This window comes from Juglans regia, chromosome 13 (genome assembly GCF_001411555.2).
Source record: "Juglans regia cultivar Chandler chromosome 13, Walnut 2.0, whole genome shotgun sequence".
Classification (NCBI taxonomy): Eukaryota; Viridiplantae; Streptophyta; class Magnoliopsida; order Fagales; family Juglandaceae; genus Juglans; species Juglans regia.
Genome location: NC_049913.1, coordinates 4097504 through 4339207, shown reverse-complemented (window position 1 = coordinate 4339207; position 241704 = coordinate 4097504). Strand labels below are relative to the sequence as shown.

General features: G+C 35.6%; 28 protein-coding genes and 2 non-coding genes across 54 annotated transcripts; 17 read left to right on the top strand and 13 right to left on the bottom strand.

Annotated features, from left to right (window-relative positions):
- The first annotated feature begins 1091 nt into the window (after positions 1–1091).
- LOC109002330 (B3 domain-containing protein Os01g0234100-like) lies at positions 1092–4383 on the top strand. 2 transcript variants are annotated; one of them, XM_018980024.2, is made up of 8 exons: positions 1092–1185; positions 1281–1370; positions 1449–1535; positions 2164–2192; positions 2295–2457; positions 2545–2751; positions 3326–3416; positions 3554–4383. In XM_018980024.2, the coding sequence occupies exons 1-8, from the start codon at positions 1132–1134 to the stop codon at positions 4270–4272; spliced, it is 1440 nt and encodes a 479-aa protein (XP_018835569.1). In that variant the 5' UTR covers positions 1092–1131; the 3' UTR covers positions 4273–4383. The 2 variants fall into 2 exon arrangements, with proteins under 2 accessions (XP_018835569.1, XP_018835570.1); XM_018980025.2 differs by lacking the exon at positions 1281–1370.
- A 1149-nt stretch (positions 4384–5532) lies between these two features.
- LOC109002270 (B3 domain-containing protein At3g19184-like) lies at positions 5533–7691 on the top strand. The gene is made up of 7 exons (XM_018979938.2): positions 5533–5788; positions 5898–5999; positions 6160–6191; positions 6274–6433; positions 6781–6987; positions 7148–7247; positions 7386–7691. The coding sequence occupies exons 1-7, from the start codon at positions 5654–5656 to the stop codon at positions 7394–7396; spliced, it is 747 nt and encodes a 248-aa protein (XP_018835483.1). The 5' UTR covers positions 5533–5653; the 3' UTR covers positions 7397–7691.
- Positions 7692–7815: 124 nt separating this feature from the next.
- On the bottom strand, positions 7816–7887 carry TRNAT-UGU. Its single transcript has one exon. It is a non-coding gene; the product is annotated as a tRNA-Thr (tRNA).
- Positions 7888–9424: 1537 nt separating this feature from the next.
- LOC109002329 (autophagy-related protein 2-like) lies at positions 9425–25279 on the top strand. Of its 5 annotated transcripts, none has more exons than XR_004797912.1 (15): positions 9426–9908; positions 11065–12167; positions 12527–12675; positions 13309–13472; positions 13591–16821; positions 16926–17038; positions 17549–17735; positions 18032–18145; positions 18259–18366; positions 18473–18605; positions 23305–23507; positions 24243–24439; positions 24548–24622; positions 24730–24829; positions 25044–25279. XR_004797912.1 is itself a non-coding variant. In XM_035683935.1 (14 exons), exons 1-13 carry the CDS (start codon positions 9705–9707, stop codon positions 24618–24620), a joined length of 5979 nt encoding a protein of 1992 aa, XP_035539828.1. In that variant the 5' UTR covers positions 9426–9704; the 3' UTR covers positions 24621–24622; positions 24730–25279. The 5 variants fall into 5 exon arrangements, 2 of the variants coding, with proteins under 2 accessions (XP_035539829.1, XP_035539828.1); XR_004797913.1 differs by having other exon boundaries at positions 24960–25279; XR_004797914.1 differs by having other exon boundaries at positions 24548–24643.
- Positions 25280–27414: 2135 nt separating this feature from the next.
- LOC109002328 lies at positions 27415–28602 on the bottom strand. 2 transcript variants are annotated; one of them, XM_018980017.2, is made up of 2 exons: positions 28038–28602; positions 27415–27820 (listed from the first exon to the last, which is right to left on the bottom strand). In XM_018980017.2, the coding sequence occupies exons 1-2, from the start codon at positions 28527–28529 to the stop codon at positions 27806–27808; spliced, it is 507 nt and encodes a 168-aa protein (XP_018835562.1). In that variant the 5' UTR covers positions 28530–28602; the 3' UTR covers positions 27415–27805. The 2 variants fall into 2 exon arrangements, with proteins under 2 accessions (XP_018835562.1, XP_018835561.1); XM_018980016.2 differs by having other exon boundaries at positions 27415–27860; positions 28038–28601.
- Positions 28603–32484: 3882 nt separating this feature from the next.
- Positions 32485–38555, bottom strand: LOC109002327 (ATP phosphoribosyltransferase 2, chloroplastic). 2 transcript variants are annotated; one of them, XM_018980014.2, is made up of 11 exons: positions 38176–38555; positions 38027–38086; positions 37576–37689; positions 36541–36606; positions 36342–36449; positions 36132–36215; positions 34372–34473; positions 34116–34229; positions 33959–34039; positions 33653–33772; positions 32485–32971 (listed from the first exon to the last, which is right to left on the bottom strand). In XM_018980014.2, exons 1-11 carry the CDS (start codon positions 38404–38406, stop codon positions 32876–32878), a joined length of 1176 nt encoding a protein of 391 aa, XP_018835559.1. In that variant the 5' UTR covers positions 38407–38555; the 3' UTR covers positions 32485–32875. The 2 variants fall into 2 exon arrangements, with proteins under 2 accessions (XP_018835559.1, XP_018835560.1); XM_018980015.2 differs by lacking the exon at positions 33653–33772 and having other exon boundaries at positions 38176–38554.
- Positions 38556–49348: 10793 nt separating this feature from the next.
- Positions 49349–58374, top strand: LOC109002320 (probable magnesium transporter NIPA4). Of its 2 annotated transcripts, XM_018980008.2 has the most exons (9): positions 49349–49934; positions 51084–51140; positions 53104–53194; positions 53269–53429; positions 53564–53691; positions 53784–53921; positions 56734–56826; positions 57658–57763; positions 57939–58374. In XM_018980008.2, the coding sequence occupies exons 1-9, from the start codon at positions 49766–49768 to the stop codon at positions 58040–58042; spliced, it is 1047 nt and encodes a 348-aa protein (XP_018835553.1). In that variant the 5' UTR covers positions 49349–49765; the 3' UTR covers positions 58043–58374. The 2 variants fall into 2 exon arrangements, 1 of the variants encoding a protein (XP_018835553.1); XR_001997991.2 differs by lacking the exons at positions 57658–57763; positions 57939–58374 and adding an exon at positions 55391–55590 and having other exon boundaries at positions 49381–49934.
- Positions 58375–58542: 168 nt separating this feature from the next.
- On the bottom strand, positions 58543–62875 carry LOC109002325 (cx9C motif-containing protein 4). Its single transcript, XM_035684234.1, has 2 exons — positions 62659–62875; positions 58543–59274 (listed from the first exon to the last, which is right to left on the bottom strand). The coding sequence occupies exons 1-2, from the start codon at positions 62742–62744 to the stop codon at positions 59169–59171; spliced, it is 192 nt and encodes a 63-aa protein (XP_035540127.1). The 5' UTR covers positions 62745–62875; the 3' UTR covers positions 58543–59168.
- A 2683-nt stretch (positions 62876–65558) lies between these two features.
- Positions 65559–70140, top strand: LOC109002321 (protein EI24 homolog). Of its 2 annotated transcripts, XM_018980009.2 has the most exons (12): positions 65559–65763; positions 65964–66029; positions 66559–66709; positions 67074–67126; positions 67408–67542; positions 67666–67729; positions 67932–68017; positions 68102–68184; positions 68777–68853; positions 68972–69087; positions 69619–69720; positions 69852–70140. In XM_018980009.2, the coding sequence occupies exons 1-11, from the start codon at positions 65642–65644 to the stop codon at positions 69683–69685; spliced, it is 1020 nt and encodes a 339-aa protein (XP_018835554.1). In that variant the 5' UTR covers positions 65559–65641; the 3' UTR covers positions 69686–69720; positions 69852–70140. The 2 variants fall into 2 exon arrangements, with proteins under 2 accessions (XP_018835554.1, XP_035540818.1); XM_035684925.1 differs by lacking the exon at positions 68777–68853 and having other exon boundaries at positions 65567–65763; positions 67945–68017.
- Positions 70141–76283: 6143 nt separating this feature from the next.
- LOC109002314 (transcription factor TCP8-like) lies at positions 76284–78546 on the bottom strand. Its single transcript, XM_018979999.2, has 2 exons — positions 76643–78546; positions 76284–76533 (listed from the first exon to the last, which is right to left on the bottom strand). The coding sequence occupies exon 1, from the start codon at positions 78234–78236 to the stop codon at positions 76668–76670; it is 1569 nt and encodes a 522-aa protein (XP_018835544.1). The 5' UTR covers positions 78237–78546; the 3' UTR covers positions 76284–76533; positions 76643–76667.
- Positions 78547–87181: 8635 nt separating this feature from the next.
- Positions 87182–88907, top strand: LOC109002318 (serine/threonine-protein kinase-like protein At5g23170). Its single transcript, XM_018980005.2, has one exon. The coding sequence runs from the start codon at positions 87383–87385 to the stop codon at positions 88454–88456; it is 1074 nt and encodes a 357-aa protein (XP_018835550.2). The 5' UTR covers positions 87182–87382; the 3' UTR covers positions 88457–88907.
- A 1094-nt stretch (positions 88908–90001) lies between these two features.
- Positions 90002–96208, top strand: LOC109002317 (zinc finger transcription factor YY1-like). The gene is made up of 6 exons (XM_018980004.2): positions 90002–90329; positions 91105–91163; positions 91582–91781; positions 93542–93631; positions 94339–94482; positions 95459–96208. Exons 1-6 carry the CDS (start codon positions 90244–90246, stop codon positions 95999–96001), a joined length of 1122 nt encoding a protein of 373 aa, XP_018835549.1. The 5' UTR covers positions 90002–90243; the 3' UTR covers positions 96002–96208.
- A 1317-nt stretch (positions 96209–97525) lies between these two features.
- LOC109007003 (ubiquitin-like domain-containing CTD phosphatase) lies at positions 97526–102345 on the top strand. Its single transcript, XM_018986468.2, has 6 exons — positions 97526–97886; positions 98734–98884; positions 100538–100652; positions 100733–100796; positions 100998–101163; positions 101798–102345. The coding sequence occupies exons 1-6, from the start codon at positions 97621–97623 to the stop codon at positions 102041–102043; spliced, it is 1008 nt and encodes a 335-aa protein (XP_018842013.1). The 5' UTR covers positions 97526–97620; the 3' UTR covers positions 102044–102345.
- Positions 102346–103870: 1525 nt separating this feature from the next.
- Positions 103871–106894, top strand: LOC109007001 (COBRA-like protein 6). Its single transcript, XM_018986465.2, has 6 exons — positions 103871–104134; positions 104250–104329; positions 104943–105399; positions 105597–105750; positions 105845–106122; positions 106334–106894. The coding sequence occupies exons 1-6, from the start codon at positions 103999–104001 to the stop codon at positions 106612–106614; spliced, it is 1386 nt and encodes a 461-aa protein (XP_018842010.1). The 5' UTR covers positions 103871–103998; the 3' UTR covers positions 106615–106894.
- Positions 106895–107501: 607 nt separating this feature from the next.
- On the bottom strand, positions 107502–111680 carry LOC109007002 (uncharacterized protein At4g06598-like). The gene is made up of 5 exons (XM_018986466.2): positions 111474–111680; positions 110055–110793; positions 109428–109503; positions 109194–109320; positions 107502–108042 (listed from the first exon to the last, which is right to left on the bottom strand). Exons 2-5 carry the CDS (start codon positions 110771–110773, stop codon positions 107834–107836), a joined length of 1131 nt encoding a protein of 376 aa, XP_018842011.2. The 5' UTR covers positions 110774–110793; positions 111474–111680; the 3' UTR covers positions 107502–107833.
- A 3253-nt stretch (positions 111681–114933) lies between these two features.
- On the top strand, positions 114934–118069 carry LOC109007004 (dnaJ homolog subfamily C member 2-like). The gene is made up of 2 exons (XM_018986469.2): positions 114934–115116; positions 115883–118069. Exon 2 carries the CDS (start codon positions 115975–115977, stop codon positions 117922–117924), a length of 1950 nt encoding a protein of 649 aa, XP_018842014.2. The 5' UTR covers positions 114934–115116; positions 115883–115974; the 3' UTR covers positions 117925–118069.
- A 1032-nt stretch (positions 118070–119101) lies between these two features.
- LOC109007005 (methionine aminopeptidase 2B-like) lies at positions 119102–123771 on the bottom strand. 3 transcript variants are annotated; one of them, XM_035684248.1, is made up of 12 exons: positions 123659–123771; positions 123182–123339; positions 122736–122773; positions 122524–122631; positions 122162–122261; positions 121501–121646; positions 121321–121412; positions 121080–121174; positions 120449–120545; positions 119773–119916; positions 119467–119684; positions 119102–119322 (listed from the first exon to the last, which is right to left on the bottom strand). In XM_035684248.1, the coding sequence occupies exons 2-12, from the start codon at positions 123263–123265 to the stop codon at positions 119212–119214; spliced, it is 1233 nt and encodes a 410-aa protein (XP_035540141.1). In that variant the 5' UTR covers positions 123266–123339; positions 123659–123771; the 3' UTR covers positions 119102–119211. The 3 variants fall into 3 exon arrangements, with proteins under 3 accessions (XP_035540141.1, XP_035540142.1, XP_035540143.1); XM_035684249.1 differs by lacking the exon at positions 119773–119916; XM_035684250.1 differs by lacking the exon at positions 123659–123771 and having other exon boundaries at positions 122736–122769; positions 123200–123329.
- Positions 123772–124711: 940 nt separating this feature from the next.
- Positions 124712–124785, bottom strand: TRNAR-UCG. The gene has a single exon. It is a non-coding gene; the product is annotated as a tRNA-Arg (tRNA).
- Positions 124786–125188: 403 nt separating this feature from the next.
- Positions 125189–126579, bottom strand: LOC109007006 (endochitinase-like). Its single transcript, XM_018986470.2, has 3 exons — positions 126127–126579; positions 125884–126031; positions 125189–125777 (listed from the first exon to the last, which is right to left on the bottom strand). The coding sequence occupies exons 1-3, from the start codon at positions 126551–126553 to the stop codon at positions 125408–125410; spliced, it is 945 nt and encodes a 314-aa protein (XP_018842015.1). The 5' UTR covers positions 126554–126579; the 3' UTR covers positions 125189–125407.
- Positions 126580–130673: 4094 nt separating this feature from the next.
- On the top strand, positions 130674–134582 carry LOC109007007 (probable acyl-activating enzyme 1, peroxisomal). The gene is made up of 2 exons (XM_018986471.2): positions 130674–130944; positions 132868–134582. The coding sequence occupies exons 1-2, from the start codon at positions 130744–130746 to the stop codon at positions 134389–134391; spliced, it is 1725 nt and encodes a 574-aa protein (XP_018842016.2). The 5' UTR covers positions 130674–130743; the 3' UTR covers positions 134392–134582.
- Positions 134583–141937: 7355 nt separating this feature from the next.
- Positions 141938–147735, top strand: LOC109007008 (protein DETOXIFICATION 45, chloroplastic-like). 2 transcript variants are annotated; one of them, XM_018986474.2, is made up of 13 exons: positions 141938–142693; positions 143255–143398; positions 143689–143828; positions 144059–144194; positions 144270–144366; positions 144454–144554; positions 145225–145388; positions 145756–145827; positions 145956–146072; positions 146162–146257; positions 146372–146493; positions 146940–146997; positions 147443–147735. In XM_018986474.2, the coding sequence occupies exons 1-13, from the start codon at positions 142330–142332 to the stop codon at positions 147452–147454; spliced, it is 1623 nt and encodes a 540-aa protein (XP_018842019.1). In that variant the 5' UTR covers positions 141938–142329; the 3' UTR covers positions 147455–147735. The 2 variants fall into 2 exon arrangements, with proteins under 2 accessions (XP_018842019.1, XP_018842017.1); XM_018986472.2 differs by having other exon boundaries at positions 146940–147735.
- Positions 147736–148790: 1055 nt separating this feature from the next.
- LOC109007010 (MLO-like protein 4) lies at positions 148791–163062 on the top strand. Of its 9 annotated transcripts, none has more exons than XM_018986480.2 (18): positions 148791–148862; positions 149179–149315; positions 149407–149469; positions 149572–149652; positions 150961–151018; positions 151229–151446; positions 151523–151639; positions 152341–152401; positions 153542–153633; positions 153988–154062; positions 154319–154404; positions 154527–154576; positions 154661–154701; positions 154797–154967; positions 155064–155099; positions 155801–155868; positions 156198–156258; positions 162533–163062. In XM_018986480.2, the coding sequence occupies exons 6-18, from the start codon at positions 151234–151236 to the stop codon at positions 162968–162970; spliced, it is 1509 nt and encodes a 502-aa protein (XP_018842025.2). In that variant the 5' UTR covers positions 148791–148862; positions 149179–149315; positions 149407–149469; positions 149572–149652; positions 150961–151018; positions 151229–151233; the 3' UTR covers positions 162971–163062. The 9 variants fall into 9 exon arrangements, with proteins under 9 accessions (XP_018842025.2, XP_018842026.2, XP_035540551.1 ...); XM_018986481.2 differs by having other exon boundaries at positions 148812–148862; positions 149172–149315; XM_018986479.2 differs by lacking the exon at positions 148791–148862 and having other exon boundaries at positions 148954–149315.
- Positions 163063–163664: 602 nt separating this feature from the next.
- LOC109007011 (ferredoxin-A-like) lies at positions 163665–164243 on the bottom strand. Its single transcript, XM_018986486.2, has one exon. The coding sequence runs from the start codon at positions 164184–164186 to the stop codon at positions 163749–163751; it is 438 nt and encodes a 145-aa protein (XP_018842031.1). The 5' UTR covers positions 164187–164243; the 3' UTR covers positions 163665–163748.
- A 465-nt stretch (positions 164244–164708) lies between these two features.
- On the bottom strand, positions 164709–171967 carry LOC109007009 (transmembrane 9 superfamily member 1-like). The gene is made up of 12 exons (XM_018986477.2): positions 171777–171967; positions 170100–170292; positions 169864–169968; positions 169144–169161; positions 168964–169061; positions 168541–168693; positions 168230–168364; positions 167800–167966; positions 167448–167542; positions 166942–167315; positions 165864–166137; positions 164709–165252 (listed from the first exon to the last, which is right to left on the bottom strand). Exons 1-12 carry the CDS (start codon positions 171864–171866, stop codon positions 165185–165187), a joined length of 1770 nt encoding a protein of 589 aa, XP_018842022.2. The 5' UTR covers positions 171867–171967; the 3' UTR covers positions 164709–165184.
- Positions 171968–174310: 2343 nt separating this feature from the next.
- Positions 174311–179537, top strand: LOC109007013 (serine/threonine-protein kinase SRK2A). The gene is made up of 9 exons (XM_018986489.2): positions 174311–174765; positions 175026–175100; positions 175342–175443; positions 175816–175869; positions 175978–176070; positions 176155–176247; positions 177423–177527; positions 177645–177743; positions 178975–179537. Exons 1-9 carry the CDS (start codon positions 174646–174648, stop codon positions 179296–179298), a joined length of 1065 nt encoding a protein of 354 aa, XP_018842034.1. The 5' UTR covers positions 174311–174645; the 3' UTR covers positions 179299–179537.
- Positions 179538–180729: 1192 nt separating this feature from the next.
- Positions 180730–186431, bottom strand: LOC109007012 (thiamine biosynthetic bifunctional enzyme TH1, chloroplastic). 3 transcript variants are annotated; one of them, XM_035684717.1, is made up of 12 exons: positions 186284–186345; positions 185922–185966; positions 185736–185794; positions 185445–185630; positions 184876–184950; positions 184475–184550; positions 184311–184386; positions 183741–183875; positions 183426–183490; positions 183179–183306; positions 182019–182275; positions 180730–181553 (listed from the first exon to the last, which is right to left on the bottom strand). In XM_035684717.1, the coding sequence occupies exons 4-12, from the start codon at positions 185592–185594 to the stop codon at positions 181010–181012; spliced, it is 1506 nt and encodes a 501-aa protein (XP_035540610.1). In that variant the 5' UTR covers positions 185595–185630; positions 185736–185794; positions 185922–185966; positions 186284–186345; the 3' UTR covers positions 180730–181009. The 3 variants fall into 3 exon arrangements, with proteins under 3 accessions (XP_035540610.1, XP_018842033.1, XP_018842032.1); XM_018986488.2 differs by lacking the exon at positions 185922–185966 and having other exon boundaries at positions 186284–186326; XM_018986487.2 differs by lacking the exons at positions 185736–185794; positions 185922–185966 and having other exon boundaries at positions 186284–186431.
- A 19865-nt stretch (positions 186432–206296) lies between these two features.
- LOC109007014 (ATP-dependent DNA helicase Q-like 4A) lies at positions 206297–215796 on the top strand. 2 transcript variants are annotated; one of them, XM_018986491.2, is made up of 27 exons: positions 206297–206411; positions 206708–206795; positions 206999–207089; positions 207178–207351; positions 207736–207793; positions 208040–208471; positions 208937–209107; positions 209186–209316; positions 209523–209898; positions 209978–210109; positions 210411–210497; positions 210603–210730; positions 211482–211602; positions 211685–211836; positions 211903–212038; positions 212313–212436; positions 212510–212580; positions 212719–212787; positions 212913–213041; positions 213138–213296; positions 213411–213491; positions 213596–213757; positions 213976–214031; positions 214533–214662; positions 214833–214927; positions 215137–215214; positions 215290–215796. In XM_018986491.2, exons 3-27 carry the CDS (start codon positions 207067–207069, stop codon positions 215696–215698), a joined length of 3684 nt encoding a protein of 1227 aa, XP_018842036.1. In that variant the 5' UTR covers positions 206297–206411; positions 206708–206795; positions 206999–207066; the 3' UTR covers positions 215699–215796. The 2 variants fall into 2 exon arrangements, with proteins under 2 accessions (XP_018842036.1, XP_018842035.1); XM_018986490.2 differs by lacking the exon at positions 206708–206795.
- Positions 215797–217887: 2091 nt separating this feature from the next.
- On the top strand, positions 217888–221924 carry LOC109007015 (RNA demethylase ALKBH9B-like). Of its 2 annotated transcripts, none has more exons than XM_018986492.2 (6): positions 217888–218379; positions 219385–219858; positions 220451–220536; positions 220616–220926; positions 221196–221267; positions 221596–221924. In XM_018986492.2, the coding sequence occupies exons 1-6, from the start codon at positions 218127–218129 to the stop codon at positions 221741–221743; spliced, it is 1344 nt and encodes a 447-aa protein (XP_018842037.2). In that variant the 5' UTR covers positions 217888–218126; the 3' UTR covers positions 221744–221924. The 2 variants fall into 2 exon arrangements, with proteins under 2 accessions (XP_018842037.2, XP_035539865.1); XM_035683972.1 differs by lacking the exon at positions 217888–218379 and adding an exon at positions 219069–219159 and having other exon boundaries at positions 221596–221918.
- A 390-nt stretch (positions 221925–222314) lies between these two features.
- LOC109007016 lies at positions 222315–231194 on the bottom strand. The gene is made up of 11 exons (XM_018986495.2): positions 230941–231194; positions 229304–229428; positions 228304–228748; positions 227810–227925; positions 226480–227266; positions 225671–226138; positions 225254–225442; positions 224943–225170; positions 223646–223982; positions 223329–223512; positions 222315–223160 (listed from the first exon to the last, which is right to left on the bottom strand). The coding sequence occupies exons 1-11, from the start codon at positions 231148–231150 to the stop codon at positions 222677–222679; spliced, it is 3573 nt and encodes a 1190-aa protein (XP_018842040.1). The 5' UTR covers positions 231151–231194; the 3' UTR covers positions 222315–222676.
- Positions 231195–240504: 9310 nt separating this feature from the next.
- LOC109007017 (histone H4) lies at positions 240505–241090 on the top strand. Its single transcript, XM_018986497.2, has one exon. It carries the CDS (start codon positions 240549–240551, stop codon positions 240858–240860), a length of 312 nt encoding a protein of 103 aa, XP_018842042.1. The 5' UTR covers positions 240505–240548; the 3' UTR covers positions 240861–241090.
- Positions 241091–241704: the final 614 nt, after the last annotated feature.

Below are 241704 nucleotides of genomic sequence, written 5' to 3'. Positions count from 1 at the left end.
AAAAAACATAGCACGATGGTGGTCGCCCAAGCCCTCTCTCATTGATGAGAGACCGTCTGGGAACTGAGAGAGATGAGTAATGAGAGGGAAAGAGAGAGAGAGAGAGAGGACATAGCGTGAGGGAGAGAAATGGAGAAGATGACAATGGCTTACCGTGAGGAGGACGATGGACCTGAGGTGGCAACGGTCGGCGATTTCTATGGGGTTTCCAACGTGGTTAGACTCTTGGTGATGGTGGTTTGCAGTGGCTCACGATGGCTCAAAATTGGAGAGCTCAGTGCTTTGTTTTTTGGTGCAAAAATAGGGGCCTCTTGGACGTCCAATGTTGGCTTGGGCGACTGCGGTGTAGGGCAGAGGTTGTGGAGGATCTTGATGTTGCACGGTGGAGGAGGCTGTGACGTGGTGATTGAAACCGTTGGACATGCGTGGACGAGTGACTGGTTCACGAGAACTGTGGGAGGACTGCTCTGTGAGTTGGGAAAGACAAAAGGGTCTGTGATTTGGGGGGATACGAAGGACTTTGTCTTATTTTTGGTTTTGGTTAGGAAGGAAATGAAAACGATGCAGTTTTTGCATTTTTATTTTTTTTCCACATAGGATGCAATTACGCCGCAGTTCCCTCGCTCAATTGTATCCAGCTTTTTTGTTTGGCTAATAAGATTTTTATTGAAGAGAAATGATAGAGCCACATTTTTTTGTCGATATTTTTTAAAAAAAATTTCTACTTAATGGTTGAAGAAGTATTTTTTTTAATAAGTTTGTAAATTTTTAAAAAAATGTTGGATTTAAAAAATGTTTGAGGAAAAAAAAATATTACACTGTTTAGTGCCCATTCTATATCGGGCGGGAGTTTATTGAAATGATATATTATTTATTATATAGTTTATTATTCCCAATAATAATACCGATTTGATATGATTTATTTTAAATATTTTCTTATTAAGTAATTGAAATATGAAATAATTTATTAAATCTAATTGTATTATTTTATTTTATAGTATTTGCGATGGTGAGTTTCGGTCTGACAAAATTTGAATAAAACGTCCCAATTCCTTCTCCATGTATTTTGTACTCTTTGTTTCTTTCTTTATCAGAGAACCAGAAACAGAGAGAGCTCCGAGCTACTCAACCATGGCTATGGTGCAAAAGCAAAGAGATAACTTTTCTCTTTCTTCTCTTCACGAGGTCCCCCTCAACGTCTCCATCTTTCTCTATTTCTCTTGTTATGGATTTTGGTTGTTCACTGCTGTGATTTTGTATTTTTTAATTTATTCTCTTAGATTAAAAAGCTGGCCTCCGCTCCGAGCTGCTCAACCATGGTTGCGGTACAAAAGCAGAGAGATAATTCCTCTCTTTCTTCTCTTCACGAGGTCTCCCAACGTCTCCATCTTTCTCTTGTTTTGGGTTTTGCTTCTTCACTGTTGTGAATTTGTTTATTTTCCTCTCAGATTGAAAAGCTGGAGAGGCCACCGAAGACCGAAGAAAATATGTTCCGGAAGAAATCTTCTGGGTTTAACCAAATGACTACTACACAAGTGAGAAAAAAAAAAAAAAAACTTCAGGACACTGTCTTATGTTTTTCATTCTGTGTTCTGTTTATTTTGATCATTTCCTGTACCACTCTTTATATACTTCAATTTTTTGGGGTACTCTGATATCGTGATATTGAAGATTTCCTTCATAATGTTTTGTACAAGCCTGTTTGTAAGATGCAATTGATCTTTATATAATCTTTATATACGTAGTTGTTGAAGATGCAATTTTTATCCAACGTAGATATGTTCTCCTTTTTGTAAGAAAAATAATTGAAAAGTGGAAAACGGGAGAAACAAGTTCGGGAAGGGGTGTTTGTTACCTGTTATTTGACTTGGTGGCAGTGTCAATAAAACTGTGAAAGATTCAATATTTTTCTGTCCGATACGATCTTTCATCTTCCGTCGGTTTAAGCTTTTAAATTGGATGCTTTAATAGAGAACTGTCCGAACCCAATCTCCACTCAACCTCCCAATTAACTATATTAATTTCCATTTTTGAATCTCAGATGAAAATGCGTTTGAGAACTATACGGAATAGCATTTTAAAAAGCTTTGAAGTTATTCTGAACATAAAGTTCCGTAATGATAGTACTGAATTAATGGAAACCTTTTGTGGATTATTGAACAGGGAGTCAATGATGCAGATAAGTTAAGAAGGTCAGTAAGCATCATCGGTCTGCTATTTAATCTGTTATGACATATCAGGGATTTGGTAAAACTTTAACAGTGCTGTGCTGCTGCCTCCACCTTTTGGTACAGTTTCAAGCGAAAGAGAGCAACAACTGACTGCTTAAATGTATCGTCCGAAGCTCAGTCTTCCGTCTTACAACAAGCAAAAGAGGTTCAAGCAAATCTGGAACCAGATTTCCCTAGCCTGATCAAGACTATGAGTCGATCGCATGTTACTGTTGGATTTTGGCTGGTAAACATAACTTTGCCTATGCTTTTGTAAATTGAATAAGGTTTAGGTTACTTATCTTGTTGTATGTGCTAATGATTTGGATGACAGGGTCTCCCGAAGCACTTTTGTTCTGCACATTTGCCTAAGCATGATGCAACAATTGTTTTGGAAGATGAAAGTGGGGAAGAATTTGAAACAAAATATCTAGTTGAAAAGGTGGGTCTAAGTGCAGGATGGAGAGGGTTTTCTATTTCTCACAAATTACTGGAGGGAGATATAGTAGTTTTCCATTTAGTCGAGCCTTCAAAATTTAAGGTAGTTATTTGAACCTTCTTTCAATTGCTTTTACATTTGCACCCGTTGTTCCTTGGTGCTTGTTCTATTGCTTGTACTCAATGCATGTAATGTAAGTTGGTGTAACTGTAATGATGATTTTTACTTACTTTTCCAAAGAACAGTTAAAAGGAAGTACTCCATTGGTATTGATAAATCTGTTGACTGAATAGAAGTGTAAAAGGGGAAGATAAAAATAAAGAAAATGCTGTTTATACTAATTTGTTGTTGATCAAGATTTGAAAATAAATTGTGTTTATATTAATTGGTGTTGATTGGGTTTTCGTTATTACCTCAAAGTAGAAGTTTTTCGTAAGTGAAAGACAGCTATTCTGCCAAATCTGAAATAATATAAGTGCCAAAATATGGATTTTTTTCTTAGATATTTTTCCTTCATTTTTCTTTGCAAACAGAAAAACTCCTGAAGTCCGTTTGTTTAATTGGGCCTTTCTGTTTGCATTGCATGTCAACTTATATGATATAATCTATCACATGATACTTGAAGCCGCTATGTGTCCATGCATATTATATATGTAGTGTACCTGATCCATTCTAGGTATACATTGTGAGATATAATGGTTCAGATGAAGTGAATGGTGCGCTTGCCCTTTTAAAATTGGATGCCTGCCCAAAACAACTGATTTGTGGTAAGTATTTTCTTGCAGTTCACGTTAATATTTTTTCCTTTTTTCAAATTGATAATTTTTTAAATGGCTTCAAATTGCCACCCTTCTTCAATTCCCTTGTTACTTTTTTACCCTTTTTTATTGTGTAAATTATGCAGATGTGGATACCAAGGCTTGTGAAAAGATAGAAATCGAGAATTTGGAGTCTCTTTCTCACAAAAATAGTCAAAAGAATAACTTGATGGTCTGTGGTACTGATCTCAGGCCAATATCAGATCCTTTAGAAGATGACAGTGATTTCAGCTCAGAAATTTTGGATGGAATTAGATTAGCAGAATCTGTTGTTGATTTTAAACAAGTCAGAAGCATTGAGGATTTCGTTGTTCTCGTTAATGGTTTAGTTATAAACTCTGAGCTCCCGAAGTTCCTTCTGACCAAGTACCACAAGCTGTGCTGCAGTCAGAAAGCATTTCTTCATGACCATCTCCTCGAGGGTCTTAACTGTAAATTAGCTGCTGGAATAATTTCTGAGACTATTAACATTTCCGATGCCATTAGAGCCTCCAAGATTTGCACTTCACAAGATAATTTTTCCACTTGGGAAAAAACTTTGAAGGCCTTTGAGGTGTTGGGCATGAACGTGGGTTTCCTGCTTGCACGGCTAGAGCAGCTTATGAATATTTCACTTAAATCAAAGAGGTATAAAGAAGCTATAGTTGAACGAGCTCATGCAGAGGAGGAGATAAAAGCTCTGGAGACAAAGCTTCTGGAAGCAAAAGAGAAAATGAATAGCCTTGATATCGAGATCGAGAATCTAGATGTAACTGCCAATAAGCTTGAACTTTTGTTTGTAGAAGTGGCTAATGCCCCTTGGTAATAGGAACGTTTGTGTTGTTGATTAACAGTCTTTTGTAGACTATAGTATATTCCGGGACCAGAAATTTGTAAGAGATGTTTTGTTTTATAGGTATATACCTATTTTTGTGAAGTTCCTAGTGCATCTACTGATAGCTTAGGGAAAAAAAGTGCATCAAGTGAAACTGAAGAAATTGAGAGGCTGTGAAGTTCCTTTTTAGGACGGTGTATTTTCTGTACTTATGGATTATTTAAGATAGTGATAATCACTGAAGAAATTGATACAACTGCTAGCAAAGGCTAGAGGATGGTGTATTTTCTGTACTTGTATATCTGTTGGTTCTCTCTTTTGTATATCTATGATAAAGCTGTTCTATTATTTGACAACTTGACGAGCATTGCTCTGGTCTTTGTCTCGGTCGTCGGTATTTCCTTCTCTCTCTCCCTCACACAAAAAACCACAACCACATCCGCACGCAACTTCGTCGTCTTGCCTCAAATCCAGGACCACTGACCAGATGTTCTAAGAACTTCCATCTCAAACCAAGCTACCAACTTGTTTGTACAAATTACTTCAGAGGTTAATATAACATGAAACGTTAAGAAATCAGCACTGCATGTCTTGGGAATTTTATCTTGATTTTTCGACCAACAGTTACAAGCTTCTTCCCCATCCTTCTTTGTGCCGAAATGCCATTTCAGCCATTTTTACTTAGTCTAGGCATAAAATATATGCATGCTGCTCCGTGGCTTCAGAAAAGAAAGGGAAAACTAAAAAACAAAAAAAAAAAAAGGGAAAGAAGGAAAGAAAATAAGTTATCAACAAATTTTATATATAGTCGTCAAATTCGTAAATGTCGTATAATTTTTTTAAAAAATTAACAAGATTTATTATTAAAAATTAATTTTTTTATTTAAATTCTATATTTGTTTTTTTATTTAAAAAGAAATTATGTGAACTTTATTGAAAATATCATTTTTCTCGATAAAATAGATGTTATTTGCATGGAACATTATGGTATGGAAAATGTCACTGAAATGGCAGCAGTTCACTGGTACTGACGAGTTCCGTATGCCAACTCACCGCACATTGCGGGAGGAGCTCAATGTTGGAAAGTCCATTCCCTATAATTATCCACACTGCTATATCTTTGTCTCCTACTGATGACGTTGACACATTTTGAATTCAAAGTTTCAAACTCGGTCCTGGCTTTTGGCGCACAAAACACGGTCGTATTGTCCAGGATTGAACAATTAAGGAGATTCCAACGGTCGTATTTCTCCTCCATTTTCTTGGTTTCGCTCACATTATCTTTGCAAGAGTGAACCAAAAAAAAAAAAAAAAATCTTCCTTTAGACACAGAAAGAAGATAGAGAGCATCATCATCGGGTAGAAAAGGCAAATGGTGGTCGAATCGAAGCGAAGCTACGAGGAATGCCGTCGACAGAGGTTGGAAGAGAACAAGAAGCGAATGGAGGAGCTCAATCTGGGCAAGCTCGCACAAGCTCTCAAGGCCTCGAGCCCAAGGACCTTTCCGGTGGGTTTTATAGCTCCTTACCTCTCTCGGCGACTCCCTCTGTATTTGGATTCTATAGTTTTGATCGTTTTCGTGGGGTTTTTTTTTTTTTTTTTTTGGGTTAGCGTAGGTGAAGCAGGTGAAGCGGCCTAGGCAGCCAGTGGACCTCTCTTCGGTGCGGGTGAGAAGGTCGAGCCGTGTCTCTGGCAAGCCCCCTCCGACTTACAAGGAAGTCAGTCTCTCAGTCTCTCTCCCTCTCTGTGTTACAAAGTGCCCACACTCAAATCAACCTCCTGATTCCGATTAAGTTATTTGGAGATTTGTTTTTTATAGTCTGAGATGCTTAGACATATCTTTATTCTGTTAAAATGCTTTGTCTTGTTTCTGCGCAGGTCCCAATTGAACCTTTGGCGAAGCCCAGAAGGTTGGTATGTCTGATTCGGTGGTCATAAAAGAATCGAGTACTTCGTAGCTTACTTATCTTATGACTGTTTTGGGTTGACTAGCTATCAGCGGAGAGATCTGTTAAACCGATTTTATGCTTCGGATCAAGCAAGGCAAGATGCGATTGAGAGAGCAGAACAAGTTGAGTCCGGTTTGGGATCTGACTTCCCCACGTTTCTGAAGCCCATGCTTCAGTCACATGTCACCGGTGGATTTTGGTTGGTAAGCCGAATGATTTGTACAAATAAAATAAAAGATGCCATGAACGAAGACTATTCTTTCAGTAATATACTGTATCAGGTGTTGACTCGATTCTTTTAGTCTTGTAGACGGGCATTGTTTATGGATTTCTGTCGATAATTTTGCTTGAGGACACAGCTGAAAATAGAAATTTGGGCATCGTTGACAGTTAACAGACTGTCAACGGTCGCTTATCCTTTTAGTTGTCGGACATGATGTCTTATTCTTTCCCTATAATGAAGTATTTTGTTGGTTAAAATTTGGTTGTTCTTTTAGAAGATATAATTGTAGTTTCTAACTCTTATCATATTCTTGTGCAAAAAAAATAGGGTCTTTCAGTCCAGTTCTGCAAGATGCACCTTTCCGACAAGGACGAAATTATCACTTTAATAGATGAGAGTGGAAATGAGTTCCCAACAAGATATCTTGCTCGGAAAACTGGTCTGAGTGGTGGCTGGAAAGGGTTCGCCGTTGATAATCAACTAGTTGATGGGGATGCACTGGTGTTCCAGCTAATTATGCCCACCAAATTTAAGGTGAGTAGTTGGACTCAGGTGGATGCCTGTTTGGTACGCATAGTGCTTTGAAGCATCTATGCATGTGGCTGACATACTTTCAATAAAACCCCAATTTTAAGTAGAATTTCAATCATATAAGTGCTTTACTTATGGTAATTGCCTGATTTATTCTTCCTAGGTGTTCATCATTAGGGCATCTGAGTTAACAGATAATGAAGACGATGACAAGGATTCAGATGTCTTGCACATGGACAGGAGTGCCAAAAGAATCAAAGCCAGTAATTGCTTTCAACTCTGAAACTCTCCGAGTTGGCTTTTGTATAGCAACTGATAGATAGTATGTTTAAAAACATCCAAAAAACAATCAACTCTGAAACTCTTCAGAGTTCTCACTTCCACCCATTTGTTTTTGGCAGGCAGAAAGTAGACTTCATACTTGATGATCTTACTGGAATTTCGCCCTTATTTTGCTCCTAGAAAACTCTGCGCGTTACAGGAATAGATTTTTGCTACTTCCTCTGCTGCAATGTACTAACTAACATTAGGTTCGTCAATCCTGAGGTTTTTCTCCAAGTTAGCTTAGGATGTCATTGTTGTGTACTTGGGATTTAGGAATAGCTTTGCAGCAGCAGTCCTTCAAAATGTATGGCTCTGTCAGTTAGCCCGCTTTATTACTGGAATCTAATGTATTATCATATAATAGCAATGACTTTTCTATATGATTCTGCTACCAAGTCACATGCAAGTTGTTTGTCTCCTGTTGCTTGATCTGCTCAATGCAAATATCTATAGAAAACCTGAAGCCAATGAGTGGTGAGAGAAAGAAGATAAAAAGGAAAAAAAAAGTGCCCCCATGCAGGATCGAACTACAGACCTTCAGTTTACAAGACTGACGCTCTACCACTGAGCTATAGGGGCATCTCGATTTCAAGAAGGTACACATAAAAGTAATAGAGGAATACCTAACCCGGAGTGGACATAAAGCCAATCAGCAATCTGCACAATATGACAATATTCACCTCGCTCAAAAGTTAAAAAAACTCTCTCTCTCTCACTCAAATGGTTTCCTTTCCAACTTATCTTTTCTCAACAGAGTTTAAACTTTTGATTTTGTATTGCCAGTCATTGTCATGACAGAGCATCATCTACTCATCACTACCCTCTTGCTGTTGATTCCTTGTAGTGGGGTCCTGGAGGATCTTCCTTTTTGACATCCTTTGCATCGATACACAGTTTAAAAGCAAGCTTCATGATATTCCCACTTTACCTCTTTTTGGTACTTTATCTCAAGTCAGAATTGCAGTATTTCCACCATGCCAAGAAAATGGCTGGATTCAACCATTCAAGTGAGTGTTCCTTTGTCTTAAAAATATATAGCAGTCTTTCAAAGTTTCATCACACCGTTCCATTGCTGGCCATGCTTCTCTCTTTTTTTCTTTTGTTGGGAAGGGGGAATTTCAAACTCTAGAACTCTATTTTGTAGACGGGAGGTTATGTCAAATAGGCCACATGCCTTTGTCATGCTTCTCTTTATTCTTCTTTAACCATCCATATATACTAGCATCCAAACTCCCTTTTACATGTTCTTTTACCCAAAGAGTGACTTTGCACGCAAGGAAAACAAAGCAAAAACACAAAACAATAAACAAAAACAGTGATTTTCCCTCTCATTCTGGGTCGAGAAAAATGTTATTCATGTCAACAAGAAATAGCTTGGGTATGATTGAAATTTGAATACCCAATATACGGATATACGCTTTTATCCAAAAGAATGTTTAAAATATCGACTTTGTTTATAATCAAAGTAGCTATTACTGGTTGAATTGCCGATAATGTATATATATATATATAAATGATTTATACAAATCTCGTTTTTTTTCAAAAAGTTTGTACGAGAGTTGTCTAATTAAAATTTATACCTAGCATTACTCGTATATATAAGTTGTATTTGGTTGTTGAACTCCTATCAACTCAATCATTAATAAGACCTACTACTACATTTTCAACTTCTCGTAAAAAAGATAAATTCATCACAACCTACAAATCTTGCTTATTTGCAACAACGGTTGATTCCAGAGATTTTGCATTCAAATACAGATCTTTTAAAATATTATTATTTATAGATCAATTTAAACTTTTTGAAATCATTTCAACATCTAAATGCAACCTTAATGCATGTAAAATTATGTTAACCTCAAATCTTGTTATGCATTTATATCTCACGCAAAAGTTATATAAAATTAACAAAAATCTCACACAGTACATGTGGATAAAGGTAAGTACAAAATAGTGGTAACACGTAAATATTCCGCAAGTGGATTAACTGTACATGACGCGTCACTTCAAAATATTCCGTTAGTTTACGTTATTTTCCGGTACTCATATTTTTGTTTTGAAATTATATTTTATCAATTCTCATTCCTTTATCTTTTTTATAACTGAATTAAAAGGAAATTAAAAACTCGGAGGTGCAGACTCACACGGAAACCTCCAAAAGATACATCAAAACCCCAAGATTCGTGAGAACTGAACCCAAATTCAAATCAATTCTACTTCACGCAAACTACAAACAATCCCTTCTTCTTCTTCTTCTTCTTCGTGGTCGATGGAAGGGAAACCTTCATCTCCAGCAACCACAACAGCAGCGAAAGACCACGGTCCTAATTCTCTAACCTCCCCAAAACCCTACTTTCCACGCAGACTTCGGGAATAATTCGTCGACAAGAAAGATAAAAATGTTCCCTTGGAATATTGGGAAGTCGGCCGAGGCGATGTTCTCGCGGTGGGCCGTTAAGAGGGTCTGCAAATTCGTGTTGAAGAAGAAATTGGGGCAGTTCATATTGGGGGATATCGACCTTGATCAGCTTGACGTGCAGCTCCGCGAGGGCACGATTCAGCTTAGCGATCTCGCGCTTAATGTCGATTGTCTCAATAAGAAGGTGCGCTTGGTTCTTTTATTTTTCAGAAATAAACAAAGCTCATTAATAATTAGCATGGGAATGAATACACGAATTTTTTTTTATTTGTTTTGTTTAAGTTTGTTTATGTTTGTTAATGAAAAGAATGGGGGATTTCTTTTGGTTAAGGTAATTAGAGTCATTAGACTCAACTGGGCGGAGATGTTTGTTTTCTTTGTCAATAGTAGGCTAGTAGCACTTTTTTCAATTCGTCTGTTATTCCGGATTTAAAGAATATGTAGCATTCTAGCATTTGATCTTGTTATATGCTTGGCGCCCGTTTTATGTGGAGAACTATTGAATGTGACGTCATATGCTGAAGACCTAGCCTAAAGAAAGAAGACTATATTGATTAATATCGCTAGTCTATATGTTCACAATTATATACATATATCCAAGGATAATGTTACGATCCCACATCGACTAAGTATGGGATTGGTTGATGGTTTATAAGTCCCTAGGCACATTTCCCTTGTAAGCTAGGTTTCAAGGGTGAGTTATACCTAGTGGGTTCATAACAAATGGTATCAGAGCCACCCTACATCTAAGGCCATGTTGCGACGGTTGCAATCGTGCGGCACGTGGGGTGATGCCGGTATGGCAGTGTTCTCCCGAAGCTAGGAAAAAGACCTAGCGCACAGTCAGCCCGTGTGAGTGTTGGGACCGCCGTGGACATCGGTTGCGGAGCGTAGTGGTTGTTACGATCCCACATAGACTAAGTATGGGATTGGTTGATGGTTTATAAGCCCCTAGGCACTCTTCCCTTGTAAGCTAGTTTTCAAGGGTGAGTTCTACCTTGTGGGTTCATAACAGATAAGACTCCTAGGTTTTTTTTTTGTTTTATTTTAAAAACACTAACTGATTTGGGGGGCCATATCTATCTTTTGTAGACACATGGTAGATCAAAATGTTAGAATTGTAACTACAATTTTTTTTTTTTTTTTGTAAATAATGGAACTTATTATAAAACGAACTGTAACTATTATTATATTAATTGATATTTCATATAATTTAGGGTGCAGAGGGTTGCCAACATCATTTTTCATTGATTTTTAACTTGAATGGATTTACTTGTCATTATACTGTTTTCTTATGGCATAATTCTTCCTGTCCCCCCCCTCCTTCTCCTCCCAAACAGTTTGGTGCAGCAGCATCAGTAATTATAAAAGAAGGGTCCATTGGCTCTTTACTGGTTAAAATGCCTTGGAAGGGTGAAGGTTGTCTGGTTGAGATAGATGAACTTGAGCTTGTGCTTGCTCCTTGTTCGAAGAATAATTCACCAGCTGGGAGTGAAACTTCTTGTTCAGTTCAGCAGGGTGATGATGGTCTCCATTCTGACTTTCAAAAGGATGAGCATGACATGGTGGATGACGCTGCCAAATCTATGTTTGGGGATGTTCATGAAGGTGTTAAGACGATTGCAAAGATGGTCAAACGGTTGCTTACAAGTTTCCATGTGAAGATAAAAAAGTTGATAGTCGCATTTGATCCATATTTGGAGAAGGAAGAAAAGAATGCGGGCAGTCGCACAACCCTAGTGCTTCGAATATCAGAAACCGAATGTGGAACTTGTGTTTCTGAAGATGCCAATTTAAATGGTGGTGCAAGAGTTGAGAGCTTTCTTGGAATAAATCAGTTGACAAATTCTGTGAAGTTTCGAGAAGCGGTACTTGAACTTCTTCAAATTGATGATGACGACAATAAAGAAAGCTCTCCATGCATATCAAGAACAAGTTTTGGTGAATACGTTTCGGTCCACTGCCCCTCAAATATTACCACTCCTGTTGTGACTGGGAAAAGAGGCGGGTTTTCTGGGAATATAAAATTAAGTATACCTTGGAAGAATGGATCCTTAGACACTCACAAAGTGGATGCAGATATTCACATTGATCCTGTGGAATTGAGACTTCAGCCCTGCACAATTAAATGGCTCTTGCTTTTATGGGGAACTCTAAAGAACCTGGACACTGATATTGAGGATCATATGCAGTACGATTTAACAGATTCTTTTAACATTAATGCAGCATCCTACAGCCATTCATCAACACCAGTTACTGCACATGTTACTGACAAGGTGATGCGTTGTGGTGGTTTTCCAATGGACACATCTTCTTTGGCACTGCAAGATCCAGTCACTGAAACTCTGCTACCTGGGTCACATGTCATCTCAGATTGGTTGCCATTTGCAGTCCATGAAAACCATAAAAATTGCTTTGAAGAAGAACTTGAATTTGGGGCAAGGTTAGTAATCATCTTGTGGTATCAATATTTTTATTACAGCTGCCATAGAGGGAAATTTCTCTTGACACTCCCACCAGAGACACTCGGTGTCGATTATTTTTCTATTTCTTGCAACAGATATTGGGTCTAACCACACTGCTCCCACCACCAACCAGAAAAAGTAATGAATTTAGAATTGCATTAGAACCTTAAGAGCCAGTCTTTCGTAGTGGATGCATGTAAACAACAACTGAATGTTTCAAACTTTCTAATTTGTTTCATGTGTGTATAGTCTTGTTCTTGCCTCGGTTGGTAGTCAAGTATCACAATTTCAAATATTGTCACTGCCCCTAATATGTCATTCTGTTGCCTCTGTGCAGTGTAGATCAATTTTTTGAATGTTTTGATGGAATACGAAGTTCCCAATCAGCTTTAACAAGCAGTGGGATGTGGAACTGGACATCTTCTGTTTTTAGTGCAATTACTGCAGCATCCAGCCTTGCTTCTGGATCTTTGCATATGCCCTCTGGTATGTGCCCGTCTTCCTATTTTAGAACTCTAATATTGAATGCATTAGATCATTCTATGCATTGTATGTTAGTGCATTGATTGTGTTTTCAACTTGCGTTGTATTTTGGCCTAATATGTACTCGCATATGATATTTGGTGCCTGGGTGATGCTTGGATGACACCTAGGTGTGTCCAGGGTACATTCAAATTGTCCAAAATCGAACTTATACAGATGAGGTTTGGTTATATATGTTTCTCCTCAACTGTCACTTTTCTTACATTATATTTTCAGTTTACTCGGCTTCACTTGAAATAAAGCACCAGAGAGAATGGTCTTTGTTAGTTGTCTAAAAGGTTTAGTCTTGAAATTTTCAGAACCTCCGTTTTTTACAAGTAAACGAGAATCTTAGCTATGATTTTGGTTTTCATTAATAAAATTCTCGTTTCTAAAAGAGAGGGGGGGGGGGTCTAGTGTGCCTTTGAAGTACATTTTTGGTACGCTTATTAGTTTAAGCTTTTGGGACTGAACGTTTCTAATACATTCTCATTTAAGAGTTAAATAATTCCAATTGCATTTTCAGATCTCATATACTGCTCGTAGATATTTGTGAGTGAAACTTTGATTTTCTCCTCTTTCAATGTTTGATTACAGAACAGCAGCATGTTGAAACCATTGTGAAAGCTGCATTTGCTGAAATTTCCATCATTCTTTCTTTCCATGATGAAGACCAAAAGCATTTGTGTGATCCTGAGGGTGATCAGGTTAATGTTCATTATCTGGGTGCAGAATGCAGAGACATTGTTCTTCATTTGCAGGTAATAAATGTGGTTGAAGACTTTTAAGTCCATTTATTGTTTTGCCTTTTGTGCTCTGCAGTATTTGTGTGGCTTGATATTCTTCTACACTTACTCAAACATCTGATAAGGTTAACAGGTATGTCCTCAAGAAATGAAGTTTGATGGAATGGTGGAGTGTATTATGGTTTCTGATTACCACAGCAGTGAAAACAATGCCATGGACTTTGGGTTGAACAAGAGTCAAAAGCATTCTATTCATCAACTGCAAGCTGAAGTTCAAGGTGCCCTCCCTCCATTTGCCTCTCCTGCTGAAGATCCTCATTCAGAGGAAATAAATAGTTTAGTTGCTGAAGATTTTCCTTTCGTTAATAAGGGTGGTGTAGTCAAAGTTACATTGCTTAAAACTTCAGGCATCACTCATTGCCAATATTCTGTGAGTTCAAGTTCATCAGATGGCAGTTTTACGGGGCCAACATCAATTTCATTGCAATTATCACCTTTTGTTTTCTGGGTGAACTTCCCTTTGATTAATACATTAATGAATTTATCCATGGAAGTGGTAAAATCTGTTGAGATAAACAGCAAAAGGAATGAATTCCCACCCCGGGCCTTCAATGAGAAGCAAGGATTGTCACATGCAGATGCTAGAAGAGGTTCTACTCTACCTATGACAAGCTTGTCTTCAACAGAAAGTTTGCGTGGCAATATAATGATGCCCATTGCTCGGGTAATCCTATGCTTCCCTTTTGAAAATGGTGAAGATAGTAGAGGTTACTCTTCCTGGGACCAGTTTGTTGTTTTTGACTTTTCATCACGGTCGGCGTTGAATGTGGGAGTGAATAAAGACACGAGTCCAACTTCAGATGCAAGTTTACAGAAAAAACATTTTTTGACGACCACAAGGTCTTTGCGTTTGCATGTTGGCGATCTTCAAATTTATTCGGTCTCTTCTGCAAGCGAAGATAAGGTTGGAATTAACTCCTGTAACATGCAGAATAAAAAAATTTCTTCTCAGAACATTCTGTCCATGACAAACAAAACAGGTTGTGTTTCTGTCATCAGTATGCTTTGGCCGGAGGGTCATGTGACTGGTCCTTGGATACTAAGGAGGGCAAAGCTCTTAGCCACTTTAGGGGAATCAAGGAGTAGTTATAAATTTGTGGGGAAGGGTTATGAGTTTGCTTCTGTGTCTACTGTGAAAGATCTGGAAGGGTTAAATTCTCAAACTCGACAAGAGATAATTCTGAGCTCTGTACTCTTCTTTCATGTTCATTTATCTCCTGTTACATTTACTCTTTGCAGTTCTCAGTATAAAGTATTACATGATCTTTTAAATCAGGTGATGAATGGATTGTCATGCATGGGTTCTGATGCTGCCAATTCTAGGGAACCATCTTCTGTGTCTCAAACATCACTTCTTGTGGAGTGTGATACGGTAGATATTTCGATTATCCCAGATGCAAAAGAGGATATTGGAGGCTCAATGCAGAGTGAACTTCCAGGATCATGGTATCTTCTGAAACTGAAAATTCAGAAGTTTGAATTGCTGTCTGTCTCAAATATTGGAGGTATTAAGGATGCCAAATTTTTTTGGCTAGCCCATGGAGAAGGCAAATTGTGGGGTTCCATCACTGGGGTTCCCGAGCAAGAGTTTATTCTAATCTCGTGTAGTGATTCTACCTTAAAGCGTGGTGATGGAAGAGGTTCCAATGCATTGTCGTCTAGATTGGCGGGTTCTGATATTGTATACCTGTGGGAGCCAGAGAGTTTTCATGGTTTTACATCCATAAATGTCAGATGTGGTACCATTGTTGCAATAGGTGGTCGCTTGGATTGGTTAGACACTATATCCTCCTTTTTCAGTTTGCCCTCACCTGAGACGGAACTAGCTGGTGACAATAGTATGCAGAAGGATCTGAATACATCATGTGGGTCCTCTTTTGTTCTTAACTTTGTTGATGTTGGATTGAGTTATGAGCCTTACTTGAGGAATTTGGTGGATGGGATTGAAGTTCTTGATCCCAAGTTTTATTCTTCAAGTGCCAAAGAAAAAGAATGTGTGGCTGAAGAATATGTTGCCTGTCTGTTAGCTGCATCTTCCTTCAATCTATCAAATTCATCTGTCGAAAACTCAATTGACAGCGAGTACAAAATCAGAGTGCAGGATCTTGGGCTGCTTCTTCGTAAAGTTTCAGAGCCCAATATTCTTGGTGGCACTTACAATGTTGAGCATCTTCACAAGGTTGGTTATGTTAGAGTTGCTCGGGAGGCACTCATTGAAGTAATCTTGAGAACTAACTGTAAGAATGGCCTTCTATGGGAGGTGGAATGTTCTAAATCTCACATTTACGTGGAAACTTGCCATGACACCACTTCTGGTCTGATTCGTTTGGCCTCTCAACTTCAGCAGCTATTTGCTCCTGATGTGGAGGAATCGGTTGTGCATTTGCAGGCTAGGTGGAACAATATTCAGAAGGCACAAGAGAGTAACGATTTCAATGATGCAACTAGGACTTTTGGTGGTGATTCTGTGCCATCAACTTCACGAGTGTGTACCGCAAGTGTAGATACAAAGAGTGAACCCGGATTGGTTGGTTTGATGGATGAGATATGTGAGGATGCATTTCAATTTAATAGCAATGGTATCTACCAATTTGATTCTTCTGAGTCCCACATCTGTGTTTCACTCAATGAAAGCCTTCTTGGTGATTCGTGTGGCTTAAATGTTGAAACTACTGAAATATCATCCCATGATCTGTCCATCAATGAGTCCATGCCTGTAGTGGGACTGGAAAGTAGTCAGACCTCATTTTTAGAAGAAGATTACTTTCCAGAGTTTATAGAAGCTGATTATTTATCTGAAATTTTCCCTGTGTCAGAATTATCTACGGGCAAACAATCTATGCCTGAGATACCTAAATGCAGATCCACGAATGCGGGGTGTGGAGATCTTGAAACAGGAAATAGTGGATGGTATGGGGACACTTTTGTAAGAATTGTAGAAAACCACATTTTAGAGGCTAGTGAGCAAGGTGGTGTGGAACATTTTGTGGAAGGCAAGCTTCCTTTTATTGATAATACGAGATATGCTGATACTGGAAAGGTTACTGGGCGTATACATTTAAAGAAGATTGATGTCAGATGGAAAATGTATGCTGGTTCTGACTGGCATGATTCTAGAGATGATGGTGAGCATTCTATGCAGTATCATGGAAGGAATAAAACTATATGTCTGGAGCTTTCTTTATCGGGGATGGAATTTCAGTATGACCTTTTCCCAATTGGTGGAGTATGTGCATCTAAACTTTCTCTTTCAGTTCAAGATTTTCATCTTTACGATAGGAGCAGGGATGCACCATGGAAACTGGTATTGTTGAAATTCTTGTACTTTCAAATGTCCTTACCTTTTGTTTTTTTTTTCTTTTCTGTTCTTCTCTTTAACAGTCTGAAACTTTCTTTACCTTTTGGAAGTTACTTGGATATAAGCATTCAAAAGAACATCCCAGAGAATCCTCCTCGAAAGCATTGAAACTGGAATTAGAAGCTGTCAGACCAGATCCTTTTATTCCTCTTGAGGAGTATCGGTAAGTCTAATGCTTTATTTATTTATTTATTTTTCGATAGGTAAGTCTAATGCTTTATTTGAATTCTTCTGATAGTAAAGGTGATACTAACCTGTTAGCCTTTTCTCATAGAGTGCTACCATATTTTGTTATTCTATCTTAGAACTTCGATTTTTCAGTTGAAGTTATCTACTAGGTTTAAATGAGTTGTTTGATAACTATTGTGACTGTAATATATGTGTGTGGGTGTGCATGCCCATGTAAGGTTTGCATAAAAAAATTGAATATAATTTATGCATCTAATGGCAGCAGTATCTTTGCTTCTCGCTTCCTGTGTATATTAATGTCTTCTACCTCATGTTAGGCTGATAAGTGGTATTGAAGCATGGCCAATAATTATTCACCAACTTTTCCCCCTCTAATGTTTAATTGTAAATGTAAAGGGAAATAGTGAGTGTGGTTCCCAGTGGTTACTAACTTCCTAGTATCCTTATAAGTACTTGTGCCGGTTCTTGTATTTTTTCCTTTCAGGTTGCGCATTGCTTTGCTTCCCATTCTACTGCATCTTCATCAGTCCCAACTTGATTTTCTCATCAACTTTTTTGGGGCTAAGAACTCACTAGTCAACCAGTCTCCTGCTTGTTACCAAGAGTCAGATGGTTCAAAATTGTTGCATGGCCATACAATTCCAAATGAGGCATTGCTTCCCTTCTTTCAGGCATGTTGTTTTGATTATATCATGATTATGATGTGGTATAATTTCTGGTTTGTCCTCTCTCTCTCTGGTGCCAGAGTGCCTTTGACTTTGTCAATTTTGAGTTTTGCTGCATTGTCTATATTGTCCAGATGATGTTGCTTTTCGATATTCATTTAGTCAACTTTGGAATTTGGGCAGAACTATAACCTATTAACCCGCTATGTTTCTGGATAATTCATGTTTCAGTTCATCAAATGTATTTGTATTTTATTATGCTTAAAATCTATGTACTGATTGTATTAAGTTTTCTTTTTCAGAAATTTGATATATGGCCTGTTGTTGTTCGGGTTGACTACAGTCCTCACCATTTTGATCTCACAGCACTAAGCAGTGGGAATTATGTAGAACTCATGAATCTTGTCCCCTGGAAGGTAAATTTTGCATTCTTTGTATAATTATGAATGCAGTGATCGAGATTTCAAGTCCTCTTGGATTAAGAGATGGGTGAATGGAATGTTTGATCACATTTAACTTATTGAGGCAGGGTGTTGAGCTACAACTGAAGCATGTCCATGCTGTTGGCATCTATGGCTGGGGCAGTGTTTGCGAAACAATTATAGGGGAGTGGCTGGAAGATGTTTCACGAAACCAGGTTTTTTAGTAGCATTCATTGTGCTTATTGAAAACAGAATGATTCTGTGTTCCAATTTCTTGACTATTATATATCAGAAGTAAATAGTTATTTTTTTATAATGTAGGTTCATAAAATATTGCGAGGCCTTCCTCCTATCCGATCATTTGTTGCTGTTGGTTCCAGCGCTGTGAAGTTGGTTTCTTTGCCAGTTGAGAACTACAAGAGGGATCGTAGAGTTCTCAAGGGAATGCAAAGAGGTAAATCAGTTGAACTATTTTCATTGTTCAATGCCTACCAGAAAAATCGGGGGCTCCATCACGGTAGTCCAAGCACGTAGCACTTTTTGGTGTTTAAGAAGATTATTTTTATAAGACAACTTATTAGTTGAACCATGTGAAACTTTTTTTTTTTTATATGTAAACAATTTGTATTACTCCAAGAATAGGCCTAGCCCAGTATATACAGAGACAACCCTAACTAGGGGTTCTCAAGAGATATAAGGAAATCATGAAGGGCCATGCCATTGAAATCAACAGCCTTGGACCATGTACATAACGTGCTATAAAAGAAAGCTATAAATTCCTCTATCGATCTCTCATTGTCCTCAAACGTCCGCGCCTTACGTTCGTGCCAAAGACACCACATAATGCACCCCTCCAAACCGCTGAGATTTGGTGTACCCCTCCAATGGATGGCCAGCTGGCCAGAGCTGCTACCACGTTCTTGGGCATAACCCAACCCAACTCTACTCTGCCTAGCACTCCATCCCATAAAACCCTTGCTATCTCACAGTGTAACAAGAGGTGGTCTACAGACTCGCCTCCTCCCTTACACATGCAACACCAATCTGCTATGATAATTCTCATCTTCCTCAAGTTATCTGTTGTGAGAATCTTGCCCAAAGATGTTGTCCACACAAAAAAAGCTACTTTGGGGGGCACCTTGTGTCTCCATACCCTTCTCCATGGGAACCTCATATTGGGGTCTTGGGTGAGAACCTTATAGAATGAGCGAACTGCAAAGACGCCTTTCCCGGCAGGTACCCACCATAAACCATCTTCTTGAAACTGACTTGGCTTCACTGAGTAAAGGAAGCTATAAAAGTCAACAAAATTATCCACCTCCTAATCTTGTGCAGCCCTACTGAAACTTTTTTTTTTGATCGGTAAACAAATTTTTATTGATCAAAAGGGAGACATAGAGTGTCCAAGTACACGGGACATATACATGAACACGATCACAATGTCTAGCTTAGAGATACAAGAAACTCATGAAAAGACCTGCCATGAAAATCAATTACAATCGACCTGCCATGAACATCAGCCCTACTGAAACTGATGTTCCAATGAAGTTGCTCACTTGATATTCTCATAACCTCCGCTATTGAGGCTTCTTTAACACTGGCAATTTGGAATAATGAGGGAAATACATTATGCAACAGTATCTCCGCACCAAATATCTTTCCAGAATTTAATACTGGATCCATTGCCCAACTAAAAACGAATGTGACGAAAAAAGACTGCCCATCCTCTTCTAATATGTTTCCACATCCCCACTCCATCAGCTCCTCTAACTTCTTTCGTGCACCAACCCCCCCACATATCACCATATTTGCACCCAATCACCCCTCTCCACAAGGCTTCTGGTTCCTTATTGTATCTCCATAACCATTTACCGAGTAACGCCCAATTGAAGGTCCTCACATTTCTGATACCCAGACCACCGTTGGATATTGGGCGACAAACCGCTTCCCACTTAACCAGGTGGAATTTAAACTCCTCACCCAAACCACCCCACAAGAAATCACGTTGTAGTTTCTCAATCTGGCCTGCCACACTTGCAGGTATAGGAAATAATGATAGAAAGTACGTAGGTAGGTTAGAAAGTGTATTCTTTATCAATGTAAGTCTACCACCTTTCGACAATTACATTTTCTTCCAACTCGCTAATTTCTTCTCTATTTTCTCAATCACTGGCTCCCATAAAGCAGGCGTCCTTGCACTAGCCCCCAACGGAAGACCCAGATACTTCATAGGTAGACAGGCAACCTTATAACCCAAAACATGTGCTAATTGCCGTACATTAAGCACCACACCAATTGGTACTATCTCAGACTTTTCGAAATTCACTCTTAGACTAGACACTGCTTCAAAGCATAGGAGTAACGCCTTCAAAGCCCGCACCTGATTCTGATCTAGAGCACAAAAAACAAGGGTATCATCTGCAAACAATAAATGAGAAATGTTAATGATACCCCTTTCCGGGATTCCCACCGAAAATCCTTCCACGAATCCATGATGAGTCAAAGTCGTGATCATCTTGCCCAATCCCTCCATTACAATAACAAACAGTAAAGGCGACAATGGATCGCCTATTCTTAGGCCTCGCGAACTATGAAAGAAGCCCGCCGGACTACCATTTATCAACACAGAGAACTTAGCCATTGATATACACCAACGAATCCACGAATGCCACCTCTCTCCAAAGCCACATCTCCCAAGAAGATAAAGTAGAAAATCCCAATTAATATGATCGTACGCCTTTTCCATGTCAAGCTTGCATATGATCCCTGATGATCCTGCTTTCATTCTACTGTCCACACATTCATTAGCAATAAGAACCGCATTAAGTATTTGTCTACCTTTAACAAAGGCGTTTTGAGGCTTGGTGATAATCTTCCCCACCACCTCACTAAGAGCAGGTTTGGGGGGTGGGATGAGACACAAAATTCTCATCTCATCTCATCATTACACCTTTTTCAAATTCCCATATAAAATATAATAAACAATTCAACTTTTTCAAATCTTAATTTAACTTTTTCAAATCCCAAAACAATAATAATACTAAAACATAATATTTTAAACACTAAAATAAAATATAAAATTCTCATCTCACCCCCCAAACCTGCCCTAAGTCGGTTCGGGAAATGATCTTATAAACCCCTCCCACTAAGCTGATGGGACAATACTCCTTTATCTCAGTAGCCCATACCTTCTTTGGAATCAATGCAAGAAAAGTATTATTTAAGCTTTTTTCAAATTTACCGGCCACGGAGAGCTCTTGAAAGACCTTCATAATATCTTCTTTTACAACATCCCAGCAATCTTGAAAAAAACCCATAGAGAAACCATCTGGACCTAGCGCCTTGTCCTTAGCCATTTTCCGCACTACCTCCGCTACCTCCTCTTCCTCAAAAGCCCTCTCCATCCGAGAGGCATCACTCATACCAATGGCGTCAAAACCCAGCCCATCAAGGGACGGCCGCCAACCCGTTGGTTCTGTTAGGAGTTGCTCATAAAAACCAACTACATGATCCTTAATAACATGTTCTTCTTTACACTCAACACCGTCAATCTTCAATATCTCAATGTTATTGTTTCTCCTGTGAGAATTTGCAACTCGATGAAAAAACTTGGTACTTCGATCTCCTTCCTTGAGCCACAAGGCTCTTGATTTTTGCCGCCAAGAGATCTCTTCTAACAAAATAATTCTCTCAAGCTCCTCACCCAACAAGGTCTTCCGTTCTACTTCATCTTGGTTAAGGGGTCTCGACTCTTGAATCCTCTCGATATCCAATATCTCCTTCAACTAACCCTTCTTGTTTTCTCCTAAGTCCCCAAAAGATTGCATATTCCATAATTTCAGATCTCTTTTTAGCGCTTTCAATTTTCCTACAAGAACAAAACTAGGGGTTCCTTGAAGTTGGTACAATGACCACCACTGTCTTACTCTTTCTACAAAGCCTTCAGATTTTAACCACATATTTTCTAATTTAAAGTACCTTCTACCACCTTGGATGCCTCTGCAATCAAGCAAGATGGGCCAATAGTCCGAGCTAATACGAGGCAAACGCTTTTGCCAGGCGTCTGGGAAATGACTCTCCCACTCGGGAGAAATGAGGAAACGATCCAACCGAGACCAAGAATGATTATTAGCCCACGTGGCGGAGCCGCCAGCTAATGGTAAATCAACCAGATTCAACTCAGCAATACATTCAGAGAACTCTACCATAGCTGACTTCCATCTTCTACTACCGGAAGACTCACTTGGAAATCTAATAACATTAAAATCTCTCCCTATGCACCATGGGAGGTTCTACCAACTATAAATACCGGCCAGTTCTTCCCACAAACACAATCTGTTGCTGTCTAGATTTGGACCGTATACTCCTGCAAAAGCCCATAAAAAGTTATATGACACACTCTTAAATGAGCATGCTACTGTGTACCTCCCTATGTACTCCTCCATTTTCTCCACCACCCGTCAATCCCACATCACTAAAACTCCTCCCGACGCCCCATTAGATGCCATATAAACCTAGTCCACATGAACTCCACTCCACAAACTTCTCACAATTCCCCTATTGATCAGCTTCAACTTTGTCTCCTGTAAACACACAATGTCCACCTTCCACTCACGTAGCAAATTTCTTATCCGCAGCCGTTTATTCGCCTCGTTAAGCCCGCGGACATTCCACGACACAATATTGGGTTTCATGGAGAAATGGCTAGCCCCTTCCCTTTCGGCCTCCCCCTACTGGAGCCACCCTCAGTGTTCAGCGACCATGTGAAACTTATTACCACTGGCAGTAAAATTAAAAACAGATGGTGTACTTGGGCTATGCCTATTCCTCGTTAATAAAACATAGGTAATAGTTATTTATTGATAAAAAAGAAAAAATAAAAACAGATGTTTCTTAATTGTTTATGGGAGCAAGGTTGAGCATTGCTTATTTACATTAGAAATTTATTATTTCTCTATGGGCTAATCCAGATTTTCTTTTTCTTTTTGGTGGCCTGCTCTGGTAACTAAAAACTTTCGTCCATCTTTGCAATTATTTAAGTAAAATCAATTATAATCACCATATGTGATGTTATCTTACCTTTTATGTGCTCACATGATATCTGAAGGGTAATAATAAATAATGAAAACTGGGTAATTTTTTTTTTATTTCAGGCACAGCTGCATTTCTTAGAAGCATTTCACTTGAAGCTGTTGGACTTGGGGTACATTTGGCTGCTGGGGCTCATGATATTCTGGAGCTAGCAGAATATATTTTTACTAGCATTCCTCCTTCTGTACCATGGGCTGGACAAAGTACATTGAAGACACATGTAAGATCTGATCAGCCTAATGATGCGCAGCAAGGACTCCAACGGGTAAGAATTTGTCCATATGTTCGTTGTCATAGCAGTAATTGTTAATTGTAGATGATCCTGTATGTTTGTAAATTTTAATAAATAATAATCGTGTGCATGCGCACAAACATGTGGAAACCCGCTTGAACTCATCCTTTTAAACTGGGATCGCCCCCCTCTGCTCAAGGGCTGTTTTGTCCATGATATTGTTTAATGGATTTTTCATAAATGTTATGAATCTAGTTTTTTTATTAAAATCCTAGTTAAAGCTATCAAGCGTTACTTAGCAAGTGCTCTGTATCCAAGACCTTAGTGGTCAATGCCGTACATAAACAAATTTGTCTTTGTCAAGAGCTGACTAGATGTGTTACATTAGCTGTCAACTTTGGTTTTGGACTTTCTGAATAAAGCTTATATCCTAGCGTTCATATGTGGAGTTTTAGATGAAGATATATCATTTTAAAGTTTGATTATTTTGTACAGTCATCTTTATCTTTACCTTTTTGGTTTTGTTTTGGATATGTGACCTTATTTCTTGTTAATTGCAAGCATTGTGTATCCTTCATTTTCCTTCTGCCATGTCTTGTCACAAAAATTCATTTATGATGACTGTACAAAATATTCATTTATGATAAGTATTTTCAGTCTGTTGGGCATTGAAATCATGACACTGATGGAGTTAATAAATGGTTATCAGTTCAGAAAAAGACGTGTGCTGTGTTCTGCAGGAAGGTTTTAATGTTCTTAACTTGACAGGCTTATGAAAGCCTTAGTGATGGCTTGGGAAAATCTGCTTCTGCCTTAGTCCGGACTCCCTTGAAGAAGTACCAGCGTGGAGCTGGTGCCGCATCTGCTTTGGCATCTGCAATTCGTGCAGTTCCTGCAGCTGCTATAGCTCCTGCTTCTGCTTGTGCAAGTGCTATACATTATACTCTTCTTGGCTTTAGAAATAGGTCAGTCATAATTTTGAGGTTTTATAATTTTTATGAGATTATAAAATTGTTTGTCGGCACATTTAAATGTTTAGAACCTGAACCTAACTGCACTGTTCATGCTTGCAGCCTGGATCCTGAGCGTAAGAAAGAATCCATGGAGAAATATTTGGGTCCCACACAGTTATCAGAACAAGATTAATGGTGCTGCCTGTCCTACCTATCGTAGGATTCCAATATACATTTACTTGACTTCTGTAATTTAATTCTTGCTTATAAGATCCGTTGTATTTCTTCTGTACTATTTGCAGAGGGTATATCTTGACCGGTCAAGTAAAGAACTGCTTTCCCATCCATGAAAGGGAGCTGATAAAGAGTTTCGTTGTTGCTGTGGAGGGGTGCATGTATCATGTAAGTTACTTTTTTCAGAATTTACTCCCTCTCTATATGGGAAATTATAGTGTATGAATTGTTGGTTAAAGATTTACGGGGACACGACAATTTAGTTTCTACAGTATACAAAACATTTCTTGTTTGTCAGCTGAAGTGCTTGCTCAACCACTGGCAAAATACCTCATTTTCTACCTGATTCTCAAAGTTGTCATGCTTGGTTTATTGGATGCAGATGTACAGTTAACAAAGCTACCGATTGATTTATTTCCCGTCGGGAAATGATAAGACGGCAATTTTTGTACAAACTGTAAATATCCAATGGTTCTTATAATTTTTTGCCGCACTCACAAGCCTTGTAATTGTAGTTATCCATCATGTTATTCTTTTAAAGCCTCAATTATGATGAAAGTTGCTTCTGTTGTAAATAATTCAGCAAACATTGTTTTCCCAATCAGAAATGTTTGATCATATACATGTTTTCTTTACCAATTACCTACTGAAAATACCATTGATAGTACCGTGGTAGTTAGTGGTCAACCCCTGCGGCACCCCCTTTCTTTAATCTCGTTTTAGAATTTAGTTTTGAGTGTTTCTGGACATTGTAATTAGGAAATCACTGCTTTCTTTATACAATTAGAATTTGTTGAATCTGCTGTTTTTGAATGTTTATTGTCTCCGAGGGGACTTGCGTGTTGGAGGGAGAATTTGGGACTAACCCTGTTGAGGTGCTTGCTATCTCTGATTCTTAAAAGACAAAAAACAAATTATGTATATGTACCGCCATCTTTTAGTAAATTATCAATTATAATGGTGTGCGACAGAATTAATTGGTTTTATTTTTCTGGGTTTTTACCCTTCTGTTTCTGCAAGTGGGCATTTGGTTTGGTTAAGTTAGGAAGGATGTTTTTTTCTCAAAAAAAAAAAAAATGTTAGGAAGGTTACTTTAGGCCCCTTTTGGATAATGAGATGAGATGAGATAGTTTTAGATGAAAGTTAAATAAAATATTGTTAGAATATTATTTTGTAATATTATTATTATTTTGAAATTTGAAAAAGTTGAATTGTTTATTATATATTATGTAAAAATTTAAAAAAAATTGTAATGATGAAATAAGATGAAATAAAATTATTTTTATATCCAAATTGAGCTTTTAGATTGTCGAAGTACACTTATACTTTTGAGTCTTTGACTTTTAATCCAGTTTTGTAATATTTATGGGCTTTTAATTTAGGCACTGTTGTTTATTTTATTTTGTCCGAAAAAAGGCTGGTGGGGTTACAGATTTTACCTGTAAAATACTACAAATTATTGGGTATTATGGTATCCGATGGTAATTACATTCTTGCTTTTTTCTTTTTTGATAAAATGGATCATAACCCTTCATTAAGAGAGAACTTATAAAATTGATTTGAAAACAAGTCAATTACAAATGTTAATAGCTTTCTTCCGTTCGGCTGAGTGCACACGGCGTTGGCTTTTCTGATGCAGCAACACCACAGAAAATAATGCCAAAATGCGTCTTGGCTGTCTCGTTTGCGGCAGTGGAGTGGTGGTTGAAGAGGGTAGCAGGGGCTGGAACTTGGTGGAGGGATGGGCGTCAGACTAGGAGAGGTTGATTCGTAACAGAGCAGTTTCTCTAAGCATGGCTAATGTGTGTGTATAAATATGATGTGAAAACCCTCGAGATATGAGGGACGTGTGTGCGGATGAAAGCTGAGTCGTATGTGTGCATGGAGTGGACGAGAGGAAGAGAAACGGGTGAATAAGAAATATAGACGGAAAGAAAAAAAAATAAACATGCGGGAAGAAAAACAAATTAAATAAACTAAAACAAAATAAATAAATAAATAAATAAAAGAATTGAGTTTGATTGGGTTTGGGTGTTATAATTGTTTTCCAACTCATTCTGTCTTTTTCTTGAGGTCTCAGCCTCAGCCTCTTTTTTTTTCTCTGTCATTTTTCTCTCTTTCTCCTTTTCGGCCTCACTATTTTTTTTCTCAATCTCACATTCACTCTTACTTTTCAGCTCAATCTCTTTTTCACTTATCTTTTTTGATCACTCTTACTTTTACTCTTTCCTTTTTGATCACCCTCACTTTTACTCTTTCATTTTTTATCACTCTCATTTTCACTCTTTTTTTTTTAGTAACTTTACTTTTCAGTTTTAATTGGTCCTCATAGACCTGTGTTGAAGTTAAAGGAGCAAGTTTGATTGTTTTTCCATCATTTTCAAAACTATACATATTCCTTAACCCATCATGGATCACCTTCCTCTTATACTGCCACGGCTTTCAATACACTTCGTGATTGACATGCAAATGATATGCTTTAGTATTAGGGATGTCATTGTATAATTGAACCGCTTTGTGAGTGATGTAGATCTCTCTCTCTCTCTCTCCACAAGTATATATACATGCTAGATCCAGGCGATGTAAATATCTATATAATAAATGGTCAAAATGTCACAGTGGTTCTACTTTCCTCACCACTTGCAATCAACATTTTAAAGCGAGCAACATAGCTTTGGTGTTTCTCTTTGATTACTATATATATATATATAGAGAGAGAGAGAGAGAGAGAGAGAGATGAACATCACTGAACATCACTGAAACAATAGATAAGAATTGAATAGATTGATTGCAACAAACTGTAATCCTTAATACGTAGGAGAGTTCAACATTCAACATTTCACATTTGTACAGAACAGAAAAAGCTGACCTCTTCCTCTCTCTCTCTCTCTCTTCCAATGGGAATTAAGGGCGGAAGGGGCTGTTTCAGTCAAATCTAAAGATAGAAGCAGGAGTTAGAAAAGAAAGCAGTTAATCAAACCTGAACATACATTATGGAACCCACTATTCGTACAATATCTTCACCATTAGCAAACAAAACTTCAAACGTTTTAGCAAGATATCAGACAACAAATCCCCCTTCCCTTTATGCGATGCTACTTCTTTAGAACCTCCTTTACTTCCATCTGCCTTATTGATCCAATCCTACTCCATTTGTATCTGCAACTTAACCATTCTTCAAGGCCTCAAAATAATAGTTCTATAACAAATGAAACCAATTATAACAAACATATCAGTAGTGCAGTGTGTATGTTTATATGCATATATATATGTATGTATATGTTGTATTTATATAAGTCATTGTTTGAATTGTAAACTTGATCTAGATCTGCAAGTCCCAGGTTCAACCATCTACCAAAACAGAAGATTATCTTACCTGTGTTTTCTTGCTAACAAAGGCCTCTTCATGAACAAACACAGGCTCAGGCATTTTCTCTTCAACTACAGTTTCCAGCACCCCATCACTCTTGTCACATTTTTTATTTGTAGAGGAGAGAGAGAGACCCTTTTTTAGGCCTAGGCGCTCTATCCACCGGCTTCCATTCTTCGGTATCCTCGGAAACACATCATCATCATCCACAGAGAGTTCATCTCTTAAAGTCATCTTTCGCTGCTGGTTGGTGCAACTATTCTTTACAGGCAACATCATGCCCTTAAAGAATAACTCATCTGCAGACATCATGGAGTAGTTTTTCACAGAAAACTCGAATTCTGAGGAAACGGGGGCTTCTCTGTATGTATTTTCATGCTTGGTAGGTTGTTGAATGTCTGCAAAGTCGTTGGAGAAGGAGATTCTTGGGTTCACAGTCGGAGTGCAGAGGCTTTGCTGCTCAGTGTTGAACATGTTTGGGCAGGGGGGCATGGACATTGTCAGCCCCTATTCCTTTTTAACTTAAGTTCCTTAACTTGCAGTGTTAGAATCCACATGCAGATGTCTGCATTTATCTTGCAATGAGCCTTGTTTTATGTGAGTTCAGTAGACATCTCATGTTACTTGGATTTGTCTCTTTCCGATTAATAATGAGGGTAATTTATACCTTATTTCTCTTCAATAATATAAACATTTTTTTAATGGCAGAAATTTAAAAATTAAAGTGACATAGTGAATGCACTATCTTATTTAACAGCCATGTCATGCAGTAAGACAGTTTTAGCCGAACATTTTGACTAACAGGTTCCTTGTCACCTTTTAAATAAAATAAAAAAAACTTTTGTTTAAAGGTTCCATGTTCATGCCAACTGGATGTGTGAGTCAGGCATGCACTTAAATACAAAGAAGTGGATTGCTTGCCTACAGAAGGTCTTCCCCAGGCACTCCCTCTCAATTTGAGCATGTGAAATTGAAATAATCTCTCCCCAACTTTCTAGCAAATTAATACCCTGAAAAGTCATGCACTACTGTGATTCCGTGAGCATTAGGACCACCTCAAAAACATATATTTAATGCTAAAGACGAACTTATCAAAGCAAAGTTTCTACGTTTCTGAATCCTAGCTATTTCCTAAGTTCATGGCCATTCTTATCTAGATCATGTTTTTATAACTTAAATTATTCTACAAATGCCATTAAAAAAAATATATAAGGGAGAGAGAGATGAAATAAGTGGATCCGGAGACTCAGTACATGACTTGGCATCCCATTAAAATGGATTGTAGGTGATGCTTTATTCTAAGTTTGGGTTCTCTTTTTCCATCTCACTAGCAACTTTTTTGAGATTTCCAAGAGGCCCATGTGTAATCAAGCTAGGTAAATTGTTAATTTAAGCAGCAAAGCCAAGCACTAGCTTACCACTTTGGATTGTCAATTTTCATGTGAATAATCAAGAATCTTTTGTTGGACTATTGACCTTCACATGGTTTATCCTCATCTAGATTGGAGTTTCCTATCACTTTTCAAATGGGGTTTCGACAAGTGGCAGATTCTCATTTTTGACGACTTTGTGGGAATTTCAGAAAATACCCACAGAGACATTGTACCAATCCCATATTCCCATGGGAACAGAACTTAATCCAAGGGCACTGTCCCCCCTTTTGGTCTCCCATCTTGTTAGCAAAACTTGTCTTTAATACTCTAATAAAGAGCTTCTTTAACAATAAAGAAGAGTTCAAAGGTTCATTTTACAATGTCAGATCGGGAAGAAACCCCAACTTTATTTGCTTGGCTGCTCCCTTTGTCTTTCTAATCAGGTTTCATTGTTTCTAACATGCTATAATACCAACTATATACTGACTCCGCGATTCTTTTTTCCGACGAGTCCTTAAAATTCATTTCTAGTATTGGAGTCTTATCGATGAGTCACCTCATCACTAACATAGGAACAAAGGAGAGTAAAGGGAGAGAAGATCGAGGCCCTCAACCATTAATGGAAAGTGTGAGAGTACATATATAATGTATCAATTAATTAATTAAACAGACAGAGCCTTACTAGGAACAAGTGGTTTGGTGTGCCAAACCGCGTACTAATGCTGACATGACTTTTTTTATTGAAATGAAAAACAAAAATAATAAAAATTTTGAAAGAATAAAAGGTCCTCTGTTTTATTAAAATTATTTATGTCTTCAATTCACACAATTTTATTAAATTGGTGCTTTACATATCAGCATCATTATGCAGTTTGGTGCGAAATCGCAAGACTTTTCCAAACAGAAAACAGATAGAACATGAACCTCTTATTATAGGCCAGTCAATAGTCTGGCTTATTAAATCAGCAAGAAGAGTGCAACATAAAGAAAGAATATCATGTTAGTGTACAGTGAGAATGTATTTCTCAACAGTGCTCCAGCATCAGTTGAAAAGATCAAGTGGTTTGGTCCATTTTAATTTCTTTCTTAAATTCAGGACCTAGATGAGCAGAAGGATACAATATAGATCAAAACTGAAATCAATAGATCAGAATCATCAACTCGGTAGAAAATCATCTCCACAACATAACAAAATGAAACACCAATCAAACATTAAGAATCCAGTGGTGACTCACGGATGCTTTTCATAGAATTCATCTTCTCAATATCCCCCATATGTGGGAAATCTGAAAGAGCAAAAGATAATACGTACAAGAAGATAATTAGCAAGGAACAATTTATATAGATTAGCAGCAAGCTTCAGTTTGTTGTTTGCAACAATGCCTTAGAGAATGACAACAAAAATATACATAGATCAGCTAGCTAGCTAGCTAGCTGCAATCATCTCTTTGAGTAATGCTAGAGAGAAGTCACTATAATAGTGCACACTTTGCACTCACTGCGTGGCTACTTCTAGTCGATTGTTCCCAACACTCACTTGGAGAGATGTGTGGTCTACATAATAACACATCAAGTGTGCAAAATAGATGCTCTCAATAATGACTTCTATCTATATTTATTCATCTTGGAATCACTCCGCCAATATTCCATGGTGCTTGTAGAGGAGGTATTAGCACGGCTGCACTGTGCTAGGGTGTATCGATCTGCGTCTGTTCGAGAGAAGGGGCATTGATCGGATGTTTAGGGGAGGCTGCGTTTATGTTTTCTTTCTTGCATGGAAAAATTGTTATACGAAGACTTGGACAGTCGAAATATCATTTCAATTTCACTTGAAAATAGAGAGTATTCATTTAATACAAAATATGTATTGTTTTGATCATTTTACTTACCGAACTAATCACTCACTCGAAAACATGATGACCAAAACACTCAGTATTTAATGCTTTTCATTTCTTTTTTCTAAGCTTTTAATACTCTTCATTAATTATTCCGAAAGTTTGATCTAGACCTCCACATAACAATTTATGTACAATTTATTTGGGCCGCTGAAATCAAACTTCCACATTGGAGAGCCGTGAAAATAAAATCGGTATATTAAAATTGAGATATATATTTGGCTATAGAAACATGGGATCACGAGTAAACAATTCCGAGTGTTGTATATCAAGACAAACAATAGCAACAACCCATGTGTATAAGGCATACAATAACGCCCGGTTTGAATACAAAAGTCTATCAAGTTTTCAATTCATCTCATCTAATCATTATAACTTTTTCAAATTCTCATATAAAATATAATAAATAATTTAACTTTTTCAAATCCTAAAATAGTAATAATATTAAAAAAATCATATTTTATTCAATTTTCATCTCATCTCAGCTCACTATCCAAACATCTCCTTAAGAAACTCCACAAGATGGTTGGCACACTATAAACTTACGGTTGTCAGCTGTCTGTCAATATAATAAACGTACACTTGCGCACTCCAAACATACAGTCGTGAAATGTACAAACGTTATGCAGTCACTTTAAAAAAGAGTGAGATCCACTATTAAAAAATTAATTTTCTTTTCATGTGGATCCTGTATTTATTTTTATTTTTTTCAAAATAGTTGTGCTGTCAATATAATAAACGTACGCTTGCGCACTCCAAACATACAGTCATGAAATGCATAAACATTGTGCAGTCACTTTAAAAAAAAATGAAATCCACTATTAAAAAATTAATTTTCTTTTCATGTGGATCCCGTATTTATTCACTTTTTTCAAAATAATTACACAATACTTACACACTCGCAATTGCAACTATCATTTCTCTTGCTGTCAAGGAAAATGCATCGCACAAAAGCTCTAGAAAAAAAATCATTTAGTGCACGTTGCGCTATTGTGATTTACCCAAAACAAATATCTAAATAAAAAAACCATTGCGATATTATGCTCTATGGTTCTTGAGAAGATCATGCGAGCCAAAGCTGCAGGCCGTGGGACATCTGCTCGAGATGATCAATGGTCGCATCAGATCCAAACGCAACGTTGGCCAGATGCTTTTATTTAACTTTACATTATTCCCTTAAGTTCATTGATCAATGACTAGACTTCTATCCGACTTTCCTTACGATACATTACTATGGAGAAAACAGTGTTTTTTTAGTGGAAAGAAACAGAAAACAGCCTGTCACCTATTATAGATTTTGCGTTGGCTTGTTCTACTATATGTATCTTTGCAAATGATACACTGTAGCTAAAAAACCCAACCAAGTACCGACTCAAAATGAAACAAGCATCGTCAACCAGACACCACATCTGAATTCAGAACCGCAATAAACCGCCCAAATGGCATGGACTGGTGAGAAGCTCACCAATACCAATACCTAGACAATTAAGTTCACCAGGTGGATTTAATACCTAGACAATTAAGTTCACCAGGTGGATTTAATGGAAGCTCGCACAAGGGCATAGACAGCAATAGACTAAAGCCCGAGCTTGGTGAGAAGCTCACGCCATCTTGGAGTCTCTTCGTCAAAAATGTATGTCAACGGAGAGATGAGAACTCCACTTCCTCCAATCTGCATCAACAATACCCAAACAATTAAGTTCCTCGGTGGATTTCTGGTTGGGGACTCTCAACCAATCAAGTTATCACGGAACCAGATAAAAATATCGCCAACAGAATGGGCACACCAATATGGGAAGCCCAGTAGAAAGTAAAATACGAGTGTTCCAACACTGAAAACTCTGTCATGCATGATATGCACCAGTGCACAGAGCAAACATTCTCCATGTGGCATTTGGAGAGATGGAAAAACCAGTTTAAGTTCACATTGCAAATAGTTATCAAATAGACTTTTGTGGAATGAAATTTTTGCTCATTTGGGATTAACTTGGGTGATGCCGAGAAGTGTAAGCAACCTCCTAGCTTGAGAGGCATTCAGGACAACTCTCAAATTGCATCCATATGGAAGATGGTACCAATATGCCTATGGTGGTGCATTTGGAGGGAGAGGAATGATAGAAACTTTGAAGACCAAGAGCAGTCAATGGATGAGCTTAGAACTTTGTTTTTCAATACTTTACTCCATTGGTCGATTGTAATTGATTTTCATGACATGACCTTCCATGATTTCCTTGTATTACTAAACTAACACGCTTAGGCGTTCTTGGGTTTTTGCCTACTCTTTTGATCACTAAAAATTTTGTTTACTGATCTCCAAAAAAAAAAAAAAAATCATCAAATAGTATTGACTCACCGCTCTCAGTTGTTGGACAGACTTGTAGAGTGCCTTTTTTGGTACGCATATAACAATTGCATAGTAATCTACTTCTACCCCCCCATCATGTTTACAAAATACTGGACTTACAGTGGGTCCCTGCACATATAACCAAGCATTTAGAAGAGTTCTTGATGCTCACAAAAAAGTCAGCATGCAGCCAAAGAAAAAAACTCTTCACCACCACATTTATAAATCATGATTTATTGTTGATGGACCTGAAAAATGAGAATCGAAAGTGGAAATCATTTGGGGAAGAAAAGTGATTTCATTCCAAGAGCATACCTGCAGTCCAGATAATGATGGCTGGCTCAGTACTCTCTCGGCCACTTCTTCTGCACTTCTTCCCCTCATGTTTGCAGTAACCTGCCAACGAAGTATGTAAAAAACCGAAAAATGAAGAAAATTTGAAATCAACCATAGCATAAGAAACATGGCATACTGTGAATTGACCAATTGCCCGCAAATGTGCTTCTAATCTTTCAAGAATCTCGTGTGTCGTGTTCAATGCACCTTCCCGTTGGATCAGTGATTTCCGGCTTGCAACAAGAACAGCCTCAAGAATAATCAAACATTTTGGTAAGATTAGATTTAATAAGACAAAATATAAAATCAGGTGCCTTGAGACTCTTTTAATAGCATTGTAGAAACTACAACATGACAGCTTGTCATGGTCACCCAGGCCCAAGATAGCTTACCTGGCTTTCCAACACTACTCCACCTTCAATTTCTTTCAAGTTGTTCTCTCTCAAAGTTGTTCCGCTACTCACTAGGTCCAAAATAGCATCAGCTATCCCCATCTAAATTAACAAGAAAGAAAAATAGCCAGCATAAATATCATAATGAGATAGCATGAATTTATTATCCAGATAGCTACCCTTGATAGAACCATAATCAAAACATATAATTCTTTATGCAAGTGACATCATTATCTATATTATGCAGGTCTTAAACCATAACGCAAACAATTATGATAGGAAGAGGATATAACTAAATATGATTTATTATTCTTATCCTTCATTGCTCCACTACAAGAACTGAAAACCCAGCCCTGCAACTTCCTTCAAAAGCTGCCTACATCTCTATGCTACAACCACTTTGACCAATAGGGTATCAGAAGTGCTGAATCTTATCAAGGAAGATACTGTACAAAAAGCTAGAGTATGACGGTGGATTGACAGTCTAAACTGAAAACTACTTTTTTTTTTTATGATGGGGAACCGTCCCACAGCAAAGCCCTTAGGAGGACTCACCCATGGAACCTAAACCCCCGGGGAGACTAGCACAGCAACCCACCGCCATGGCCTCCCACTTAAATCGCAATTTGATCCCAAGGGGAATCAAACCTGTGACATGGGGCTCATGCACACAAGTTCGCCCTTACCACTTGGGCTACCCACAGGTGGGTGTCTAAACTGAAAACTAAGATATTCCTAGTACTTTTATGTCCATAACATGTTAAAAGCATTCACGATTATTACCACTGTGGTAGGTCGTCACCTAAAAACAACAGAAGGAAAAGGAAAGGAGAGTACAGAAGAAAAGGGCAATAATTTCACTTGTGGAATAAGAGATCAGAATTTGAGGAAAGACAAATAACAGGTCAGCTTATATTCTTTAATTTCTATCTTGCAACTCGTGGTGCAGTTTTGTACTATCTATTTCATTTTTCTCCATATCACCTCATGTGTGATGCAAAAATATACAAGGAGAAGCATTTAGAACAAAAGCCAGTTGACCAACAAGATACACTTGTCAACGGACAGCTTTGCTGTCCACACTTCTTTCCTTATTTTAGCCCACAATTGTTTCCTTATTTCTCCATTCATTATTCTGTACAGTTAGCATACATTATTTGACAGATTATAGTTTACATGTATAGGGCTAGAATCATGCGGGAACTTATTTGCTTTCCATGTATAGCATCCTTGTAAAGTCTATACATAATATACAGAACTCAAGGCCATTGAACTAACTCCCCCCCCCCCCCCCCCCCCTCTTTTACATCGTAGCATGAAAAAAATCCACACACCTCCCTTATACCATTGCAAATCCTAAAGGGTATAGTTGCTATTATCCAATTGAAAGCAATGTATCAATAAACTATTAATCAATAAATTACAATTAAAATACCGATGCATCATATTATATTGGAAGAAGCTCTACCGATTAAAAAAATAATAGTGGAAGAAGCTTTAACCGTCATATATACATGACTTTCAAATAAGCTATTTATAACAATTAAGTGAATAACTACTAAATTCACTGGCAGTGTCACCAATATTCTGAATCAGCAAAAACTTATAGTCCCTTCCCTTAGAATGACATGCATTTCCTGATATTTGAAGAGGGGCGATTAGAGGGCAGTCGGCAATTCTCTTGTAAAATGAGGAAAAAGACGAACAACAAAAAGAAAGATAGAGAATCTCTAACTATTTGGTCAAAATGTGTTTCTCACCGCAGGAGCTGCCTCCAATGCTCCATCAGCAGTTGAAAAGGTCACATGCTTTATTCCATTTTCTTTCATAAATTTGGGACCTAGCTGTGCAAAATAATAGATCAAAACTAAAATCAACGTAGAACAATCTACCAAGATGCTAAAAAAATGTTTCCAAAAAATAATCAATAAACACTGACAGAATTCAACAAAATCAAACACAGATCATACATAAGTGAATCCAGTAGCAACTCGCAGGGGCTTTTTATCAGTCCATTGAGGCATTTCTCCCAGCTCTTTCAGAGAGTTTATGTTCTCAAAAATCCCATATTTGGGAATCTGAAAGAACAAAGGATAAATAGAGATAATTAACAGTAAGCTTTATTAGATGAGCACACAATTCAGTTAGCTATTAGCAAGAATGACTTACTGCAATGGATAAATGGCAGTCTCCATACTCAAGAGCATCATGAACAAGAATAAGATCTTTGTTCCCCTGACAGAAGTACCAAATATTAATGTGCATTTTCTTATACTGATTCTTGACATGGAAACATATTAACATATGCATAGTAAAGTTAGTTCAATAAAGACTCTATGATACAGATAACCTAAGGAAGCACAAAGTGATTATACTAGATTGGTGCTGCATGTGTAAGAAATCTGGCGAGACTGTGGATTATCTCTTACTACATTGCGAGATTGCTAAAGCGCTGTGGAATGAAGTGGTCAGCCGAGTAGAGTTAGCTTGGGTAATGCCTGCCACAGTGGTTGAGTTTTTGGCTAGCTGGACACATCCAGAAGGTATTCCACAAATCAAAGCTGTGTGGAAGATGATACATATCTGTATTATGTGGTATCTGTGCGAGGAGCGAAACAACCGGACGTTTGAATATAAGGAGTGTTCACTAGCGGAACTTAGATCTTTATTTTTTAGAACTCTATTCCTATGCGCCATAGTTGTAGACTTTAATGGCCTTGATTTTTATGAATTTCTTGTTTCTATTGCTATGACTTAGATAGGTTTTATCTCTTGTATACCATCTTGTATACTTGGGTTATGCCTATCATCATTAATACAATCGTTTACTTATAAAAAAAAAAAATTTTACTCTTGAAAATATTCCTGCATGCTACGTCATGCTTGGGTTTCTGCGCTTATGAGAACTGTGGATTAATCTAGTAACAATGGGTATCTGACCTATGTGATTTCTATATCATTGTTCTCTTGATATTTCATGTGTACTTGGGCTATGACTATTTATTTGTCAATAAAATCTCTTATTACTTATAAAACAAAAGAGAGAGAGAGAGAGAGAGAGAGAGAGAGAGAGAATATCATTGCTACTTAAAAAGAAAAAAAAATTATATCTAGATTATTGGTTCTGAATATCTCATAAACTAGGTGGGGGTAGAACACTGATCTAAGCCTGAGGCCCAATGCTTTCATAAAAGGAATGCTTACTTGGCCATATTCACTGACTGTATCTAAGCCCACGATACCAAGGTCTAGGTCTCCAGATGACAATTTCCGAACAATGTCTTTTGGCCGCTGAAACCAAACTTCTACGTTGGAGAGCTGCAAAATAAATTAAACATTTAACAACACGAACAGTATTTACGAGCAAAAATATAAAATGTGATGTATTGAATAAAAAATTGCAACAACCTGTATAAAACTTAGTTCAAAAAGTAAGTACTTAAAATTTCCATTAGATTGTTTCCACACTGTAATCATGCATGAATATGTGAAGAACCGCAGCTCACAATAGAACAAAACTTTCTTTTGCGGAAAATCACAATAGCACAGGATACACCAATTGATTTTAAGAGCTTTTTCAATGCTTTCCCCTCTACCGACTAGGTCAAATAGTAACAAACAAATCGATTTGTCAAGGATTAGGAAAATGCCGCACCTGAGGAATTTGTGCAACATATTGTCGAGGATTGACCTGCTTGACAGACAGTTGACAATCCTTCACAGAAAACAGTCATCAAGAAAATGTCATAACTCATTTTTCGGCATTTTCTCGTGAACCAGAGAATAAGACAAATGAGAGGATACCTTGAGAAGATCGAGCGTGTCGGAGGCCATGCGGCCTTTGCTTGGGAGGCCTACACGGATGACGTTCCTCTCGGAGAACCTGCCGTCGTCTACTGGCCCATTCACCACCGCAACCTGGAAATGCGAGGCACAGCACCAAATGGTTCGTCTTACTGAAATGCGGGAGAACGAGAAGATTGGTGGGGATGGCACTGGGGACGAGAGGCGCGGCTGCAGCATGGAAATGGACATGGCTGCTCCGCTCACTTCACTTGCAAGCACGAGCTCTCCCTGTACGCCGCTTTCGAACTTGGAATCCGGAAAAGGGCGTTTAGGTATATGCCTAATTATGCGGTTCTGCGGGGATCATAAAACCTGTGCGGTAGTCTTTGTACAGTGATTCAGTGAACTGTTCCAACTGTGCCAACTGGTCACTTAAAATAAACCACGTCATTGCCTCAAATCTTTGATGCGATTGCATTGCGGTTTGGCTTTATAAATGAAAAAGGATCGTGCTACTGGGGGCTGTAAGCATATATTGTATGTATTTTTTTTTAAGTTATTTTTTATATAATATTTTTTAATATTTTTTAAAAATTAAAATAAATTTAGAACATCATTAAAAATATTTTCTTAATTAAGAAGTAAAAAAAATTTATTAAAAAATACTTCCTTAATCACGAAATAAAATAAAAAATCATAAAAAAATATTTTATATTTTACTTCGTGATTAAGTAAGTATTATTTAATAATATTATAAATTTTTTTATTTTTTAAAAATATTTAAAATCATTAAAAACATCTATATAAAAAAAAATTAAAAAATACACATGATAAAATACACTAGAGCTCCAGCGGGAGCTCCCAGCGGGAGCCCCAGCATTATCCAATGAAAAAATGCTACTTGGAACCCTCTCGGCACCATGTCCGATGTGGCAAATAAGGAACAACATCGTTTTAATTTTATTTTCAAGCACAAACTGAAGCCCCATCAAAATCCCAGCCTTTGTCTTCATCTTTTCCATTCCGACAAAGTCTATATCGTCTTTTCCACGAAGTCACCGCCTCATGAAGCCACATTCCACGAAGTCCTTATCGTCTTCTCTACAGTCAATCTTTGACTTCTCCAAGAAGCCACAAAGCCATAGTCACAGTCTTCGTCTTTAGACATAAGCCACAGAGCCACAACCCCTTCGTCTTCTCCACCCAGATTTGAAATACCCTTCCCACAAAGCCCTAAAATCCTAACACTAACTCTAGCCCTTACAATTATATGTTCATTATAGTTAAGGTGTGTCTCACGTCAATATGCATTTTTGAATTTGCATGGACAAGACTTTCTTGATCCAGCTTATTATTTGGTTAAAAGGGAATGAAAGATTTTGTGTATGTGAGAATGTATTCATTTTGCCAGCCTCTCTTGTAGTTGGCTATTTCTTTCATGAACTTTTGTTAGTACTACTGAGTTGTGTTGATATTGGTTTTAGCAGTATTACAATGACTGGTCATGTAATTTCCGAGTTATCAAATTTATGTAATGGAGTTTGTTTTTTATTCTCTGGTATTTCAATTATTAACATGGTCATTTTAATTGGGACTTTTTGCAAGGTTAAATGTCTTTACTTATTAGGAAAACTTGTTCCTTTAAAAGCCATGATTTGGATGTGATACCCATACTCCTATGAGATGAGAATTGAGATCATCTTTTATGGCGTAAACACTATACTTGTTGTGACTATGTATGTAAGTGAAATCTTTTGGTAGGACAATACATCTGTCTTTATGTTAGATAAGAGGTTAATACCATTTTGTAAGAAATGTGAGGAGGTCTTAATCAAAATGTTGTAAAATGACCTCGAATTTCATATTACAGATTTGATTGAGCGTCAGTTTTAAGTGCGGGTTCCATCAAATCATTCATATAGTTATTTTTTTTATCATGGCCCCGTTCAAGACGTCGACTAAAGAGTAAGCACATTATGTGGTATATCCATACTTAATGGAATTCAACCCGGTTAGCACTTATGTCAAGTTGACTTCTTAATTTACATGCCTTTTGCTTAGTGACAAGCTTTGTTTCTAGGAATATGGTTCAGGAACACTCTCTAGGAATGTGAGTCTAGTATTTGTTTCTGCTGGTGAGGCTTTTTAGTTACGTGACTTGGAACCTGTCTCTCTTTGTTCATAAGCGAAGATACAATTTTCTTTTTCTGACATAATCTCTAGTTTCCTTACTAATTTTTGGGTGAAGCATATTGTCTGCATTAAATGTTGTGTTTCCTTTTAGTATAACTTACACTGCAAGTTGGATGAATTGCATTATAAATGCAACTTGGGGTGGATGAAATACAACTAGAGTTGTAGTTGGAGATTTTGGTTTTGTTATCATTGGTATGTATCCTTAAAAATATACTTAAAATGTATATGTTCATTTAAGTTAGTAGTTGATTTATTAGTCATCCAATTTTACTAATTGGAATATCTTAACCCTGCAGATTAAGGTACAAGAGCTGGTGAAATTACAAGTACAACAAACAAGAGCCGAGTGAAGCATTTAGGGATATAGAACTATTAATTTCTATAAAAATCCTTCACGAGCTGTAAAAAATATTTATGGCTTCATTTTACTAGATGTGGGTTTGATTTTATATTAGTATCAGGTTGACAGATGTGGATTTGCTTTTGTATTTGGATGTGCTTTTGTATTAGGAGTTCCAATCTGAATTAACATACATCTTGATATAAATTAAAATGGTATTAATGGATTGATCATCACGTAGTTAATTAGTTAGTAATTAATTGTGACCATAAGTAATCTCACACACATAAAGCAATAACATTTTTAAGTTTTTTAATTAAATTTTATAACTAAGTAGTGCCTGCAATTTATGATCATGAGCAATATATGTATGCATTAATCAATAAAATTGTAACTATTAATGTTGAGTTAAGAAGAGAGGACCACTTCCACTCCTAGTACTAGTCCCTTTTAGGACCATATGCCTCTAGTTGTCTTAACTTTCTTATCCCTATGCACCATTCCTTTAGTTTATTTTATTTTTTAATCTTTTTTCCATTGTGTAGCTTTCTGTTTTATATTGAAAAACTACATTATGCAAGTTGGTGCGGAAGATATAAGATTTGATTTGTAAATTAAAATTTTGATTATAAATCAAATACTACCATATTAGCAGTGTGGAGCATATATGTATCTTCCACATGACTCACTTGCAAGTAGAATAACTCTATATACCATATATACATATATATACACACATATACATATATACAATAGTAGTAGTATGACAATACTATGAGTCATGACCTTCCAATCTGAATGTTTGTAAATATCTTCCACGTGAATGTTTGTAAATGTTTAATCCAATTTTTTTTTATGTTCATTATATAGTTGTTATGCTTATAGTCTTCAAGTCTAAGAAACTATATTGTTAATATACTTTATTACATTTATAACCAAAGTACTCAATATATATATTTATATATATATATATGAATGTCAAGTGATATTTTTTTTTATTCTACTTTTTTTTTTATGTTTATTATATAGTTGTTATGTTTTTTATAATTTCAAATTTCTTGTTTGTTTGAGTTCATGGATATGCCAGTAGATTCTAGTGCGAGCTCTTATTTCCAGGCCGAGGGCACCCCTACCCCTACACCTACACCTACCCCTCCTACTCATACTCCTACCCCTACCCCTACGGCACCTTGCCCCGCCCCCAAGCCCAGCAAGAAACCTACTTCAATAGTTTGGAATCATTTCACCAAATTAGAGGGTGGTGACTCAAGTAAGCCACAAGCCAAGTATAACCATTATGGGAAAATTTATGAATGTCACTATAGGAAACATGACACCTCACAATTAAATATGCAATTAGAAGAGCAATGCAAAAAAAGTTAAATATTAAGATCATTACAAGAGAAAAGTCAATCTAGGCTAGAAATTGAACTTCAAAAAATGGCGGATGGGAATAGGGGGTGCAACTTTGAGGGAGTATACTAAGTATGATCCCCATAAGTGTAGAAGACACCTAGCTCGTATGGTCATAATGGACGAGCTACCTTTTCAAATTGTTGACAGGAAATGGTTTCAAACGTATTCTCGCTACTTTGAACCAAAATTTAATATTCCCTCTCACCACACGATGGCAGATGATGTAAAAAAGTATTTTTACATGGAAAATGAGAAGTTGATGGGTCAATTAGCGGATCAATTTGTTTGTCTCACCACTGATACTTGGACATCAATCCAAAAATTTAATTATATGTCTTTGACTGTGCATTTTATTGATTGTCATTGGATATTGTAAAAGAAAATTATAAAATTTTGTAAAATCACCAATCATAAGGGTGAGACAATTGGAAAGGCCTTGGAGGCCGCAATAAAAGAGTGGGGTTTGACCCGAGTTGTTACAGTCACAGTCGATAACGCCTCGTCTAACGATGTTGCATTGGCACATCTGAAACCTATCTTAGATAGGCAAATAAGACACTCATGGGTGGTGAGTGTCTGCATGTGAGATGTCATATTCTGAATCTAATTGTCACTGATGGTTTGAGGGATCTTCATAACTCGATTGATCGGGTTCTTCATAACTCGATTAATCGGGTTAAGACTGTTGTGAGATGGGTGAGATCTTCTCCTTCGAGGTTGGAGAAATTCAAGGTTGCTGTGAGATCTGCGGGTCTAACATCTAAGAAGGGCATTTGTACTGATATGCCTACATGATGGAACTCAACATTTCTGATGTTGGAGACGGCCCAAGAATATAGGATGGCATTTGCATTATTGGGTGACGAAGACATCCAATATGTTAAATATTTTGATGATCACGGGGGATTGGGGAAACCTGTAGATGATGATTGGAAAATTGTAACTATTTTTGTAGAGTTTTTTAGGCTTTTTTACGATCTCACCACGAGGCTATCCGGAACTTTGTACCCTACATCCAATGTTGTATGTCAACAAATATGTAAGGTAAAATAAGAATTAGATGACATAGTCGCGGGTGGTCACAATAGGCTATGGGAGATGACATTGATTATGAGGACAAAGTACGACAAGTATTGAAGAGATTTAACTAGGACTAATATTTTGTTATATGTAGTTGTCGTCTTTGACCCGAGGTATAAGTTGGATGGCATGATATTTGGATTGGGCCTTACGTACGGGCAAGTATAGGCGGAGCTTATTGCAGCAAGGGTTTGGGAAACCCTTACTAGATTATTTGATGAGCTTTCTACCATGCGGGGTGGTAATATTGCGACACCTACACCTACACCTACCCCCTCAGCCTCAGGCTCACAGTTTCCTGAAGTCGAGGTTGGGAAAAGGCGTAGATTGGAGTGATGTGAGAGGTATGAGCAAACTCCCTTCCTCTTGAGTTCTGTAGAGGCTCAGTCAGAGATATACAGATACTTAGCAGCAAAGATTCTACCATTTTTCATGAGATTTCGATATATTAAGTTGGTGGAAAGTGAATGCCGTGAAGTATCTCATTCTTGAAGAGATAGCCTGCACACTTTTGGCCATCCATGTTAGCACAGTAGCCTCAAAGTTTCCATTTAGCACCGGAGGGCGTGTATTAGATTCATTTCGGAGTTCATTAGCTCCTGCCACTGTGGAGGCTTTGATTTGCACATAGAATTGGATCAAGGGAACTCCAATTCATGTTCCGGATGTTTTTGAGTATAAGGAGGCCGACGTCGAGGAGGAGGGTGATGATCAGTCTGGATCTGGTATTTATTTTAATTTCATTTTCTAATTTCTTATTTTAATTTATTTATTTTCATTTAATTGGTATTCATTAATTTGATTTCAAATTTAATACTTATAGTGATACATGAGACGGCGTCTACGGCTACCTCCGATGCAGTATGACTTTTATTGGACTCATCATTGCCATGGTTTGCATAATTTCTCCCCTAATTATTTGCATTTAAAATTTTGTTTCATCTTTATAACTTTTTAATTCTAATTTTTTTTTTATTTTTAACTTATTAATATTTCAGGTTTTATAACTTTTAACTTTTATGATCTTGATTTTCAGTCTCAGAGTAATCGACACAACTTAATGAACTCACCGCTACGGCTCTATCCCAAAATCAAATTGATCAAATTGGAATGTTACTACATTAGTTAATTGTACAATTTGTAATATTTATTTTTTTAAATGAGTTTGTAATAGTGTAATAATTTATTAGTTCTCTTAATTTGTATAATTATAAACTATTTATTTTAGCATAATGCCTTACTGCCTTAGTGATGATTATTACTTAATTAGTTAATAGTTGAAACTTAATATCTATTTAATAATTCAATCTATGATTATATATATATATATTATTTATTTTCTATTTTAAAATTTATATATTTTTTAATCTAAATAATGGGTTCAAAGTGGTCCAAAAATTGATTCTGGGCCATTTAGGGCCTAGAAAAATGTACTGGGTCGAAGGCCCAGTAGGAGGATGCGGGGGTGCAGACGGGTGGGGGTCCACCCCGGCCAGCGGACAAGAGACCCCGCCCCCGCCCATGTGGGGCGGGGTACGGGGCGGTGGAGGGGTGGCCATAGGGGGCAGGTATAACCCCTAGTTTGGTATTGGTACAGTACTCTTGCTGCAACCCTGTTAAAAATGTCATAAAAAGAAAATAATAGAGATTAATCATTGAAACACCATTATAAAGTCACTGTTATTCAATTTGCTTAAATGGAGTATAGCAGTAGAGATGACAAATAAACTTTAATTTGATAACAAAATTCTCTTTCACTTTTTGATATAATACGAGGATGTGTTAATCCCACCGCTGATAATTGAAAGAATAAAATTTTTGTGTGTATATAAATATATATATATATATATATATATATATATATGTAAAGGACTCCAATAACCAATACAACTAGTGAACCAGTTTCTTTGATACATTTGCAACTAAATTTAGCTGAACGTATAGGGACAAGGAATCCTTCTAAAATGATGTTCAACATAGTGATCTGAACGTTCCATCTTTTGTACAAGAAACAGTTAGTAATCACAAGAAATAATGGTTTAGGGGGCGTTGATTTAGCTACTCCCCTGCTTGGTTTACTAACTCTTGGAGTTGCCGGTGATGCTTTGTGAGGAGTTGCGGATAAAGTAGATCTGTCAAGTGTAAATTCACATAAATATAGAGTCGTACTGAGAATGCTTTGAATTTGGATAGGAAATGGGAGGTGTACAACCATAATTATGTGCAAGAACGCAACTGGAAACTTGAAAAAGTACATATGGATCTAAGCTAAAAATGGGAGCTTTGTACAAAAAGTACCCTTTCGATAAAAACAGCAAATATAACTCAAACTAAAAAATAGAAACACTGAAACACAGAGCAAGATAAAAAATAAACTATAATTGATGTTCGAGAAATAAATTGTTCAAGGTCAGATCTAAGTAAATATGTACATAATTCACTAGGAAAAAAATACCAATGACCTTGGATGAAGATTAAGAACCTAGAAATGAAGAAACCCCATTATATAAAAAAAAAAAAAACTAGAACTGCGAAAGACAATTGAAAGAGGCACTAGACTCACCTAAAATTGCTGCAAAGATGCATAAGAATCTCGAAAGAGATTATAAACAACAAATCCAACCAATTAATCTTCCAAATACCAAAAAAAAAAAAAAATCGAGCTCTATTATATATTCTATAGTTTTTTTTTTTCCTATTTGCTTTTAGAATCAATGCTTCTATCTAGGGAAAAAGCACTAACCCGTAAGTGCAGAAAAATCTCAGGGGAGTTTGGATGGTAAAACCAACAAAAATAGATCGGTCTCAATGGTGTTCTTATACTTCGCAGAAAAACAATAGATTAGAGAATCCAGACACGTGATTGAGTAGGTTTTTCTCTTTCAAACACGAAGACGATGACGCACTGCGGCGATCTTTCTTTCTTCTAGACCCTAGATCGAGCAGAGTTTATCTTCCCAGGCCCGAGATTGAGATGAGTTTTTCTCTTACAAACTTGAAGACGACGACGGCGGTAGCGGCGAACTCTCATTCTTCCAGACTCAAGATCGAGCAGAGCTTTCTTCCCAGATGTGATCTCTAGCTTCTTTTCATTTGAAATTTTCTGAAATTTCCCTATTTTGTTTACGTCTGTATTCTGTATTTTTTTTATGCCACGTCAGCCGATTTCCCAAAGGTTACTCGTGCCGGTGGTATATAGAAGAACTGTTATAAATGAGAAGTATTGCGGCGAATTAGAATCTCCTAAGTTCATACAAATTTATAGTTAACATGATATATTAGATTTATTTTGAATAATGCTAGAGTCACCGCTGGGCTCTAGTATGTGTTTTTTTATGTATTTTTTTTAGTTCTTTTTTTATATAGATTATTTTAAGAATTTTAAATATTTTAAAAAATTCACAGTATCATTAAAAAATACTTCATTAATCATGAAGTAAAATAAAAAATAAAAAAATTAAGGAAGTATTTTTTTAATGATTTTTTTTTAAATTTTATGATTAAGGAAGTGTTTTTTAATAATGTTCTAAATTTATTTTATTTTTTTAAAATATTTAAAAGTATTAAAAAATATTGTAAAAATAACTTTAAAAAAACATATGAAAAAACACATGTTAAAGCCAATGGGAGCCCAAGCGGCAATGCTAGCATTGACTATTTATTTTAGAGTAATGCTATAAAGAAGTCACTATAGCAGTGTACACTTTACACTCACTGCGTGACTGCTTCTAGTTGATTGTTTTCAATACTCATTTGGAGAGATGTGTGGTCTACATAATGCCACATCATGTGTGCAAAATAGATGCTCTCAATAGTGACTTCTATCTATATTTATTCTTTATTTTATAATAAAAATAAATTTATAACCCAACCTCAATATGGTAAATTAAATGGAGCCACATCATTATCTCTATTTTTTACACAACTACATTGTCATTTGGCTTTATAAATGAGAAGTGTTGGGGTTAGAAATATATATTATAAAAATAAATTTATAAATTAACACGATTTAATATGCTACGTTATATATATTTTACAATAAAAATAAATTTACAATCTAATTTATCAATTCAAGTTGCATCAATCTGTAAATTTACTTATATAGTATATTTTTATGGCTAAAGTACTTCTCTTGATAAATATTCTAGTCACCAAATGATTGTACAAAAATGAACTTATAAATTGACTTAGCTTGATGCGATACATTATATTGTAAAGTTATTTTGATTATAAAATAAATATAATGGATCATATAAAATCATATCAGTTTATAAATTATTTTGTAGCTATAGCATTTTTGTGGCAAAATCTTATTTGTTTTCACAATATATTTCATCATATATCATATAATCATTATAAGTTTCTTAAATTTTTATATAAAATAAAATAAATAATTCAATTTTTTTAAATTTTTAAATAATAATAATATTAAAAAAATATTTTATAATAATATTTTATTTAATTTTTAATTTTTATCTCAATTGATCTTGTTTCATCTTCGAAAACAAACGTGACATAATCACTTCGTTTTGAGTTTTTATGACTGCAACGTATATGAGTTTTAATGAATATTTTGTTTGTCGGCATTATCCGAGGGAAAAGACTCCCCGATTTTGTTATACTTGTAAGAAATTTGGTTAAGCCATGTTTTTAGCATTAATTAACGACAGAGATAACTTCTGAGGATAACGCGTTTTCATGTGAAGGGACCCAAATTATTAGGAACGTGATCCGGATAAAGTTATTTTTAATTGATAAGAGTGTTTGAAATTAATTATTCCGACTAATATTTTCGACACGTACAATTGTAGCCAGTAAAATTGTTCATCGTCGGGAAAGAGAGACAAAATCACTCGAGTTATATATGTTGAGCTGGAAGCATGCCATTCCAATTAGATTTGCCAAAATAAAATACAAAACAATTAGATTTTGGGAAAAACAATGCTATGAGTGATAGATGCAATACGTTATATTTTTTTTTATAATATTATTTCAAATGATAGATAATAAGAAAGTTTTAAAATCCATACATCCCTTATTAATTTCACTTTCATCAATTTATTTCTTAGTTTGAAAGCAATCAGCTAATTCCATCCATTTCTATTAACCTATAGAAAATTTTAATTACATGTCAACTCGTCCATTCAAGAACATTAAAATAACAAAATTAAATTTCTAAATTAATATCTTATCTATACACGAATGAAAATGTCCAAAATCATCATACTATATCAAGTCACGACAATTTGTGAGTTTATATTCATAAAATTTTGTTGTAATTGTGGCTAAAACATTTATCTTGTTAAAATCATCAAGTGCCGTTAAGAAATTTAAGCCACAAACGGATTTGATAAAATTAAACTTATAAAATGACGTGTTTTTATGTAATATGTCAGATTGTAAAATTATTTTTATTGTAAAATATATCTAACGTATTACATAAAAGCACGTCAATTTATAAATTTATTTTTATAAAATTTATTTGTGACTGTAATACTACTACTCGATTCTTTTATCCATATCATTGGATTTAGATTACTTTTATGAGAAGTACTATATATACACAGAGAGTACACAAAATATAAATCTACAAATTGATATAATTTCATGTAATCAGTTAAATCTATTTTATAATAAAAATAATTTTATAATTTGACGTATTGCATCAAACCACATCAATTTATGGCTTTACCTTTTTGTAATCTTTTTATAATTAAAGTATTTATCTTATTATGACATTCAAGTTTACCAATAAAAAGGATGTATGATATTAATATAAAAAGAGAAATACTCTAATTATAAAATAATTATATAAAAATAATTTTATAAATTGATATTATTTAATGTAATTTATCAAATTATAAAAATATTTTTATTATAAAATAAATATGAATGAAATCATAATTTTATGATGACTCTTTCGTAAGTGGTGAAACCCCTCGTATAAAAATAACAATCTTAATTTTGAGTTTATTGTCAGTCATAAATATAAAAATAATTATATAAATTGACACAATTTTATGTGATTCGTAAATTTATTTTATAATAAAAATAATTTTATAATTTCATAAATTTATATTAATTTATAGGATTATTTTGACGTAATCAATTTTGGCTAGAATATTTATCTGATATTACGGGATGAGTAAAATTTATGTTTTTGGTAAAGTGAAGAAAGAAAAGGGTAAGAGAAGTGAAAAGGAAAGAAGATGGGGTGGAGCAGTCATCAACCCCAAGTCGGAGTGGAGTCGTTGTTTTGGTAAAGCCTATTAATAACCGATAAGTCCTTCCCAGCACGCTTCTCTCTCTGTCTGTCTGTCTGTCTGTTTGTCAGTCTCTCCCCGATCCAGGAAACCTCGCTCACAGCTGTAGCCACCGACTTCTCCAAGTGCCGACAAAAGCATTCTCTTCATTTATTGTTCATCCATTAATTATCCAGATCCAACTCGTTGTTCTAACTCAGTATCCAGTTGATCAGATCACTGAGTCAATAAGCGATTTCATTCAATGGCCCTCCCGGTGGGGGTATGTTAGAGCCACCGGTGGAGGCTAGGGTTTTGGTTCTGCTCATTAGCCATGTCTTCGACGACCTCTCCGAGTCCGCCGACGAGCTGGCGCGAGGGAATGTCCTCTGACAACATCAAGGGCCTCGTTCTTGCTCTCTCGTCCAGCGTCTTCATCGGCGCCAGCTTCATTGTCAAGAAGAAGGGCTTGAAGAAGGCCGGCGCTTCTGGAGTCCGAGCAGGTACTGAATTCTTCAAATAACTCTCGGGGCCACTTCTCTAAATTTCCATTGATTGAGAGTTTGAGTTATACAATGTTGGATTTTGTTTCTCGTCTTCTGATTTTAATTTGACTAAATCTGAGAATGGAAAAACAAGGCAGGGTATGACGTTATTCGTGTTTGGTAAGTCAATGGACGGTTGGTCCGGTGAAGTTGAGGAGATCTTTGGTATACAATGCTTGTCGTAATTTCTCTTTGTTAAAATAATATCCGTGTCACGACAAAAACTTAATTGTCCCCGCTGTTTTGAGCTTTGGGTTTCATTTCTATTAATCTTTTATCCTAAGACAGCTAAGAAATTTCATTTGACGAGAGACGTAGGTTTCAAATACACTTGAATGAAGGAAATTACTGACAGCGATCAAAATCCGGTTTGACGGACTTTTTGATGGATTGACGTGGTGTATAAGATGCACGTGTGCTGAGTAATCGAAATTTTGCGTAGTTTATTGAACAAATTTGACAATATGTGGACTTTTTGGACTTGGGTATTTCTAGTCGATAGCACAGTTGGGTCGATGGACTGTAATTGGTAAGGTAAGAGAAATTACTTGACCTATGGATGTAGTTAAAGTAAAATCATAGAGGCATTCATTTTTTATTGGCTGGTGCCCAGCTGCCTGTTCAGTAAATTAAACAGAAAGTTACTTATCAGAAAATTGAATGGAAAATTAAGTTTCAAGTTCAAACTAATGCTCATTATAACAATGTTGGACTGGACAATGACTGCAATTAGTGATGTTATATTATTACCACTGTGCTGATGTGCCTGGAAATGAATTAAAAGTACTGTACTGAGGATTAGGAAGCTTGTTTATGTTGAGAAAGTTGATTCCTTTTTTTCCATGTCTATATGGATGTGCGTTTTACCCACGTGAACTGATGGTGTCTTTGATCTAGTTTGTATTAAATTTTCTGGAGATGTTGCCATGTTCTCACATCTGTCTCTAATATCCACATATGGGATGAGTATTGCATTATTTAGAGTGTACCTACTATTGTATACTTTGAATATGTTTTTTATGTTTCTTTATTAGTAAAATGTGTTTTTATCTCAATGCCACGTGTAACATATTTCTTGAAGTTAAGTTTAATTGATGGTTTCGATAGGTGTTGGAGGCTATTCTTACTTATATGAGCCGCTTTGGTGGGTCGGCATGATAACAAGTGAGTTTTATATGAATCCTTTGGTCCTGATCAATGACTATAATTGGTATTCAACTTTCCCTCTAAAATGCTACTATTTATGATTGAAAAAAATAGAAATAGATTGTTGACTATTATAAAAATGATGTGTTTGCATTTAATCAGTTTGCTCTATTATGGTGTACTTGAAGCCTTCATTTTATCGGCTCGTTATGGTACAGGCATCCACAATACACCACATCTAAATTTATCGATACCTTATAGCTGCTAAAGTAACAGTGGCATTCACAAGAATGAAATTTTGTGGTGAAAAGAAGTGACTTCATTGATAATCTCCTTTCTCAATTCTTGTCTTAGACAATGATCTCTTTCTTCCAAATCATCATCACGACATGATTCATTGAGAAAAACAAGTTTCCTTTTCCCAAGATGGCCAAACTCCATCTTAGGGCTAGTTTGGGAACACAAGTACTCTAAAGTATTCTCAGATATTTTCCTCCCAAACATCACTCAAACACAAAACACTTTTCAATTTCAAATCTTCAACTTTTTTATATAATCATTACCTAAGCATTACAAATTTCTCAAATTCTCAAACAAAATATAAAAAAAAAAATAACTTTTTCAAATTTCAAAACAAAAATTATATTTAAACAATTGTTTTAACTTTATAATATTTGTATTCAAATTTTTCTCTCATTTCTCAAAATCCAATAAAACATCTTAAATCAAACAATTTCACTACTATTCACAAATATTTTAAGTGTCCAAACGAGCCCTTATTCTGTATTATCAGTGGTTTCAGCTTTGCTTGCCAAGGCAAAACTAGGGGAGCCGTGAAAGTGTATGACAACCACCATTGCTTTACCTTGCCCACAAAGCCCTCAGCTTTTAACCACATATTCTCAAACTTAAAGTACCTTCTACATCATTCAACATTCCCACAATCAAGTAACAAAGGAAAGTGATTCAATGATAAAAGGAGGTAGCCTTCTCTGTGACACATTAGGGAACAGGATTTCCCAATTAAGGGAGATGAGAAATCTATTGATTCTAGACCAACTAGGAGATCTCAATCATTGGACCACATGCAACCTGCTAATCAAAGGAATGCCCATAAGGCCTTGTTTGAAAATAATGTTTGAGGTTCTAATACTTCATGGATAAGGATGACACCTTGCAACCAAGGATGCATGCCAAAATGCCAATGTTATCGACTGCTCCAACCGGCACTACCATGACTTGCCCAAGTTGAATTTCAGCACAAAAACAACTTCAAAGCATTGGAATAAACTATGCAAATGATGAATGTTCTCTCCTGGATAACCTCACAAAAAATTAGCGTGTCATAAGCGAACAAGAGATGAGAAAGGATAATCTCTTCATTATTTAGCGTGTCTGATACAAGAGGATCCGAGTCAGATGATGCTGAGTTGTCAGATTGCACATTGTTCGCGCTGAAATACTTTTGACAGTTGTGCATCCCAGATTGTTCGCTAAGGCAGTAGATTATTAGTGAACTTCATAGTGAGGGTCATTTTGGGCGAGATAAGACGTTGGCCCTAATTTTCTCTGATTACTATTGGCCCAAATTGACTAGTGATGTGGCTCACAGGCGTTTGCTCTGTGTTTTTGGGCGATTCTCTTGTCTTCCTCCCTTGTGAATTATCTGTTGAAACTAGTCTGCAGAATAATCACTATTCTATCCGGCGTCAGTGTCATAAGAGCCCCCCATTCACAGTTGTTGACATCATTCTACACATTGCCTCCATTACTACTACAAAAAATAGAGGGAATAAAGGACCCCTTGTCTCAATCCTTGATTGTTATTAATGACGTGCATATGATCATATCTAGAAACTAGACGCAAAAGAAAGCATTTGATACCTTAGGAATTTATGTTTCATGAAGTTGCTTAGATCTTATGATTTTATTTAAAATTTAGAATTGAAAAAAAAATCTCAGAACAATTTTTATTTCACAGTGATTGTCGGGGAAGTTGCTAATTTTGCGGCTTATGCGTTTGCGCCAGCTATTCTGGTCACTCCTCTTGGGGCTCTCAGCATTATCATCAGGCATGATAAAAACTTTTCTACATAAATAAGTCTAATTTTCCAGTACTGAGTGCTTACAATCATGTTGTCTGCAGTGCTGCACTTGCACATGTTATCTTACAGGAGAAGCTACATATTTTTGGAATTCTTGGTTGTGTTCTGTGTGTTGTGGGCTCTACTACAATTGTTCTACATGCTCCTCAAGAGTGTGAGATTGAATCCGTGACAGAAGTTTGGGATCTTGCTATGGAGCCAGGTAATTGTAATGTTTCCTGGAATTGGATGTAGGAATTGATTCGATCATTCTTTGCTTTTCATGTTCAGATATCATTGTCCTCTAATTTGGTTTAATTTGAAAATATTTATTTTTTCCTTTTGTTTCTTTTGTAGCTTTTCTCATGTATGCAGCTTTGGTCATAACGGCTGCATTTATTCTTATATTCTGTTTTATCCCCGAGTATGGCCAGACACACATAATGGTTTATATTGGAGTTTGTTCCCTTGTAGGTTCTCTGTCGGTATGTATCAGTATTTGATAGAAATTCTAATGTGTTCGAGTTGCATTTTCTATCTCCTTAGTGTTTTTTATTGTAAGGTTGCTTTTTGACAGGTCATGAGTGTCAAAGCACTTGGAATTGCTCTGAAGTTGACATTGTCGGGAATGAATCAACTAATTTATCCACAAACTTGGTTATTCACTTTCGTTGTAATTACTTGTGTTCTTACCCAAATGAACTATTTGAACAAGGTAACAATTATGCCTTTTCCATCTGTGCCTCCTGTCTTCTGTTTCTGTATTTCTTTCATTTTAGTAGTTTTTGCTTTCCTTATTTTTATTTTCATTAGAAACTTTGCTCGAAAATGACTTATTTAAACTTGTTCATCCATTATGACTGATGAGTGAAGTATATGGCTACATGTTCATCAAATGATGCCCTTTTCAAGCTTGTAAGGGGCTTTGTTTCTTCAGTCACAAGAATTCAAAAAGTTAGGAGCATGCTAGGTATATTCCTATAATATGCAATTTTGTGATCCTTGTCAAAATCCTGTATACCTTGGATTAATTATAGGAGGTTGATGAATATCCACATTGCATGGGGGAGAGAAATTCTTACATGTTTCGATGATTCCAATGAAAACCAATTGTAGCATTGACTTGTTCTTTTGGAGTTCAAACCTGGCTTGGGTTTTCCTTGGGTCGTTACAAATGGAGCTCATTGACAAACTGAAATAACTTTTTTCTCTCAAATAATATGGGTTTACATTCACCACCCTCCTATACTTAATCTAGAGTATCACAAATCCAATGCTCTCGATGGGTGTGCCTGCCGCAACTCAAAACATTGTCTAAATTTGGACTCTCATTCCATTTAATGGGGTTTGCTTTGGAAAATAGATCTCTACATTGGATGGAGGTGTTGGTGGCGAGACGTGTCTCTTCTCGGTCTTTTGACATTACCTCTTTGGGTGCTTCATGAGGTTTTCCGAGGACTTGTTGGATTCTTAAAGGTCGTGGATCTGTTATTGTATTACCCCACCTTCATCTTACTGTTAGAAGTTGCTTGCTAAATGTTGATTGAAAAAGAATATAGGTTCAGGTTAGGCTTTTTTTATTTATTATTAGTGTTAGAGGTTCAACATCTTCATCATTTCAAAAGAAATTATTCGGAAATTTGAAGATGGCATGAACCAATTTAAGGTTTGGTGGAGTTTGATATGAAAGAACCATGGGGGCTAGGCAAGGTAGGGTATGGAGGATTTGATACTAGTAACTTGTCACTGATGAGCAAGGGTTCCTTTACGTTATGGTTTGGGAACTAGAGAAGAGAAAAAAGACTATTGAGTTCATAGACTGGTATCAGATGTGATTTGACAGAACGTGGATATTTGATATTGAATAGATCGTTACAATTTGTGTATCTGAATGTATTTATCTTTGTTAAGGAGATCTCGGAGAGTGATAATAACTTTCTCCCACCTTTTCCATCACTTTTTTTGTTTTTTTTTAAATGGTGCATTCATTTCCAATATCAGCAACGCGCACAGCCCTTCAATAGGTTGTTGAATCTTTCTTGCCCAACTTACTTTGTTGAATCTTTAGGGTGATAGGATTCCTTTGTTTGGATTAATTTGAGGTAGTTTCTTGATGGCTGCATTTTGTTTTGAGGTTTGGTATTCAGGGTAGTTATTTATCCTTTATGAATTTGCAACTTGCAGGTTTTGGAATTTAGTTTGGAGTCTCCTTTAATTAGTATACAGCTATATGCCTAGGGTTCGTCCAGCCTGAGCAGAATACATGGAACCACCTAAATTTAGCTGTTCTCTCGCCAAAACCTTTTGCTTTCCATAGAGTTGGTGATGCTGGAGAAACTTTTCCTGGAACTTATGCCATGCTTAAGCATAATTTTCCTGCTCTGGTATTCAGATAAACTTTTAAATACCTGCTCACCTTATACAAAGGAAATAGATTTTTGTTCCATATTGGCCTATATATTTGCGAATTTAGAACTACTTTTTGGACTATTGCCTGTGTGTTGGGTTAGTGTAATCCTAACTTCACTGTGGTATAGTTTAAATCAAGGCGTTCTGATCCTTTTTTTATAAGGTAATCTTATTCAAAGCACAGAAGGGTACACCAAAGTACACAATAAGAAACACCCCACTAAAGACATTAAGAAAAAGAACACAAATCCATGAAGTCTAGAAAGCTAGAACAGAAGCTATTGTACTCCACCATCCAAACATTAAAGAGAACTGACGATCCTTTTTTTTTTAAGTAAAACTTTATTAATAGGAAACGGCATAGCCAAGTAATATACACAGTATACACCTAATAACCACTAAGCACTAATGACGCGTTCTGGATCCTCAAGTTATTGTCCTGGAAGATACTTATAAAAAAAAAAAAAAAAGTTATCGTCCTGGAAGATTTAATCATAGTTGTCCTTTTGGAGTGCTCTTCCATGGGTTGTTGAATCCAGAGACATTATAGTATTTTTTGATGGCGCAGAAGCTTATGTCAAGGTCATTATTTGTTGATTTATCCTGCTCCTAGTCAGGCTAATATTGTGGTAGAAACGTTTAGTCCCAAAAACTTGAGCCATCAGGAAGTGGGTCCAACTGTATGCTGACTTCATAAACATTCTAACACATTTGTGAGGAGATATTAAGTCCTAAATTTTGTCTAATTGAAAGCTTATAACTTCATCCTCTATGTGCACCTTATAATTTCACAAACTAGAATGTTAGGTGGAGTGACTACAAACAGTTGCATGCATGAATAAGAAAATAAAATTATTGATAGAAGGGTCTCTAAATGCTCAGGCATTCTTTAAATGAATGACCATTGGAGTAGCTGCATTTTGTTACAAACTTGCATTAGATTGACCTTCTGAAGAAACAAGTGATCGATGTGCAATTGCATGGACTTAGAACCATAAAATTGGTGAATCTTACCTCTAATATATAATGTCGTAAAGTTTTTTGCTCCCATTTCGTTTGATAGATACTGTTTTGCAATTGTTTCTTTACGTTTTCTTTTCTTTGTTTCTTCAATGCAGGCACTCGATACTTTTAACACGGCTGTGGTATCTCCCATATACTATGTCATGTTCACATCACTTACTATTTTGGCTAGTGTGATCATGTTTAAGGTATATTCTTCTTCTGGCCAGTGTTATCTGAGCCCTTTCTTCTCCTTTTCTCTGTACACATGGGGATTGTTGCTATTGGTCCTTTTTCAAAATCTTAAAATTTTTTACCACCATAAATTTGGTCATCAGATACATTGACTTATAGGATTGTGAATGTCACAGTCAAACAAAAATTCCCTCCTGCTAACTTACAGGATTGATTAAAATTAGTTCCGTAGCAGAAAGGTTTGGTAAAATAAGGTGCAGCCATATGGATTTTTCTTCATGATATGCCTTTAGGCTTTGTTCCATGTCCATTATCTAATAGGTCTGTTATAGATCTTAGTAAATTCAACTTTGAGTGCTAATTCCTTATTTTTATATGGAATTTTCTTTATTTTTGACCAAGATGAACTCTGTCGTTTGCTGCAATCTGCAGCTCTCCATGCTTCTTAATACATTTGCAGGATGTTTTAGTCCCATTTATGTCTTGAATTCAAATTTTATTTCTTTATTTACCTAAAGAAGTTAAGGGTTGGATGTGAACCCCTCCTAAATTTGAATGAAACAAAAGGTGAGTGAGAGTGATGATGATGCTCTTCTGTCTCTGTAATTGTTTTCCTTTTCTGGTTGTTTTCATTCTTAATTTTTTTTTATTAAGGCTGATGGTTTTCTTTTTTGACAAGCTAAATAACTCGTATAATTATGTAATGTCAGATTAAACTGATGTATAAAGAGTAATTTGACTTCTGAGCTTGTTGGAAATAGTTTCAGCTGGACTTACATTATTGAGTCTACAGAATCATTTGAATTTCCATGTGATGACATTGTGGAAATTGAATTTACTTTCAGGACTGGGATAGGCAGAGTCCAACCCAGGTAGTCACAGAAATGTGTGGGTTTGTGACTATCCTTTCAGGAACTTTTCTTCTTCACAAAACAAAGGATATGGCAGATGGTATGTTCTCTATATCATCCTTTGTGAATCCTTCGTATCAAATGAGGATAGTTAACTGACATGTAGACATTATCTCCTGTGGGCACTGGGAACTTGTAGGCTTGTTACATGATTTTGATCCTTTTTTTTAGCTCTTTTTCGGCATTCTGAAGAACCGCAAATCATCTTTCTACAGGTTTGTCAACGGCTCTATGCATGCGACTTTCTAAACACTCAGAAGACGATATCCTTAATGGTGGTGAAGGCATCCCTCTTAGGCGGCAGGAATCTTTTAGATGACCATGATGTATGCATTCCTCCAGTCGCTTAAAGAAGGAAGAAGAAAAAAAAGATTGAATGCTTTTTCTTGGGCATGGAAGTTGCTCATGCAACCTGTATTTTATGCAGCTATCATTCATCCAAATCGTGTTCTTCGATAGAAAAAGAGTGAGAGAAAGAGAGAGACAGGAAGGTGAGATTTTAAATTTTCTTCTCTCCTTTTCTCTTCGGCTTCACAGTACCTATGCTTTCAGCTGTTTCATTGTATTCGATTTATGCCAAACTCCATACGAAAGGCAACGTAATTTTGTGCACATTTGTTTATAGTGTATCCTAGTTATATTTTTTATTCCTGACTTACAATGTTTTTCTTGCCAATAGTTGGGCTGAGAAGGTGTAGGAAGGGATGTAGCAATTTACGTGGACTAAAAAAAGGTTAAAACTAAATTATTATTTAAAAAAAGTTTTTAAGGGTGGCAGCCAAACTCATAGTTGGTCGACTATTCCCTTCAGTTATACGGTTGTCCAATTACATAGAAGACTCCTACTTATAAAAAACGAAAACAAAAATTACATGGAAGACTCCTTAGGCTAAACTTCCCCAAGGCAGATTCTTCAGACCTGCCCACGAGGGATTAATTTTGGAACTAATTTAGCTGAGGAAGTAAATTTACTTGATAGAATTCTACTAGGAAAGTCGACTACGCCGTCAAACATTGTTCCTAATACTAATAACATGCACAAAAAACCGAAGTTTCTATTAACTAGTATTAACGTCCATATATTTCTCTTTATTAGCACGAAAAGAAATAAAATCTAGAACAAAGAAGCACCAAGCAGACATGTAAAAAGTATCCCAGTAAAAAGATATACCTTTCAACGGTTAGCAACACCAATACCCATTTCAAAAGTTGTTCCCTAGCATTTCTTGAGATGATTTAATCGCGTCATTGTGTTCTCCCCCTCTCCAGCAAAACACTGCATTTAGGTGGGGATATGTTTCTCACAATAAGCCTTGCCTAAGAAATTCCCAGAATTCACGAACCACGTCTAATGTTAGTGGCTCTGCAGCATTTTCCCATGAGATGGGGCATAAATAAAGAGCTACGTTAGCCATTTTCAATAAAAAATTGTAAGATAATAGCTTCTACTTGGGCTTTTGCTTCAAAAGGCCAGAGACAGAAGCACAGTGTGTTGACTTATAATCACATTTCTCGCAGCAGGATTGCAGCAGTTCAATGACTTTAAGGCACCTACACCATGGACACAAATAAGTGAACGCCAACATTACTATATTATACACGGGGTTAGTGTCGATAACAACGCTTACAGTTATAAAAAAAAAAATGCTATCAAGGGAGAATTACTAGAGATTTTTTATTTATAAGTAGGAAAAGTATAACAGATGACAGTAAAGCTGGGAGAAAATCAAGTTCCATCAAACACAAAGCCACAAATCCAGCACCAAAATCTACTTTTGAATCTTAGGTTTTAGAGACCCATTCAAGGAACCCAATGTTCTTGGTCGTACCACTCAACCAAACATTTGAATGAATTTCTCAGAAATTGATAAAGTAATTACTCTCTTGATCAGATAGAAAGTATACCTTTTCACAAGCTGTTTAGTTCTTTATAATGATCATTTTCATGATCACATTATTCATAATAACAGCTAAAAGGAAGCCAGCCGTATTATTTCATGGAGGAAAAACGCCCCCCTAGAATGCTCAACAAGCATTCAAGTTTTGGAATGACCAAAGTATGGACTATACCCTGATAGCTAAACTAAGAAAATAAAAAAGATCTTCAGTCCATCCAACCTTGCAATGGTTGTGAAATGCAAACCACAGTTCTCGCATGACCTCAGATAATTAAATACAAAAAATGTCGAAGAAGTCAATAGGAGATGATTTTTTTTTTTTTTAAGTAAGAAGTAAGTTTTATTGATATGAATGAAAATAGAAGAAAATGCCTAAATATAATAGGAGATGAATTAAGTCTACCATATTGGATGTTTTATACTAATCATGCATCATGGCAGACCATGAGAGGACTTCAATGGTGGATAAGCTTACAAATCTACTCGGGTAAACTAAATTTTGCCCACTCGTGGAATTGGACAAGCTCCGAACTTGGAAGCTTATAAATTTGCACATTACTGGTATAAGATCAACGCTATTAGCATCCACTTTATGTTGTTAACTATAAAAGTGGGGCCAAATGGAAACCATCACAAAAAACTCATGGCGGACATGCTATATTTTGTCTCTCTAAATCACAGACTGATATAAGGCACATTTTCTTAAAGCACATGATCTGCACATGCCAATTTTCAAGGTAGATTCAGAAAAAAGTACTATAGTATAATGGACCTCAGGTGGGTAATGACTAATTTTCAAAACCACGTGCTGCAAACTGAACTCGGCCCATACAAATACCACAAGTGGGCAGAGTGTTACCCAATCAGTTACTTCTCATTAACCATTAGCTCCGACCTCACCAATCTTAAAGAATGATGCTGCATATCATTGTTCTGAGCCAAAACTCCAAACACAAAATACGAAGGCAGACCTCTTAAACAAAACCATATATGAAACTTTTTAATTGCAAATTGAAAGCTTGAACAACAGGGCTTCTCTTAAAGTGGGAAACATGTGAACTGAAACCAGAGAAATTCATTGAAATGTTCTTTAGATTATCATACTGCAGTGTCCGATTCAAAGCAGTCAGGTAACTTTCTATAAATGGTAAACTTTTTAAATCATTCTCTTTGATCTGCAACTTGTAGTTACAAACAAAAGATGGAAGTAAAATCTACCCACTCACACACAAGTAGAATAGACTAAAAAATATGAATCATTTGGAAAAATAAAAATAATTAGGACATATATGATATATTGTATCTTTAAGAAAACTTATAAGATATGAAAAGTTTATCTTATTCATTTTATTTTTATTTTTTGAAAAAAAAAAAAAACTTCGTTGTTAATTATGTAGTATTCTTTAAAGGATAAATGAAATGAGCTTCGTGTTGAATTGCTTCATCACAATTAAGATGGTATGAGTTAGAAACATATCCACAGGCTGGATATTAATTCTTCTTTATGATCCTATCAAAGGAGGAAAAAAAAATGATGTCTTCACTTGTAAGTGCCTCAAATAAGTGTCACGTTAATTATGTACTAATATGTTCTCGATCCTAAAGCAAATATTTTGTTATAAACCTACTGGGTAGAACTCACCCTTGAAAACTAGCTTACAAGGGAAGGGTGCCGAGGGGCTTATAAACCATCAACCAATCTCATACTTAGTCAATGTGGGATCGTAACAACCACCACGCTCTGCAATGGACGTCCACGGCGGTCCTGACGCTCACACAGGCTGGCTGTGCGCTAGGTCTTTTCCTAACTCCGGGCGAACACTGCCATGCCAACATCACCCCCCGTGCCGCACGATTGCAACCGTCGCAACATGGCCTTAAATGTGGGTTGGCTCTGATACCATTTGTTATGAATCCACTAGGTATAACTCACTCTTGAAAACTAGCTTACAAGGGAAAGGTGCCTAGGGACTTATAAACCATCAACCAATCCCATACTTAGTCGATGTGAGATCGTAACATATTTACACAACCAAAAAGACCAAATGGAAGAATAGCTAGGGAAGAGTGGAGGCCTCACCACCCTGTTAGTTTGGCCAGAACATATGTCCTGCATTAATGAAGTTCTGCAAAATGGAAGTTGTGATCCTAATGGGGATTACCAGACATAGTCGGCACAACATTTAGGCAAGATAACCCCCTATTGGAGCAAGTCTACCTCTCATTGGCTACACTTTTCTTCAATGACTTTGTCTTAAGAGTATTCCCTGTATCAAATAATCACATGCGGATGATTCCGATCATTCTCTACTTGGGCGAAAGTCACACCAAGAACAAAAAATAAAAGGCAGAATTGCCATCATTCTAATATTGGCTACACTAACCCTACCTGATTTTGGCGGGACAAGACAACATTTGATCTACAGTTTATCAACTATAAGCAATAGATTTTCCGATAATTTGTAATCTATGGAAGGAGCTAATAAAAAATGGTAAACCAAAATAAACAAGTAGAAGGGAAAAATACTCACACAAACGGGAAGAGTTCATCATTCAAATCCATACGGCACATGAAAAACGTGCAAAAGAAGCGAAGCGGAATTGGAAACCCTAATTGGCTTAGTCATTATAATGCACGCATTAATTCATCGTCGAGAGGAATTAAAAAGAATAAGATGAAATGAAAAAATAATCTAGCTAAAAGTTAGGAACGAAGACCACCATAAGCCCTACTTATCGAGACATGATTATAAATATTCAGAAACTCCTTGATCGAATGATGAGAAAAGGTAGAAATGATGAAAAACGAAAAAGATTTTGTGAAATTTAACGGCGAGAAAACAAGTCCACCTCTGATGAACATAGCAAAGTGATATTCTTATCTCACAATTCATTTTTCAATTATCGAGAAACCGAAACAGCACAAAATTAAAAATCCTCGGTTATCTTCTTTTCGTACCTTACATTTTATCAGCAGTCAAACAAAAGGTAATGAATATAAAAACATAAACACGAATACCTAATCAGAAGAAAGTACCTTTGCGGGATGAAGTTGTTCTTGGTGAGACAGGCTTGGATGTCGCAAGCCTCTTTCTTGCAGGGCTCTTTACTCGGCTGCGGCATCCTCTCTTTCTCTGTTTCGGAGTTGAGCTAGGAATAAAAGAAGGAAGCTTAAACGCTTTGTATCTTCTAACCGACCTTCGCAAAGTGCCACGTGATCGTTTCTTTTGGGTAACTATCGGATACCGCAACGGCAACTGAGGAGAGAGACCAGTTACACCCCTCGCGCGTTAAAAACTTGCACAAGACGTCACTAATTAAGTAAAGAATAATGTTACTACTGCTCTTTTCTTTTATTTCTTTATTTTGATCATTTATATATTTATTTTTTTATTTAATAATTAAGAAATTGATTATTAATATGTTAATATTTTTTTAATATTTAAATATGTTTAAAGATGTTAAAAAATATAAAATTTTTAATTAAAAATGAAAAAAAATAAAATTTTGAGTTTTGTCTAAGCGGCACGCCTACTATTAGTATATTGATATTATTTTTAATGTTTAAAGATGTTAAAAAATATAAAATTTTTAATTCAAAATATAAAAAATAAATAAAAAAATAAATTTTGCCTATGCAACACGCCCAACGATCACTGCTGGGTGGCAGCTTAGCTTTACTCTTAAGTAAATTTATAAATTTGATATAATTTGACGTGACTAGTTATGCTATCCATTTTATATGGACAGGCAACTACCCATCCTGCATCTTGTGCTTGCCTATGTTGAGTGATCATTCGCATCCGCTTGTTGAGTGGGCAAATTGACGTCACCACCATTCTGTCAATCTATTCGACAACATGTTTTTTATAAAATAAAATTGCATATACATAAAAAAGATCGCACAAATATTAAGATTTGTGCACAGACTCAGGGGTCACGACCGCATCCATGGGTCATAAAGATTTGTGGGCAGATGTTTTATAGCCCACGATCAGAACCGTGGGTCATAAAACTTGCAGATCTATGACTGCAATCGTGAATCTTTAACTTATAGATCCACAGAGACGACGATGGTCGTGGATCGTAGAGGCCCACGACTAAGTCGTAGTCTTCTTGTTGTAAAGTGCGACTTGATTATGACCCACGACAACAGAAAGAGAAGCCGAGTTGAAAGGAGGATAATAACAATAAAAGAAGATAAATAAAAGAGGACATGATAGTGAATCATGAGACCACTGAAACATAGAAGGTATTGGAGAAGAGAAGAGGGAGGGAGAGACAGAAGATACGAAAGGTGTCAAGGATGATGAGGAAAAATAAATAAATGGGAGGAGAGAGAAAGATTATCTTATTTATAGTTAGTTTTTTTTTTTTTTTTTTGTATTTTTAATATATATATATATATATATATATATGGGACGGGTGGGCCGGAGTAGTACCCCACTCGGCCCAATCTTATTTATTGGGAGTGTGTCCGCCTAGTGCGGGTGGGCCTAACGAGCTGGGTACAACTACCCAACCACCAATACTAGATGTCACGTCAAATTGTAAAAAATTACTTTTATTATAAAGTACATATAACATGTCATATAAGACTCTTACAAAATCTCTTTATAACACTTCTCAAAACTTAAATATATGAGTTAAAATATTAGTATATTATGTTTTTATTTTTTATTTTTTAATAACGGTATATTCTGTGTATATTCATGGTAAAAAAAAAAACAAGTTCGTAAAAATGATTTTTCTTGAGCAATTAGGGGATGTTTAGAGAATGAAATAAGATGAAGATTTTGTGAATAGTAATGAAATGATTTGTGAATAGAGAGGCGCTTCTAGCCAGTCCGACTGCTTTTAGTATAGAAACAACCCTCCACTAATTATATGCCACATCAGATATTACACATAACAGAGATAAGATACACCCACAGAGAATCACAAGCTCACATAGTCCCCTTTCAAAATTTTCTCCCTTTCGAAGATACTTAGTCCATCTCACTAGCTCACGTAGACACAACTCCCACCTTAGTCCTCAGTCCGTTTTTTGCCGATGCCAACCTCTCATTCCGACGCCCTCCTCTCATTCCTCAGTCCAAAAGCTCAGTAAACGACAACACTAACAGATCAGTTAGCCTCTCTTCTTCAACAAAATCATGCTCAAAACTGCTCCACTAAAAAAAAATCAAAGAAGAAGATGAGATAAATAAGAGAGATTACTTATTATTCTATCGCGAAATAAGACGAGAACTCGCAGGGCCAAGAGGGGCGGGTCGTTTCACCACCACCGTCGTGAGATGGGGCGGCCGTCATAGAAAGGGGGGGGGCTGAGAGGGGCTCCGATTTCTTTTTTGTTTTAGGGGTTAGGTCACACAGAAGAGAGGGATGCGGGATCAATGGCATACTCTTCATTGTATGCATCTCAAGCACATAGGTGAATGAATGTGCCTCACACATGGCATCACACGGTTGGTGGGCTGTTTTTTTTAAGTGTTTATAAGCCCAACCGGCTCTAAGGTATTTCCTTATGAATAATAATAAAATGGATTTAGTTAAGATTTTATTGAGGTTTAGGAAAGTAGAGAAAAAAATTGAATAAAAAATATTATAAAGTTAAAATATTATTATAATATAATTTTTATTTTAGAATTTTAAAAAATTAAATTATTTTTTATGTTTTGTTTGAAAATTTAGAAAAATTATAATGATTAGATAAAAAAAATTAAAAAGTTAAAAATTAAAAAGTATTTGTATTTGATTGATGTTTAGAAAGAAAATTATGAAAAAATTTTAGATGAGTTGAGATGACTTATGTTTTTCAAACAATTCCTAGATAAAGATCCACGTGCCCCATCATTATTTCGTAACTTTGAGATATCAGTGAACTCACAAGTCATCTTATAACTACCCCAGGTAACTTATTTTTTGGTCAAGCCGTAAAAGCCTTGTTGTCTCTAAACTCTCTCCCTCTCCGTCTTTCCCCTCTCCCTCCTCCATCTCTCTCTGCCTCTCTCTCTAAAATGGAAGCCACTAAACCATCCATGAAGCTTTGTGGCACAAAACTAAAGCAGACGACGCTGCTATGGCTCGAGGGTTTCATCGAGGCCTGTTGTCTCCACCGGGTTGTCATTCTCTGCCTCAGGTCTCCTTCCTTCTTTCTAATTATCGACTTCCTCCGCATGCTTTCGTTTCTAACTACCTCTGCTTCCGTTTGTTTTGACGAAAAAATAATTGAAGATAAAAGGAAATATGAAGGTCTTTGATTATGGAAGAAGACTGGTTCGGATTTTATTTTTTATTTTTGGGTTTACCGTCTCAGCATATGTTTAATATATTGTGCAGGTCAAGAAAGCTTTTGATCAGGACGGGGCAATGTTTTCTACTGAATGGTTTTATCTTTTTAGGAAGGTAACCTCTTCTATCTCTTTAGATGGTTTACTTGTATAAAAATCTTAATCTCAGTGACATTTAAGAGCATTGCATATATATTTGGTCCATTTGATTGGAGATTCAGTCGCGTTTATTTCAAATATATTTGTTCCATTTGATACTATTTGCTTATAATTGAAGTTGAGAAATTGGGTTTACTTTGTTGCTTTGAACACTTGGACATAATCATCCCGTATTTGTTCGTATTTTATTGTCTTATGAATTTCAATTTTCTCCCTAGGATTTCTAGCAAAATTAAAACTTCTTCCTTTACAAAATATTTTTAAATACCGCTTTCTATTTGATGAGTAGTGTGATAAATGGAAGTGCATTCATCTAGTTGTTACCAACTAGCTTGCCATACGCCTTCTACAGTTATTGGGCCTTCGGTTCCCAATTCCAACGCAATATTAACATGTAAGAAGGCCTCTGTTGGTTATGAACAGTACATATGTTATCTGGAATGTAATGATTTAATAATTTAAATATCTGCCATATTTCTACGCAGTATATTTGTCCTGAACTCAGTTGTCATCCCAATGCTTCAATGGATATTACCTGATCAGTGCTCGCACATTAATTCTCAACTACCTTGCTCCTTTGATGGCATTTTAAAATTTTACTCCATCCTACGTCGTGGAGTCGTACAACTTTTTTATGTAAGTATCAGTAACTCAGTATCACTTTTGTCTCATTTGTGATAATTATTTCTGGAAAATCTCTTAATTGAGCTTCTTATATGGATTTTTATTGTATTTGACCCTACCCATCAAAGCCTGTGTAAAGGAAGCAAAAAAGCATATTTACTCTTAATCTTATTTTGAATGATTCTTGAAGCTTGTTTTCCCCGATAAGAAGGCTATAATAAAATGCCATATTGGAAATAACTTCTTGACATGGTTTAGATTTACAATGTTTATTTGTGTCTTTTTTCTTCCGTATGGAAAAACCTTCTCTCTCTTTCAGTTTCTTTTGTTCACTTCGACCCACCTGACTCACTTTTTTCTTATTCTTTACGTGCAGATCTTTTGGTTCTACCCAATGTATGTGTTCAGCATTATCTTAAGCAATATCTGGTATGTCTTTCCCTTTTTAACAGCTATATTCCTTGATCTATGTATATCGTTGATGGCTTCACCTTGGTGCCTAATAGAATTATTCCATCTCATTACTAGGCATTTAGAGTTCTGCTGGTCATCTAATCCCATAACTGATGACACCATCCATAGAATAGAAAAAGAGAATTAGAGGATTCAAGTTTCGGTTAATTTCTATGTTTACTGTTAATTCAAGTGTTTCCTTAAAGATTAATTTTGGTTTATCCTGGTCTGGAGCGTTAAAAGATGTCTTCATTCAGGTACAATGACATTGCAAAGTTTGGTTTTGCTGCAATGGGGAGATCTGGACCTTCAAGAGTGGAACCTACAAGTCCAAGTGAGACATCAACCATACAGAATACAGTTCATGCAGAAAGACTTGCTGGCCTGGGAGGGTAAAGTTCCTATTGGTCACTGTTTGATGTCACTTTAAATGGATTATTTACTGCTGATTGCAGTCACTTGTTAACAGAATCACAAATAAGAATTTTAAGGTTCATTTGTTCATGTCCGCGCAGGGTTATGGTTGGAATAGGAGAGCAGGTCTATTCAGTTCTTCTTTTGAGCTTCTTCTTCCTAGAGGTGAAGTATATCATTGTATTATTTTTATTCCCCGTGTGTGTGTCCATCTATTATATTCTGATGAAGCTGTCACTGAATTTTGAAATTTACACAACTGTAAGCATATTATATCATCAGATATAATTTTGATCTCTCAATGTCACTTTGCTATCTCCTTAATTTTTGGATGAAAAACATGATAGATGTTGAGAACTACATGTAGGTATTTGCTACAGGGTTTATACCTTATGTGGGGAAAGTACTCAATTTCCTACTCCTATCCTGGATGTATGCCTACTACTGTTTCGAGTATGTGGTTCATGTCCTCTGCTATTCAATCTCTTGTGCTCACGATGGGCTAGATAGTGACTAGTAAAGCTTTTGAACTTTCAGATACAAATGGAACTTTTCTGAAGTGGCTCTGGACAAAAGGCTGTATTACTTCGAATCTAACTGGGCATTTTTCGCTGGTTTTGGTAATACCTTTTCAGCGGAGTGAATTGCTTAATTTAATTTTGTCAAGTACCTACTAGATTCACAAGGAAAAATTAAATGTCTGAATACGCTGGCTTCTCTTTAGTTTTTAACATATTCTATAACCTGGAAACTGAAGGTTTCAGTGGCTGGAGGGCCTCTTTTGAGTGGGGGAAGGAAGGAGAGTCCTAAGGTTAATTTGCTTTAAAACTTGAAAAATAATGTCTAGTCGATTACAAAAACAAAATATTTATGCATAGCAACTATGATCTTGGTTAAGCTTTCTTTATTTCTCTCTTCATAAGTTGGAGGAATAGTGGTTGAACAGAATAGCATATTCCAGGTCTGTTATGGGCGATGAGAGGGGAAGGAAAATCCTAAGATTAATATTAAGACTTCAAAAATCATTTCTAATGGATTTCGAAGCAAATTGTATTTATGCATAGAAACTATGATCTTGTTCATGCTCAGTTTTTGTTATTTGCAGCCCAACTTAGATGATAGGAATGCATTATTTCCATTTGTTTTCAATTCATATACTCGGGACATTTGGTGATCTGTGCAACACTACTATTTTCTTTCATGGTTATCCAGGAAGCCCTTGTGTATTCGCTATATTCTTTTTCTCACCTCTTGTGAGCTATGGGGTTATGGCTATACTCTTTCCACTGGTACTCCTTTTTCTATATGATTATTGGATTCTGATTATTTTCCTCTTTGCTTAAGTTCAAAGTTACTTCTATTGTTTCTTCAATGATCTGGGTTGACTGTTGACATTGTGTCTTTCAGTTTGTTCTATCAGCAACAGGGTCAAGAGCTGAGCAGGAGATTTCTTTTCAAAATACAAAATGGAGAGCTGCTGGATTGGGAAGGCTTCCAATATTTTATGCAGCTGACACTTTGTCGTAAGCTACCAACTTTATTCTTGCTCGAAAAAAGTTCTCTATTATTTTGCTATAAGCAAGACATTTAGGAAATAATGGAAAACTCAAAATAAAATGGAACATTGCAGATTTTATTTGAGCACCTCAAAACTACCCACTTTGTGGGTCATTAGCTGCTTTTTCTTTTCGGAAGTATAATGCTTAACTTACTGTTTAGTTGTGATGTAAACAATGGAACTAGTTTAGAAAAATCATTTTTGGTTGGGTTTCTTAGACAATTTGGTGGATGATTTTCCTATCTAAAAGAAGAAATAGGACAAGAAAACAATGGGCTAGGCAGTATGCAGCATTAATTTTTCTTCAGCGGTTTATTCAAAGTTGCAAACATGAGTGAAGATGTTGGCCTGGGCAAATTATTCCTGGAAGCCTACAGCAGATTCTGTTTAGATAGGACATATTTATTGTCCTTGAAGAAGGAAAACTGGAATTGTCTGAATTTTCTAATTATAAGATCCATGTTTCTGCATGCCTTGATTGGACCATGTTCTGTAGGCTACTGGCGTTGTCTCTCTTGCCATTGGAATCTCGGGCCCAAATGCAAGAAAATAAAGCACATTGAGAATTCTGGCTAAATGCTATTACAAGTTGTGAATAGTGAGTTTCTAAAGTTTATAAGTGAAGAAATTGAGCTTTCAATGTACCCTTTGACTTTCCATTCAAATACCATTTTCTGTCAAATGCCATAATAATTCATTTGTCAATTTCATTCTGTAATGGTATGACAGGATAAAATGCATGTTCCAAGCAGATGATCAACTTCTGCAAAGTGTGTATGTAAAAGCTCAGAGGTTTAAATTCTGCTCCTCCCGTATGCAAGGGTGCATGTGTACAGTAATATTCAATTAATGAAAAAGTGTTCATTGCTGAGTATCGATGGTCAAGTTTTGGGAGATTGTTGGTAGGGAAAATGTCTCAGAGATGAACTGTAATCACGTCCCTCAAAACTGTACTGTTAAAGTTGCTGAAATGATTGAATACAGGGGTAAGAGGCCGCCGAATTCATGCTCTCATTTCCATAGGGTTGCATAAGCTAGTATTATTATTATTATTATTATTATTATTTTTTTTTTCGGGAAATTTCTCCAAGGCAGGGCCGTTCGTACCTATCCTTGCAGAGTAAACTTCAGTTCCATGCATCTCACTCTCGGATGTTTCCCTACACGGAACTGGTTAAATTGCTGATTTTTCATTAGGAGATGTCGTTCCAAATAATTGTTTGCATCCATGAGGTGTTCAACCTTAGACCTTTAAGAGAGTGATACTTCAAAACCAAAGCCTTCACCCATAAGCTAGTATTTTCCTATGCAGTTCTTGCACAGTTTTGTTGGTATACAAGAACTCTTTCCATATTCTCTCTCTACAATATAGATTATCTCTAATCAGAATCCATTTCCCACAAATATATGTTCTAAACTAGGCAACGCAGCATCATTATGCAAAAGGGCAACCGATATTCTTTCGCTATTTACATCTCTGTCTGGTGTGGACATGCAAAATGTACGATTAGATAATGCTTGTTGCATTCATTATTCGACGTTATCCGAAGCATGTTTTATTTTTACAAACATCGGATAGGCTTGGAGACTTCGTGACCGGTGACCCAAGTCCATGGGTTTCTTGAACATAGAGGGATGAACCCTCACGGCTTTGACTAGTCTCATAGACGATAAAGATGAGTTGATTCTAAACAATTCCTACCACAGAAATGGACTTTATTTAGGAGGCCTGTCGTTCAGGTTACGACATCTCCTCCTTCCACTCCACGATGCCTGGTCCTTTTTCGCAGAATTCAAGTTCTTGATTGCAAATAAATTATCGCAAATTATTTTGAAAGCTTCAACTTAACTAAATTATTTTTTAAGACATTTAAAATGTTTCTCACCAGAAGTTAATGGCATACCACTTTTCTAACTATATTTTAAGACGAGGATGTTATTCTTTTTCATAAATTTTATTATTTTTAATCACACTTGCCAATGTGATACATTTTAAGTAATATTATATTTCATACACACACATATATATATATATATATACATATGAATTCTTTTACATACCGTCATTTTTACGTATTATTTATGTACTTTATTTATATGATTAGTCAAAATAATTATTTTATATTAAAAAATAATAATACAATCAATCATATTAATAGAGTACATAAAAAATACATAAAAATAATTATATATAAAATTTATATATATATATTAAAGTAAGTTTAAAGAACGAAAAGAAATGACAAGGTAAAATAAGCAAATAGGTTGTTCACTAGTAATGAAATAAATAATTTTCATATAAGTTATTACATCTTAAAAAAGTATAAATAAAATTATTTTATATTAGTGGGACCCATCTTTTTTAAAAGAAAAGAAACTTATATAAGATTTATTTGTATCTATCATTACTACCTTTCATCTCACCAGCGTGTTTCCCATGGGTTTCTTTTTCTTTTGGGTTGTCATTCTCCTTTTTTTGGAACTTCATTCGGAATCTAGTGGGTAGGGATAAGGGCATCCCACGTTGCCACTAGAAAGCCTATTGAGCTATTAAATAAAGAATAAGCAAAAGAAAAGAGAGCCACCAAAGCAGCAGTCTCTAGAAGGAAGTTAAAACAGGAATTGATGATTGATCTACAGAGGGTTTTCACGTCAACTTCCCTTAATTTGGGAGACAAACCCCGAGGGTCCCCTAAACTCCATTTATCTGCTGCTCTGCTTCTATGCCTTTCTTGCTGGCCCCCACTGACCTGCAATTTCTTATTATTATTATTATTAAAAATCATAAACACATTACTTTTCACAACATTTTACATAATAATATTTTAAAATAAAAGTTATTTTTGTAATTTATTTAAAAAATATTTTTATTTTCTAATATATATTATGAAATATGGTTACTCAATTTTTATTGAAAGCATATGCATGCATATATAGCCATACGGTTCCCGACCTTGATCTGATAATGAAACCTGACAGATTGTACGCAGGCAACGTGCTGAAAAGCAACCTACAATTTACTCAATTCACTACCTTTTCCTGAAGAAAATGCAACAACAAATCATATATCTCTTTCTATAAACCAAAATAAAACAAAAAAAAAAATCAATGGAAATATGTAAACAGTATAAATATTTAAAAAATAGAGAGATAATTTCTAAAAGAATTTACTTGAATACTCCAATAACTGATCTGACATATGGGTTAAAAATTAAGAAAATAATATTTTGTCTATTCAATTTGTCTCATATATTTTTTTAATAATTAAAGAAATAATTATTAATATATTTTTATATTTTTTAAAAATATTTTAAAATAATAAATAAATAAATAAAACCAGCATGACATAGCGGTCAATCCATTGGAGTGGTGATCTAAAAATTAAGGATTTTTTTAACTAAATTATTGCCATCCCCAAGGCCAACGGGCTGAAGTCAAATTCGCACTTATGACGTCTATGATTGGAGCACGTGAAGCGCGTGACTTTAATTTATTCCAAAATCCAAACAGATCTATCTATCTATACTTCAGCTTCTTCCACACGAGCAAGCCGAGACAAAATCATCCTGGCCGTCCATGCCCTTTTACAGATCATCGCTCATGATTAATTATTAGTTCATCTTATCTCCTTCCCTTGAACAGTAATATGAACACATTTTTATTTTTATTTTTACCTACAAATTATTTAATAATAAATTATTTTTTAATTACAAAGGTCAAAATATGTACTTTCATTCAATTTTTTATTTGAATTTTATAAACTTAGTCATGTATAAATTCAACAATATTTATTATTGGTTGCATAGATTTATGGATAGACAATATTGATTAATGTAGTTTATCAATAGGAAAAAACTACTTTGCCCTTTCAATTGTACACTCAATTTGACCGTTTATAAAAAAAAATTATTTATTTTATTTAGTAATTAAGAAAGTAATTTTAAGTGTATTAAGATTTTTTTTTATTTTTTAAAAATATTTAAAAGATATGAAAAAAAAAAAGAACTAAAAACTGAAGAAGCGATAACTTGAGCGGGCTATTCTGGGTGGCGACTCTTATAAATATGAAGCTTTTTTGATAAGGTGATTTTATAAAATAGATGAAAATTAATATATATATACAGATATATATACTATCTTAGTTTTCATCTTCAAGAAGAATATGCGCGCTCAGAATCTTTTTACTTAGATTGTTCAAAAGTAGTAAAGAACATGCCTATTTTTTAAATTGGTCTTGGTAATGGATCATATATAGGGCCATATGAATCTCTATTATTTAAGGAAAATGACAAGGATCCCGTTGGGGGATTCTATTCATTTATCCCGTTTTAATTTTTTTTTTCTTAGTTTTTTTCATATTATTTTTTTAATATTTATAATAAATATTTTAAAAAAAATTACAATATTATTAAACAATATTTTTTTAATTACTATATAAAAAAAATTAAAAAAGGGGATGCTTGAACGGGATCCCCAGTGGGATCCCTCGCATTACTCATTTTTTAAATAGTAGTAATATACATACTTATATGTACATCTCACATCAGCAATGGAGCCAGCGACACTTTCCGCAAATTACTACGTACGTACCCATATTTTGCTATAAAATGGATCTCAACTTACTTCCCACAAAATAGGAACAAAAAAAAAAGAAACGTAAAACAATAATCAATTAGAAGTTTCATCCCATTCTTAGGTTAACGAGCGCTTAGAAAATGGCAAAAATATATAACTATCTTCTTCTTTTTTTAAAAAACATAGAAATTATCCATATTAGTACGTAATATTCTTTCATTTAGTTACCTTCCCTTGCTCTTAAAATGAAATATAGAATCGAATGTCGAATCAAGACCCTCTCTCTACAATGTTTTGATCAAATGTTTTATAGACTACCATTTATATAGAGATAGATAAAGTTTATGGGCCCTACAATAGTAAGTACTGCCAATGAATAAGATTTTCAACATTATTAGAGAAAAAAAATTATTCATTATCTATTTTTTCATGATATGTATATATGTTATGTTATGAAAAATGATAGACATACCATACTTTTTACAATCTTTTGAATAATTATGTTTTAAATAATGGATATTTTTATAAAGAAACTTATAAAAATAATATTACTTTACATAAATATCATTATTTTAAAACATAGTTATATAAAAGGTAGTAGAGGAGTTGTACATGTATAATTAGTCGTTATATTATATTATGAATAAAACTATTTTATTTCTTTATTTTGAATGTTCTACTTGACCGTTGGTTAAAATTATTATTTTTTTTTTACTTAGTAATCAAGAAAATAATTTTAAGTGTATTGATATTTTTTTAAAATATTTAAATATATTAAAAAAATATAAAAAAAATTACTGAATACACCCAATGATAAAAGTGGGACGACATAGTAGGCCCACTCTTATATTATATGTGTGTATGTGCGAATAAATGCATTTTATCCGCAAAGATTCCCTTCTTTTGGGTCATTGATGTGGTGTACGTACGCATTTAAACGGGAAATAAAAATGTGAACAAGGGAGACCATTACCAAGGAGTGAATTTAAATAAACCAACAACTTAGTACTCTTGTAGGGACATGCATGTACAGATGGAACTCGCTTAAAAAAAAAAAAAAAAAGTATCGGGTAATCTTAAGAAACCGAGACCGTACCGAAAAAAACCCCACATTGTGTTGAAATAAATAAAAGGGTAAAATGATTAAGCAATGAAAATGAGAAAATTCATCTGAATTGACTGTTAAGTCAACACAGAACAGAAGTCACCCTCAGAGTCTTTGGCTTTAACGACAACGTCATAAATTTCATCTTTTGATATATAAATATATATATATATAAAAGTACAAAAAATAAATAAAAAATAAAAATTTCATCGAATGATTCATGATTGTACCGAACAATCCACCATTCAAAGTAAGAAATTATATTCGCTGGAAATTTGCACGATATTCAGTAGATGTACGGTTCTGATTGAAAGACGTACAGTACGCCCAGAATTGATTGACGAGGAAAGCAGCTAAACATACTCTTTAGTTATATGCAAATGATACCTCTTTATGCATATATACTTAGGCCTTGTTTGTTTTTTAAAAACATCTCATCTCATCTCATCTCACCTCATTATTACAACCTTTTTAAATCTTCACACAAAATAAAATAAACAATTCAACTTTTTCAAATCTCAAAATAACAATAATATTAAAAAATATATTCTAACAATATTTTATTCAACTTTTTAACTTTAATCTCAACTCATCTCATCTCTGAAAACAAACGAGCCCGACTCGATAGTAAAATAAGATGAAATAAAATGATTTTAAATGAATTAAAATAAATATTATTAAAAAAATATTTTTTTATATTATTATTATTTTAAAATTTGAAAAAATTAAATTATTTATTATATTTTATATAAAAATTTAAAAAAATTATAATAATAAAAAGCGATAAGAGAAAATGATTTTGTATATAAACTATTGGTATACCTTCCCACGAACCAAATGGGAAGAATGCTTGGGAAAAATAATGGGAATGAAAAATAAAAAATAAAGAGTTGAAACCCACCTGACATGCTGTTTGGATCTTTCTTTAAAGTCACAGAAAGAAAGTGGAGGTAAGTAAACTCTTGCATGTGTTTGTTTTAAAATTTTAATCTCTCTCCTCTCCTCTCCTCTCCTCTGTGAAGGATAAAATTTTGTACTCACTCTATTATTGGATCTCTCTCTCTCTCTCTCTGACACAAATAAAGAGCTTTTCTTGGCTGCTGCTTGCTGCACTTCTTTCCTTGTCCTATCGACTCCCTTTCCATCTCTACAAGAATGAAGAATCACAGCTAGCTAGGCGTTGAGGTTTATGAATTTATCTGGCAATTTCTTCGTCTCAGAAAGATTGAAAGGAGAAGTTAAAAAAGATTCTTGCCCAATTTTCTCGCTGTATTTTGAAAGTTATGAGAGTGAAAAGAGATGCTTTATACAATGTTATTCGTAAACAAAAATAGAAAAAGAAACAAAAAGGCTCATACATAGTACTATATTAACACAAAAAGATCAAACTTTAACTCCTAATTCCTTTTGGTTGTTCTTGTTTCCCATTTTTTCTTGTTTTCTTTTCCATTTTCTCATACAAACAAAGCAAATAACAATACTAAACATGAACAAATATCCTCCTATACAATATCTCTCTCTGCCTGTTCCTTCTAGTCCCTTTGGACCAAACTAATAAATTACATCTCAGACTCCACATGATCGATCAATCTAGACAAATCCCAAAAACAGTTGGAAAAAAAAAAAAAAAAAACTCAAAGAACTTGACTAGAATGAGAACTAGGAACCCCTCTCCTGATCGGACGACGTTTTCAAGAACTCAACTCATCATCACAAGTTCAACTTCCAAATCTGCAAAACAAAGCCAACAATCTCTAGCTCCTTCTCCCAAAGAACGAAACGTAAAAAAATGCAAAACAAGCTGTTTTATACATAATATTATTGTATAAGAGCGACTAACCAACTCGAATATTTAATTTGGACTTTCACTGAGAACTATTAGGGCCTTCATCTCCACTATCATTAGCTTGACGCTGGTGTTGATGATGCTGATCTAATGGGTGATTATGCTGGTCAGAATTCATGTTCAAACCACCTGATCTAGAATAAGCATTGAGAGCAGCCAGCATTCCCAAATTGGACTCCGACACTCCAAGCCCAAGATGCTGAGAGGGTTGCTGCTGCATTAACATGGAACCCAGTTGTAGAGGACTCGCTCTACTGCCTTGGAATTCAAGACTGCTGCCTGGAAGATTGAACCTCGGCATGAAATGCAGTGGTGCCTGTAATGTGTTACCGCTCGCTGTTGGCGCCGTGGGAAAAGTCCACATATGTGATTCTGAAGGACCAGCGCCAGAAGTGGTGATGGCGACGGATGGGCCACCTGAACCAGCGTTAACTGGCAGCATCCAGAATGTGGCGGGCAGGATATTGGAAGGCCTAAGCAACCCCGAAGATCCTGCCTCCTGCACTTGAGCTTTCGGTAATTGTAAGCCACTCTTGAAAGCCTTATTCCCTGAAGGCGAGTTACTTTCTCCACCTCCACTTTCACCACCTTGTGGTTGAGTATGAGTATCTTCCTTGAATAGATCTTCTCTGAAACGCTTTCTCATATAATTCTCTGTGGAATCTCCGCCGCCACCGCTCTCCCCACCACCACCGCTACCGCTTCCGCCGCCACTGGGAAGCGCTTCTCCTATTTGATCTGCTGTCATAAGATGTTGCTGCTGCTGCTGTTGATGAAAACCTAAAAAAGCCGGGTGAGCGAATCCTTCTTCGTGGTAAGGATGGTGAGCTAGAGCCAAAGCGCCATGAAACGAATGAGAAGCAGATTTTGATGGAGGAGCTGAGAGCGTTGAACCGCTGCTGCGAAGCGAGACGTTGAGAGTGGAAAAATTGGCTGGGATTGTACCAGTACCGGTAGTAGCGATAATTGCTGGTTCGGCCTGCTGTAGCAGCCACTCGATAGTCTCTCCGTCGGACTTGTGGCCCAATTCTCTGGTCAATTGGAAGACCCTGGCGGCGCATGTGGCCGGCATTCGGATGCGGCGGCCTCGACCGTCGACCTTGGTATGGCGGTCCTTGGTGGATCGCTTTACTGGGGTGGGTGTTGTGGTAGCTGTTGTAGTTGTAGTTGTTGTTGCAATCGGTACGATTGACAATTGTTGTTGTGGGTCCTTCTTTATGGAGTCGAGGAGGGGAGCGGATCGGGTGGAGGCCGGGTGGGAGTCGGATCTGGTGGCGATGGCGAGGGAGGCGTCGAGGGCAGTAGAGGTAGAAGTGGAGGATGACGAAGAGGAGGAGGGCAAAGGAGAGGAAGATGAGGAAGTGGATGCACCGGCATGGGTGGAGAGGCCAGCTTGGATGGAGATGGAGCCCATAAAGGGTCCTCCTGATCTGCCATCAAAAGGGACCACAAGGTGAGAAGAAGTGGACTGGTTTTGTTGTTGCTGGGGGTGGTGGTGTTGATGATGATGATGGTGTTGTTGTTGGTGGTGGTGGTGGTGAGTGGTGGTGTTGGTTTGCTTGTTGCTTTGCAAATCTGTTAGTTCCATTTGGTGGGGGTGGGAGGTGGGGTTTGAGGGGTCTTCTTTTTCTGGGTTCAAAGGCGATTGATCAAGCCCGTCTCTTTGCTCCTCTAACTCATCATCCCTCTTTGTTCTAGAGAGAGACAGAGATAAGAAAGGCAGGAGAGAGAGTGAGTCTTAAATTTCGCAGTGTTTGTGGGGTTCGTTCTCGGACGTTCGTGATTGACTGTTGTTTTTTCCCTGAGCAGCGCGAGAGAGAGAGAGAGAGAGGAGCGGATGGGGACGTTGGAGAGGAGGAAAAAGTAGCAGAAGCCCACTCGTGGGGTCTCGTAAATATAATGTTCAAATTCGGCCGTTGTTAGTTTCCTACACAGACATACCTCAGTTACTCTAATTTACCTTTAAAATGGTTGCTCTTCAAATTATTTTATACACCAAATTATTAAAAATTGTTTACAATGATAAAATTATAGATGATAAAATTGTATTTTTTTTTTTTAGGGCACCACAAGCTCGAATAAACTAGAAATTCGCCATACTGATCTTTTAGCCTGAAAACCCGATATTATCCTTCACCATCTAGGAACAAATTGGTTTAAAAGGGGGTCAACACTGTCTTTCCATGGTCGTACAAGAAGTGCCCCCAACTTGTAAACAGAGATGCATGCAGCATGGCATGCTCACTTGGGACCAAGCCAAAACTCGACTTCTCCCTCCCCCTCCCCCTCCCACTCCCATGCATCGAGGCAACAGTTTTAATTTGCAATTCAGAAAATGGGACTTTCTTCACCATAAACAGTCATAAACAATGCCAGTTTATTCTAGTGCTGATTAAGGTCATGAGGCTCTACGTACAACAGCAATAAATAAAATGAAGGAGCAAACAAAACAAAAAAAAAGGAAAGATGCGATTTGGTAAAAGAAAGGAGTGGCGTTTTGAGGCCAGATGGCAGTGGTTTTATTGGTAAATAGATGAGTCCAGGGCAAGAAGCAGCTAGACAGCGCAGGTAAGCATCAGATAAAGCATCAAATGCAGTAGGACAGCTCATCCCAACCCAACCCCACACACCGTGTTTGTTGTTTCTCTTTTTCTAACTTGTTTATTCAAAATTCTTCTTTTGGGTTTTCAGTCAACTTGGGCACCCCTGGCTTTGCATATGTGGTGGGCTTGAGAATATTGGAGATGACTCTATTGCCCTTGCTCAGAGATTTATTAATTGAATAATTATTTTGATTTATTTTAAAGTTGCACTACAACCACCGCTCCCAACTACCGTTGGGAGCTACCGTTAGTGGTTTTGAGATTTTTTTTTTTATATTTTTTTATATGTATTTTTTTAATATATTTAAATATTTTTAAAACAATAAAAAAAATTTATAATATTATTAAAAAATACTTACTTAATCATTAAGTAAAAATAATAATACAAAAAAACACAGCGGTATAAAGCATTTGTATAAATCATTGATAAGAATAGTATTACTCTTTATTTTATCAACTTGGCAATCCCAATCTGCGGATTACAACTATATATCATGATCTCCCCATCCCAACTTTCAAATCAATTAAAGAGTCAATTTCCTTTGGATACAAACTATTATATATGTCGAGTCACTGTCTTAATTTTTAACGAAGATTAAAAAAAAAAAAATGGTCCACCAAATTACAAGGCTTTGAATCATTGGATTCTATGGACAGAACATCATGTTATGTAGTATTCATACCATAATGTCATGTCAACCTACAGACACAGGTTAATCAAACTATGTAAAATCATGAGTATTTATACAACTCCCGATAATTAATATCGACCTACCTATTTCACTGCCAATGCAAATAAATACACCAATCAATTTAATCGTTTGATGTCTTGTACTAAAATGGAAATCCTATTCTAAATAATGACCAAATCGCGCATTCTAAGGCAATCGTGCATGCAAACATGTATGCATATATGTAGCATAGATGCTCACTAAGCCACGCTAGCACTTTAGAAGACAGTGATGGGCAAGACGTACAGAAAATTATCAAAACTTCTACCAATCACAAACTTGTAAAATGCAAATTAATATGTGATCCTCATACATATATACCATTGCATTGTACTTATGTGAGGCTTATTGTGTGGAACTTGCAATTTTTGAGACCATTAGAAGTTGAGTGCCGCTATTCTAAAACCTCTATTTACGTGACATAATTTAATTAGAAAATAAGTTTTAAAATTCAAATCATACAAATTAAATATTATGATTTAAAATGTGTGAATTGTATACTCTACACACTGATTTTATAATAAAATAATTCTTAGAAGTATATAAAAATGCCAAGTGTATGTGAATTGAATTTGTACGTGGTAAAAAAAATGTTCTTAGCATGCATGATAATATGTAGATGCATGCTTTTAACTATGGACTGAAAAGTGCATTTTAGTCCCCTTATTATTAATTGATCTCTAAAGTCCATAGGCGTGTTTTTAAATAATGAGATCATGCATTAAAACTAATTACTCTTCGAGATAAAATAATTTTACTTTGTTAAAGTTTCACGGTATGAAAATATAATATTTGGCCCTGGCCAATAATTACAAAAAAAAACTAGTCGTATCATCGTTAGGGGCAACCAAATTTCGGGTCTAGTTTAGATATTGAGAATATTTGAAATATTCTTAAAATACTTCATTATTATTTATTATTTTATTATTATTTTTTATACTATTTATATAATATATAAAAATAACTCACTATGTAAAAGTAAGTTTAAAGTTTTTGAAAGGGTTGCCCATATCATTTTCATTTTTTTTTTATATTTAAAAATCAAGAAAAATTTGGTAATGTCAAAACACCAATCAGCCATGAAGTTGTACACATGGACCCACTTTCTCTTTTCATTTAGGACTAATTTAATTTGAACAGATAATCATCATATATAATTAATTCCAATAGCCACACAAAACGCAATCCACATCTTTATCTCTTAGATATATTAGCAATATTCTATTCTAAAGGATCCATTAACATAATCTTCCACAATAATTGAAAACTAAAGAAAGCCAAGCTACTCAATTTAGGTGAGGGGGTATAAATGTAGTTGGATATATGGTTGATGGGTGAATATGTCATTTTAATGTATAGTTGCTATATTAATTTCACTGTAGTGCCTGCTAGTCTTTGACAGTGGTCACAGTGGAAAATACTGTGCATACATCATACCCTCTTTGTTTTGTTTGGTTCTCCATATATAAAGGGATTCTTGATGGTGACCTCTCCCATGCTTTTTTATTTATTTTATTTTATTTATTTATTTATTTGTATTATTCAATCTCTCTCTCTCTTAAATCCCCTTCCACCTAACAAAATTAATTAAAATTACATCACATTCCAAAATGATGGTGTCACAGGCTGTCAGAAACATTCAGCCCCACTTGCCCTACTTCAAATATAGACCACTAAAAACCACTGGATCTTGCATTTCTGAGATTCTGTAAAAATTAAATTTCGATATGCCCCCACCCCAATCTGTGATATTTCAGTGCTGATCCTCATTTCTTTCAGTTCCCAATAACTTTACCCTTTTGACCTTTCATCCCCCACCAATTTACTTTCTCTGACAAGCACAGTAAAATGGGTGCTTAACATGATTCGTGACACCCATTACTAAAAGAAAGCTGCAACTAAAATGAACATTTGCGTCCTCAGAATGGCAAAGGAAAAAACAAAAAAATCAAAAAAGAAAGCTGCAACTTTTTCAGGCTTCCGAATGTTGCTCAGGATTTTAGATTGAGTTGATTTAAACTGAATTAAAATGAATTAAATTATTTATAAATAGAATGAATTGAGATGATATAATGAATTTTATAAAATTTATTTAATATGAATTTAAATATATTTATATATTAAGATAAATTTATATGTATTTATGAAAATGTTAAAAAAGATTACGAGTCCTAAAAAAAGTTATAGATCATATTTTTATAAAAATTTTAAGTTAAGATGAATTCAATAATTTTAAAATTTAATATTTAAATATCTGATTCAATTTAAAATTAAATTGAATTGAATCTAAATTCCAAAAGGATCCTAGTGATCTAAATTTCAGTTCCCTTATAAGGCGGACGGTAAAAAGTAAAAATTTGATAAATTGGGCTTTATAGCATTGCCCCTTATACTAGGGCACATTTGTACTTTGGCCCATATGTAGAAAGTTTTTCAAACTTTCACGCGTCCCTGTCGAGCATTGATAATTCTCCTCATGCACACAACAGCTAAACTCGAGGTACAAATGTACGTTCGAGCAGAGATTTAAAACGACACCATTTGAAATTTTTTGTCCCACCAATATTTATTTCTGTTTGCAAAATTTATTGTATTAAAGATTCGATCATAATCTTAAAGAAGCCTTTCAACACTTTGTTAGAAGAAATCTCAGCATTCTTCTGTATTCAAGTGTATATATATTGTGAACACATTATCTAGTATATATATTATTTAAATTGTAAAATTTGATTCGTAAGATTCAAGTTTTAAAATTTATTTTTTAAATTAGGTCTCGTTTAGTTGTTAAATTCATATGAGTTCAACTCAATTCAATCTAATTTTAAGTTTAAGTCTAACATCTATATACCTAATTTTTAAATTATTAAATTCATTGAAATTTAAAATCTCTTTACATTTGAGATCTACAATATTTTTCAATTCAACACTTATTTACACTTGAGACTCATAACTTTTTTCAACTTCTTATAAATACATCTAAACTCATATTATCATCTAAACACATTTAAACTCGTTTTAAATGGATTCCATAAAACCCACTTTATCATCTTAACTCAATACTATTAATAAAAAACTCAATTCAAGTTAACATCTAAATACATCCTAATAATTTACTACTAAAGTTGATATCCTAGAGTCTGATTGGGTCGATGAGATCAAAATAATTGACAAAAGCTATCCAAAGGTGGAAGTAATTACTAAATTATAAAATAATAATAATTATCATGATTTTTTTAAACATGCTAGTGTCTTAATAAAAACTTAAATAGCTAAGGTAAAAAAGGCTGATATGACATGAATAAAGACGTACTTACAAAACCGTTCCGAGAACGACGTGCCAATGACACGTTGAAAAGGGAGTACTTGTGAAAACAAGGGTGTGTTATTTCACTTGAAGAATAGATAAATCCTAGTTGCATTTTTTTTAAAGGAAGATGGAAGGAATATACCTAATCTTATTGATTTATCCTATGTGCATTTAAATCATTGATTTATTAATTATTTTTATGCGACTTTTTGTTTTTTTTTTCCTTCATTTGGATTGCATAATCTAGCGACTGATGTTAATAATCAGAACTCCCAGATTTCAAATTTTATTTTCTATTTGTAAATATATTAACATCTTGTACTTATAAAATATATATATATATATATATTAACATCTTGTTTTTCCTCTCATTGCATAAGTTCATAAAAATCGTATACACGTGTCAATGCATCAGTGTACGTGTGGAGTAAGTATTGACCGCTTCTGTTTTAACTGCCGCTTGATGGCGGGGCTTGTGTGTACGGTGTAGACCCTTTTTATTTACTTACTGAGTAAAAAAGATGAGAGTGACGTCAACACTAGAGATGGTGGTGCCGCAGTGGTGAACTATGTGTTGACTTTGATTTAGACAACTTGAATTTTTATAAATAATAATAAATTGAGTTTTTTTTACGTGAGTTTTGTAAGATTTATTTAAGATAAATTTAAATATATTTAAATGTTAAGATGAGTTTAAATATATTTATAAAAAATTAAAAAATATTGTGTGTCTTATATATAAATATGTATTGAGTTAAAAAAGAGTATGCATCTCATATGTAAATAAATTTTGAGTTAAAATATGTTTAATAATTTGAGAATTAAATATTTAAATATTATATTTAATTTAAAATTAAACTGAATTGAGAATTATAAACTAAATCTTAGGACATGTTTGAGAGGTAGGATGAGATATAAAATTATGAGAAATTCTATTTACAGTCCTGAAGTGGGAACTGCATGTGCAGACACATGCTTAAATGAGAGAAAACATTACTTTAGGAGGGATAATTTTGTAATTTTATAAAATTTTAAAGTTAAAATAGCTTAGACCTGCACATACAGTCCCCAAGTGGAGACTGTACCTAGCATTGCTCCAAAATTATTATCTCATCTCATTTTATTATTACACATTTTTTAAATCTCTATATAAAATATAATAAATAATAAAAAATAATATTAATATTAAAATATAATATTTTAAATATTAAAATAAAATATAAAATTCTCATTTCATCCTCCAAATTTACCCTTAATCGTAATAAATTGGATTTTAACCTCACCTGCTGCTCACGTCCTCCTTTCTCTTGTCGGGCTTACAAAAACATTTTTGAATTACGGCAGGAATTATAATTGCTGTTGTTGGTTTTGTCAGTGGGTCAATTTCTCCACGCGCATTTTAAACGAGTGAGGGCAGGAATCGGTTGTGGTAGACTGTAGGGTCAGTCTTTTGTGTGTTTTTGGCGTGTCCGATCTTTTCCCACCCGACATGCCATGTCTCTTTTCTCAGGATTAATGTCCTCGCCTTCCTATTCGGATTTATTCGAATTTATATACAGTAGTAATGATAGACGTACGAAGGGTCGTGTAACACGACAAATTCTAGAAGGTTAATGTTTTTTTTTTTAATATTTTATAATTTTTTTAAAAAAATATAACATCATTAAAAAATATATTTACTTAATCCCTAAATAAAAAAAAAAATATATATATATATATATATATATCAGTAGACACTCTCGAGACCCAATCTGGATAGTCCAAACATTTCTCATGTAAGAAATGAAACAAATGCCACAGTATTTGCGGCAATTTTTGAATTTTAAGGTGATCAGATGATCTATAAATAATAATAAAAAATAATAAAAATAAAGATAAATAATTTATAAATAGTAATAAATAATTTATAAATAATAATAAATCACTTCAGTTACCAAACACAGCCTCTAATGTTGTAAAAAATTAAGAAATCTTCCTTCTCTTTTATCTATAACCCATACCGAGCTTTTTATATTTTCTCCGTACGGGCTCTCAACTGAAGCCCAAATACGACCCAAAACAAAAAAGAACCCAGGGTAACGCTTGATGGGCTTTTATATATAGAGGTTTGGACTACTGAGCTGTAAATACGAAGCAGAAAAGATATTTCTTCCGATCAACTTTATGAGCTACATTTTTTTCCCAGCTGTTCTCTGTGATCTTTTGCTAAGTCTGTTTACTTTATGCACTTTCATAATGTTCTTCATGGAGATCCAAGGTTGGAGCATAGTCGATGTTAAATCTAAAGGATCTAATAATAATAATGCAAGCTGGGAAGGGCACGGCAGATCAGAAAAAAAGATTCTACAGTCTAAACACACTTGATGTGTTCGTACTTCGTACACGACCCACTCAAAATGCAGAGTAGATAGATATAAATGGTGCTTTGGAGTGGCGATTGAAGCTATTTTAGTCGGACACTTTCGGCGCGCACACACGTATAGTTAAGACTACGTTTGGATGTTGAGATATCTCGAATTATTTGAGTTGATTTGTGAATACTATTGAGTTAGACCTGTTTAGATATAGGGGTGAGATTCTTATCTCATCTCATCTTTATCTAGTTTCAACTAATAATCTAACTATTATTCATAAATCATTTCAATTCATCTCATCTTATTATTCAAACGGGTCCAAAATGTTTGAGTGAGTTTTGTGAGTCTATTGAGATATATTTGAATGTATAATGAAATAGGTTGATATATATTTTAACTTTTTATGAGAAATTTAAAGATTAATAAATTTTATCAATAATTGATTTGAGGTAAATGTAAATATGCTTCGTATCAAACATACCTGGATATATTCATAGACCAGTCCACTTGTGTGGTCTACCCACGTGTGTAAGGTCGGTTCATGATATTCGCTTTTGGAAAGAAACACACACGTCGCTTGTCCTATAATTTTCTTTCTATGATCAGTGGCTTAGAATCCATCAAACTAGTTAGTTATATGCATTGACATGCACCGTGCTTATATATTATGTCATGATGATTGAACTTAATTTGTCTTGCGGCCCACTAAATTATTTTGATGTTCGTTTAATCCATATGAGCTCTAAAACGTGTTATATATTTATTATATAGGAGAAATGGTGGTTTAGACATAAAGAAAAATATAAAAAAAATTTCATAAAACTAAATATATAATTTGACTATAAAATCATGCTATTTTATAGATTTAATTTTTATGTGATGAATTAATAATTTTTAATATATATATAGGCATAATGTTCTTAGGCATATAACTGTAAAGTTTGTAAACGCTACGTAATTATTTTAAAAAATAGTGAGATTTATTATTAAAAAATTAATTTTTTTTTTATATAAAATCTATATTTTTTTTTATTTTTTAAAAATAATTACACAATTACAAATATATTTTCTCTTCTTAAAGTGTCGGGCCTAAAGAATCTTCCACAACAGAACAGCTTGGAAGGCAATAAGTATTGTTGAAATCCCACTAACAATAGGATTATTATTATATATTAGATTAGGATGAAAAAAGAATGACACTTGGAAAGATCGTATCTTTGCTGCCACCTAAACATTTATAATATAGTAATTATTGGTATTATTATTATTGATATCCTTAGTTGAGAGATTCTTGGTAGAAATTAATAATAATAATAATTGATCAAAGTATTTTAGTTTAGTGGAAGGGAAAGAAAGAAAAGGTAGGGGGTGACCCGTCACCCAATATCCAGCTAAAGGTCATCTATCTCGTCGCTGGCTAGGAACTAGGGAACCTTTCCCTTTAAACTAGGACCCCATTTTGTTGTTATAACAATAATTCTTTCAACTCTTTCGTTCTCATCTAGCTTTCTCCACCTTTTTTGCTTTCTCCTATAATATTTACTTTTTCCTTTTGATGTCTCCCAGAGGCCAGAGCCTCTTTATTCTCTGGGTTCTCTACAAAAGCTAAGCCTCTCTCCCACGCTTTTTTTCCCTTGATATTGAAGCTCTCAGCGGACAAGAAAACCATGTTTCCTTTGATCGAGTATTTGTAACTCAGATTAGTTTATAACTCTCTTCACGATCAAAAGAAGAAGGAGATGGAAAAATATGACTACGAAGAACTTGTGAATTCGACACAGAGCTTCTCTCCCACAAGACTGATTGGCAGAGGGAGCCATGGATCGGTCTACAAAGGCGTACTCAAAGATAACAAACTCGTTGCTATAAAGAAGCCAACGCGTAGCCCCGAAGCTCTTCACGATAAGTCAAAGGTCGACAACGAAATACGAGTGCTGTCATCTTTGCGGGAAAACCCACATGTCATCAACCTTCTGGGAACGAGTCAAGACTCGGCCAACGGCAAACTCCTGGTCATGGAATTCATGCCCAATGGCTCTCTCCATGACTTGCTTCATGTTTCCACTGCACCACCCACGTGGCCTAAACGCGTGGAAATCGCCACCCAAATCGCCCGGGCAGTGCGCTTTCTTCACGAAGGGCTGCCTTTGGTTATCCACAGGGACATTAAGTCTGCAAACATTTTGTTTGACTCGAATTGGAACTCAAAGTTGGCAGATTTTGGACTTGCGGTTCTGCAACTCGACTCGCCGAGTCAGGTGAGTCAACCCGCTGGTACTATTGGGTATCTGGATCCATGTTACACTACGCCTAGCAAGCTCAGCACAAAAAATGATGTCTTCAGCTTTGGGGTGGTGTTGTTAGAGATCATTAGTGGAAGGAAAGCCATTGATATGAGTAGGGCTCCATCTTCCATTGTGGAGTGGGCAATACCTTTGATCAAAGACCAAGTACGTATCTCTGAGATTTGCGACCCGAGGATTGCATTGCCTACTTTCATGGAGCCAACGATAAGACACATGCTATGCATCGCAGCGCGTTGTGTTTCATCAAATGAAGATCAAGTTCGTCCTTCAGTTGCAGAAATTATTACGTTGATGGAAAATCCCCTTATTCATGAGCGCGTTCGATTTCCTATTTGGACGAGCCTTTTGCAGAGAATGGTCCTTCTGAGTAGGCGTCGAAAATTGGCTTCCCGGTTGCAGGCAAGATCATGCGCTGCTACAAAACAAGGTGATCATCATGTTCATTCTCATCTATCAAGTGGGACGCTATTATTGAAGGAGGTTTTGGCTGATGTAACACACAAATGAGTTGTTAATTAACTCAAAACCTTAGTCTGAGTTTGGGCACTGAACTCAGAGAGGCTGGTCAAAAGTCAGTATCATAAGATGAAGACTGGAAATCTGCAGCGCATGCACTCCAAACACAAGGCTCCCAAAAGTTGGTAGCACAGAATATAACAAAGCTACCCACCCTGCTTTTGATGCCCTGTCATTTCATGCTGATCATGGACTATTAACATAGCTAGATCCCTCTCATTCTATATATGATGGGGTTGTTGTTGAATTTCTACCCCCGGCCCCTAGTTTTTCCTTATTTGGTCCAACATCTATTTATGCAACTCTCTCTCGTGTCTCACCCATACAAACTTACTTTTGTTGTGGAAAATTGCAAGTAAAAGTTGGCCAAAAAAGTTATTTATGACATTCTAACACTGTTAAATATTAAATTAAATTAAATTAAATGTAAAGCTAGTGTTCGAGTTTATAATCTCTATTTTGATATTATGTGAAATCATTACTATTTATCTTCTATAAATATGTAGATTTAATTATTTAAAATAACTTATATCTTAACAATAATTAAGTTAGATAAAGTCTCATAAGCGGAATTTGCACACTACTTATCCATGTTTACGTTCACCTTGGGCTTGGATGAAATTAGATGTATTGGGGCTGGTTTAGATTTAAAGATGAAATAAAGATGATTTTAGATAAAAAATAAAAATTGAGAAAAATATTATTAGAATATTATTTTTTAATATTATTATTATTTTAAAATTTAAAAAAGTAAAGTTGAATTGAGATTTAAAAAAAATGAATTATTTATTATATTTTATATAAAAAATTAAAAAAATTTTAATGATAAGATAAGATGAAACACTTTTCGAATACAAATTGGGACTTAGTTGTCCAACGTTGGGTTGAAGTTTGACATTTCATTGCACTTCTAGGGTTTAAATATTCGTACTTATATCGATTTAAGTCATATTGGGTAATTGTCTAACTGGATAATCGATTTAATTAATAAGCTTACATTCTCAGAATTCTCTTTAACTGGATGAAAAATACCAATCATAAGAAATGTTTTGGTCACAAATAATTTTTTTTAAAATAAATTTAAAATTAATATAATTTGATGTGACACGTCAAATTATAAAATTAAAATCACTATAAAATTGATATAATATATCACATAAAATTATATCAGTTTATAAATTTATTTTTACGAAATCTCTTTACGACGGTAGGTCTTCTCATATACATGTATTAAATTTTGATCAGGATTAGTGTCAGTACTATACATGCTAGCTATTAAAGTTGGATAATATTGCCCTTATATACAATTTAAATTGACACCAAGCTAGATTAATGGCTCATTCCATGACGTTGTTCTATAGAAGAAAGAATATTTAATTAAATGAAATGAAGCATAGGGTTAGAATTTAAAAAATAAAAAATCAAGACGTTTTAGGAGGAGTCATATCTAAAAAAATTAATAATTATTTGCTCTTCCTCGTTCCTAGCCTAAAAAAGGTTACGAAATAGTTAGACCGGCCGGTTGGTTCGTTTGAATCAACGTGATTCGGTCGAGTACGGTTCGATCTTCCAGTCCGCGAAGCTCAAAGCACCAAACAGATTAATCCTACCGGACATGGCCGAGTCACCTCGAGCTTTTTGCCTGGCTCGCTGTCCTAATTTCTCTCACCTCTCTATTTTCCCCTGGTCGAAACCCTAACCCAAGCTCTGACCCATTAAGGCTCCATTGATTCACAAAGTTCGCGTTGAATGCATAAGGAGGACAAACGGACAAAGAGATGGACACGCAGTTCAATCACAATCTATTCGAACGCCGCCCCATTATAAAGTCCAGGACCCCTGCAGTCAAGTGGTTTAAGGAGTGGTATGCTTCTTCTTCTTAATTTTTGGTTTAATTACTCTTTTCTTTCTTTTTTTGGTTAATCTTTGTTCTATTGTGCAGTTTGTAGGGCTAAATAACTGTTATTGTTTGGTTCCAGAGAAAATTTATGTAAATAAAAATAAAATTTTAGATAATTTGGTCACGAGCCTGATTCGTTTGTGGTTTTTCTCTGGTTAAATAACGAGAATATCTGTTTATTGGTTCAATTATGTTGTTATTTCTTTTCAATAAAATTGAGGAAAATAGAAAAGTAAGTTAAGCTTTTTAGATGCTATATAATGTTCTTTGTTCGGTTTCTGAGACATGTTATAAAGGAAGAATGCTTCGGGTGTGGTGGTTAATTTAGCCTTGAAGTTTAGTTGAGTGGTGGGTTTTGTTTTTCTATTTTCCCAAGCATACAAAATATCAGTCAATGGGTCTCAATTGTGGGTTGATTGGTTTGTGGCAATGAGGAGGAGAAATAAAAGTAAAATCTTGGATTACGTTGGGCAGGGTTTATCTCCAATGAGTTATGTTTTGGGTTATTGATTTCTTGGAGTTTCAATTGAATATAGTTAAATCATTAACTTATCACTTCGGTTCTGATTTGAAGAAGGGATACACGTTTCTGCTCTCTCTATTTATTTGAGAACCAATGGGATACTTGAGAATCGAGTATTCTATGAGATCTTTGTGCGCTACAAGCCTACATGATTGGTTTTGCTGTTTAATCCTTTCTTGTGTGTTGCATGCTGATAATATCTTGGTTTCATTTTAGGGTTCCCCAAGATGTTGTAGCAACTGGTGGGAAGTGTTTTGTCTTGAAATGGGTCACAGGTACTTCTTACTTGCTTTTTACCTAGCCTCTTTTTAAAAGATTTTTCTCAATTATCTCCCGGTAGGGGAAATCTTCACTCACAAATGGTATGAATGTGTCTTTCTTATTTTTAAAAACTAAACAGATTTTCATTCAACTGCAACTTCTGGTGCAGATGGTTTTTTGAAGGGGGTGACTATTTTTTTTAAGTGAGGGTTTATTAGAAGAGGAGACATAAATATTTCTGATGTCACAGTGTATGAAATTAAATGAGTCTACAATCAGAAGATCAACCACAAGCATACATGTTTTAACCCAGATGTACCTGTATTGAATTACTTAGTTCAACACTGCAATAAGCTTCCAAGAATGCAGCACTTCCTTTAGTGCTTTGTCATGTGAGTTTGGCCTAATGTTTCTCTTTCATTCTTTGCTTAGAGGAAACCTTGAAGGCCTTGAAAGAAAAGGCAAAAGAGCTAGAGGCACCAGAGCCAGAACCAGAACCAACGACTGAAGTACTTTTCCTTTGCAGCTATGAAGGTTGTGGCAAGACCTTTATTGATGCCGGTGCTTTGAGGAAGCATTCTCACATCCATGGAGAGAGACAATATGTTTGTCATTATGAAGGATGTGGAAAGGTATATTGCCCAACGTCTTGGCTATTTTCCTTTTCTTTTCCCTTTGGTATTTGTTTTTAGTTCTTTTTTTTTTTTCTTCTCATCTATATGCTCCATGTATTTGGGCAATGCCTTTTTTTTTAATCATAAATAAAATGTTGCTTATAAAAAGATTCCTTGTTTTTCTCAATATTTGTTTTGAACAGGTTCTTTTTAAAAATAGAAATTTTGAACTAAGTAAACAAAACTATGGGAAGTGGAAATTGGTTCACAGTTCTAAATTTCAATGATCTGAGGCTATGATAAGTTGCATCATGAAATGGCCACTATGAAGTAGCAGTATCGTTACTGATGTAGAGCATATTTGGAAAACCTATCTACATGAATTTATGTGGAGGACTTCGTGCTGAAACTCAAGGTCCTAGGGCTATGAATCATAGAAAAATGTGTTTAGGTTTGTAGTTTGAATTTGACTTGGAAAGCTTGGATTTCTAATGTGAAAAGGGGCTGAAACAGAGAACATTAGGTTGCAGAAAACCTTCTGGTAGCAGCAATAGCTGGGTTTGGCTGGTTTTGATAGGTTGTTTGGCGGCCCTGTTTGGGAAATAAGTATGGTTTTAGGGATTTTATGGGGCAAGGGAAGGAACTTGATTTGGTGGCAGCAAAAGAGGCTAAGGATGTTCAAATTAAATCTATGCATAGTCTATTAGTCTGTGAACACTAACTTGAACAGGACCCACGAAAGAAGAAAATGATTTGGAAAAACTCTAGAAGCAGAACAGCAGAAGCCTTTCATAAAGCAAACCACTCAATTTTCATTAATCAACTTCAATTTGTTTGAGTATAAAGATCCACTTACGTAGAATGTATACCTTCTATGTCCATTTGTCTTAAGTAAATTTACCTTATGAACAAAAATTATAAAAATTAAAAAACCTTCTACTTTGATTGGTAAACAAGTTCTTAACTGGACCGGAACAAATCCCATAGAAAAAAGTCTACAAACTAAATAAGAATCACGTATCCAGAGGTAATCCTATTCTGCAAAGAAAAGTTTAAGCTCATAGGAAAGAGGTAAGCATCAATTATGCATTAAGAATAAGGTAATCTTTTGAGGTGCACAATCATGGGAATTTCATGAGATGGTACAAGAACACATGAATGGATTGAACTCAAATCACTTGGAGGAAGAAAGAAAAGAAAACGCAGGCATTGTAAGTTTTGGAGATTTCACTTTTTGACTTAACCCTATAGTCTGAATTTTTTTTTTATGTCGGGGAACCTCTCCAAGGCAGGGCCTTCCGGATCCACCCCTGCAAAGTGAACTCCGGTCCCGTGCACTGCACCCTCGGAAGTTTCCCTACATGAAATTGGTTAAATTGCTGGTTTTTCACCAAAAGGTGTGGCCTCAAATGATTGTTTGCACTCATGAGGTGTTGAACATTGGACCTTGAAGGGAGTGATACCCCAAGACCATGGCCTTCACTACTTGGGCCAACCCCTTGGGGTTAACCCTGTAGTCTGAAATTGCCAAACCGCATATAGATATGGCTGGGTTGTCGGACTGGATTGAGTGCGATCAACATTATATGTATTAATAAATATATATATATATATAGATATATCTATATGTGCTTAGAACAACTTCTCTTCTGGTCTCCTTCTCTGGTTGTTCACCATTATAAAATATCACCAATCATTCTTTTTTCTGCTTTACATTTCATTTTTTCTTTTCCCGTTGTGATTATTTAACATTCTCAAAGAGTTTGTATATGCGGCAGAAATTTTTGGATAGTTCAAAATTGAAAAGACACTTTCTCATTCATACTGGAGAAAGAGATTTCATTTGTCCTCATGAAGGCTGTGGTAAGGTAATTAATCTGTCTACTGAGATTCTTCTTGAATTATTTCTATGCTGTTTTTTCATATATATGTCTCTGTGTGTGTGTGTGTGTGTGTACGCAAGTATATTATGAGTGTTATTTACTTATAATAGATTATTTAAGTGTTATTTTTGTACACAGTTTATTCCGTGCTTGACATATGGCCAAGATTTCTCACAGCTTTGTCACATTTCGGTTTTAGGAGGCAATCGGAAAACATGCTCACTTGATTGGTGGTTTTGTTGATGTATTTGTTTCCACAATCAGATTTCTGTCTGAATTTTTTTTTCGAACTGAAAGTTGACTGTTATATGAAGATACAAGAGTTAGTTGAATTTAAGAGTATGAGATGGGAAGGTTGTTTTCTTCCTCCCCTTCAATGAAAGTGGCAGTATTAGCACCTGGATACTCTCTCTCTGGTTCAGATATGATCCATCTGTCAAACAAGATTTCTGTCCAATGAAAAAATTAATTGATAGTGCCATAGTCAACCAAGCATCTTCTTGTTTGTTCTTGACCTGACATCAATTTGTTGTGAAGTTCCCTGTACCTTATTATACTCTGACCAGCTCAGATTAATCATGTCTTTGTTTCTGCTTCAAAAAGCTTCTTTATGAGTATGTTTGTCTGCAATCACGTGTGTAAGTGCGCCCGCACATATGTTTGTTCTGACAAGTTTCTCATATGAATTGCAGGCATTTTCTCTGGATTTCAACCTAAGGTCACACATGAAAACACATTCACAAGAAAACTATCATATATGCCCATACCCAGATTGTGGAAAGAGATATGCTCATGAGTACAAGCTGAAGAACCACATTGCATCTCACCATGAAAAGGTGGGTTCCACTTCTTTGCTTCTGCCGTTACTGACATATTCTTGTGCTAGCTTTGTCAGATCTTACCATAAAGTAGTTTTTAGGGCATCTAAATTCTTCTATCTTGAAAGAAAGCCCATCTTCCTTTACTAAATCTTGCAGATTTGCTTTTGAGCCTTTACATGAAATACTGTCTTGACGCAAACTCAAACATGGATCCTCTTTTGCTGCTGGTTCATTTGTAGGCCTCCATTGCACAAATCCAAAGTAGAGTCTCTTATCTTTTCGATTGGATTAATCCTACCTCTAGAAGGGATGGTCTTCATTCTTATCGAGTCGCGCAACCAATAAATGCTATTTCAAACCATGTACCTGCATCCCCAATAATCATCTGTATTATTGAGGTTTTTGCTTTTTGGTAATTTTGGATTTCAGGCAACCTTTTAGCTATTGTGTTTGTATAGGTTTTTCTCTAACAAGGTGTGGCTGCCAGACATAAGAGTTGGAAAACAGAGTAGATTCTCTTTCAAAATGCTATTCAAGACCTGATCCTGTCTTGGTTAAGTAAAGTTCAGGTTATGAAATCTCTTAGCCCTAGGTAGAGTCGTCGATGGGCACGCATACACAGGATCTTTTATGTGCTCGGGTTTTTCAATTCATTGGACCGATCTTTTGTTTGAACATGCACTGGCTTGTTCATGCTTGAAATTAGTAGTGCTAGGTACTCAATTTGTAGCTTGCCTTCAACCCTGACATTCTGGGAGAAAAAGAATCAATAGGCTTAAAGAAGATTTTATTCCATTACTCATGGGAGTCAAGAGTCAACAAAATTATGGCAAAGTTCTTATTTTTCTTTGTAAGCTCCGTTTTCACGCATGCCTTCTAGCACAAGGACCATCCTCTGCATTTAAAATAAGCACCAAAATTTTATAGGCGACATAATTAGTACAATAGCTTCTTTCCATGTTATTTTACTGATCTCACCATTAATTTGCAGAGTGTGACCATGGATGTGACAAAATACACACCTCCCACAGAGAAGCAGAACAAAACTCCCAAGCCTTCTTCTGGGGTTTATGGCTCTGCATCATCTGACCGCCCTTATGCATGTCCTTATGAAGCGTGTGATAAGGCCTACATCCACGAATACAAGCTTAAACTCCATTTGAGGAAAGGGCACCCTGGCCACATGTCTGACGAGAATGCAGAGAATGCTCCAGCTAATGTTGATAATGAAATGGATGAAGCCAGTGACCAAGATGCCTATGTTGGAAAACGTGCAAATGGCAAAAATCAGAAACAAAGCAGTAGGCCCAAACCGAACTTGAAGTTGCCTCCTCCAAAAGTTGCACAGCGTAAAGGCTCGACTCCATCTGCTATCCCTGTGAATGTAATGAAAAAACCATGGCCGCTCAAAGAAGAAGGCTACGAGGAAGAAGATAGTGAAGAAACAGAGGAAGACCGCGACAATGTTGAGGATGGTTGGAGATATGCAGAAAACAACGAGGACGATGATGAAGAAACGGATTTTGAAGACTAGTAGATGTTAATCATCATGGCTCTCCGAATTTAACCTACCCTATTCATCTCTCTCTCTCTCTCTCTCTCTCTCTCTCTTTCAACTTTCTCTTTAATTATTATTATTTTTTATTGGCCACCGGCTCTGCACTTTTACCCATTTTCTCTTCAAAGCATAAGGAGAAATAATGAAATCCTAATAAAACTTTACAATGCTTGTTTTCCTGTTGTTTTCTTCTTTTCTTTTTCTTGTTTCAGTTTCAGGTGAAAACACTCGTGTGGTTTAATCCATGGTGTGGTGTTTGAACTGGATCCATGCGGTTTTAATCCATGGTTGTGGTGTTTGAACTGGATCCACGTGGTTTCTTGTCTGTAGTGGTAGCTTACGAATTACTTACCATTTCATAGCATTAATAGTATCAAATTTAGTTAGAGAATTTATTTTTATAAATTTAATTAGTTACTTTTTAATAACACTAAATATCAGACTCTTTAAATCTATTATTATTCTATTAAAATATTAACTTTGACATTTTTATTTATTTTTATTCTAATTGTAATTTAAATATTTATTTATTATTAAAAAAGTACACATTAATTTACTAAAGATGATATTAGATTTAAAAAAAAAAAAATGACATCAACTAATCATAATATTACAGAATTAGAAGTTGAAGCATTCCAACAAGATGATGTCATGTCATTGACATGATGATTGATGGAGACTGTCCGTCTTCTGTAGTTGAATTTGAGATTTGGGCGTTTCGTACTTTGAAATAAAGATGAATTTTTTAAAATTGTGAGCTCGTGAAAATTAATAGCACACAAAAAAGATAATTTTTATATCAAAATAATATTTGACCAGCAATTTAGACTTAAAAGATCTGGCCAATGAAAATGATCAAAGTTTAAACTACCGTAATTTTGTTAAGTTCACTACAATAAATTTTTATGTAATCTAATTAAATTTTGATCAAAATATAACTTTGATAAATTCACTATTTAAGACTACAATCGTACGTGTGGATTAGCTTTCAAACATTATTGTTGTCAGGTTAAGGGCATGCTAAAAATATTACAATTTATGTGCTTGTTTGGTCGATGCAAACTCGAATTTATGAGTTGTATTTTTCAACTGCAACCAACGGCAGAAATTCACAATCTTATTCATTTTAATCTAAACTGGCTTAGTTTGTTTTTATAGATGAAATGAGATGAGATAAAAATTAAAAAATTCAATAAAAAATTATTAGAATATATTTTTTTAATATTATTTTTATTTTAAAATTTAAAAAAATTGATTTTTTTTTTATTTTATATAAGAATTTGAAAAAGTTATAATGATTAGATTAGATGAGTTGAGAAGTTTTCTAAAAATAGATGAGATCATTTTACTATTTAAATGACGTAATTATACTTAAGAATAAAATAATTCAAAATAAAATTATATACTCGTATATCTCAATTTGTTTGTTTTTTTTTTTTTCAAATGTGCGAAATTTCTCTAAAGAAAATAGAAGTTAGAACAAATAGAATAGAATATTAGTAGCAAAGCGTGAGTAATTAGTACGAGTCTTTACTCTTACCGGAGAGGAGTGAGCGTGCGACAGAACAGGAGGAGAGGTTAGCTTCGACAGAGCAATGGCTGCGTCGGCTTCGACAACATTGTCTCTGCCAGAGGAGGAACTTACGCTGACAGTGAAGTGGAGCGGGAAGGAGTATACGGTGCGAGTGTGCGGTGACGACTCGATGGGCGAGTTGAAGCGGCGAATCTGCGAGGTCACCAACGTGTTGCCGAAGCGGCAGAAGCTTCTCTATCCCAAAGTCCTTGGATCCAAACTCGCCGATGACTCTGTCTTGCTCTCTCAACTTCCCCTCAAGTCCTCCCTCAAGATGACGATGATTGGGTATTAGTATTACTGTTACAACCTCTATGTGTTTGGGTGTGTTTTGACTGTTTTGTTGTTCACCTGGTTGGTTTACTCTACGTTATCGTCGTTGTTAAAATACGAAAACTTTGATGTTAAACGAACAATGCAAAAGGAAGTGTTTGTTGACGGTTTTCTTTTAACGGGCCTTCCTCCCTAACATACAACTAGGTTAATTTAGTTGGCATACTTGATGGTGGGGTTTTCCTTAATGGGGTTTCATTTAATGTATAATGGAATTTCAACTCGCGTTAAAAAAATGAAAAAGGTCATTATTCTTGCATTTGATTATAGTCTTTAAATCGGTTTTTTAGTTTTTTTCAATAAATTGAGATAATTTACCTTTTGTTTTTTCATTAGATTGAGGTATATCATCCTTGTTGTAACCCTTCCTAAAAGATGAAAGTAGAAGCATGTTTTTGAAGGAAGATATAAGAGGGACCATATTCACAAATCTGTAAATATATTATAAACTGATGTCAGGCAAGATACCTCAGTCACAAGACTTTTTTGGTGGGTGAAAATCAAGGAGTTTGGACCAAAGTTCTGCACTTCTTCCTGATGAAATGCAAAACTCCTTTCTGATTGGTGTTTTGGATGCTTGTATATAATATAAGGCTCCGATCATGGTAGATATTGGAGTATCATTAATTCGAAAAAAGGACATTTAAGGTGTCATAAAAATTCAAATGGAAAAAAGAGTAATAAGAGGTACATGTGTTGTTGATGAGATGTTTAGTCAAGTGCTGACTGTTGACATTTGTGATGTCCTTTGGATTTTGAACTTATTTCTTTGAATTAACATTGGGCTGAACTGAATCTCCAGTACCATCGAGGATGATCTAATCGTAGAGGAAGTGGACTCTCCAGAAGTTGTTGATGATTTTGAACTTGGGAATGATGAAGCTGTTAACATTCACGTTAAAGATAAAGAAGTGAATAAGCAAAAATTGAGGAGACGAATAGATCAGTACAAGGTTGGTTATGTTTTTTTTATCTTTTACGCAATCATGGAATTTTTGGAGATTTTTTAGGCTTTTGATCCTGTTTATCACTCAAAAAAATCCTGAAATGGATGGAATAAATTATTTTGTATACGATATTTCATGATGCTAGAGTAGATTGACATCTGACTTCCTTTTTTTCATTTTCAATACAATTGCCATTCCTTTTCATGAACAATAGGGATGATATTTTGGTTTGTTTAATTATACCTTGCTCATCCTCCATATGTAGATAGGTTTACTTGAAAAAAAAAAAAACCACAATTACAATTTTAAAAAGTGCTTAAGTTTACTTATAAAAAAAAAGTGCTCAAGTAAGGTCGAATAAAAGGACAATGATAAGAAGTCTAAAAACATTTTTCCTTTGACTGACTATTTTTTTTTTTATAAGTAAACGGTAGTATTAATAAGAATAGGCATAGCCCAAGTACACAATGTGGTATACAAGAGATAAAACTTATCTAGTTTACTATAAAAGAAATAAGAAAATCATGTACATTTAGGCCATTAAAATCTACAGCAATAGCCCAAAGAAATAAGGTGCGGAAAAATAAAGTTCTAAGTTCCTCTATTGTCCACTCATTATCTTCAAATGTTTGCTCGTTACACTCCAGCCATATGCACCACATAATGCAAATAGGAACAATCTTCCACATAGCTTGATTTGTGGAGCACCACCCGACATTATCCAGCTAGCCAATAACTCTACCACTGTAGCAGACATCACCCAATTTAACCCCATTTGACTGAACACGTCGCTCCACAGGGCTCTAGCTGTCTCACAATGTAGGAAAAGATGATCTACTGTCTCGCCAGCTTTCTTGCACATACAACATCATTCTGGAATAATTACCCGGTGCTTCTGCAGATTATCAGTGATCAAAATCTTATCCAGAGCCGCTGTCCAAGTGAAAAATAGTGCTTTGGGAGGTGCCTTATTCCTCCACAATCCTCTCCAAGGGAAATGAGTGTTTAGAAGCAAAGTAAGAGACTTATAGAAGGAGCGAACCGAAAAGGTACCCTTATCTGCAGGAGTCCACCACAACTTATCTTCTCGTAGTCTAGACATCCTCGAAGAATACACTCAGCTGAAAAAGGCATCGAAACTATTTATTTCTCAATCTTGAGCTGCTCTACTAAAGGTGACATTCCAATGGACTTGATCCCCTAAACGATCCATGAGATCCGCCACTGAAGCTTCTTAATCACATGTCACTCAGAAAACGGATGGGAAAGCGTCCACTAGAGCCTCCTCCCCACACCAAATGTCCCTCCCCCACCATAAATTTAGTATGACGAGAAAACACCCCCCCCACCCATGTTGTATGTGCTTCCTTTGACTGACTATTATGCAGTGTAATTACCAATGCTTTCCCTGCAGTTCTTGATTCGACATTTTACCAACTGTAGTGTATCTCTCAGAGGGTATTTTATCCTGTTTTGATAGACTGCACACAGTTTAACTGTTGGCAGATATTAAAGCATTTTTATAACTGACTCGTGTTGATTCTATACAGTACATTCATATCAAAACTTAGTATAAGACATGTAAAACAGACTGCCCTGCTTGGTGCTTCTTTTGCAAGCCTTGGTGAGGGTGTTAATTTCTCATATGTTGAATTGTAGATTGAACTGAAGAATCCGTGTCGTGAAGGGAAAAAGCTGCTTGTTCTAGATATTGATTATACTCTATTTGATCACCGTTCACCAGCAGAGAACCCACTTGAATTAATGCGGCCTTGTAAGTGGTCTATTTGTTGCATGTTTTTATGTTATCTGCATGTTTAACTGAATTTTTTTTTTCTGAATTTTTCTGTACAGATCTACATGAGTTTCTTACAGCTGTCTATGCAGAATATGATATCATGATCTGGTCTGCAACCAGGTATCCCTTTTTGCTTAAAAAGGTTTTTTAACTTTTCTAATTTTTTTTCAGCTGTAATGTTGAAAGACATAATTACTGCACACACTTAAGATTAGGAGGATTCTCAATTATATCTTTGGAAATTGTTGTGAGTGTTAAATAAAATGTGTTGAATACTTTGCCGATTGGGTGTGAAATTATTGCTATATATTCTTTGTACAGCATCAAGTGGGTTGAATTAAAGATGGGACAGTTAGGAGTACTCAGCAATCCTAACTACAAAATCACAGCTCTTCTGGACCACTTAGCAATGATCACGGTGCAATCGGATTCTCGTGGTGTCTTTGATTGCAAGCCACTAGGCTTAATTTGGGCTCATTTCCCTGAGGTATAGGCACGAGATAAATTTTTAATGATCTGTATTTGTTTCATTTTCTAAATCGTTTTAAGGTTGTTGGGACTGTCATAAAATTGTATCACAAGAGAAATAGAATGAGAAGAGTCTTCTACGGAAAATTGTGTGCTATATACATGAAGTTACCCATAAAAAGTACATAATTCTCTTGCTTCTCAAACTGGGCTCAGATGTCCATCTTGTCAAAGAACTGATAGAATGACCAGCAAATGATTGGAACTCCTGCAATTGATCGTGTCAAATTCAAACCTTGACACTCTTGGAAGGATCAGTGAATAATTGGACATTAATGTCCTTCTCAATCCCTAATCTGCTACTGCTGAACTGAACTTATAACCAAACCCTAGGAGATTGGTTTTGAAAATATAGGAGGGAAAAAAGCACTGACATTTTGATCTCCTTGAATTCCTTTTAAGTTTTTTATTCCTGCTACCTAATAATCTTGATCCTAATGTATTGGAAAGAACAGAATAGCCACCTTTCAATGCTATAAATTTCTCAAGCTGTTTCATGTCAGATACTATGTTGGATAAGGAATTATTGCCTTTTCTTTATACTTTCCTAGTTAGACGAAGTTGACAGATTGACGCTTTCTGTTCCATTTCAGTTCTACAGTTCAAGAAATACGATTATGTTTGATGATTTGCGAAGAAATTTTGTGATGAACCCGCAAAATGGTTTGATAATCAAGCCATTCAAGAAGGCTCATTCAAGTCGAGACAACGATCAGGAGCTTGTAAAGCTTACCCAATACTTGCTGGCCATTGCGGAACTCGATGACTTGAGCACCCTTGATCATAATTATTGGGAGAGGTTCACTGAGGACAATGTTAAGAGACGTAGGCACGTGTGATGGTCATCAAGAAACTCTGAATTTCCAATATGTTGGCTGCATCCACTTTTGAGGTACTTATGTTATCAGTGTCATTCTGCCAATATCGCGAACATTGAATATTTGGTTTAATGGTGGGAAGAAATTCAGCAACAAAAATAGATAATTGGATTTTTTTTTGCAACATGTAACTATTAAGAAAAGAAGTGTATGGTATATGGGTGACAGTAGATCTGATTTATATTACCATCCAATTTAAACACTGCAGACTGTTTGGACGCACATGGACTTGATCACGTTAGAATTATATCTTTTTTTGCTCATTCTTCTTTGTCTTTAAGACACTCTTTCCATCAATTTCATATATTAAATTATTTATATGCTCTGCAAATTTGTATTTCAAGTTGCAGTTTGTATTTTTCTCATGAAATTTTAAGAGCTTTTAATTTTGCTTTCAATTATAACCGTTGAATAAATGGACACAATACAATAACTGTGGACTTTAAATCTGTGCTGGCTGGTCTTGGTGCCCTGCTAAAGAAAGAAACGCTACTACGATTTGGGCTGGAAGCGGCCTTCTGGATTTCAGCGAAACTCTGGGGCTTCGATCAATGGCGCTTCGCGAACTTTGTCGAGTTTCTTCAATAAGCTCAGTATCTTATCTCGTCCATCCCACGATCTGCAATTCTTTCCAGAAAAACGTTGCTCATCATAGCTTATGACTGGAATATGTGGTCTCTCTCCTCTTCTGAAGATGAGAGAAATGGATTCCCCCCACACCAAAAGATTTGTGGGAGAAATCAAAGGGAATGGATGGAACATGGACGTTTGATCTGCAAATGAAGATAGTCTTGATTTAGGTAAACCTTCGTGATAAGAAAGAAGTTTGAATCCTCTTTTCGCCGGAAAGATGAGAGACGCACGCTTCTTTAACAGAGTAATCTCATGACAAATGTTCTTCTCCTTGGGGCAAGCCTTTCGGCTTCGTTTGTTTTCACAACTATTCTCATCTCATTCATTACAATTTTATCAAAATTTCATACAAAATAAAATAAGTAATTTAACTTTTTCAAATCTTAAAATAAAAATAATATTAAAAAAATATATTCAAATAATATTTTATTCAACTTTCACTTTTATCTCATCTCATCTGCGAAAACAAACAAGGCAAATTATTTTATTTTCTTTTCAGTTTTAAACTCTGCTCTGAAATCTAGTTGTTTTCTGATCTTCCTCTTAAGTTTGGCATTCTTCTTTGCAACCAAAACCTAAAAAACAAAAAACAAAAAAAGTCGAATAATGTCAAATTGACGAATTTTTAATAATTCAGTAAGGAGTTGGGCCGAAGAAAGTTTACAATTGCCACCTACGTATTCCAATGTTTCAGGAATAGATCTGATGCTTTCGGCTCAAAATGGGAGAACCCAAAAAGAAAAAAAAAAAAAAAAGTGGCTAAGAGGGGTACGAAAATTAGTTGTTTAATTCCTTTACGAAGGAGTAGTGTTATACGCAAACATTATACGTATTGAGTTGTAACCCATTTCATCAGTGTTTATTTACATATTTATTTTTAATTTCAAAATTCGAATTTTAAAATTTTTACTATTTTTAATAATTGACATATCAACACATATATCATTATATAAGTAAAATTATAAGTACAGATAGCATTTTTCTTTGTAAAGTATATCCGATCACGTTAATCTTTAATTACGCTAATGTTGTTTTTTCTTTTTTTTTTAACAAAAAACTGCATTAAACTTGAAGGCTACGAAGAATGAACTCAAATTAAGGTGAAAACAGGGGATAGAGAGAGAGAGAGAGAGAGACCCAAACGGCCCAGATGCCGCGGATCACAATTCGCGTGAACGTTGAATGTGTAAACACTCTCAAAATCTAACACCAACACGTAATTAATTATATGTTGGACACTAGAGGTTGTTTTATTGTCTTGATTTATGATTCTGTGTTGAGGAATGAGAATTTGCGGTTTAATTTATATTGATTGGGTTTTGAAAATGAACTCGTTTATGTTAATTGTTCAAAGATCAAGGGGTATGCCACTCTTGATTTTCATCTTCCTATTTCTCTTCAGCTCCATCTCACCATCTTGTAAGTACCCTTTTTCTTTGCTTAAAGATTGTCCACTGAATGTGACTGACTCTTCATTCATTTGAATTTTTTTATTTTCTTAATATTTTTGGGGTCAATTTGACTCAAAACGCAGATGGGTATGATCCACTGGATCCTCAAGCCAATATAACCATTACATGGGATCTCATGCTTGACAATGGCGACACATATGACGTAAGTTCTTCACTATTTTTTTTTTTTCTAATGATTTCATGATGTTTTATTTTTATTTATGCATCTCATATCCCACTCTTTGTTTGGGTTTTGATGATCTGAGGGCTTTCCTCATTGTAGAATATTGAAAGATCAGATATTTTTCATTGTACTTGCCGGGTGCATGGCTGCCTCCTCAGTTCCGTAGTATTCTGCATACTGCACTCCAGCCGTTTAGGGTTTATAATTAAGAAGATTGAACAGAAACTCCACCATGCTATAATCCTCGTGATTTATTCAAGAAAAATTCTTCTCATCAGCCACTATTTAACACTCCACATCATATGAAAAAATTATAAGTATGGAGTGTGGGAGTGAATAGTGGCTGATGCATAATTTTCTGAGAACTCAGAAAAATCAGATACTAATCTTACGCGTATCCAAAACTATATGCTCAGAAAAATAAACAGGGACTTGTTAACAGTTTGACTTTGGCCTGCATCCCAATCATATTGATTTCAATGAAGAGAATACCATTTTTGGATCGTATTGTCTGGACTCTGGCCTGCATCAAATCATGCATTTTTGGGGTCTGATATCAACTTGTGTATTCTGTATAATTGATTATTATCAGGTAAGGGTATCAATCTACAACTTCCAACTATTTCGACACGTGGAGCGGCCTGGTTGGAAATTGAGCTGGACATGGAGAGGAGACGAGGCAATATGGGATATGTGGGGGGCAGAGGCAACTCAGCAAGGAAACTGCTCTAGATTTAGGGGTCAAGTACTTCCTCATTGCTGTGAGAAAAGGCCTGAGATTGTTGATCTCATTCCAGGAGCTGCTTATAACAAGCAATTTGCCAATTGCTGCAAGGGAGGGGTTTTGACCTCAATGACACAAGACCCTACTATGTATTTTGCTACTTTCCGGATGAATGTTAATAAACCTTCTTCTGGTAACAACGCAGGCTACTTCATGCCCCTCAATTTCAACCTTGGTCTTCCTGGTTATACCTGTGGAGAAGCATTTCAGGTTCCACCAACCAGGTTCAGAGAGGATGGAAGCCGTCGACGGACGCAAGCTCTTGGTAGGAGCTTTTTTAAATTTCTATATAAATATATTTTTTCAACAAATTAAGACTTCAATCACTTAATTTACACTTCTGACTTCTGAGTCAGTCACTCCTAAAAGGGATCAAGACATATACATTTCCTTTTTTTCAACCTCTAGGCCTCTATTCCATTCTTTACTCTACTGTTGACTTATTTGTTCGGGTTTGTGTAGAGACTTGGAATGTAACCTGTATTTACTCACAATTTCGAGCATCACCTACTCCAAAATGCTGTGTTTCCTTGTCTGCATTTTACAACAGTACCATTGTTCCTTGCCCCCAGTGCAGCTGTGCTTGTGAAGAACTAGCTGGAGCAAAATGTGTAAAGTAAGCCCTCTTTGCTCTTTCTTATATGCAACTCTTACCTTTTCTTTCTCCATTTTCAAAGGTAATCTGTTTTTTTCTGTCCTAAAAATGGCAGGCCTGGAGAGACACCTCCTTTGTTGGAACTACCACATGCAAATGAAGAAGAACCACAACCTTTGGTGGCCTGTTCTCGCCACATGTGCCCTACACAGGTGCACTGGCATGTGAAACAAAGCTATAAGGAGTATTGGAGGGTCAAGATCACTATCACCAATCTAAATTTTGTTAAAAATTATTCAATGTGGAATTTGGTGGCCCTCCACCCCAACTTGAGAAATGTCACTCAGGTTTTCAGCTTCAACTACCAGCCCCTTAACTCCTATGCAAACATCAGTAAGTGAAGTTAAGTGAGAAAGTCTTTTTTTTTTTTTCCCTTGCTTCCCTTGTTATCATATTTTTTTATTCTATTTTCTTTTTCTTATGTCGGGAAACCTCTCCAAGGCAGGGTTATTTGAACCCACCACTGCAGAGTAAACTCTAGTCCCGTGCACCACACTCTCGGAACCCTGTTATCATAATTAATCTCGGAAACACATTTTCTCAGATGATACAGGGATGTTTTGGGGGATTCAATACTACAACGACATGTTACTTCAATCGGGACCAAGTGGAAATGTACAAACCGAGATGCTACTGCACAAAGATTCGGGAATTTTCACTTTTAGAGAGGGATGGACTTTCCCAAGAAGAATTTCTTTCAATGGCGATGAATGTGTACTGCCCCCTCCAGATCAATACCCTACTCTCCCTAACATTGCTCATAGTGCCACAGCAACGCCTTCCATTCTTTTCTCCTTGTTTTTTTTTATTGTATTAGTATTTTGAGGTGTCAGCCTTAGGGATTAAACTCAACTTTTAAATACATGGGCATTTGTTAGTGTTGTATTTGCCCATAAATTTGAGAACCCAAAAAAAGGAAAAAAGAAAAAAGAGGGACAACTGTTGCTAAACCTATTACTAGTGTAATAATGCTCGGAACAAGCATTTTCAAGTTCCAAACATTATGACGCATTAATCATAAACAAGATTTGAACTTTCGCTAATTTGGTTGGCTAAATATCATTTTCGTTAATCTATGCTGTATTAAATATGAAGTACTTTGATTATTTAGTTATTAATGATTAGATTGACAAGTGAAATGGCCAAAACACCTCATGTTTTCTACTAAGTAGATACTATTCATTTCGATTAAAATAGCGAGGATCCTTATCTAGATGGCATAGCTTTTCAACTGCCTCTATGAAGAAGGTAAGTTTTACTTGTTAAAGACTTGAAGCCACAACATTATTTTATTTTATTTTCCACCACTCCCTAACTTTAAAGACACAACCTAGTAGATTTACTGCATCTGCATACATAACCCTATTTGTAATATATATACCATTTTGCAGCTTTGCTTTCCTTGATAAAATGTCTTTATAATATAACTGCAAAACGATAAATTAAACAGTTCTTCAGAAGGGCCTAGGGAGGGTGGAGGGGGAAGCAAGAATTTATAATCTGGTACATGAACATTCGAGTAACTAATTCTTTGTAAAAACACTAATTTCTCACTATGGTGAAACAAAACCCAAGAATAAACATGGATTTCATTTAAAACATTTTACAAGTACATAGTATCTTTTACCATAACAGATCAACGAGTAATGCACATCCAAACAGCCCTAAAGATCTTGGCAAGGGATTGAACTCCACAAGAGCAAAAACTTCAATGAGCAAAAAATGGAGCATAAACTTTCATGGATTATGATCTCTGAAACATAGAGGACAGGACAGACTGATACATCAAATCTGTTTTGAGTTATCACCTCCGATAAGTCACCTGCCAGAAATGAGTAATTTTCTGGCAATGACTACCAGGTGCACATGAGGACATTATGTTAACAGGCAGAAAATGGAATGAAAAGACGAGAATCAAAATGCGCAAAGCTGGCAGAGAGAGGGCACCAGTTATTTAGCACAAGGGAAACAACAATTTTGGTCACAGATGCGGCAATGCCAATCAAGAGGGGGAAACATACACAGCTCTGGAGAGATCACAGACCTATATGCGGAGTGGACCAGTTACAGGGTCATGGCCAGAATTGGCATCCTTGTGCTTCAAAGAGAGGCTAGCAAGTTGGGAATCTAGGTCTCTGCTGTTAGTGCGTCGATGGCTAGAAGATGGCTGCTGTTGCTGTTGATGCTGCTGCTGCTGCTGCTGATACAAGGCTCGTAGCCTCCCAATCTCTCTCTCCAATACTTCTTGCTCCACTAAACATGGTGTATATTTCAGTCTCTTGCCATTATAATGGTATGAATATATATATATATATATATATGCATGTAACCATTTGATATCCAGGACATAGCAGATCAGTGATCTTCTTTTGGATTTATTTTTATCCAGTATTCTTTAAATTTCCTTCCGGTGTTAATTGATACAATGCTGATGTGTAAGACAGATTTACTCAGAAAGTTTCAGATAGACCCAATGCATCCAAAAGGAGACCTGTGCTCTCAGAAAATCATTTTTCCAAGGACTGCTTGTTTGGTGGGTCATTTTCAGGAACAGAAGCTACCATCCATGGTTTTACAATGGAAATTATAAAGGGTAAAAGGTAGCACAACACATCTACCAAAATATTTTTCTTGAAAAGGGAAAGAAACAAATGTCATCCAACATAGTTGTTTATCAGTGAGCAACCTAGTTGCCACATGCAGCATAGCACATTCATGGCATTAGGCAATTCATCTCACCGGTAAAAAGCAGCATAGAATAACTAGAATGCAGCACCAAAACTAGCGTAAAGTAGCATAGCCGGTCTGCTAAAAGCTTTCCCTAAATACATGAAGAGAAGCATGTCATGTTTAATCATGACCTACCTTGCTGCCAAATACCTAATGCTTGTGAAAAGGAATTTCTATCTAAAATTTCACTTCCAATTCGATGAAAAGCTACAGCTAAATCATTTTCTTTTGCACATTGTTTTTTAATAATCCAAGGACTAGAGTTGTATTTTCACCCATTATTTCTTTTTTTAACAAGTACATCATCTCAATACGAGTTTAATACTACTTGAATTTCCACCGCTCCATCTAATGGCTTAAGCTTCTGAGATGGATGCTCTAATATGGTGGTATCAAAGCCCAATGCTGCCCCAAGTGATGATGTACATATTCACTTCGTAAGTATGGCCTATATTATTTCTCAGTAAGCAAATTTATCAAAAGGTGCCAAGGGACACAACGCATAAAGAGGAAGTACAAAAGCAAAAGCCCTAAAGAAGGAAGAGGGAAGAAGAAAGGTCAAAAATAAGAAATTACATGAAATTAATTAAAACCAATAGATGTAGCCAATCAACAAATGAGGCAGATAAAAATATTGATTGGCAAGAAGTTAATGGTAAAGGATAGTAGCTTACAGTATTTGATAAGCTGCTCCTGAGTCATGCTTTCTAAACGTTGCTTAAGGGCTTTGTTCTCCATGCCCAGAATAAGATTCTGCTGGTTGAGAAATTCAAGTTCAGCTGAAACTTCAGACCCTTCTACCTGTGAAGTACACAGAAACAACATTTGAGCTTTGTTGTACAGCATAAAACCCACTTTCTAATACCAAACAGATCTTATGCAGTATCTCAGCTTCTGCCTATACTTACCTGCAAAGCTTGTACATTCCTTTCAAGCTCAGCTATGTATTGAAGCTTCCGGACCCGTGAGCGTTGAGCAAATTGTCTGCAGCAAATAGCATTTCACATGTAATGACAGATAAAACGCTTCCAGAATAGCTTTCTTGTGTAATGACATTATCTTTTAGTTACTAATATGCTTATGAAAGATCCATCCAAAATGACACATTCTCTTTTTTTTTTATCGGTATCCAAAATGACACATTCTCAAAGTGCCCAAAGCAGCTATACAACCAAAAACTGCTACAAACCGTGTTTACCTGAGCCCAAAAGCAGTTCTCCATCCAAAAGACACTACTTTCTACGGTACCTTTGCATACAAGACATTCATCCATAAAATTTCAACCATTATAGACTCTCTAAGAGCCTCATAGAATAACCTAACCTCAAACCTTCCTTTCTTAGAAAGTGCCCAACATGTTTATCATTCCATGGAAGACTAGAGTGCAATAAATCCAAAAAGGTTTCAATTGACTCTAGTTTCCTATGTAGCAAATATTTTAAGAATAAAATATTCCGTTATCAAGTTTGGCACATTATATATTAACTGAAACAATAAGTAATAGAAAATAAAGAACAATTAAACTGGCTACATACTGTTTAGCACGTTTTGTATCCGTTTCGGAAGCATAAGCCTTAGCATGAGATCCATCCCTTCTTTCAGAAGAAGCTTTTGGATCTTGTGGACTGTATTCAAATTGATCCTGCTTCTCGCTTGTTGTAGATGGAAACCCATCAGCCTCCTGTGGTGAACATGATGATCCTGAACTCTGATGAACGGTGTTATCCCTGACAGAACGGCTGCTTGGGTTAGCCACAGCATTCAAAGATGATTCCCATGCCCTATTCTTCAGCTTTGCCAAGTTGATGTCTGCATATAGTGAAGGAAGCTGCACATCTTTGATATGATCAAAGTCTTGAGATCCCCAAGAAGGTACAGAAATCAAACTCTTATATTTGTACTCATCCTGTGCTGCATAATCTAAGTTAGAAACATCTGCTACATCTATGTAAGCAAAGGAATCACTAGATGAACGCCTATGACCTCCTCTACGAATAGGTGCTTCTGGTTCATTAAGGAGATCATCAAGCCAAGAAGGTTGCTCCTCTATGAGAAGGTTCTCAGAGGAAGTTCGTTGGTGGTGTACATTTCCCTCTCTATGCTTCTGAAGAGATTTTGATCCAACAGCAGGACTTGGGACATAATCAGCATATGGTGGGGTAACACTGGGAAATGGACTTTTAGGAGGAAGTAGAGCATGCTTTCCAGAGCACATCAAATTTCTGATGTTTGATGACCCCTTGGAATTTGCCATAGCCTAAGCACAACCAATCCCTGACAAATATATGGCATGAAAGACACAAAGTAAAGAATAACACATTAACACGTGAAATACAATAGTAAGAAACATAAACGAAAAACGCCAAAACAAAAAAATTGTTGCACAGGCCACTCCTTCAGAAAACCATCGGTAATAGCTTATCCTCCAATTGAATAGAGCAGGTAACCCAATAGTCAAAACTAAAAGTAAAAGAGACTGGCAACAATATTTACTAATTTTCATACACTATGAACTACCAATTGAAAGATAGAGCCAATTTTTTTTGTTGACCGACAACAAAAATAGGAAAGACGAAAAAAAAGCAAATGTTGAATCCTATATCATTAACTAAACAAATCAATTGAGCCAGGCTCAGTTCAGTCCAGATTTTGCGTGTTTTCTCAGGTCCCAAGCAAAAATTTAAAATCTGGGATTCAAAAATTTCAGTTTTCTAACATTTAGTAGAATCAAACAGAGCATTAAGAATAGAAATAGATAACGAGACAGCTCCTAAATTTAACGATTAGTGATTTAACTGAACGAAATGTCGCAATGTATTTGATTAGAACACAATTAAAAAGAGAATTGTAACGGATTCGAATGAATTTCCAAAGGAATTGGAAACAGATTCAGATTTCGGAAGCAACAACGGAACGTATTTTCCAATTTCGCTTATTCAAATAAAAGAGCCTACCTTTGGAACGAAGGATCGAGATAGATCTCGAAATAAAAATAAGGAAAGGGTTGTGAGTTGGAATCCGAGCAATCTTCCTCTCTTCTAGGGTTATCTTTTCTCGGCTTCGCCCTCTGGTAGAAGCTCTCTCTCTAGATTCTCTCTCTTATCGAACTGTGAGGTTTGAATAAGAAGCTGGCATTGATAAAACGTCAAGTACAAAAATGAAATTTTAAAAATATTAACTAAAATATAATATAAAAAGCAGTTTCACACTCTCACCCCCACCCCCATTAATCTCATGTAAATCATTCATACCACAACGTGCTTATGCTAAATGAGTTTCTACTAATAAATAATTATTATCGCTTTCATTCTGAGCTAATATATGTGTGGATTGCCCATCATATTTATAGATTGAGAAGTATCACAGTTATACAAAAATTTGATAAAAATAAATTTATAAATTGACGTGAATTTATATATTATGTTATATCTATTTTATAATTTAATATATCGTATTAAGTCACATTAATTTGTAAGTTTATTTTTATATAATTTTTTTGTGATTGAAATATTTTTCTATAAAAAAAAATATTATTTATAATCATAAGTAAGGTAAAAGAGGAAAAAAATTATTTAAAAAAAATTATTATAATTTTAATTTTTTTTTTAAAAATAACTGGATTTACATTAAAGGTTGGCTAACAAAACCAATCGTTGGTCTTGAGAAGTTTACCAAACTATTAAATACTAGTTGGCTCAGTTTTATGATGGAATCATCATCCCTCCACCAATAAGAATTTGCTATGCATTAATTTTATTTTTATTTAAAAAAAAAAAAAAAAAAAGGTGTGAAGAAGGTGGGATTTGGAAAGGGGTGGGCTTTGCACAATCCCTTTTACATGGCAGGCAATTAATGCTAAAGTCTATCACATTTATGGATGGTATTTAATAATGTAAGATTCAAATATAAGAAATGATTTGTATAAATTTTAAATAGATAAATTCTATATAAATTTTTATAAAAAAGTATACTCTATTTTAAAAAAATGTAAAAAAAATTATTATTTATTAATGAGATCTATTATTTTACAAAAAACTTATATGAAGTTTGTCTATTTAAGATTTGTATATATACTCTTAAATAAAATTATTTATAAATAATAGAGAAAGTTGTGATATATATATATGAGAAGTACTACACAGAAGTCTCACACTCTGCATATTATTTTAAAAACATGTGATTCCTGAAATATGAGAATAAATTAGTTAAATCATATATTTTTAAGTGATATACATGCGTGTGAGATTTATGTCTATAATTTTATATATATATATATATATATTTTTTCCGGAGCCGGACTGGAGAAGTGAGTTAATTACACGCAAAGTGTAGCCCATATGCAGCAAGTTGCAGATTAAATGATAGAAAGTGGCATTTATCAAAAGATGTGGGGAGAGAGAGAGACATAAAGAGCCAAATTGGGACAACCAACTCAATACAGATTTGGACAACCAACTCCATACATAAAGTGAACATGAAGACAACAAATTCCATATGTATGTTTCCAAACATGTCCCCCAAGTTCGAGTACACACAGTGACTATGATGTGGTCGAAACTTCCCACCTCAGAAGGTACCGAGATTCTTTATCCTCTCCTGAAAACTTTTGCAATATATTTTTATTTTAATCTCGAGTCCGTTTGTAAACACAATTATTTTCAAATGTTTTAAGATTTATCTTTTAAATTTTTAACTTTTTTATCTAATTATTTAAATTTTTCCAAACTTTTAGGCCCTGTTTGGTTAGTCAATATAGATGAAAACATATCATCTTGAGTTATACCGTATAATAATTTTGGTTATCCAAACACAATATTTGACCTCTTAAATTTTAAAAACATCCACTTAAATGAATAGTAAACAAACAATATAACACAGTAAAAACTGACATGAACAGTGCACAATTCGGAAACCCAATAAAACAGTAAGATCTACACATTTTTCAAATCTCAAAAATTAAAAATTATATCATCTCCTCTCACTATCAAAACACAATGTTTTTACAAATTATTTCATCTCATCTTAACTCAAAAATTTCACTACTATTCAAAAGATATCATCTCATCTCATCTATGTATCTAAATGAGGTCATAAACAAAACACAAAAAATAAGATAACTTTTATAGATTTTAAAACGAAAGTAATATTAAAAAATTATATTCAATTGATTTTTTAACTTTATAATATTTTTATTCAACTTTTTTAATTTCATTTTCCAAAACTTAATAAAACATGTTAACTACATCATTTTACTAGTATTCACAAATATACTAAGCGTTTGGATAGTGAAATATTTCCAGGTATTATGTGAATAATAATAAAAAAGTAATGAAAAAATAATAATAAAATATTAAATAGTAATAAAAAGTATGTGAAAAGTAATAATAAAATAATAAATAGTAGTCCAAACTAAAACATCTGAAAATTATGGAGGTTTATTCAATCAAATTTGCTTAAATTCTTTGGAAAGATTTTTGCAGCAAGGAAATGATAAGCCAAAGGAATAACAACTCTACAACTTCAATATACAGAACTGTTCTACACAGATTAGACATGGAGGGATATTGATAATCCAATTTGATCGCCACAATTCTACCATAAAAACATTTTGATGCAATGACCCGAAAGCTCATTTAACTGTCAACACAAAAACATATTGATTATAAATAAATGATATTTGCAGTCATGCAGTATGTAAATCCCGCGAATTCATTTGAAAAAAGTAGATAAATTTGGACTCACGTAAAAAAAAATTAATTTTTTAGTGAAAGATTGTGGACATCATTTTTTATCCAAATGAGTGCACTAGACTTACACACTTTAAAGAGCAATGTTACAACCATCGAGGGTATAACATGAGATGGGTCCCAATAAGAGCAAAAGTTTTTTTTTTTTTTTAATGTTTTGATTTATTTTTTTATACCTCAAACATTTAAAAAAAAAATTCCTTAATCACTAAATAAAAAAATAAAAAAATTGGCAGAACACAATCAAGAACCAACAATGGGTGAGACTAGATTTTGTCATCTCAAAATTGTATGAATCATAAAATTATAATGAATCTCAATCCATTATGCTGATTGACTGCGGAAAAAAATTGTAAAATAATAATAATAATAATAATAATAATAATAAAATATCATTATTTTTTTGTTTTACATATTTATAATGTTCAAACTGTGTCGAACATTATCACTCCTCCGTACGTTCTAATAAACCCAACTTGTGACTAAAATGGGATACTTTTGTGATTTGATCATTGATGATTGATTACATTAATTTGTAATTAATTTGTATTAAAATTTGTAATTATCTCAAACATTAAGTGGGCCTACTTTTAAATGATTGGGCAAGGCCCAAAACAGCCCCCAACATACGAGAGATAGCCCGTCGTCTCTGTTTAATTAGGGCAAAATAAAGCCATCTGGTGCTCTGTGCTGCGTGCGACCATCAAAATATCAGAGACGGACACTGAAGCCACCTTCCGTTGAAGCTGGCTTCAGTTTCTCGTCAAAGCTATCAATTTCCATTATCTGAAAAAAGCCCCACAACAAGCAAAGCAAAGTCTCGTACTCTCTCCCTCTCGATTTCTCAGAGGTATGCTTATTTTAATTTACTTTTTGTTGTATTTAATCCGCTTGTCTGCGGCGGCGGCGACCTCGATGCATGCAACATTTTTGTGATTAGAAACATGGAATGAAATTTATAAATATTGAATCATATGTTTCTTTATTTAGTCTATGTGCTTCTAACTGGTTTTACTTTAACGTACTTCAAGCTTCGACATAATTATCATATGCTGTTTGACTTTAAATATGATTTATTTCCCTGAATTCTCATCGATTAGTTCTTATTTTTGAATATCTAAATTTGGTTGTGTTTTTTTTTTTTGTAAGTAAATTTGGTCGTGTTTGTTTAATTCAATAGTGGCGGCTTGACCTTTTGTGCTATATTGAATGTTTTCATGCATATGTTAGGTGCTAAGATTGCTAGTCTTGAGCTTTTTGCTTTTAATTGTTTTTAATTTTTAAAGTTATTTTTCATAGCTCAATGATCCTAGGTAGTATACCGGTTTGAATTGTTATTAATGTTGTCATCAGTTATGTTTTAGTGTACATGCTTTACACTCTGCTCAACGACTTTAATTCCTCAGAGTAAATACAACTAGCTAGGATTGGGGTTGTTGCCTACCACTTAGCCCCCTCAAACTCATGCCTTATGTCATCAAAATATATTTTCATTCTTTTTTGCTGGTACTAAACCACACAAGCTTTATTGTCTCTGCTCTATAGTAACTTCTGCATGCTGTATTGTACATACTGTTGCATGGAATGTTTTGATTGAAGTTTTCTTTCTATTGCAGTGGGACATTGTTAGAGTCCAGAATACGGGGTGCGATACTGAACTGAACTGAAGATATTCCTGTCTATTAATATTGGCATCCTTGACAAAATCATGGCTGTCTGCGCAAGGTTTCGGTTGATTTCCTACTCACCAGAGATTATAGATGGACAGCCAATCTACGTTTCTTCAAATTGCCTTCCAGTCAAGGATATAAGATATGAACCTGCTGGGCATGCTTTTCATGCTGCTGCTCTCAAACTCCTTGGTTGTGAGGATAAAAATGCAGATGGTGATGATCAAAAGGTGGTTGAAAACAATAAGGAACAGACATATGTGCCATCACCTGAGTCATATAGCAGCAAAGGCAAAAAGAAATCTGGTGCTGGAGCAAAGCAACAAGATCACTATGCATTATTGGGTTTGAGCCACTTAAGATATCTTGCCACAGAGGAGCAGATAAGAAAATGCTACCGTGAGACTGCTTTGAAACATCATCCTGACAAACAGGCTGCTCTCCTTCTTGCTGAGGAAACAGAAGCTGCAAAGCAAGCAAAGAAGGATGAAATAGAGAACCACTTTAAGTCCATACAGGAAGCATATGAGGTGTTAATTGATCCTGCGAAGAGAAGAATATATGACTCGACAGATGAGTTTGATGATGACATTCCCACTGACTGTGCACCACAGGACTTCTTCAAGGTGTATGGTCCAGCTTTCTTGAGGAATGGAAGGTGGTCTGTTAACCAACCGGTTCCGTCTTTGGGTGATGAGAATAGTCTGTTAAAAGAAGTTGATGGTTTCTATAACTTTTGGTATGTCTTTAAAAGTTGGAGAGAATTCGCACATGCTGATGAGTTTGATCTGGAGCAAGCTGAGTCCCGTGACCATAAGCGCTGGATGGAGAGGCAGAATGCAAAACTCTCAGAGAAGGCTAGGAAGGAAGAATGTGCACGGGTACGTGTTCTTGTTGACAATGCTTATAAGAGAGACCCAAGAATACTGAGGAGAAAGGAAGAGGAGAGAGCTGAGAAGCAGAGGAAGAAGGAGGCTAAGTTTCTGGCAAAGAAGTTGCAGGAGGAAGAAGCTGCCAGAATTGCTGAAGAGGAGAGACGTCGGAAGGAGGAGGAGGAAAGACTGGCTGCAGAAGCAGCTTTACAGCTAAAGAAGGTGAAGGAGAAGGAGAAAAAACTCTTACGCAAGGAAAGGGCTCGTCTTAGGACACTTTCAGGGCCTGTTATATCTCAGCATTTGCTTGATTTTTCTGAGGATGATGTTGAAAGTCTTTGTATGTCATTCGATATCAATCAGCTAAGGAATTTATGCGAGAGGATGGAGGGGAAACAGGGGCCTGAGCTAGCAAATGTTCTCAGAGATGCATACAGACATAAAAATGATTCTGAGGATAGGAAAGAAGATGAGCAAACTCAACAGCAGAATGGTACTGTAGAGGCTAATGGTAATGGCTCGTTAGGCAGCTTTGAGAAGAAGGAGAAACCTTGGAGCAAAGAAGAAATTGAACTGTTGAAAAAAGGTATGCAGAAGTATCCCAAAGGAATATCTCGTAGATGGGAGGTTATTTCAGAATACATTGGTACAGGTAGATCTGTGGAAGAAATTTTGAAGGCTACCAAAATTGTTCTTCTTCAGAAGCCTGATGCTGCAAAAGCATTTGATTCATTTCTTGAGAAGAGAAAACCTGCGCAGTCCATTGCATCTCCACTTACAACTAGGGAGGAAATAGAAGGGGTATCGAGAATGCAGGGTTCTCAAAACGGTGATTTAAAGATCGATAATTCTGAAGAGTCTTTAACCGGAAGCACAAACAACCAGAATGCTTCTGATTCGAATGCTGCAAATGGGGTTTGCTCCAGTTCAGAGCAAGATGTGTGGTCTGCTGTACAAGAAAGAGCACTGGTTAAGGCTTTAAAAACCTTTCCAAAGGAAGCCAATCAGCGATGGGAACGGGTTGCAGCAGCAGTTCCTGGGAAGACCGTGAACCAGTGCAAGAAGCAATTTGCATTGCTGAAGGAGAGCTTTAGAAGTAAGAAAAATGCGGTATAGTTTGTTGGGCTTTTTCTTTGAGGGTGCATAAAAATTGACAAATGTGCGCGAGGGGACTGTTTCGGGGTTATTCATCATATATTTAGTTCTTTCAAGGTGGGAAACGTTCAAGTTACACTGAACTTGAGATAAATTTATTCTTTCAGGTTTCTAGCATCCAGATTTTGTTCCTATGGCATATGGGCTTTATAGTTAATAATTTTTTTTTTTGAAAGGGAGAGTTCATAGATGGGAAGAGTTCCAAATTCTCTTGATCCACCGTTGGAGATCTCTTTTTGAACTTGGTGTGTTTCAGATGATACCTCGTATTAATAGAATGTCGAATTATAATTCAGATGGATATCAGCTGACAGTTTCATGTAGGGGTGGGTTAATTTGTTCAATCTTCCTTGATGGTAGTTAAACTAGCTCTATTTGTGAGAATGCCTGGTAGTCGAGCTGTAGGATTGCCCTTCTGAAGAAACTATTTTGATCAAGGATATATTTTTAATTACAACAATAAATGTGTTTGTTTTCTTTTGTTTTATTATGAATCGAGAACTTCATCCTGGAAAAAATAAATGCAGAAAATTCTATTTATAATTGTACTCTTTTTAAGTGCAACACCTGTTTAATATACGTGTATACAAAAAATTAAAAAATAAAAAATAAAACCCAAATCAAGGTTGACGTGGAAGACACATTTGGTGTTAGGCAGGTGTTATAGGAGTGAGAAATAACATGACCCGATATTAGCATGCTTACCTTTGTAAAATGAAATTTGTCTTTACCATTATGATAGCTAGATCTGGATTGGTCGACGGCGAAAACGTAAGTGGATTGAAAGATATTACTAATATCTACTTATATATATATATATAAAGGTAAAATCCAGAAAGAAAATAATCACTGTGATTTCAATACATCCGTTGCTGCTCCACTCAAGAGGTTAGATAACACACGTTTTGCTGATTCCCATCTCAGACCTGTGTGTGTGATTTCGCATGGCCTTTTATTTTTTTGTTCCTAAAAATCCACCCAATTTTTTTTTACATTCATTTTTCCTTTCGGTTTGAGATCTATAATGCAAATAGAGTAACAGACATCAGGAGTGTTTATCGATCATAGTTGACTCCCAAAAGCGTGCCGAAGAGCGAGAGTATACAGTGAGTATTATTTTTGCTACCAAGCAAGTTGAGAAACAAACATAATGGATAGGAAAATGAAAAAATAATGAATCATTTCACAGACGGAAAAGAAACAGAGAGTCATGAGTCATCCAGTCCCAAAATTTAATAAAATCCCCATTCAATAATCATCGCCTCTGGATATGACCTCCTTACAGGTTGGCCGAAGTAAGATGGTATGCTCGAATTGAGATACATAGCTGCCCTTTACATCACAGAGGGGAGGAAGAGGCTGCAAAAGGGAAAAAAATAAAAATAAAATAAAAATTGAGAAGAATAAATAATGTACTTGACATCAATATCCATTTAGTTGACTTAAGAATATATGATCCAATGACACTATACCATGAAGTCGCTCAATTGGTGAGAGAGGTACCTGAACAATGCCGGCGTCACATAAATTCTTCAGAGCCATAAGGTATTTTGTCTCCCCCAGTCGGTCCAAATACCGTCTGCAGAAGGCCAGTGTGGAGAAGTTCTTGTTAATTGTAGCTAAGAGTTGCTTTGCCCTCGGCAACCTCAATGGTATATGGCCGACTTCAAAATCTTTCGTGTAATGGCTGCACTCTAAATCTTCTCGGACATATCCTTTCCCTGAACAGGATAACCAACGATAGATAAAGGTCACCATGTGCGCCAACTGCCATCTATTTTGTGTGATCCACCAAAACCACAGAATTACCAGTTGATGCAAAAGTTTCAATTGCAAAAAATTCACCCTCTTCCATTTTTGTCTGCTCCCCTCCTTTCACAATCGGGACAGATTTCCCGGCATGGATCTGATAGCGCCCAATACTATGTCCACTCAAGTTTCGGATGCTCTTTACTGTCGACAACAGCCAAAGCCCACTCACATGTCAGCAGACATCAACACGTCATGCATAATTTTTAAAGATGTAGCAGTACGAGTAAGAATTTCAGTCCACAAAGAAGATATTGCTTTCCAGAATGTCGCCAAATATACAAGAGAAATACATCGTGGATGGGCTATCAAGACTTGGTCAAGTACGAATATGTTGCTATTTCCAATCTACTAGTGGTCGTGTTTATTAGTGTCAGGTCACGATAGTGGGGCCTCTCCAAGTGTACAAGGCCTTTAAAAAAAGATTAGTTCTTGCAGGCTTTCGCCAACCTTGTTTAATTCAAGGGTTGATTGTTTATTCTTGATATCCCCAAAAATTTAAAGAAAAAAGAAACTACTAGCAGCCTGCTGGTAATAATAGGGGGACTTTAATAAATTTTTAATATGTGCGATTGGTTGCAGTTGAAAATTTTACTATTTTTTTTTTTTACAGAAGTTTCAAAGAAAAAAACATAAAAGATGATTTAACAATAAAAATTAGCCACAATTGTCATACCTTGATACACCTTTCCATTAATTTCAACCTCATATGATTCCATGACCTCTTGAATTGCAGCACCAACATCACAAAGTCGCACATCAATTCCAGATTCCTAAACAATTATATGACCATCATCAGTACACACTATTCATTGTGATTGGAGATTCATCACTTCCATAATTAGTAAAGGGTGCAGTGCAGTGAGCATCTAAAATATGGTAAAAAAAAATCGTTCATATGTTGCTTCTAACCAAAAACACAGGAAGCAAGAGTAGACAGTTTTAACCCCTTCCAACCATCTAATCATTATCAATGTAAATCTTATTAAAGTTGGACTTTCAAATTTGAGCTATGTCATCATGAGCCTTCCCAACCCCATCTTCACATCTTAACTTGAACTGAATTACACCCATTGATGCTATCTTGTAACAGAAAACATACTGAGAAAATCTTCATCAGTATCGTTCTCATTAGTAATAAAAGCAAATGCTATATTAAAGCATCAAAAATGAAAGAATGATCCATAGGGCCATCTTTTTCATTTGATGGAGATAACAAACACAATCATACGAAACCCAAGATCAAGTGTAATTATATACTTCTCACAGTCACTTGCCACTGGAATTCATCGGTGAAGGTACAGTACCTTGATACCTGTATTGGTTGCTTCACGAGAGGCTTCAAGGAGAGGATCGAACATAGGATTGAATGCCACTGTAAATGCACAGTCAACGATATACCCTGCATATCAAACAATAAATTGTGACTGATAACAACAGCCAAGAAAAATAGCAGCAACCTGCACCAAAGAAAATCTTTCTACTAATGACATGACAGGTTAGAGAAACTGAGCAAGTTGGAGATGGATGCAGAAGAAGTTGTAGTACCATCAATATGAGTCCCAAAATCCAACTTCATCACATCATCATACTGAAGCACAGTCTTATCTCCAGCATTTGGGGTCCAATGAGCAGCAACCCTGACAATGTAAAAGAGCTTAGACTAACATATGAAATTTACGAATAAAATTAAGAGCATCAAACTTCTATAAAATACTAAGTGTTTACCAGTTCAATGAGCATCCAGTAGGGAAAGCAATGCCTGCTTGCAGACCATTCTCTGAAATCAGCTTCCGGATCGTGTTCTCCAATGTCTCACAAATGTCAGTCATAAACATTCCAGGCTTCAAAATACCTTTGATATATTTCCGGACCTATTTACAAGTCAACAAGCCCCAATTCAATGCAATATTCTAGTGAAAAGGGTAGATGAACCATAACAACAATTGTTCGTTAATTCAACCTACTTGATCATGGATAAATATATTATAGTTAAATTAATTTAAAAACACTTTTAACATAAACAAATTTATGAGATCACTAAATTTGTTAAATAATCCACATTTTATTTAGATTTTAAAAAGAGTGATCAAGTATTTGAAATTTAAAATAATGTAATACTCTTAAAGTAATAAAATTGGCACCATCAGACCAACTACCAGAGTTTTTGCTGGTTCAACCCAGTTCACTCCAACTAAAATGGATATATGGGTTCAAGGGAACCAAACCCGAAATGTGACAAGTTCAGATTCAACTGCTCGAACCAGTCAATTTAATCCAGTTCCTCAAACACTGATTGAGAGCCATTTAAGTTTTCTGACCCTTGACAGAATAAATACTTCTCAGAGTTTGAGTAGAAATGTGTGTACATAAAAGAACAAATTGTAACCTGACGATGAACTTCAGCTGCTCGGCGAACTGAATTGTATAATGGTTTTTCAAGGCGCTCCAACTCCCTCTTCTCTTCAGACGTAGTCCTCCATAGGTTTCTGATATACAACCGCCAACTTTTAAGTACCAATATTCAGGAGTAGCTGAGAAACTAGGGGAAAATATAGTTGATCCACACACACATACACACATGTATATTGTATACAAACAGCTTTGAACTGAAGGAATAAAAATTAAGGTATACTTTCTGTCAATTGAAACAATAAGGGCATATATTTAGTCAAATGAATAGTCAAACCAAACTAGTTGGTTAAGGCTTGGTTGTATTGAATTGAGTAAGTAGACATCACATATACTCACTCGTCTTTGTACTGCTGAATCTCACCCTCAGGAAACTCGCCAGAAGGGAAAAGGTCACTAACAGAAATGGATGGTGGATCGGTTTGCTCAGGTACTTCTTTCTTTTTCCTGCGCATAAAAAAAGAAAAGAAATTTATCTACTTTTTTATCTACTTTTAAGTAAGAATGTTCAATAAGTAAGAGAGCAATTAATGCTAGAATGAAGTTCTCACTTGTTTTTACTTTTCTTCTTTTTTTTTCTTTGAAACTTCTGTAGAAAAAATAATTTCGAAATACAACCAATTGCACGTATTAGATTTACATTGACAAATTTCATGACAGAAAAGTAATAAATCACCTCACAAATAAAGAACCTATAAACAAGAATATCAGATTTTCATAATAAAAACTCCAATCAGAAAATTACACAACAACTGAAAGATCAGCCAAAAGAACTAGTTAATTATCACAATAAAGAATCTTCGAGGGGATGAAAGAACAAGAATATCAGCTCCTCAAAATTATATAGATTTTCATTATTCTTCCTTATTTTCTAAAAATCATCAATCACTCCCCTCTCACAGATAGTGGTGATCACTGGCAACACAAACAACCATACAAAATCACGAGAAAAAAAAAAAAAAATTATACAGAAGAGCATATTACAAGAAATCATCACCTTTCCCCTCGTCTTCATCTTTTTTACCCCCATCCTCATCTTTTTCCAATGTCGAAGAAGTTTCAGATGTTTCGTCGTCGCCATTCACAGGCTCCGGTGCCCCATTCTGTTCAACGGGGACTTCTGTATTTAACTTTTCCTCCATCATTAATGAAACCCTGTGAAAATTAACCAATCCAATAAACATAGTTTCAATAAAAAAGAAAAAGAAAAAGAAATCATGAACCTTCCAAGTTTTTCCGATTTAATACGATGAGATGATTCACCTTCAGTCTAGTCAATTAAGTTTCTTAGAATCAAAGGGAAACTCATATTTTACGGAAACATAACGAGAAATAGCTTAGAGCTCGTTTGTGGTGGCTGAAAACAATAGTGGAAAAAAATAGAAATTCCTAGAATCAAACAAGGTAAAAAAAGATGAAAGTCGGAACTCTAGGTAGGCCTAGAGATGAAGAAATTTTGGAAAAGAAAACTTACCTCTTTGGAGAAAATCTGTTATGACCTCAAGGAATAGCAATTGAGATGAAGTGGAGTTGGGGATTCGAATAGAGTCTGAGGCTGGAAGTTCAAGAAGGAGAAAGGAAGTCAAAGCTTTGGGTTATACGGGGTCGTTTACAAACAGGGAAAAAAAGTCCAAATCGCACAGCAGCAAGGAGGGAAAGCAGTAAGCACACCGTTTAAGGCATTTGGGAACGCACCGTTTCATTATCTTATTTTACTTTCTGTTATTTTACTTCTGTCATTTGCTTTCTGTTTTGTAATTGCTACGGGAAGCGTCAGAGTTTGTTAATAGTGGGGCGAGTGGTGGCGATGGAGTCTCCTGCGAGATAGCGGCAGCGGCTACCGTCAGAGATTTTTAGGCCGTTTGTACAGTAAATTGGAATGAAAATTATAAATTAAATAAAATATCGTGAGAATATTAATTTTTAATATTATTATTTTAAATTTTTTTTAAAAATAAATTATTGATTATATTTTATATAAAAATTTAAGAAAATTGTAATAGTGTGATAATTTTTGTATGATTTTTGTTTTTGTTTTATTTTTTCTCTTTATCTTATCTTAAATCTTTAATCATGTGAAAGTAAACGATTATGATAAAAATAAGATTTTTTTTTTTAAAATGATTTAATATCAAATAGACAAATTAAAAGATACTGGCTAATTATTTGATATCATATGGACAAAGTAGAAGAATAATGATTAAAGTCTTATAAATATTACGTTTTTTTTTTTTAATAATGCATAGAATTAAAAGAAAATGTAGGATTTGTCTGTTTTTATAGATAAAATGAGATGAGTTGAAATTAAAATTAAAATTAAAATAATATATTATAAGAATATATTTTTTTAATATTATTTTTATTTAAAAATTTAAAAAAATTAAAAAAATTATTTTATTTTATATAAATATTTAAAAAATTTATAATAATTAGATAAAATAACAACCAGCGTAAAGCATGGTTGCACTATTACTTTCGCCGCCTTGCCGAAAGGTTATAATAAAAGTGGACAAAAACAAATAAAAGTCGACCACAGTGGGAGTCGAACCCACGACCTTCTGATCCGAAGTCAGACGCGCTAATCCACTGCGCTATGCGGTCAAGATGCTTGATATGTTTATTTGCCAAATAAGGTCAAATTCTTCGAGCGGGGAGCTGAAAAAAGGTCTTGGATAGGCATTCACGAGTGCTTTATTTGACGTTATTTTCAAGTCATGGCCGCCTTGTTGATCATGACTCTCCATTGCATGAAAAGCTCCAGAATATTTGTTTTTAGGTGAGCTGCGCGCATAGGCAACAATATGGAGTCCACTGCATGTATGGATTCGGAGGATGATCCAATAAATTAAGCACAATCACATCTTAATTAACAAACCTACAGAACTGGGCAGAAGCATAAACTAAAAATAATCTTAATTCAGAGAAGAAAGCTGTTACCAATCATTGTCGATCGGTGCATGGGTCTCGACTGTAACAATTTTTCATTTACTTGCTAATTAATTAATTAAAGTAACTCGAATATAGTTTGGTTAAGATCATACATGACAACTTCATCACCAATAATTTATTCATAATTAATTCTTTTTTATAAGTACTGATCAACAATTTATTCATAATTCATTCCTTCTTTATTCATAGATCGATCTGTGATTTAGAAGCTGCTTTCCCTCCAAGAAAACATATATGATCTGCCTGAGCTCGACAATATATCAATGTACGTAGTTTAGGCAAAAGGCCTTTGATTATAGCAATCTAAGTTGTCCCCGTAGCTTACTCCCAGAATGTCACAATATCTCTTATAGAACCCAATTCTATCAGCCACTCTATTATCGGCACCGCGCCCACATTCAAGCCCACCGTTGATTATGTTAGTGATGACACCATAGCCTGGGACTCGACCGGCGGACCTGTCTGCAGCGGATGGTGTCCATTTCCCAATGATGACATCGTGGCTGGATGGCTTGTTTGCCTGTGGAGTCATCCAAAACCAAATTGCTGTCTTGAACGATATGGTCGGGTCAGTGGCCACCAGATCCGGATTGTTTATGAGATCAGCTCCTATGGCTTTACCTGCTTGCCCGTAATTGTAGTTGCTGACGAAGTCAATGCAAAAAAGAAAATCCAAGTCAGAATCAAAGTGCATGTTTAAGTTACAAAATCCAGCCAAAAGAGCTTGCATCTGTAGTTTCAGAGACTTACTGAGTGAGTTGAATAGGACCCCGGCCATAATATTGTTTGCCAGGAGCGCATGGCCAATCTTTGGACGTACAATAGTCTGCCTTGTTATTTTCCGTAATAAAGCAATATCCCCATGCATATGGGCCATCCGGTGCACTTGACCACCCTCCTACACAAAGTAATTATCTTTTGCTAATGATTCTGATCGAGACCGCTTTAATTAACAAAGTTAGTGTTCAAAACTGTATAACTAATAGTAATTACCTGTGGTCTCATGAGAAGTTTGACCCAAGAAAGCTGCAATCTCCCTTTTGCGTATATTAGCATCACCAGTTGTGCCAAAGCCACTGAAAGATCGGGCAGCAGCGATGAAAGCATTGTAGGTGTAGAATCCGTTGCTTTTACATCTCCCATCGTTCCGATACTTGAGCAGTTGGTCAAAGATAGACGCGCTGATGATGCTGCTAACATCGCCAACACCACTGGGAGTAGGAGATGGGGTTCCACCAGGGCTGCATTGGCTCTGGCACTCAGTTCCACAGTGCTCAGTTGTGGTGCCACACCACCCAAATCGGCTGCAACATAGCCCATTTGGACAGACAGCACCCCCGGCCTGTCTTCCACACTGTTCTGCCGAGGTTCCAAGCAAGAAAGCTAAGAAGAGAATCAAAGAATAGAGCTTCATTTTCATCTTTGAGTGTCTGTATGATATGCACGGTTTGTGGAAGTGAATGGTATTGGGTATTTATATTATGTATTGGTGGGGTTTTTCCTTGACCATTATTGTCAAGTTTCAAGTTTGGTTGGCTGGAACCTGACTTCATCATCGAGGACCATACTCGGATCAAGTTCAGTTGTGGAAAATATGGGCTCTTGGAGAAAAGATCAACGGTCCAGTCCAGCTGCCTTAACTTGCGGATAAACCTACTATCGTAGGGCCCCACTTGATTTTGGTTTCACTCCTGTAATCCACCAAAACACGTTAGCAAACAACGTAGTGTTCAAAATAAAGAAACTCCAATACGTAAGAGCTGTGGGGCGCAAATATATATATTGGAAGATTGGCTACTTTCGAATGGTAGAGATAAAGATGAGATGAGTTGAAATTAAAATTAAAAGTTAAATAAAATATTATTTAAATATATATTTTTAATATTATTTTTTTATTTTAAAATTTAAAATAATTAAATTTTTTATTTTATTTTATATAAAAATTTAAAATATTATAATAATTATATGAAATAAATTAAAAAAAATTGTAAAAATAAACGAGATAATACTTTAAAAGATTCAACTTTGAATCTTTTAAAGATGGCGGAGGTACTCGTGCTAAGTTTCCCAGTTCCCACGAAACCAGCCATTCCATATATATCCTCATGAGTCATGAATTATGAGAAGTGACTAGGTCTAGGTCTATTTGTCTTCGTTCCAATCCAGTTTATTTATTATCATTATTATATATAATTCATACGTACTAATCGTTTATTATATATATCAGAAAATGACGAAAATAATTGATAGTTAATTTTAATTGAAGTATAATAAATAAATAAAAAAAGAATATATATAATGCGTATAGTTTTATAATTTTAGTCGGTCCGACTGTCCCATATATATATATTTATATTTTTCAAGTCATACATATCATGTTGCATCATCCAAATAAATAAAATACCAACAAGAATGAAGATATATTATAAGATATTTTCAGTACGTACCCCAAGTATTGCCATTTGTATTATATAGTGTGCATACCCTTAACATTGGGGCTGAAACAAGTTGTACTCTTCTTCAATGGACAAAATTTTAATTTAAAGACCAGTACTAGTACTGCTAATGCAGGTTGCTCTCAAGTGATGTCAAGCATTAGCAGACGCTGTTTTTTTTATCAGATTTCAAGGCAAATGAAGCAAGTGACGTCAAATAGTAAAAAAGTCACGACGGTGGATCGAGCATTATGCTATACATACCTTTTAACAATAACAATAACAATAATAATAATAATAATAATAAATATAATAATAATGAGTACTTCAAAGTGGATAAATATTACATAAATAATCGTTTTAAAAAAAATAAAATCAATTATTAAAATTAAATTAATTTTTTTATATAAATTCTATATTTATATATATATATATATTTTAAATAAATTATGTTATATTTACATATTTTAAGATCGTAAATATCATTTCTTTGGACGTGGGCAGTGACTCACCCCATTTTCACAAGCACGTACTTGATTCAGTGCGCTGCCACAGGTACGTACGAGCTGGCTTGCGATCGAATATTTCTACACGTTGACGTCTTTCAGTATCGAATTAATTAAACAATATATCTCGACAATATATCTTCTAAAACTTTATGATCATCTAGACCAATATATATATAAATGGGAAATGCATGATTATGCGTATGTATATTTTGTAGAAATTATATATGCATATAATACTTATAATGATAATTATGATGATTTTATATATTTATATATATATATATCATGTATACACAATCTATAATCAGGATCTAATAATAAATATTGTGATGGTTCATGCATGCATGGATATATATATATATATATATAATATTATATCTAGAGACACATAAAATGATCTTTGCAGTATTAATTAAATTCTTAACGCGGATACTCAAAAATATTCATTCAGAATCTCAGATAATGGTAAATTCGTACATTCGAGACTTATTTGAAGTGTTTATTTCTGTCACACTATATATATATATGTCCAGATGAAGAGAAATTTTAAAGCATTATAATCCCACAGTACTGACAGATAGTACTGGAATATGCTTGCTTGATTATATATGCTTGAGGAGACAACCTAAGCTGCTTAGTGCTTGCTCTTGGAAATACATCATAAAACGATCGACACCTAATTAATGAAACATTAAAGAACAGACAGGAGCGCAGCATGCATGTCATTTTTTCTTTTAATTAAAAAAAACCATGTCCCTATTGATATTAGGGGTGGACAGCGGGACTCCGCTCCCGCTACCCCGCCCCGCATGGAGAGGGCCTAGTGGGGGCGGGATGACCCCAGAAGGGGCCCCGCCCCGCTCCACATATATAAATTTATATATATATAAATAAATATATTGTATATAAATATATACAATTTATTAAAGACTTAAAATTATATTCAAGTCATTGGATTGCCTTGGCCTCCTAAGTCAACATTTATATAGGAGACCATAACAATACAATAGTCATCCTTAAGCAATGTGAGACTTACTACTAAGTCCTACATTGTTTAAGGATGACTATTGTATTGCCTTGACCTCCTATATAAAGGTTGGCGTAAGAGTTCAAGACAATCCAAAATCTAACTCTAATGAATTTAAGTTTTTTTTATATTTATAAATTTTAATTTATTATTTAAATTATATTATAATTTTGGTTTAAAAAAATATTTTTGGACCAAATTTTTTTTTTAAATACAGTATATTGGCTTAGGCGGAGGGCATGGAGGATTGGTTTTTTTCCCCTGCCCCCCGACACCAGGACGGGGGAAAAACCCCAATCCCCCGCATGGTGCGGGGAGGGTATCCCCACCTCTCACCATGTGGGTATCACCTCTAATTGATACGCGATTTGGTGCGCCAAACCGCTTGTAACTAGTAAGATTTTTTCCTAATTAATTATCTTCCAGATATCCTCCATCCATTTTCGAAGCTGATTAATGAATAAAAACTCATGTCATTTACACAAGGTTAATTGTCATTTCCTAATTCTCATCCAGATATCGGCCTCCATGGATCCATCGAGATATATAATTTCTCACCATGTACTGCATAGGTATTGGCTTCCCTTCATGTCTGCTAGCTTCTGGGTTTCTCAAAAGTCACGTACGGTTCCTCAAAATGGCCGACGTTGGATGACAAAGCAAACGGGTATTGACGAGGATATTCATGGTGATTTTCTAGTTTTTGATGTTCTCACTAATTTTCCTTTTTCCCTAGCAACGAGCTGGGTCGATAATTAATCCAGCATGGGAATATGAAATGATTGTGTAACTAAATCATTTAATTTTGTAAAGATTTTTTGTCCAATTCTCAGATCGATATTTATATTTCATAGCCTTGACACGCACGTACAGGAAAAGAAGTTGTAGTACAAACTCATATTTTACCAAAAATAAAGATAATCGGCAGCAGGAACTCTGTATATGAACAGAAATATATACAATATTCGGACATAATATTTATTGGACCGCATTAAGTACTAGGTAAATATGGTATATATAACCCACCTCAAGTGTTTATGTTTTTTTTTTCTTTTACTATAAGACATGACGTTGGATCGAGTTCGGACAAAAAATGTATTTTAGGTATATATAAATATATAGTATGAGTAGTATTATATGTATTTATAATTTTACTTATAAGATTTATTTTGTTAATTTTTTTTTTAAAATTTAAAATTTTATGATTTTTAACGTATCAATAACTGATAGATAGAGAAATAAATTTTTTGTAAATTTTTCTAAAATACATTAAACATTTTTGACGTTCATGACATTTATTTGCTGTGAGTTTATAACCCAATTCATGATCTCGATCTCTAATTAATTGGATCCACTGAAACACGAAAAAGGCAGCTAAGCGAAAATCAATAAATGCTAATAAATTTTAGGGATATTGCTGATGAATGAATCCATTAATGAGTTCGTCCTCATCTCAATCAATAATATATTATGGGTTATGGTCCGAGTCAGAGTACATTGTTGTGTGTGGAAGTACGTAGTAGAATCATTCTATATAAATAAATGTTGTGTGTGGAAGTATGTAATAGAATCACTTAAATCTTGCAGTGATCAGCTCGGGGAAGAACCTGGCCGGGTATACGTACGTAAGACGTCATCAATGGAGGGTCTTGTTCAATGCTCTGCGAACTACATTGCTCTGTCACCCATAAGCTTCTTAGAGAGAGCCGCCATTGTTTATGGTGATGAGGTTTCCGTCATCTATGGCTCTGCGAAAACTTCGTGGAGAGAAACGTATGAACGCTGTGTCAAGCTTGCTTCTGCTTTGGTTCTCCATCTGGGGATTTCTCCTGGTGATACTGTAAGTACTTTTGGCTTTTTGGTCCTCGATCAGTACTTTATATGTATTTTTTAAGCACTTTTCATGCCAAATGATCAATATATTTTTTAATTAATTGCACAAAAAAAAAAAAAAAAACAGCTTCTTCCTTAATCCTAACAAAACGAGTACTGATCATCTTGAGCCTGGCCTCCACAATCATTCATATATGCCTGCCTAAACTCCATGGCAGGCCCGGATCTCCAAACACCATATATATATATATATATGTATATATATATAATCTATGTCATGACGGCGACTGCATGCATGCCGGAATGCATGCTCATGACCTGAGCCCCTCGATCCGTTTCGATGAATAATAAAAACTCGATGATCTAGCTAGTCACAATATTCCGATGATCAAAACCATTGTAATCGTGTGTGGATCATGTGAGAATTTTTTTCTTTTTTGAATGTCTATGTGCAGTGAAATTATCAGAGTCGATCGATAATTTTTAATTTGTAATCGCTGTTATATATAATATTAATAATAATAGAGTTGTTTAATTTGTTACATAAAGTTTAATTATGATTTTTTTTAAAGTTATTTTATAAATTGACAGAATTTTGGTATATCATATATATAATAAATATTTTATTTATTTTTATAAGGTTATAATTTCTCTTCGTAAACATAGCCAAAACTCTTGACAAACAATAGATAATTTTTATGATCTATTAATTAGTAATTGCACTATATATGCTAGATGCTCTCAAATTCCTTGGCCTCAAATAATTAAATATGAAAGGCCTGAGATTGTATTATATAGTTAAACATGAACTCAAAGTCATGGTTGCTAACTAGCTAGGGGAGATCAGCTAGGGAGATCTAGAAAGAACTCAAAGAAGCCGGAGATGAACATTGAGCTTTAATTTTTCTAGAGAGGGGAAAGCCTTTTGGAATCTGTTTATTTATTAGAGTTGCGTGCCATGCAGCTGCTTGCATGCATGTGGTGCTGACCAGTTTCAACAAACTACCACCCCTTTTAATCTTACTTGCGTCGGCATATATTTTCAAGTGCCTGTTTTAGGTACGTAATACTGGACATCATGACTTCATCAGGGTCAGTGCATGTCACTTTTACCACCAGCGTTCTTACGCACGTACGCACGCACGCACTAGGAATCATTTATACAAATCTCAAATATAAAAGTACTCTTGCTAATTTTTTTTTATAAAAAAGTGAATTCACCTCAAAAAATATAAATATTTTTTTTTTATTTGAGACTACAGAAAATTTATCTTCTTAGTGAAATTTATATTTTTATAAAAAGACCTACGTAAAATTTATCTATTTAGAACTTGTATCTAATTAACCTTATTATATATATATTCTATTTTTTTTAGAAGTGTGTGTATATAATATATATATATATATATATATAAATATATGTTGATATGGGACATATTTGATGGTCTAGCGACATTCCACAATTAGGCGATAAAGTGACAATTAAGGTGCAGTTTGGATAGTGAAATGAGATGAAATAATTTTAGTTAAAAGTTGAATAAAATATTATTAAAATATTATTTTTTAATATTATTATTTTGAGATTTAAAAAAATTGAATTATTTATTATAATTTATGTATAAATTTAAAAATTATATAATGATAAAATAAGATGAGATGAAATATTCACTATAAAAAACGGGGTGTAAGATAATAAAAAGTCAGGAAGTTGAACTTATAGATACATATTACATATATCTCTATATGGATTGAAAAAAAAAATTAGAAGTGACTTTTAATTGGAAATGTACAAATTACAAGTGATATGTTTTTAGCATTGATGTTGACACTTCTAATTTTTAAAAGAAAAACGAAGTTTTTTCCACCATCTTATCACCCCATAATTTTTTTTTAATATATATATATATATATATATATTTTTTATGAGCAGGTTGCGGCGTTTTCACCAAACGTTCCTGCACTCTACGAGCTGCATTTCGGCGTTCCAATGGCCGGGGCAGTTCTTTCTGCACTTAACACCAGGTTGGATTCACCTATGTTGGCGCTGTTATTAGAACAGTTGGAGCCCAAAATCATTTTTGTATACCAAGAGCTCGTTGAGGTTGTCGATAAGGCACTAAACATACTCTCCGAGAGAAAAAGCAAGCCACCCCAGCTTGTTCTAATACCAGAGAATTATGATCAAACATCATCCTCAACTCTGACAGAAACCCCAGCAGATAGCCTGGATTACAATGGTCTTCTTGCAATAGGAAAAGCAGATTTTGAGACCATACGGCCAAACAATGAATGTGATCCTATCTCAGTGAATTATACTTCTGGCTCAACTGGCATTCCCAAAGGAGCAATATACAGCCATAGAGCTGCCTATCTCAATTCAATAGCAGCAATTTTTCGCACTGACATGAAACAAATGTCAGTATTTTTATGGACTGTTGACATGTTTCGCTGCAATGGGTGGTGCTTCACTTGGGCAATGGCTGCTGTTGGTGGCACCAATATCTTCCTCAGAACTGAAGTACTCTCAGCACACCTCATATTTGAAGCCATTGATATTCACAAGGTTACTCACTTCTGTGGTGCCCCCACCATTTTGAACATAATTGCCGACGCTCCAGCTAGCCACCAGAGGCGGCCATTGCCATCCAGGGTGGACATTATCGTTGCCGGTGCATTACCAGCACCCCAGGTCCTCATGAGGGTTACCGAACTAGGCTTTAACCTGAGCCACGGCTATGGTATGACAGAAGCCCTTGGCCCAGCCGTTGTTGTTCCATGGGAACCCAGATTGCAGTACTCAACAAAATCGGATGAACAAACAGAAATAACAAAACTTTGTGAAGGGACTCACAATCTTCTGATGGATGGCGTTGATGTAAAGGATCCGAAAACCATGAAGAGCATACCTTATGACGGGAAAACAATTGGGGAGGTGATGTTTAGGGGCAATGCTTTGATGCTGGGGTACCTTAAAAACTCAAAAGCAGGTCAAGAAGCTTTTAGGGGCGGATGGTATCACACTGGGGACATAGCAGTCAGACATCCAGATGGGTGTATACAAATGAAAGACCGTGCAAAGGATGTTATAATCTCTTCTGGAGGAGAGGCTATAAGCACGATCGAGGTAGAGGCAGTGTTGCGAAGTCATCCAAAGGTGTCGGAGGCTGCTGTTGTTGGGAGAGCAAATGATGATGATGATGATCTCCAAGCAGCTGGGAAGACGCCTTTTGCATTTGTCGAGTTGAAGAAAATGATCAGTGATGCATGTACGGCGGAGGAGATTATCAAGTTTTGTGAGGATCGATTGCCCAAGTATATGGTTCCGCAGAGTGTTGTTTTTGGGGATATACAGGTCACTTCAACTGGCAAGATACAGAAATTTGTTCTGAGAGAGAAGGTCAAGGCCATGGGCAGTGGTTCTGGTATGGCTGATCTCCAGGATGGCATCCAGTAATTGAAGGCTTGCATGTGCACAAATCTTTTGCTGAACTTAAAAAAAAATATGTATGTATTATAATTGATAATAGATGCTTTGGCTATGTTTGTGATTATGCTATATATCTATCCAGAATATATAAGTTCACTGCAGAATGGTACTGTTGATCAGTGGTTATTGATTTTCTATCAGTACTAATTGTCTCTTTATTTTCCCCTCATAATTCTTCCACCATCTTATTACTACTTTTTCAATACAGGAAAAACAAAACAAAAAACTGTTAATTTTATTAGTTAATTTTGATGTATATTGAAATATAAAATTGCCGTTTCTCAATATTATAAGAATATTTTTATATTTTAGATTTGTTGTAAAATAAATTTTAAATTTAGAACGGTCCACCGAATTCTTACTGCTGGGCATGATGGAGAGCTCTTCTGCATTTTTAAAAAAAATATGTTTTATGCCTAGTTTGAATATTTTTTATTATTTTTTATAATTATTTAATATTTTATTATTATTATTATTATTTTATTATTATTCACATAATACTTAAGAATACCGCTGGGAAAGGCAACCTTAAACATTTAAGATGTATGTTTGTGTTAAAGAATATTGTGCGGATACAGTAATCTGAAAAATAAATGCGACTTTGAGGCGTGTTGATCACTATCTTTAAGGTGATAATTGCCCCCACTCGAAAGAGTTTGCTACCGGGTTACAAGCAATTCACCTCCAGGATACAACAAAGTCACCAACTGCAGATAGCAATTCTGAAGTTTTTCCTTCAGAGTTTCTCTACAAAATTGTGCAAGTGACTGAAAATATGAGAGAATGGAATGATTGAAATTCGTGGGTCTCATCCCCTATTTATAGAGAATGAAGTGACACCATGTGAAAGATCACAACTCTTAACTTGTGACTTTTCAACTGGCAGTTACTGGTTTAAAGGTCATATTGTTTCACTTAAAGACCAAAGGGGTATGCCTGGTCAAGTGGTTGGACACCTCCCTTCTCCAAGGGAGGTCACTGGTTCGAAACCCACCTTCACCATTTCTGATGAATATATTTTGAAGCATTGCACCCATCCAAATGAGTCTTCAAACGGGCCGGTTCGGCCCATGCATTGTGCCTCTTCCCATGCCAAGCATTGTGTTTGTTTGGCCCAAGCATAGTGTCTCTTCAGCCCATGCGTGACCTCTCTTTGGACCAAGCATTGTGTTTCTTCGGGCCTGGCCCACGCGCCCCTTAGGCTAATTCCATGCCTTGTTAAAATTAAACAAACAAAGTGTAGCTATGGTGGTTTGAACTCATACCCTCTCATTTGAAACAACACACCCTTACCATTGAACCAATGCATCTCTTGAAGATAATGGTTTACTAAAATAAATAATAACCCACATTCAATAAATCCACATATTTAATATCACAATCTATAATAAATATAACAATCCCCCACATATTTTGAAGCATTGCACCCATCCAAATGAGTCTTCAAACGGGCCGGTTCGGCCCATGCATTGTGCCTCTTCCCATGCCAAGCATTGTGTTTGTTTGGCCCAAGCATAGTGTCTCTTCAGCCCATGCGTGACCTCTCTTTGGACCAAGCATTGTGTTTCTTCGGGCCTGGCCCACGCGCCCCTTAGGCTAATTCCATGCCTTGTTAAAATTAAACAAACAAAGTGTAGCTATGGTGGTTTGAACTCATACCCTCTCATTTGAAACAACACACCCTTACCATTGAACCAATGCATCTCTTGAAGATAATGGTTTACTAAAATAAATAATAACCCACATTCAATAAATCCACATATTTAATATCACAATCTATAATAAATATAACAATCCCCCACTTAGATTGCGATATTAAATTTTCAGTCAAATACTGATATCCTCGTGCATACAAGAAGGTATCTCTCGACTTAAACCTTCAATTAGTGTAAGTATCTCAAATTCTTAACAAAGTCAATGGTGGCCTAGGCTTAAACCAAGACTCTATACGCTAAGAACGGAAATACCACACACATGATTCTATCCAATTTTAGCGAGATAACTCACCAAATATTTGCACTAATTCATGTGCTCCATCCTGGCATTCATGAACATTTACAAAAGTAAACCTTAAACTTTTGCTAGAAGTTGTCCCCACCTCTTATGTTCACATAGGTAAAGTTCCTTAATGTGTCTCTGTTACTTCAGACATTTATACAACTATTGAACTTCATTAAGAGTATAATACTCATCCTACATTTAGCGTAACAGCCAGCACTGACCATCCTGGAAGGGTTTCTCATATTAAATTAAATTTCAGTGCTATCCCAGCCACATAACTGTAACTTGTTATTACCCATTAAACCTTAGACTATTTATTAATAGTGTAAGGTTGGGTTCCTATTACAGGTGACTTTTAAAAGAAAGGTTTCAAACCCATTCCACTAGATGTACTATTCACCATATCTCTCGAGAGTCCCTTTGTGAAAGGATCTGCCAAGTTTTTACTTGACCGCACATATACAATAGTGATAATACCATCACTTATTAATTGTTTGACATATTCATGTCTCAAACTAATATGTCTAGATTTTCCATTATAGACCTTACTATAAGCCCTAGACATAGTAGCTTCACTATCACAGTACAAAGAAATGGCTGACATCGGTTGTGGCCACAACTTTATGTCATATAACAAATTCCTCAACCATTCTGCCTCTTTGCCTGCTGCCGCCAAGGCTACAAATTCAGATTCCATTGTAGAATGTGAAATACATGTCTGTTTCTTAGAAGCCCATGAAACAACTCCACTACCAAGGGTGAAAACCCAACCAGACGTAGCCTTATTATCACTTGCACTAGTAATCCAACTAGCATCACAATATCCTTCTAGTACAGCAGGAAAATTGGTATAATACAGTCCTAACGAACTAGTTCTTTTAAGGTACCCAAGGACTCTACCAATTGCTTTCCAATGCTCCGTACTAGGATTACCCGTATATCTAGAAAGTTTACATACGGCAAAGGAAATATCTGGCCTAGTGCAATGCATTGCATACATTAAACTGCCAATTGCACTAGCATATTCTAACTGAGCAACCGCTCTCCCAGCATTCTCAGTTAATTTAAATGAAGAGTCGTATGGGGTATTTGCTTCTTTAATTCCTAAGTGTTGAAATTTAAGATGCATTTTCTCAACATAATGAGATTGACATAAAGCATAACCCCCACTACGTTTCTTTACTTTGACACCCAAAATAGTGTCAACTTCATTAAGATCTTTCATTTTGAACTTTGAAGATAAATACTTCTTAGTTTCAGATATTCCTTCCATATTTGTTCCAAATATAAGTAAGTCATCAACATAAAGACATATTATAACACCATAACAATCTGTGAATTTAGAATAAATACACTTATCAGCATTATTATGCCTAAATCCATGGGATAAAATTACTGAGTCAAATTTCTCATGCCATTGTTTTGGTGCTTGCTTTAATCCATACAATGACTTAATTAATTTGCAAACTTTCTTTTCTTGTCCATGCATAACAAATCCTTCTGGTTGTTCCATGTACACCTCTTCATCCAATTCACCATTTAGGAAAGCAGTTTTAACATCCATTTGGTGTACATATAAGTTATATATTGAAGCCAGTGCCATAAGCACTCTAATGGATGTAAATCTAGCCACTGGGGCATACGTATCAAAATAGTCTATGCCCTATTTTTGTTTAAAACCTTTGGCTACTAATCTGGCTTTAAAAGTTTGAAGAGACCCATCTGTATTGTATTTTCTCCTAAATACCCACTTACAACCAATAGGTTTTGATCCAGGAGGCAAGTCTACTAAAACCCAAGTATTGTTTGACAATATTGAGTCCATTTCATCATTTATTGCCTCTTTCCAAAATGAAACATCTCTAGAAGTCATAGCTTCTTTAAATGTTTTTGGATCTTCTTCTATATTTAATAGAATGGGTATCTTATTTAAAACATCATCTCTATTTCCTTCCAAAAGGAAAACAATAGCCTGAGATGACACAAAATCTGGATCCAAGTTTTTCTCTTTTCTAACTCTTTGACTTCTTCTCGGTTCAGTCAATGTGTCAGGAATTACACAATTCCTTTTCCGACTCAAGTTAGATTCTAGTGTTTGAGTAGGATCTGATACTGCTTTAGAATCATTATAGAATTTATCTTCAATAAATTCTACATCCTTTGATTCTACTATAACGTTAGAATTCAAATCCAAAAGTCTATATGCTTTTGAATTCTCAGCATATCCTACAAAAACACTCTTGATTGCCCTTGGACCTAATTTTGTTCTTTTTGGGTCCGGAACTCTATAAAAGGCTAAACAGCCCCATACCCTTAGGTATTCCAGATTTGGTTTCCTACCTTTCCACAATTCATATGGTGAAATTTTGAATTTCATAGAAGGTATTCTATTATGCAAATAACATGCCGTGAGCAATGCTTCTCCCCATAAATTTAAAGACAATTTTGCATTCAAAATCATAGCATTTACCATATCAACTAGTGTCCTATTTTTTCTTTCCGCTAAACCATTTTGTTGTGGGGTATAGGGTGCACTAGTTTGATGTATTATGCCATTCTCCTCGCAGTACAAAGAAAATTCAGTAGGAAAATATTCACCGCCTCTGTCACTGCGAAGAATCTTAATTTTCTTTTCCTTTTGATTTTCAACAACAGACTTATAAGATTTAAACATATTGAAGGCTTCATCCTTACTTTTCATTAAATATACATATGTATATCTTGAGAAATCATCAATAAAAGTAATAAAATATCTATTGCCTCCTCTAGTTAAAATACCATTTAATTCACAAATATCAGAATGCACAAGTTCTAATAATTGTGTATTTCTGTCTGTTTTAGGAAAAGGTTTCTTTGTCATTTTTGCTTGAATGCAAATTTCACATTTAGCATCATGTCCATAATTAAATGGAATTAAACTATGTTTAGACATAAACTTTAAGGATTTAAAGTTCAAATGTGCTAAACGATTATGCCACAAAGTAGAAGACTCAACAATATAAGCAGAATCAGAACTTATTTTATTAATACTTAGTTTATACATTCCATCACAAGAGTACCATTTTCCAACAAACACTCCCCCTTTGGAAAGAATTACATTATCAGACTCGATTACGGTCTTGACACCTTTCTTACAAAGCAAATTTGCTGATACAAGATTTTTCTTTATTTCTGGGACATGAAGAACATTAACAAGAATAAGTTTCTTCCCAGAAGTGAACTGAATTTCCACAGTTCCTTTTCCCACAACTTTTGCAGAGTTGTGATTTCCCATTAGTACTACATGTCCATCTGCTGCATCTTCATAATTTTTGAATTGAGATCTCTGATTGCAAACATGAACGGTAGCGCCTGAATCATACCACCAATCAGAAGACTCAGTTGTTGTAGCCATATTTAACTCTGTAATCATACTAATGTGCATTTCAGAGACCATGGCCACAATTTCTGAAGTCTCATTTTCGATCAGATTTGCACTATTGGGATTGCCATTTTCTTTCTTGTATTTCTTCTTGTACCTGCATTCACGCTTAAAGTGTCCATTCTTTCCGCAATTGTAACAAGTTTTTATTTTCTTGGACTTGTCACCATTGTTGGAAAAGTCATTAAATTTTCTCTTATTTCCTCCAAAATTACCTTGAAACTTATTTTTCTCATCAACAAAGTTCACTTTAGAGCCATTTTGAGAAAATAATTTCTTATCACGAATTCGAGTTTCCTCTTCAATTCGTAAATGTTTTTGAATTTGCTCTATAGTGAAATCTTCTGTTGTGTGCATAAGTTTCTTTCTATAATTATTCCAACTTGGAGGAAGTTTGGCAATAATAGCCCCGACTTGCAAAGGTTCAGAAACTTCAACATTAAGATCTCGAAGTTTATTCACCAAAACTTGCAATTCATGGACTTGATCCATCAACGAAGTATTATCATTCATTGTAAATTCAAAATATTTCATAATAAGGAATTTATCCGTACCTTGCTTTTCGGTTCTATATTTTAATTCCAATGCATCCCAAATCTCTTTTGGTGACTTGATTGATGTAAACAAGTCGTAGAGACGATCGGAAAGTGTATTTAGAATGTGTCCTCTACATACCACTTCATCTTCTTCACGCTTCTTGTGTTCTGCCTTGATTTGATCATTATCGTCAGGTTTGGGTTCTGGAAGTACTGGCAAGTTCGAATCCAAAACATACGCAATCTTCAATGTAGTAAGAATGAACATCAACTTGTCTTTCCAGCGATTAAAATTTGTTCCATCAAACCTATCTAGTTTGACAAAGTCTTGATTCATCATCTTGAAAGTCGTCATATCAGATTCTGATCCCATTGCGAATATCACCTTAAAATTGTTAAAGAATATTGTGCGGATACAGTAATCTGAAAAATAAATGCGACTTTGAGGCGTGTTGATCACTATCTTTAAGGTGATAATTGCCCCCACTCGAAAGAGTTTGCTACCGGGTTACAAGCAATTCACCTCCAGGATACAACAAAGTCACCAACTGCAGATAGCAATTCTGAAGTTTTTCCTTCGGAGTTTCTCTACAAAATTGTGCAAGTGACTGAAAATATGAGAGAATGGAATGATTGAAATTCGTGGGTCTCATCCCCTATTTATAGAGAATGAAGTGACACCATGTGAAAGATCACAACTCTTAACTTGTGACTTTTTAACTGGCAGTTACTGGTTTAAAGGTCATATTGTTTCACTTCAAGACCAAAGGGGTATGCCTGGTCAAGTGGTTGGACACCTCCCTTCTCCAAGGGAGGTCACTGGTTCGAAACCCACCTTCACCATTTCTGATGAATATATTTTGAAGCATTGCACCCATCCAAATGAGTCTTCAAACGGGCCGGTTCGGCCCATGCATTGTGCCTCTTCCCATGCCAAGCATTGTGTTTGTTTGGCCCAAGCATAGTGTCTCTTCAGCCCATGCGTGACCTCTCTTTGGACCAAGCATTGTGTTTCTTCGGGCCTGGCCCACGCGCCCCTTAGGCTAATTCCATGCCTTGTTAAAATTAAACAAACAAAGTGTAGCTATGGTGGTTTGAACTCATACCCTCTCATTTGAAACAACACACCCTTACCATTGAACCAATGCATCTCTTGAAGATAATGGTTTACTAAAATAAATAATAACCCACATTCAATAAATCCACATATTTAATATCACAATCTATAATAAATATAACAGTTTGATGATATATCACATTGTAAAGAGTACCCAAACAGAATTTATAAAGTGCAGTGCTCGTCTAAGAATACAATATCAATAATATGATATCACGTAAGACGTGGCCTGCTTTTACAGTTTACTCGTGTGTTTAATGCTCAGGCTGATTATTGTTGGCTCGAACATGTTTGGTGAAAAAACACGACAAATCGACTCTTGGACATGATTGGCGAACCACAAAATACATCAACTTTGAGCAACCGCAATCAATGTGCTTAACTACCTACCTACCCATATAATTTCCAAACTGTCACGTGGTGTGTCTTTCACAGGCAAATTCATGGCCATTCATTATTCTTCTGTCAATTCCTCATCGCTCTCTACTAATGCACCTTCTACATCCCACTTCCCAGGTGATCTCAGTGTCCCGCATTTTCTAATTATTTGACGAAGCTTTCACCGACATTCCTCTGAGTGTCGGTTCTATTTCCGGAAATGCAGCCGCTCAGCATCCGAACGGAAATGGGTTACTTTTTGGTGAGCCTTCCTCCTTTCCCAGCTTTGTAATGCTGACCGTCAATTGATGGGTTCGATATAGTAACAGTTGCAGAGCAGAGGTTACTGAGGTTGTCACTGGGCTTGTTATGCATTAGTTATCATTTGCAGAGAGATCGCTACTGATCTTTACTCCAGAATCGTAGCTTTTCGTAGTTCGGTTCTCTGCAATATGACAGTTACTGGACTCTCTGGTTCCATCACTTGTAATATTAGCATTAACAGATGCGGAAGTAGATCAGTTAAGAACGCAGCATACAAATTCGGGTCCAATACCTCAAGGAAAGGTCGTTATGATCGTTGCTTTGCCCCGTGTGTTCCTAGAGGATTGAGCTTCAACAATGTTGCTAGGCGTTGTCGATTGATAAGTGAACAACAAACTTCGGATTATGAACTGAGTTCCTCTAGTGTGGAGGATAGCGTAGCATCGAAAAATGTCCAAACTGAGCTTATAATGCTTTCTTTACCGGCAATTGCTGGACAAGCAATTGAGCCCTTGGCACAACTGATGGAAACTGCCTACATTGGAAGACTGGGTTGGTTTCTTTACTCGATGAATACTTTCCATGAATAAATCGCTGTGGTAATTATAGATTGTGGGGATGAGATTGACTTTATGACATGTGCCTCATCCACAATTACTGCAGGGCTCCTCTTAGCTTGAAGCCTTGCTTGTTAGTTACGTTTGTTTTATTTGGGTAGCAGTTTTCTTTCTTGATTTTGGTTGATGTACATAAGTGATCATTGAGTATTGACAGTTTTTTTACCAACTAATATGGATCATGTAGGCTGATTTACAAAAGCTCCATTTTGTCACAGAAATAATGAGGGAAATGAAAATCATCTAATTGCTTGAGAATTAGCTTCCTCTTATGAGCAATTTAACAATTTTTTTTTCTATCCTTCATTCTTCGATCTTCTGAACTTTTGGGTAGGCCAATTGATAGAGTAGAGCCATTAGATGTGAGGTGGAAATGGTGACTGCAGTTCAAATTTCATTTATTGGTTACTTCCTCATAATGATTGTTTCCTAAAGATATAGTTATTAATATTGAGGGCATTACTAACTAAGCCTTTGATTTTATCTATTTGAAAAGGGCCCTTGGAGATGGCATCAGCTGGTCTTTCTATGTCAATTTTCAACATCATATCGAAAGTTTTCAATATCCCTCTTCTCAGTGTGGCAACATCATTTGTGGCCGAAGACATATCACAGAATGCAACCAAGGGATCCAACTCAGGTAAAACTACAAATAGAAAATGATACACACACAACCCTTTATAGTTTACACAACCCTGTTTTAAATGAGGGGCATTTTTGTATAATAACTTATAAAAATAACATCGTTTTGCAGAAATACCCCCAATTTAGAACATGGTTGCATAAAGTACAATATATGCTAAATGGCCTTCTTTTTTGTTGAGGTTAGACTGGTGCCATATCGATTTTCCCACATATATTGAGAAAATAAACACAAGAAATTACCTGAATTTTGACTTTTCATTCTAAAGTTGAAATAATTTGTGATAGGTATTGAAGGAATGGGTGAAAGAAAGCAACTGCCCTCTGTCTCTACTGCATTGCTTTTAGCAGTTGTTATTGGTATCTTCGAGGCTTTGGCAATGTACCTTGGGTCTGGAGTATTTCTGAACATAATGGGCATTTCATCTGTAAGTAAAGTCTTTAGAGTATTAAGTATACATAAGATATCAGTGCATTCCTTCTTGTTATTTACCTTTTGGTGGACCAGTTAGATTTGATAACAGTGTCATCTCTTGGAAGAACCTATTGTCCTGGTGATCTCGCCTTTGTACTCTCATCTGCTTCCATTTTGCATATTTGTCCTTTTTCATTGGTAGAGTAAAGTATCTAATCTCCTAAAGCGCATTTTTGTAAACAGGCTTCATCAATGCGCATTCCAGCAGAACAATTTCTTTCGCTTAGAGCAATTGGTGCCCCTGCAGTTGTTGTTTCTCTGGCAATTCAAGGCATCTTCCGTGGATTTAAGGATACAAAAACCCCTGTATTATGTCTAGGCAAGTTTGTGCTTTAAATCTATCCATTTCTTTTCTTTTAATCTTATTAATGGATGTAGGATGATTGACTTGCAGGATTGGGAAATTTGTCGGCTGTTTTCTTATTTCCTTTTCTTATGAATTTTCTCCGCTTGGGCGTAGTTGGTGCTGCCATTTCCACTGTTGTGTCTCAGTATGTGCTTTGACTGTTTGTGTTCATCTTTTTGCTTCTGTTATCTATGGTCTCAAAATTGATAATATGTGCTTTCACATTTTCCAGGTACATTGTCACATTTTTAATGATCTGGTTTCTTAACAAGAGGACTGTATTATCACTTCCTAGTATGAGAAGTTTGCATTTTGGTGGTTACCTAAGATCGGGTGAGTGTTTCCTGCTTACCTAAGATCAGGGGAGTGTTTCCTGCTGAGAGAGCTGGTATAGACAATGCCTTCTTTAACTCTTTAGCTTGATTCCATCTGCCTTTGGCTATTATGATAGTGGTCATTTCATTGGACTCTTTATGTCTTTGACATGTTCTACATGTTAGGTACTAGTCCACAGAGTGATGTTGCAATCTATATTATCAGGTCTGAAAAATTTCACAGCATGCTTCTCTTGAACCCAAGACCAAATACATATTATTAACATTAATTTTTTTTTTTATGTCTCTATTTATCTATTAAAAAATGTAGGATACATTCGAAGTTTTTCCTTTTTTATTTCAGATTGACTGGCTTTAATCATGCTTTGATATTGCTGGCCCCTTAACAAATCTGAAGCTAGATAACATGCTGATTCTCATTTTTGGAAGTTAGAAAATCATTTGATTATTTTCTTTGGGTAAGTAAGAATAAAACTGTATTGATTGAACAGTAGACATAGCTCAAGTATACAGGAAGTACACACAGAAAACACCTAGCATTTGATTCTTTCTTCTGAATCCAAGTTAATTATTCAAATGGTAAATGGGAACATTAATATTTTCTAGGTTTAAGTGCGTACTTCTCTGTGCGTTGGTTCCTCACATATGCTACATAATTTTTTGCTTAGGTGGTTTTCTTCTTGGGAGAACCGTAGCTGCTGTTTTGACCATAACTTTGAGCACATCAATGGCTGCTCGTCTAGGACCATTATCTATGGCAGCTCATCAGATATGCTTGCAAGTATGGTTATCTGTATCTCTCCTTGCTGATGCGCAAGCTGCGTCTGGTCAGGTAAAACAATGTGTAATCTCAAACCTTTTCAGTTTATTTTCTCTGGCTTTTACCTACCTAAAACCATTTATAGTTTCAAAAATGTGTTAAAAAAAACTTCCAAACATTGTTAACATCGCATCACAATTGTTTTCCATTAAGGAGATTGAGGTTTTTGGCAATTCATAGCCTTTCATGACTAGTTGGTCTGCCTATATTTGTGTTCTTTTGGTAGATATTTGTAGTTCTCTTGATCAGATAATTGCAAATGCTGCAAATTATTTTCTTCGCTTTTGTCCTTGTTAAATCTTGTGATTGCATTATGATTTTATAGAGCTTGGAAACTTTTAATTTACAAACTTGTCTGAAGAGCCTTTGTTGAATGTAGGCTCTTATTGCAAGTTCTTTTGCTAGAGGTGACTTCAGCACTGTGAAAGAAATTACTTACTTTGCGCTAAAGGTAAGTCATTTTTGCAAGTTCTTGTTGCTATTGTTTACAATTAAAAGACTATGCTTAATTTTCTTTTCTTTTTTCCCCATTTCCCCCTTTCCAATTCCCTTTTATAACTTGTCATATATGTTTCTCAGACAGGGTTATTCACTGGCGTTTCCTTAGCCATCATATTGGGTGTGTCTTTTGGTTCTTTGGCTACATTGTTCACTAACGATTCTGGAGTATTAGAAATTGTTAGATCTGGCTTGCTGGTATGTATATCTTTTTTGGGCTTACAATTTTCTTCTCTTTGGTGTTTTTATCATTCTGTTTATAAGCTCCTCTCTAAAATATGCTGCAGTTTGTAAGTGCCAGCCAACCTCTCAACGCTTTGGCTTACATATTTGATGGTCTCCATTATGGCATTTCAGATTTTTCATATGCTGCTTGCTCTATGGTCAGCTGCCTTCTCATATTGATTAATTATTTGGATAACATTGTAGTCTTCTTATTACGTTTGCATTTTTTTTTTTTAATATTTTCTTGTAACAAATGTGCAAATAATTGACAGATGGTTGTAGGAGCAATTTCCTGCACATTTTTGCTCTACGCTCCCTCTATGATTGGTCTCTCAGGAGTTTGGTTTGGCTTAGCTCTTTTCATGGGCCTGAGAACATTGGCTGGATACATGAGGTATGTACAGAATTGCGTCAGGTCTTTTTTTTCCCTTTATTTATCCCCACCTTTTTGGTAGTCTCTTGCCAACTGCTACAACATGCTAGAATTTCAAATCTCTTTAAAATTTGTCCTGTGAATTATATGCTAATTAGCAACCAAGTAAGTTGGTATGGTGCATAGATGATCATCCCTTGTGTCAAGCTCGTCCCACGCTTGTCATGAATGTGATCGTGCTGTATTTGTTTGGGGTTTCGATCTATCAATCATGGTCTAGTACGCAGTGGATTAATTTGGATGGGATTAAGTTTAATCTGTTCATTTTGCTTAGTGGAAAACAAACTATGATCTTGACATGACTTACCAAGTCTATTTAGATTTTATGTTATCATGCTATGAGGTTATAGTATTAGCATGTACAATTGTTTAAACTTCAACTCGACCTTTTATTTGTGTCTTTCCAGATTATTATCAAAAAATGGTCCGTGGTGGTTCTTGCAGCAGGACATCCAAGACTTTGAGGTTGTTTCAGAGAGGAAGTGAATTCTTATTCATTGCATCTTGATAACTTTTCATTAGATCTTTAATGCATCATTCATTAGATCCTATTCTGCCAGTTTTAGCAATGGCTACCATACAAAACCCTTTTTTTCTTCCCTCATCGAATAGTGCAAAATAGGATGGATCAAGGATACCTTTACTTCTTTTTATAAGTGTAAGGGCAATGGCACCTTTACTACTAGTGTTGTTGATGAGCCCAAAGTACTGATTAGCATACAAACTGAGGTTGTTAGAGGGGGTCCTTATATAAGTTGAGGTTAAATTGTGAGAGTACTCTCTCTCGCTCGCTCGCTCGCTCGCTCACACGCACACACACGTGTGCAATAGCAGACACTGTCACTCTATGAAAATTTCTTGTAATGGACTCATGAAGTCTTAATAGTCTGTTTGTTACTTGTGCATCCAGATTGCCACTTGAGCTGAGGACCGTGCGGCCATACATGCTATAGTAGATGTTTGGGATGTATACTCTTCTTTTCTTTTTGACCCAGATTGCAGGTTAATATGGTTGCCGATGTATACTCGATGTTTAGGCACTCAGCTCTGCAAATAGTTCCTTTTTTTTAGCTACTTTCATTTGATATGGTCTTTAAATATATGCCATTGGATCATAGATCTCATCACAAGGGATAAAATATGTTGTATGGGTTACTTTCAACTTCTTCAGTTTGGCATATGATTTTAATGTCTTATTCTTGCCGAATATTACCTGAAACTGCATTACTCCTTCCTGCAAGCAAAACGAAAACATAAATAAATTATTATTATTATTTAAAAAAAAAAGGGCATTTATTTTGTCAAGCATATTGATTTTATTAATGAACAAACCAAAATAAAAAGTAAATCAGAAAAGATAGATTAAAAAAAAAAAAACAGACAGTTGGAAAAATAAAAATGATGATAAGTGATAAAATAAAAAGGCCGAATGGGCTTTGCCTTTTTCCTTAGATATGGGCCTGGGCGGGATCCGAGAAACTGGACTGAGTCGGGTGCGGTGAGTTTTTGGATTGGGCTAGTTGGCCCGATCTTACTTAACAAGTCCAGCATAATGACAATTTTTTTTTATGGGCCAAGCAAGAAATCTCTACCAACTGTGTAAAACACACTTTTTTTTTTGTTTTTTTTTTCAAATATTTTTTAAAATTCTTCAATATATTTTTTAAAAAGAATCACGAACTCGTTAAGATATATTTTCTTAGAATAATGCTAGAATTACCGCCAGGCTCTAGCGTGTGTTTTTTTTTTTTTTTTGTTCTTTTTTATTTAGATTTTTTTAATAATTTTAAATATTTTTTAAAATATTAAAAAATATTTTTTATTTTATTTTATGATTAAAGAAATATTTTTTAATGATGTTCTAAATTTATTTTAATTTTTTAAAATATTTAAAAGTGTTAAAAAATCTATGTAAAAAATAACTTAAAAGTATTTTTTAAATGATGCTCTAGCATTGTCAATTTTCTTAACGTAAAATAAAATAAAATAAAAAATCCATACAAAATTTGGGTGAGTATTTTCGGTGGAACGAAGATGCCAACGGCTTGTCAGAATAGTAGCCCCATTTTAAACTTTTGTTGTTAGATATTTGTGTAAGTTCCCACACTTTTTTTAGCAAATAATAAAATTTATTATTAAAAAATTAAATTTTTTATATAAATTATTTTTTTTTTTTTTTTCAAAAGAAATGTACAGTACCTAATTCTATAATTGTACAAGTATTACTCTTTAAAAAATATTATTCATTGATCACTAATCTCCAATCATGGTGCTGTTGATGGTACATTCGCGGAAGAACCACGGCGACTGGAGTGCCGTGGACGCCTGAAGTAAGATTAAACAATATTATTTGATGTAGCTAGAACAATAATTGCATATTTTTCGACATGAGATTGAGAAGATTCCAGGTCGATAAAGTAGGAATTGAGCCAAGTTACTTCCAACTGTTAAGATGCTTTTATTAATTACTTCTGTGAACAGTGTTTAATAGGCTTTAGCAAGGCCATTGCCATTGTCCATATGTTTCGGTTTCGATCGCTCCGAGCAAGAATAGCAAGGCCATTGCCATTGTCCTTATGTTTCGGTTTCGACTCTTTAATTTTGTCCAAACTTTAAAAATCTAACAATCATCCTGGTAGTGCACAGATCGATGTTGCTGATTTCGCTTCTAAAAGTTTACACTGCCAAGCTGCACCTTGCTCCATCTCGTAATACTGCCATGATAGATAGATATGTTGAACAAAGCATTTAAAAAGACTTGTTTTTGCAGATACTCAACTCAGGTTGTTTTTTATAATATGCTCCTCTGTTCGTGTTAATGGGACAATAACCGAATATTCAGATGCTGATGTATTCTTGAATTTACATTTGTAGATTAACACCAATGAATGCAGGGAAAGTGGCTGTAAACTTCGATTCTTTTAAGGTCGGACCTTGGTAAGTAATATCGTTGTCAGCATCTTCTTCATCTTTTTCCCCCCCTTTGAAAGGGCACGGGTTGCATTTCAGAAGCCTTAAGCTACTCGTTATAATATGCAGATACCTGCTAAATGTAAAGACACCTGGAACTGGAAGAGCTCGTGGTGGGTTGGGAATTACATAATCGGATGAAGAATTGAGGTAAGCTAGTGGTTCATATAATTAAGTATGTATTTATTTAATTTTATCAGATAATAGAGAGTAAAGAGAAAGACGTAAGGATTGGCAGATTTCGATGGCATCTTCTATTGGGTGAGTCCGCTCTTCATCTCATATCTATGAAAAACGTAATTACTTCGGCAGGAAAAAATATTCTACGTCTTAAAAGACGACCGTCAGGTCTTCAAATTTTCACAAAAAAAGAACAAAAAAGAAAAAGAAAGAGTTTTGAGAGAGAGATGCCGCTCCATGTGGGTTGGTTGATTTGATTTGGAGAGATGGAGCGGCAATTTCAATGCAATGTAAGGTGGGTTTGTGTTGAAAACTTGAAAACCACAAGGAAATAACAATAAACTATAAATGAGCACATGTTGAAGGCTGACTATAATCATTAATCCGACCACGAGAGGATGCATGCACACCTGCACCAAATAAAAAAACTGCACAAAAAAGTGTCAAATATTCACACTTCCCCATCTCCTGGATCTTCACTTTTCTTCATGGGAGTTGGGTCTCCTTTTTGCCCAACCGGTTCTTTTTTTTCCGGAAAAGACCACTGTTTTCCCGAGAAAGTGTTGAAGAGTTCCACTTAATTGGGAGTTTACGGGCTGTTGTCGTTAATGTGAGAAATGGAGGACGCGATAAAAGAAGGAAGGTCTCTATCGGAGACTCCAACATATTTGGTTGCTTCAGTGGTTACAGTCATGGTCTTTGTATGCTTTCTAGTGGAGAGGTCAATCTACAGACTTGGAAAGGTAAGCAGGAAAGAGGTTCTTAATAATCCTGTCCGGTATTTCAGAAAAGGTGGGAGAAAGGGAGAGAATTTATAAAATGTGGGAAGATGAAAGGAAGATTGTGTTGTAAAATTAAGTTTTTTCCTTTGTTTTTTTTAAAGAAGACATTGGACCTGCATGACTATTTAGCTTGAGTTTAGTGCTTAAGGGTACGGGGAGCAGCAATCTTGTAATAATGCTCTACGTGGTTGCTAAGGAAATGTGAGAAAATGATAAATGGCTCGGGTACTAAAGGAATCACCTTTCTTGGTTTTTGAGAGAAAAATTAGGAGAGTAAAATTTTTATAGTGATAATCTGTTAAGCCGCTGAGACGACGTGGGAGAAAAGAAATAAAGCCTACTGTTGAACTTTTCCGGTTATTTTGGATATGAAATGCTTATCTAGTTGAGCTAATAAAATTTAGGAGATTAAATTGGTTAAAATGAAAACGACCAAGAGAAATAATCTTTCTTCAATTTGAGGAAGAGATCTCAGTCTCATGTTTGTTGGGCACAGTGGTTGAAGAGGACTAGGAGGAAGGCTCTTTTTGCTTCTTTGGAGAAGATTAAGGAAGGTGATTAATTTATTGATGCCAGCTCTCACTTTTGTTAATTGTTGTGACATATATCTGATATGGATTCTTGGTTTCAAGCTTTGATTTTTTTTTTTTTTTTGCTGATTATCTTTGATGTAGTCATGTGAGTGAGAGTTGAGACACAATGAAAGCATTATTTATGTGGGGTTTTGACTTTAATTCTTGTTGTCATTTTTTCCTTCTTGCTAGAGCTGATGCTGCTTGGGCTTATATCTTTGCTGTTGGCACAAAGTGCAAGATGGATCTCTGAGATTTGTGTAAATTCATCTCTTTTCAGCAGTAGGTTCTATCTTTGTTCGGAGAAAGATTATGGAATTGAAGAGAACACTATGCTTGAAAGTTCTCTCTCTTCTACCAATGCCACTTATATACCATCGAGAGGTCTTTTATCCCATCAATGTGTTGAGGTAGACATGATCAATATTTGAAAATTTAAGGATTTTATGGATGATTGACCTCACCAATGCTAGTGGTTGATTGCAGGGCCATGAACCATTCGTTTCATATGAGGGTCTTGAGCAGCTTCACCGCTTCTTGTTTGTTCTTGGGATCACTCATGTTCTCTATAGTTTTCTAGCAGTTGGTCTGGCTATGAGCAAGGTGCAGTCTCTTGTCCCTGATCCCAAGAGCAGGTTCACATTTGTAGCCTCATGTGAGCGATTGTCATCTTTGCTCCTTTGAGGGGGTGTTCAGATATTGCTTGAAAACAAGCCAACACGTTTTGTCTTTCTATACCATGAAGGAATGAATGCATTTCTATATGTTTGAAGGAATGAATGCATCCTTTGAAATCGAGACATTTAAAACTTAAAAAGATGAAGCCATTCACATTTGGAGCTTATGTATGGTTTTTTCTCCTTTGAGGGATTGCTCGGGATATTGTCTGAAAGGGTTCGATCTTTGTAGTTTTTCTATAATATTTGAGTGCATGGATCCCATCTCTGAAATAGAGCCTTTTAAAATCATCAAATATGAGTTTGTTTGATGATTATGAATAGTATAAGACTGGATCATTACCAAAATGACATGAAAGCGAAAGCCAACTTTTTTTTGGAAACATGATATATTTCAATTAGTGTCACCAGATAGACTCCTTTGCTCTCGTGAATTTTGATTCCAACCAGTACGGGTTTGCCACAGATCTTTTTCTACCTTTTTGTATATCTTTAGGTCCATGCTTCCCATTATACAGATTCGGATACCTCTTAGAATACAGTAATATAAGGTATATTTATGTAAAGTTTCTTTAGCCCTAAATTATTTCAGAGGTTTATCTGTCTCCAAATTGCTTGTCTTTGTAGATCTACAGTTGGAGAAAGTGGGAAACCCAGGCTACATTAGTGGCTGAAGGGAACTTTCAAGGTACACAGCCTAATTAGAGATTGGAATTATTAGTTGACTCGAGGCTTTGTTCTACACTTAAGTTAGTAACATACTGAATTTTTTTACCATCATATTTCTTGGTATGCCTGTTTACTAATGGAAAGTTCTGAGATATTTACCTGACCTAAGAGCCCAGACCTGCCATCCCATCTTGCCTGCTTGTCCAAAGTTCACTTAGTTAAATTAATTTTCCACTTGAGCCAAGCAAACTTGTACTTTTGTTATTTTCAAGCAATATCTTAGGGTTGTCAATTCTGGCATACATAAAAAAAGGTAAAAATAAAAATCATGGCATACATATAGTGTCTCTAACATGGTAACCGCAGAAAATATGACCATGGAGAAATAAATATTGTGTTTGGCATGAATGCGTGTTAGACGTGAAGAAAAACTAAAATATGATGTTCCTTGTTTATTGTACTGAGTTAAAACTTTAATCACATATTTCATCAGATTTGAGAAAAATGAAATTGGAGAAATTCTACCAAGTGAGAAGGCTGTTGAAAATTCCTTAGCAAAGCATGAAAACAAAATAAGAATACCAGTCAGCCAAACAGCTTTGAAGTATCAGATATCAATTGCATGTAACTTGATACAAGGAATCTGAATTAATACAAGTAAAATGAAGTACGTATAAAAAAAGGTGTAAACCAATTTTTTTTTTTTGTCTCAGTGATCACACTTAGATACAGTAGGCCATAAATGCAAAAACATTGAATAGATTTTTTAGTTAAGGTTGTGGTGATGCTTTCTTGCTCAATGCACATAAAGGTTAGGTGTCTAAGATACATCCGGGCTAAGGTAGTTTGTGTACCCTTAGGAATTGCTGCTTATCATTCAGATCATGTTACCTAGCAGCGAGATTAGTAACCTTCAGAAGCTTCCTCTGCCCCTTCAGGTGAGACTTCATTCATGTGCTAAGGACACTCAGTGGGTGTTACTAACCTGTTGTATATTATTGCTTCTTTTCAATCTGTAGGTCATTCTGGTTTAATTTCTTGCTTTACCTTACCAAAATAAATCAAGATGCATGCGTGCATTTTCACTCTGATCCATAGTTATCTTTCCATATCCCTTTCCTAAACAATATTAGCTCTTTGATCTTGATTCTATCTGTAGCAAAGAAAAACAAAGTGATGAGGAGACAGTCCACCTTTGTTTTCCATCACACATCTCATCCTTGGAGCAGGAGTCGGTTTCTCATTTGGATGGTAATTTTCATCCTTGAAATAAATATGAAAGCTTAGAATTAAATCTGATGTACTTCCTTTCCTTTTGACCTTATCTGTAATTGTGCTTCCCTTCTTGTTTGAACTTGTTTAGGTAAAAGAGCTTAAATTATTTTTTTCCAAAAACTAAAATGGAATATAAGGACGTTTAATAATATTTTGTAAGTAGACCCAGTATGCCTTGAAATTCTATAAATGCATCTCCATTCATTAAGTTTTTCTGATTTTAAATCATCACAATCATCAATGACAATGAGTTTGGTATGCTCTTATAAATTAGTACACCGTACCAACCTAGTGTTTATATTTCTAATGATTTTCATTCCCATGATGCAGCTCTGCTTTCTATGGCAATTTAGGAGTTCTATACGAAAATCAGATTACTTGGCGCTGCGTTTGGGTTTTGTTCTTGTGCGTATTTAACTTTTATTGATACCTTTGGTTTATGTTGTGCTTTGCTATATGGTTCTTTCCATAGCCAATAAATATATTTCCATGATCATTTTAATAAGACAGTATACTTTGCTTTTGTCATATATTGTGTAATGAGAACTGTAACATCATTGCATTATAATATTTTCTCCTCATCATGGAGTCATTTATGCTCTAGGTTAAACATCATATTTTATTTGTACTGAGTTTAGCCCTATTGTTCTTTGCTATTCAGAAGCACAAATTGCCACTTTCTTATAATTTCCATAAATATATGGTTCGGAGCATGGAGGATGAATTTAACGGCATTCTAGGGATTAGGTATGCACTTTCCTGAATTAGACCATTACTTTTACATGCAACTCTCGAATGGACCTCCTCCCAAGTCCAAAAAAGGGATCTTGATGGCTCAGTTGGAACTGAGATACCATTTAACTTTGCAGCTGGCCGCTTTGGGGGTATGCCATAGTGTGCATCTTCATAAATATTCACGGTAAACTGTCCTATCTTCCAAACACAAATGCAGAGAACCTTGATTTTTTGCTCATTAAACGGCTAAGTCATTTAATTGCTGCAGGTCTGAACATATATTTCTGGCTTTCTTTCATCCCTGCCATTGTAAGTATACTGGCACCCGACATGTCTTTATATGGAACTCTATATTCATCTAAATTAATAGTTTCCCTGTTCAATTGTTTCACGTTTTGAAAAAGCTTGTCATGCTGGTTGGAACAAAACTCCAACATGTTGTCTCCTCTTTAGCACTTGAAATTGGGGAACAAACAGGTCCATCTGTTGCTGGTCAAGTAAAGCCACGTGATGATCTATTTTGGTTTGGGAAACCGGATATATTATTACGATTGATACAATTCATCATATTTCAGGTGGTGACATGTGATTCATATTTATGTCTCATTTACGATTTGGATTGTATTCTCTTCATCTGACTCAAATCCTCATTGGCTTTCATGTGCATGCAGAATGCCTTTGAAATGGCAACATTTATCTGGTCCTTGGTAAGAACATGTCCTCTTTCTCTGTCTCTCTCTCTTCTCCCTTTGTGCATTTAATGGCAACATTTCAGTTGCTAGTATTACATTTTGGGGGGGAAAAGGTACATAGATTTTATAGGGGAAAAACTACTTAACTCCTTTCTTTTCTTTTTACAAATTTGTATGAGAATCTTTCATGCAGTAAATGTCATTATCACAATGGTGCACCACTATGGGTAAAATGTTGTGGCCTATCAACGTTGATGGGGATAATGCACCATCATGGTTATCCCATATATCTATATGTCTGTGCATGTGCACTTGATCGCGTGCATTTGTGAGCATCTCAAGTTCTTAAAAAGTATTAACCAGTAAATCTAAGGATCAAAATAAGAAGATAAGGAGATAGCATTGAGAGTCATCATTATCCAGTTACTAAAGAACTTACGAATGAAACAGACATTATATATATATATATATATATATATTCAGAACTGCATGTCATGACTGACTTAAATCCACAGGATGTACGTTCATGAAACTACCACATATTCAGAAAAAATACTTTGTAGTTCTATCTAAACTTCAAAAAACTTAAATAAACATGTATTTTCCTTATTAACTTCCATAATGGTTATGTGGCATTAGATATTATCTTAATATGTTGTTTTCAAACTTAGAAAATGCAGTTACAATGGTTATTTGTTGATTTTTTGTTTGTTTAGTGGGGATTCAAGGAGAGGTCATGCTTCATGAAAAACCATTGGATGATAGTCATTCGGTTGGCTTCTGGGTATGTTTCTTACTTATTATGCGGTTCTGTTGCAAATGTGTTAACTTACAGTCATGCCACTGCTTTTGGTAGGGCTCATATGAATGCAGTATATAGCCAGGACTCTCAATACGAAAGACACCTCTGTGTGTTTGTGTGTGTGTGTGTTGCCAGGTTCATGGACTTGGATGCAATTTTGAAGTTAATTTTGAAGTTTTGGGGAATAAAAAAAATGAATGATGAATGGCTGGTGTTATAACTCAAATTATTTTATTTATTTATTTGGTGATCATTATGAGTCCGCTTGGTGGTCATATGCATCTTACAGTTTTCCATTTTGGTAACTGCAGTATTCTTGTCCAGTTCTGGTGTAGCTACGGCACGGTACCACTTAACATAATTGTTACCCAGGTTTGTTTATACTTTTCAAATGATACAGTTTTAATTCTCTAGGATGCCAGCATCATTTACATACACTAATATCTACACGTTGCTTTACTTTGAATTGGTAGTTTAGACAAATAGCATATGCTGCATATATTAAATAACCACATATCTTATCCACTGCAGTTTTGAGAAGAAAATTCTTCTTCTTAGAAGCATGAGTGGATTGAATTTGGATAAATCTATATTTTCTCAAACTGAAGAACTTGTTGACTATTATGAGTCCCCATCCTTTTCTTCCTCTCCTTCTCACAGCATTTTTCACAAGGATATTGAAATCCTTATACTTACACAAGTCATTGTAATAGACACAATAAGTTTAAAATTTACTTTTTCAACCTCACATGTCAATAGTGTGGAGACTATATATATATATATATATATATATATATATATATATATATATATTATATAGGTAAACAAATTTTATTAATCAATGAATAGGCATAGCCAAGTACATTATAAAGGTATGCCCTAACTATGTAGGTGCAATAGAGACAAAAAAGCATGTAGATCGGGCCAAAGTCAACAACAATGTCCCAAGTACATAGAGTTCTAATAAATAAAGCTTTTAGTTCCTCCATCGATCTCTCATTGTCTTTGAACGTACGATCATTGCAGTCTTGCCACAAACACCACATGATGCATATAGGGACCATCTTCCACACATCTTTAATCTGTTGAATGCCTCTTAAATTTGTCCAGCTGGCCAAAACTGCCACCACTGTCTCAGGCATAACCCAAGCCAAGTCTAGTCTACTGAACACCTCATTCCATAACACTCTAGTTGTCTCGCATTGTAGTAGGGGATGGTCCACAGACTCACTCCTGTTCCTACACATGCAACACCAATCTGCGATGATCACCCTGCATTTCCTCAAATTTTCGGTTGTGAGGATCTTACCCAAGGAAGCTGTCCACACGAAGAATGCTGCTTTGGGAGGCGCCCTATGTCTCCAAAGCCTTCTCCATGGAAACTGAATATTCGGCTCTTGTGTGAGAGACTTATAGAAAGAGCAAACTGAGAATGAACCTTTACCTGCGGGTGTCCACCACAACATATCTTCTTGTTGGTTGCTTGGTTTTATGGAGTATAAAAGGCTGAAAAAATCTTCAAAACTGCTCATTTCCCAATCTTGTGCCGCCCGACTAAAATTGATATTCCACTGGATTTGTTCCCCCGATATCACTATAACTTCAGCCACCGAAACATCTTTGGCACTTGCAACCCAGAAAAGTGAAGGAAATAAATCCTTTAAAGCACTATTACCACACCAAATATCACTCTAGAATTTAATCCTGGAACCCTCACCCAAAAGAAATCTTGTATGTCGAGCAAAGACTCCCTATCCTCTTCTTATGTGTTTCCACAACCCCACTTCATAAACCCATCTCACTTCTTTAGAACACCAGCCTCCCCATAAGCCTCCGTATTTGCTCTCAATCACCAACTTCCATAGGGCTTCTTATTCCTTATTGTATCTCTACAGCCTTTTTCCAAGTAACTCTCGATTAAAAATTCTTATATTTCTAATGTCCAAACCACCATTGGAGATAGCTCAACTGGTCCGGCCTTGGGTTTGCTCCCCAATGGTCACTAGTTCAAGTCCCCTTAGGGCCACTGGAGGTTTACTTGGTCGTTAACTTCAAGGCCCCATGGGATTAGTCGAGGTGCGCGCAAGTGGGCCCAGACATTCACGGTTATCAAAAAAAGATAGGGCAATATACCTTCTCCCAATTGACTAGGTGGAAATTGAACTCCTCACCCACTCCACTCCAATCCACTCCACAAGAAATCATGTTGAAGTTTCTCAATTCGGAATGCCACACTTGCTGGGATAGGGAATAGAGACAAAAGGTAAGTTGGTAAATTAGATAATGTACTATTGATCAAGGTAATCCTCTCACCTTTCGACAGGTACATTCTCTTCCATCCTACCAGTCTCCGCTCTACTTTCTCAATCACTGTGTCCCACAATGAAGTCACTCTCAAGACAGCCCCCAACGGGAGTTCAAGGTAAGCCATAGGAAGAGAGGCAATATTACACCCCATAGTGCTAGCCAGTCGTCTTATAAGATGAACACCTCCAATTGGCACCATCTCTGATTTATCAAAATTCACTTTCAACCCAGACTCTACTTCAAAACAAAGGAGAAGGGTCTTCAATGCTCGAACCTGGTTATGATCTGCCTCATAAAAAATAAGCGTCATCTGCAAATAACAAATGAGAAATATTAATAGTTCCTCTATCCGAGATTCCAATCGAGAAGCCAGCCACGAAACCATCATTAACCAATGCCAAGGTCATTCTACTCAGCGTCTCCATCACAATAACAAAAAGTAGTGGAGACAAAGGATCTCCTTGTCTTAAACCTCGTGTGCTATTGAAAAGACCAACTAGGCTTCCATTTTTCATAACTAAGAGTTTCATCGTTGATATGCACCAGCAGATCCATGACCGCCACTTCTCCCTAAAATCACACCTCCCAAGAAGGTAAAGAAGAAAATCTCAGTTAACGTGATCGTACGCCTTCTCCATGTCTAGCTTGCAAATAATCCCTGCAGTACCAACTTTCAGTCTACTGTCAAGACATTCATTGGCGATAAGAACTGCGTCTAAAATTTGTCTACCATTTACAAAAACATTTTGGGGTTTTGTAATTATCTTCCCCAATACCTCACTTAGACAATTCACAAGCACCTTGGAAATTATCTTGTATACCCTATTTACTAAGCTAATGGGCTGAAACTCCCTAATCTTCGTTGCCCCAACCTTCTTTGGTAACAATGCAAGAAAAGTGGCGTTCAGGTTTTTCTCAAATTTTTCAGTCGAGAAAAGCTCCCGAAACACCCTCATAAGATCATCCTTTAACACGTCCCAACATGTTTGAAAGAAGCCTATAGAAAAACTGCCAGGACTAGGTACCTTGTCTTTAACTATTCTCCTCACCACTTCGTGAACCTCCGTCTCCTCAAAATGCCTCTCTAACCAACAAACATCATGTGGCCCAATGGAGTCAAAACCAAGCCCATCAAGCGTAGGCCACCATCCCATCATGTGGCTAATTCTTCCTGAGTGAGAGTCTAATCCTCTTGTATCCTCTCTAACTCCTGGATCTCCAACACCTTGTTTTTCTTGCATTCCCCTATATCACCAAAAGACTACATATTTTGAAACTTTAAATCTTTTTTTAAAACTTTCAGTTTACCCGCAAATATGAAGCTAGGGGTACCCTGTTTCTGATAAGAGGACCACCATTGTCTAACCCTGTCCACAAAGCCTTCAGATTTCAGCCACATATTCTCAAATTTAAACTACTGACGCCTTCTTTGGAGACCACCACAATCCAACATGATAGGCCAATGATCTAAACAAAGACGAGGCATTCTCTTTTGCGATACCTCCAGAAAATTACTTTCTCATTTTGGTGATATTAAGAATCTATCCAGTCGAGACCACGTATGATTATTAGACCATGTGAAAGAACCCCCTCGCTAATGGCAGATCCACCAAGTTCAAATCAAAGATGCACTCTGAGAATTCTAACATAGCTGGCCACACTCTTCTATTTCCAGAACATTCGCTTGGAAATGTTATGACATTAAAATCTCCACCAATGCACCATGGAAGGTCCCGCCAGCTATGTACGCCAGCTACTTCTTCCCACAATAGTCTTATGTTGTTGTCTAAGTTTGGTCCATATACACTTACAAAAGCTCACAAAAATTTATCTGTCACACTCTTAAAGAGCATGCCGTTGTGAACACCCCTATGAATTCTTCCATTTTCTCCACCATCCGTCTATCCCACATTACCAAAACACCTCCCGACGCCCCATTAGATGCCAAAAACACCCAATCCATGTGTACACAACTTCATAAACTTCGCACAATTCTTCTAGTAATTATTTTCATCTTTGTCTCCTGTAAACATATAATGTCCACCTTGCACTCACGAAACAAGTTTCTTATTTAGAGACGCTTATTGGCCTCGTTGAGCCCGTGGACATTCTACGACATAATTTTGGGTTTCATTGGGGGGAGGTCAGCCCCTTCCCTTTTGACCTGTCCCTTCTGGAACTACTCTCATAATTCATCGACCATGTTAACCTCTTAAGCTCTTTCTGTTTTGTTTTTAGCTAGCTTTCATGTGGTTTTGGTGCCCCACTTCAATGGCAATAAGCAGAGCCATAAACTGTTCCTCAAAGCCTTCACACTCCATCCCCACACATTGTTGTATTTCTTTCACCTTGTGAAATACCCAGTCTGAAACATTAGATTGAACTAGTAACATATAATTCAGAGGGATAGGCTCACCCACTCTGAATTCCATTGGCAAACCTTGTGTCTCTTCCTCAAAAAAATTTTCACCCTCCCAATAGGCCCATTGAGCACCTGGACGAGTCTCTTTGAATTCTCTTCTTCAGAAAAAGACAGTTCTTCACTGCCGATTGGGAAAGGTCATCTGAACAAGCCTCCAAATTTTCCTCTGAGTGTTCGTCCATCTCAGAATCATTGAGGGTCCATGTTTGGCGGTTCGCCAGAGTATACCCTTCTCCCCCACACCCCATTGGCACTTTCTGGCCACTGCCCAATGGTGAAACGACACACGAAGGTGTAGGAATGCCCATCAGATGCTCCACCGCCGTTTCTGGACACACGACGTGTACTGACAACCTACTGTATGTTCCACCACCATCGCCGGCGTCTTTTGTGTCCCCGTCGATGGATCATCCACCGTCTGCTTGCTTCGCATCAAGTTTTTTGGTGGAAGAGTATGACTTCCGCCATTGGATGGAGCCCCTTTGCGTTCTTTCCACACGGGTTGGGTTCTTCCGTCATACTGTCCCATGGGCTGTGGCCAAACCCGTAGGGCTGAATCTCGTTATTTCTCCACACTGGCCTAGCCCTTCGAGCCTCACCCCCTTACTTGGTCTAGCAAAATTCGAGCCCACCCCCCATATTCTGATGTTTATTTGTGACCTTATTGGGCCTCCGATCACCTAAGCCCACCCTAGTCCCTTTACTTTCCTTGTCCTTGTCACTTTCCTTATTACCCTCAACACATATCAACATTTTTCCCACCTCATCTTGCAACTTCTACAATTGTGCCTGCATCTCCACCAACGTGCTACGTATGTTAGTCTCCTCTAGGCCGACACCTTCCCTACCAACGCCCCCCTTCCGAAGAGCAAAACGAGGGGCTTGATGCATATTTCTAGTAGTGTACCCATTTTCAGACCTACCACTGCCATCCCCTACTTGCAGTTCACGGTGAAACACCGCCAGCATGAGCACCTCCTTATAGGACCATGTATTTGGATGAAGCTTTTCCACCATTGGCCTCAATTGTGCTCCTCCGCAAGACTCATCCATGTTTATCCCTTCCTGTAAACACTCCCGCAATGCCTCCCTGAATCTCCTCCATCCCCTCCCCCTCCTCTTCAGGTATAAATATAAAGCTTCGCCTTCCTCCCTCACTATATTATACTACTGCCATATATCGACCACGGCTATTCAAGCACCGTTGTGCTATAAAACTACGATATCCCTCCCTAATCGTCTCGTAAAACTCCTTTTTATCTCCTTTCAGACAGTCCTCCAATGCTCTCCCTAGCCATTGCACTGTGGAAAATCCCAGCAGTAACTCATGCTCAATCTTCCAACCTCTCTCTATGATACATAGCAAACAGTCTTCCTTCACAAGCGAAAATAACTTTGATTCAATCACAAGCTCTCTTGTAAACCCCATCGGGCCATCTGGATACCATTGTTGTGCTACTACGATCGTTAATATAGCAACATCGTCGACGGAACGGAGAAAAAAAAAACTAATTTTCACAAGTGTACGGAGAGAAAGTGTCCCGCTTTCTATACTGGAGGATGTGATGTGGAGAGTATATACTCTACCAACTTGCCAATATAATTTTTCCCTAACCACCCCACACAAAAAAAGAATTCATGTGCATAGCCGCCCACCAAAAAAAAACATATATATATATATATATATAGAGAGAGAGAGAGAGAGAGCTAATTGTCATTCATAGGAGTTGGCAGAAACCAATTAAACGTGAGGATCAACTTGACCCAACCCAAAATTATAAACAAGGCCAAGTTCAAACCGAGTTAAAAAAATATGTTTGCAACGTGGGCTCAGGTTATCGTAGAAACCTTGATAGTCATTGATATTTTTGTACCATATCATATATATAATGCTATGAGCCTTAAATGACTTTTCAGATGGGATCGCGGTATAAGAAAGCGTTGGTTGCGGAGAGCGTGAGAGAGTCACTCCATAGTTGGTGTAAGAGAGTGAAGGAGAAGTCTAAACAACGTGATTCTTTGCATTCACACACCACAAGATCTGTCTGTTCGCTTGAATCAACCATTGATGAGAGGGATGAGATAACAGTTGCATCCGCTACTACTTTATCCCGTAGCTCTTCCTTGGGCTCCCTGAATCAGGTAATTGTGGCTTCAAATGAACTAGCCAAGACTGTGCTTGAGACTTGCGACACACCTGCCGGAGAATACTCGTTTCGAGTGGCTGAGTATTTATCTGACTCTGCAAGGGTAAGTGCATCAGTACTCCCTCCCACCTATGATGAAGAAGAAAATGCAGGCTGTATGGATGAAGGAAAAGTTGAGACTCTCTTCGACTTGTTTCAGAAGACTTGAAGATACTTGTACGTATATCCAGTTAAGTTTTAATTACTCTTTGACGGCCTTGTAATTCAAGCTTCTGAGAAAAAGATTTTTTTTTTTTTTTTTTTTTAAAAAAAAAAAGCTTATTCTTCAAGCTCTCATTGTTGGCAAGATCGGGAAGTTATTCTGATTAGCCTTAGTTAAACACACTCAAAGGCCCTACTGAACCAAATTTTGGTACACGTATTGAGAAACCAGAGCATAACTTTGCTTCTGCAGCTTCCAAGATGAATATATAATTATATATAATTAAGGGAGAAGTGAAAAAAATAATACATTTTTTTCTTTCTCCTGTCTAGTTTGATTCATTCCCCCCACCGGCTGACAGATCTCTGGTTGCTTTAGCTGAAATATGAGTGATCTTTCCCTCCCCTTGTTTTCATTTTAAATTCCTCTTTCTATAGATTCATGGCTTAATTTGTAGGTGTGGTATATTGGTTCAAACAAACTGCAATTCCCCACTGAACCATTATGAAAAATCTAAGTCCACCTATTTTCCCTTTTTATTGCATATAAATGGAATTCTGAAATGTATCCATTGCCTGGATTTATGACATCTAGTAATTGTGCGCGCGCGCAAAACCCATGGAAGATTATTCAACTGCAACAGTCCATTTGCGACTACAGATGGGGTCACTCATTCAAAGCATATATACGACCATGTCCACGGAACACGCTAAAATCGAACCAACAAAAACGTTGGGAAGTGAGAGAGCAACCAAAGTGAAGATGGACTAAATAATCAAATTTTCTAAGCAGTGAGCTCCTCCTCCTTGTGGGTCTCAATGACAACGTTTGACTGTGGATAAGCAACACAAGTTAGAACCCAACCACCGTCGACCTGGTCATCATCGAGGAAGCTACCATCAGATTGATCCACAGACCCTTCCACAACTTTCCCTGCACATGAAGAGCAAGAACCAGCTCTGCATGAGTATGGCAGCTCTATTCCATCCTCCTCGGCCTGGTCTAGGATGTAAACATCATCCGGGCAATCAAACTCCAGTGGCCCCTCAGGTGTAATGAGCTTAACTTTATGAACAATAGCTGTTATACGCCCTCCGCGCACCCCCTTTACCCCAAAAAGAGCCTGCCCTACACCGGGAAATGACCGTAGGCTTGTCACTGGCTGTCTGCGAAGGAAGGAGGTGCTAACCATGGTGCCGGAGAGAGCAGCTGTGGTTGCCATTTTTTGTGGTTGGTTGGTAAGGGTGAAGAAGAGAGTTGGGGAGATTATGAGAGGCAACCGGTGTTTATAACGGGGAGAGCCAGGGCCTGTGGAAATAGTGTGGCCTAGAATGAGCAGACAGTTGCATCACAGCAAACCCAAACCCCCCCCCTATCTGCCGCGTGGGCAACCTTTGGAGGCTCGCTTTATCCTGTTTATTATCACCTCAGAATTATAAATGGTGACCGCGGTTGACACGATCCTCCTCATACGTTTTATGTTGTTGGCATCTATTTCATGGAAGTCTGAACTTTGAAAGGCTTTTCTTTTTTCCTGACTGTAAATTTCTTAATAACGGGTCGATTTCTTTCCTTAGTATAATTTATGGATCGATCTGGATAGTTTTCACCACCACACAATTGCAGCCAAGTGTTTAAATAAACCGAATCCACACGTTCAGATGAAAAAGACAAAAGGAAACCATATAAAGAAATTAACGTTGGGCACACATACAACCCAACCATCTATCCACAGACACAGGTATAAACAGATCAAGAGACAAAATCTTATAAATCCTCACATATTCAGAGGCACAAAAATTCATTGCTTAAGTCCTCCCTCCCCTTCACAAGTTCCTTTGTCCCAGAGTGTGTCAAGTAGCAGAACAAAATAAAAAAGAAAGAAACGGGGAAATTAGGCATCGATCCTTACACAGGCACTATTTGTAATGGGGCAGAAGAAAATAGCTAAAATTGACAAGCGAGTCCCATATTTGCTATAACCTACTAGACTGTAAAAACCAACTTTTACATCCTAAATTAAGGCTTTCACTTACAGCCGGGGAAAACACGAAAAATCTTGGGGGCATCATCCCCAGTCTAGAGAAAGAAGAATGCATCCCCATCGCTAAACCATGTGATTTTAATCTATAGACAATGCGGAGGCCCTTGTAGACAACAGCAAGCTTTCCCTCAAAATAAGTTCTCAGGGGAAGTGTACGTATCTTTCCTCTTCGAGTCCTAGTCACACTTGATGTTTCTGTAGATCCTCCTTACAAATAAATTCGAGCCCAGGTACCCAACAGCCCCTAAACATTTTAAATGACAAATTCAATGTTCACGGAATAATAAAAAAAGATAATGACCCTTCGTAATTTATTTGGCCAAAAGTAGGAGTATCCTATCAAACTGGCGTTCATGGCTTTAATATTAGCAGTAAAATCCACAAGCATGAATGCAAAAGACAAATCAAGCTCAGAAGTCAAGCATGGAAAATTCAATGTGAATATGGACAGAGACTGAGGCCTTCTCAGAACCACAGGCTCATAAAATTTGTGAAGATCCTACAGAAAATTTCATTTCCACGTTAGCTCAAAATTCAAACCAAGTCTGTTCAGTTCCTCTACAATTTAAGCTTAGATGAAGACACCAATAGAAATCACGATTTTCATACAATTTTAAGCACATGAGGATTCAGTGACAAAATAAATTATAAGAAGTTGGATCCTCAAAAGAGCACAAGCATTCCAAGATTTTTTTTTTTATAGGTAAAAGGCAAAGAGACAAGCATTCCATGAAAAATAGATAACGTCCAAGGAGGAAGGTTTTTTCACATTATGAAATCCTAAAAGGTTCTCAAAGAAGCAGCAAAGAAAGATGCATATTAATCTAAAAATTCCATTAAGCCGAGGAAACTCACCACATAGGATTCCTAATCCGAGGCAAAACATCAAAGTGTATCCAAAATAGAAGCTGGTCTGAAAGAAGCCTGACATCTTGGTCTTTACATAATAGTAGTATATTGAGTACAGATATACGTACACAGCTGTCGAGGCAGCAGAGAAGAAAGAAGTCCACTGCCAATTATAGTTTTCAGCATTTAGCAAAAAGTATGTCCCCACAATGGTCACGCAAACTGTGACAATAATGAGAATCAAGAAAACCAGCAGCATAAATCCGTATACATAGTACACCTGTTGCACACAGAGCAAAGAGTTGTTTATCATTTATTGAACTTGTAACTTGTCAAAAAAATCATTTATTGAACTTGTATTGTGTACACCCCACTCATTATTATTTTCAGCAAAAAAATTTAACATCCATCTGTCTGAAAAACTGACAAAGTGTCCTTGGGCACAGACATGTATGTCGTAGTTAATTGAGGCAAATTGGTTCCAGGAAAACCTGTATCCATACTTGTTAAAAAGCATTTTACAATAGCACAAAATGACATTTTTCTTCTTAGGGAATGCTTGGGGAATGAGATGAGATGAGAAATTTGTGAATAGTAGTAAAATGGTTTGAGTTAAGATGTTTTATGGGGTTTTGAAAAATGAGGAAAAAAGTTGAATAAAAATATTATAAAATTAAAATATGTTAGAATATAATTTTTTTAATATTATTTTTGTTTTGAGATTTGAAAAAGTTGAATTATTTTTTGTATTTTGTTTGGAAATTTGAGAAAATTGTAATGATTAGATGAAAAAATTGAAGATTTGAAATTGAAAAATATTGGTGTTTGAGTGATGTTTGGGAAGGAGATGAGATGAGATGAGATGAGATGATCTCTATTCCCAAACAACCCCTTAATCTTCACCAACTAAGTATGGTAGTGATTCCACCATCTTTTGTAACACCAAAATAAAGTACAGATTCATGCCTTCAAATGCCACCCAGAATAATCACATACAACAAATGATTCCCAAATCTTTCTTATCAACCAAATAACCCTTACAAAAATAAATAAATAAAATAACCCATAGAATTGTACAACTCACCTTGTAATTCCAGAAGGACGTGAAGACAAAATACATCTCAATGAATATGCTGCCAAAGGGTAGCAACCCACCCATAATTGAGACTACAGATGGTGTAAGATACCATTTCTTCTCGGGGATTGGACGAGGAATTGTCTTCACACGACAAGGATTGTTTGGAGCACCACTCCAGTTTCTTCCAACAACAGTACCAAGAAGTGCCAAAGGGAAAGAGATGAAAGCCCATATGACAAAGACAACTACAATTGTGCCAAAGGGAATAGCTGCTAGAGACCCGTAGAAGATAGCAATCATGTTCAAGATGAACCCAATACCAAAGCACATAAACGGAAATAGAGATGCTGTGAGGATCATGGACTTTATCCAACTTTTACCTGGCAAAATGAGTGGCGTCATGATAAAATGTGCTAATGCACAAAATTCACCCATGAAAAGCATTACAAAGCTAAACCAAAATCCTAATATATGAAGTAACAGAATCAATATTTGTTGGTACAAATGCTTACCCCCATTGCGTGAGTACATCCCACCGCTCACATAACCAGAAATGAATGATGTAAGAGCATAACATACAATGAATGTAGTGACAATCGCTCCTCTCCTGAGCAACATAAATAACGATTGAAGAACATTACGACAGCAATTAGAAACTGAAAGGAAAACATGTGCAGTAATTTTTTTTTTGATAAGTTGAAAACATGTGCAGTAATTGATAGTTGATAGTGGGAACTGTAAAGATTGAGCTACCACAAAATGTATGTATGTAGATTTACACACCAAAAAAATTATAAGGTAACATGATGAAGCAAATGATACGAAATAATGTCCCAATTAGACATGAGTCACTTCTCAACATACCCGACATACAACATTCCAACAATTGCCAATAAGATGACAAGGAGAACGAGCAATGCTAGCTGGGCACCTGTCCCGACAACAGCCGAAAGAAGAACTAAATTGCGAGGAAGCCGAAAAACATCCCCATGCACAAGTTTCCAACCAGACTCTTCACTAACATCTCTTTCCTTAGAAATAAGCGCCAAAATAACAACCAAAAACTTCTGTTAGTAACAGTGACAGTTTCTTCAATTCCAAAAAGATAAATTAAATATAAATGTATTCCACACACACATACACATAGACATATATATAGATATATATATATATATAGAGAGAGAGAGAGAGAGAGAGAGATCAATAAACCATTAACAAAAGGAAAAAATGTCAACAGAATTTTTTGCTAAGTACCAAAAAAAGAAGTCATAATTACAAGTGAATAGAGCATTACCAGAGTCTCCAGGTCATCATCTTCCCGAGCATATTTTGCATAGTCATTCCTGAGAGTCCGCATTAATATCATTGACACCAAACCAGTGAGGAAGATAACCATCATGAAAGAATTAAAAATAGAGAACCAATGGATCTGCACATTAACAATGCACACACCATCACAATAACAGAAACAAGTATCAGTGGATAATCAAGCAGCCAATGAAAACACCATAAAAACATCTGAAATGCTTTAGTCAGAAACGTGAGATTTGTAGCTCATGATATTGGAATAAGTGATGCACAATTAGAAAAGAAGCAACACATTACCTGGTGCTCAAAAAAAGGGTAATCCAAATAAACATCAAAGCGACGTGCAAAAGTCACATTAGTTGGACTCCATTTGACAGAATATGTCATGTCTAATGCTTTTCCAACTGGCAAGGGCTTTGGGATCTCTTGAGTGAGATTCACATGAATAATCTACAAGAATAGAAGCTAAATTATGATCCCAGGATGAATCCTAAATCCCGTCATAGAGTTCATATGCAATTTTTTTGATAAGTAATAATTTTATTCAAAGAAATAGGCATAAGCCCAAGTACACAGGACGTATACAAAAGAAACACCTATAACTTCCAAAAACGAAAAGAAACTAAGTACAAGGCTACTACAAACCTTGTAGTAGCCTTGTACAAGGAAACACAGGACGTATATGAAAAGAACTCATATGCATTTTGAAAAACCACAAACCTGATCTTTGTTGTACTGGATGACAATATTCTTATGAGTGAAAAGGACATGCTTGCCATTATCACCGTTCTTATCAGAACGCAAATCACCAACATAACCTGAAATATTGGAAACAAATCATGAGATATTGAATTCTATCAAGACACAAATACAGCAGACAAAAGTGAGTCAAATGCATACCCCATAAAGGCAGATCATCTGTACTTGTATTTGGCGTGCCAAGACCAGCATTAGAAAAAGAGGCAAGATATCAACAGTAAGTGCTCCAATAAAATAAACAATAAAGAAAAAGAAAGGCCAAAAGCAAGCCAAATGAATGCATAAGACATATATACTGCCCACAGATGCATTTTCTGATATTTCTATAGTACAAGGCTACTACAAGGCAATACTGCCATTAGATTAATATACCTACACTCGCAACGAACATGTGTAAATTGTGCATTCAAAAATACTAAAAAAAAAAATTCTTTGGGGTGGGGGGGAATAACAGTGCCTCTGGCAAAGTATATTGTCTCCCTCTCTCTTTTTTTTTTAAGAATTTTTTTCCTAAGTAATGCAATTTTATTAAAAGCATAGAGGGGTGCAACCCTAGTACAAACTCTATTCACTACAAGAGTCAAAATCAAGTGTCAAAGCTTCAATGCTGAAGATTGCTGGAATGTTGATGATGACTACATGCATGCTCCCAAAAATTGGACTTTCTAAAGCATTCCCATATGCAACAGCTTATGAAGAATCAAAACCAAAACAATCTTCACATTCTGTTAGGAGAATATTTTTTTTTTATCAGTAAAGAAAGAGCCTAATATGAGAAAGACTGGCGTCGCCCGGGTTGTTAGGAGAATATCAAACAGACTTATCAAAAATATATATAGACAGGCACAGTGAAGAACATACCCATGAATAATTCTAACCAGTAATTATTCTCAATTGCCTCCTTGAACTGTTTAACGTTTGCTTCATCAAGATCCAAATGGCAAATGACAGCCTTGTCCACATTTTCTGTGCAGGAGAAACAGTCAATATATAGAGCTAAATTCAGCTCAACTAAGCCTTAATCCCAACTATGCTAGGCTCAATCAAATGACCCACTTCAACATCAAAATAAAGGGATAAGATAGAATTTTACATACTTTCAAACTTTATTTGAATCTGGCTATCGATCAGTTCATTTCCACCAAGGACCTCACCGAGACCACCCCATTTGTGAGCAGCACTGCCCGGAGGACGGCAAAATGGAAGGCTGTAGTAATTGTATGTTTCTTGTGGGTTATTATAGGGACCAACTTTATTTACCCAAAGGGTAACTGGGTCATCTGGTTGATACTGCAGAACAAATGAAAGAGGTGAAAATGGTATCGATTAACTTCTGTAGCAGTTGCAGTTCAGATTAGAATGTACATACAACAAAAAATTAGAAAATCGTTGGTCTAGCTGAAGAAAAGGCTGCACTTCCGGCTAGTTTTTTTTAGGTAACAATGGCTGCCATTTCCAGCTAGTGTACACGTTATAAGTTCAGTTCATTCAACACATACTACGAAACGACAATGCATAGACAGAAGTTAATTGGAAAATATGAAAAGTCCAACCCATCTTAAGTTATAAGACTTCCTTCAAAAAAAATGTGTAGTGATAGTTAAAACTTAAACCAGAAGAACAGAAAATGGAAAGAAAGAAGGATAGGAAAAAAAATTAAAAAAAAATTCATGCACCCATATCAAACTTGTTACCTGCTGCCCCTCGTTTAAGAGAGGAGTAAATGCAACTTTTGACTTGAACACCATTCAAAATTAATGTGCTTCTCATGCGACAAGCAACCAAAGGAACAAAAAGGAGAAATGGCATATGATAACTACTAGTGTACGTGTCTTTTTTCTTGAATACACATCAAAAACATCTTCTCCTTGAATATAGATACTTCACAAGGAACCACGATAATGGCATCTCCCAAACCTTCGTGAATAACAATTGGAGGTGCATATTGGATAGCTCTGTCATTCATTTTTGTAACACTTGTGGGTGGCCCTGCTTTTGAATTGTAATTAGATCAAGTAAACTATACGGGAGTGATCCCCATCTATGAGTCAAAGTACTGATTATATTTTCAAAAACTGTGTAGGTTGAGTCTCTCGGTATAATTTTGCATAATCACGTACAGCATTATCCTTCCAAATGAAAAATGCCTCAAGGTACATCCAATCAGAACCAGATCCAACTTATAGAAGTGGGTCACGAGCAATCTCGTGTCGTGAAATCGTATTATGGTGGTCGAGATTCAAGGTACATAAAACTCATGAAAACATATCTTAACTCACAATCACGGGTGCATATATAACTACAGGAAATCAATATTACCACTTTCGCTATTAGAATCATCAGCACCACCACAATCCCATCATCCCCACAGCCAGTTTTGCCACACCCTCACTGGCAGGTCAACTATCCTGCAACCAATGTCTATTGCGAACCCAACTCAATCACATAGACAGAGATAACACTCGTAGAATGTTAAACCCCTCGAGATCTATATATGTATACGAAATGTATGCATTAGGTCCCAGCGCTTGAGGCATTATTGAGCAAGACTACTACTAAAACCTCCTAAATGAAATTCCAAATCTTGGGAGAAGAACCAATGGGAATGAAATCCAAGAGCTTAACGGTCGCGAAATTGGCCGATCTGAATCTCTTAACAGCAAAAAATAAGCATTTAAAAAGATCTACGAGTTGAATGGGCGAGTAACAACACGGAAACAAAGTCATTGCTAGGGTTTGGAGGAGAGCAAGATAAACAGAGAGAGCAGCTTTACCTTGTGATCCGACTCGGAGGCGAACACGGAAGATGTGATGAGGAGGAGCAGGAAGGGGAAGGGGACGAGAGATCGGACGGCGGATGACATGGAGATCGACGGTACCCAAGGTCGCTCTGAGACTTTCTTTGCTCCAATTCCTGAGCCCCCAGTAAGAGACTCGAGAAAGACACATAATCTTGTTTTTTTCCTTTTCTTTCTTTTTTTTTTTTTTGGTATTTATTTTTTTGGTTCAACATCTCAGGCCCGATTATACCCAACTTTTGGTTTATTCTTGGGCTGAGATCGACCAGACTTCGTTCCTCGCCCCGCTAGTTGGGCCTATCAACCCAATTTGTTCTTTTTCTTGCCCAATAACCCAACAAATTTCTCCTCCGGAATATGATCACAAGTCACGCGTGGATGGAAGGATTACACGTCCATCTGATATTAAGGCTGGTTGTTGTTTAACAAAATTAAATTATCTTATCTTATCTTATCTCATCTCATCTCATCTCATCTCATCTCATATAATTATTATAATTTTTTTAAAATTTTATACAAAGTATAATAAACAATTCAATCTTTTTAAATTCTAAAATAAAAATAATATTTTATTCAATTTTTAACAAAACATCTCATCTGAACTTTATAATCTAGTGATGCCAAAAGACTAGGCCAAATATTTTTTTCCTATAGTCGACCAAATATTTTATTAATAAATTATTATATTTTCAAGTCAGTTTGTAAGACACACCATTCATATCACTTAAATTATAATATTTTATTTATAAAATTTAAATTTTAAAATTTATCTTTTAAATTAAATAATATCATTTAAACATTTTACTAATTGTGATCTACACACATTCACCTTGAGAATACAAATTTTCTTTATACATTTTGATATTCTCAATGTCTTACCATAAAAGTATTTCATCTTATTTGTATCACCAAAAACATTTGTTTTATAAAGGAAAATTATAAAAGTAAAGTTTATAAACTAATTTAATTTATTGTAGTAGATTAGATCGTAAAATTTGATCTAGCATATTATATTTAAGTACATTAATACGTGAATTTTACTTTTATGAAATCTCATTTGTTTTCGCAGATAAGATGAGTTAAGATAAAAGTTGAATGTTAAATAAAATATTATTATAAAATATTTTTTTAATATTATTTTTATTTTGAAATTTAAAAAATTTAAATTGTTTATTTTATTTTGTATAAGAATTTAAAAAAATTATAAAGAATAGATGAGATGAAAAATTTGATGAGAGTGAACGAGTCAACAAAATATAAAAAATTATTCACGTGATAGTGTCTTGCAAAATAATCAAGGAGGTGATCTATGTGGCGTTTCAGAAGGTGTACGTCCTCTAACGATTAGGTGCTGCCCTTGTGATTTAAAAGGTTCAGAGAGAATATTAGAGAAACTGAGAATGAGAGTATGAATGCCCTTTAGTCCTTACTAGATTTGTTGTATAAAAACTTTACCTGCAATTGCAACTAGCAATAGCAGACAACTTTGTTTTATTTGCCTCAACAGACACGTTTAAATCGACCAAAAAAAAAAAAACATTAATTGAGATGGGACTCTGCAACCAACATGCTATTCCAAGTTATCCACAATGTGATTGTTTGATCACATGATGAAGGGAAGCTTGCGTGGAGAGATTTGGAATGGACGCTGTCTCCGAATAGAATTTTGGGTGGCTAGGTGGAGCCAACTGGATTGGTGGTTCGGCAAGTGGAACAGGAACAGCACCCAAAATAAGATACGTTGCTTTCTAGTTAAGTCATAATCTCTTACGTAATTTCAGCTATGTTCATGTACGCAATTTTTCATACAGCTACGGGGCAGATCTTGGACGGAGAGATCAGATGGTCGTGGACGCAAGTGAATGTGCCGCTCCTTAGCCCCATGCGCGCCAACCAGCCATCCAGGGCCACCACCCCCAACCACTTTCAATTGTCATAATCATTTCAAGCCCTACTTCAACTTGCATCATGTTTTGCGGCTATTTGTTTGAAAGAGTTCCACACAATCTTTCTTTCTTGTTCTTGTGCCAGCAGCCAGCGTTATTCAGATTGCAGGAATCAAGATGTTTGTATTTCATGGGTTGCGAAAAAACACTACTTTCTTTCTACAAAGACAACGTTATAATATTGACAGAGCTAAGACGTGTTATTTCCAAAAGTTTGACCAAATTATGTTTTTTTAAGGAATTTTTAATTTATCTCATTTTATCATTATAAATTTTTATATAAAATATAATAAATAATTTATTTTTTTTAATTTTAAAATAATAATAATATTAAAAAATAATATTTTATTTAATTCATATCAACTCATTATACAATACACAAACGAGACTTAGAAAAAATAATTACAAAACTATTTTTAGCATATAATATATAGATATGTCACGTTCACACGAACGGCGTGCGAGATTTACTAAACGTTTTTTAGGGGGTAGAAAATCACGCAATAAAAAGTAGATTGCCCAATGACGTCGATGATAGACGACAATGCTTTGCGACGCGTGTCACTCTCTCTCTCTCTCTCTTTATTTGCTACCTTACTGTCTGCTAAAAGAGACCTCGCATGCAGTTTCGCATCTCTCCCTGAAACAACTCTCTCAGAATCTTTTGCTTTCCTTCAAATCCCCAAGTTCCCCCGAAATTATGCCTCTCTCTCTCGGATTCTGATTCTTAGTTAATTAGGGTTTGGAGTTGGAGATTATTGCCGTTGAATTTTGTGCTTCTTCGCAAGCTTGAAGTCATGAATTGAGTGAGGCCCCAATAACCGGGATTTCTTAAAAAGCGTGGCACTGAAGTTAGGGTTTGGCACATTACGAGAGGCGAAAGATAAGAGGTAATATCGATGGAGAAGTACGAGCTGGTGAAGGACATAGGGTCTGGGAACTTCGGAGTGGCCAGGCTTATGCGCGATAAAGAGACGAAAGAGCTCGTCGCCATGAAATACATCGAACGGGGACACAAGGTATCCGCCCGTTCAAGTCCATTTCCATATGCCAAATAAATATCCGCATATATTTGTTACATGCTACTTGATTAAATTGATAATTTTTAAGATTAACTTCCCCGAAGCTACCCTGAAAAAAGCCCATAAATTGACTTGGTTAGTTCAGTAAGCATCGAATCCCCATTTCCATTGTCTAAGCAATCGGGAAATTTTCAGAATGTCGTTATGCATGCTTGGGCGGCGACTTATTACCTGTGTACCTGCTTGTTTGTTGGCAGATTGACGAGAATGTGGCGAGAGAAATCATAAATCACAGATCGCTCTGCCATCCAAACATTATTCGGTTCAAGGAGGTGTGTGCTTGTGTTGCGTGACGTGTGAATAAAGTTTTTTTTTCCTTTTCCTCTTTTGATTTCAACACTCAGCGCGCACACACAAGATATGTATATGTTTCTATGTACGGTTTTGTTTGAGTTTCGAAGATAGTTTTAATTCTATAATTTTCAGTGGTCCAATTTGGCTTTCTGGATTTTTCTTTGAATAAAACTTCTTGATTACCGATCAAACAAAAAAATTGGTTTTCTGGATTTATAGGTGGTTTTGACTCCTACCCATCTCGCTATTGTCATGGAGTACGCGGCAGGTGGAGAGCTATTTGAGCGAATTTGCGCTGCTGGAAGATTTAGCGAAGATGAGGTTTGATCCTTGTTCTTGACTGATATTGAGCTCCAATTTCATAAAATTTCTGGTTCCCGAATCATTGATTTATACTTTCATGTTTGTTTGCTGGGAATATATAGGAAGAAAACAGAAGAATTATATTTGGATCTTGAAATATATGTGATTTCAAAGACCTCCCTTTATCAGAGTGCAGTCTAGCTAGTTGGCTTAGTCGGGCTGATGTGACTTATGAGATAAAGAATTTGCAACATTATAGAAAAAATGAAGATAAAGATCTGAATTACGTTTCCCTTTATTTTCTTTGCGGTTTCCTTTGGTTACCAAGCAACCAAACAGAAGTGAACTACTATGAATCATATTCTTGTATGTTTCTCTGCATCTTGTCAGGCTAGATATTTTTTCCAGCAGCTTATTTCTGGAGTGTGCTACTGTCATTTTATGGTAAGAACTATTAAAATATCCATGATTTCCTTTATTTTCTTTGCAGCTTTCTATTTCCTTTCTCTACTTGGAGTTAACTTTTCACCTTAATTTTGCCTTGTCCTGAAGCAAATATGCCATAGAGATTTGAAGCTGGAGAACACCTTGCTGGATGGAAGCCCTGCTCCACGTCTGAAGATTTGTGATTTTGGTTATTCAAAGGTTCAGTTATAGGCTGTTAGTATCTGAAGTTTTCTATGAGGTAACTATGAAATTTATTGCCTCTGATTAGCTTTGTTTGTGTAGTCATCTCTGCTACATTCAAGACCCAAATCAACCGTTGGAACTCCAGCGTATATTGCACCTGAGGTTCTTTCTCGGAGAGAGTATGATGGCAAGGTAAGTTAGATATTGGATATTGCTGAGCCCTTACATTTTTAAATAAGTTTTTCTATACATGCTTCATTTCCCAGTGGTTAATAAGTCAGATTTACTTTGTATTTAGACCATTCATGTTCGGGACAAAAACGATGTTTTGAATATTGTACTTTTCAAGATTTTCAGCACTTTTTCTTTTCCTAGATAGGTGGATCTCTTGTATGCTTCATGCGGACGGAGGTAACACTGTCTTCCGTCATGTTAATATATATCCTATCTCAAAAAAAGGAGGCAAACAAAAAGAAACCTTTACAATTTTAGTGGTCTTGGGTGAAATATTTTATAATTATACAGATGATTGATGCTGGCTTAATGACTACACTATTATGTATCTATGAGGCCTTTATTGTCACCGTAATTGCTGCTATGCTACAAACTATAGAATGAAAAACTTTTATAATTTGTAGATCCTGTTTCCTCAAACTTCTCAGTTCAAATATTGCTCTTTAAAACTTGTTCAATATCATATCCAGAAAATATATACCTATCCAAAAAAAAAATTCCAGAAAAGATATGCTTTCTGCTTTGAGGGCTTGATGCATGAGCCTTTGTGCTTTTGCCCTTGGTTTTCTGCCCAGCGATGTTCCTGTCTCAGTAAATTGCAAATCACCTATTGCATACATGACTGTAGTCTTTTATCAATTGATTGATTGGAAAATTAAACTATATGAGCTAAATGTTGGGTGCCAACCAATAATAGCATAGAGGATTATGATCCCAATTTCTCCATATTTTAATGAAAAGCCAATAGCATAGTGCACAATGAGGGTCTTGCTTCCCTTGTTATCGTATGTCTTTTGTATGACTTCTGTTATAAGTGATCCCTGTCGGTCTTCTTCCTTATGTTGCTGGCTTTTTATTTTGTTTATAAATAATCACACCTACGCCAATTATAGTATGATCAATTGAGACTATCCTTTTTGTAATAAGATACGGACTTCAGTGACCACAGAGCCCATTCACGTATGAGACACATTCAGAAGGAAAGCAGTTAAACGCTTGTCCAGCCTGGGAAGAACAATAAAACTTCTTAAATTACATTTTGCCCTCTTGTTTGACGAGTTTCTTACTTGTGCAAAGAATATAAATACCATTTGCTCTGCAGGTCTATTTAATTATGCTTTGTGTATGTTCAGTTGGCGGATGTATGGTCATGTGGAGTGACTCTTTATGTTATGCTGGTGGGAGCATACCCATTTGAGGATCCCCAAGACCCAAAGAATTTCAGGAAAACCATCAACGTAATTCATCTTCATTTGGATGGCCTTAAAACAATTAGGTTTCTTATTTTGACAGTTCAATATCTTTCTCTGTCATTCTTTTGCAGTGAATAATGGCTGTCTTTCATTCTTATGCAGCGAATAATGGCTATTCAGTACAAGATTCCAGACTATGTTCACATATCTCAAGATTGTAAACAACTTCTTTCTCGCATTTTTGTTGCAAATCCTCTAAGGGTATGTGTGAAGTTGCTGATCTTTGCTAAGAATTTTCATCAGCTTATTCTAGAAGGACATGAATGACATCAAGTTAATTTGCATATATAACTGTTATAAAAATGATCTTGTTACTAACTTGGAAGATTGATTTGCTGTTGTTAGGTATGCTACTGTGCAGTTTTGTTGATTTCAACATCTAGTTTGTAGGGTCCACTTGCCATGTTCAATTAAAGCAAGAGAACTATGGTTTTGAAGGCTGTGTCGTTGGTTAAGAGAGTTATTAGGTATTTTATGTGCTGGGACATAGATGGAATTTGTGAGATTCCTACTATCTTAATAATGTTTGCTCTGGATTTATAGGGCCAAGCGTCACAACCTTTAGCCCCCTAAAGCTCACCACAAGCATTATTTGCAGATTTCTAACTCTGTTGTATGCCATTGTGCCTTCTAGAAACATGGACAGTGGTCCCTTTTTCTAAGAGATAATTGTAGGAAGTGACTAGAAGAGTCTCATGTTTGTGGCAGAAGCACCATCCATAAATCCTTAAAGGTTCTGATTGTTATTGGCTTTATTATGCTCACTTCTTTTTAAGATGACACCAAATTTTTGGGCAGTGTGCCAAGTTACTTCAAAGTTCCATTTAGCAATAGCTGCCAGGCTATGGCACAACCTTCACACTGGCAGCCATGCTGACGCTGATCCTTGTATGTTCTTTGAAGACATTACTACAGGGACGCTGTTTTAGGTTTTTTGTCCTAGGCTCAGAAATCATCTTTCTATGCCCACCTCCTTTGGATAATCTGCAGTGTCTGGATATCATCTACTCTTATGTAACCTTGTGAAATTGTTTGGTACCAGCTTCAGTGGATATATAAATTCTCTCTTGATGCCTGTACCCTTGGTGACAGTAAATCAGATTTGTATGACAAGCCATTTTATGGCCATCCTAATTGACAGAATTCCACTAGGAATAATCCAAGATAATTTGAAGTGCACAATGCATATCTAAAATCTAGATTCATGTAATCAGTTGCATGAAAAATCTCATGTTCCGCTCTAAATCTCATGTTCCACTATATGATTTCCATTTGGAACAATTCTACATACTATTTTCTGTTCATTTTTTAAAGTGAGCAAAGTGGAAATAATTTTGTTATGAGTGTTGGAGTGGGGTTGTTTATTGTTATTGTATACAATAATGTGTCATATAATGTTTGATTTCCTTCTTTTTCCTTTCCCCCTTGGCAGAGGATCACCATTAAAGAAATCAAGAGCCATCCGTGGTTTTTAAAGAACTTGCCAAGGGAACTAACAGAAGCAGCTCAAGCCGTGTACTACAAGAAAGAGAATCCTAGCTTTTCACTTCAACCTGCGGAAGATATAATGAAAATTGTCAAAGAGGCCAAAGTTCCTCCTCCATCTTCCCGATCTATTGGAGGCTTTGGCTGGGGAGGAGAAGAAGATGGTGACGGCAAGGAAGAAGATGCTGTTGCTGAGCAGGAGGAAGAAGAAGACGAGTATGAGAAGAAAGTCAAGGAGGCACAGGAAAGTGGAGAAGTTAATGTCAGTTAAGACCAACTATTGCCTCTTAATTATTAGAGACCTAAAGAGTTTGAGCTCTTAAATCTCCTTTGATTTCATAATGGTTTCTTATTTGTATAAAAGTCCAGTTTTCTGCTTAGGTCATGGTGTTTAATAAATGTTTGTAAATTTATAGTGTCGTGGTCTCAGCACTTGAACTTTAAGGGAATGTTACTCTTGTCCTATTACTATTATCCTGGAAAGATTGGGATTTGAAAATACTTTTGTGAGTTTGACTTGGTATAGTGGTTTTTCCCCCCCACTCGTGGGTTTGGAGGGGATGGGGTTGAGTTGTAAGGTTGGCCTTAAATTAAGGGTTTTGCATGGTATAGGTTTTATTTGAGAACATAAAATTATTGTAAGATGAATCCACCCCCCTTCAGTTGTATGTACGGAGGCTTGTACTGATTAAAGGGCTATATCAATAAAATTGACTGTTAGTTTGTTAAATATAGTTTTTTTTTTTTTTTCAATCTTGTTTGGTGGACTTTGTATTCCAGGATAAGGTATACCACCCGAGATATACAGATGCCTTATTTGTTTTGTTGCATGAGTGTCCGAATCGGTGAATAAAGTGAAGGCGAATAAAGGCGCACTGCTGGAGAATGGACTCTCCCTATTCTTCTTTTTTAGGCATCCATTTTGAGCTGATAGACGTTTTCTACTTGATCTACATTTAGATATTGAGCTGAGCTCAGTTCTTTATGAATAATAGTGAGTTGAGTAGTGAAGAAAGTTATGTGTAGCACATCTAAACTAAATATAAAATGTGTTTGGATGTTAAGATGAGATTTATACTTTTTATGAGAAATTGAAAAAAGTTGTGAGTCTCACGTATAAAGATGTGTTAAGTTGAAAAATATTGTGGGTCTCACGTGTAGGAAGTTTTGAGTTGAGATAAGTTTAGTAATTTGAAAATTAGTAGTTTGGATATTAGACTCAACTTAAAATTCGATTGAACTCAATTAAGTTTTACAACCAAACGCAGCCTTATGATGCGTGGGTATTATGGCGTGTGGTTGGCTACGAGGCAAAGTAAGAAAAAAAAAAATTTTGGGATATTCTACGCACTATCCTTGCCAATGCTACCCATAAAAGTAAGCAAGCGACTTTGATTTTCTTTTTCTTTTCATTTTTTCCCATTTTCTTCAAAGGTTATTCGGAGTCTCTCTGTGATCTTCCTGGCATGAAGTCCAGAGACTCGTCGCACGTTGTCGTGGGTCATGGCGCGGTGTTAAAAATGGCTTGATGCGTTTATTGGGAGCAAAAAGGAAACATATCGGGATATGACCGATATTGCCTTCAACATGTACTTGGAGAAACTTGCAAGCCAAGTAAAATAATAACCAATCTGTCAACCATACATGTAAAAGCCACAAAATACTCATGAGCCAATTATCTTTCACAAAGCAAGCATACAGATCGATCATCTAATGGCCATCATATATCAATTCTTTTGTTTAGATTGATTGGCTGAAAGGCAGCACCTTGCCTTTTTAGTTCCAAAAGAAAGCAATTGACGCAAGGCTGGAATCACTGCCCCCAAACACAATCAGTTATATTTTACATTGTTCTTCTATGGAATATGCATTCGTTGTACCAATTATTAAACATACCAAAAAAAATCATTCCTTCAGCCCCAGAATCTTTTGATGGGTATGGCAACTTAAATCTGCAGAGGATGAGCCAAACTAATATCATTTCAATGGGTCCTCTCTATTGTCATCGATGCTGCCTTCTTTAGCACTGCATGCAACTTCCTGGTTTCCGTCAGAATACATTCCCTGTCAAAAAGGGCCGACACAACAGCAACTCCCTTCAAATTCTGCACGGCAGTTTCCATCACAGAGCCTGCATTTGAAGCACCAATACCACCGATTGCAACCACAGGTAACTTGGAAGCCTTACAAACAGTTTTCAACCCCTCCAGGCCAACAGTGAGATTGTTTGCTTTAGTATTAGTTGGATATACACCACCACAACCAATGTAATCAGCACCGTCAATCCATGCTTGATGGGCTTGCTCTAGTGTCTTGCATGATACACCAATGATTTTTTCAGGGCCAAGAAGAGTGCGGGCCACACGAGCAGGCATGTCTGACTGACCAACATGCACACCATCAGCATCACAAGCAAGGGCAATATCAATGCGGTCGTTTATGAGTAGAGGTATTCCATGTGAATGGCAAATTTCACAGCATGCTTTTGCTGCTTCCAAAAACTTCTGAGTTTCAGCATCCTTTTCCCTGCCAATCAGAGGAAAATATTATTAATAACTACAAAACTGAATTCATATACAAAAAATTTTGCACAGGCAGAAATGAGTGCAGAAAAACAATCCTATTACGGTACCATTCAATTACACACATGGGAGAACATCTAGGAACAATAAGGGAACTCTTCAAACTTGTGTCCCACCGTGACTTTTTGTAAGCTCACAGAAATGAAAGTGGGAGGCATCTTTTTGCAACTCTTAGGGAATCTAAGATGACATTTAATAGACAAAGCAGAATGTGCAGAATTAAATGATGGCTGAAGCTGACCACTCAAATTAGAGGCAGCACTTTTTTTTCTGGAGGTGGAAGGAGCGTGGAGCAGAAAATCCTCACTGAGTGAATTGAACAACTCAAAACTTTCCATAAAAATTGAAGTCAACACTAAAATATAAATATGATGTGACTAAGGAGCAAAGTATATTAGGAGCAACAAACCTCAATTGAACAATGGTAGCACCTCCCTCTATGGCAGCTTTAACAGCATCTGTAATAGAATGGCCCCACTTTTCATTCATCCCAGAATCCGTAACAGCATACAAGAACAAGTCACTTGGATTAAATCCAACTTGCCTATGGGACTTCTGAACATTACTCTTAAGCCTAAAAAGGTGGTCAAAGGGGCCTTGGGTCCCATTTCCAATAGCAATGTCTTTGCTGTAATCCAAGGCAGTCTCAACATAGCGTTTAGCAACCTGTCAAAACTCAAATAGATAAACTGATGCTTATCCTCCATTTTATTTTAAAGACAGCAGAATTACGCACATGGACATAATGTTTAGCTACCTGCCAACCTTGGATATATAAGAACTGACATAATGATGGGAAATTCAACCTACCATACTCTCATCCCACTTTCATCCAACTATGTTGAGGTGGCATTGCCTATCAACCTTTGGATTTTTCTTTTTAAGGAAAAAAAAAAAAAAGGATGATCTAAAGGTGATAAAAATGCCACATTTTACATGATAGTGTGATGAAAGTGAGATGTAGCATTACTCTATGATGATACCACTTTTTATTTTAAATACATGCACACTGATATCCACTCGCCACTCGAAGGGAGTCACACAAAGCATTGGGAATTAGGTATTGCAGACGAATAAAAATTAAGTTACCATCAAGGTTCAAGCAAAATTCGAGGCCAAAAACATACTTCAGATTTCTAAGCTCAAAATAAATAAGCAACGCATGGCAAGGTAGTAAGAACTAAAGCCACATAAATTGGAAGTAGTTAAGGTGGACTTAATGCATCTCCCTCTCCAAATGGCAGGGGTACATATTTGTTGATAAAATTTATTATTTTTCTCAATGTTATTTCTTAAAAAAGACTCCAATTGAATAGTAAAGCATGCGGTCATTTTACCCCCTTACAGGTTTCTGTTCTGCCCCATAAAAGACACTTGTCTGCACCTATACAAGCATGCTAATCCCCTAACTATTTCTATTATGTCTCTTTTGGAATGCTTTTTGATAGGTATATTTTTGGAATACTGAAAACAAAGAACAAATCATACTGCGTAAACAACATAAATAAAGAACAGTGAAATAAGCACCCGCCTCAAGCAGGAATTAGAAAATGAGAAATACTGAGTCACCTTAACAGCAGGGAGCATTGAAGAACCTTTAGCCAGCTCAGCTGCTATACATGATGCCAAACTGCAACCAGTACCATGAGTGTTGCGAGTTTTAATGCGTGAGGAACGCAGCTCATAGAAGTCCTGGCCTGCAAAATCCACTCTTAAAGTTGACTATGTAACTACATGAACTATTCCCAACTACATTGAAAGGACAGGAAACAAAAGTATCATTGTCGGTGAAGGATTGCAAAGAGTTTAAGCCTACCATCAAAGAAAATATCAACAGCATCCAATGAATCAGGAAGATCACCACCTTTGACAATCACATATCTGAACAAATTAACAGTTTGGTTAAACACACTGATTTGCCACCAATGGATCTCAAATTCAGCAGTCAAACCAGCAGGTTAAAGCAGACCTAAGCACATTTTTCTAAGATATTTCAATGGGTATATTGCCCCAGCCAAGGGTATACAACATGGATTGATGCCTGTAACGGCAAGAAATACAAAATAGAGCAGTTCCATAATGTCAGCTCATCAGGAGAGAATTAACATTCCAAGAATTTTCTAATATCTACCTTGGCCCCATCTCATGCAGCAGTTTTGCAGCAGAACGCATGTCAGAAACTGTTTTCAGTTGCTGACAACCAAGTAAAGCAGATGCCTCTTTTAAATTTGGAGTGATTATATCGGCCATAGGAAGAAGCTCCTCTCTGCATGCAGTAACTGGAAAGTATAATTACCACGGATTTCCTCTAGGCCAGAAATAATATACAAAGAAAATTAAAATGGGACTTCTTCACTCCTTGACCGATAACTTTAATCATTTAAAAAAAAAAACCCTTTAATCATTTCAAAAACACAACAAACAATGCAATAAAAAAAATAAGATTCAAGGATTTCTGCTGAAGATAGGAAAAGAATTACAAAAGATGGATAGCAGTGAGAAGCTATAGAGATACAGACATGCAAGGAGAACAAACATAGTGTCTCTGCAAAGGACTCAGATGGGTAAGAACTCACTAACAGCAAAATCACGTGACCGAGAACTCAAGGGTATCAAATTAGCCAAAAGGTCACATAGAACTGACAGAAATAGTTGCCAGGACTATCAATTTCACGAATGTTCCCCAGAAAGTTTAGCATACCGAAATTCAGCAAGAATGGAAGGACCAGCCAGTACATCTCCACTTGTAGATACCATGACAGGATCAACCACTAAAGCTGCCTTCATTGATATGACTAAGCCAATTAGAATGCCACCAGGAGTTTTATCTGAATATACACAATCCATTACCAAAAGTAGGCATACCTTGAACCGGAAATTCACGTAGACTTTGACTAAGAACACTGACTATGCCAACAGATGGTAGCATGCCAGTTTTCACCTATGTTTATTTCATAATTTGGTTAGAAACAAATCAAATCGTAATAACCTTTAGAAGGAAAACAGGATTCCAACTAAACATGGAACAAATGTCATGTCAAGTTAAGTGGAAACCCAAAGTGACCAGCTGTTTTTAATTTATACAATGTGTACCACACCACCTATATCAAATTATCCAAAACTACAAACTAAAATGTCTTTTTTTTTTTTTTTTTTGCACAGTATTCTTTATTGACAAGGAAAACATTATTGCACAATTATTTGAACTCTTGTATACATCCAGTGTACATTCCAAGAATTTGTGGCAACCACCAATTCTGACTTACCACGTCAACTTGCATATCAGATAAAACGGACTTTAACTGCTCAGCCACAAAATCCTCAGGCACGATATTTACACCCTGAGAATTTCAAAATAATTACAGACAAGAACACAAGCACCAATGCAAGTGTGAAAACTGTAATAACCTGTAAGGCATCAAATTGTAAAACCTACATTTAAAGGTTTGGCAAGTGGGATGAGACATAAAATTCTCATCTCATCTCATCTCATCATTACCACTTTTTCAAATTCTCACACAAAATATAATAAACAATTCAACTTTTTCAAATCCCAATTCAAAATTTTCAAATCTAAAACAAAAAATTTTCATCTCACTATCCAAACTAGGATGCATGGTTCAAATAAATAAAACAGTTACAAATGTAGGTTTGTTTGGTTTTGTTATGTTTTTAACGATTCTAAACAACAAAACAAAGTTATTGTATTAGCAAAGTTATTTTATTAGGATTAAGTTGATAGAGCATATGCTACTCGAGCGATAAAACAAAATATAATTTCCTCTCTCAGAAACAAATGGTGCATGGCTCGTAAAACTTAATAATGAACAGAAACCTGAACTCCAACAGTGTTCTGGGCAGTGACAGCAGTTATGACCGTGGAACAGTAGACTCCACGTGCTGAACAGGTCTTAAGATCGGCCTGGATTCCAGCACCGGCACCCGAGTCAGAGCCAGCAACGGTCAATACATGTGGAGTTTTCATCTTGGAGTGATCACTTGTAATCGGAACTCTATCTTCCTGCATCTCCACAAAAAAAAAAATAGTGTTTGAATGATATGGCTGATTCTTGAAATAAAAAATGATAAGATCAAACCCAAGATTGTTGAAACCCGAACAGAGCACCTTGAAATAGATTTAATGCCAGGAAATTCTATGAAGACAGAAGTGAAGAACTTACTGCACTGAAATAATCAAAACCTTAATAGTGTTTGATAGCTAATAAAATAAAATAAAACTTCTAGCTCTTCTCTGAAATGAAATGCTTTTGCAAGGAAACTATGCTCGTGCAAGAATAAATTCACTATTTACTGGGTGCGCACTCTTCCGCTTTTACGCGTCATTATAAGTGAGTACCTACAAGCACAATCAAATACTATTATTACTCTTTTGTATTCTTCGTTTTTTATTGTTTCGTGGAGTCAGATTTTGGCTCTCCTTCTTTTCCCAGATTTTCTAATCACACAAACGGAATTTATAAAATATATAAATAATCGAAAGAGGAAGAAGAAACCTGTCTCCATTTGGACAGTTTAAAAAATGAAACAAAAAATATTAGGTCAGCGAGTTGAAATGGACACTTGGATTTTTTTTCTCCGAGCCAAGAGTTCGATTCCTTAGCATTCTCCGAACATTTTCTAGGACACCAAACAGTGTAAAACAAAGTAGCGTACCTTGTAGAACATGCAGGAAGTGGGGAGGACCTGCGTGTAGGCCATGGAATGTTACGAAGAGTGAGGCGCACCTTGAAACAGATGAAAAAATCACTCATGGATTTGAAAAGCGGGCTGTCGTAAGATGGGGCATGGGCCGGATCAGAGCAGCTTGTTTGATTACTCATCATCTCAATTATAATTTTTTTAAATTTTAATATAAAATATAATAAATAATACAATTTTTTAAAATTTTAAAATAATATTAATATTAAAAAGTAATATTCTAACAATATTTTATCATCTCAATTCAATTCAATATCCAAACACAACCTAAAACTCTAGTATTGGATTAGATATTAGTATATAAATTTGATAATGAGCTACACTAACTCGACAAATATATTGAGCTACCTTTCAACACCGGTCCTTCTTTTCTCTTGAGGAAAGTAAGGTTGTGTTTGGATGTTGAAGTGAGTTGAGTTGAATTGAATTGAGATGATAAAATATTGTTAGAATATTATTTTTTAATATTATTATTATTTTAAAATTTGAAAAAGTTGAATTGTTTATTATATTTTGTATTAGGATTTGAAAAAATTGTAATGATGAGTTGAGATGAATTTGGTAACCAAACTCACCCTAAGGCAGTTTTCCTTTCTTAGGCAAGGGATTAGTCGCTCATTGTTAAGAGTGTGGAGTAGAAAGTTATGGCAATGGAAGAGGAAAATCTTAGGAATCATTGGGAAAAACTTACCTGACTAATGAAGAAAGTTCAATTTTTCATGCTTCTTTTGCGAAGGAGGATGGAATTCATGGAAAACATTGTATAATTGGTAAAATTCTGACAGAAAAAGGAATGAACAGTGAAGCTTTTAGGAAAACTATGGCTCAAGTATGGAAACTGGTGGGATGGGTACGGTTTAAGGAATTGGGGGATCAAAATTTCCTTATAGAATTTCAACACTTATCTGATAAAGACAAGGTACTTAGTGGGAGACCTTGGTTTTTTTATAGGAATTTATTGGCAGTACTAGAGGTGGCAGAATCTAATGTTCTTAACTCAATACAATTCAAATTTGAACCCTTTTGGGTTCAATTACATAATATACCTCTAGCAGCCATGACTGAGGAAGTGGGAAGTCAGTTTGGAGAAACTATTGGACTTGTGATCAGGGTAGATGCGGATTCAGATAGTTCAGACTGGGGAAAATGTCTTAGAGTGAGAGTTGCTATTGATATAAATAAGCCTTTGCTGAGAGGTCGTTGGATGAGTTTTGAAGGGCATCAATATTGGATCTCTTTCAAGTATGAGAGACTACAATCTTTTTGTTTTCACTGTGGTATCTTATTCCATCAAGGGAAGGGTTGTAACAGACCAAGGAATGAACAGATGAGAGAAGGGGTGAACAAAGAGCAACTTGGACCTTGGCTTCGACACAACCAAGTAATACCAATATATTTGACTATAGGAAGTATGGTGGTGTAACTGAATCTACTCTGAATGGGAGTCAGAGAAAGAAGCATGTGGTGGCAGAAAGGATGAGGTTAAGGGAGAAAGTACTTAGAGGGTAGGAGGTTCAAAGGATGATAAGAGTGAGTTTATTCAACAGTAGGCTACCAATCAAGAGAATCCAATGAGGAAGGGGGTACGGTACAGGTGGCTGCCGAGTCAGGGGACTAAAATAAAAGAGGCAATAAAAGACAATCATGAGGGACAAATGGAAATGGAAGACACTCTTTCTGGCTTGTCTAGAGTCACCAATTCTCAAGATCTTGTGACCTCAGCACAGTCAAACTCAGATATGGAAGGGATTAAATCTAAAGGGTCCACATGGAAAATAAGGGCCAGGGCAGCAAATTGTAACTCTCCAAGTGGTTCTGAGATGGAATCTTTGAATAGTAAAAAGAGAGATGGGAATCTTCATCTGTACGATAGGGACCAAACTGGTAAAAGTTTAAGAAAATTGTAGTTATGAAACTGGGTTGGTGGAGGGCTGTTGTGCAGCTCCACCAACAACAATGATGGGCCTGAGTCGGAACTGTAGAAGGCTTGGGAACCCTCGTACATTTCAAGAACTTCATCTTTGGGTGAAGACTAAGTGTCCCAAAGTGGTTTTTTTTAATGGAAACCAAGTGTGGTAGAAAGAAAGTAGAAGAAGTAAGGAACCTAGTGGGGTTTGATAGGAGTTTTGTAGTTAAGAGTAGAGGTCTTAGTGGAGGACTCGCCTTTTTTTGGAATAATACTGATGATATTAATTTAGAAACTTTTTCTCAATACCATATTTCATTATCTGTTAAAAGGGATGAGACTAATGAGGATTTACTTCTAACTGGATTCTATGGTCACCCTTCCACTTCTCAAAGGGAGAGTAGTTGGCAATTGTTGAGAATGCTTAAGCCAAATTCAGATAGATCTTGGATCTGCTTTGGGGACTTGAATGAAATTTTGCATCAATATGAGAAACAAGGGGCAACTTTAAGGCCTTATAATCAAATGGAAAAATTCATGGAGGCAATAAAGTCTTGTGGCCTCTGTGATCTAGGATTTGAGGGGGCTAAATTCACTTGGAATAATGGAAGGGAGAGAGATTTTTTCACCAAGGAAAGATTGGATCGAGTTTTGGGAAATATAGCCTGGATTAACCAATTTTCTGACACATGGGTTACTGCTCTTCCAGCATACTCTTGTGATCATAATCCACTAGTTTTTTATATGGGAAATGAAAGGGAGAGAAATAGAATTGAAGGGGTGGCAAAACTAAGATACTTCGATATGAGGCAAGCTAGGATCTAAGGGATGAATGCAAGGGACTTATTCACAATATTTGGACTCATAATTCATGGCAAGGAACTCATTTGGGGAGTGTGCAAAATAAGCTACAAAATTGCAGGGATTCTTTAATTCAGTAGAAAAAGCAATCTTTTCATAAGCAAAGGAATGAGGCTCAACAAAAACTTAACTTACTTTCTCAATTGTAGAATGCTAATAGTGGTGATCTGACTATGGAAGTGAAACAACTACAAAAGGAGGTGGAAGTTCTGTTAGAAGAAGACAAAGTAAGATGGAAGCTTAGACATGGTGACAGAAATACAAAATTTTTTCATAGAGCTGCAAATCATAGAAGAAAAGTTAACGAGATCCAAAGAATTGTAAAGGAAGATGGCAGTGTGGCTTGTATCAGGGAGGAGATTTCAGATACATTCAATTCTTATTACAATAATCTTTTTTCCACCTCTCAACCTGACAAGATTTCTGAATGTTTGATGTATGTAGAAACAAGGGTGGATGAGCAAATGAACAACCTTTTATCAAACACATTCACAGTTGCCGAGGTAAAGACAACTTTATTTCAGATGAATCCATTAGGATCCCCTGGTTCTGATGGATTCTCAATTGTGTTTTATCAAAATCATTGGGACGTTGTGGGTGTAGATGTTACCAAGTTGTGCTAGAAATTCTTAATTATAATGGGAATATGTCCTGCATAAATGAGACTTTCATAGTGCTTATACCTACGGTCAACAAGCCTCAATCAGTGTCTAATTTCATACCTATATCCTTATGTAATGCCATTTACAATATCATATCAAAAGTCTTAGCCAACATACTTAAGCTCATCCTGTCCCAAATCATAACTCCCACTCAAAGTGCCTTTGTACCAGGCAGATTAATTATTGATAATGGATGGTGGCCTTTGAGGCTATGCATTCCAAACTCTAGATTAAAGGGGCAGCAAGGATATATATATCTTTGAAACTTGATATGAGCAAAGCATATGATAGAGTGGAATGGAGCTTTTTGAGAGCTGCTTTGGCAAAGATGGGATTCTGTTCAAGATGGATTGGTTTGATGATGAGGTGCATTACAGCTGTATCTTACTCACTACTCATCAATGGTGTTCCTTAGACATATTTTCAGCCTACAAGGGGACTAAGGCAGAGAGACCCTCTGTCTTCTTATCTTTTTATCCTTGTTTCAGAAGTTTTGAGTTCACTACTGCATCAAGCTGAAGTCTCTAAGCACATTCATGGGTTCAAATTTGGGAGAAGTAATTTAAGTATTAACCATTTTTTTTTTTTTTTTTGTAGATGATAACTTGTTATTTTGTCATGCAAATTCTATGGAGTGGGCTGAGATAAATGACCTTCTTAATCTGTATGAAAGGGATCTGGACAGAAACTCAACAAGGAGAAAACTTCAATTTTTTTCAGTGCAAATACTAAAAGGGAGACTCGAGATTATATCAGTGATATGGCTGGATTTAGAGCTAACTCTAGTTATGAGAAATATCTTGGCTTGCCTGTCTTTATAGGCAGGTCAAGAGTACAAGCGTTTAAAGGGATTTTGGATAGAGTAAGAGCTCGGATAAGCAATTGGAAAAATAATTTGTTAACACAAGCTGGACAATAGGTCTTACTTAAGGCTATCATTCAAGCATTGCCCACCTATTGTATGAGAGTCTTTAAATTGCTTAAAACTCTTATCAGAGAACTCAATAGAGTCATGCACAATTTCTGGTGGGGTCAACAACAAGGGGAGAGCAAGATACATTGGGTGGCTTGGCAGCAAATGGGCAAGGCTAAAAGTGCTGGAGGGTTGGAATTCAGAGATTTTGATAGCTTTAATTTGGCTTTATTAGCTAAAAAAGCTTGGAGAATTGTACAGCAGCCACATTCATTGGCAGCCCAAGTTCTTAAAGTGAAATATTTCCCTAAAACAGATTTTATGAAGGCCAAAGTTGGTGGTTGTCCTTCCTTTATCTGGAGAATCATATGTTCAGCTAGACATTTGATTGTAAAGGGCACCATGTGGAGGATTGGTAATGGACATAAAACACTAATTTGGCAAGACAGGTGGTTGCTTATCTCCTCTAGTTATAAATTCCAATCTAGACCTCAGTTTCTGCTTGGGGATGCTAAAGTTACTAGTCTGATCAACCATACTATGAAAGAATGGAAGAAGGATCTAGTTAGGGAGCTTTTTGGAAAGGCTAAGGCTGAAACTATCTTGAAGATCCCTATTTGTTGCACTGGTACTGAGGACAGATTAGTCTGGTTAGGAACTAAAGATGGGATCTTCACTGTCAAGAGTGTATATCATCTCCAAAAGGAATTAAATACTCTTATGAGTGGTCAATCTTCTTCTGTTGTTAAAAAGAATATTGATTGGACTAACTGTTGGAGTTTTCAAATTCCTAATGCTGTCAAGACATTTTTGTGGAGAGCATGTCTCGAGTCTTTACCCACAAGGGTTAACCTGGCCAAGAGCAAATTTGTGAATCTCCTAAGTGTCCTATTTGCTTGGGTGAGAATGAAACAGTGATTCATATTCTATGGAATTGTCCATCTGCTATGCATGTTTGGTGTCAAGGTCTAATTGGTTTGCAGAAAAGTTCTATTAGACCTGCTACTTTTAGTGACTTAATTGAGGCTTTAATCTTAACCTGTGATCAAGAGACTATGGAATTATTTGCTATAACAGCAAGAAACATTTGGCACAGGAGGAATCAATTTATTTTTGAAAACACTTTTATTCATCCTTGTGTTTTGTTTCAGACAGCTCATAAATCTTTACTAGAATTGAAAGCAGCTCAACAAAAACATGATATATCTTCTAGAGGGATGATAGTGGACCCTTGTAACTGGAATCCTCCTCCTCCTCCTCCTCCTCCTCCTCCTCCAGGTGTTACTAAGATTAATTGGGATGCAGCTCTGAGTGAGGAACAAGGCGGGGCATGTTTTGGTATTGTAGCACGTGATTCTCAAGGTAGAGTGATGGCCTACAAAAGATTTTCTAAACCAAGTTTTTTTTATCCTCTTCTTGTTGAAGCTCAAGGTGCATTATATGCTGTACAATTAGCTATTGAGCTGGGATGCAATTCACTTATCTTTGAGGGTGATTCTCTTTCAATTGTCAAAGGATTAAAGCTACCTATGGATAGATGGGAATAGGGTGGGAATGATCCTCAAGGATACTAAGATATCTTTATCCTGTTTACAGAACTGGAAGGTCTCTTTTGTTAAACGAGCTGCTAATACATATGCTCATCATCTAGCAAAATCTACTCTTTTTCTACCTCAGGATGTAGTTGATATGGCTGTTAGTCCAGAAAACTTGAATTCTGTAACTCTTGTTTTAAGTGTGTGAAGTTTCTCCTTTTTCAAAAAAACAAATATATTGAGCTGCAGTAACTTAGGTAAATGAATTTTATATTATTTCTTATTCTTTTGTGAATATATTTTGTAAATATTTTAATATTTTGTATTTGAAAATGAAGTTAATTTAGGTTGATAGATTAATTTTATGTATTTTAATATATAGATTGTTAGAAATTATGAAAATAAAAGTTATTTAAAAAATAAATAATGATTAAATAAGTAGAAAGTGAGATAGCTCATCCATGTGTAGTTTAAAGTGATTGGTCAAAAGTCGTATTAGTCAAATTTATCTAAAATTTTGCTTAAACCAATGAGAGAGAACGCTCTCAGAAATTATTGAAATGCATATCATTAAGATTTTGAAAATATCTAATAATTCTTTTTAAAAATTTTGATTTAAAACTTACGAATATTTTTTATTATCTTCCATCGAAAACTAGATAATTTTAAAATTCTTTTATCATTCTAGGAATAGTGGTCACATATAAAAATAAATAAATAAATAAATAAATTTAAAAATAGTGATCTCATAAAGCTTTACTAAGTCGGCCTTTTCATTTTTTAGATATATCTTTTAGGTTAGGTTTCGATAATAAATTAAAATGAGATAAGTTGAAATAAAAATTGAATAAAATATTATTAGAATATTAATTTTTTAATATTATTATTATTTTTAAAATTTAAAAAAATTAAATTATTTATTATATTTTATTTATAGATTTAAAAAAATTATAATAATTATATGATATGAGATGAATTAAAATAAATTCTGAATCTAAACTGGGCCTAAGCTTCCATGGACGAGGGACTCATAGAGTAGTACGGGGGACTACGTCTGAGGGATTATACATAGAAAAACTCGTGCGTAAATATGTAAAGATGAATCGACAAAGTAACTCTTATGATAGACTTATGTGCTGTTTGAATAGTGAGTTAAGATGAAATTTAAAAGTTAAATAAAATATTATTAAAATATTAGATTTTAATATTATTATTATTTTAAAATTTTTAAAAATTACTTAATTTATTATATTTTATATTAAAATTTAAAAAATTTATAATAATAAAATAAAATAAAATAAAATATTTTTACTATCTAAACATAAGCTTGAAGAGAAAAGTTATCAGACCACCTCATTCTTATCGCTCGGTTTATTCCTTGACGTGCCAAGTTATTAAAACAAAAAAAGCACACGAAATGGAGGCCCTCTCCTTTATCTATATTTTCCTCACAAATACAGATATCATAGAAAGGACGAAGGAAAGGAAAAGGCATTTGCATTAGACCAATTCATGCTGGCCATACATGAGATGATATTCAGCAAAAAAGTACTGATATTTGAAGGCTTTTACATCGCACATCATCAATATATTCTAATTTGACTTATATTATTTAAATTTTAAAGAAAAATGATACTTATCATTTTCACACTAACATAACAATAGGGGTGTACACAAATCAAAGAAACCAATTGTAACCTCCTCAAACCGGTTGTCCAAGCATGGAACAGGCCGAAACCGATGTAGAACTGGTCGGCCGGCAGCATAATTATGTCAAAACCACCGTCGGCCAGTTTAGTCCTTGTTTGAAGCTGAACCGACCAATTATATAAATTATATATTCTTTTAAATTATACATATATAAAACGAAGTTGTTTCACTTAAGTGAGTGAAACATCGTCGTTTTGGAACGTCGGTTTGAAAATATATATATAAATGAAATGGTGCCATTTGATTTTAAACTAAACGGCATTTTTTTTATTTTAGATCGTCTTCTTCCCCTCCCCTCTTCGTCGAAGCACGGAACTAGCCAAAACCGGCGTAGAACCAGTCGGTCGGCAGCAAAATTATATCAAAACCGTCGTCGGCCGATTCGGTCCCGATTTGAAGTTGGACCGGACCGTTGAATTGATTGATTATATAAATTATACATATATAAAACAATGTCGTTTCACTTAAGTAGTGAAACGGCGTCGTTTTGAAACGTCGGTTTGAAAGAAAAAATTAAATGAAACGACACTGTTTGATTTTAAACCAAATGGTGTCGTTTCAATTTGAGATTGTCTTCTTCCCCTTCCCTTTTCGCTGGAACATGGAACCGGCCGAAACTGATGTATAACCAATCGGCCGATGGCAAAATTATGTCAAAACCGACGTCGGTCAGTTCGGTCCCGGTTTGAAGTCGGACTGGACTGCTAAACCGACCGATTATATAAATTATATATATTTTAAACTATACATATATAAAATGACGTCGTTTCACTTAAGTGAATGAAACGATGCCGTCTAATTTTAAACCAAATGATGTCGTTTCGATTTGAGATCGTATTCTTTCCCTCCACTATTCTTCTCTGATTCTCTCTCTCTCTCTCTCTCTCTCTCTCTCTCTCTCTCTCACACACACACACACACACCTCTGCAACACTGTCTCTCTCAAACTAACCTTGTTGCTAGGGGGATCGAGAACCATCGGAGTCGATACGGGTGGTATTTCTCCTCCCCATCGACCAGTACGGTCAATTGTTCCATGCAAGTCTCCTCCATTGGTCATCGTCGGTTTTGGTCAAAAACTGCACCGATAGCATTGGTTTTCACCTCTAATGACAACAAGATAGCATGTGATTTATCATTTTTGTTATTTTATTTAAATTCACATATTTACATATGATAGGGTGTGTTTAAATAGAATGACAAAATGACAAATCACATATTAGCGTATGATGTAGGAGATGATAAATATAATTTTTGAATTTCAAAATTTATCTTTCAAATTAAATTATGATACGTAAATAGTATGTGGTGTAAAAATGTGGAGATTTGTTCCTTTCTCATTAGTTTATTCATTATATTTTTTAATTTTTTTTATCTCCAAATTCTCACTTTAATTTCTTTGCTGAAGCACAATAAGAACTAAAAATTCTATTTCATTTTCGTCTTAAGAAAATGCTAGTTTGTCCCTTAAGTTTGCCTATTGGGTTTGATTGCTAGTGCATTTTAATTTTTTTTAATGTTTAAAAAAGTTACCACTAATAAACTTGTGTATATTTTTAAATGTTTCAAGATGTTTAAAAAAATGAGAAATTAACTAGTTGTCAAGCTCAGTGGTAAGAGTTGAATTTGGGTATGAATGTTTTGGGTGAATGTTTCTCGAGGGTATGGATTTTGTTGGTTAGAGGTTTTGATTGGATGAATTTTTTGGGTGTATTGTAGGGGCTGCGTGGGTGAAGGTTTTGGGTATGGGTTTTTTGCAACGAAGTCTGCCATTGTTGTTGCGAGGATTGATGCTTTATTTATTTTATTTTTTTTGGCAACTTTATTGTTTATAAAATCGGTGCCAAATTCACGTGTTACTGAGTTTGTTCCCATTTTATAAACAGTAGATGACATTTTCAATCTTGTAATCCAAGTGATTTTCTGAGCAAAACTCTTGTTTGGATAATAAAAGTGTTTCATTTCATATCATATAATAAATGATAAAACATAATAGAGCACAGCAAGTGCTCGAGAGAATGTCTGGTTATAGTATTTTTCACTACACAAACTTCAAAGGGCCAGAGGCCATATTTATACAACTCAGTACACATAACCAATAGTTCATTTGCCAATACATTTGAGGCAAATTTCATTTGAGTTTAATAACTAACAGGAACCACACTATTCGGTTGTGAGGAGGCACGTCCAGTAGCACGTGCAGTGCCTTCTAGAATATTTTCTTGAGGCATTTGTTGTGACAGTTTTGCTATGGCCTTAATACTCCCTTGCGATCCAAGCACCACTGTAGCAACTGTGAGACTGGATTGAAGTTGAGCAAACCAAGAGGAGGAGAGTGGCTTGGTGAACACATATGCAATTTGATCTTTAGAAGAAACAAAGGAGACTTGGAGAGACTTGTTAGCTACACGTTCTCTAACCAAATGATAATCAAACTCAATATGTTTAGTTCTAGCATGCATGATAGGATTATGAGAGAGATATATATGTAGCACCTAAATTGTCACACCAGAGTGTGGGAGCAGCCTTAAGATTGACACCAAGCTCTTTTAAAAGAGATTGTAGCCAAATGATTTCAAATGCTGTATTAGCAACAGCTTTGTATTCGGCCTCTGTTGAGGAGCGGGTAATGGTTGGCTGTTTCTTAGAGCTCCAGAAAATAAGATGGGTACCAAAGAAAATGCAAAAACCTCCTGTAAATTTACGGTCATCAGGGCAACCAGCCCAATCAGCATCAGAGAAAGCATTTAAGTGAAAAGAATACGTGGGACTGAAATGAAGACCATAATGCTGAGTATGTCCAAGATAGCGCAAAATGTGTTTAAACGGTTGCCAGTGAGGTAGCCGTGGATAATGCATATATTGACAGACTCGATTTACAGCAAAGGAAATATCTGGCCTAGTAAAGGAAAGATATTGAAGACTTCCTACGATACTGCGATAAAGATGAGGATCCTCAATGGAGGGTCCATCCAGTGCATTGAGCTTGGTCGTTGGACACATAGGGGTGGACACAGGTTTAGCTTGATGCATATTGGTTTGAACAAGCAGATCGGCAATATACTTAGACTGGGTAAGATATAAGCCAGATGACTTACGAGTGACCTCAATGCCTAAAAAATAGTGCAACGGGCCAAGATCTTTGACAGGAAATGCAATACCGAGTTCAAAAATGAATTCAGTGACAAAATGATCATGTGAACAGATTACTACAATATCATCTACGTAAACTAAGATATACATAGAGACAGAGGCAGTACACCGAATAAAAAATGAGGAATCAAATTTCGAACAATGAAAACCAAGAGAAAATAGACGATCAACAAGTTTAGAGAACCAAGCCCGAGGAGCTTGTTTCAACCATAGATGGATTTAGTTAACTTACAGATATGAGTGGGCAGATCTGGATTCATGAACTCGGATGGCTGTTGCATGTAAACATCTTCTTTGAAGTCACCGTGCAAAAATGAGTTCTGAATGTCTAGTTGATGCAGCACCCAGTTGGAAGTCACGGCCAAAGAAAGAAGTAATTGAATCGTAACAGGCTTTACTACGGGACTGAAGGTCTCCGAGTAATCGATCCCAGGTTGCTAATGAAAGCCTTTGGCAACCAAATGAGTCTTTCTTCGTTCTAAGGTGCCATCGGCTCTTCGTTTGGTTTTAAGAACCCATTTAGACCCAAGAACATTTGTTATGATAGAAGACGGAATTAGAACCCATGTATTATTGGCTAGAAGGGCATGAAATTCGGCAGCCATCGCAGCTTGCCATTCCAGGTATGTGGAAGCTTCGGTGAATGAGGAGGGCTCTTCTGGAATAGATGAAGATGGGACCAAGGTAAGAGAGGCCGACTTTTTGTATGGCCAAGAAATAGTGTCATCCGTGTGAATGAGTGGGCAATGAACAGAGGCTTTCGAGCGAGTGACCATAGGATGTAAAGATGTGATTGGACCAAGAGAGGAAGACACAGAGGGCACTGAAAAATGAGGGGCATGAGGAGAGATGGAAGGCGATGGCTGTGTGGGAGAGAGAGGCTGCGTAGGAGAGGGAAGCTGCGTGGGAGAGGGAGGCGACGTGGGAGTGATAAGAGGATTAAGGTTAGATATCAAGGAAGAAGGAGAGGGACATGTCTGAGTTAAGAGTGATGGGCTGGATGTTTGGGCAGAAGAAGAGGGAAGGGTTGGGCCATCGTGTTGCGCAGAGTTTGGGTTTGTAGGTAGAATAGAGTCCAAAAGAGTATGAAATGGTAAATGGGAAGAAGAAGAATGTATATGCGGACTGGGCGATATTGACATGGAAAGGGCCGAATTTGAACTTTATATTGCAAAGGGAAATTCGGTTTCCGAGAAAACAACATCACGAGATATATATGTTCTGCCTGTAGGCAAATGAAGACAAATATATCCTTTATGATCTGGGCTATAGCCCATGAAGACACACTGTTGAGAACGGAAATCCATTTTATGCTTATTGTAGGGCCTTAAGTTAGGCCAGCATGCTACTCCAAAAATTTTTTAAAAATTGTAATCATGAATTTTTCCAAATAATTTTTGAAATGGAGAGAAGTTTTTAAGGATGGATGTTGGCATGCGATTAATCAAATAAACTGCTGCTTGAAAGGCTTCAACCCAATATTTTTGTGGCATGGAAGCATGAGTCATGAGAGATAATCCCGTCTCAACAATATGACGGTGACGTCTCTCAACTGTGTCATTTTGGGCATGGGAATAGGGACATGTGACCCTATGAGAAATGCCAAGAGAATGAAGAGCAGATTGGAGAGGACGAAATTCACCCCCCCCCCAATCGGATTGAACAGCACAAATATTAGTGGAGAAGGAATTGGTAACAAACTTATGAAATGCAAGAAAAATAGAGGAAACACTTGATTTGGTTTGAAGAGGGAACATCCAAATATACTTGGTAAAATCATCAATTATAGAAAAATAAAAGCGACATCCTAAAGAGGAAAGCACAGGCGCAGGCCCCCACAAATCTAAGAACAATAATTGAAAAGGTTTGGTAGAGACTGATAGTAATGGGGGGTGGGGAAGATTATGACACTTTGCCTGAATACATGAGGAACACAGGGAGATGAGGGGACTGGGAGTAAAAGGAAGATTAAAATGTCTTAATGTAAACTGGATAGTCTTGTAGTTAGGATGTCCGAGACGTGCATGCCTAATGGAGGAGGTAGTGCGTTCACCCAAGTAGGCCATAGGAGCAGCATAAACTTCCAACTGAGGTGACAGCACCGGTAGAACATAGAGCCCATTATTCACGTTTCCCTGAAGAAGTTCCACCCGAGTGAGAGAATCCTTCACAACAAAAAAATGAGCATGAAATTCAAAGAAAACAAAATTGTCAGTACAAAATTGACGAACCGAAAGCAGATTTCTCGTAATAGAAGGAACGTGAAGAATTTTATTGAGTAAATAAGTGCCAATAGAAGTAAAGAATTGACTAGAACCAGCGTTGTGAATTGGGAGCGATGAGCCATCACCGATGCTGACAATGTATGGGCCACTGTATGGAGTAGTTTCTAGAGAGAGATTTGCAAAGTCTGAGGTGAAATGATTTGTGGCAGCCGTATCTGGGAACCAAGAATTTGTAGAAGGTGCTGGATTGGGGAAAGTGGTGGTGAGGTTGGCTGTGTAATGGGATGAAGTAGGTGTGGATGGCTGATATTCGTCATAACGATGATAGCATGTCGCAGCAGTATGTCCCTGCTTATGGCAGACCTGACAAGTCGGCCTAGAGGAGGTTGGGTATTGGCCACCCCTTCCTCGACCACGTCGCCCACCTCTGTTTGAGATTGAGTTGCGGCCTCTATTGGATGAGAAAGGTGGACGAGTTGTTGTGGCATGAGCAGCAATAAAAGAAACAGAGAGCAGAGTATTATGTTGATGAGTTAGACGGGCTTCATGATTCAAAAGATAGCTGTAGATTTGCTGTGGAGAAAGAGGATATGGCCGAGTAGTTATAGCAGAGACTACGAACTCATAATCTGAGCCAAGTCCTGCAAGAAGATATAAAGCAAACTGAGAAGGGGAGACAGGATGACCTGCGGCTCCAAGAGAGGCCACCATAGAAGTGTAGCTCGATTATAATAGTCAGTCAAGGATTCAGACCCCTTCTTAAGAGTGGCTAGTTGAAATTGAGTTTGGATAACATGGGCATTGGACTGGGCAGCATATAGATCCCGAAGGGTAGTCCAAATATGGAGCGAGGAAGTGCACTCCAGTACATGGGAGAGCACCGAATCTATAATAGAAGAATAAAGAGCTGAAACCATAAGCTGGTCATGAGGAGCCAACGAGCAAGAGATGGATTGGGAGCATCATCAATAAGAGGTGGTGGAGGGGAAACAGAGCCATCAATGTGGCCATAAAGCTGATGAGCTTTGAGGAAGGAGACAACATGTGCACGCCAGAGAAGGTAATTTTGATTTGATAATTTGATGGTTATGAAATGTGAAGCAGAGGAAACAATGGAGGGAGTTGGATCGGTGGTTGTTTTCGTGGTCATTTTGTAAAAAAAAAAAAAAAAAGATGGACATTTGTCCTAAGAGGCTCTAAATACCATGATAAAACATAATAGAGCACAGTAAGTGCTCGAGAGAATGTCACAGAGACTGAGAATTTCTGATTATAGTATTTTTCACTACACAGACTTCAAAGGGCCAGATGCCATATTTATACAACTCAATACACATAACCAATAGTTCATTTGCCAATACATTTGAGGCAAATTTCATTTGAGTTTAATAACTAACAGGGACCACACTATTCGGTTGTGAGGAGGCACGTCCAGTGCCTTCTAGAATATTTTCTTGAGGCATTTGTTGTGGCAGTTCAGCTGTGGCCTTAATAATAAACAATTCAAGTTTTTCAATTCCTAAAATAATAATAATATTAAAAAAATAATAACAATATTTTATTCAACTTTCATCTCAACTCACTATCGAAATGACATCTAAATTTTAGTATGATTTCCATGTCAAGATTTTGAATATGAGTAACAGATTATGAAGTGAAACTTCTCCATTACCAAACTACCAAACTCTTTCTTCCTAGCTATGCAATTTGGACTCTATGCCTCTTCCCAACAAAAAGAGAAAAGGGGGGAGGAGAAAGAGGATAGAACATAGGGAGAGAAGAGAGAAATGAAGGTGAGCTGCAATTCACTAAACTCGCACACACTATAAACACACATAAGTTTCATATGTGTTGTATTAAGGCACATGACTCAGCACATGCCTTAACACATGTTGCTCTACCAAAGCCTTCTAGAAGACCTGTTCAACAACCAGACATAGACACAACAAAAATGCTCACAGCAGAGGAATAACAAACTTTGCCAAAAGAATATTCTAGAATAGGTTTTTCTATTTTCTGATCGAACACTATGATCTATAAGTACTGTGTAAATATACATATTGTATTATTGAGGAAGTATTGAAATACAAAGAGTTGTGAATAGAAGTTTCAATTGATTGTGTCATTTTATTGAACACATATGGTGCTTCAGCATGGTATCAAAGTTGTAACATGGACTTGCGTCCCTTTCTTCCTCTACTCCTCACCATGGAAGCCGAGAAAACCACTCCTTCTGTAAGACCTACAATCCTTAACTCAGTCTCTCATTTTATCACCCTAAATTTGTCCACTGACAACTATATACTGTGGAAGGCACAAATCCTTCAATTTCTCGAAGGCCATCAACTTTTCGATTTTGTTGATGGCTCCATCCCGAAACCTTCCCTCACCATTGATGGCCATAGCAACCCAGATTACAACAAATGGGTGCTACAGGACCAGCTTATCATTTCGGCGACAAATTTGTCACTCATTGAAATAGTGCTAGCACAAGTGCTCGATTGTACCACCTCAAAAGAAATTTGGGACACTCTTCACATCTTGTTTTTAGCTCAGACCTCCACCCACCTTATGCAAACACAATATTAGTTGGCCACCCTTAATAAGGGTTTTGAGTCCATCACAGAGGACTTCCATAGAGCAAAGTCCCTAAGTGCCTCCCTTAGTGTCGTTGGCCAACCCCTCAATTCCTCATAAATGATCACCTATCTTCTAGCAGGATTAGGCACTGACTATGAGTCTATAATTACCTCAATCACTACTCGGCTTGAACCATTGACTTCTTCCCAAGTGCACAACTACCTATTAAATCAAGAGTCCCACCTCGCCCATCAAACCCATACATTACTCTCAAGCAGCTACCTTACTGCCTATACCACCACGGTTCGACCCTCCTTTAATCCTTCTAATCAAGGTCATGGTAGAGGTCCTCATCGAGGCCATGGAAATGGTCATGCTACCCAATTCTCCCTTTCCAGCTTTGGTTCTAACAATTCTTCCTCCCGACCTGTCTTTCAGGTGTGTCACAAAGCTGGCCATATAGCCCTGTCTTGCTACCATAGGTTCAACCAATCCTATCAAGCATCCGCCCCTCCATCCCTCATGGCTCACTACACAACTCTTCCTCCTCCTACACCTCATTGGTTCCCAGACAAGGCTGCCACCAACCATTTTACCAATGACTTTGCTAACCTCAATTTGGACTCTATTTCATACCAAGGCACATACCAATTAAGCATTGGAGAAGGCCCCTCTCTCCCAATTCAACACACTAGGACAACTCACTTTCATACCACTAATGGCAATTTTCTCCTTCATATACTCTTGCATGTTCCATTGATTACTCGTAACTTGTTGTCTGTCCGTTAGTATTATCCCTATCTAATTTGAGTTTAATTCTTCTGATTTTTGTGTGAAGGACCTGCATACTTAGGCACTATTGCTCCAGGGTCCCGTTAAGGATGGCTTATGCGTGCTACCCACCGAAGTCGAGTCACTTACTTCATCCACCGAGTCTTTCTCTCACTGCCTTCCTTGGCAAAAGAACATCATCTCACATATGGCACTCCCTTATTGGGCATGTCTCTTCCCGAACAACCTCCTACACCATCAACAAATTTCAACTCCCAGTTATGTCCAAAGTTGCACCTCATCCTTGCTCCGCCTGTGCTTAAGCTAAATCCCATGTTCTCCCTTGTCCTCTTCCTTATCTCGATCTCTCAAATCTTTTGAATTATTATTTTTGGATGTATGGGGACCGACCCTGATGTTATCTATTGGTAGTCATTGTTTTTATCTTTTAATTGTTGATGACTTTAGTAAATATGTCTAGTTATTTCCACTTCATGCAAAGTCTAATGTCTCTTCCGTTGTCTTAGCTTTTTTACGTTATGTGAGAAACACATTTTCATCAAATGTTATTTCAACTCAATTCGATTGGTGCAGTAAATTCCGCCCTCTTCGTCCCTTACTTCACTACTTTGGTATTTCTCACCATGTTACGTGTCCCCATTCGTATGCACAAAATGGCAGTGTCAAAAGATGTCATCACCATATTCTTGAGACTGAGTTGTCTCTTGTGGGCCATGCGTATGTTCCAGTGAAATATTGGACAAAAGTATTTCAAACTGTTGTGTTTCTCATTAATTGCATGCCTACATCCATCCTTCATAATGTCTCTCCTTTTCAAGTCATTTTTGGTCACCCCCCAGATTATTCATTTTTACGAACATTTGGGTCTGCATGTTAGTCTAATTTACGCCTCTTTAATCTACACAAAATGGATCTCCGATCTCAATTATGCGTCTTCATGGGCTACAACCCATACCATAAAGGCTACAACTACCTTCATATACCCATGAGCCGACTATATATCTCTAGAGACATCCAGTTTAATGAGACCTTATTTCCCTTTTCATCTCTCTCGGGCTCGACCATTTTGGATAAGCCACATTTGTTAAGGCCTCTCTCTTTCTCATTGCCCCTATTCTCCATTGGGCCTCCTCATACATCCTCTAAGCCCACACCTGATTATGAGCCCACCCATGCCTCTCGCTCTCTCACACGTTCTGACTCTACTGCTGGGCCGTCCCCTTCTCAATCACTTTCATCCTTGTCTACGATACAACCTAACCCTAGCCCATTGTCTCTCACCTGTTCTTCCTCTTCTACTCTACCATCTCTTCCCCCACGACCTCTCACTAAACACCCTATGGTTACTCGATCTTAGAAACAAGTTTATCGTCCCCGCCTCCGCACCGATGTTCTCCCCTCTTTTCATCTCTAAGCATTGCCCACTCTGTTTCATTTCCTGAGGAACCAACCTCTTACACAAAGACATCAAAGTTCCCTAAATGGCGTGATGCAATGGCATCCGAATTACAAGCCCTTCTCCAAAATCGCACTTGGTCTTTAGTTCCACCTACCTCAACCCGAAATGTGCTTGGCTGTAAATGGATCCTTAAGATCAAGAGGCGTGTTGATGACACCCTTGAGCGGCATAAGGCTCGCCTTGTCTCCAAATGTTTCCATTAGCAGGCTGGTCTAGATTATACAAAGACGTTTAACCCGGTTGTTAAACCAATCACTGTTCGTCTTTTTGTTTCCATTGTTGTACAAAAACAGTGGCCTTTCCATCAACTTGACGTACAAAACGCCTTCCTACACGGGGGCTTGGAGGAGGATATTTACATGCAACAGCCCCTGGGTTTGTGAACTCTGACCTTCCTCATTATATTTGTAAGCTGCAAAAGTCTATTTGAGTACTAAACTATCTACCTTAGGTTTTCAAGGCTCCAAATCTGATTCATCCTTATTTATTTATTCAAATTCAAATTCATCTGATTGCATCTATGTTCTTATATATGTTGACGATATCATTGTGACCGATTCTAATACTTCACTCATTATGGATTTTATCGCTACTCTTCGATCCTCCTTTCTAGTTAAAGATTTAGGGAATTTGCATTACTTCCTAGGGATAGAAGTTTGTCGCAATACCAAGGGTTTATTCATGTATCAAACTCGCTATATTTATGAGCTTTTAATTCGGACAAACATGCATAATGCAAAACCCATGTCAACTCCAATGTTTTTATCTATCAAACTTTCGGCCATTGATGGTATCTCATTTGAAGACCCACAACTGTATCGCAGTGTTGTGGGCACTCTTCAATACCTTGCCTTTACTAGGCCCGATATCTCTTTCGTAGTCAATCAGAATCATGCACTGCCCCCCATCTCCCTCATTGGCAAGTAGTCAAGCGAATTCTTTGCTATATGCGTCTTACTGCTCATTATGGTTTCTATTTCTCATCTTCCTCATCAAATACCTTGACAGCATTCTCCAATGTTGATTGGGCTTGTTGCCCGGATGATCAAAAGTCTACCAGAGGGTTTTTTGTTTAGTTTGGCTCACATCTGGTCTCTTGGGGATCTAAAAAACAACCAACCATTGCCTATTCTTCCACTGAAGCTGAATATAAAGCCGTGGCTAATAAGAATTGTGAATTACTTTGGTTACAATCTTTACTAACGAAACTTGAAATTTTTTCAACTCTTCCACCTACTTTATGGTGTGACAATATTGGAGCTACTTACTTATCTGTAAATCTTGTATTACACTCTAGAACTAAGAATGTTAAAATTGATCATCATTTTGTGAGGGATCATGTGGCTGCCAAAACACTCCAAATTTCTTTTGTTTCAAGTAAAGATTAGATTGCGGACATTCTCATCAAGTAACTCTCTTCAGCATGGTTCTCACTTCTTCGATCAAGCCTCATAATTCTGCCTATGTCGCTTGAATTGAGGGAGGATATTAAGGCACATGCCTCAACACATGTTACTCGTCCAAAGCCTTTTGGAAGACCTGCTCAACAACCAGACACAGACACAATAGAAATGCTCATAACAGAGGAATAACAAACTCTACTAAAGGAATATTCTATAATAGATTTTTATATTTTTTGATTGGACACTATGATCTATAAGTACTGCATAAAGATACATATTGTATTATTGAGGAAGTATTGAAATATAAAGAGCTGTGAATAGAAGCTTCAATTGACTGTGCCATTTTATCGAACACCTGTGGTGCTTCAGCATGTTGAAATTCTATTGAGTGGTGTAAAGTGAGAAATAATATCCGGCTAGTTTGAAATTTTTGTCTTCTTTGTAACATAAGACTTCGTTTATTTTTCTAATTCCTTTTAATTTATTTTATCATTATAATTTTTTTAAATTCTCATATAAAATAAAATAAAAAATTTAATTTTTTTAAATCTCAAAATAAAAATAATATTTAAAAAAATAAATTTTATTAATATTTTATTTAACTTTTAATTTTAATTCCAATTAAAGTCAACGTAAACACAAACGACAATTTATCTTAAAAACAGGCGGGTGGTAGCTTTTCTTATATGTAAATTACTATTTTGTCCCTCACTCACCTCACCTCACCTCAATCAAACGAAACAAAATAAAATATCCCGCCACTCCCACACCACGCAACATTTTAAAGCGCTCTCTCTCCCCGGAAACTCGCCACAGTTTTGTCCGGAGCGTCGCTGTCGAAGACTGATCTATCCGCTAAACCCTAACAAACATCACGTTAGAAGGTCAGTCCCCCCCTTGAATCAATTTAAAAAATAAAAAACTATTCGTTCTCCGAATCATTTCCATATTTCACACGCAGACAAATATTATATCTTCCATGACGCTTAGGGTTTCAACTGGGGCGTGTTTGGAACACTTGTTCTGCTCGTTTTTTGGATATTCCTTACTGTCAATGCCTCCTTTATGCGTCACTCGGCACTCTTACTTACATGTCCTTATAAGTTACTTCTACATGCCTTTTTATTTTTGTTATTTTCTTTCATTTATTAATAGCAAATGTTGAATTGAATCATTTCAGGTTTTTAATTTGTGGATGTGATTTCTACATTGCGGAAGTAGTTGAATATTGTCACCTTTGAATTAGAAGCAGAAACTAAGACGCATAGGTAATGGGTCTTGTTTTGGTTTATTTACTGTTTTTTGTTTTAAACTTTGAATTTCATTACGTTTAGTTAGTATAGATTGATAAGTCTTTTACCTAGGAGCTTTCAATGTTGACTTTTCTATATCACTAAAATTACTCGTAGACTTGAATACTTTTCTTTTATTAGAGGAGTTAAATTTTAATCGACATGGTTTGATATGACAGGTTTTTGTGTTATGATGTGGCTTTCAAGAAGGGGCAGCCACTAGCCTAGTAGGCGAATATGTTTACCAATGACTGCAGAAATGTGTATAAGGCAAGAATAGGAATTTTTTCTTTGCATCTTATTGCCTTTCCTTTCCTTTTCATCCTAGAGTGGTTGAGCATTTGTTATTTATCTGCAGTGGAAGCAATCCTGGTCAAGGGTTCAAATACAATGATAAACTTCTGAAAGTTAATTGGTCACAACATGCTAATGCACACGAGAATTTCTCATGCCAAAATAAGTTCTTGAGTTCAAATTTCCTCTTCTCATTATCATCACAAAAACCTTGTGCTGAAGGAGAAATGGGTACACGGTATGTTGCCATTAAAGATATTGTTTAATTTTTATTTGGTCATGTGGAATTTAATATCTAGTCAATTGAAAATTTCCTTTAGATGTAAAATTTTACCATGGGAGTTGGGGCTGTGTAGTTAGTAACTTATTATACAATCTTATAGTCACAACCTGATGCAAATTTTTGTATTCAGTGATTGTGGTCTTAAGGTTTATATAAAATACGCCCTCGTTTGAACCTAATCACAAGATTTTGTTGGTGTTGGATTATTTTTTTTTGCCAAGCTACATGTCTACTTGCTTACTTGGGCTATGTCCTTTTGCATTTCTTAATAAAATTTTTGATTACTCCAAAAAATTCTTTTAAGATTTTCGAATTAAGATTTTCTTTTTCTTTTTCCAGGCCAATGGCTTGCCAAAGTCAAAATATTCGGAAATTGCAGAGTACACAATTGGAAAAGGTAAAAATTGCTAGGCAGGATCCATGCTCACTTTCATTGGTGCTCTTTCTCATTGGTGCTCTTTCATTTGAACTTTTTTTTTTTTTTTTTTATCAAAATACTTTGTTTAATATACAAATCAATCTGTATTTTCTATTCCTTCTCTTATTGATTTTGTAGTCAAAGCAGCCCAAATTATTCTCATTGTTAAGGTTATATATTATGACTTCTGATTAGGTAATTACTTTTGATGGAAACTTTTTGCAGGCTTGGCATGTTCTTTCCAATCTTCAGATTTCTTGCAGGAACTACATAAAACCTGGAAAAACTGTAAAAGTTAATAATCTTGGTAATAGCATGTCTCTTAGCATTGGAAAAAGATCTATATCACAAAGCTCATTTGGCATTGATAGGAGCTCAGAGCATATGCAAACCCATAAAAATTTCAGTAAAAGTAATGGTAAAGTCAGTGAATCTGTAAGCTGCATGGGCAATCATTTTCCATCAGGTAACATTAGAGCCATGGAAGCCGAAAAGAGTCTTGTGGGCCAAAGCAAGATTAGAGCATCAACAGTCGACCATTCTCATTCTCAATTTTTGGATAGATCATTCAGCAGTCATACTGTTCATATTGGCCAAGTAAGAGAGTCTGCAGCAGAAGTTTTGGCTGGTGATGTGGATGATGATGATCTACTTGAGGTAATTCTTATCCAATATGAGTTACATTGAAACTTTGTTAACGTGAATTAGCTCTGTTCAATTGACTTGGTTACTAGTAATTCAGGATTCTGAGTTCTATAATTGTTTTTACATCATCAAGTTTGTATAGTTTTCACAGCATCAAGTTATCAATATTGTTTAGCACGCGAGTTAAAATTTCTGTTGAATTTGTAGGTATCTGTTTAACTACATTCTAAATAAGGTTGCTATTACTGTTATTATTTTTTGTTTTACTTATGCGCCCATACAAACTGAAGATTTTTTATTTTTCTTTATGTTTTTTATCAAGGTAACTGGTTAAAATTTATTTGTTGTGCTTCAGGTTCAAGTTGTGAAGGACTCCCCATGCTTATATTTATCTGGAGTCATATGTCATAATTGTTTCCTCTTTTTAATGTTGATTTCTGTACATTCATCTGTCTTGTGTACTTATTTTGGGCTCAGAATATTGATGTGGACCAAATAGTAGAACAGTATCAATCTACTTGCACACCACAACCATCAATTTCAAAGCTGCCACCCATTACTCCAACTTTAGATGAAGACAATTTTATGAGACAAGATGGGAGTGGTTTGCCACCGGAATTGTGCTCAAACTGCAGTCATGGTCTTAAGGTACGTGATTATGTACTATTGTGACTCCATCTTAATTTGCTGTTAGCTTGTTACGCCTGATTCCTGATTTTAATACAGCTAGGACTGTGCCCCGAAGCTGCAACTCATTTGCAGGAAATAAAGGACACGCTAATTGTTATATCAAATGAACTGATTGACAATGTTAATGAACTCAGCCCGGAGCAGATTGAGAAGCTTCGCCAAGATAGGTTTTCTTCCCACCCTATCTCATCATATTCTTATCATTGTTATTCTGAGTAAACAAAGAATTAAGAAAACAGATAAAATGAATAAGCAAACCAATGTGCAGTAGTTTATATTGCTTATTGTTGTTATTCTTATTACTGGCACTTTGTCATATCTTGTTACACACTCATCACCAATGAGAGATACAAGTCATTTTTTTTTTTGCTAGGTTACAGCTGAATAAGCAAATCCAGCAGCTTGAGAGGTATCTTCGTGCCAATTTAGTCAATGCGGAAAGGCAAAGATCGCATTATTCTGCATCCACAGCAGCTGCTGTATCTTTTCAATATGGAACACCTCAAGCAACTACATTTAGAACTCCAATGAAATTTGATGCCCCGGTTAATCTACCTAATGAGGTGGGAGGGCATGAAAGGTGGAATTGTCCATCAGTTTCATTCTCTTCCATAGATAGCTTTGGTGTTTCTTCAGGCCACATAGAGAGGGAACCGTACATTCCCAAGTATGTTGAAGTTAACTATATTGAAGGTTCTAATGACAAAAAGTGGAGTAATGTGAATTTCCCGTGGACAAAAAAGCTAGAGGTGCTTTTCTGAATTATTTTCGAGTTTCTTATTTGTATAGATGTCATCCTAATTGTTGTTTACCTACTTCCACTCTCAGGCCAATAATAAGAAAGTCTTCGGAAATCACTCATTTCGCCCCAACCAAAGAGAGGTTATTAATGCTACAATGAGTGGATATGATGTTTTTGTTTTAATGCCAACTGGAGGGGGAAAGAGTCTGACATATCAGGTAAAAGAATTCTTTTGTGAATTTCTTATGATTTAGGGTTCTTAATTAAAACACTGTTTTCTAGTTTCATTATCAGTAGATCTTTATGGTTTTGCCATCTTAGTATATTGTTGATTGTGTGTGCATGCTTTGCTGCTTCATTTTCTTAGACACAATAGTTTGTGGTATTCTAGATCAAGCAACTTGCATCTCCATTATCAAATTTATTTGTAGGTTTAGATTCCTTGTCAATGTCAGGAAATTAAATCCCTTTTTCTGTTTTCATTATGGGGGTTTATTCTTTAATTTTGTTATTTTGCAGCTCCCTGCTCTTATTTGTCCAGGTATAACATTGGTTATCTCTCCCCTTGTGTCACTTATCCAAGATCAGATAATGCATCTATTACAGGTAATGTTTAGTTTACACTAACTTCTATAGCGTTTACTTTCATCCTTTACAGCATACCTTATACTTGCTTTTGAACCTTGTACTTGCTTTTGAGTTGCGCTATAGGCAAACATACCTGCTGCCTACTTAAGTGCCAACATGGAGTGGACAGAACAACAAGAGATCCTCAGAGAACTAAGTTCTGATCATTTCAAATACAGACTATTATATGTCACACCGGAGAAAGTTGCTAGGTGAGTGTTTGTTATTTACATGATTACTATAGTGCAAAAACTTCATCCATTAATATGCCCAAAGGGCCCTGCCTTGGTTAGGTTCCACATAATAAAAGAACTGTTTTCTAGTTTTAGCTTCGATTACATATTCACAACTGATAGAAAAATGACTAGCCCAATTGTATGTAAAATAACCCAATTTAAGCATTTTTTTGGTGCTTTAGTTTCCCTTTGACAATCCTTTTTCCCCCATAAAAAACCAATTAAAGTAAGTGGAGATATTTAAGAGAAGAACCAAAGGATGCTATGTGAAATCAAAGTTAGATAGTATACCTTTGGGTTTGAAACTCATTTACCATTGGGTTTGAAACTTTTCAGACACTTCTAAGGTAGTATACCTTTAAATAGAAGTATGTATGTGATTTGGAAATGAGTTGGGCACAAGCACACCTTAAATGTTATGTATAAACACTTAAACATCAACTAAGCCACTTAAATTTAGGTTTTTATGAGTTCTGGCTTTCTCTTTAAATAATGAATCTAAAAAGTTTTCATTACAAAATTTGCAAATGAACAAAAGAGTTGCATTTTTATTACTTTGCTGATATTGTTATATTTAAAGAAATATGCACTTGTGTGTCTATGCTTAATAGAATAAAAGTTGATTGAACAAAATGGATGTCTAGAAGGGATACTGCAAAGTGCAATTAAGTCTTTGTTTCATTTTCTTTATTTTGTTCATTTTGGAAACCGTTCTTTTTTTCTGCAGGAGTGATGTTCTTTTGCGGCACCTGGAGAGTTTACATGCTCGTGAGTTGCTTGCCAGGATTGTTATTGATGAAGCTCATTGTGTGAGCCAGTGGGGGCATGATTTTAGGCCAGATTATCAGGTTGGTGCTTATAAAAACTTTTCAACTTCACGCTACCGATAATATAACTGCTTAGTGTTAATCTGTTCTGTAAAATGTGTAGGGTCTTGGAATCTTGAAACAGAAGTTCCAAAATACTCCGGTGCTAGCATTAACAGCTACTGCAACGGCCAGTGTAAAAGAAGATGTTGTGCAAGCTCTAGGTCTTGTCAACTGCATTGTTTTCCGGCAAAGTTTTAATCGGCCAAATTTGTGGTAAGTGTTGAATAAATGTAACTTGTCTCTCACTGTTAAATTCATCACTCATTGTGAACATCCTAGGTATTCCGTTATTCCCAAGACTAAGAAGTGTGTGGATGATATCGACAAATTCATTAAAGAGAACCACTTTGATGAATGTGGAATAATTTATTGTCTTTCAAGAATGGACTGTGAAAAGGTAGCAGAAAAGTTACAGGTTAGTTGGCAATAATTGAACAATCTTTATTGTTCATGTGCTTGTTGCATTTAACAGGGTGTAAATGACATTTATCCATCTAATTTCTAAGATGTGTATCCTTTTTCAAAGTATGATTTTGAAATGGAAAATTCTAGAAAATGATCAAATCTGACTATTATGGTGGTGAGAATTCTATTTTGAGGCCAAAGGGTGAGCCAAACTCAAAAAATAAAATCAACGTGTCTGTTAGTCTCTTGTTATTCATGCTTGCTAAAGAGTCTGTTTCATTTAGGAATGTGGACATAAAGCAGCATTTTACCATGGCAGCATGGATCCTACTCAACGTGCCTTCGTCCAACAGCAGTGGAGTAAAGACGAAATCAATATAATTTGTGCTACGGTGGCATTTGGAATGGGTACCATAAACTGTTGTTGCTTTCAGTTTTTTTATTAACTACAAATAACAATGTACTGATGTATGCATTGCAGGTATCAACAAACCAGACGTCCGATTTGTAATTCATCACTCTCTCCCAAAATCTGTTGAAGGCTACCATCAGGTAATTACTATAAAGCATACCACTACCTTGAAATTCAGATACTTGTGCCAATAGTTTAGATTTGAGATACAATATTGTGGGACTTTTTAAATTTAGCTTACTAGTTCTTTTAGCTTATTGCATTCCATTATGTTTCAGGAATGTGGCCGAGCTGGTAGAGATGGTCAGCGTTCATCCTGCGTGCTGTATTACAGTTATAGTGACTATGTAAGTTGTACCTGTAAAACTAATTCATCTTGTTGATTCCTGCTAATTCTGTGCATGGAGGAGTTTGCATACAAGAGTTGCATCCTTATTGCTTTTTCTCCCATGTTTCTCGTCTTCTTTTGCAGATACGGGTTAAGCATATGATTAGTCAAGGAGGAATTGAGCAAAGTCCATTGCCATCTGGATCTAATCGTGTCAATATTACTAATTCAGGGAGGATACTGGAAACAAATACAGAAAATCTGTTGCGCATGGTACTGAATATGAGCTTTGCATCATAGTTGTTGTGTTATGATATGTATATTAATTCAAACAAATATGTTCTAAATCAACGACTTAAACTGTCTCAGGTCAGTTATTGTGAAAATGATGTTGATTGTCGACGTCTTCTACAGCTCATTCATTTTGGAGAAAAGTTTGATTCTGGAAACTGCAAAAAAACATGTGACAATTGTTTGAAGATTAAGAGTTTTATTGAGAAGGATGTCACTGACATCACAAAGCAATTGGTTTGAAAGTGTTTTCATTTTGTTTCTTGTTGTCCCCACTATATAGTTACTGTTGTTTAATTTTAGTACACTGTTTTCATTTCCTTTTTTTACATTTTTATTTGTCGTGCTTAGGTTGAACTGGTGAAGTCAACACTGCAGCAGTTCTCATCATCTCATATTTTGGAAGTCTACAGGGGCTCCTTGAGCCAATTTGTATGTTCTAATGAAACATATATTTTGCCTTCTATGCCCATGTCATTTTACATTCTCTAATTTTCTGCATGTAAAAATAACATTGTCTACCTAATGTCAACTAGGTCAAGAAACACAGACATGAGACTTTGAGCCTGCATGGAGCCGGGAAACATCTAGCAAAGGGTGAAGCTTCCCGTATATTGCGTCATCTTGTTACTGAGAATTTTCTTGTGGAAGATGTCAAGAAAAGTGACATCTATGGATCTGTATCATCAGTGTTGAAGGTTGTTGTAATCCTTTTTATGTTTCCTTTCTCACTTTTTCATGCATCATTTTGCTTGAAAAGTGTGATGAAATTGCTCCTTGATGCCGTTTGCTATGATAAGTTTATGCACATATTTTTTTTTTTATAGGTATGATAAGTTTATGCATATAAAACAATCTGCCTCTGTTGATTTTGTTTCTTGGTAGTGACGCTTTGTTTATCTTAATCTTTGTTCAGGTGAACGAGTCCAAAGCCAAAAATCTCTTCCTGGGTGGGAAGACAATCATATTAAGGTCCTTTTCTATGATGTTTCTTGCTTAGTTATGAACCTGATATGTGCCAAGCCTAGCAACTATTATTGCATTACTTTATGTCCTATTGATTTGTAAAAAGTTTGTCAAATATGTCAGCTGTGTTATGTGCTTTTGCAGTTATTTGACTATTATTTTCAGGTTTTGATAATTTTTTTCAACTCTGTCGGGTGAAATGTGAAGTCTAATATTTATGTGTTTTTGAAGGATCCAGATATTATAGCTATTTATGTGGACAAAAAAGTTGTATTAATACTCATTTGATTGAGGAAATCATGTTCCAACTTAAACTCTTTTTAATAATGTGCTTTTCGTATTTCAATCCTGTTCCTTTATGAGGTTGTATCAGGATGGGTAGACCCGAGCCATCCCTGACCTATTATTCTACTGTTTATTTCCTAAATAGAATTTGTAAGCCATTTTTGCCCAGCTGGCATGTATTGATTACCATATGTTAACACTCGCATCTTGTATACCATGTAGATTCCCCTCCCCTGTAAAAGCATCTAAACTGAGCAAATCTGTAGTGACTCCAGCAAAAGGCTCATTGATATCTGGGAAGCTAAGTCCTCAAATCAATACTCCTGCCCAGCCTCAACCTGAAGTAGACTTGGTATTTTGATTAGATATTATATGCATACATGCATGCATAGATATATCTGGACACATTTCCCATCCTTTTAAATCTTTTGCCTTGTGAAATTTATGACTTCGATGAACAGCTAAACTAACTCTTTTTGTTTTTTATTTTATTTTTTCTTCTACCAACATGTCCTGCTGCAGAATCTCTCTGCCATACTATTTTCAGCTCTGAAAATGCTCCGAACTATTCTTCTCAAAGAATCTAGCGAGGGGTACTTGGCATACCACATATTTAGGTTTGTTCTCAGCCATTTAATTCTGTTCTTGTTCTTGCACATTATTTTCTGTTAAGAATTATTTTTGTGTTGAGAATTTTGAGCGAAAAGGAACTCTATTAAATTTCTAAAATTCCTTCAGGATACAATATTTGTTTCTATCTCCTCTCTATCCCACCACTCTATTTTAAGGCAAGCCCTGACAAGTTGCCTTTTTATCCTGGACTTAGTAATGCTACGATGCTGCATATCAGCAAAAGGATTCCCAGAACAAAGGAAGAACTCCTTGACATCAATGGCATGGGCAAGTAAGTTGCGAGGTTGGTTTATCTTCTGTTGTTTACTCCCAGTGACAGGTTAGTGATCTGCTGGCTCTAATCCAGGACTAAGGTAATCAATTATGGGGATCGGGTACTACAAACCATCGAGTCTACCGTCAACGAATACTACAGGACAGAAAAAAATAACAGTAGCAATGACAGTAATGATTCAATAAAGAGAAGAAGGGATACAAATAGAGACGGAGATTCAAACGCCGAAGATGATGACTTCACCAAGAGTACCGGTAGATCAAAGAAAAGGGTAGCAAAAGGGCAGAACAAAACTGCTGAGCTTTCTAATTATATGGAGCCAGATGTTTACGACCAATGCATAGATGATGATGATGTAGAATTTTATGATTGTGGTTTTGAAATCAATGGCTCAGGTTCAGATATAAAGGATGATGAGAATGGTGGCGGTGGAAGAGTGCTTCCATCATGGTCAGCTCCTGGAAACGGGAAAGATTGTTGATTGTAAAATGTTTCCGAGTATGCAATTATGAGGATATATATTGCAATTTTTCGTTGCTCTATTGGGATTTAAAACGAGTAAGAATCTCTTTGCGGCAACCATGCATCTCTGGCTGTCCATGACAATGCTGCTGCTGCTGCTATTGCTATTGCTATACCATCCTTGAAGTGGATTGCTTCTGTCACAAATTCACATAACTTGGCAAGCAATTTACAAATGTAAGTGTGATGATGAGAGGTACCTCTCTAGAGGTTCAGGCAAGTAATCTACATATCTAAATAGGATCTCATTGTACAACGAGTGAAGTTACCTTTTTTTTAAAAAATTTATTTTTGCCCTTGAACAGACGTGACTGTCTTTTAAAAATTTATTTTCATTTTTGACAATATAAATTACGATACGAAGCAGGAAAAGAAATGATTATTGGTAGGAGAAAATTTCTTTTATTATATAAAAGACCAAAGCTAAAGGGTTTCATTTTGTATTTTTTTTTTTAAATGACAAAGCAACCAACAGCGGCAGAGCCTCTAGAACACTCTCATTTAAAATATATTTAAAAGTTAAATATGTAAATTTTTATCCAAAAAAACACCTCCAATGGATGGATAACGTAAAACTCACTCTATTTTACGTTCAGGTACTCTCTCATTTTCTTTTATTTTGATTTTCACTATCTAAGCAGATTCTTTTTATTATTTATCATCTAGATCACCTCTATTTCTTTCACTTTTTTCAACAAAATATTTTGGGAAATATTTTCGTAACATTATCCTATTTTTTCATATTTTATTTTTATTTTTAATTTTTATTGTGAGTATACAAGATTTAATTATATTACATTGTATATAAAAATATGTTACGAATATTAAAAGATATAAGAATATTTTAAATTTATTGATGGATTTTTATGATATAAGGATAGAATAAAGTAACCTTTGAGATGCCCTTAAACTTATCCATAGAACCTAAACTTTTGAGAGACTCCACTTAAATTGCAGTTTATTATTTTTTTTTTTTTAAAAAGGAAAATACTACTCTTACTGTTAATTTTTACTGTTATAATTTTTTTTTTTTTTACTTAATGATTAAGTAAATATTTTTTAATAATATTATAAATATTATTTATTTTTTTAAATATATTAAAAATATATATATAAAAAAAAAAAAAAAAAAACAAATCCCAAATATACTAGTGGGAGTCCCAACAGGAGCTCCCAGCAGTGGGGGTAGCACTGCTCTTTTAAATAATACATTGATGAATATTATAACATCAATTTAAGATAAAAATAGAACAAAAATATAGTATATAACATTTTACTTTATGAAGTTTCCAGGAATAGCACGATTATAAATTGCACCGTTGCAGCAACTTTGTCAGCGCCCACATTTTTGCATGAACCAACCCACACGGCTAAAGTTAAACCCACTCATGTTTTCCGAGATAGTCTATAAAAATAATTATTGAATAATAACCCCCCTATTCAAGATAATAGAGTATATTCATTCATTAAAGAACTTCATATTTTATTTTAAATTAAGTTTATAAAACATGAGAAATTGTATTCGATAATTATTAGAAAAACAAAAATCAATTATGTCGAGACATTGGCGCCAGATTCTATTTAAATATTGGTCTAATTTATTTTTATAATTTCATCTTATTTTATTTTATTTAATTATTATAATTATTTTAAATTTTTATATAAAATAAAATAAATAATTTTAATAATATATTATTTAATTTTTAATTTTAATCACTTTCTATTAAAAATAAAAAAAATAAAATAGTTCAATAAATATATAATATATAAAATAAAATAAATAATTTTAATAATATTTTATTTAACTTTTAATTTTAATCCCTTCTATTAAACATAAGAGAAGTTAAATAGTTCAATAAATACATCAAGTAAAATGTCATAAAATAATCCGCTTTTATTAATCAGTAATCATTGTGATTGATGACAAAGTAACGAAGACTTCTTTTCTTTTCTGTTTTTTTTTTTTTTTGGGAATGCGACGACTTGACTTTGTTGAGTTTTTTGCATTACAATAAAGGAAAGTACCTGGGAAGTATCACTGCTTCATCTGACGTTCTCCACGTGCAGGCAAAAAACATCCTACGGTTCATAAAATAGCACGTCATTTTTTTTTACCCGCGTTTATAACTGAATGACAAGCAGAAGGACCAAAGCCATGCCGTCGTTCTTGCCTGCTCCGTTCTCTCTTAAGTTCACTCTCTGTTGTCTCTGCCTCTGTCCCCCTCTCTCTCTCACTACTACGAAGCAAAACAAGCTCTGAATTCCATCTTACCCGAAGACCCAGTAGTAGTCTTTGTTGGATTTCGCATTTGGTTTCTGAGTCAGAAGGAAGACATCGAAAAGAAAGTCTCAAAATCCCACATCATCGTACAACAACCAAGGCCAAGATGATACCAGGATCGAACAGAAACTTTGAGGATCACCACCCCATGTATCACCATCAGATACTAGGATCGAACAGAAACTTTGAGGATCGTCGCCGGACGTATCGCCATCGCCATCGCCATAACCATCGCCATCTTCGAAGTCCCGGAAGAGGATCATTACGGATGCTCGAATGGAAGAGAAGCTCAGGAGAACATAGTCAGAAGAGATATTGGGATCATTTTGAGTCGCATCTTTCAGACATAAGGCGACAAGGTACAAGCTTTTGAATTGTTATTTTTCTTAAATTCAAGTATTAACTTGAGTTTCAGGATTGCTTCAGATTTCTGTTAGAATATTTTCTTTCAAGAATTTTGGCCCAAAACCGAGAAGTATAAGTTTTTTCTCGAGTTCTTTAAAGGTTGTTCCTTCTCTTTTATTTTTTATTTGTCTCGAGCCAAGCCAAGCCAAGTTTATAAGTTATTTTTTATTTATTTTTCATCCTTCGTATATAGATTACCATAAAGAAAAAATTTATTCAATATTTTAATTTTTATCATTTTTCTATCATTTCATAATAACGTGATATTAAATAATAAATTTATAAATAAAATATAATAAATAATTTCTAATTATTCAATATACAAGACGATGAAAAAATGATAAAAGTTGTCTAATCATTTAAGAATAATGATAAGGTTACTACCCTACTACTACCCATTTACTACTCTTTTTATATTTGATTTTTTTTTAATTTTTTAATTTTACTTAATGATTAAGGAAGTGTATATTAGTAAATATATATATATTTTTAATTTTTTCTTAATGATTAAGGATGTTAAAAAAATACTTAAAAGAAAATGATAAAAAAATAAAAAAACTTAAAATACCTTTTAGTAGTAGATGGGTAGTAATAGGGTAGTAAGCCTATCACTACCCATCATTTAATGATACAAGACGATGAAAAAATAATAAAAGTTGAGATGATGGAACCGAAAGAATCGAATACAATACACAGATCTTCATCTCCTTCTTCTGCGCATACTCTGTTTTCTTGTAAACCTTGCTTCTCGTCCTCTTCCTTTGTTCGATCAAACTTTTCTCACTGCTTATGATTTACGTTCTGACAGTTTCTTTTTCCTGTTTAATTCAATTGAGAAAAATCGAAAGATTCAAGTTGTTTCCTTTTTTGAGTTTACGTTTTACAAATTGCCCAGAAAGTACTGAAACGTGTACAAGCTCCAATTGACCCTTTCCTTTTCTGGTTCCTTTTTTATACAGAGAATGTGAGGGAAATACCCCAGTCGAATGATAGCATTGAACGTTCAGAAAATTTCTACAGGAAGCCTTATAAGCGAGTGCGTACTTCCGAGAGCATTCCCCAAATGCCTGAACCTATCTACTCGTCTCGTCAAAGACGAAAAGGGTTCGGCTCTGATTCTTTGCGTGAATCAGCAAACAACAAAAATAATTCATATGATTATTCGGATTCTGAAATAGTAGGGAATGATAGAGTCAGCAGAGTTTTATCTGGAGCTGATAATGGGTTGTCTGAGGATAAAAAGGAGCATATCCGAATATCGCAAGTTTACAGGAAAAAAGACTTCATCTACCTTGACAGAATAGATGGAAAACCAACAAATGTGCTTCAAGGTCTAGAGCTTCATACTCGGGTTTTCAATGCCGAGGAGCAGAAGAAGATTGTGGAATGTATCTACGAGCTACAAAGAAAGGGGCAAAAGGGGCTGCTGAGAGGTTTTTATAGAAATTCTTGCTTTCTTTTGAGATTCATTCAGAGGCTTCAAAAATTTTGACTTTAGTAAATTTTCCTTCATTTAATATATTCTACTGCGCATTGTGAAGAAACTTATGGGCCTAACTTATCCATAAAACCGGTTTTATAAGAGATAATTGTTCATTCCTTATAAACATACCCAAGACATTGTCCACATGCAATGTGAGATTATTACTAAACAAACACCTTTCTTTTTTGTGTTTTGCATTTAAGTTCAGGGGTTTTATCATTTATAGGTTTATGAAGTAGGATTTGACAATATCGCATCATGTTGTTCCATAGAGCCTGCCCTTTTTGGTTATAAAACTTTGATAGGACCTCAGAGTATACTTTTGCATTGTTCTTGAAAGAAAGGCATTGGTACTTAGATAATTAAGCAATCTTGCACATCATGTGCTGTCAATAGCATAGAAGAAATACGTTTCTGGTGGGAAAAAAAAGTTACTCCTTGCAAAGTTATGATTCATGTGAACCTGTTTTGATATGTGCTATGAGCTTGAGAAACAAAGGATGAAAATGAGATGGTTAAAGCTTTATCTCATGTGTGAACAGAGCGTACATATTCAGAACCTAGAAAGTGGATGCGCGGCAAAGGACGCGTGACCTTACAATTTGGCTGCTGCTACAATTATGCAGTGGTAATTGGAATTCCATTTCTTACATCCTTACAACCATAGCCAAAAGTGTGTCTGTGATATTAATTTAGCAACCTTACAGGATAAAAATGGGAACCTTCCAGGCATTATAAGAGGGGAAGAAGTGGATCCGATACCGCCATTGTTTAAGCAAATTATCAAGAGGATGGTCAGGTGGAATGTCATTCCCCCAACATGCATCCCTAACAGCTGCATTGTGAATATATATGAAGAAGGCGATTGCATTCCCCCTCACATTGATCATCATGACTTTGTTCGACCCTTTTGCACTCTTTCCTTGTTGACAGAATGTAACATAGTTCTTGGGTCGACTTTGAAGATTGTGGGACCTGGAGAGTTTTCAGGGCCTGTCTCCATACCTCTGCCTGTCGGGTATGCTTCTGTATTCCTCTTTCAATGAGCAATGTTTTATTAGTTTCTTGGTGCTTTTTTCTTCTCGAGGATCATAATTCCATAAACAAATACGCAGTAGAATTCATTGTTATCTACCTTAAGATGTTGCTCAAACCAGTTCATCATGCAAACAAAGTTCAATGCTTCTATTGGGGATATTGAAGTAGGAATTTAGTAAGTTGTATGTTTGATAACTTTCATCTTTGATCTCATGCTTAAAAAAAAACTGCCATTTTTCCTGTTTGCAGGTCAGTGTTCGTTGTAAATGGTAATGGGGCTGATGTTGCTAAACACTGTATTCCAGGTGTCTCAAGAAAAAGGTACCCTTTCATTTGGGGCAGTGCTAGGGCCAGTGAGAGGTGTCCCGACATTGCCCACCGATAAGTGCATTTTGCACTTTTTAATTTTGTGTAATTTTTTTTCAAGCATTTTTTAAACCACTTTAATCATTTAAAAAAGATTACAAACTCATAAAAAAATACTTCCTTAATCATTAAGTTAAAAAAAAAAAAAAAGTCAATATTGGGAGAATCTCTCGGTGGCTTTAACTTTTTCCTTTCATTTGCCTCTCCCATGAGCAAAAAAAAGAAAGATGTTTATATATTTATTGAAAATCATTCCTTATTTTTGCGTATCTTAAATTTGCAGGATTTCCATAACTTTTAGGAAAATGGATGATAGCAAACTACCCTACAAGTTTAGGCCCGACCCTGAGTTAATTGGAGTGAAGCCTCTAATACATTCTCCGGTAATAAGGTCACAGATCCAACATGACCGGCATGGAAAGAGTCTGTGAGGCAACAAAGCCATTTCAAGGAAATGGAGGGGTTTTCTTTTTCTTTTTTTTTTTAAATAAATCAGTTTAGTCATTGACTTCAAATAATATGGAAGATTGAATTTGTTTGTGTATGGAATGGATTATTCTTATTAACCTCGTGTGACTTGTTGCCTAGAAAATGAACGAGTCTGTTTACCTCTTTTCTCCTCTTTTACTATAAATGATTATATTTTCTAAATGAATTTCAGAATAAAATTATGAGTTTTGCCAAACTGATAGACAATTATCTTGAGACCTATAATTAAAAAAAAAAAATTCAAAATTCATAGTTTCATGCTAATAATTTTTTTTTTTAAATTAATTCAAGAAATCAAAATAATATTTCAAACTCTTAATATGATACATTAGATTTACTTTCTAATAAAAATAACTTTAAAATCTAATATACCACATCATGTCATCAATTTTTGTATTCACTTTTATGGAATACGTCTTATCTACTGATAAGAGAAGCTTTAGAAATGGACATGGAAATACATAAAACAAATTGATTGTTAAAACCCTACTTTGAATCAAAGAACTGCAGCAATAGAACAAGACTGCGAGAGAGTTTGCTGTCCTTTTTATTCAAACAAATCGAATCCGTACACACATATACATAACAACATCCTTATCGGCTTTCAAAACTTCCCACATCAATTAACCTACGACTTTCCAAACGAAGGGAAGCAGTTGAATAAATACAGAATCAAATTAGTCTTAGATATCATTTACATCTTATCTTTTTACATCAAATCATTCTGCATAATAATAATAATAATAATAATAATAATATATACATATACGCTTCCATGTACAACTACACACACACACACTAGTATGTACAGCTGTGTATGTTTTCATTATTATTATCTTCTGTACTTCCTACTCTTTTTATTCTCTCAAATCCAATCACATATTAGCAGTCAGATGGGTATACCATGGCTCATGAACACCAACGGTAACGGTGGCAGCCACCACTAAAACTTCGGCCGCTTCCACCACCCTCTGTGTCAGCAAAACAGCTCCAACTCGACGCAATGCCATTTCTGCTAATTTCTTTCCCTGAGGCCCATTTCCCCCCAGCATGACTCCTCTGGCAGCCAAATAAACCGCGCGAGACACCTTTTGAAACACGGGATCCCCTGCTTGCAAGCTCTTTGATAACATCCTGGCCGTGACCACCCTCCGCAACTTAAGTTTCTCGGTGTCTGCCTTCTCCTCACCCTCTATTGGGAACTCACTAATTATTTCAACAATTTCTTTAATACCTGCATCTTCAACTCGATCCAGTAGATCCAAAAGTCGCTCAACACACTTTGCGACTATGCTTTCCATGTCTGTTGGGGTGGCTATTACTGCCTCGCTCAGGAGGGTCTGCTGGCAAACTAAAATACTGCATTTTACATAAATTCAAATTAATAAAGCATTTCAATCAAGAATAAGACATGCCATATTTCATGGCTAACATATATTAATTAAACTATAAAGATAAGATAAAATTTTAAAATAATTCAGAATTAGATCTATATATTGTTTTCCCCAAACAGCAAAGCCATTTTACCTTGTGGAAATTACAATAATCTTCTGAATTTGAGCTTGAACAGACCTCAACCTAGAGAGGTTAAGCATTAAAGTTTCAGGCAGAGCTGCTTGTGTGAGACCTTCTACCCCATTTACTAATTTCAACACCCCAAGTCTCACGAGTAAGTCAACTTTTGCTCCCTTGCATTCAGTTAGTTGATCACCTGATCCAACGACGAAATGAAGAGAGTATCAAGAACTCTTGCATATCTATTATCAACTTACACAGAATACTGGAAACCCAAAACCCTTTGAATATATATACACAATACTCAAATGTTGATTCCAGGATCATACCATTACTTCTAGCAGCTGAAGTTGTCATTTGGTTTCCATTTGTTTTGACCAGAAAGCTTCCACCAGTTCTTAGGGCGGTGGAAGGAAGAAACCCTGGAACTGAAATTTCACTGCCCATCAAAGAGGAGAGGAAATTTTTGTGTTCTTCCCATTCCTCATCTTTGCAACCTATAATGGAAGAAAGCCACTGCACTGTCAATGGCAAAGAGGTATTCGCATCAGATGGAGATCCATATCGGTTGGCAAAAGCATTTCTAAGATAATCCAAGCCAGTAGGACCCTTTAACAAAGGCTCCATAATTCTTAAACGTGCTTTGCTTATCTCCTGCTTAAGCACCTGCCAGAAAATGTCCAGATTATATGAAACAGTTGCACATATAAAAAAAGGGAAAAAAAAAACTCATATTGGCTATTAACTCCATGCAATCACTAAAATGTATCTCAATGTAGATCTATATATACAAACAGTACAGTATAAAACCTTTGCTGATCTCATTTTAAAATAGGAAAATGATACTGTGCCGCCTCAGTTTGCCCGCTCATGCATTTTATTTAATTTTTTTTACTTAATGGTTAAGGAAATGACTATTAGTATATTGATTTTTTTTTAAATGCTTAAAGATGCTTAAAAAAAGTTCGAAAAAAAAAAGCAAAAAAAAAAATAGAAAGTGCAATTTGCACTAGGGGGCACGCCCAATGGCCAAGCCTGGGCGGCATGGTAGAACTACCCTTTAAAATATATCAGAACTCCTTTAGCAAGGTGCAAAAGATATCCTATCGCAACGCTTGGCTATACCAACCGATAAGATTGGTGGTCAACACCACATCTGACTCATTTTACTCAAAGCTTGGCTATATAATTAGCAACTGTGAAGGCATCAAATATAAGGAAAATTACCTTAAACATCATGATACAAGAGTAAAGTAATAGCAGAGTCCCATAAAAAAATGGCGGTAGCCATGGGCCATCAAATGATTCTTAAGTACATCATAGACTAACCATTTTTGGGCATCGAACCCCATAATAGCCAAAACTACAGCAACAATATAATAACCAAGAAAGTAAGGCTGTATATATGTATATGCCCTGGTCAATTAGCAATTCGAACTAGTGCTGCCGCTGGGCATGGAGATAAAAGAAAAGAAAATTTCAAATCCCAACGTTTTACTAGCATACGATAACTTTAGATGTGTTTGAGCAACATACTATGAAGAAACACATTTTTCTTCTTGCAGGGTACCTTAAAAAGGGAAGACAAAGTGCAAAACCAATAGAAGAAAAGGCATGAAAACACACCTGAATCTGCTCTAGGACAAAACGCAGGCCCCTGATCATTGCAATTACACAGGAATATCTTGACTCATCACTGGCTTTACATATCTCGGATAACTCATTCATTAACATCTGATGGTTGGCTTTCAGTTCATCATCATTAACTGGAGCAGAGAGCTTTTGCAAAGTGACCAATGCAAACTCTAGAATCCTTCCAAGGTAATCAATGTCCAGGTTACCTGACTTTAGCACCTTCAAAAGGGGAAAAGAAGGGTTAATATCAATATATGATGGTTTTATGAGTAATTACTGGCTGCAGCCAAGGAAGGAAGTACCTGAGAGAAGATCTCTATATCAATAGCATCAATAATCTCTTGCTTCCAGTTCTGTGGAGCCATCTCGCAAATTTCACCTCTCACCTCCCTCATGAGTTGAACAACCCGATCATAGTCAGGATCATCCTGTTTCATAGATTCCATCACGCCATCCCAGAATGCCTTCTCCATTGCTGCTTTTATGTTCACCTACACAATAGTAAGCCAAGAAAACATATTACCACCAGATGCCTGTAACTAACAGTAATAAACTACATGCTTTTGCATATTGACGACAGGAAAAATACAAACTTTTTTTCACAGGTAAGTAAATGATGACCGTAAAATATATAAATGGATCATGGAGTTCTGCTAATATTCAGTGACTATTTTTTATGGAAGTGTTGTGCAGACTATCAAAAATCAGTAGATAATAACCTTAATATTCTTTTGATCTTCATCAGTGGCACTCAAGCTATCATTAAAAGCATGGCGTTGCTCATGGAGGAATTCATTTACAATCAGCTCATTCTCGGAGATCAGATTTTCATCTGATGAACCCAGCTGACGGTCTAAACTGCTTCTATGTGAGGAGAAACCCAATCCTCTTGTTGAGGAAGCATCATCTTCCTTGAATAAGGTGCGAACTACGCGGCTTGGCTGTTCAACACTTTCACCCACAACACTTACTTTATCTGAGCTAGCAACATAAGAAGGATCACCTGAGGAGCTCGATGGGCTTGGAGGAATGAAGTGTGTGATTGGAGATTCTATGGGGCTTCCATTCTCCTTCGCTTGAAAGTATTTAGACCGGGTTTCAGATAAAGCAGATTCCATACGCTCAATCCCAGCATCACCACTCAAATGTCTTACTTTTTCCCTCAGAAGTCTTTGATCTTCTGTGACCTGCAGTTCAACAAATCCAAACATGACAATTAGCAGGATGTTTCGACAGAACTAGGAATCATCACAATATCAACTCCTTCTAAAGTAATAAATTAAACTGATAGCAAAATTCAGTACTTTCAACCTGCAAGGCTTTATCATATCGAAGATGGAAAAGTTCAAAAGCATCAAAACATTGACTATTGGGACTGACGGATCTTTCAATCTTTTCAAAAGTCCAAAAATTAAATCTCCAATTGAAAACCGGACGCATATGTGTAGTTCACCAAATTGCAACAACTTTAATTGCATGTTTGGTGATTTCCCAAAATAGATTATAAATTGAAGGGCTAAGGCAAGACCTGTTTCTGAATAGCCTTCATGTCATGGGTAAGAGCAACACTCTCTCCTTCTGGAGTTAGCTTACAAGTTTGCATCATAGAGAGCTCAAGCTGGCATGCTGCCCTCACCAAATCCTTCTCCAACAATTGAGCATCCTTAACCTTCCACACCACAAAGCAATTTAAGTAGGAGCACCATGCTTTGTCAAATGCTTGGAGCTGAGACCTGAAGGTCCAACACTTTTTTAATTTGAGGTCAGACTCTTCATCAAAACTTTGTACTGGACCCTTCAGTACAATCTTTATCAAAATCTCAAACTCTTGGATAACATCCTCCGCAGACTTGGCCAAAGCAATTTCACGCTCTCCTTGGTCACTGAACACCGCATCTGGATGACCCAATATCATGTAAGCACAAAGAACCACTCTCACAGGATACCTTGATAATTTATCTGGACTAGTAGCTGCCTCTCTAACAAAACCTACTTTCTTTGCGTCTTTGCTCCTCCTAGAAGTCCTGGGAGTATCCCTTCTCTTTGGGGAGGCAACTCGTTTGAGAAGGTGGTCAATGTTATCCATAAAGGACGGGTGGTGATTAGCAGCAGAAATATCTCTGGAGACCTTCAGCCGGCTCTCAAACCGGTCAAGTAAAGCTTTCACTGTCTGAAGGGTGGTAGATGATTCGATCAGAAGTGCAAGCTGCTCAAATGGCAATGATTTCACAGACTGCTTATTCATTTTCAATGCATCATAAGCTTTTGCCAAGGTTAAGGTAGTTTTCCTCAACCTAAGGAAACGCCTCCAGCACCTAGTGAAAGCAACACAATTAGAATATGTTGTTTCGTCCTCAAAATAATGTGCAGTATTGTACAAGAAAAAAAAATCTTGGATATGTTTAATGTCCATGCACAGCACTGACTATTTATATGTTTGAATTCATATTCGATCAACTAATATTGCCAAAATAGTACAAAAAACATGAAAAAATATTCAAAAAGAAGTCACATTAATGTCCTACAGAAAAAATAAAAAGTTCTTAAAATATAAAGATTTTCATCTCCAGATCAATACCTGTAAAACTGTATAGAAAATGCCACAAACTCAACACTCTGAAATGTACTGGCCAAATATGCATTAGATCACCTCATCAGGTTCAGGTTCACATACCAAGGAAAAAAAGAAAAAACTAGCAACTACGAATACAGAGCTAAATACTTAACCCAGCTCAGCAAATCTTTTAAAAGTTTAACAGTGATGCAAATCTTTTAAAAGTTTAACAGTGATGCTTTAAACTTCTGCAGTTTCTTTTTAAGATAAATAAAAAATTCTGTAGTAATGACAGGCTATATACCTTGCTAACTTTCGGGAAAGATGATCAGCCTGTTTGTGAAACCTATTCCACTTTGGGGGAACAAGACCATGCAGCCTACCTCGCTGCCTCAAATATTCTGCTCTTTGTCTCTTTGCCTGATTGTCATGAAATTCAATGAGAAATGATAATTATAAAATAAAATAAATAAATAAAGAAAAGCCCCATAAAAGTCACAACTCACACCAAGTGAAAACTAAGGGCAGGTTTGGGACATCAAACAAAATACAAAATTCTCATCTCATCTCATCTCATCATTACACATTTTTCAAATCCCCATACAAAATATAATAAACAATTCAACTTTTTTAAATCCCAATACACATTTTTCAAATCCCAAAATAATAATAATATTAAAACTTAATATTTTAAACTTCAAAACAAAACACAAAATTCTCATCTCACCCCCCAAACCTACCCTAAATAAACACCACACAGTAAATAAGTTATAATCAGAATTCAGAAAACAGGCATACCCTCTGAAGTCGATCTTCCAACTTATCCCTCATACTCCTCCTTTCAATCTCACGTTGGTGAGAGACAGACTTAGCCACCCGTCGCACTTGCAACATCCGAGCACGTGCCCTCTTTTTCTCTGCTTCCAGCAAACCTAGTCGCTTTGTCTCAGCAGCTGCACGTTTTTGTTGAATTGCAGCACGAACACGCTCCTTGTACTTGCTATCCCGAGCCATCCTTCGCAATAAGGATTGAGATGACCTCTCCTTTAGTGTGGCTCTCCTTTGCCTGTAAGCCTTAAGCATAAGCATTCTATTTGCTGCTGCCTGCTGAACCCGCGATTCCACTTTTGTTCCAAGCTTCTCCCGTTCTTTCTCATAACGCATTTGTACCCCACTTTTAGCTGCTTGCCGCAACTCATCCAACTTAGCTAGTCGCATCTGGGCCTTTGCCAAAATGCTCAACCTGGTGATGCAATTATCAGTAATTACCATTCTCTTTTTGGGCTGGACTCTTTTAATTTACATAATTGACGCAAGTGTGATAGTTTCTTTTGAATTTTATTATGGAAAAGAAAAGGCCCAAATGAAATCCACTGACAGGCAAAAGAAGTTGAAAGTCACAAGCAAGTAAATTTCAGACATCAGTCCCATGCAGAACTTTTAAAGTTATGCAATCCGAGTAAATTTGAGGCATCTGGCATGGAAATTTGGTAATCGTGGTAGAGATGTTGTGTAGTAGTTATTGAGATCACTGACAAGTTTTTAAGTTATAAAGGTGAAACTTAGCGATGTGGATATTGTGAGGAACTCAAAAGTTCCAAATATACAGTTCGAATAACTAGGAGATAATCCAAAGTACATCCATAGATCATGACAATAACAATAACAAAATTGGTTACAGCAAACAAAAAACGTGATGCACAAAAAAATAATACAGAAATGCCACAACTTAATTGCAGTGCTGTGGCATGAATATAGAAATGTGGAAGTTGTGGAAATTGAAACACATAGATATTACCTTTTCTGCTCAGCAGCTTGGAGCTTTGCTTCAAGACGCTGACCAAGATCTTCCTCATGAGATGAAGACCGCGATGGGCTTCTCGGCTTCGCTCTAGCCTTGCTTGACAGTTTCTCATAGTATTGCTGCATCCAAAACAAAATTGTAGTGTAAGCCAATGTAGAATTCACAGAGATTTAGATAAACAAGAAGTTTTAAAATTTTCATGTTTGATTATGGTGCATGCAAACCAAAACCAATGAACTATAGGATTCAAAGACAAAAAATAACACCTAGAAGTCGCTGATTTTATCAAATTGAAAATAGGAACGAAAATTTAATAATTTACTTAAAAGAAAAGGTAAGCATGAAACATCAAAGGGACAAAAGAATAAATGATAGTTTCAGAAAGAGAAATTCAGAGTTGTGCCCTCTGTGTTACTAATAAGATTGATTGACTTATCAAAAATCAAAGAGAAATCCAAGTAAGGCCAGCAAGTATTAATTATTACCTTAAATTAAAGTGTTTAGAAGCATTAAGCAAAATAAAAACCAATGATACCAAACTTCTTAGACGTATAGGAAGAAGAGAATTTAGGGCATGTTTAGATGCTTGGAGTATTCAGAATTTTGTGAATAAGTTCAAAAATTGTTTAAATATAATTTGTTAATATTATTTTGTTTTGAAGTTTGTAAAGTTGTATAGATTTTTGTGTTTTGTTTTTAAGTTGATGTAATGATTTGATGAAAAATTGAAACTGACAAGTGTTTTGTAGCTGAGTGATGTTTGAAAATGAAATTATGCGAAGTTTTGAAAATTCTCATGTTTGCCAAACATCCCCTTAAGTTCTTAACCAATTTCAATACAAAATCAAGAGAAGAAAATGTATTTGATATGTGCGTGTCATACATAGAGAGAGAGGTTGCTCATGCGAAAAGAAAGAGCAAAACGAACATATCCAAAGTTCCAAACAGAATAAGCACCCACTCTCACCTAACACAAGAAGGAACAAAAAAAAGCTTCGGTACAAAGTTTTAACCAAGAGATAAAATTATTTTTTACAAAAGCAATATATATACGACAATTCGATGAGATTCAGAGTGAAAAGTAAGTAAGAACGTTCTTTTGTCGTGTTTGGTTGCTGAGAAAATTAAGAAAATTTTCATTTTGATAAATTTAATCTACTTCCTGAGAAAATTACGGACTGTACTAAACTGATCAACAAAATCACAGGAAAAAAATTAATTATTTTAGGTGTGACTTTCTCAGGATCCACAACGATCGGAAAAAGAATATAAAAACTATAATCATGAAGTATATGTTAGCAAATCGTTGTAAAAAGGTACCCGATTTGACAAAATTATCAAAGAAAGAAAAATATATGAGTCAGAAATTATTTAGTAAATCGCGCGAAACGAAACAAATTCGAGAACGAAACAAATTAAATAGCTGAGGAAACAAAAAAGAAAAAATCACTCGAGTCTTCAATTTCGAGAACGAAACCAACAGCAGTGCAGCACCGAAAAAAATAATTGTGGAAGAAAAAGAAAGCCTCAAAATTCTATGTTATTTCTTCATATCCTCGGTAAACAAACAGAAAGTCGGACAAAAATCATAGTCGAAGTGAAAATTAGGGAAAATATATAATAGTAGAAACCTGGCGCCGAAGATCAGCGTCGCGGAGCTTGGCTTCGATTTCTTCAACTGTACTCTTCGGAGGAGACCTACACTCCAAGAGCCTCCGCTGAAGCCTACGAGGTAATCTGGGAGAAGAGTTCGAAAACGAAGTCGAATCGTCAAGGGGAAAATCCATGGCAAAAGCAACAGCCTTCCCGTCCTCCGGCGACGACTCCACTCTCGAAGCCATCACATCTAATGATCCCTCCCCACCACGACGCCGACGGATGACTCTGAAAAAGTATATACGAAAAAGACAACGACGATGATGATACGTACGGATGTATGTATGGATATATATATATATATCCGATGATGATGATGATGATGATAATCTGAGAGTGAAGAGAAAGAGAAATCAGAGGATGGTGGAATGAAATTTTTTTCCTCTCTCTTTTGTTTTTGGGGGGACGGTGTTTGGTTGAGAGAAGAACGTAAAGGGTAGATAGTAGAGTTTTGAAGTTATAGAGAAGAGACCATAAAGCGGTGCGTAGGTGTGCAAAAGTAAACGTTGTGTGTCGATTACTTATCCGAAATATGAGGGTGGACTTTGCCACGTCGGCGGAGCCCCAACGGCACTCTTTCTGTTACCTTTCCTTAATTCCTCTGCCTTCCTCTCTGTCTCTAATGCGGTGCTGTGCTTGCTTTCCCACGCCTCTCTCTTTGCTCTTCCAAGTTCCAATCCTTTTTTTTTTCTTTTTTTTTCTTTTTTTTTAAGTAATGCGTCTCCAAATTTTCAACAACAATCATGTGCACACAAAAGAGGATTTTCAAATAAGAAAGTGGCTTCTTTGTGTGTTGACACGTGTTAGTTGGCGTGCAAATGGCCAGCTACCTTTATTGACCATGCCTTTGTAGGTGGTATTTAAATAACAAAAATCATATCCTTTATCACTATTATTATCTCGCGTTTAAAAAAAATTATAAATATAAAATATAAAAATAAATAGTAATTAATATACATAATTAATTTTTAAATATATTTAATAAATTTTTTAATTTTTTAAAAATATATATATAAAATCAATTTATTTGACTGGATTATTGATGAATTAATATTTCCTTAACTATCATATCTTTAATCTAATGATGGTTCTTGAATCTTCGAAGTAATAGTTTTCAGATTGAAGAATGAGAATTGGGTCATTATTAAATGATTGCTACACAATTGTAGAGGTTCAATATAAAGGTTAGGTCGTTTTTTTTTTTTTCCAAACAAACTTTTTGAGGTCAAGGATTTTGATTGGTCGGTGAAAGATTTAATGGAGCAATTAAAACTGTCAAGCATTAATGCTATTAGTTAGATGTCCTTGAAGATGCTGCATTGAAAGATTAATGTTACTCCTCGATGTGTGTGCTAATAACTTGACTATAATGTCTTTTACTTCAACTAATCACTCTTGCTTTTCAAAACCAATTACCCGTGACGATAAGAACTATTTACTGTGTTTAAATTTAAATAAATAATATTTTATGAAAAAGTTAGGAATGAATTATGAATTTATAATTGAGTTGTCACCGACTCACCGTATGAAATAATGTTCGGTTAGATTTGATTATTTATTATATTTTATGTAAAAATTTAAAAAAATTATAATAATAAAATAAAATAAAAAATTTTATGTATACAAATCGAGGTTGAAAGCTCTGAAATACAAAACTAGAGGCTCTGGAAGCTGCTAATGTGGGTAGGTGAGGCCACACGCTCCATTCATATCGTGTTTTCCTCATTTTATTTTAATATTAGAAACGATATTCGTAATCGTGAGTATATAAATGTCGTATAATTATTTTTTTTAAAAAATATAAATTTATATAAAAATAAATTAATTTTTTAATAATAAATTTTATTTTATTTAAATAATTATACAATATATATATTTTATAATTATATATAATATTATTCTTTTAATATTAAATGAGGGGTGATGTTAAGTGATATTAGGTATTTCAAAAGTGACTCAGTTCATTTTTTTAATATTAAATAATAAATAAATATACAAATAAATTTGTAAGAAATTAAAAAAAAATCAAAATGTACTAAATACACTTTTAAGACACTTTTTAAGAGGAAGCTAGCATTTTTCTTTTCTTGGATGAATGGCCTCTACAGTACCACGCGTACCTTTCCTGTCAAATTAAGTTAATTAACCCAAGGGTGGGCCATCGGTGGCTCCCTCCTACGCTTATACCACGGCCGCGCATTTTTTTAGAAGTAAATGGTCCCACCTAAGCCCACATGCCACGTCGGCTTTGTTTAAATAAATGGCCCACATTCCGTGTCGGCCGTCCTGCCTGCCTGCTGGCTGCTCCGACCTCCGTATACTTTTCGTGGCATTTCAGGCTTGGCGTTTGACTCCAAGGAAAATGCTATTTCTACAGAAGTTTTCCACCGAAAACTTCTACCGAAAGGCAATTTTTATTTTTATTTTTATTTTTTATTTTTACTTAGTGATTAAGGAGTGTTTTTAAATGAATTTATGATTTTTTTATATTTTTTAAAAATATTTAAAGTGTTTAAAAAAATGATTGAAAAAAAAGCAAAAAAAAAAAACTTTTGCCTTTCGGTAGAAGTTTTCGGTGGAAAACTTCTGTAGGAATAGCAGTGCTCTTGAGTCCAATTCAAGTGCTTCGTACATACACCACGGTATCTCGGCTGCTCCGCCCACTATTTTATTGATTGAAATGTGTGTTAGAAGGAGCGAGTACTTTTTGTTTTTGTTTACGTGCGGCGAGTGGGGTTGGAATTCCTTCCGTGTCCTGGTCGAAAACAGACGTCCCAAGACGTGGCTAACGTACGCTGAAAAAACGTGTAGTTGTAATGCTCACAGCGTTCTTTTTCTTCTCTCTTTTCGGTGGCCTCCGAGAGTCATTGAGGAATAATAAATTGGACAATGCCAGCCCGCAGGAGTTAGAATTTTTTTTTTTTAAGGATAGGTTTGGAGTACAAGATAAAATATAAAATTTTCATCTCATCTCATCTTATTATTATATTTTTTTTAAATTTTTATATAAAATATAATAAACAATTCAATTTTTTTGAATCTCAATACACTTTTTTCAAATCTCAAAATAATAATAATATTAAAACATAATATTTTAAACTTCAAAACAAAACATAAAATTCTCATCTCACCCTCCAAAATAATATTTTATGTTAAAATTTATATAAATCTTTTAACACTTTTATATATTTAAAAAAAACAAAATAAATTTAAAATATTATTAAAAAATATTTCTTTAATCAGAAAGTAAAAAAAATATATTAAAAAATACTTTCTTAATCATGAAATAAAATAAAAAATTATTATGATTAAGAAAGTATTTTTTATTAATATTCTTAATTTTTTTTATTTTTTTAAATATTTAAAATTATTAACAAAATCTATATAAAAAAATAACTAAACAAAAAAATATAAAAAAAACACGCACTAACACAAATGGTAGAAATTAGGAGAGGGACGCTTAGCATTTTCCTAATGAATTTAAGTAAGGAATTCAAATCATAGGCAACAAAATCTTTTTTACAATGGAAAAAGGTAGTTTGTCTACTAAATGTGATTGCTCTATCTGACTGTTTGGAAAAAAAAAATTTACTTAATAATTAAAAATGTGATTTTAAGTATATTAATATTTTTTATTTTTTAAAAATATTTAAATATATTAAAAATGAAAATAGAAAAACGAAAAAAAAAAGTTGCAAAAAGTAACTATCGGTCAAGTAGAGCGGGCTACTCTGAGCAGCAGAGTAGCCCGACTCTTTTAAAATTCGTTAGATCTATTTTATAATTTAATATATTATATCAAATCATATTAGTTTATAAATTTATTTTTATATAATTATTTTGTAACTAAAATATTTTTCGATTGAAAAACGTTTTCATCTCATTTTTTGTTATTATTATAATTTTTTAAATTTTTTATATAAAATATAATAAAATAATTCAAAATTTTCAAATATTTAAATAATAATAATATTATTAAAAAAAATTTATTAAATTTATCTAAAATCATTTCATTTCATCTTATTATTTAATTGGGACCTAAATAATAGTCTTAAATTATTGTATTACTCTATTTAATTAATTAATAGTCACATAGAGTTTTTGTTACTTTAGTCGAGGTTCATGCACGAATTTAAAAATGTAAAGGGAAGAGAATATATAACATGTTGATGTGAATTTTCTAATTCTTTAAATAATTGAAGATTGATTGTTTATCTTTTTATTACTTAGGTTGACCTTTTCGAAAAGGCAATTTAATATTTTAGTAATCTTACTTAAAATAATTGGGAAATATCTGTCTTTTATTACCTTTTGAGAATGTTATATTTTCTCATCTCGATCTGAGAATTTTCAGTAATTCTTTATTTAACTATAGACATATTAAATTATTTAAAGTGAAATCTAACTAAATATTAAATACAGAAGATTAATGCTTTACTTTTATCTAATTCCCTGTACCACATCAAGAGCTAATCCACCGAACACTATTTGAAAATTAAAATGGCTTTTCAATTTAAAAATAAAATGTTCTAAAATATTCTTAAAACTTTAGGAAATACTTTAACAATAAAATAAATTTTATAAATTAATATAACTTAATATAGTACGTTAGATTATAAACATATATTTATTTTAAAATAATCGAACGTATTACATGAATCTATATAAATTTATAAAAAAAATTTATAGTTAAATCAAATCGAATAATACTACATATAGTCGTGAAATACATAAATGCTGTATAATTTTTTTGAAAAAGAATAAGGTCAATTATTAAAAATGAGTTTTTTTATATAAATATCGTATTTATTACTTTTTAAAAAGAATTGTATATCATTTGAGCACTCTACGGTTATAAATATTATTTATCAAATCATTTATTTAGAAATTTTAACGTTAAATACAGTTACATATTATATAAATCTCTAATACTTTTTTTATAAAATTATTTTTTAATAATAAATTCTTATTTTTAAAAAAAGAATACGTAAAATTTATCCATATTAATTCTGCAAATCTCAGTACTATTCATGCGAGAAATAAAGAATGCAAATTCATAAAGGAAAATGCTACATGCCCCGCTGGGGCCTGAAGCATTTTTTTATATTTTTTTTTAATTTATTTTTATATAGATATTTTTAATAATTTTAAATATTTTAAAAAATAAAATAAAAATTATAATATTATTTAAAAATATTTTCTTAATTACGAAGTAGAATAAAAATTAATATTTAATAATTTTTTTTTTACTTTCTGATTAAGGAAGTGTTTTTTAATGATATTTTAAATTTATTTTATTTTTTAAAAATATTTATAAGTGTAAAAAAAATCTATATAAAAAATAAATTAAAAAATTACACATAAAAAAGTACATGTTAAGCTCAACGGGAGCCCCCAACGGGGGCTGTAGTATGACTATTTTTAATATTTTAAAAAAAAATCATAATATTATTAAAAAATATTTTCTTAATCATAAAGTAAAATAAAAAATTATAAAAAAAATATTTTTTATAATTTTTTATTTTACTTCATAATTAAGAAAATATTTTTTAATATATATTTTTTACTTTTGGATTAAAACAATATTTTCTTAATAATATTTTAAATTTATTTTATATTTTAAAAATATTAAAAAATATTAAAAAACCTATATAAAAATTATTTAAACAAAATATATATTAAATAATACTACAGCCCCCAGCGGAAGCTCCCCCAGCGGGGGCTGTAGCACCACCCTATCACCCATTCATAAAAGGTGGTGGGAAAGACCCATTGGGCCTTAAAAGAGAGAAATTTAAAAAATAAAAGTGAGGGGATGCGTATCAGAAACGTGACAAATATATAATAAATTGGCTCCTTTGGGTAATAAAGCCGACGTGACAGCTACCAACAAAACTGAGGTGACAAAACGTTAAAGAATTGTCGTTTTAAATCAGGGTGGCTATACAATTACAGCCACCGCTCCCGTATACCGTTAGTTTTTTTATTATTAAATAAAAAATAAAAAAATCGATAACTTTAAGCCATAAGTGGATCCCCATCCCATTTTTCATATCATTATTATCTCTAAATTATAGAGAAAAATTTAGGAAAAAGTTTAAAAACTCCCTCCCATCCTATTCCCCATTTTAGGATTTTGATTTAGGAAATGAACAGTAGTTTTTTAAATATAGAGAACCACTATTCATCCCCTAAATTATTTTTTATTAATATTTTATTCAAATAAATAAAATAAATTCTTTTTTCAATCAACTACATTTTCTCTTATACTCATATTTATTATACTTTTAAATAATATTTTTAAAAATAATTTAAATAATTACTAAAATATAAAAATAATAATTTTAAAAATATTATTAAACCCTTAAAAAAATAATTTAAATTTTTGTTTAAAATATTCACTATAATAATAGTTCAAAACATAAGAAAAAATATTAAGTAGTTAAGTTTGAAAATAGAAGTGAGAGAAAAAAATAATAAAGAAATAATAGAAAAATATTATTTTAATATAATAGAGAAATTATAGGAAATGAGATGTAGAAGGTTTTTTAAAAATGAGTAAAATTTAGGATAAAATTATAGGGAGTGTCCTTTTTAACTAAAATTTAAGAACAAATTTAAAGAATCGGATGTGAATGTTCTAAGAATAGCATTTTTCTTTCAGTCATTTTATTTCGTAATCAAACCATCTATAGTAACTGTAACTTGGACTGTACAATATTCCATGCTCCCACGAAAATAAGCATGTAATCACGGAGCTTCAAACATGATCACTAAATGCCACGCCTTAAGATTCTCTAATCATTATGATTCTTTTTTTTTATTAATTAATTATTATTCTTGCAAAATAAAGTAAATCATTAAATTGTAATATAGCCTTGGTATAGCAATAAATAAATAAGAGAACAAGTCCCACCCATTTTACATTTGATGCTTTTAATTATGAAAAATTATAGTTACAGTTGTAATTATACAAATGTCATACAATCATTTTGAAAAAGTGAATAAATATAAGTTTTATATAAAAAAATAATTTGTTAATAATAAATCATACTATTTTTTAAAACGATTACACGATACTTACGAACTCTACAACTGCATATACTATTACCTTTTAATTATAGTGACAATTGCATAGATTTAGCAAAACTTATTGAAAAAGTATACGATGAAAAAATAATTTGTTAATAATAAATCATACTATTTTTTAAAACGATTACACGATACTTACAAACTCTACAACTGCATATACCATTACCTTTTAATTATAGTGACAATTGCATAGATTTAGCAAAACTTATTGAAAAAGTATAGTGGTGTGCACGTCCAACTAGCTCTCATTCTCAAATAGGAATATGAAACAAAAACTAAAGTGGTCTCTTCACCCCTTTTGACCTAGAAAAATTACGCTTATCATTTTTATATCGCATACCATACATTACAATGTCTTATGTTCCTTTTGTTTCGGTTTAATTTTATGGTAATTTTTAGATAATATAAATGTTTAGTAATTTAATTTGCATATTATTATTGTAAGTGTATAATTTTTATGTGAATTTCAACTTCTTAAAATTATATATGGGCTTTTAACTCGACTAATGACATGGACTTCCAATATTCATATTATAATATTTGAATAGAGATTCTCTCTAATTGTTCATTTGAAGTAAATGATTCGGATGGGGAAAAAATAGACACGTTATTAAATGTCTCTATTTGTTTATTCTGTTAAAAAATTGGAAATTGTATGGCTCATATGATATTTATATTTTCTCTACGATTAGACCAAATAATTCATCAAACAATTGTAAATAATTTATATTTATAAATTGTAGGCATTAAAAAGACACACATACACCACAACCATGTTCGAATATTTATGATTGATCGTATGAATTTTCAGTTACTTGTTTTTTATTGAAATGCATCGTTTGACTTGTAATGGTTTAGTTATTTTTTATTGTATTACTTTAACGGAAAATACTTTAACCATAAAAATAAATTTACAAATTGACATAGCTTAATACAATACGTTAAATTGAAAAGTTAATTTTAATGTAAAGTGGATCTAGCACAATACGTGAATTTGTGAGTTTATTTTTGTGTAATTTATTTGTATTTATAGCAATTATTTTTTAATTATTTATCTTTAGTCACAAAGGGGTTATACAAAAATAAATATTCAAACTGACGTGACTTGATGCAATATGTTAGATTATAAAATTATTTATAATATAAAGTAGATCTAGCGCATCACGTGAAGTCACATAAATTTATGAATTTATTTTTGTATAATTTATTTGTATTTGTAACAGTTAATTTTTTATTATTTTGCGGAACTCAAAACAGCTAAATTTGAACCAACATATTAAGAAAAATGATCACATCCGAGCATATTAAATTAAGAAAGAAATACAATACAATACAATACAATAAAAATGAAACCTCTGGAAATCAACTCAAAACGAGGGATGGTTGTCGATACGAATGGATAATAATGATTATGGTCGCTTTACAAAAGGATGGATGTCCATATCGATCATGGGCATGCACCATAATTATTGTGTTACCATTTTCATGAGCCATCTCTACATTCAAAATTTCAAACTATGCATGTATCTCTGATTCTCTCCCAAGGTAATGGCTAATACAGACACAGCTTTGCTACAAAAAAGTTTGCTGTGCAACACGCCAAAACCCATTATAACTTAAAAATAAAATTAAAAAAATGAATCATTTTTTTAGCATAGTTGACGTTGTGAAGGCTTTCACATCATAGATGTGTTAAAAAATATGTGTGCTAAACAGATTTTCTTATATAGTAACTATTGATTCTATTATCGAGTCGGTGTGAATAATCTATATCACTTAAATTATAAGTTTTGATTTGTAAAATTTAAAATTTATATTCAAAATGAAATTATTTCATATAAATATTTTATTAGGTATATAGATTACTCTATATACTGACTTGAGAACAAAATTATTTTAAAGTAATAAAGTGTGTGAGACTCGTGCATTTATTTTAAAAAAAGGTGGACAAATTTATGATCTACATGAGGAGTTGTTTTAATAATAGTTCCCATTTTTTTAATAAGAGTGTGCGAGATTTACATACTACAGAATGTATTTAGCAATAATAATTTAATCACGTCCCCTAATCCCCAATTAACTAAACATAACGGGTATTAGGTATAGTGTCATATACGCGAGAGTTGCTGCCATTGGCACCGTCGTGGTATAATTCTGAGTGGATGGGTTGGGGTTTTGGGCCCTTAAGTTTATTGGGTCTGGAATGAAAATTGTTATAATTACCCGTTGGTCGTCCAGATAAGACGATCAACGGCCCAAAATTTGCCCAAAATTCGGGCAAATTTTGCGCTCGGTTATTTTCAACATTCAAAAATCATTTTAGCCGTGTCAGTCCGCCAAAATCATTTCCCACCAATCACATTCAATACGTATTCGTCACGCGGATTAAGGCCTCATCCAACGGCCACCACAGCACATCGCCCCCTATAAAAACCTTCAATCTTCACTGTAAATGCCGAAGAGACGCAGAATAGAGAGCAAGTAGGAGAAGATGTCAGGAAGAGGGAAGGGAGGCAAGGGATTGGGAAAGGGAGGTGCGAAACGGCACCGTAAGGTACTGAGGGACAACATCCAGGGCATCACCAAGCCCGCTATACGACGACTCGCGAGGCGTGGTGGAGTCAAGCGCATCAGCGGCCTCATCTACGAGGAGACTCGTGGCGTTCTCAAGATCTTCCTCGAGAACGTGATCCGCGACGCCGTTACCTACACAGAGCATGCTCGCCGCAAGACTGTAACCGCCATGGACGTCGTCTATGCCTTGAAGCGGCAGGGCAGAACCCTCTACGGCTTTGGGGGCTAAGGAGGTTTGAGTTTCTGTAATAATTAGATGGCTTAGAATTAGGGTCGTGTCTTGGTCAATTAAAATTGGGGGGTTCATTGTATCGGGCTTAATTCTTTGACATGTCACTGAATCGAGAAATGAACCAACATGACTATTTAAGTTCATATTATTCTGTGCGAAAAGAGTCTTGAATCTCTCGAGATGTTATCTAAAGTCATTACCAGAGGTACTTGCTGTTGTTTGGTTTCCGAGGAAGTGTTTGGGAAAAGGAAAAGGGGGCGTTGTTTTTCAAATGTGTAGGTATTGACTGACTGGAAAAACTAAAAACTCCTTTAAATCTCAGGCGCGCTATAATTTTTATCCTAAACAAAATTTTATTGAAGATTGGGAAATGCAAAAGCTCAGTGATATAAGAAATTCATAAAAAATTATTTTATTTAAATAAACTATATTCGACTAATGAAAATAATGAAGCAAAGTATTGAAAATCAATTTCTCAAATGAAACGATCGCCTTTCATTAAAGGCAACAGCAGATGAAATCTGTTTTGGGCGGGCGGGGAATTTAGATTGCGTTTAGACGTTGAAGTGAGTTGAGTTGAGTTGAGATAATAAAATATTGTTAGAATATTATTTATTATTATTATTATTATTTTAAGATTTAAAAAAGTTGAATTGTTTATTATATTTTATGTTGGAATTTGAAAAAATTATAATGATGAGTTGAGATTAGTTGAGAGGAATTGTGATTCCAAACGAAGCCTTAGAAATTTTTGTTTTCAGACAGCAGCAGTTGAAATCTTATTTCTTGGGAAAATGAGATTGAAGAACACGAACACCGAACCTTACTTTTGTCTACCATT

Bases quoted from the DNA above. Each gene is read 5' to 3' on its own strand.
- LOC109002330 (XM_018980024.2), top strand. From the start codon at position 1,132: ATGGCTATGGTGCAAAAGCAAAGAGATAACTTTTCTCTTTCTTCTCTT. The intron at 2,193-2,294 runs GTCAGTAAGCAT...CTTTTGGTACAG, and splicing joins GATGCAGATAAGTTAAGAAG to TTTCAAGCGAAAGAGAGCAA. The intron at 3,417-3,553 runs GTAAGTATTTTC...TAAATTATGCAG, and splicing joins CCCAAAACAACTGATTTGTG to ATGTGGATACCAAGGCTTGT.
- LOC109002270 (XM_018979938.2), top strand. From the start codon at position 5,654: ATGGTGGTCGAATCGAAGCGAAGCTACGAGGAATGCCGTCGACAGAGG. The intron at 5,789-5,897 runs GTGGGTTTTATA...GGGTTAGCGTAG, and splicing joins CGAGCCCAAGGACCTTTCCG to GTGAAGCAGGTGAAGCGGCC. The intron at 6,988-7,147 runs GTGAGTAGTTGG...TATTCTTCCTAG, and splicing joins TTATGCCCACCAAATTTAAG to GTGTTCATCATTAGGGCATC.
- LOC109002329 (XM_035683935.1), top strand. From the start codon at position 9,705: ATGTTCCCTTGGAATATTGGGAAGTCGGCCGAGGCGATGTTCTCGCGG. The intron at 9,909-11,064 runs GTGCGCTTGGTT...CCTCCCAAACAG, and splicing joins TCGATTGTCTCAATAAGAAG to TTTGGTGCAGCAGCATCAGT. The intron at 24,440-24,547 runs GTCAGTCATAAT...TCATGCTTGCAG, and splicing joins CTTCTTGGCTTTAGAAATAG to CCTGGATCCTGAGCGTAAGA.
- LOC109002328 (XM_018980016.2), bottom strand. From the start codon at position 28,529: ATGTCCATGCCCCCCTGCCCAAACATGTTCAACACTGAGCAGCAAAGC. The intron at 27,861-28,037 runs GTAAGATAATCT...CATTTGTTATAG, and splicing joins TTGTTAGCAAGAAAACACAG to AACTATTATTTTGAGGCCTT.
- LOC109002327 (XM_018980014.2), bottom strand. From the start codon at position 38,406: ATGTCCATTTCCATGCTGCAGCCGCGCCTCTCGTCCCCAGTGCCATCC. The intron at 36,450-36,540 runs GTAAGTCATTCT...TTGTTCTTTCAG, and splicing joins ACTGCCATTTATCCATTGCA to ATTCCCAAATATGGGATTTT. The intron at 34,040-34,115 runs GTATGCCATGTT...CTTCGTTGGCAG, and splicing joins GGGCAATTGGTCAATTCACA to GTTACTGCAAACATGAGGGG.
- LOC109002320 (XM_018980008.2), top strand. From the start codon at position 49,766: ATGTCTTCGACGACCTCTCCGAGTCCGCCGACGAGCTGGCGCGAGGGA. The intron at 49,935-51,083 runs GTACTGAATTCT...TGGTTTCGATAG, and splicing joins CGCTTCTGGAGTCCGAGCAG to GTGTTGGAGGCTATTCTTAC. The intron at 53,430-53,563 runs GTAATTGTAATG...TTTCTTTTGTAG, and splicing joins GGATCTTGCTATGGAGCCAG to CTTTTCTCATGTATGCAGCT.
- LOC109002325 (XM_035684234.1), bottom strand. From the start codon at position 62,744: ATGCCGCAGCCGAGTAAAGAGCCCTGCAAGAAAGAGGCTTGCGACATC. The intron at 59,275-62,658 runs GTACTTTCTTCT...TCCATGGTGTAG, and splicing joins AACAACTTCATCCCGCAAAG to GTGCCTTAAAGTCATTGAAC.
- LOC109002321 (XM_018980009.2), top strand. From the start codon at position 65,642: ATGGAAGCCACTAAACCATCCATGAAGCTTTGTGGCACAAAACTAAAG. The intron at 66,710-67,073 runs GTAAGTATCAGT...CTTTACGTGCAG, and splicing joins GAGTCGTACAACTTTTTTAT to ATCTTTTGGTTCTACCCAAT. The intron at 68,854-68,971 runs GTACTCCTTTTT...TGTGTCTTTCAG, and splicing joins TGGCTATACTCTTTCCACTG to TTTGTTCTATCAGCAACAGG.
- LOC109002314 (XM_018979999.2), bottom strand. From the start codon at position 78,236: ATGGAACTAACAGATTTGCAAAGCAACAAGCAAACCAACACCACCACT.
- LOC109002318 (XM_018980005.2), top strand. From the start codon at position 87,383: ATGGAAAAATATGACTACGAAGAACTTGTGAATTCGACACAGAGCTTC.
- LOC109002317 (XM_018980004.2), top strand. From the start codon at position 90,244: ATGGACACGCAGTTCAATCACAATCTATTCGAACGCCGCCCCATTATA. The intron at 91,164-91,581 runs GTACTTCTTACT...TTCTTTGCTTAG, and splicing joins TGTCTTGAAATGGGTCACAG to AGGAAACCTTGAAGGCCTTG. The intron at 94,483-95,458 runs GTGGGTTCCACT...ATTAATTTGCAG, and splicing joins TTGCATCTCACCATGAAAAG to AGTGTGACCATGGATGTGAC.
- LOC109007003 (XM_018986468.2), top strand. From the start codon at position 97,621: ATGGCTGCGTCGGCTTCGACAACATTGTCTCTGCCAGAGGAGGAACTT. The intron at 97,887-98,733 runs GTATTAGTATTA...CTGAATCTCCAG, and splicing joins CTCAAGATGACGATGATTGG to TACCATCGAGGATGATCTAA. The intron at 101,164-101,797 runs GTATAGGCACGA...GTTCCATTTCAG, and splicing joins TTTGGGCTCATTTCCCTGAG to TTCTACAGTTCAAGAAATAC.
- LOC109007001 (XM_018986465.2), top strand. From the start codon at position 103,999: ATGAGAATTTGCGGTTTAATTTATATTGATTGGGTTTTGAAAATGAAC. The intron at 105,751-105,844 runs GTAAGCCCTCTT...TAAAAATGGCAG, and splicing joins GCTGGAGCAAAATGTGTAAA to GCCTGGAGAGACACCTCCTT. The intron at 106,123-106,333 runs GTAAGTGAAGTT...ACATTTTCTCAG, and splicing joins TAACTCCTATGCAAACATCA to ATGATACAGGGATGTTTTGG.
- LOC109007002 (XM_018986466.2), bottom strand. From the start codon at position 110,773: ATGGCAAATTCCAAGGGGTCATCAAACATCAGAAATTTGATGTGCTCT. The intron at 109,504-110,054 runs GTATGTAGCCAG...TATTTGCTGCAG, and splicing joins GATACAAAACGTGCTAAACA to ACAATTTGCTCAACGCTCAC. The intron at 109,321-109,427 runs GTAAGTATAGGC...TGTACTTCACAG, and splicing joins GGAATGTACAAGCTTTGCAG to GTAGAAGGGTCTGAAGTTTC.
- LOC109007004 (XM_018986469.2), top strand. From the start codon at position 115,975: ATGGCTGTCTGCGCAAGGTTTCGGTTGATTTCCTACTCACCAGAGATT.
- LOC109007005 (XM_035684250.1), bottom strand. From the start codon at position 123,329: ATGATGGAGGAAAAGTTAAATACAGAAGTCCCCGTTGAACAGAATGGG. The intron at 122,770-123,199 runs ATGAAGACGAGG...TTCTACAGAAGT, and splicing joins TGAGGATGGGGGTAAAAAAG to TTCAAAGAAAAAAAAAGAAG. The intron at 119,685-119,772 runs GTAATTCTGTGG...TATCCTGTTCAG, and splicing joins TGAAACTTTTGCATCAACTG to GGAAAGGATATGTCCGAGAA.
- LOC109007006 (XM_018986470.2), bottom strand. From the start codon at position 126,553: ATGAAAATGAAGCTCTATTCTTTGATTCTCTTCTTAGCTTTCTTGCTT. The intron at 126,032-126,126 runs GTAATTACTATT...TACTTTGTGTAG, and splicing joins AACTTCTCATGAGACCACAG to GAGGGTGGTCAAGTGCACCG. The intron at 125,778-125,883 runs GTAAGTCTCTGA...TGACTTCGTCAG, and splicing joins GGTCCTATTCAACTCACTCA to CAACTACAATTACGGGCAAG.
- LOC109007007 (XM_018986471.2), top strand. From the start codon at position 130,744: ATGGAGGGTCTTGTTCAATGCTCTGCGAACTACATTGCTCTGTCACCC. The intron at 130,945-132,867 runs GTAAGTACTTTT...TTTTATGAGCAG, and splicing joins GGATTTCTCCTGGTGATACT to GTTGCGGCGTTTTCACCAAA.
- LOC109007008 (XM_018986472.2), top strand. From the start codon at position 142,330: ATGACAGTTACTGGACTCTCTGGTTCCATCACTTGTAATATTAGCATT. The intron at 144,555-145,224 runs GTGAGTGTTTCC...TTTTTTGCTTAG, and splicing joins TGGTGGTTACCTAAGATCGG to GTGGTTTTCTTCTTGGGAGA. The intron at 146,258-146,371 runs GTCAGCTGCCTT...AATAATTGACAG, and splicing joins CATATGCTGCTTGCTCTATG to ATGGTTGTAGGAGCAATTTC.
- LOC109007010 (XM_018986478.2), top strand. From the start codon at position 150,300: ATGGAGGACGCGATAAAAGAAGGAAGGTCTCTATCGGAGACTCCAACA. The intron at 151,640-152,340 runs GTGCAGTCTCTT...TTGTCTTTGTAG, and splicing joins TTGGTCTGGCTATGAGCAAG to ATCTACAGTTGGAGAAAGTG. The intron at 154,968-155,063 runs GTGGTGACATGT...ATGTGCATGCAG, and splicing joins TACAATTCATCATATTTCAG to AATGCCTTTGAAATGGCAAC.
- LOC109007011 (XM_018986486.2), bottom strand. From the start codon at position 164,186: ATGGCAACCACAGCTGCTCTCTCCGGCACCATGGTTAGCACCTCCTTC.
- LOC109007009 (XM_018986477.2), bottom strand. From the start codon at position 171,866: ATGTCATCCGCCGTCCGATCTCTCGTCCCCTTCCCCTTCCTGCTCCTC. The intron at 168,365-168,540 runs GTAATGTGTTGC...GTTAATGTGCAG, and splicing joins ACCCTTTTTTTGAGCACCAG to ATCCATTGGTTCTCTATTTT. The intron at 167,543-167,799 runs GTATGTTGAGAA...TATGTTGCTCAG, and splicing joins GTTGGAATGTTGTATGTCGG to GAGAGGAGCGATTGTCACTA.
- LOC109007013 (XM_018986489.2), top strand. From the start codon at position 174,646: ATGGAGAAGTACGAGCTGGTGAAGGACATAGGGTCTGGGAACTTCGGA. The intron at 175,101-175,341 runs GTGTGTGCTTGT...CTGGATTTATAG, and splicing joins ACATTATTCGGTTCAAGGAG to GTGGTTTTGACTCCTACCCA. The intron at 175,870-175,977 runs GTAAGAACTATT...CTTGTCCTGAAG, and splicing joins TGTGCTACTGTCATTTTATG to CAAATATGCCATAGAGATTT.
- LOC109007012 (XM_018986487.2), bottom strand. From the start codon at position 186,328: ATGGCCTACACGCAGGTCCTCCCCACTTCCTGCATGTTCTACAAG. The intron at 183,307-183,425 runs GTAGGCTTAAAC...TGGATTTTGCAG, and splicing joins TGTTGATATTTTCTTTGATG to GCCAGGACTTCTATGAGCTG. The intron at 182,276-183,178 runs GTGACTCAGTAT...GAGTTTTGACAG, and splicing joins CAATGCTCCCTGCTGTTAAG to GTTGCTAAACGCTATGTTGA.
- LOC109007014 (XM_018986490.2), top strand. From the start codon at position 207,067: ATGACTGCAGAAATGTGTATAAG. The intron at 211,837-211,902 runs GTAAGTGTTGAA...TGAACATCCTAG, and splicing joins TTTAATCGGCCAAATTTGTG to GTATTCCGTTATTCCCAAGA. The intron at 214,928-215,136 runs GTTTGTTCTCAG...TCCTGGACTTAG, and splicing joins TTGGCATACCACATATTTAG to TAATGCTACGATGCTGCATA.
- LOC109007015 (XM_018986492.2), top strand. From the start codon at position 218,127: ATGATACCAGGATCGAACAGAAACTTTGAGGATCACCACCCCATGTAT. The intron at 219,859-220,450 runs GTTTTTATAGAA...ATGTGTGAACAG, and splicing joins GCAAAAGGGGCTGCTGAGAG to AGCGTACATATTCAGAACCT. The intron at 220,927-221,195 runs GTATGCTTCTGT...TCCTGTTTGCAG, and splicing joins TCCATACCTCTGCCTGTCGG to GTCAGTGTTCGTTGTAAATG.
- LOC109007016 (XM_018986495.2), bottom strand. From the start codon at position 231,150: ATGGCTTCGAGAGTGGAGTCGTCGCCGGAGGACGGGAAGGCTGTTGCT. The intron at 226,139-226,479 runs GTCTTGCCTTAG...GTTGAACTGCAG, and splicing joins TGAAGGCTATTCAGAAACAG to GTCACAGAAGATCAAAGACT. The intron at 225,443-225,670 runs GTTATTATCTAC...ACTATTGTGTAG, and splicing joins AAGATCAAAAGAATATTAAG to GTGAACATAAAAGCAGCAAT.
- LOC109007017 (XM_018986497.2), top strand. From the start codon at position 240,549: ATGTCAGGAAGAGGGAAGGGAGGCAAGGGATTGGGAAAGGGAGGTGCG.